Here is a 288,358-nt window from a genome sequence, read left to right as displayed (position 1 = left end):
CCAGGTCCGTATCCTGGAGATGTCGGAAAGTAAATCGGTCTCAAACCAAAGCACAGACGATGCAAAACCTATATACGCAAAGGGTTACCAGAATACCAGTCGTTTTGATAAAAAGCTTAATAATTTAAATGCCAGGGTAGGTGCGCCTAGAACATCTTTGGCCTCAGCCGCAACTGCGTCTACTAAGAATCTTCAGAACGAACAAAACTCGAATGAAACTTTAAATAAAATAAAAAAATGTTATTATTGCGGCAAGCCTCATTCAATATATCGGTGCTTCGAATATAGTGATCTCACTCCTGAACAACGGCTTCAAAAAATAAAACAGTTGAAGCTATGTGAAAATTGTTTGCGTGATGATCATATATTAAAGAATTGTCCATCTAGGGTACGTTGTACAGTTTGCAAAAATATGCACCATCACACACTTCACATTGATGCTGGCGCTGGTGCCAATTCGGTAAATAATGCCAGCTCGGTGGCTCTTACCGTTTCTACAACTTCGACAGTCTTGCTCGGAACCGCAGTTATACACGTCGCAGATTGTTGGGGCATTTATCAACCCGTACGTGCTATAATTGACAGTGGTGCCATGACGGGCTACATAACTCAAGACTGTGCATTAAGGTTAGGACTAGGGCGGAGAAAGTGTGATTTCGATTCCATTGGTCTAGGTGCCAAGCCTATTGCGATCTGGGGCTAACTACCTGTACTGTAAAACCGCGTCAGTGCGATAGCCCCATATTAACTACCGATGTAGTCATAGTTGCAAAAATAGCCGAAAATATACCGACTATGTCTATCTCAGATGATGTGATCCGTAAATTTCAAAATCTTTCACTTGCTGATCCAATTTTTGGTACATCGGGTCCCATCGACATGTTATTGGCCGGTGATCTATTTCCTCAAATTTATGATGGAGAAAAGATCATGCCACAAGATAAGAACATGCCGGTGGCATTGCATTCAGTTTTCGGCTACGTCATTGCAGGTCAAGTATCGATTTCGGGTCATAGAACTGTAGACACGGAAAATCATAATATCAAAAGCAATAATACAAAATCATTTGTTGCCCTTTCTATTAACGTGGAGCATGAAACGCAGTCTTTCTCGGAGACAGAAAGGATTTGCTTCAATGAACCACAACATCCAGATAATATATCAGTAGGGACATTGTCTGATCGCGATCATAGCCGTGATAAGAAAAGTAGATGTTTCGTAAACTACCCTTTGCAACCTGTTTATAAACTTTGTGTTTCATATGGAGCAGAAGAACATAAATACATTAATATAGAAAAGAAGTTGGAACGCCATCCGAATTTAAAATTTATTCGTGAGTACGAAAGTCTTTGTGGATGCAAGAGCCACGTTTTGTGGCTTTCTAATACAACAAACAAATTTGGAGGCGTGTTTAACGCATCATGTGCAACAATACATGAGTGGCTTAACGGCCTCCATTGGCTTAATGACTTCCAGTCAGAGGGTCCAGTTAAACCTATAACTCTAAGCCTAAAACGAAAAACTTTAAGTACTGTACTTGTCTCAACAGAAGTCATAGAAGCATATTCACTGTTGGACCTCACTAACAGATACTCTAGTTTTAGTAAGCTTGTGAGTATAATCGCGCGGTCTTCCTTGTTCATCCACAGCAATAGAGTCTTTCAATCAGAACGTAGATCGCTGTTTGTGGATGAAAGCAGAAAGGCTCGTGACACTATAATTAAAATCGTACAAAGTCATTTATTTGTGGACGACATTATGGCCTTACAAAAAGGTCAGAGATGTTCTCAGAGTTTGCGGAAACTAATTACCTTCATGGATTCAAACTGTTTCCTCAGGGTGGGGGGTAAATTGTCTAATTCTAGTCTTTCACCTGATAGGAAACATTCTTTACTTTTATTCAAAAATTCAATTTTTACAAACATTTTAATAGATTATTGTCATAAATTTTATTTATATGTTGATCCTCGCACTTTGCATGGAATTACAACAAGTCAATGTCTCATGATTATTTCAGATAATGCCAATTTTGTGTCGGCTACGAAATATTCAGCAGATGTTACGCGTTTTTTCGAGTCTTACTTAGAAAGCTTATCAAGAGAACTTGTAGCGCGTAATATTCGTCGGAGCCATAACCCTCCTAGTGGTGGTCGCTTCGGTGGTTTCTATGAGTCTGCAATAAAATCGGCTAAATTATATTTGAAACGGATTGTAGGAGACAAATCATTTCCATTCAAAGAGCTCCGAACGCCTTTTGCTTGGGTTAAAGCAGTTCTCAATTGTAGACCGCTATGTCCACTGTTTGATGATCCAGAGGAGTTCCAAGTGCTGACACCGGCACATGTTGTGATCGGGCGGGAATTGTTGGCTGTACCGGTATTCGATATCAGTGAGCATCGTTTTTTGTCTCGCGAGCGGTGGAAACTTTTACAACTCTTTACACAACTTTTTTGGAAATGGTGGGGCCAAGAATACCTCCACACATTTCAGCAGCGACAAAAGTGGTTCAACAACTGTCGAATTTTAGTTCTCATTAAATCACACGCACCACCACCACCTTTACAGTGGGATCTAGCGCGAGTCACTGTATTTAAGTCAGGCGTGGATGGTGTCGTGCGAGTGGTTAAAATTCGTATAAAAAATAACGAAACGGCGCGTCCTGTCGTTAAGCTTTGTCCGCTCCCAATAGCGACGGACATAGAGTTAGCATTAAAACATAAAAATTAACTCATAACAAGATTACATAAAGGTAGGCCTTTGTGTGATCTCTCTTTTAGTTATAGTCAAGTTTATTGTTTAAATACTTGGATTTAATTACTTAAAATAATTTTAATAAATACAGTCCACTGTGAAACTGAATCATCAAAACATTGTTATTGGTATCGTAATGGGAAATTCGGGCGGATTTCGGTGGGGGGAATGTTCGATTTTGGGGTTTACATTTTGAAATCTCCCGCCAACTTGCCCGGTACTCGCGCAATCAAAACTGAGCGCGACACTAGCGCTACGTGTTGCCGCAGTTTGTGCAACATAAGAAACAGGAGTCGTGAAATCTTTGAGCAGTTGGCGGTAAGTCCGTAATTCTTTAAATCTTTAAAATATCATAAAACTGAGCTATCGTACAGTACGGATGGGGGATTTTTAAAGTAATCCGGGTATGTGCTCTGAGGTTTAGCATGGGACCTTTTTTGGATCATTCTGGAAAACAGATCCCTTGCCGAAAGCAGTTGGGAAGTTCTTCTAAAGGTACATTTTGTGTTCTTTGATTTTCTTGTGTTTGTGTGTTAATGTGTGTTTTTTTGTATCATCTTCGGTTTTGTAGAGTCGTAAAATTATACTACTCATAAGGCTCAACCTTGCTTGTGGTCATTACATTATTTCTGACGTCTCCAATGCTTTAGAGTTTTCGTGGTCACGACCGTCTGTCTTATCAGTAGTCGTAAAAGTTATTTTAATTCTATTTTTTTTTTGTGGTAAGTATTCTTCGATAAACTCTATAATATTAAAGTTAAAACTAGTTCCACAATGACGTTAACCTATTACGTTATTAGTAATTTACATTGCTGTAGATTCTGTTATCATTGGTGGACATAATATTATCTAATATATAAAATTCTCGTGTCACAATGTTCGTTCCCATACTCCTCCGAAACCGCTTGACCGATTCTCATGAATTTTTTTATGCATATTCAGTAAGCCTGAGAATCGGCTACTATCTATTTTTCATACCCTTAAGTGATAAGGGTTGTCCACCTCTAAGATTTATTTTTTATTTTTTGGAAAATTTTTTTTTTTGTTATAATGAGACATTATGTGGTTGAATGAGGTATTGTTATTTTTATATTCCTTCATCGTTCACAGCGCTACGTGCCTCTTTCACGCATCTACCATATCCTTACACACTTACAATAAGTTAGTATTTTTTTTCTACTCTAGAAATTCCCTAGAAATCTTATGTATGGCAAAACAACGTTTGCCGGGTCAGCTAGTAATATATAATAATTACATTTATTAGACGATCATTAAAGTTTAAGTTATGTTTTTAACTGTTATGCTACGAACAGCTTAAAGAAAAAAAAAAGATAATTCACATATATATTTAATAGTTTTTATACCAAGCTTCATCGTTTTATACATCAGGATAGCTAGCTTGAGAAAAGAGCGTGCGTTAATTCGAAGGTATCGGTTACTTTATGCATTTCTGTTCGCATTCGGCTAATGTGTTGAAACGATTGCCGTTACCCAGGCAGCCTCCGTAAATGAATTCTTCACACTTCTTCGTCTGCTGATTGTACGAGTATCTACAAGAGGAATATAAATAAGACATACGGTACATATTCCAGATTAAGTCCCCAACAAACCGGGTTCTGTAAGGTTTGTATCTTAGGTCTAATTTGCCTGCGTACAAAAACTTCGCGTTAACAACCAATGGGTAGTACTAATTTTCGAGACAACTATTCTGTGTGGTCATTGGATATCACTGAAATTTTAGAATACAATACTTCGGCCTCATCTCTGGATACGAGTGGAGGCATTCGGGTTGTGGTGTTCCGGCAATGACCAGCTTCGGGTATTTGTTTGCAGTTTTATTCAGAAGTTTGGAGAAAATTAAAATTTTATATATGTATAATAGGGATCGCGGTGCATAAAATAAAACTTACACTGTCCCAAAATCTTCTGTTATTATAATAAAAAAATATCTAACACCTTTCTTAAGCCTTAACCGTCTTCGCTATCTTCTTTTTCTCTGTCATTCTCTTTTCCCTTTCTTATCGTTTTCTCTCACTCACTTCTTAACGCTCCCTTCCACACGTTCCATTGTTACCAATCCTACATATCTATGTTTATCGGTCCAAGGGTTAAGCTAATTCCTCAATGAAGGAGACAGAGGAGGTACATGCGAGGCCAAGTTCGTAATGAAACTTTTATATACAGACAGGAAAAGACAAATTAGTTTAGTACCATTTTATGTTTTGCCCGTCAGCCAATTTCTAAAATCAGTGTCGCAGTCTCAACCGAAGGCGCAGCGAGAGTAGTCTTCGGTAGGTGAGTGGACCAACAAACTGCTAAAGGTCGCGGCAATCCACTAGATACAGTAGCGGTCAACATGGCAAGCCTTGGGGATGGCTTTGGTCCAGCAGCGGACGTTCGTGGGTTGATGATAGTGATCTTTGAATTTCGATCATCGGGCAAACACTAGTTTTAATAACAAAACTCACAGCTTAAAGTGGGCGTTACAAGGGCCCGCACCGCCAAAAGCCTGCTCGCATATCGGCAAGTCCGTTGTTGGCTCTGAAAATATAGGGGAAAAGTTTCTTGAAGAGCTTTGATTTGGGAAACGCTCAAGCAGTGGTGGAACTATAAGCCGGCCAGTCTCTGGAATCCACCAGGGGCTAGGGTAACCCGTGAGTATTAAATATCTTAGTCTCGAGCCAGTTAGGTTATATTAATACTAGAGTATGGCCGAGCTTTGTTCTGTTTTTTTAATCCTTTTTTTTTTGGTTAGTTGTATTTTTTAGAAATTATATTTAAATACGAATAAAATTTTGATATTATATTATATTATATTAACTATTTGTTATTTTCTTTCAATTAAAAAAAAGTTTATGTTTAAGTTGATTATCGATAAAATTGAGTATTGAAAACAGGAATAAAACAACATTTTCTGAAAATAAATCGTAGCTAGATCGATTTATCGCCCCCGAAATCCCCTGTAAACTAAATTTTATGAAAACGTTGGAGCCGTTTCCGAGATTCAGATTATATATATTTATATGTTTATATACAAGAATTGCTCGTCTAAAGATATTAGATAAGCCCGCACATGCTGTTCCACATTTCTGCTTACAGAGGACATGTTATGCACAAAGAAATGTGGCCCAAAGGATAAGACGACCGGTGCATTCGTCTGTAGCGATGCACCGGTGTTCGAATCCCGCAGGCGGGTACAAATTTTTCTAATGAAATACGTACTTAACAAATGTTTACGATTGACTTCCACGGTGAAGGAAAATTATTATTAGGAACTCGCAATATTATAATTTGCGTAATTACTGGTGGTAGGACCTCTTCTGAGTCCGCACTGGGAAAGGTATCACCACCCTGCCTATTTCTGCCGTGAAGCAGTAATGCGTTTCGGTTTGAAGGGTGGGGCAGCCGTTGTAACTATACTTGAGACCTTAGAACTTATATCTCAAGGTGGGTGGCGCATTTTACGTTGTAGATGTCTATGGGCTCCAGTAACCACTTAACACCAGGTGGGCTGTGAGCTCGTCCACCCAACTAAGCAATAAAAAAAAATAAAAAAAAAATTACAAAAATTATGATACTCACCATCACTCATGACTGACGTCAAGCACGCAGCGAAGAGAAAGCCCGTGGTTAGGAAAAGCACTGGTCGCAACATGACGTCTCTAATTCAATATTGTATGTCTTATATTCAAGAGCCAATCGTTGTTTATATAGCCAACGCTATCTGACCTTGATCTAAGGTCAAGATGATTAAAATTTTTGAATGACAAAAAACTGCATTTTTTCGTGCGTGATATCGTCTGGTATGTCCGCCGCCAAATAGCCTAGCCGTGTTCCGGCGCGTGAGTTAGAGAGCCAGTTCGATTCCTTTCCTTTCCTCCTTGTCGGGTGTTAGTCTTGGTGATGCTTGGAACATGCTCGCGAGCCCGCATGACGTAGTTTGACTGATGCCCACCGGTCAGTATGGGACCTGAACCCGGGTGACACTAGTAGACTCCGCTCCGAGAAGCTGTCCCGCCAACCAATCTAAAAAAATGTCATGCGTCATCATGCCGGAGTGGATTTGTTTCGGATATTAATATATCATATCTCGTAGGCCCCCGGCTACGGATTGAACCACACCTTTCTGCATAAAGCTGGGGTTTGCGTATTTGTCCAGGCGAATGTCAGCAGTCGTCAACTTCGGGGCCACGGGACTTGTATTTCTGGTGGCTACGCGTAGATTATGAGGGCTATAGCCGAGTCTACGCCTGCCTTTACAGATTCTACAGCGGTCAAGCGGTGTTTTTTTTATTGCTTAGATAGGTGGACGAGCTCACAGCTCACCTGGTGTTAAGTGGTTACTGGAGCCCATAGACATCTACAACGTAAAATGCGCAACCCATCTTGAGATATAAGTTCTAAGGTATCAAGTATAGTTACAACGGCTGCCCCACCCTTCAAACCGAAACGCATTACTGCTTCACGGCAGAAATAGGCAGGGTGGTGATACCTTTCCCAGTGCGGACTCCCAAGAGGTCCTACCACCAGTAATTACGAAAACTTTGTTTTAGCGTATACAAGAAGGGATAAAATTATGTACTTGAGCAGCATCCCCTGTGGAGATCATGTTCCTAGGAGACCTGAACGCTCGTCACCAGTACTGGTTCGAGTCCAGAACCACTGATGAGTATACCGTAAGCAGACCGCTTGGGTAACGAGCCAAGAGGATATCCAAAAATTAGGAATCACCTTTTTTGGTGACCGCGAAAAAGAAGGAGTTCCCAAATTCTGTTTTTGTAACGAAAACGATTAGACTGCTGGAACAACTGGTGCTACTGGTGGTAGGACCTCTTGTGAGTCCGCACGGGTAGATACCACCACCCTGCCTATTTCTGCCGTGAAGCAGTAATGCGTTTCGGTTTGAAGGGCAGGGCAGCCGTTGTAATTATGCTTGAGACCTTAGAGCTTATATCTCAAGGTGGGTGGCGCATTTACGTTGTAGATTTCTATGGGCTCCAGTAACCACTTAACACCAGGCTGTGAGCTAGTCCAGCCATCTAAGCAATAAATAAAAACAATATTACTCAACGAATTTCTAAAAAATAATCGAGTCTTAATGGCTTCGTTCAACCGCGCAAAAGAAATAAACATAATCATTTCAATCAAGCGCTTCGGAGAATCTGCAAGCCACCCTCATCACAATTATGATTAACTCATTTTATAAAATAACTAGCTGACTAACTAGCAGACTTCGTAGTGCCTCAATCGATAAATAAAAGACCTAAACTTTTGTCTATAATATATATATATTATATATTTACATATAACTAGTCAGGTCATAAGTTCTGTCACACAGTAAAAACTTTTCTTTTAGAATGCTGGCCACAAAAAGTTTATTGAATTCGAATTACGAATTGTTCATGAAAATAAAAATGTATATACTTTTAGAATTTTACTCATTTTTAAATATGAAGTGGACGCTTAAAGAAGACCGTGTTGCAGTTATTGCGTTGCATCGTTGCGGTTACGCGCCAATTCAAATTTTTAACATACTGAAAAATTTGAATATAACCAAAAGATTCGTTTATCGTACCATCAAACGATACAATGAAGACTCTAGTGTAGATGACAGGTCAAGAAGTGGTCGCCCTCGGTCTGTTAGGACTCCAGCACTGATAAAAGCTGTGAAGGCGCGAATTCAAAGAAATCCCAAACGTAAGCAGAAACTGTTGGCCCTTCAGATGGGGTTAAGCAGAACCACGGTGAAAAGGGTGTTAAATGAAGACTTAGGGCTTCGGGCATATCGAAGAAAAACAGGACATCGTTTGAATGCTCGTCTAATGGACCTGAGACTGAAGAGATGCCGCGCTTTGTTGAAGCGGTACGCGGGAAAAAAATATCGGGAAATTCTTTTTTCGGATGAAAAATTTTTACCGTAGAAGAGAGCTACAACAAACAAAATGATAAGGTGTACGCACACAGTAGTGAAGAAGCGAGCAACCGTATTCCGCGTGTCCAACGAGGTCATTTTCCATCCTCGCTCATGGTATGGTTGGGAGTTTCTTATTGGGGCTTAACAGAGATACATTTTTGTGAGAAAGGTGTAAAAACGAATGCAGTTGTGTATCAAAATACAGTCCTGACGAACCTTGTGGAACCTGTTTCTCATATCATGTTCAATAACAGGTACTGGGTATTCCAACAAGATTCGGCGCCAGCTCATAGAGCGAAGAGCACACAAGACTGGCTGGCGGCGCGTGAAATCGACTTCATCCGACACGAAGACTGGCCCTCCTCCAGTCCAGATTTGAATCCGTTAGATTACAAGATATGGCAAAACTTGGAGGAAAAGGCGTGCTCAAAGCCTCATCCCAATTTGGAGTCACTCAAGACATCCTTGATTAAGGCAGCCGCCGATATTGACATGGACCTCGTTCGTGCTGCGATAGACGACTGGCCGCGCAGATTGAAGGCCTGTATTCAAAATCACGGAGGTCATTTTGAATAAACTTTAGTGTCATAAGAATCTATGCTTTGTTAAGTTCATTTTGGTATATGAATGGTTACATAATGAATAAACTTGTTTCAATTATTTTACATTAAACATGTGACAGAATTTATGACCTGACTAGGTATATATATTATCTATATCTATACTAATATTATAAAGAGGAAAGATTTGTTTGTTTGTTTGTTTCGAATAGGCTCCGAAACTACTGGACCGATTTGAAAAATTATTTTTCCATTAGAAGCCGACATTGTCCCTGATGAACATAGGCTACTTTTTTTTATTTTTTTTTATTTTTTTTTTTGTTTCATGTGTGTTTTAATGTTTCCGAAGCGAAGCGAGGGCGGGTCGCTAGTTAGTTATAAAGAGGAAAGATTTGTTTGTTTGTTTGTTTCGAATAGGCTCCGAAACTACTGGACCGATTTGAAAAATTCTTTTTCCATTAGAAGCCGGCATTGTCCCTGATGAACATAGGCTACTTTTTTTATTAATTTTTTTTAATTTTTTTTTGTTTTTGTGAGTTTTAATGTTTCCGAAGCGAAGCGAGGGCGGGTCGCTAGTATAAAATAAACTTAGGAATCCGTCCGACGGGGGACACGTCAAAGGAAAAATAAAATTGCTATTTTTATTTAATAAAGAGTATTTTCATATTTATTTTAAACCTTTTAAACCTTCTCTGGACTTCTACAAATAATTCAAGATGAAAATTAGCCAAATCGGTCCAGCCGTTCTCGAGTTTTAGCGAGACTAACGAACGACAATTCATTTTTATATATTTTATATATAGGGAACGCATAGGGAACGGAATGTTCCAGAAGAATATTGGAAATGTACCGGTCCGAAGTTAGACCGCCCCTCGTCCCCCGCCAGGCACGAAAACAAGCTCGGTTTTACCGTCGAAGGAAATGCCGACCCATATCATACAAGAGCCGCTCCCATAAGCCACTGTTTCAGCGAAAGAGCACTGCGTAAATTGCTCCCCAGGCCGCCTGTAGACCCGACCTCTTCAGTCGCTACCGTGCAAACACATCCTGCTCTCGTCGGAGAACAGGATCTGCCTCCATTGCTCAACCTCTCAATTAAGATGGGTACGAGCCAATTGAAGGCGTGCTTGTCGGTGAGCTACCGTGAGTTTCGGGCCTGTGATAGGCCTTTTTGGAGTCAGATTCGCTTGCTTGAGTCGTCGACGAACTGTCCACTTGCTAGCTGCTACCCTGCGAACATCTCGGAGCTCATGTTGGACGTCGACACCAGGTTAATGCCGATTTCGGAGAGAGATTGACACGATAAAACGGTCATTCCGATGTGCACCGGTGCCGTCCAGATCTTGGTCTCGAGATAAAGCTAGCAGTCTCCTGAAAGCGCTTGCAAACTTTTGAAACACAGGACTGGCTTATTTGGAGCCGACGAGCGACAACCCGCTGGCTGAGCTCTTCTTGCAATAGGGCTACGATTTGTGCTACTTCTGTAGGTGTTGTCTCAATTGTCGTACAAGGTAAAGGGTCAAAAGTAGCGGAGATATGTACCGGTCAACGTGTGAAAGTCGACTGATAAAGAAAATCCGATAACAGGTGCTTTTATAGGGGTCAATAGGCCGCAACTCGCGACGTATCAAACAATTGAAACACGTCTTTTTCGTTATTCCTTCACTTAACACGTTGACTGCGTTATGCTGCTTAAAAAGCCCCATGCGCGATTATCTACTAGTGCTGCAGTTAAAATCGCGTCCTTTCACTCGGTGCGAGAGGCGACTATATCCACATTTCTATCAGTATGTGCATATTCAATAACGATCCTTTGTGAGGCCTATCAGCTCTCATACGCACTGTGAAGAAATCCAATCTTGCCTCGAAAAGACCTCATACACACTGGCTGAAAGTTCCTCAAAAATAATTCTGCAGTCAACGCGTTAATTCAAGATAGCTTCTTGAATACTGGCTTGATTTTAATGAGTTGGTATCAGTTTAAAGTTAAGAGTTCAACCTTTAAAATTATTTCATTTTTATGATTATCAAAAAAATATTTAGTACACAAGATCGCGCGGAACCAATTTCAAGTAAGTGATTCCAAACTTTTGCTCGCGAGTGTAGATAGATATTGTTTTCGTAAAGTCGACTATGTTGCCAGAACACGAGTAGCGAAGTTATGTGAATTTTGAGCAGCAACTGGGCTCTGCCCTGACATTGCTGACGTCCATGAGCCAGACGGTAACCACTTACGATCAGATGGGATGTACTCTTGTCTGTCTACGGGAATAAAAAAAAAGAATTAGGTTTTTTTTTATTGCTTAGATGGGTGGACGAGCTCACGGCCCACCTGAAGTTAAATGGTTACTGGAGCCCATAGACATCTACGACGTAAATGCGCCACCCGCCTTGAGATATAAGTTCTAAGGTCTCAAGTATAGTTACAACGGCTGCCCCACCCTTCAGACCGAAACGCATTACTGCTTCACGGCAGAAATAGGCAGGGTGGTGGTACCCACCCGCGCGGACTCACAAGAGGTCCTACCACCAGTAATAAAGTATATTTACGTTCTGGCACAGACTAAGCTACATAATTAATTATACATTATTATAATTATTATTATATACATAATTAATTAATTATATTTTTTTCGTTATTCAATATTTACATGTTTATGTTTCGTTTTGAAGCAGCCTATGTCAATAATTCAGCGGTTTATTTGGGGCAGGGAAAGTTTCGGATTTGCAGCCTCCGAATTACATCTTCGGATAGTATCCTCCGGCCTATTTGGGACCGAGAAACATTGATCACGCAATGCGATTGATAATTTAGTTTAGCCGTGTGTGTGGGTCTGTGTGTGTGTTTTTTGTTTCAATCAAATAGCCCTATACCTAACTGTTATTATTATTAATCTATATATATGAAAATGAATTGCTGTTCGTTAGTCTCGCTAAAACTCGAGAACGGCTGGACCGATTTGGCTAATTTTGGTCTTGAATTATTTGTGGAAATCCAGAGAAGGTTTAAAAGGTAGGTAAATATGAAAATGCTCGGAATTAACTAAAAATAACAAATTTGTTTTTTCTTTGATGTCCCCCCCGTCGGACGGATTCCTTTTTTTTTTTTAAGTTGATCTTATACAAAAGTTTAGGTCTTTTATTTATCGATTGAGGCACTACGAAGTCTGCCGGGCCAGCTAGTATATCATATAAATAAATATTCAGATAGCTTTGTAACTATAGTTTCGATTCCGACAAAATTTAAATGGAACCTCATAACCAGACTGGGAATTAAAAAAAAACTAAAATCGGTTCATCTAGAAAAAATTTTGAAGGTTGAACATAATATATAACACACATAAAAAATCGTTTTTTTTTTTTCGATTTCAGTCAAATTTAAATCTGGCTTCTATTTTTAGCGGTTAAAATATTCACACATCACAGTAACAGAAACCCGGTATCCAATACCAGTTTCAATTGTTCAACAGACAACGGTATTCACAGCATGAACAACTAAGATTGAAGTCGTCGTGGCCTAAAGGATAAGACGTCCGGTGCATTCGTGTCGAGCAATGCACCAGTGTTCGAATCCCGCTGGCGGGTACCAATTTTTCTAATGAAATACGTACTCAGCAAATGTTCACGATTGACTTCCACAGTGAAGGAATAACATCGTGCAGTAAAAATCAAACCCGCAAAATTATAATTTGCGTAATTACTGGTGGTAGGATCTCTTGTGAGTCCGCACGGGTAGGTACCACCGCCCCGCCTATTTCTGCCGTGAAGCAGTAATGCGTTTCGGTTTGAAGGGTGGGTCAGCCGTTGTGACTATACTGAGACCTTAGAACTATATCTCAAGGTGTGTGGCGCATTTACGTTGTAGATGTCTATGGTCCAGTAACCACTTAACACCAGGTGGGCTGTGAGCTCGTCCAAAGATCTAAGCAATAAAAAAAAAAAAAAAAAAAAAAAGATGGTGGTACCTTCCGATGACGATTCACTAGACCTTGTAAAATGAACAAAAAACAGAGTAAGATCAAAACTGAAAAATTCTTGAAATTTTGTCTTTAAATTAGGCCCAAAAAAGCTTTTCATATTAAAGTATAGCTCTGCTAATAAGCCTGGAGTCCAATAGCCGAGTATCGCTCTTCATAAATTGAGTTTTTATTAACCAAGAGTTTTCAATTTTCATTTAGAATATCGTTATATAAAATTTACAACTCAAGTTCAAGAACGTAAAAGCCTCGTAAAGAAAAAAATAGCCCAATGGAAATATGATTAAGGAAATAACTTAAAAAATGTATAAAACGAACAATAACTTCAGTAACGTCATCGCGGCCGCCATTTTGTCTCGCGAAAGACACAAGATGGCGGAATAATGGGCCGTTTTCGCGGGAAAACGGATTTATTTTCGCTGAATATGCAGTACATTATATTCTTCGTTTGAATATTACATCGAATTACGAAAAAAAGAAGGATGCGAACAAGATAAATAATTAAGAAAATTGAAATGTTTCAAAGAAATTAAGTTGAAGGTGACTGTTGAATATGTGTACTAGCAAACAAATACTCACTTTCGTATTTTATTTAGATATTTCCCTGAATTAGGTAGAAATATTTTTACGTGGGTATAGAAGATAAATACATATAATACGCCTGTGACAACTATTTATAACTAGGTAACCCGGCGAACTTTGTTCCGCCTTAGAGCCAATAAATGTGCAGACTTTTGATTTTATCAAGGTCAATTTTTTATTTGTCCCGGCATGGCTTTCTTAATGATTACCTATCTCGGCACAATAAGCTAATAGAAACTCGAAACAAACACATCAACCGATCAACTTCAAAATTCTCTTATAATTAACCATAGACTACATTACGTTTAGCTGTCAGTTGTGTTCTGTTATTCCATATTAATTTCATTTTGTTATATGTACCACGTTTTACGTCACGTCCCACGGGAACGTGATATAAAGTATCCTATGTCTTTCTCCTGTTTCTAAGCTACCTCCCCACCAATTTCCAGCCGAATCAGTTTAGCCGTTCTTGAGTTATAAATAGTGTAACTAACACGACTTTCTTTTATATATATATAGATAAAAGAATGTATTATGCAATAAGACAAAACTGTCACCTGACTTTTGACAAATTTACCAAATATTATTTCTCATAAATGGGTTGAAAATTCGAAATAGAAAATAAGAGGCTGTTTTAAATATATATTTTTCCTACCTAATCTAATGATCTAGAGACCATATCAGCGTAACTTTATTAGGTCATAAATTCTGTCACATGTTTAATGTAAAATAATTGAAACAAGTTTATTCATTATGTAACCATTCATATACCAAAATGAACTTAACAAAACATAGATTTTTATGACACTAAAGTTTATTCAAAATGACCTCCGTGATTTTGAATACAGGCCTTCAATCTGCGCCGCCAGTCGTCTATCGCAGCACGAACGAGGTCCATGTCAATATCGGCGGCTGCCTTAATCAAGGATGTCTTGAGTGACTCCAAATTGGGATGAGGCTTTGAGCACGCCTTTTCCTCCAAGTGTTGCCATATCTTGTAATCTAACGGATTCAAATCTGGACTGGAGGAGGGCCAGTCTTCGTGCCGGATGAAGTCGATTTCACGCGCCGCCAGCCAGTCTTGTGTGCTCTTCGCTCTATGAGCTGGCGCCGAATCTTGTTGGAATACCCAGTGCCTGTTATTGAACATGGTATGAGAAACAGGTTCCATAAGGTTCTGCATTCGTTTTTACACCTTTCTCACAAAAATGTACCTCTGTTAAGCCCCAATAAGAAACTCCCAACCATACCATGAGCGAGGATGGAAAATGACCTCGTTGGACACGCGGAATGCGGTTGCTCGCTTCTTCACTACTGTGTGCGTACACCTTATCATTTTGTTTGTTGTAGCTCTCTTCTACGGTAAAAAATTTTTCATCCGAAAAAAGAATTTCCCGATATTTTTTCCCGCATACCGCTTCAACAAAGCGCGGCATCTCTTCAATCTCAGGTCCATTAGACGAGCATTCAAACGATGTCCTGTTTTTCTTCGATATGCCCGAAGCCCTAAGTCTTCATTTAACACCCTTTTCACCGTGGTTCTGCTTAACCCCATCTGAAGGGCCTACAGTTTCTGCTTACGTTTGGGATTTCTTTGAATTCGCGCCTTCACAGCTTTTATCACTGCTGGAGTCTTAACAGACCGAGGGCGACCACTTCTTGACCTGTCATCTACACTAGAGTCTTCACTGTATCGTTTGATGGTACGATAAACGAATCTTTTGGTTATATTCAAAATTTTCAGTATGTTAAAAATTTGAATTGGCGCGTAACCGCAACGATGCAACGCAATAACTGCAACACAGTCCTCTTTAAGCGTCCACTCCATATTTAAAAATGAGTAAAATTCTAAAAGTATACATTTTTATTTTCATGAACAATTCGAAATTCGAATTCAAAAAACTTTTTTGTGGCCAGCATTCTAAAAGAAAAGTTTTTACTGTGTGACAATACTTATGACCTGACTAGTTAGTTACCGGCGGCCACGATAAGAGGGTTCTTGTGTCGTGTCGCTTAATCGAAATGGCGCATTGATGCCTGATGGACTCTAGGTCCAGGTCGTCGTGGAGGTCGATATTCCTGACGAAGCACGAGGCTCCGACGGCAAAAACGGGATTGAATGATTTGAAGGGGTTTCAAGTTAGTGCGGGCCGCGTGAGCGAACACTGCGCTTGCATAGGTCATGACGGGGCGTATGCAAGTTTTGTAGAGTGTCACCTTGATGCGAAGAGACAATTCACTTCGCTTGCAAATCATGGGATAGAGGCGTCCTAATATGAAGTCGGCACGGTCGCGTACCGTTTTAATGTTGAGTCGGAATGTCATCCCTCTGTCGAGGGTGACGCCAAGATATTTGACCTTCGAGGCCCGCAGTATGGGCTGACCAAAGACAGTGATAACGTGTATCCATCAATGCAGAATATGAACCGTTGAAGCTACGAAAAAGACATTTCAACGTAATGAAAGCAGTAGGTATATTTTGTTTATCATATTATCGTGTTCTCTCTCGATCTACTGAACTATGATGTCACTGTGTCAAAAAAAATACATAACGTACTATAGTAGAATTATTTTGTCGCTGCAGTTTGAGTCATAAAAAATCGGAGCAGTGAAGCGAGTATTTCCTTCTCTCTTCCACTCACGAGCCTTATGGACGGGCATAGTGAAGCGCATTATTGTTGTCGATAAGCGTTATCGATAATGAATTTAGTTTTGTCATTTTGTGGGTTAGTGATAAAAATGAAAGAAAACATCACTAATCGAACACTTACACCACATATCGCCACAGCAAGTTAACGAGAACGGCAGAAATTAACACTCTGTAGCTTTTCGGGATTTATTCTTATTTTAGTGAAATTTTTTTTTTTTTTTTTGGTCAGGATGAAATCGCCGGACTTCCGCCCTCCCCTGGGGATGAAGGGCGGAGCATGTCAGAGTCGAACTGACTAAAACCTCCTGTCGCTCAACAACCAACGTCCAAACCTCGCATGAGACAGAACCCATGAAAAGGCAAAGGGGGGAAAGTGAAGCGTTTAGTGCGGAGCACATCTCTCCCATCACCCTCCCCCTCGGGACGCCAGACCGGCGGTCGTCGGCGCCACGACCACCAGCCCTCTCGGTCGGCAGGCTATCCGGAGCCCGCCTAGATGGCGCCGGTTAGAAAGGGTTATCCTACGGAATACCCCGCTGGGTCAAAACCAGCGTGGGTCGAGGATAGCCGGCCTTCCATCACCCGGATGCTCTTGCGTAAAACGCGTGCAGAGCAGCTTGCACGTCGTCTTCTTAGGCCCCCTTTGCCGGTCCCCAGACCGACGTGTAAAGGGGACCCGAAACACTTAGAGGGCCAGGGCTTGGGCGATATCCGCCTCCCTGGCCCCCGCTCGACGGCGGCGGGCTTGCGCGTCTCTCACGCGCCCCGCCGCCTCCTTCTGCGAGATGGTGCACTCGCAGAAGTCGAGCATCGCCTTCCACGACTCGTCGTTTTTTTTTTTTTTTTTTATTGCCCTTGTAGGCAGACGAGCATACGGCCCACCTGATGGTGAGTGGTTACCGTTGCCCATGGACTTCAGCAATGCCAGGGGCAGAACCAAGCCGCTGCCTACCGAAAAGCAACGATGCCACAACACTCGGCAACGACAAGTCGTTTCCTATTTTTGCGACGAGGACACGGCGCCACCCCTCCCATGCGGGGCAGGCAACGACCGTGTGCTCTGCCGTGTCCAAGTCGCAACCACAATGGTGGCACTCTGCCGTCGACTCGGCTCCGATCCGGTGCAGGAACTCACCGAAGCAACCATGCCCAGTGAGCACCTGCGTGAGCCGGAAAGTGAGGCGTCCTCTGTCACGATTCACCCAGTCCACAAAGACTGGGCGAATCGCCTCGACGGTCCTACGACCAGCCGAAGGATCGGCCAGCCGCCTGGACCATGATTGCAGCACGGACCGCCGAGATTGGGCCCTCCGCGCTCTGACCACACTGGGGCTGGGGCGCGCCACGCCCCGGGCCCAAGGTCCGCCCGCCACTGATAGTCAGCGGCGAGCGCCTCCGCTTCCAGAACCCAAGGCGGCGTCCCAGCCAGTACACACGCCGCCTCGAAGGAGATGGTGCGATAGCCGCGGATGACCCTGAGCGCGATGGTGCGTTGCGGCCGTTGCAGCAACTTTGCTACCCCCACGGCCAGGGACTGGCCCCACACGGGCACCCCGTATAGGGCCATTGACCGCACCACCGCTGTATAGAGACGGCGCGTCACCTGGTCAGGCCCCCCGACGTAGGGCAGAAGCCGGCTTAACGCGCCGGCCACCCCCAACAAACGAGGGACCAGATTCTGAAAGTGAGCATGGAAGGTCCAACGACTGTCTAGAATGAGGCCGAGGTACTTCAACTGTAGCAAGCCCACCCCAACGGTAGCAAGACGGGCAGACTCAGCAAAACTCCCCCCCCGGGCCACGACCAACGTGTCGTCTGCGTAGCAGATTACACTTAGGCCCGGGAGGAGGGCACCTCTTAGCACCCAGTCATACCCGATATTCCACAAAAGAGGGCCGAGCACCGACCCCTGTGGAACACCGCGCACGACCGGGAATCGGTGCACGATCCCATCATGTCCGGTACACGTGACCGATCTACATAGTTGATAACAACACGTGCAAATATTATTTTGAATAAATTCTGCCGTTTTGATACAAAACAAAGGAGTAGCCATTGTGTCACTAAAGAAATTCAGAGAACGAATGCATAAAAAAAATTTCTTTTCGACATCTCCTTCCGGGGTCAGAACCCGTTCAGAGTAGGGGGGTTCCCGCGGTCAACACTACAACCAGACACGCGGCGCCACCCCGAGGACGCCCGACCGACGGGTTGTCGAGGCGATAGTCGACGACCAACGACGTCAGTCTCCGCGGTGTCGACATAATGTACTATAACTTGCAGGTAAGTACAAATGACTCATAACATAACAATGTCTCACCACCCTTCGTATACCACCCCGCCACCATGTACCTGCCTTCGATGACTCATTTGTTTTTATCGATAATGGCGCTGCGCCCGCGCAACATGCTCACCGCCCTAGGGCGGCTAGCCGGGCTATGTTTTATGACCCAAACTGCATCAACAAAATAATTCTACTATAGTCAATTCTGATCACATTTCGCTGTGTTTTTAACAACGAATTCTTGGTAATGTTTGTCAAGCATTCATTCGGTTAACCCGATTGATAATTTTTAGTATCGCTTAGACCAGTGATTCCCAAAGGTCAACATCGACAACTTGCACGACTGATAACTGAACCGACCGCAAGGTTTTAAAATTGGTAAGTATTTTGTGTATCGATAGGAAAATTCAAAAGTACGGATGGGGGATTTTCAAAGTAATCTGGGTATGTACTGTGAGGTTTAGCATGGGACCTTTTTTGGATCATTCTGGAAAACAGATCCCTTGCCGAAAGCAGTTGGGAAGTTCTTCTAAAGGTACATTTTGTGTTCTTTGATTTTCTTGTGTTTGTGTGTTAGTGTGTGTGTTTTTTTGTATCATCTTCGGTTTTGTAGAGTCGTAAAATTATACTACTCATAAGGCTCAACCTTGCTTGTGGTCATTACATTATTTCTGACGTCTCCAATGCCTTAGAGTTTTCGTGGTCACGACCGTCTGTCTTATCAGTAGTCGTAAAAGTTATTTTAATTCTGTTTTTTTTTTTGTGGTAAGTATTCTTCGATAAACTCTATAATATTAAAGTTAAAACTAGTTCCACAATGACGTTAACCTATTACGTAATTAGTAATTTACATTGCTGTAGATTCTGTTATCATTGGTGGACATATTATCTAATATATAAAATTCTCGTGCCACAATGTTCGTTCCCATACTCCTCCGAAACCGCTTGACCGATTCTCATGAATTTTTTTATGCATATTCAGTAAGCCTGAGAATCAGCTACTATCTATTTTTCATACCCTTAAGTGATAAGGGTTGTCCACCTCTAAGATTAAATTTTATTTTTGGACAATTTTTTTTTTGTTATAATGAGACATTATGTGGTTGAATGAGGTATTGTTATTTTTATATTCCTTCATCGTTCACAGCGCTACATGCCTCTTTCACTCATCTACCACATCCTTACACACTTACAATAAGTTAGTATTTTCTTTCTACACTAGCAATTCCCTAGAAATCTTATGTATGGCAAAACAACGTTTGCCGGGTCAGCTAGTAATATATAATAATTACATTTGTTAGACGATCATTAAAGTTTAAGTTGTGTTTTTAACTTGTTATGCTACGAACAGTTTCAGAAAAAAAAGCAGATAATTCCCATATATATATTTAATAGTTTTTATACCAAGCTTCATCGTTTTATACATCAGTTTGAGAAAAGAGCGTGCGTTAATTCGAAGGTATCGGTTACTTTATGCATTTCTGTTCGCATTCGGCCAATGTGATGAAACGATTGCCGTTACCCAGGCAGCCTCCGTAAATGAATTCTTCACACTTCTTCGTCTTCTGATTGTACGAGTATCTACAAGAGGAATATAAATAAGACATACGGTACATATTCCAGATTAAGTCCCCAACAAACCGGGTTCTGTAAGGTTGTATCTTAGGTCTGATTTGCCTGCGTACAAAAATGTCGCGTTGACAACCAATGGGTAGTACTAATAAAATTTTCGAGACAACTATTCTGTGTGGTCATTGGATATCACAGAAATTTTTGAATACAATACTTCGGCCTCATCTCTGGATACGAGTGGAGACATTCGGGTTGTGGTGTTCCGGCAATCACCAGCTTCGGGTATTTGTTTGCAGTTTTATTCAGAAGTTTGGAGAAAATTAAAATTTTATATATGTATATAATAGGGATCGCGGTGCATAAAATAAAACTTACACTGTCCCAAAATCTTCTGTTATTATAATAAAAAATTATCTAACACCTTTCTTAAGCCTTAACCGTCTTCGCTATCTTCTTTTTCTCTGTCATTCTGTCTATCATTCTCTTTTCCCTTTCTTATCGTTTTCTCTCACTCACTTCTTAACGCTCCTTTCCAAGCTCTTTTCATACGTTCCATTGTTACCAATCCTACATATCTATGTTTATCGGTCCGAGGGTTAAGCTAATTCCTCAAGGAAGGAGACAGAGGAGGTACATGCGAGGCCAAGTTCGTAATGAAACTTTTATATACAGACAGGAAAAGACAAATTACTTTAGTAGCATTTTATGATTTGCCCGTCAGCCAATTTCCAAAATCAGTGTCGTAGTCTCAACCGAAGGCGCAGCGAGAGTAGTCTTCGGTAGGTGAGTGGACCAACAAACTGCTAAAGGTCGCGGCAATCCACTAGATACAGTACCGGTCAACATGGCAAGCCTTGGGGATGGCTTTGGTCCAGCAGCGGACGTTCGTGGGTTGATGATAGTGATCTTTGAATTTCGATCATCGGGCAAACACTAGTTTTAATAACTCACAGTTTAAAGTGGGCGTCACAAGGGCCCGCACCGCCAAAAGCCTGCTCGCATATCGGCAAGTCCGTTGTTGGCTCTGAAAATATAGGGGAAAAGTTTCTTGAAGAGCTTTGATTTGGAAAACGCTCAAGCAGTGGTGGAACTATAAGCCGGCCAGTCTCTGGAATCCACCAGGGGCTAGGGTAACCCGTGAGTATTAAATATCTTAGTCTCGAGCCAGTTAGGTTATATTAATACTAGAGGATGACCGAGCTTTGTTCTGTTTTTTTAAATCCTTTTTTTTTTGTTAGTTGTATTTTTTAGAAATTATATTTAAATACGAATAAAATTTTGATATTATATTATATTAACTATTTGTTATTTTCTTTCAATTAAAAAAGTTTATGTTTAAGTTGATTATCGATAAAATTGATTATTGAAAACAGGAATAAAATAACATTTTCTGAAAATAAATCGTAGCTAGATCGATTTATCGCCCCCGAAATCCCCTGTAAACTAAATTTTATGAAAACGTTGGAGCCGTTTCCGAGATTCAGATTATATATATTTATATGTTTATATACAAGAATTGCTCGTCTAAAGATATTAGATAAGCCCGCACATGCTGTTCCACATTCCTGCTTACAGAGGACATGTGGCCCAAAGTGTGACAAAGAAATGTGGTCCAAAGGATAAGACGACCGGTGCATTCGTATGTAGCGATACACCGGTGTTCGAATCCCACAGGCGGGTACAAATTTTTCTAATGAAATACGTACTTAACAAATGTTTACGATTGACTTCCACGGTGAAGGAAAATTATTATTATTAGGAACTCGCAATATTATAATTTGCGTAATTACTGGTGGTAGGACCTCTTCTGAGTCCGCACTGGGAAAGGTATCACCACCCTGCCTATTTCTGCCATGAAGCAGTAATGCGTTTCGGTTTGAAGGGTGGGGCAGCCGTTGTAACTATACTTGAGACCTTAGAACTTATATCTCAAAATGGGTGGCGCATTTACGTTATAGATGTCTATGGGCTCCAGTAACTACTTAACACCAGGTGGGCTGTGAGCTCGTCCACCCAACTAAGCAATAAAAAAAAAAAAAAAAAAAAAAAATTATGATACTCACCATCACTCATGACTGACGTCAAGCAGGCAGCGAAGAGAAAGCCCGTGGTCAGGAAAAGTACCGATCGCAACATGACGTCTCTAATTCAATATTGTATGTCTCATATTCAAGAGCCAATCGTTGTTTATATAGCCAACGCTATCTGACCTTGATCTAAGGTCAAGATGATTAAAATTTTGAATGACAAAAAACTGCATTTTTTCGTGCGTGATATCGTCTGGTATGTCCGCCGCCAAATAGCCTAGCCGTGTTCCGGCGCGTGAGTTAGAGAGCCAGTTCGATTCCTTTCCTTTCCTCCTTGTCGGGTGTTAGTCTTGGTGATGCTTGGAACGTGCTCGCGAGCCCGCATGACGTAGTTTGACTGATGCCCACCGGTCAGTATGGGACCTGAACCCGGGTGACACTAGTAGACTCCGCTCCGAGAACCTGTCCCGCCAACCAATCTAAAAAAATGTCATGCGTCATCACGCCGGAGTGGATTTGTTTCGGATATTGATATATCATATCTCGTAGGCCCCCGGCTACGGATTGAACCACACCTTTCTGCATAAAGCTGGGGTTTGCGTATTTGTCCAGGCGAATGTCAGCAGTCGTCAACTTCGGGGCCACGGGACTTGTATTTCTGGTGGCTACGCGTAGATTATGAGGGCTATACCCGAGTCTACGCCTGCCTTTACAGATTCTACAGCGGTCAAGCGGTGTTTTTTTTTTTATTGCTTAGATGGGTGGACGAGCTCACAGCCCACCTGGTGTTAAGTGGTTACTGGAGCCCATAGACATCTACAACGTAAAATGCGCCACCCACCTTGAGATATAAGTTCTAAGGTCTCAAGTATAGTTACAACGGCTGCCCCACCCTTCAAACCGAAACGCATTACAGCTTCACGGCAGAAATAGGCAGGGTGGTGATACCTTTCCCAGTGCGGACTCCCAAGAGGTCCTACCACCAGTAATTACGAAAACTTTGTTTTAGCGTATACAAGAAGGGACAAAATTATGTACTTGAGCAGCATCCCCTGTGGAGATCGTGTTCCTAGGAGACCTGAACGCTCGTCACCAGTACTGGTTCGAGTCCAGAACCACTGATGAGTATTCCGTAAGCAGACCGCTTGGGTAACAAGCCAAGAGGATATCCAAAAATTCTCTCTTCCTATTCGTACACTCTTGACAGAGTGGTCGTGGTCATGCATCAGTCGGATCCTGCGATACCGATGCTCTCGCGATGCGACGCCATGTGGCACGATGTTTCGCAGAGTGAGAGCAAACATTTATGTTGGAGTGAGTAACAGATTTTATGAGGTCGGTCCATCGTGTTGGAGATCGTCCGCGAGATCTTTTGCCCTCGACTTTCCCTTGCACCACCAACCGCTCAATGGAGTCCTCATTACGAGTGATGTGCCCGAAGAATTTGAGGATTCGTAATTGGACTGTTGACGATAGTCTCTCCTTGATGTTGAGCTCTTTCAGGATCGAAATGTTGGTACGGTGCGCGGTCCACGGAATTCTGAGGAGACGTCTCCAACACCACATTTCTAGTGCGTCGATCTTACGACGGTCTTGCATCCTCAGCGTCTACGTCTCAGCCCCATACAGAAAGATTGGAAAGACCAGGCATCTCATTAACCGAACTTTTGTATTTTTGGTTATTCTGCGGTCTCTCCAAATCTTTGTTAGCCTCTCAACAAAATCCAAAAATTAGGAATCACCTTTTTTGGTGATCGCGAAAAAGAAGGAGTTCCCAAATTCTGTTTTTGTAACGAAAACGATTAGACTGCTGGAACAACTGGTCCTACTGGTGGTAGGACCTCTTGTGAGTCCGCATGGGCAGATACCACCACCCTGCCTAATTCTGCCGTGAAGCAGTAATGCGTTTCGGTTCGAAGGGTAGGGCAGCCGTTGTAACTATTCTCGAGACCTTAGAGCTTATATCTCAAGGTGGCGCATTTACGTTGTAGATGTCTATGGGCTCCAGTGACCACTTAACACCCGGCCTAATGGCTTCGTTCAACCGCGCAAAAAAAATAAACATAATCATTTCAATCAAGCGCTTCGGAGAATCTGCAAGCCACCCTCATCACAATTATGATTAACTCATTTTATAAAATAACTAGCTGACTAACTAGCAGACTTCGTAGTGCCTCAATCGATAAATAAAAGACCTAAACTTTTGTATAAAATAAACTTAGGAATCCGTCCGACGGGGGACACGTAGGCAGCGGCTTGGCTCTGCCCCTGGCATTGCTGAAGTCCATGAACGACGGTGACCACTGAGCATCAGGCCGTATGCTCGTCTGCCTACAAGGGCAATAAAAAATAAAAATAAAAAAAAACATCAAAGGAAAAACAAAATTGTTATTTTTCTTTAATTAAGAGTATTTTCATATTTATTTTAAACCTTTTAAACCTTCTCTGGACTTTCACAAATAATTCAAGACCCAAAATTAGCCAAATCGTTTCAGCCGTTCTCGAGTTTTAGCGAGACTAACGAACAGCAATTCATTTTTATATATAGAGATAGATAGATATTGTTTTCGTAAAGTCGACTATGTTGCGAGAACACGAGTAACGAAGTTATGTGAATTTTGAGCAGCAACTGGGCTCTGCCCTGACATTGCTGACGTCCATGAGCCAGAAGGTAACCACTTACCATCAGATGGGCTGTACTCTCGTCTGTGTACGGCAATAAAGAAAAGAAATAGGTAATTTTGTTTTGTTCATTATAATGCTTCTTCGAGTTTTAATGTATAATAACGGTGGTTAACTGTTTAGCATCTGTGAATGTGTATAAATGTTTTTATTTTTATTGCTTAGATGGGTGGACGAGCTCACAGCCCACCTGGTGTTAAATGGTTACTGGAGCCCATGGACATCTACAACGTAAACGCGCCACCCGCCTTGAGATATAAGTTCTAAGGTCTCAGTATAGTTACAACGGCTGCCCCGCCCTTCAAAACTGAAACGCATTACTGCTTCACGGCAGAAATAGGCAGGGTGGTGGTACCTACCCGCGTGGACTCACAAGAAGTCCTACCACCAGTAAAAAATCATCCCATTTAATTTCATCTCGAATTACACAACTTCATCTTAGTTTTTGTTGGTGGACAAACTCACGTTCCACTTGGTAAGCGGTTACCGGAGCCCATAGACATCTACAACGTAAAAGGACCTTGAGACATGAGTTTTAAGTCTCAATCTTAATAGCTATTAGTCAAATGATTGCTTCTTTTCTCTATTCTACTGCTCTACAAGGATTTCCAATTTATAGATAAAAAAATCTAATCAAACTCAGCCCTGATTGATATTATATTATACATACAACAAACAAAAGAATATAAGAGAGACATAGAGCTAAACAGATAAAAACAAACAAGTCTTTTCATTAAACTGTGGCTTATTATTTGTTTTTCGTATTCGAAAATTGCGCGGACGGAGGAGTATGAAATTTTCCACACTTATAGAGAATATAGAGAAGCAGTGCACAGCGCATATGTTTTTTTAAAATAATGCATAAAAGGTACATTAAATCAATAAAGAAAACATTACACACACTACATACCATGTATTTGACGCACACACACGCATGCATACTATTTATTGTCAAACTTTTGTTCTTGACGTCTGTTGTCAAATTGAAAATAGATTAAATATTGTTTTTCTTTGTTAATATTTTTTATAGTGTAGTCTTGGTGAAATTTGTGGTTATAGAAGTATAAAATACAATCATAATAGTGTACAAACTTATAATTCCAATTAATTATAATCGAATTTCGACTACTGCGGGACCTCTAGTTTTCAATAATATTTAACTATAACGTTCAGATGTATGTGTACCTACAATCTACACATATAAATAAAATTGGAGTGTCTGTTTCTAATATTGAAATAATCACTTTTTACTACATGGATATGATTATGCGGTACATACACCAAAATTTTTTTTTTTACAATTGTTGTCTGTCTGTTTGTTCCGGCTTATCTCTGAAACGGCAGGACCGATTTTGACGAGACTTTCACTGTTATTTTTTCTTATGGGATTTCATGACCTGGTAATTAAGACCATTAGGTCATGTCTTATTTTAATTCATATTCTTATTGTTATCAAAAATGATAATATGGAGTGAAATGAAATGAGTTGAGATGATATGGGATGAAATATATTATAATCTCAGTAAAATGGTGGTAATTTACTAAGATTTTTTCAGTGGAAATTTTGGAGGATCCCGAGAAGCTACGTCCAGCGGCTTTGTTTCTTTTTCCTACTTTTGTGCACTTTTGTGTTCCCGCCAAAAAGTATCTAAAAAAGAGGTATATTTTTTATTTATTTTTTATTGCTTATATGGGTGGACGAGCTCACAGCCACCTGGTAGTAAACGGTTACTGGAGCCCATAGACATCTACAAAGTAAATGGGCCACCCCTCTTGATATAAGTTCTAAGGTCTCAAGTATAGTTACAACGGCTGCCCCACCCTTCAAACCGAAACGCATTACTGCTTCACGGCTGAAATAGGCAGGGTGGTGGTACCCACCCGCGCGGACTCACAAGAGGTCCTACCACCAGTAATAAAGTATATTTACGTTCTGGCACAGACTAAGCTACATAATTAATTATACATTATTATAATTATTATTATATACATAATTAATTAATTATATTTTTTTCGTTATTCAATATTTACTTGTTTATGTTTCGTTTTGAAGCAGCCTATGTCAATAATTCAGCGGTTTATTTGGGGCCAGGGAAAGTTTCGGATTTGCAGCCTCCGAATTACATCTTCGGATAGTATCCTCCGGCCTATTTGGGACCGAGAAACATTGATCACGCAATGCGATTGATAATTTAGTTTAGCCGTGTGTGTGGGTCTGTATGTGTGTTTTTTGTTTCAATCAAATAGCCCTATACCTAACTGTTATTATTATTAATCTATACCTATATATATAAAAATGAATTGCTGTTCGTTAGTCTCGCTAAAACTCGAGAACGGCTGGACCGATTTGGCTAATTTTGGTCTTGAATTATTTGTGGAAATCCAGAGAAGGTTTAAAAGGTAGATAAATATGAAAATGCTCGGAATTAACTAAAAATAACAATTTCGTTTTTTCTTTGATGTCCCCGTCGGACGGATTCCTTTTGTTTGTTTTAAGTTGATCTTATACAAAAGTTTAGGTCTTTTATTTATCGATTGAGGCACTACGAAGTCTGCCGGGCCAACTAGTATATCATATAAATAAATATTTAGATAGCTCTGTAACTATAGTATCGATTTTAATCGAATTTAAATGGAACCTCATAACCAGACTGGGAATTAAAAGAAAATCTTAAATCGGTTCATCTAGAAAAAGTTGTGAATGTTGAACATAATATAACACACATAAAAAATGTTTTTTTTTTTTTCGATTTCAGTCAAATTTGAAAACTGGCTTCTATTTTTAGCGGTTAAAATATTCACACATCACAGTATCAGAAACCCGGTATCCAATACCAGTTTCAACTGTACAACAGACAACCGTACTCACAGCATGAACAACTAAGATGGTGGTACCTTCCGATGACGATTCACTAGACACCTTGTAAAATGAACAAAAAACAGAGTAAGATTAAAACTGAAAAATTCTTGAAATTTTGTCTTTAAATGAGGCCCAAAAAAGCTTTTCATATTAAAGAATAGCTCTGCTAATAAGCCTTGAGTCCAATAGCCGAGTATCGCTCTTCATAAATTGAGTTTTTATTAACCAAGAGTTTTCAATTTTCATTTAGAATATCGTTATAATATAAAATTTACAACTCAAGTTCAAGAACGTAAAAGCCTCGTAAAGAAAAAAATAGCCCAATGGAAATATGATTAAGGAAATAACTTAAAAAATATATCGACGCTTGAAAGGCAAACGTGACTAAGCGACAATAACTGCTTTGTACATAAATGATAGGCAATAACCATATTCGATGCGCAAAAAATATATATTTCTAGGTCTATTAAAATCATTTCAATCCTACAGCTACTAGCTAGATTCTACTACAGCTAGATTCTTTAAAATAAAATTTGTTTTGAGGTATTTCAACTTTAAATTAGTCTACTGTAAAGTTCACGCATTGTCGCTTAGTCACGTTTGCCTTTCAAGCGTCGATATAAAACGAACAGTTACTTCAGTAACGTCATCGCGGCCGCCATTTTGTCTCGCGAAAGACACAAGATGGCGGAATTATGGGCCGTTTTCGCGGGAAAACGGATTTATTTTCGCTGAATATGCAGTACATTATATTCTTCGTTTGAATATTACATCGAATTACGAAAAAAAGAAGGATGCGAACAAGATAAATAATTAAAAAAATTGAAATGTTTCAAAGAAATTAAGTTGAAGGTGACTGTTGAATATGTGTACTAGCAAACAAATACTCACTTTCGTATTTTATTTAGATATTTCCCTGAATTAGGTAGAAATATTTTTACGTGGGTATAGAAGATAAATACATATAATACGCCTGTGACAACTATTTATAACTAGGTGACCCGGCGAACTTTGTTCCGCCTTAGAGCCAATAAATGTGCATACTTTTGATTTTATCAAGGTCAATTTTTTATTTGTCCCGGCATGGCTTTCTTAATGATTACCTATCTCGGCACAATAAGCTAATGGAAACTCGAAACAAACACATCAACCGATCAACTTCAAAATTCTCTTATAATTAACCATAGACTACATTACGTTTAGCTGTCAGTTGTGTTCTGTTATTCCATATTAATTTCATTTTGTTATATATACCACGTTTTACGTCACGTCCCACGGGAACGTGATATAAAGTATCCTATGTCTTTCTCCTGGTTCTAAGCTATCTCCCCACCAATTTCCAGCCGAATCAGTTTAGCCGTTCTCGAGTTATAAATAGTGTAACTAACACGACTTTCTTTTATATATATATATAGATAAAAGAATGTAATAAGCAATAAGACAAAACTGTCACCTGACTTTTGACAAATTTACCAAATATTATTTCTCATAAATGGGTTGAAAATTCGAAACAGAAAATAAGATGCTGTTTTAAATATATATTTTTCCTACCTAAGCTGATGGTCTAGAGACCATATCAGCGTAACCTTAACTAGTAGGTAAGCTCACGGGGCTCGAACCTGACGACGTAGCTAACACGAACACTAGCAAGAGCCTAGAAAGTTGCAGAAGAAGCGAAGCGGCTCTATGCCACATCCACAATACGACATTCGTGCTCGTTAAAGAAAAGAAGAAAAAAAATGTCCAACTTTTCTTGTGATAGAACTCTTTATTGTATATTTTTAATGTTTATGGAAAGTACAGGACACCCATCAAAGAGGTCACGATAGGGATCTCGGAAGAGAAACGAACCACGGTCGCCGATATGGGAATGCGCACACTGAGTTGCTTTTTCTAAGTTTTTATTTAACTTTGCACCGCACCATCTATAGTATAGTATCGTCTTCTTCTTCTTTTTACCTATACTGATAGCCTTGAGAGACTATTTTAGCTTCACCCTAACATGTAGGTGAGCTCACGGGGCTCAAACCGGAAGTGTTGCTAACACTGGCCCTAGCAAGAGAAGTGCTTCGCAAAATCTACCACCGATCGTAAACACGACCCACTGAGAGGATCCGGCGAGAAACTCAGTGGGCTGTGTCTATGGGTTAATTCGCTCGTCGAGCCCATCGTCGGAAGCGACGGGTTCGACGAGGACGGTGACCGGTGCTTGTGGTACCTAAAAGCACCGTTAATGGACCGGGAGGATCCGTAATGATAAGTGTCAGTCTATATGAATAAAGTGCGTGTGAGTTTTTCGTCACAGACTAAAGTAGTTATAGTGGTGGCAATGTCGCCACAGATACTTATTTCCGATGCCGTCTAGACTGGCTTCGGATAGCTCGCCCACTGAGACACCTAGTGGTAGTGGGGATCTATGCTCCCAGTGAAACTGTCTCAGGTAAGTGCTGCTTCATTGAAAGTTCAGTGTCCTTAGTGCGAGTTTTTTAACGTTCTCGTAGCGTAAAAGTTAACTCAAATTTGTATGGGGTCGGTACGTTTGCCGCTAGGGGCGCTGTTCCAACTGCATACAAATTTGTGTTAACTTTTACGCTATCTAGAACGTTAAAAAACTCACACTAAGCACACTGATGAATGTTACTGAGTAACAGAAAATTTTAGTCACCTTAACGCTCTATACACTCGCTTTCAAATTTGGGGCCAAAAGCGAGTTATTTGATTTAATTCTCATAGCCTTAATGTTACCGTAATTATAAGTACATTAAATTTGTTGTCATGACAACAGGCACGTGGTCCTATAACTATAGGTATATATTGTTTGTAAACACTGTTAAATTAGAAGTTATACATTAAAAACTACCCCAAATCTCATTCTTTCATTCTAACCCGTTTTCTATTTTTCCAGTAATGCGTGTTGAAATTCGGCAACTTTATTTAATCAGTATATAATACAATGATAAAGGAAAACTAACTGGATATTAGAACATTATTAAAAACTAGAGGTCCCGCAGTAGTCGAAATTCGACTATAGTTAATTGGAATTGTAAGTTTATACACTATTATGATTGTATTTTAAACTTCTATAATTACAAATTTCGCCAAGGCACTATTAAAAAATATTAATAAAGACAAACAATATTTAATCTATTCTCAGTTTGACCACAGACGTGAAGAACAAAAGTTTGACAATAAATAGTATGCATGCGTGTGTGCGTCAAATACATGGTATGTAGCGTGTGTAATGTTTTCTTTATTGTTTTAATGTATCTTTTATGCATTATTTTTAAAAAATATTCACATTGTGCACTTCTTCTCTGTATTCTCTATAAATAAGGAAAATTTCATACTCCTCCGTCCGCGCAATTTTCGTAAAAAGGGATACAAAGTTTTTCCTTCACGTATTAATATATAGATTAAATAAGTACGGTTTCTAAGCTTTTAAAAAAGTTCCTATTTATATTGTCATCCGTGTTGGCGTTATCAAATGCGTAAAATGAAAAATATAAATGAATATTATATAATATTATCGATGAATAAGTTAATAATAATAATAAGATTAACTTGATTGTAATGAAGCATTTTTTATTCTGAACATGCCTAAATACAAAAATTGGAAAATTAGAGAAAGTTTAAATTCATGAAATAGTTACTTTTTTGGTCGCAAAATTGAAAACGACCCACTTCGCCTACCGCCCCCAAACGTGTAGGCGGAAATCGGGGGGCTAAAATACCACGGAAAACAGATTTCAGTGTGCGCAAGCTCTCCTGTATAAAAAAAACCCTCTAAAAGAAGCAATAACAAGAAAATACTTAAGGACACAACATTGAAATTATTACAAGAAATAAAATTTTATTTTGTTCCTATTAACGTAAAACCTTTTTGATGGCTCGTCTCCTATTAAATCTCAGCTTTGAAAGGGAAAATTTAAGTTTTGATTCCTACAAATTGCCTCAATAGATGCCTATGGTGCTTGCTGCTGATAGAAACTGCAACTCGAAAGGATATGGAAGGACCAGAATATCAGAGACAAGACAAAAATGATTCTATCGAAAGCTTAAAGTAATTTTAATACGCATTTATTAGCTTCAGACGTATGTATGTTTGTAACGAAATATTTGAACATGATTTTGAGCCCCTTCAAAACGTCGGATTAATTCGAAATTTGGTAAACTTATTAAGGACCGATGATCAATATCTAAAAAAAAGTTGGAGAAAATATATTAAAAAATGGAAATTCAACTAAAAATGGAAAATAAATAATAGTTTAAAATAACTAACAAAATACGCTTTTATAGAAAATCCAACTAAAAAACAGAAAATAAATTTTAATAAATTTGAATTAAAAATAGTATAAGAAAAAATGATTTTATTGTAAAAAAAATTCTTGTAAAAAGAAAAATCTGTAAAAAGATTTTCTAACTATAAAAGTGTATTTTGTTAGTTTTTTTTAAACTACTATTTATTTTGAGAACATACCTCGTAAGCTCGTTCAGAACTTCGAAAAGCTTATGTTCTGTAGAAAAATAGAGGGCAAAAGGCCGATTGAAAGGAGTAGCATGCACTGACAGATCAGACTCATATATTATAGGCCTTAATATGACGCAAATTAACTAAAAAAAAAAGTGCGTGTGTACAAAGTACACATGTCAGAAGTGAAACTTTTTTGGCGAACTAATTTAAAAGTCTTGCTTATATTTATACAAATCTAAAACTTTAGATTTCCGAGACTTAGAGGAAGGGAAAAAGGAAGATATGTTCCCGCCAAAAGTCGTCAAATGTCAATCTCAAACCTCAGTGTTGACAGTCACATTATGTTTAGATTTTTAAATTGTAAATGACTAATATTTTGCCAATTGAATTGACTAATTTAATTTCATGCTATTTGATTAATGTTCCAAATTCTTTTCATTTCATTTCAATTCCTATATTAACATTTTTCACAAAAAAATTATAAAATAATAGGCTGTATGGTATGATACATTTGCCTTTACAGTTGGAAAAATACAACAACTACTACTACTGACATTTGACACGTACTAAATTTCAATAGTAGTTTGACGTCACTTCCGTTGCATACCTGCGTGACGTTCTGTAAAAATTTTACCCTCATGCGCCTAAAGAAGTTTCACTTCAAAAACAAAATATGCGTTTCAGGAAACACAACACCGTTTGACATGACAAATCTGACTGTCAATGCTATAGCTTAGCTTGCCGTTAGCATCGCTTCCTTGCCAACTAGAGTAAATTCATTTTCCTCCCCCAATGCAATGAATCTATATGTCTCTAACACGACAGAACACATAGTAATTTTTTTTCTATGTTTTCTCGCATGTACTGGAAGCGTATCTGTACACGTTTATATTTGTGAAAGCGGACGCACACATCCTGGTAACGCACTTTACTAGACGAGTCACCGTTTCCAATGACACACGAGATTTTAACCGACGCGAACACGATTTAAAAAATTTGAATCGACTATTTTTGAAGTTATACTTCTTTGGGCGCGTTATGAAAAATTGATGAGCGGTGAAACTTTACGATGCGCGCGCACCGTGACACAAAATTAATAGAATGAAGTTGCCCACTAAATCGCTCATTACAGTACGACCGACGTAACTTGGCGAGTCTGAATATAGCCGCAGGTGAACTTTCCGAACCGTACCGAGAATTACTGAATTTATACGATGTCAAGAAAAAGGATGTCCAATATGCGTGTTTAAGGATGTTGTTTAATCGAATTTTTTTCAAATTGATTAGAATTTAAATAAATAAAAAAGAAATAAATTTAATATAAATAAAGTATAACTTCTTACGCGCGTACATAAGTACACGCACCTTTTTTTTTATTTACGTTAATTGAATTCGGTGGTTTGACGTATTATGTAGGGCTGTAATTATGTCGGGGATGAATTCCAGTCTATTAAATATGAAATGTCTCTGGTCATACATACTCCTTTCATCCAATATCACCCGTAAATTTAGTAAATTATTTATATTCTTTCTACGAACTAATATAAGCTCAGTATCTCTGAGAACATGTTCGGATTGCTACACACCGCATTAATAAATGAGACTATAGGTCGTAAGATTGTTAAAGTCGTGCTTTGTGTTTGGAATTGTAAAAGCGTTTTGACATATGAGTCTTACACAGAGGAGAGTATTTAAAAATATAGGCTGTAGTCGTCGTGGCCTAACGGATAAGACGTCCGGTGCATTCGTGTTGAGTGATGCACCGGTGTTCGAATCTCAGGCGGGTTCCAATTTTTCTAATGAAATACGTACTTAACAATTGTTCACGATTGACTTCCACGGTGAAGGAATAACATCGAGTAATAAAAATGAAACCCGAAAAAATATAATTTGCGTAATTACTGGAGGTAGGCCCTCTTGTGAGTCCGCGTGAGTAGGTACCACCACCCTTACTATTTCTGCCGTGAAGCAGTAATGCGTTTCGGCTTGAAGGGTGGGGCAGCCGTTGTAACTATACTCGAGAACTTAGAACTTATATCTCAAGGTGGGTGGTGCATTTACGCTGTGGATGTCTATGGGCTCCAGTAACCACTTAACACCAGGTGGGCTGTGAGCTCGTCCACCTATCGAAGCAATAAAAAAAAAAAAAAAAAGGTAGTCTCTGTTTAAGTAAGCCAGTGATGACTCCATTAGAAGACAAAGAAAGGTCAAGCACATTTGACTTAAAACTTGGTACTTGAAGATTGTTTTTCATTAAAAAAATGTTTCTGGAATCGGCTAGCTTAGCATAAAAGGTAAAAAGTCACAGTCGCCCAAAATACGTCATAGATAATAATAATTAGACGATGACCGGTTTTTTTTGATAACGCCATCTTGTTGTGTCTTTAAAGCGGTTAGTTGACCTCAATTAAGAAAAATAGTATTATTATTCGCCAATAGATGTCGGGAACAGTTGATTATTGAAAACACGAATAAAACAACATTTTCTGAAAATAAATCGTAGCTAGATCGATTTATCGCCCCCGAAATCCCCTATACTAAATTTTATATACTAAATTTTATGAATATCGTTGGAGCCGTTTCCGAGATTCAGATTATATACATATATATTTATATACAAGAATTGCTCGTTTAAAGTTATAAGATAAATTGTTCATGGCCATTGCCAGAGCTACTTACAAGTGTCCGTCGTAAAATAATAAAAATAACTTCGTGAAGGCGATTGGAAACGTGCGCTAGTCTCAACAAGGCACGCACCCTGCTCGCGCACACTACCGCCGCCCCGCGACGCACTTTTGTGGCTTTACACACAAACACACGTGCGTACATACAATCCGTCTGTATTTACTATTAGCGAGCGCCCACTGTGTCCGTTCCCGTGAATGTTCTCTTCAGAAACCACTGGAATATGGAAGTGGACGTTTAAATTTCATATCGGCTGGAGCAAGTTAGAATTTTCTTCGTTCTCTGCGATGCGTGGACTTAATTAAAACAAATTTCACGGATTTTTTTCGTACTTAATAGTTGGTAGCCTAAGGGGCTATTCCGACTTGAATTATTGTGAGCTCGCGGGCTCAACCTGAGAGATTTGTAAGCATTAGTCCTGGCAAGAGCAGTGCTTCGCTGAATCTACTGCCGGTGAGAAACTCAGTGGGTTGCGCCTATGGAATAGTTCACGCGTCAAACTCTTCATTGGAGTTAATGAGTTCGACGAGGACCATGACCTCGGGTACTTGAAGATGGTTGCTAGTTGCTTGAAGAGCCTAAAAGCACCGAGAGTGAATTCGGGGGATCCGACAAGACATGTTTTGGGCGAAGGCGGTTTTGCTTTACCCCGTCGAATGGGTCAGATATGATTTAACCGTTCATTCTCGTGAATAATATTTTAGACTGCTGATAACCCAAACTACCACAGAGTTAAAGTTTTTTCGTCTTTAAACGATGGTTTGGCTCTCAGAATACAGAAAAAAGTTGTTTCTGTAGTCTGAGGATTTGGCCATGCACGATGCTCATTAAGCGCTTAAGTGGGTCATAGGCATAATAATGCATCATCCATTAAGACATGGAGTCGCGATCATAATTGTACAACCAGTGACCCACCGCATGGGGCCTTCGTGGCAGAAATAGGCAGGATGGTGTTATCCGTCTTACAATACCACCACTAAATGTCAATAAGTCACGAATGCAAGCGGTCGCAATACCCTGGTACGCAATATTTAGAGAATAATACTGCCTATTCTCCGATGAATATCTTAGTCGCCTTTGAGAACAGCCACGGAAACAAATGGGCCGCTTCTATTGGAAGCCGAAAACACATAGTCTTTAAGGATAAAAGAAAATTTCAGTTTTTATTGATAAAACCATAGTCTTCTCGTCTTGTATTGTCACGCTGCTCCTACACTGCTATCTATAATACTGTCTTGCAGCCCACAGTTGTCCACTACTAGATATTGGGCCCCAAGCCTCGCCACAACGAGCACTCCTGCGCTGTCAAAATCCAGCGTATTCCCGCAACGAGTCATAGGTCCACGTTGTAGGAGACCTACTCATACTACGTCCTAAACTACTCCTTCTTCAAACTCTATTAACTCCTTGCGTCAATAATCCTTAATGCTGAGGATCGTGGCCTTATGAGGCTTTCTTGGAAAAATAGCCATGGTGGGATCCCGCGTCCTTACACGGTAGTGCTTTTTCTTTAAGGCCGCTGAAGTCTGATTTGGGGCAATTAACCGCCGCCAGACTTTGACCAGTCTTTGACCAACCAGGCTTTGACTGTTTAAAGATGGAAAGGAGGAACTTCAACTCAACCCTTCTCTTTTCCATCCGGGCTTGGGACCGGCATTGGCAGAGTTACTCTACTAACTAAGCAATTCATTAAATGAAATCTAAAAACATCTTTATTTGAAACAATGCAATTGCAAGATTGATCACGGAATGTATTTGAAAAGTTAATAAAAAATTTCGGGAGGAGTTTTTAAAGAGAAACAGATTAAGGAAGGTCTGAGCTGAAGAGTACCACTTAGTAGTTCTCTAAAATTACCTGACCTTTGTTCTCTGTTAAATGTGGGAATTACAGAAAGAAATACGTCAAATAATATAATTAATCACTGTTTTCCCGACTTTTGTTCAAAATCGTGTGTGTGTGTGTTTAATAAGACGATGTCTAATGGCTAGTAGGTATGATATTTTCACAGGGTAATGAATATTTTTAGAGCCTCCTTGTAAATATTATTACTGGCTTTAAACTAGTTAACATTGGCAAAAACAGTCTCGCCCCCGGGTGGACTCGAACCACCAACCTTTCGGTTAACAGCCGAACGCGGTAACCGATTGCGCCACGGAGGCGATGGACCTTCTCTTGGATAAATAGCACCGCTGTCAGAGGAAACACTTCCCTATAAATATAGTAAGTGGGTCCAATTTCAATTGGATGATGGAAGTACAAAAACAGTCTCGCCCCCGGGTGGACTCGAACCACCAACCTTTCGGTTAACAGCCGAACGCGCTAACCGATTGCGCTACGGAGGCGATGGACCTTCTCTTGGATAAATAGCACCGCTGTCAGAGGAAACACTTCCCTATAAATATAGTAATTTGGTCCAATTTCAATTGGATAATGGAAGTATAAAAACAGTCTCGCCCCCGGGTGGACTCGAACCACCAACCTTTCAGCTAACAGCCGAACGTGCTAACTTATTGCGCCACGGAGGCAATACAAACAGACAACCAAATCGCTAGATTAACTGTGTGATGTTAACCCACAATAGCTCCATCTCTGCTCTTGAATTTCGTAAAATGACTAAGACTAACCGGAGAATAGGCAGTGATATTGGCTATTATATGAACACGTTACATGACATGACTGATTCGGTGGCGCAATAATTAGCGCCGCTGACTGTTACGCTGAGGGTCGCGGATTCGATTCCCACATCAGACAAACATTCGTGTGATGAACAAATTTGCTTGCTCTTTGTCTGGGTATGTTACTATCTATATCTATGTTAATCTCTGGTAGCCATAACACTGGGAGTCCTAAATTGGGCCCCGATGACCGTACATTTTTTTTTTGTTACTAACGATCACGCCACGTTAACTGGTCCCGTGCTAAGTTCGTAAAGAACTTGTGTTACAGGTACGAGACAGCTGAAATAAATGTAAGATTTTTATTATAAACTTACATATATATATATATATATAATATACATCCATAACCCTGGAAAAGACATTTTATGTTTATCATACAAATATCTTCCATTGGCGGGATCGTACCCGCGACCCCTTGTGTAGTGACCATGTCACTTACCACTACACCAGACGGCCGTACATGGTTTGATCTCAGTGATTTGTTATTTCTTATTATCATTATGGTACGATCGCCAACCTACATCAACTGGTAGTGGGACACATTGTAAGCCCACACATGTGAGTGGCATCATCCTACCCTTTATCTGCCGCAAAACATTCCTCATTCTGGTTCAACAGGTTGGTTTCGGTTCAAAATATAACTCACTAGCGACCCGCCCTCGCTTCGCTTCGGAAACATTAAAACACACATGAAACCAAAAAAATATTTTTTTTTTTTTTTTAAATGTAGCCTATGTTCATCAGGGACAATGTCAGCTTCTAATGGAAAAAGAATTTTTCAAATCGGTCCAGTAGTTTCGGAGCCTATTCGAAACAAACAAACAAACAAATCTTTCCTCTTTATAATATTAGTATAGATAGTATAGATATTCTTACAATTCGAGACTTTGATCAGATGTGTCAAGGCGGATGGTAGCTTTCACGTTTTGAAGACTTTTTTTTTATTGCTTAAATGTGTGGACGAGCTCACAGCCCACCTGGTGTTAAGTGGTTACTGCAGCCCATAGACATCTACAACGTAAATGCGCCACACACCTTGAGATATAAGCTCTAAGGTCTCGGTATAGCTACAACGGCTGCCCCACCTTTCTAACAGAAACGCATTACTGCTTCACGGCAGAAATAATCAGGGCGGTGGTACCTACCCGTGCGAACTCACCAGAGGTCCTACCACCAGTAATTACGCAAATTATTATTTTGCGGGTTTGATTTTTATTACACGATGCTATTCCTTCACCGTGGAAGTCAATCGTGAACAATCGTTAAGTACGTATTTCATTACAAGGCCATTTAGGCAAGACAAAGATGAGAGACAAAGATGATTTGTTTTTTATATATTTATTACTTAAGTAGGTGGACGAACTCACGGCCCACTCAGTGTTCAGTGGTCACCGGAACCTATAGACACGACGTAAATGTCGCCACCTACCTCGAGACATAAGTTCTAAGGTCTCAGTTTTTAGTAGTACAACGGCTGCCCCACCTTTCAAACCGAAACGCGTTACTGCTTCACGGCATCAATAGGCGGGGTAGTGGTATTTACCCGCGCGGACTCACGAGACGTCCTACTACCAGAAGAGCCCATTTAACCTTGCCTCAAGGCACCGGCAACCCACCAATACCAAGTTATCCAACTAACTTACTCTCACCGAAATCTCCAACTGCATTGTCAAACAGTTTCCGTCATACTTCGAATACATACTTACACGTGAATAAGAATTTGTTGACGGTTGATACCAAAAGTATTTACGTAAATTAACCAAATGTACGTGTTCCATTTTCAATTATACATCGTCTTTATCTCTGACATTATCTTTATTAAATAGCTAGAGATCTCTTGGCCACATACAGGACAGATTTGTGATTGTTTGTCCACTAAATCCCCCAATAACTTATCAATGACTTGATAAAAAGTAATGTGACGAACAATTAAAAAAACACAACACAATGTGCGCATTAGAAGAACCTATCATATGTCAAATGTAAAAAGAAACAACACGAATGGCACTTCATATATATTATATATATTTTTTAATTAATTACCAGTTCACGCACACATGCTTCTGTACGTGTAGTGTGCACACGCATGAGGCATTGAGTGGGACGCGTGAAAATTCACGCCCAAGCATCAGATTTTTGCGTTTTTTTTTTAATTACAACCCCGCTGTGCTATTGTCGTACAACCCTAGTGGGAGGGCATCTATTTTTAGGGCTGCGTCATTGAATTTTTACTTTATAAATTGATGATTAAGTCTTTGATCATTTCTTGTTTCGTGATATAACATTTCGACCCATCTACAGGAAATTAGGTAAATCTTCCAAGTCAGTCAGTCCAAATACTCATAGACATCAGCAATGTCAGGGATATATATAATTGAGCTTCTGACTACCACCCTCGAGGACTCTTTAAGTCTTCTGTAAAGGACACATAATAATGGAAGGTGCCTTACTACAAAGTAAATGGCAGGATTATCTGGGTCAATTCCTCAGAGCACTCTTTTTTTATAGCTTAAAAGGGTGGTCGAACTCACGGCCCGTATGACGATAAGCGGTTACCGGAGCCCGTAGACGTCAAGAACGTAAATGCTGTTAACTCACTTTAAGACGTGAATTGAAAGTTGATCAGTGTGCTAAGTGCGAGTTTTTTAACGTTCTCGATCGCGTAAAAGTTATTAAAATTTGTATGCAGTTGGAACAGCGCCCCTAGCGGCAAACGTAGGCAAACGTTCCAACTCCATACAGATTGGAGTTAACTTTTACGCGATCGAGAATGTTAAAAAACTCGCACTGAGCCCACAGTTCTATAGTACAACGGCTACCCTGCCCTGCAAACCGAAACGCATTACTGCTTCACAGCAGAAATAAGCAGAGCGGTGGTACCTACCCGCGCGGACTCAAAAGACGCATAAGCACTAGTAACTACGACTCCGATCCGCTGGTAGAGTCAGGGAAGCAATGCTCTTGCAAGGGCAGATGTTAGCGGATTTTAGGCTTAGCCCCGTGAGCTCATCCACCAATCATGGTGAAGCCAGGATATCCCCACGAGACAGGTAGCTAGGCAAAAGTTTACCAGCGCTGACGTCACAACCGCGTTCGGTGAGGAATGAGAGCGTCTCCATCTTGAAATAGTATATTGTTTAGTCTGCTGCTTCCACAACTCGATCTATGGTATAAGCCAGCGCTATGCACAGATTTCTTCTGGGAATAAAAACGGACAACACAAAAATATCACGAGCACAATACCATTTGTTATGTGTTGAACGAAAACCATATTTTCAGGCTATTATAGAGTTATTATAACCGGCTAAATAAATTCCACAAATCGAAGAAGACATTTGGACCGTTAAAATTTTATGAAAGAGAACAAATTGAGAATTTTAAGAAAATTAAGCTAACTAATGCCATCAGTGAAGCTGTCTTGATAGTTTTGAATAAACTAGTGGTCCCGCAGTAGTCGAAATTCCACTATAATTAATTGGAATTGTAAGTTTGTACACTATTATGATTGTATTTTATACTTCTATAATCACAAATTTCGCCAAGACTACACTATAAAAAATCTATACTATTCTATACTAATATTATAAAGAGGAAAGATTTGTTTGTTTGTTTGTATTGAATAGGCTCCGAAACTACCGAATCGATTTGAAAAATTCTTTCACTGTTGGAAAGCTACGCTATCCCCGGGTGACATAGGCTATATTTATTATATTTTCAAAAAAATTAGGGATCCTTAACTCAAATAATGTAACCCAATGTGTAAAAAAATTACCTAAAATTCTTCACATCGCGTCCGCTACTACCCAAGCGAAGCCGGGGCGGGCCGCTAGTTATTAATAAAGACAAACAATATTTGATCTAATCTCAATTTGACCACAGACGTCAAGAACAAAAGTTTGACAATAAATAGTATGCATGCGTGTGTGCGTCAAATACATGGTATGTAGTGTGTGTAATGTTTTATTTATTAATTGAATGTATCTTTAATGCATTATTTTTAAAAAATATTAGCATTGTGCACTTCTCTATATTCTCCATAAGTGTAGAAAATTTCACACTCCTCCATCCGCGGAATTTTCGTAAAAAAGGATACAAACTTTTTGCTTCACTTATTAATATATACCTAGATATTCGGAAATGATTTTAAAAATAAAAATTAAATGAATCTGATGTTGATCGTGTCAACCCTAACTGGCATCGGAGGGAGAACGCGTCAAAGAGCTGGGGCACCGCGGTAATATAAAAATACATGTCGAGATTTATTCATAGTCTATTTCGTGTGGATGGATACCCGATGTGAGGCCGAAAATCGCGAAAATATTGTCATGCGAGGAAACGACACAGAGTTTACGGGAGCCACCAAGTACTGGTGGTTTTTTACTGGTGGTAGAACCTTTTGTGAGTCCGCACGGATAAGTACCACCACCCTGCCTATTTCTACCGTGAAACAGTAATGCGTTTCGGTTTGAAGGCTGCGGCAGCCGTTGTAACTATACTGAGACCTTAGAAATTATATCTCAAGGTGGGTGGCGCATTTACGTTGTAGATGTCTATGGGCTCCAGTAACTACTTAACACCAGGTGGGCTGTGAGCTCGTCCATCTATGTAAGCAATAAAAAAATCCTATAATAAAAAGTGGGATTCACGGATAGATTAGTACTACAGAGAAGCATATTACTGCCTTGACTGGCGTATTTAAATTGGAACAATCGCAAAGCAATTCTTCGATGATAATATCGAATACATATGTGTAATCCAAAAGGTTTTATCACCAAGATGATCAGCCACTTTATTTCCTGCAACACATCCTTAATTCTCCATAAATTCTAGTACCTCAAGATACCTTTTTTACTGGTAGCGTATCTTGTGACGCCATATGTCTTGGGACCAGCACCCCGCCTATTTCTGCCGTGAAGCAGTAATGTGTTCCGGTTTGAAGGGTGGTGCAGCCGTTGTACTGTAACAACTGAGATTTAGACCTTATGTCTCGTGGTGGATGGTAGCATTTACGTTGTCGATATCCATGAGCTCTGTTAAACACTGTGGGCCGCGATTCTTGTGGCGAAATTCAAAAATCGCTATTAAAAAAATCGGTTGTCTGTAAAGTCGGTTTACTGACGATAGTTGAACGTGACTACGTCTATAAGAAAATACTGATGGAATGGTTTCATTTTTATATAGCAGCTGTCGACGCGGATGCATCGCTCACTCAAGTAGGAGAGAGACAGATGTCGAACGCTGCCGAACGCGAAGGCCGATTGTGCCTCTTTGTCGCTCGTTGCGCGCTCTCGCTTGCACTTCAAGCCTTAAGTGAAATACCTCAGAGCGAGGTAACGCCACATGAGTCATGTCTTTTCGTGCGTGCAGCCGGCTCCATCGAATTATAAGACGTTGTCACGTCAAAAAAAGCTAAGTTTACACTATAAGTACCGCATTATGAGCTCTTCAAATATCATTCCATTAGAGATATATCCATTCGATTCGCTATTAATTAATAAAAAACCTGATATTTCTTGACCAACCCCTAACTAATGTTTGGAAGACTTGAACTTCCTTCCACTCTTTATTCAACTTAGCGCTAAGATGCGCTCTTTAACCATATACCGTCGTAGCAAATTTGTACGTGTATAAATGTAGTTTTCCAGAAAATGTAATAAAATTTGCTCCTGAAAAAAAGAAACCAATTTTTAGCACATAGGATACTTTGGATCTACAATAAAATGCAAACCGACATTAAGGATTTTTTTAAGATTGACGCGTAATACAATGAAATATTGAGATATGCACATGGGAGTTTTGCTGAGTATAGGTATTCAAAACAACTTTCATAATACGAGCTTAAGAAGCACATTTCATCATTTTCATCATCATTATCATTTTGGCCCAAAATGTCACATGGGAGATTTTAAAATTTCAACGACGATATGAAGTCTTCGGGCGTAGAAGAAGTTTGGGGATCAGCGACTGTAAGTATATTCAACGTTGGTTGACTTGGTTAGCCCACTGAGTTTCTCGCCGGATCTTCTCAGTGGGTCGCGATTCCGATCCGGTGGTAGGTACTGCGAAGCACGGCTCTTACTAGGGTTAGTGTTGACAACATCGTCAGGTTTGAGCCCCTTGAGCTCACCTACTAGCCCGGTGACGCTGCCATGGTCTCTCTAGACATTCAGTTTAGGTAAAAAAATATGACTTGATGGTGCTGTAATTAGCACCCCGCTGCTAGACCAAGAATCATGGGTTCGATAACAGAATTTTTTTTTTAATGAACAGGTTTATTTGCTTTTTGCCTGTTATAAAATTCATGTCTCAAGGTCGGTGGGGGCTTTTATGTTGTTGATGTCTATGGGCTCCAATAACTAATTACCAGGTGGGTCGTGAGCTCGTCCACTTATCTAAGCAATCAAAACAAAAACCAAGATGAAGTTACTTTGATTGATTTGAGATCACATAAACTGGGATGAAATTAAATGAAACTAGATGAGACTGGATGTAATAAAGTCTCGGATAGTAGTTATTTATCTTTTTCAGTGGACTTTTTGGAAGAAACCGAGAAGTGACGTCCAGCGGCTCTGTTTCATTTTCCAAGATTTGTGCACTTTCACAGATACTAAACCGTTAATAAACCACCGTTATCTATACATTAATACGTGAAGCAAAAACTCTGTAGCCCTTTTTACGAAAATTGCGCGGACGGAAGACTATGAAATTTTCCACACTTATAAAGAATACAGAGAAGTGCACAATGCTAATATTTTTTTTAAATAATGCATAAAAGATACATTAAATCAATAAAGAAAACATTACACACACTACATACCATGTATCGGACGCACACACGCATGCATACTACCTAGTCAGGTCATAAGTTCTGTCACATGTTTAATGTAAAATAATTGAAACAAGTTTATTCATTATGTAACCATTCATATACCAAAATGAACTTAACAAAACATAGATTCTTATGACACTAAAGTTTATTCAAAATGACCTCCGTGATTTTGAATACAGGCCTTCAATCTGCGCGGCCAGTCGTCTATCGCAGCACGAACGAGGTCCATGTCAATATCGGCGGCTGCCTTAATCAAGGATGTCTTGAGTGACTCCAAATTAGGATGAGGCTTTGAGCACGCCTTTTCCTCCAAGTGTTGCCATATCTTGTAATCTAACGGATTCAAATCTGGACTGGAGGAGGGCCAGTCTTCGTGCCGGATGAAGTCGATTTCACGCGCCGCCAGCCAGTCTTGTGTGCTCTTCGCTCTATGAGCTGGCGCCGAATCTTGTTGGAATACCCAGTGCCTGTTATTGAACATGGTATGAGAAACAGGTTCCACAAGGTTCGTCAGGACTGTATTTTGATACACAACTGCATTCGTTTTTACACCTTTCTCACAAAAATGTACCTCTGTTAAGCCCCAATAAGAAACTCCCAACCATACCATGAGCGAGGATGGAAAATGACCTCGTTGGACACGCGGAATACGGTTGCTCGCTTCTTCACTACTGTGTGCGTACACCTTATCATTTTGTTTGTTGTAGCTCTCTTCTACGGTAAAAATTTTTTCATCCGAAAAAAGAATTTCCCGATGAATGATTTTTTTCCGCGTACCGCTTCAACAAAGCGCGGCGTCTCTTCAGTCTCAGGTCCATTAGACGAGCATTCAAGCGATGTCCTGTTTTTCTTCGATATGCCCGAAGCCCTAAGTTTTCATTTAACACCCTTTTCACCGTGGTTCTGCTTAACCCCATCTGAAGGGCCAACAGTTTCTGCTTACGTTTGGGATTTCTTTGAATTCGCGCCTTCACAGCTTTTATCACTGCTGGAGTCCTAACAGACCGAGGGCGACCACTTCTTGACCTGTCATCTACACTAGAGTCTTCATTGTATCGTTTGATGGTACGATAAACGAATCTTTTGGTTATATTCAAATTTTTCAGTATGTTAAAAATTTGAATTGGCGCTTAACCGCAACGATGCAACGCAATAACTGCAACACGGTCTTCTTTAAGCGTCCACTCCATATTTAAAAATGAGTAAAATTCTAAAAGTATACATTTTTATTTTCATGAACAATTCGAAATTCGAATTCAATAAACTTTTTTGTGGCCAGCATTCTAAAAGAAAAGTTTTTACTGTGTGACAATACTTATGACCTGACTAGGTATTTATTGTCAAACTTTTGTTCTTGACGTCTGTTGTCAAATTGAGAGTAGAATATGGTTTGTCTTTGTTAATATTTTTTATAGTGTAGTCTTGGCGAAATTTGTGATTATAGAAGTATAAAATACAATCATAATAGTGTACAAACTTACAATTCCAATTAATTATAGTCGAATTTCGACTACTGCGGGACCTCTAGTTTTACATTAAAACACGAAGAAGCACTAAAATGAGCAAAACAATTCACACAACTTCGCTGCACGTGTTCTCGCCACAAAGTCGACTTTTTTTACAACAAAACAATATTATTTTTTAGAATAAGATCATTTACGTGCACTCGTGTTCGCGGTAATAAGTAATTGGGCGTTGGTGGATTGCAGGTTCTCCGAAGCGCCTGATTGAAACTATTTTATTTACATTTTTTGCGCGATTGCTTTGAAAGAAGCCATTCCGGACTTTTTTTTTATTGCTTAGATGGGTGGACGAGCTCACAGCCCACCTGGTGTTAAGTGGTTACTGGAGCCCATAGACATCCACAATGTAAAGACGCCACTCACCTTGAGATATAAGTTCTAAGATCTCAAGTATACGGTAGAGGTTGGAATTGGCTTGGAATACTCTAATACTCATCACCAGGACTGGTTGGGGTCCAGAACCACTGCTAAGCATACTGTAAGCAGAGACCACTGGGGTGAAAAGCCGAGTGGATATACAAAAACTCGGAATAACCTTTTTAGTTGACCGCGAAAAACAAGGCGTTTCTAAATTCTGTTTTTGTAACGAAATCGATTAGGTTGCTTCTTGTTCTTTGGTGGGGTTCAACTCTATCATGGCTCCGTTCTCTGGTAATGTCTGTTCAGTATTACTTATGCAAATTTCTAAAAATTAATCAAGTCCAATCAAGTATAATTTGCGTAATTACTGGTGGTAGGACCTCTTGTGAGTCCGCACGGGTAGGTACCACCGCCCTGCCTATTTCTGCCGTGAAGCAGTAATGCGTTTCGGTTTGAAGGGTAGGGCAGCCGTTGTAACTATACTGAGATCTTAGAACTTATATCTCAAGGTGGGTGGCGCATTTACATTGTAGATTTTTATGGGCTCCAGTAACCACTTAACACCAGGTGGGCTGTGAGCTCGTCCACCCATCTAAGCAATAAAAAAAAAAAGATGGATTCTGCTCAAGCACATGATCAATCCCTTCTTGTACATACTCAAACAGACACCGCATCGCTGCTGTAGAATCCGTACAAGCAGGCATAGACACGGGTATAACCCCCATAGTCTACGCGCAGCCACAATACAGACCAGTCTCGTTGTTTGGGGCCCCGAAGCGACGACAGCAGACATTCTCCTGGACAAATATGCATACCCAGACTTTACGCAAGAAAATGTGGTAAAATGCGTAGCCGGGGTATTCGAGATACGATATGTCATCCGGAGCAGATATCTGCGCCATCTCAAGGCAATGGCGGACGCCGTCAAGTTTGTTATGTAGGCCCCTAAAAGAGTTGAAATCCACATTAAATGTGGAATAGGGATCCGCCAGATTTTTATGGGCTCCAGCAAGCACTTAACACCAGGTGGGCTGTGAGCTCGTCCACCAAACCTTAGTTTGTGCCATTTTTTAATTTTTTTTATTGCTAAGCAACGGAGAGGCCACCAGTTCACCCTGCGTACGATCGCCGGGATCCACTCCGGTCTCTGACTCCGGCATAATGACCGGACGACAGGATTTAACATCGGTTGACGGGACAGCTATCCAGCGGATTTTAGTATACTGGGTCTTCCTATACTCCCATCATGAAATCACGTCCCTCGGACTCGCGAGCACGTTTGCTCTCCAGCCCACACACCGAAACACGGCTAGGCTATTTGGCGGACTCTAGTTGGAGAGTGGTGGGTGAGAAAGACGTTCACAGATTTCGTTACATACAATGTAACATTAGTAATGCGTTCCGGTTTCAAGAGTGGGAGCAGCCGTTGTACTATATCAAATTCAAATTCAAAAATGATTTGGTTGTGTTCTACTGACATCTAAGTTGAAATAAATGATTATTTCAACTTAGATGTCAGTATAACACACTTGTTGAATGTCAAAATATAAATAACAATGTTAACTCTACCACTAGAACTAAGACTTAATCGGTCTACCGTCTAAGCGAAACAAACAAACAAACAAACATCAACCAATATTAAGCTTTAAAAATCGCACGAAATCACGGATATGTTACCAGACGATATCCTGCCCGAAAAAACTCAGCGTTCTATCAGTCGAAAATATTAATCATCTTGACCCTAGATCAAGGTCAGATAGCGTTGGCTATATAAACAACGATTGGCTCTTGAATATAAGACATACAATATTGAATTAGAGACGTCATGTTGAGATCAGTGCTTTTTCTATTCGCGGGCGTTTTCTTCGCTGCGTGCTTGACATCAGTCAGGAGTGATGGTGAGTATCATAATTTTTCTGTTATTTCTTTGTGCATAATATGTCCTCTGTATGCAGGAATGTGGAACAAGAACGTGCGGGGTTACATTAATAAAACCTAACTGGCCCTAGACAAAGATATTCAATACACACGGGTTACGATAGACCCAAGTGGATTCCAGTAACTGGCCTATAGTTCCACCACTGCTTAAGCGTTTTGCAAATCAAAGCTTTTCAAGAAACTTTTCCCCTATATTTTCAGAGCCAACGACGGACTTGCCGATATGCGAGCAGGCTTTTGGCGATGCGGGTCTTTGTTTGGGCTATATAAAACTGTGAGTGTTGTTATTATTACTAGTGTTTGTCCGATGATCGAAATTCCAAGATACCTATCATCAACCCACGACCGTCCACCGCTGGACCAAAGCCATCCCCAAGGCTTGCCATGTTGACCGCTACTGTATCTAGTAGACTCCCGCGACCTTTAGCAGTTTGTTGGTCCACCGATCTACCAAGGACTTTACTCGCTGCGCATTTGGGTGCGACTGTAACAATGATTGATTTTAGAAATCGGCAGATGGACAGTACAGAAAATGGTAAACTAATTCGCCTTTTCCCATCTATACATAAGTTTCATTATGAATATGAACACGCGTGTGGATATATGGTATCATGGTATAATATGGACCTCTCCTGAACCCTTCATTGAAGAGTTGGTCTAGCTCTCAAACCGATAAATATAGATATAATGTTTTGATTTTCTCCAAACTTCTGAATAACACTCCAAACAAACGTAACTGGTGATTGCCGGAACACGACAACCCGAATGTCTCCACTCGTATCCAGAGATGAGGCCGAAGTATTGTATTCTAAAATTTCAGTGATATCCAATGCCCACACAGAATAGTTGTCTCGAAAATTAGTACTGCCATTAAGTAGTCGGTAAGGCGACATTTTTATACGTAGTTTCGACAAACTTCTGAATAAAACTGCAATCAAACACCCGAAACTGGTGCTAGAGGTAGCCGTTGTAACTATACTTGACACTTTAGAACTTATATCTCAAGGTGGGCGGCGCATTTACGTCGTAGATGTCTATGGGCTCCAGTAACCAATTACGTGGTCTGTGAGCTCGTCCACCCATCTAAGCAATAAAAAATAAATAAATAAATATGGTGATTGCCGGAATACCTCAACTCGAATGCCTCCACTCGTATCCAGAGATGAGATCGAAGTATTGTATTCTAAAATTTCAGTGGTATCCAATGATCACACAGAATAGTTGTCTCGAAAATTAGTACTGCCCATTGGTTGTCAACGCGACATTGTTGTACCTAAGCAAATCAGACCTAAGATACAAACCTTACAGAACCCGGTTTGTTGGGGACTTAATCTGGAATATGTACCGTTTGTCTTATTTATATTCCTCTTGTAGATACTCGTACAACCAGGAGACGAAGAACTGTGAAGAATTCATTTACGGAGGCTGCCAAGGGAATGATAATCGTTTCAGCACATTAGCCGAATGCGAACAGAAATGCGTAAACTAACTAATACTTTCTAATTAACGCACGCTCTTTAAATCGGCTGCCCTGGTGCATAAAATGATGATGTTTTGTATAAAAACTATTAAATATACAGATTTATATGTGAATTATCGTGGGTTTTCTTCAAGCTGTTCGCAGCATAACAATTAAAAACATAATTGAAGCTCTAACAATCATCTAATAAACGCAGTTACTAAAATCAGTAATAATTTTATTACCCGGAGACGAGTCTCCACCAACGATAACAGAATCTACAGCAATGTAAATTATAAATTAAATAAAAGCGTTACATATAGTCATTGTCGAAATAGTTTTAATTTTAATAGAATTTATCGAAGAATACCACAAAAAAAAAAACATAATTAAAATTACTTTTACGCCCACTGATAAGACGGTCGTGACCACGAAAACTTTTTTTTTTTCTACTGAATATGGTCTAGAGAGACCATACTCAGCGTAACTTTAACTAGTAGGTGAGCTCACGGGGCTCAAACCTGACGACGTTGCTAACACGAACCCTAGCAAGAGCCGTGCTTCACAGAATCTACCACCGGATCGGAAACGCGACCCACTGAAAAGATCCGACGAGAAAATCAGTGGGCTGTGTCTGTGGGTTAACTTACTCACACACACACACACACACACACACACACACACACACACACACACACACACACACACACACACACACACACACACACACACACACACACACACACACACACACACACACAAACACATACAAACACATACACACACACACAAACACACACACACACACAAACACACACACCCACAACACACAAGAAAAACAAAGAACACAGAATGTACCTCTAAGACCGAACTTCCCAACTATTTTCGGCAAGATACGTCTTTTCCCGAATGATCCAAAAAGTGTCCATGCTAAACCTCAGCACCCATACCCAGATAACTTTAAAAATCCCATCCCTACTTTTGAATTTTTATATCGATACACAAAATACTTACCAATTTTAAAACTTTGAGGCTGGTTCAATTATCAGTCGTGTAAGTTGCCGATATTGACCCCTTTAGGAATTCCTGCTCTAAGCGATACCTACTTAAATATTAACAATCGGATTAACCGAATGAATGTTTCTGAAACATTATCAAGAATTCGTTGTTATAAACACGACGGAAAGTGAACATAATTTGACCAGCATGTTATGTATTATTGTTGACACAGTGATATCACGGTTCAGAGATCAGAGATCGAGGCCTGCTAACAGATTTACTTCATTACAAACACGATAATATAATAAGCAAAATATACCTACTGCTTTTATCTTATACCTTTAAACGAGCAATTCTTGTATATATATAATCTGAATCTAGGAAACGACTCCAACGATTTTCATAAAATTTAGTATACAGGGGATTTCGGGGGCGATAAATCGATCTAGCTACGATTTATTTTCAGAAAATGTTGTTTTATTCGTGTTTTCAATAATCAACTCTTCCCGACATCCATTGGCGAATAATAATACTATTTTTCTTAATTGAGAGCAACTAACCGCTTTAACAACACAACAATATGGCGTTATCAAAAAAAAACTGAGCAAAGCTCGGTCATCATCTAGTTATATTAAAATGTCGTTTTTGTAGCCTCAACAGTCCATGTTCTGCATTGATGGATACGTCCATTGGCAAGACATTGTGTATTAATATATTTATAGAGGATTAATAAAAAACATTACGTTCGTTTGATAGCAGACAAGAAAAGAAAAATGCATGTGAGAAACATCGATATAACATTATATATACATATAAATAAAGTTAGAGTGCCTGTTTGTAATATTGAAATAACCGCTTTTTACTACATGCATCAATATAAATACACTACATACACCAAAATAACATTTTATTTTTATTTATTGCTTAGATGGGTGGACGAGCTTACAGCCCACCTGGTGTTTAGTGGTTACTGGAGCCCATAGACATCTACGACGTAAATGCGCCATCCACCTTGAGATATAAGTCACAAGGTCTCAAGTATAGTGACAACGGCTGCCCCACCCTTCAAACCGAAACGCATTACTGCTTCACGGCAGAAATAAGCAGGGTGGTGGTACCTACCCGCGCGGACTCACAAGAGGTCATACCATCAGAACACATACATACACCAAAATAATATCTTTTTTAACTTTTGTCTGTCTGTTTGTTCCGGCTAATCTAACGCGCCGCCAAGGTATGACATCAAAAGAGTGACCGGTCGGCGGTGTATCGAACTCCGATCCGGCAGGCTGGTTCTGACTCAGCGGGATATCCCGGAAAACCAGTGGTATCGCCCGGGCGGACTGGCGGTTGGGCGTCCTCAGGGTGGCGAGTCTGGTAGTAGTAGCTGAAATAGGCAGAGTGGTGGTACCTACCCGCGCAGACTCACAAGAGGTCCTACCACCAATAAAGCATATATGGAATCAAAAGCAGTGAGCTGGAGAAAACAAATCCGCAGAATCTTATTTGTCAGACGTATTAATCATTCTGACCTAATATCAAAGGGTCAAATAATTGTGCCTATATAAACAACGATTGGCTCTTGAATATAGGACATACAATATTGAATCAGAGAAGTCATGTTGAGATCAGTGCTTTTCCTGATCACGGGCGTTTTCTTCGCTGCTATCTGGACGTCAGTTACGTGTGATGGTAAATCTATAAATTTTTAATGTATTTTTAACCGGTTTCAAAAAAGGATGAGGTTCTCAATTCGACTGTATGTGTTTTTATGTTTGTTACCGCATAACTTTTGACTAGGTGAATTGATGATTCTTTTTTTATTAGAAAACTGACGCTTCCCGTGTGACCCAATTTAGTCCAGGTTTGATAATGGTATCCATGAGAAAACCATATAAGTTTTAAATTTGCATTAAGTACGTGCGCGACAAATAGATGAATAGCTCAATAACTCAATATCACGCCAACCGATTTCGATGATTCTTGTTTTTAGTGTATATTAATTTGTTTTTTGAATATCCTTTTTTTTAAGTCGGTTTTTATTAAAGCATGTCCATTTATAATTATCAAGTTATTTCGTTATATTGTTTTTGAATCCCGCAGGTATGTAGGTATCAATTTTTTCTAATGAAATACGTACTTCGCATATGTTCGCTAATGACTTCCACGGTGAAGTAATAACATCATGTAATATAAAAATGATATCAGCGAAAATTACTAATGGCGGGACATCGTATGAGTCCCGCACGGGTAGGTACCAGCACCGCCTATTTCTGCCGTGAAGCAGTAATGTGTTTCGGTTTGAAGGGTCGGGGCAGCCGTTGTACTGTAAAAGTTGAGGCTTAGAACTCATGTCTCAAGGTAAGTGACAGTTTTCACATTGTTATATCAATATCTATTGGCTCCGCATAAAAATCACTTAACAACATTTAGGCCGTGAACTCATCCACCCATCTAAACAATAGAAATATGTAGTTTAAAAAAAACAACAGTTCTTTTACCTATTTTACTTTTTCAATCGGATCTTCTCAGTGGGTCGCGATTCCGATCCGGTAGTAGATTCGTAGATTTTGCAGGTTAGCCGTCGGGGCTCCATGGTTCATGAGGAACGTCGACTTACACGACGACCTGGGCCTCGAATCGATCCGCAAACACATGAAGTCAGTGTCGGAACGTTACTTCGATAAGGCTATGCGTCATGATAATCACCTTATCGTTGCCGCCGCTGACTACTACCCCGAATCCTGATCACGCAGGAGCAAGTCAAAGTCGTCGCCCTAGACACGTCCTTACGGATCCATCAGATCCAATAACTCTTTCATTAGATACCTCCAGCTCTAACACTAGGAGCAGGCTGAGGAACCCCGGTAACTGTACTCGTCGAACTCGACAAAGAGGTCGACGTGCAACCTAACCCATGCATCAGCCCGCTGAGTTTCTCGCCGGATCTTCTCAGTGGGTCGCGATTCCGATCCGGTAGTAGATTCATTCGCGAAGCAATTGCTCTTGAGTTGTTAGGTCTCCTTCGGAGGCGCTCGGGTAGCTGTTAGCAAATCCCATCCCTCCTGGCTGAGCCTTTGGTCGCCCACCTGTCCTGGTGAAACTGGAAAGGCCTCCGGGCCACCAGTAATCTTTTAATCATAAAAAAAAGAAAAAAAAAAACTTTTTCAATCTAAAAACAATCACATCGAAAGATAAACATTACTTTTATTTGGCATTATTTTTGCTTCAATAGTCAATAGTCTTGTGGTCGGCTGCCCCACCCTTCAAACCGAAACACATTACTACTTAACGGCAGAAATAGGCGGGGTGGTGGTACCTACCCGTGCCGACCCACAAGAGGTCCTACCACCAGTAAAAATAGTAATCCTACCCAGGGACGTCTTAAATTAGGCTGGGGCCCTTGGGCACACAAGAATTTGAGGCCCTTTTGGAAAGTAAAAAAGCGAATTATAATTAAAAAAATTTACTAAGTATGACCATTTATTATAGGTAATCAAATACGATATGATATAATATGCCATTAATTATATTAGAATGCTGCTGGTTTTTTGGTTACGATCAGGATAACGGAAACCGAATAAATGTGTGAGAGAAATTGTCGGTCCTTAGGGGGCCCCTGAGAATGAGGGCCCTGGGCACGGGCCCCGTGTGCCCTTATGGTAAAGACGGTATTGATCCTACCATCGTCATAGCCGACATATTTATTTGCAATACATACGTAACATAGCTTCGTGGGTTTATCGTTGTTATAATCTGACCTAAATTTTCAGAGCCTTACATGAACCTACCGAAATGCATGCAACCGTTTGGTATTACGGGCCTTTGTATGGCCAGCATCCAAAGGTGAGTGTTCTATAAGCCAGCACTGGTTACCTTGATACGGGCATCGATTTTGCCTAATTTCTTTTCGATACTCATCTTTCTGGTCGTTCCCTCAATGCTGAGGATCGTGACTGTATGTCAATCTTCTCCACTCGGTCCGGTTCTGCGCCATATGTACCGCTCCCCATATCTGGCCTCCAGTCACCTCCTTGAGTTGGTCAACCCATCTAGCTGGCGCTCTTCCTCTAGCGCGCTTCCCCTCCATCTGTCCGAGAATTCGATACTCATAGCATAATAGAAAATCTAAACATGAACGGGTATTGGCGATTTCATTGTCGAGGGTATTGCGGTGGTGCTGACAACTGTCCATAATGAAGATTCGGCGCTCAGTTAAAGACAATGTCAACAGTTATTGCGCAACCTTAGTCTAAGTGTAAGGCATCCTTGCTTTTTTCCATTATTTGTTTATTCCGGTTTGTTGATTAATTGTTTTTTTTTATTGCTTAGATTGGTGAACGAGCTCACAGCCCACCTGATGTTAAGTGGTTACTGGAGCTAATAGACATCTACAAAGTAAATGCGCCACCCACCTTGAGATATAAGTTCTAAGGTCTCAAGTATAGTTACAACGGCTGCCCCGCCCTTCAAACCGAAACGCATTACTGCTTCACGGCAGAAATAGGCAGGGTGTTGGTACCTACCCGCGCGTACTCACAAGACGTCCTACCACCAGTAAAGTGTGTTCTCTTCTCTCCATAGCTACACGTACAATCAAGGAACGAAGAAATGTGAAATCTTCATTTACGGAGGATGCGGCGGAAGCAAAAATCGTTTCAATACGATAACCGAATGTGAAAATGAATGTTTGAAAACATGAATACCAACTGTAGAATCGCGAAGCGATTTATTCTCGTAATCCACTAAAACTGATAATGAATTTTAATCAAAACAAACAAAATAATTATAAAACTTATCGGAAAAAATAAACGTGTTTCTCTTATTCTTCGTACCTATTGGGTTTTTTTTTGTTATCATCACCAATTTTCTTAGCCGATATGGTTGGATATCGCACAGCTCACGCCGAGCCCGCTGAGTTTCTCGCCGGATCTTCTCAGCGGGTCGCGATTCCGATCCGATAGTAGATTCATTCGCGAAGCAATTGCTCTTGAGTTGCTAGGTCTCCTTCGGAGGCACTCGGGCAGTTGTTAGCAAATCCCACCCCTCCTGGCCTGGCGCCTTTGCTCGCCCACCTGTCCTGGTGAAATTGGAAAGGCCTTCGGGACACCAGTAATCTTTCAATCATAAAAAAAAAGCTCACGCCGGATAACACAGCCTATAAACAGTAAGTATTACGATTGCCCCAACGCTTCCAATGCAATCGCATAACAATTGGCGGTAGGCAGCGGCTTGGCTCTGCCCCTGGCATTGCTGAAGTCCATGGGCGACGGTAACCACTCACCATCAGGTGGGCCGTAAGCTCGTCTGCCTGCAAGGGAAAAAAAAAACCAACAATTTACCCTTCTACCATCTAATTTAACACTATTTTTTTTCCAAGATTAAATTACAAGATACGACAACCGCTCCTTCACCATCGAAGTATTTCGTCAAAGCAGGTTAAAAAGATTTATAATTTTTTTTTTAAATCCGGTCATCGTTCTCGTCGAACCCGTCGCTTGCGACGAAGGGCTCGGCTATGTCCAGCAGTGGAAGACTGATGATGATGATGATGATTGTGTCATATCATGTGTAACTTACTTGAGACCTTAGAACTTATATCTCAAGGTGGGTGGCGCATTTACGTTGTGGATGTCTATGGGCTCCAGTAACCACTTAACAGTAGGTGGGCTGTGAGCTCGTCCATCCATCTAAGCAACAAAAAAAAAAAATTAAAACATGATTAATTGACATGACATAATCAAAATTACTTTTACTGTAATTACATTATTTTTCGTGTTTGAGTACGACATTTGAATACTATACTGAATGAATATAAATTTAAAATACTTAATCTGGACATCTTTCCGGGAATATATCTCCGACTCTGGTTAATTAGCTACTACTGAAAAACTGAGACCTTAGAACTTAGAAATGTCTCGAGGTGGGTGGCAGCATTTACGTTGTAGATGTCTATGGGCTCGAGTAACCACTTAACACCAGATGGACTGTGAGCTCGTCAACCTGAGCTATAAAAAAAAAAAGGTGGGTGGCATTTACGTTGTAACTTAACATCGCACTTAACATCAGGTGGAGGTGGGCTGTGAGCTCGTACACCCATCAAAGCAAAAATAAATAAAAATGAATCCAAATGGAATCCAGAATCCATTTTTTTTTTCTAGGCATGCATGCTAGATTATCTAATCTAGGCCATGCAGACTCGTGTGCCACCATTTCAATAGCATCATCTAATATGAGCGCGCTCAAAATGGAATATATACTAATGTAGCCGGTACAACGTAAATCGGCGGGGTGGTGGTACCTACACGTGCGGACTCACAAGAGGTCCTACCACCAGTAATTACGCAAATTATAATTTTGCGGATTTGTTTTTTTATTATACAACCGTATTCCTTCACCGTGGAAGTCAATCGTGAACATTTGTTAAGTACGTATTTCATTAGAAAAATTGGTACCCGCCTGCGGGATTCGAACACCGTTGCATCGCTACATACGAATGCACCGGACGTCTTATCCTTTAGGCCACGACGACTTCAAACCTGCACCGACGAGTGTTTATGAGTGTCTTTGAATAAATAATGAAACGATAACAGCGATTGTTAATGTACAGAAAGGGATTCCTACATCAAAATCTGTGTAGATCACAAGTTTTTCCAGAATAGAATACTAGATATATATATTTTTTTTTATTGCTTAGATGGGTGTACGAGCTCACAGCCCACGTGGTGTTAAGTGGTTACTGGAGCCCATGGACATCTACAACGTTAATGCGCCACCCACCTTGAGATATAAGTTCTAAGATCTCAGTATAGTTACAACGGCTGCCCCACCCTTCAAACCGAAACGCATTACTGCTTCACGGCAGAAATAGGCAGGGCGGTAGTACCTACCCGCGCAGACTCACAAGAGGTCCTACCACCAGTGATCAAAGATAACATCGACAATTGACCTTAAGAGAGACGTGATATTTTAGGGATAAGTACAGAGTTATCACGGGAGTTTTACTCATAATATTGTGAATTGTAAAAGGGATCTTACGGCAATGAAAAAAGGTTGGGAAGCGCTGATTTAAAACAATAAAAAAGTGCATCTCTTAAATTTAAGTTTAACACGACCAGAAACCCGAAATCGCGAGACGCAGAACTTGAATACGACAAACTTCGAGCAGCCTTGAAACTGTTTATATTAAAACCTACACCGCTAAAAATTTGTCACAGAAACGTCCGTACATTGAAAATTGTTTATTAGTTGATATTTATTTAATTTAAAGAACGGGAGACGTAACGGACCTAGGTCCCCCACAAGGGGGACCGATTATCTGTTGAGGGTCGCGGGGATCCGTTTGATGCAGCCAGCGCAGGACCGGTCATAATAGCGATGCTTGGGCGAGTCCTTTGTCCATCCAATGAACTGTTACGCGCTGGTGTTCGGGATAAATAAAATTCAACCGAAGTACAAATTAAAAACTGTATTAGTTTTTTAAACACTTTAAAACTCTCAATTAGCTTCTTCCGCTTCGCATCAGGTGATCCGTTCCCTGTTTCACTTCGAGTAATTCCGATTACTAACTGACTGCGTGCCATTTCTGCAAAGCTTTTATAGCCGATACCATATCCCTAGAATTATCGAGAGCATTCCACACATTTCGAGTATTGCGTTTTGCGCTATCTGACAATAGATGGCGTTGTATTTCTCGAGCGTTCTAGTTGCTACTAGATCCTTCGATATTCGTTCGACTATTCAGCGATAGATGGCGCTACTATTACCGGCGTAACAGAACGTTTGTGGACTGAAAAGATAGAAAAAGGTTTATTTAATAAACATATCGACTGAAGAAAGCCGAATTGTCGTAGCTTGAAAAACTCAACTTTACACCAGAACTATAAATATAATACATAAAATATGGTAAAAAGTTATTTAGCCTAAAATGCGGGTACCACATTTAAGCTTTTTCCAGTCGATATAGTGATCAATTCAATAATGATACTTATCAACTTATATCTTATATATTTTTGTGTAAAGATGGGTGGCGAATTTACGTTGTAGATGTTTATGGGCTCCAATAACCACTTAACACCAGGTGGGCTGTGAGCTCGTCCACCCATGCAAGCAATAAAAAAATAAAAAAAGACAATAGTTTGTTATAGGTAGTATGAATGGTGAATGAAACTCGCAATTCCGATCCGATAGTAGATTCAGGAAGCACTGCTCTGGCTAGGCTTGTTAGCAATTCTCTCAGGTTGAATCAAATCAAATCAAATAAAAAAAAAAAATTTCAACATAAATGAAAGTACATACTTATTGAACGTCAAAAAGAACTACCGCCAATTCACAAGAACTAGCCTCCGTCCTGAAAAGAACTGGCAAGAAACTCAGCGGCCATGTCTTTTTTCTTTTTCTTTTTTTAAATATTAGTTTTTTTTTTAATATTCATTTTTACAAGGAGTATTATAGCGTAACAATTATTGCAATATTGAAATGTCTGGAGCGCGCAACTCATTCCCACTTTGTACAATCTTCTAAATTTGAACCCATGAGCTCACCTACCGGTTCGCGTGAAGTTTGAATAGCCCCTACCAACGATTAGGTAGGTAAAGATAAAACAACTCCGTTGGCGGGTGATGCGATGGTAATAAAGTTTTTTTAATTGATCTAAGCAAAACCACGACACCGCACTAACCTTAATATACTTTAGAATGTCGATATCAACTCTGATCGCCATTTTAGTCTAGGCTTCATAAAAGATACGACGCTATGCGTGTTCCACTAATACTATTGTTTTTGATATACGCTGTTTTAAATTTTTGCAATGGCCTTGGTAAGTTTCACTCAGACTTCACTGTTATAATGCTAGTCGTTTAAATAGGAAAATAGAAGGCTAATGTAGGCTCAATCGAAAAATGAGCGGCTATATGATTTAGACAACATTTTTGCTATTACAGGTGAGAGCCATTTATAGTGTAAAGTTTGGAAAAAATATCTTAAACAAAGAAACTTCTTCAGCTATTTGAACGGGTTATATATTAATAAGTGAAGCAAAAACTTTGTATCCCTTTTTACGAAAATTGCGCGGACGGAGGAGTATGAAATTTTCCACATTTAAAGAGAATTTAAAGAAGAAGTGCACAATGCTAATATTTTTTTTAATAATGCATAAAAGATACATTAAATCAATAAAGAAAACATTACACACACTACATACCATGTATTTGACGCACACACGCATGCATACCATTTATTGTCAAACTTTTGTTCTTGAGATCTGTGGTCAAATTGAGAATAGATTAAATAGTGTTTGTCTTTATTAATATTTTTTTATAGTGTAGCCTTGGCGAAATTTGTGATTATAGAAGTATAAAATACAATCATAATAGTGTACAAACTTACAATTCCAATTAATTATAGTCGAATTTCGACTACTGCGGGACCTCTAGATCAATTAAAAACATCATATTGTTGATGCTAATAAGAAATGAAATCGTGTATTAAGCGAAATATCGCTTAAACTAAACAGCCTTTCACCCTTCTATATGATGGGATGAATATACATTTCCACTTTATTTAGTCAGAGATAAAAAAACTTATTTATTTAAAATGATAATCTGTACGAAATAGTTAAATTGTGAATGATTCGTTCTTCTGAACTACTTCGTCTAGGTCAGGGGTGGGCAAATATTTTGATAGTCACACCACATTGCACCACATGGCCATGGCAATGGGCCACATTGCACCACATGGCCATGGCAAGGGGCCACATTACAGATGAAAATTTGACCTCGGGCCAAACAGTTTTTATTTCTAATTTTAAGTATATTTCTTGCTAAGAATGTCAATTAATGAATTTTAAAACCAACATTTTTGAGTCAAAATATTTATTTATCAAGTCATTTGAATAAAAAAATTGAAAAGATTTTTTTTAAACATCAGATAACTATCATACAAAGGTCTTATCAAAAGTGTTACCACTATCGTCTATGCTTAATAGATTGAGTCACAAACAGTCACAAAAAGCATGAAAAACAAATGCTAGCAACACTATGGTGATTTGCATAAACTATTAATTTAACATAACGTATAAGCATTGCTTAATATTTTATCTAAAAAAATTTATGCACCAATTTATGTTAAACAAAAACTATTTTTTTTTGTTTTTAATAATAATATATACAATGCTTCACGGGCCAGACAGGGCCGCCATTTGCCCATGCCTGGCATAGGTGAATCAAATGAACCAGTTCATTTCTATTCTATGTTATCGTTCCGCAGTTAATTTAACTCCGGTCCCCCGCTCCAAGCAGGTATGACCGACGACCGTTCTAGCTCAGAACAGACTCACATTCACCCTATTATATGAACGATTGCAATTTCACGTTCATATATAACCAATCATTTAGATGTTCTCAAAATTATTTCATAACTGTAAAACGAACTTGGCATGGCATGAACTTATCAATATGTTCACACCTTTGACAGGCTTTCAAACTGCCGCAGCAGAGATAAATTCCCTTTTTCTGTCTTAAATGGGCTGTCTCGTCTTGCATGATTAAAATATCATAAAGATCACAATTGCTACTACCCATCACCATGTCGCAATTGCGGTTGTCTCCATAGAAAGAGGCAGGTCTTCGGTATCTACCGTATTTTGAACACCAAAAACTCACTGGGTGTGAAAGTCGACGGTAATGTGACGAGGGAACGTCTTAATAAGTCTTGGATGGGCTCTGTGAAAGATGATATGCAAGAGAAGGATGTGAGTGCAGAGATAACGTGTGATAGGCCTGTGTGCTTAGTGCGAGTATTTTAACGTTCTCGATAGCGTAAAAGTTAACTCAAATTTGCATCGAATTGGAATGTTTGCCTACGTTTGCCGCTTGGGAAAGACGCTGTTTTAACTGCAAACAAATTTGAGTTAACTAATAAAAGTTAACACACTTTTACGCGATCGAAAACGTTAAAAAACTCGCACTAAGCAGACTGAATGGAAAACGAGATGGGGATAATAACAAGCAGAAAAAGTTTCCAATACTAAACAGTTTTCGTGGTTACAAACGTCGGGAATAAATGTCATGTCAATTATAGCCAGTGGCTCCCAAAGTAATTCAAAATCCGGGAATTCATTAAAAAACGTGTCTATGAAAACAAAAACGATGTCAATGACGTAAGTAAAATCTATGATCCAAATTCTGAGATTCCGATTAGTAATTCAGTTAACATCACTATGACTTCATCTAATAAATTAAGTACAGAATCTAAATTAGAATTCGAATTCAAGGTCAAGCCGCAACTAAACTGGTATTGATTATAAATTCACTATTGTTTTATTTTAGAAATAAACAAAAATCATTAAGTACTTATGTAGATACATTTTTTTATTTGTTTTGGCTGATGTCATTGTTTTTGTAGCTTTTTATTTGTGGCTCTGATTAGATTAGTGAGCTAACGGCTCACCGGTATCCTTTAAGGAGTCTCCTCATCAATAAATATACCTGACATTACTGACATCTTTAAACGGCGGTAAGAGCTTACAGCCAGATGGACGTTAAGGTCTGCCCATAAGTACAATTATAAATATTAAAAACCTGGTTTTGAGTACAATCGAAACCAGTAACCCGGATATAGAATTAATTGAATTTTTATATTATTATTTGTTTTTTATTATTTGAATTCGAACGTAATCTAAAGCTAAATAATTGTGATATTATTAATTATTCTATTAATTAATGAAATATTGTAATTTTTTTTTTTACAGAAACATATGAAGTTTGCTATATGAAGATAGATCCCGGAAAGAAAACAGAGAAGAATAAGTCTGAATACGTTACAAAGTAATGATTTTTGTTTATTGCTTAAATGGATGGAGGAGGTCACGGCCCACTTGGTGTGAAGTGGTTACTGGAGCCCATTGATGTCAACAAAGGAAATTGCCCCACTCACCTTGAGATATGAGTTCTGCATCTCATTTTTATAGTTACAAGGGCTGCCCCATCCTTCAAACTGCAACGTATTAGTGCTTCACGGCAGAAATATCCAGGGTGGTGGTACCTGCATGTGCGGACTCACAAGACACCCAATACCCGTAATTATGCAAATTAAAATGTTTACGAGTTCGATTTTTATTACACGGCATTGTACTTCCATCTCAAAACTCATTCGTGAACATGTACTAAGTAGGTATTTAATTGGTAAATCTGATTAATAGACAACAGATTAATAAATAACTTGTGAGGGACCTATGTACCACCATGAACTACAACAATAACAACAACAAAACTATATTTAATGCTTTTTATCAGTGACATGATATTTCTGGCTATACAAATAATTCTCAATGAATGAGGTTTCAATACAGAGAATGAAACTGAAAAAATGCTTTATAAAATTAAAAAAACTAGGTATCCATCTTCATCAATTATTTTTAAAATCGTATGATGAATGAACCCTTTGCAAGGTTGTGTAAAATAAATGTAAAATGGCGTCTCATCTACTCAATTAATCGATAGGTATTATTTCAGATACGCCTATGACTTGAACAAAAGGAAATGCATTAAATTTCCGTACTCGGGCTATGGAGGGAATGTAAACAGATTTGATTCTTTAAATGAATGCGTAAAAGCGTGTGATCCTGCAAAATTATCACTGGAAAATTACTACAAAGCTGCTAGAAGTGTACTAAAACAACGAAAACATGAAGAAGATTAAAATTTGAAACTTTAACACCAAAAGAATGTTTTATTTTAACTTTCAACATTAAAATAAATAGAGTAACAAACCGTAACTCAATTTTAATACAATAATGTTCAAGGAAGTAAATAAAATGATTGGCTTTTTATGATTAAATGTGATGGAATGAGATGAAACGTGATGAGACCCATCCTAATGAAGCTGCCTTGATACGGAAGAACCTTAAGTACAAAAAGCGTATTTCGGGGGAAACGCAAAAAGTCAGCGAAATAGTTTTTCTAGAATTCCATGACAGCTATACCTGTTCTGATTATTGTATTCTGTGTGAAACTTCTCATAGTATGTGTTTGCATAATTACTTGTCTTAAATATTTGAATTTTTAATAAATAACTGCATAAGCACTTTATTAGCCAAGTGTACATTTTTTTATGGGATTTTATGACCTGATAACTAAGACCTTTAGGTCAAGTCTTATTTTAATAATTTATATTCTTATTTTTTATGAAAAATGATAATATGGAGTGAAATGAAATGAAGATGATTAATTTGAGATATTAATCAACTGAGATGAATTTAAATGAAATGAGATGAGATGATATGGGATGAGATATGCTCGCAAATGTAAATTTTTTTACAATCTTCGCAGATTAAATGGCCTTAAACAGCTTAGCCGTTCTATAGACTAGTATTATGAGATACATATAAGACTGGACTCATACATCCGAAATTCCTCTCTGAATCCATATTCTGAATTCATATTATTCATTCAAAAAGCCCGGAATTGCATACAATTCGATTATGCTCTACACGCATTCTGATTTTTTCAGATTATGATTTTCTCAGATCGATCTGTAAGAATAAGAGTGACGAGTGTTCTGAATTCCGGATTGGAATATTTAAGATTATGATTTCATAACGCGCGTGTTTCTAAGCATCAGATTATGAATTATTTTTTAAATTATTACATATATTATTTATTATTATTATAAACTATCGTAATTTTCTCGCCGTAATGTAAAACTGACTTTCCCTTACTCTGTTCATATTAAGAGGATGAATCCAGTGTGCCTATTCGTTTGCGTTTCTTTTTTGAAGTGAAACTTCTTTAGAATCGTTATGATTTCAAACTCGATGAAACGAAACGAAACGAAAAAATAAGTCCATAGAGACACAAACACATAAATGTATAGGCCGGCGGTATTCAGCCGGCGAGAGAATGAAATAGAACACATTATACGTGAAGTTAAAATATCAATTCACAGAAGGCGCTACCTCATACTATAAAAGATGATTTACAATTATTTCTATTTAGTTTGTTTTTTTTTTTTTTATAAGTTTCACTTCTACCGTGTGTGAATGGCACACACACACTTTTTTTATTATTATTTAAAGCTAAAAAAGTACATATTATGTAGTGCGATGAGTATTATTTCTTCTTCCATGCCCAGGACGTTTGCCTGAGCTGAGAAACACGAGACTACTGATTTATCTGAATTTTTAAGATATGTGTGAGGTACTTTGAAGTGCTCTGAATTCAGATAGGCATTCCGGATGTATGAGTCGAGCCTAAGTCTACAATCATAAGCTAGAAAGTGGTAACGGTCACCTAACGATTTTTTAATCTATGATGATCTTTCAATAGGGACTTCTGAAGTATAGATAACAAACTTCTTTATCACACTTTAAGTAATTTAACTGACTCTTAGCTTAGTTTTTAATTGAAGTGTAAAGGAACCATTGGAGCGAAACTAAATTAAAAGACAGCCCAATTCACACCTTCGATATTTAGCCATTTTTTAGAGTTCAAGTTTAGGTTGTTCAAAATTGTGTGTATTAAATATAAAAAGGAAAACTTGAACAAATTTTATATAAACAACTAGCTGACCCGACAGACTTCGTAGTGCCTCAATCGATAAATAAAAGACCTAAGCTTTTGTATAAAATAAACTTAAAACAAACAAAAGGATTCGTCCGACGGAGGACACATCAAAGGAAAAACAAAATTGTTATTTTTATTTAATTCCTAGTATTTTCATACAAATATCTACCCTTTAAACCTTCTCTGGACTTCCACAAATAATTCAAAATCAAAATTAGCCAAATCGGTCGCAGCTGATCTCGAGTTTTAGCGAGACTAACGAACAGCAATTCATTTTTTATTGGATAGGATATTAAAATGAAGGTGTTAAGTATTTAATTGAAATAAATTATCATTCTCCGGAAAACCTCTCCTAAGTAGTGCCAGCTTGGTGCTCATCATAGAAGAAGTCTCATTCTTGTTGAACCGATCTGAACCGTTTGTTTCGGTATTTAGTAGAAGGACCTTGTGGTGTGTCTCGGGTTTATCCAAAAAATCCACAAAGTCTTTGTAAATAACACCATTTTACTGAGACTTTATTTCATCCCACGTCATCACGTTTCATTTAATTTCATCCCAATTGATTATTTATAGTCTCAAATAAATCAACTTCATTTCGTCCATACTATCACTACATAGTACAAATCAAAGTCGCTTTCTCTATCCCTGTATATCTCTATGTATGCTAAAATCTTTAAAACTACGCAACGCATTTTAATGCGTTTTTTTTAATAAATTGAGTGATTGAGATTTATTAGATAGAGGTTTATTATGTATAATAACATCCATTAAATAGTGGAGAAATCAATAATAAATTACTGTTTCCGAAGCGAAGCGAGGGTGGGTCGCTAGTTTTTCATATAACAGAATACATAATATTAAATATAAAAGATAAGGCTGTGTGCTGTGATACCATGGCCTTTCCGGTTGGAAAATGAAGCTACTACTCACAATGTCTTGTCAAAATTCGTCACCGGTTGGTTATCGATTCATGATTGAACGGCCAATTCCCAAATATTTAAATACTTAAATACATTTTCGTGCTCCAACGCGTGATATTTACATTTAACATCTATTTCGTAAATTAATCAGCGTTTCAGCGTACAACCGTAAGTTAAGATATTTTATTGTTTAGCGTATTTAAAAATAGTATTAGTTTTCTAAACTCAACAACATTATTATTGTAAGGTTATTGCGAAAAAACATACGAAAAAACATACTATATTCAATACTAGGTATAGCGTTGTTCGAATGTTTCTTATTAATTATCTTTATTTTTTTTATAAATTATCGTTAAATAGTATATGTATTAATAGATCCATCCGATAGATCATGCATCTGACAAAATTATAACCAAACTTTCACACAAGTATGGGTTGAAACATTCCTTTACAATAGTGAAATGTAAAACAATGAATACATTAACTATCTACAACAATTCAAAACTTTTTGCATCTGGAATACTTAATATTTTTTGTAAATGGCACTAATGGCTATGTAGGTACTGATGTTATTTTTTTTTTTTCGAAGGAATTCTGTACCAACCTGAACGGAATATTTTCAATGAATTTATAGTAATGTTATGTACTTGATGTTATTGTTTTCTTTACCTCAACAAATAATTTCTATGAGCCATTTACTTGTAAGCTCCTGTGTTCTATATCATCACTTGTCGAGCATATTGTTCGCTGTAATTTTTGTAAGTTAGTCTATTTAGTGTATAGTATAATGCTTTGCGATTATTAACATATTTTAAAACTTCGATTGTAAATTTATGTATTAAAAAATATATTATAATGTCTCTTCCGACTCACATCCAGACTCAATTTAATATTTTTTTTTTTTTTGTTTAGATGGGTGGACGAGCTCACAGCCCACCTGGTGTCAAATGTTTACTGGAGCCCATAGACATCTACAACGTAAATGCGCCACCCACCTAATTGTGAATATTTAACTCTTAAAGTCTTAATACTTCAGCATGTTGTGTCTAATACAATAAAACACTTTTTATGTTTATTTAGATTTTTGCAACTTTGTTCGTATTGTATAAATGAGTATGTGTGTAATTGTATATTAAAACATATCCTTGACTCGTTATTGGTTAAATTTATAACACAATTTGCATGTGACAAGGCTAGCAATTATTATAAGGTGTCAATTGAAAAAATCTATTTCTCATTGCCAAGTACACATTCAATGCAATACATTAAATCGACTATTTGATGATATCTTAAAAAGCAACTCACACTTTTTTACAATAAATTTATTTTCTAGTTTTTGGTTGGATTTTTTATAAAAGTGTGTTTTTTAGTTTTTTAGTAGAATTATGTATCATTAATTATTCATTAATGTTTATTAAGGCAAATACTACAGTTTGCAATTTGCTAAGTGAAAAAGAGAAGGCTCAAATCACTCAACTAAATTTGTTGTTATGACTGCCAAAACTAAATAACAAGTCTAACTCTTTAAAATATTGAATGGTCATCGGTTCTTGATAATTATGCCAAATTTCTAGTGAATCTGACGTTTTAAATGAGTCTAAATCATGTTCAAAGATTCCATTACATATTAACATACGTATGAAGCTAATAAAAGCGTATTAATAAGGATTTGTCTTATCCACTCAATTAATTACGTCTGTGACCTTTCATTTAAGGCTATATACATTTCAAATAGTTTATAATTTAAAAAAAAGCACTTGTTCAGATCAGCAAATGTTTAGTTATGTTTGTTGCTTAAAGCTGAGTGCAATATTATTATGAACCAATGAAGGAAAATCATTAATGGTCTTCCCTTTAAACAATAAACTACACAGTTCTTACAGTCGATCTAAACGGACATAATTACCATGTACTGTTAGGTATTGAAGCTACAAAATCACTTTACTACACATTAGTTTTTTTGGTATGTGTCTGTTTCTTGAAGGGGTTGAATTCTACAGACGAAAAAAAGCCAGAACAACCATTGGACTTCGGTAGGCAGCGACTTGGCTCTGTTGAAGTCCATGGGTGACGGTAAGAACTCTCCATCAGGTGGGCCGTATGCTCGTCTGCCTACAAGGGCAATAAAAAAATTTATAGAGAGAATTTACATTTGTAATTAAACTGAAAAAGTAGTTTTTATCAATAGTGTCAACGAATTGTGATAACTGAAGATAATGCCATTCTATTTCAAGAGGAATCAGGAATGTCAGTATTATAGTACTGGAGATAGAAACTACCCACAAATGAGTTCATCTATCAGTAATTTATATAACATACAATTCCTTGTCCTCGCATCGTTTCCTTACTGCTGAGGGTCATGACCATCATATTTCGACAGGATTTTACTTTTTGTTAATGTCCCTCCATTGCCTCCGATCATTGGCTGCATGAAGGGCTTAGTGGAATGGGATTTCTAGTGTAGTGCGGATTTGATCGAACCACCTCCATGGACTGCGCCCGCGCGGTGCCTTTCCCTCGATCTTCCCTGTCACGAATAGTCCCTCTAGGCCCTAGAGGGACTCTAAGCTAAACACACGGTAGGCTAGAGTTTAAGCTATCATGTATTTTCCATATAGAAAAATGGGAAAGACCAAACAACATACAATTAAATAACACAAATATATCACAAACATATTCCTATGTGCTGTGGTATTGTTCTAAAGTATAATAAAGATTAATATATAGCCTGAAACATAATATTTCCATGAAAATCTTTGCTTCAGATGTCTGGCCGTGAAGGTGGCAAAAAGAAACCCCTGAAAGCACCCAAGAAGGAGTCCAAGGAGATGGACGAAGACGATCTAGCCCACAAACAGAAGCTAAAAGAACAACAGAAGGCTCTTCAGGTATATATAATAACTTCTGAAATAGATTTTAATATATCCATGATGTTCATAATGTTGGTAAGTTGAATTGTATTCCCAGACCAGTAGCTTCCACGATCGTGCAAATTTAATCCATAAAGCAATCATGCTGTTTGAAGCATGAGTCAACCGACATATAAAACTATTATTACTGCTCATGTAATGTATATAGGCGGGGTTAAAGACGTATCACCAGTGTGCTTAGTGAGAGTTTTTTAACGTTCTCGATAGCGTAAAAGTTAACTCAAATTTGTATACAATTGTAACAGCGCCTCTAGCGACAAACATAGGCAAACGTTCCGACTACATACAAATTTTAGTTAACAAAAAATCGGAGGCTTACACTCAACTCATCTCGTGCTACAAAACCAAACATGCAATTGCAAATATATTTTAAAGCAGTTTTTTTTTTAAGTAAAATAATACCAATCCTTCCAAATCTACGAGAAAATAAGCAATTTTCTGTATATTTTCTTTTTTTATAGGAAGCCAAGGCGAAGGCAACTCAAAAAGGTCCACTTACCCAGGGTGGAATAAAGAAATCCGGGAAAAAGTGATATATCTTTTGTATTTATTAGAATACTTATCTTAATTTTAATTGTAATATTTTATATCTGGTTTGGCTGTTTAATACAATATGTATATTGTTGTGTTTGCAGAAACTAGACTTTTTCAAGCAAGAATCTTGTTAACATACTTTAATATGATATCTTTCGAATATGTCATCTGCATTTGTAAAAACGTATATTACAACATTTTTCAGTTTGTTAAAATAAAGTAAAATCGTCATTTTTAATATTAAACTTGTTTTATTTTTTCAACTAATAAGTGTAAAAACAAATAAATAGTGGGGCTGTATGGTTAAATACCTTATGTCATTGTCATAAATTCCCGCCGTTTTTTTTTCTGTTTTTTATTGTACAAAATTAATGCATCTGTGTGTAATATCCAAATTGATGTTATAATTTACGGGAACCTTGTTTTAGAGACTTCATAAATAGTAAGTTTTCCCTTTCTGGATATTTATTACTACTAAACAAGTAGGTAAGTGTATAACTATACCAAATAAATTATGTTACGTTATTAACATATTATAATGTGACATGTGTAACATTTGTGTGTGTAAAAATTTGTTGATTTGATAATTTACATTTAGGTACTTGAGAAAGCGATCTAAACAAAATAATAAAATTTCTTTCTTCCTTGACTTTTTTTTATATACAGAAAAATATTACGAAACCGTAGGCACTTTAACTACAAAAAAATTCATAAAAAATAATTTGTCAAATCTGCACATTTATGATAATTTCAAGGCATAGGTCGAATATGACAATTAACAAAATTGAACAAGAACTTGGAAAAAGTTTTTGTTTTTGCTTAGATGGGTGCATGAGCTCACAGCCCACCTAGTGTTAAGTGGTTACTGGAACCCATAGACATCTACAACGTAAATGCGCCACCCACCTTGTAATATAAGTTCTAAGGTCTCATGTATAGTTACAACGGCAGCCCCGCCCTTCAAACCGAAACGCATTACTGCTTCACGGCAGAAATAGGCAGGGTGGTGGTACCTAACCGTGCGGATTCACAAAAGGTCCTACCACCAGTAATAAAGTCAGTGTGTAAGTAAATAAGTCGGTGTATTAAAGTCAGCAAGAGGCAATGGAAGTCGGGCTGGCGTGATGATTAATTAACGACAATCTCAACTTTAAAGTAATCTAATTTTAATTATTATTGTCTAATGTTAAGTGCATTTTCATTTCGAACACTATTAATAAAGAGGCATATATAATTTTTTTGAAACCTTTAAAACCATTGTAAATACCCGGTAAAAGTGTTTACAAAAGTAGATGTATGTACTCGCGAAAATTTAAAACTTTTTTCACGTGTTCCAGTTACAGCGATGAATTCTCTTAAAAACATTGTAAACAGGCTTAAAAATAAAATCAGGAAAATGAATGGTAGCGATCCACTAACAGCTAATGAGGCACAAATAGATACCTCCATATCAACTAAAAGAGCGTTAAGAAATGATCATGATCATTTATCTAAAATTGAAACTATTACTGAAGATAAAGTGTTGAAAGCTGTTGAATTAAATGAATCCAAAGATATAAAACCAAACCTTAATGATACCAATTTTGAAATGTGCGCTAAAATTAACAATGAAACTGATATAAATGATACTGTGGATGTTAAAAATCCAAATATTTACAACAGTGGCTTTAAAGTGGGCAGTGAAACGGACGTTGAGAATATTTTACCAAAAACGAATGTAATGTTTTTTAATGATACAATAAACGAGCAACGAATTTGTGTAATAGCTGAAACTGATTCTTTACAAAAAACAAACAGTAGTAGAAACCCGATAAGTGATAAGAAAATAAATAATTTCATGCAAATTAATGATAAATATCATATTGACGATGGAATAATTAAAAACCCAGTTAATGATAAATGTCTAAATGCTTTTAAATTCGATGAAAATTCGGAAAATAATAACCAAATAGAAATCAATGAACCGGTCTGTTATAAAAATAAAGAAAATGACGGCAATAAAACTGTGAATAATGATATAACACAGCGCAATTATAGTACAAATGTTAAATTTACTGATGAACCCAATAATGTTATCGCGAATTCAGAAATTATAGACTTAACTGAGCCTGTAGTTGGACCTATTAGGGAAGAGAAAATGGATGATTCAGTCATCGATGGAACAAAATTTAACATAGATGTTATATCTCTAAGCTCTGATGAGGAATTCGATCAAGGTAACGGAACCAAACTAAAACATGAAATTAACCACCAAACAGTTACAAATTTGAAATCAATTCACGACTTAAACACTATTCCTATATCAACGTTAGAAGAAGAACAAGACTCAGATGGCTATCATTCATCAGACTTTGAATTTATAAGCGAAAACGAAGCAAAAATGTCCGGAATTATCTACAAATACCCAAAAATTAACAAAGAACTTTACGGAACTAAAAATGAAGCTGATTCTAAGCCCGGTTGTTCCAATGGTTTCGAATCTAACACTGAGGATTCATTTCAAGATAATGGTTTAAGCACATCTAACGCCTCCGAAAACCGGGTGTTGCCAGCCGGAGAAAATTATTTGAATTTATTTAGAGGAGTCTATGATCCTGTGTTACCACATTCGGCCATAATTTTCTTAGAAAACAAGTCAATTAGGCCTATAAGAATGAACGTGGATTATGAAGGAATGGGCTTTGACATGCAACTGATGAGAAGCGTTTCATCTGACACCCCCAACGTACAATGTGAGTTAAATTATTCGTAGTACCCGTTAATGTAAATCGATAACTAGAGGATACTGAATTAAATGAAACCTTATTTTTGCAAATTTTCGGCTCACAGCTCACCCATTATTAAGTTGTTACCGCAGCATCGTCAGATTAGAGCCCCGTGAGCTCACCCACTAGTTCAGTGAATCTAGTATAACCCCTCGAGGTTACTAGAATAGGTAGGATTTAAAAAAAAATCACAGCATATATACATCAAAACACAAATGCCTCCACCCATTGTGAATCTAATATCTAATTGTGTAGTATAGCTCTTCAAAATGACTGCATGACCAGTTCGCAGTAGGTAGGGATGTTGTGGTGGCAGACCTACCTAAGCTGGTAGCCTAGAGAGGCTATTCCAGCGGAACCTTAACTAGTAAGTGAGCTCACCGGGCTCAAACCTGACAACGATGCTAACACGAACCCTAGCAAGAGTCGTGCTTCGCAGAATCTACCACCGGATCGGAAACGCGACCCACTGAGAAGATCCGGCGAGAAACTCAGTGGGCTGTGTCTGAGGGTTAATTTACTCGTCGAGCCCTTCGTCGCAAGCAACGGATTCGACGCGAACGATGACCGGTGCTTGAGGTAGTTATTACCGCAGCACATACACATATATCAAAACGTAAATGCCGTATGTGATCGATCGTATTAAGAAATTGACTTTTTTTCCTGAGAGTATTCCTTAAAAAAAAACATTGTTTCAGTCAAGGAAGATGCATTGGAGACGAAAAATAAAATACTGAACATGTACCCCACTGAGAACACGAGAAGGAATCGTCGACGTCTCCGTTAAAAATATATATAACTAGCGACCCGCCCTCGCTTCGCTTCGGAAACATTAAAACACACATGAAACCAAAAAAATAAAATATTTTTTTTTATTTTAAAAGTAGCCTATGTTCGTCAGGGACAATGTCGGCTTCTAATGGAAAAAGAATTTTTCAAATCGGTCCAGTAGTTTCGGAGCCTATTCGAAACAAACAAACAAACCTTTCCTCTTTATAATATTAGTATAGATTATATCACCATCGACATTGTTGAGATTAAAAGTACAATAAAAACAATTACTCATATAAATTCTATGAACTACAAAAACCAACTCAGTAGGTATAAGAAGTTTATTATAAAATATTTACAATGAGTTTTATAAACACTAACTAAACCTAATCGATAAAGGTCTATACGATCTACTGTAGAGCACTGCTTAAAAATATGAATATTTATTTTTGTTTGAATTTTACAGAGGAGTAATTACTGATGTTGATTTGGGAATAATTTCAAAGGCGTAGTAATTTTACAAAAAGAAGTAGTAAGCTTGCTTTCTTCAAAGTTAATAATATGTAAATTTACTTTAACCGTTTTGTATGTATATATTTGACCCATTCGGCCAATGCAAAATATAACTTCCGCTGTCCCAGCCGCCTTTAAAACTAATCGACTCGAATATCGATCTTTGAACGAAACTATTTCCACTTATATTTGAAATGGTTACAGGAATGTTTTATCTATAAATATATATTAAAATAATAATAAAAAAAAAACAATCTCGTTACATAAATGCAGTACAGTATAATAAAAAAAAATATAACCTAAAAAAAATGATAAAATTTGTTTCATTAGTATATTTAATTTAAATCTACGAAGCTTGCGTTTCGCGTCAACAGTTGTAATTTAAAAATAATAAAATATAATTTGTTACATTTTGATATTGCGGGGGAAAATACAATAAAATCCATCATGAATGTATATTTTTTATACTTCCAACATCGTCCTGAGTTGTTTTTATCTGTCACCTCAATTAAATACTAGTCTATAATTTGAATGACGCTTCATAAAGTCGTTAAAGATTCAATGCATCTCAAATTATATTTTATTTTAACATAGATTATAATAATTGCAGGCATTTCACTTTAGTATTTAAAACATGTTGATACATACAGAGCTTGTAATATCAAATACGATTTTTTCTTTCTTTCTATATATTATTATATTACTTTGTGTCATAATAATGTCTACTATAGAAAATAGTAGATTTAATATAGTCATTATGTAAATTATGCATTTCTTTAATGTCATTAACATTAATGAACACAAGATGCTGCTTTGTTTTTTTAATTTACTTGCTTCCATACAATAATTGTACTTTCAAAGTTTATTTTTAAATACTAGACACTACCTATATAGGGTTTTCATTTCAGTAAATAGAAACGTTAACTCATTGCGTCCAACAAATTCCGATGGAGTTTGTTTGTGAGCGACAAAAGCGAAGTAAAACCTTCATGTGTACCAACCACATTGACGCGTTTATTCAATTATATAAATATATATATTTTTATTTTTATTGCCTAGGTGTGTGGACGAGCTCACAGCCCACCTGGTGTTAAGTGGTTACTGGAACCCATAGACATCTACAATGTAAATGCGCCACACACCTTGAGATATAAGTTCTAAGGTCTCAGTATAGTTACAGCATTACTGCTTCACGGCAGAAAGAGGCGGGGCGGTGGTACCTACCATGCGGACTCACAAGAGGTCCTACCACCAGTAAATTTTGCGATGAAGGTCCAATGAGGTGTTTACATTCCCATTACCAACGACATATCGTCAGACGTTACGTGTTAGTAAATCGCTTTGAATAGAATCGCAACTCATCGCCTGCGCTCACTCATCTAGGACAATAAGTCATCTGCTTCTGAAGTCGATTAGTTAAAGTGCATGCATTGTATATATATGAAAAGGGTTGTCCAACCACCGAACAGCCGACTTGTGGCTTCAACTTTTGCGTTCAGATTACTCTTCACGGTCCTTAATAACATTTTTTTTTCTTTAATATTTATATCCAACTAAATTATCACGTAACGTGAATGTTTTTTATTTGTATAAAAATAATATATGTGTGTTTATATTATCGATAATTTTAAGATTTCGGCTTTCGTTTCGCCGGTGACCTTGGTGATGGAGCCTCAGTCTTCTTACTCTGAAATTTATAATTCATAAAGTGATTTTTAGTGTTCGTGTCATAATGAACTAGTAGGTAGAAGTATTGAAGTAGGTACACATCAGTGTTTTTATTGTTTTTTTATTGCTTAGATGGGTGGACGAGCTCACAGCCCACCTGGTGTTAAGTGGTTACTGGAGCCCGTAGACATCTACAACGTAAATTCGCCACCCACCTTGAGATATAAGTTCTAGTCTCAAGTATAGTTACAACGGCTGCCCCACCCTTCAAACCGAAACGCATGGCTGCTTTATAATGGAAATAGTCAGGGCGGTGGTACCTACCCGCGCAAGAGGTCCTACCACCAGTAAATTCTCCGGTAAAAAACTCAATGAGGGATACAAACATTCTAAACAATGTGACTCATCAGTTGTATTTAGGGGTTAGCAATAAAATATAATATATACTGTGATAAGCGGATGGCACTATGTGCAAAGTCTGAGTTATGATTAAAAAATATTATACAAATGTTGTTGACTTCAATTTTTCGAAAATAAATTGAGCATTAAGAGATTGGAGCATTCATTCTTAAAATTTTCAAATTGAGATTTTAAACATACTAATATCTTCTAATATATGTATATGGATATATGAGTCGACTATTATCAAAGCCGGCAATGTGACTTTTGGACAATTATTGGTAGATCAGAAAAACGAATTATTGACTTTGTATTCCTTTGGCAGTCACAAAACTCTTCTGAACGACATCTTAGATAAATAACAGGTTAAGTATTAACCTTTATTTAATGCAGGTTTTGAACCTTATTCTTTGAAGGAGACGATAATATTCAAATCAATCTGTATTGACATATCAATAACATTTTTTTGTCTAAATGCACAGATTGCCACCTTTGATAATAGACGACTCATATTTAAGAATAAATATTCACTCAGTAATTGTTATTAAATTAGTCTTATACTTGAGGATAGAATAAAATCTACACACAATTCCATACAGAATCTAAAATTAAGTTTCATCTTTTTTTTTTTTTTTTTTTATTGCTTAGATGGGTGGACGAGCTCACAGCCCACCTGATGTTAAGTGGTTACTGGAGCCCATAGACATCCACAACGTAAATGCGCCACCCACCTTGAGATACAAGTTCTAAGGTCTCAAGTATAGTAACGACGGCTGCCCCACCCTTCAAACCGAAACGCATTACTGCTTCACGGCAGAAATAGGCAGGGTGGTGGTACCTACCCGCGAGGACTCACAAGAGGTCCTACCACCAGTAATTACGCAAATTATAATTTTGCGGGTTTCATTTTTATTACACGATGTTATTCCTTCACCGTGGAAGTCAATCGTGAACATTTGTTGAGTACGTATTTCATTTGAAAAATTGGTACCCGCCTGCGGGATTCGAACAACGGTGCATCGCTCAACACGAATGCACCGGACGTCTTATCCGTTAGGCCACGACGACTGTCGTGATTTATTGATCAGAGATATGACATGATATCATTGGTCGTCATTTTTTGCTTTATATATATTGTGTTATAGTTGGCATCACTTACAAGCTCTTACATGCTCGCGCTATCTTCACTACTCTAGCACTCACATAAACATTTTATCTAACCTCTCTTGATCGCTTCGCTCTCGGTTCGCCAGAGTCTTCTTTCGTCTTTTGATCTTTTGTCGTCTCCTTCGCCTTCTCTTTCTCTTTATCGTCTTTTTGTTCTTTATCTTCCTTAACTTCTTTAGAATTCTTATCACTATCTGAAACTAATACAAAAAAGTTTCAGAAGAATAGATACGAATGAAATTATGATATTAAAACTGTTATGTTTTATATCTTTCACACTTGTTCTGATTTGCTCGTCGACAAAACGATTGTTTCCGTGTAGGTTTAATAATTTTATTACTAGTGGTCCCGCAGTAGTCGAAATTCGACTATAATTAATTGAAATTTTCTTCATAAACATTATTATGGTTCTATTGTCAAAAATTATTAGAATTTTTTAATATAATCACAGATTTCGCCAAAAGTACACTATAGATAAATAGTATTAAAGACAAACAATATTAATTTATTCTCATTTTGATCAGACTTTCAAATATAACAAAAGTTTGACAATAAATGTAGAGTATATGTGTTGGGTCAAATACATGATAGTGTGTGTAATGTTTTCTTTATTGATTTAATGATTTTTTATGCATAATTAAAAAAAAAAAAACATTCTGCACTCCTCTATATTCTCTATAAGTGTGGGAAATTTCATACTCCTCCGTCCGCGCAATTTTCGTAAAAAGGGGTACAAAGTTTTTGCTTCACGTATTAATATGTAGATGAGCAACACAACACATTAAATTTAACTAGGTGTATAGCGGGAAGAAAGTATCTACTAAGAAATCTATTATCTCTTGTCTGTATTACTGTTACACTAACCTTTATCATTAACCTGTTCACTCTTCTCGTTTTGTTCGTCAACTTTCATTCGATCATCTTCTTTATCTTCACTATCTACAGTTGGCTCTCCATTCTCACTGTCTTTATCACTGCTCTCGACTTCTTTGTTACTTTCAACTTGAGGTTCAGATTCCTGTTCTGCTTCTTTCGGTGGCTCTTTTTCATTTTCTTTGTCGTTTTCCTTTTCTTTCTCCTTCTCTATTTCTCTCTCTTTCTCTTTTTCCGTCTCCTTCTCTTTATCTTCATGTTTATTCCTAGACGATTGTCGTTTGCCCAAAGTCTTTGGTGTAGCATTGTTTGATTCTTTGTTCTTTTTGGGTTTGGCTTGAAAAAAGAAAATTTGTTTTCAATACATATCCTCAAATTTTTCCATCAATCATTTTCCAGACTACTTATGTTTTCAACAGTAAAATTATGATAATTAGGCAACAAATTCAACAAAGATATGACATAAAGATAATGATCGTACGACAAGGTTAAAATAAATCACCTCCTCCACACCATCAACTCAAGCATTGCTATGAGGATGACATGGACTATATGCGATATACCGGCCATCAATCTCTCTAGGAGCGGGATGCATAAGAAACGATGTAAGCTTGCATCACTTTAATTTATGTTAACCCTTTCAATAAGAAATGTGTCTACATTGCAAAAAGATCTTTTGTCGTGATAAGAAAATATTGTGATTCTTAGGGTCGACGATTCTAACGGTCTTCAGAATTGGAATTATTTGAAGCGTAACGTAATGTAGACATCAAAGATGTTAGGATGGAGCGGAAGCGATACTTGACGTCTGGACATGGGACTTTTGTTGAACAAAGCACAGGTTCACCTTAGCGTGAAATACTGCTAACATCATTGAGCCTGGGCTCCCAAATACCCGATACTTCCGATTGATATACAAGAAGAAGGCTGTTCGGTTTGTCAGTTATCCTGGTTTCATGGATTATTAGGAATTCCTGGTTCTACAAGGGACTCATAATTCTCAGTATTTAGTACCGTATGATATGCCTGCTGAAGAAGTAAAGGTACTTAATATAAGGGAGGTATGAAATACCTAATATTTACATAATAACTAATACTTACAAAATACCTGATACTTATTTATTTATTTATTTATTAAGTCGCACCAACAAAGTGATCATCAATACAAAACATTGACAAATTGACAAAAGTTCATGGCAGATGTCACCTCAATTATAGGTGCAATCGACAGTGCATTAACATCAAAAATAAAAAAAATATACAGCTAAGATTTGAATACATTTATATATAATACAATTACTTACATAATACCTACAATTACTGCATTCCTTCAGTGATTCTAGAGATTTTTTTGACATAATGATATGCAATCTGACTTTATAATGAACTTCGCCCATCACAGTGTTTCCAACGTACTACAGTAAATCTTCTTTAAACAGGGTTTAAGTCCTTAGCAGCAACTTGGTTGTTCGTCTGTCATTGCTGACGGGTATGAGCGACGGTTACCACCAACCATGAGGTGAGCCGTATGCTCGCCTCTACACAAAAGCAATAAAAAATGACAATAAATACATACTGGGCGTAGTTTTCTTCTTTTCAACGTTGTTTTCTTCGATAGCTTCAGTGACTGATGTGTCCTCATCATTTGCAGCTTCTATAGCGGACTGCATTGACTGCGGTGAAGGTGTTGACAATTCTAATTTAAAAGGAAGAAAAACACTTGTTGTAAACCATTTTGTATATGATAAAAACTGTTAGTCATGAATTTTTACCTATGACAAAAGAAAACAGTATAATCACAGTACCAACACTCATTACAATGGACAACTATGTTTTTTTTAAAACAATAAGATATTTAATAAACGTTCACGAATAAGTCTCACACTAAAGGAATAACATTGTGTAATAAAAAAAAAACTTGGCAAAATGATAATTTGTGTAATTATTGATGGTAGGAAGTCTTGTGAGCCCGCATGGGTAAGCACCACTACCCTGCCTTTTTCTGTCAAGACGAAGTAATGCATTTCGGTTTAAAGGACGGGTAAGGGACAGCCGTTGTACTTAAAACGGAGACTTAGAACTCATATCTCAAGGTGGGTTATGACATTTAAATGGTTGATTCCTGTGAGCTCCAACGACTACTTAAGACCAGGTCAACTGTGAGCTTGTCCACCCATCTTAGCAATAAAAAAATTCAAATTGCCAATATATGAAGGTAGTTTCATACCAAGTGGTTCGTGCACCATTTCTAGGAGCTCATCCGATGTCAGCTTTGCCGTTATCTTTTTAAAGTGTACGACTCTAGCCGAGAAGAACTCCCAGAATGATAAACCGTCTGGAACGGTGAATAGGTCCTGTGAAAAATAATAAGTTTTATTTAATCATTATCTTTTAATATGTCCCTTATTTTGGTACAGAGACTGCTTAGACTTAAGAGATCCTCAATTACTGTTTGTCAATGACTACCGTTCCAAAAACAGGGATAGGGTCACCTTTCAATAGCCTTCTTGTTTCAGCCTTGACATCTATAGTCACCCTTTTGCTGACATCCATTCACATTTTTCAGTGCATAATACAATCATTATTTTCATGGCTATTTGAAATAAGCTGTCTGTTGAGCCAACTCTGGCGTGAGCCAACTCTGGCGTAACCTTTTTATCAACATTAATGGTGCAATGTCAGGAATGAGGATGTCAGGATGTACAAACATTTGAACTAAATTGTATGAACACCTTAATGACTAATGTATATATTTATTAATTTAGCTTTATCTATACATTCATTCATAATTTTGTCAAGAAACAATAGATTTTTTATATTAAAATAAAAAATTGTACATGCAAGTGTTATAATTATTTCTAATTTAGAATGCAACTGCATTTCTTTTTGTTAAATCAAATGACATTAATATACAAATTCATCATGAATTATTGTAGAAATGAAGTGAGAAAGTTCTAACTATCTGGTCATCCTTTTTCATACTTTAATTACTACATTATTTTATACAACTTATCTTAGTATCTTATACCAAAATGATTCCTTAATGATATTTGGAATAAAAACAAAATGTCAGTACTAAAACACAGGAAATACGTCTATTGTGTGTTCAAAACAATAAAGATTAGATAAGGTAAGGGTTTACCTTCATTGTCTTGTAGAGTGTATCGGCCTGTTTCCTGATGAGATGAGCCTGTTTACTGAATTCCAAAGCATCTTTCTCACTTAGATCCCACGATGGAGTGTTTCCGACGTACGCTCGCATGCGTTTAACGGTTTCTAAGCACGTCGGGTGTTTCAGCAGCATTAGAGGTTTCACTTCTAATTCTGTAACACAAATTTTATATACCGATTAGCTGACCCGGCAGACTTCGTAGTGCCTCAATCGATAAATAAAAGACCTAAACTTTTGTATAAAATAAACTTAAAACAAACAAAAGGAATCCGCCCGACGGGGGACACATCAAAGGAAAAACAAAATTGTTATTTTTATTTAATTCCGAGCATTTTCATATTTATCTACCTTTTAAACCTTCTCTGGCCTTCCACGAATAATTCAAGACCAAAATTAGCTAAATTGGTCCAGTCGTTCTCGAATTTTAGCGAGACTAACGAACAGCAATTCATTTTTATATATATACCGATTATTAAATAATTAATATAGGATGGAGTCGAGGCCTAATCCTGATCATATTTGCGAACTTAATATGTTGTTTGGGGTTTACACTTGTTCTTACCACATTTATATTTTCAGTAATCATAACACAAAAGAAAGTGCTATGTTTGAAAATTATTATATGAAGAATGTCTATTATTGAATCTTCTTTAGCATTGTGATTAAAGTAAGTAAAACTGAATAAAATTATAAAGAGATATTGAAAGAAATCAACATTTATAGGACTTGGTGTGCAAGAAAATAAATGTGAATTATAGAAACATATGTTTTTTTTATTATAGTGTCTTTTTAGATTTTATGTAAATGTGTATTATGTAATTAAATTAAATGTTAATACATATTTATATTTATCGAAGATACGTGTACACAGTGGATTCCTTAAACTATTACAGCTCCTACTTGTGTAGACAATATGACCATTTATTCATTTGTGGCAATTTTAAGTTATGCATGTTTTCCTTGCAAGCTGCCACTGCAGCTGCCCCCTATTTCTTGAACACATTAGTATTAGGGTTATGAGACTGCAATCACGGTAGGCAGCGGCTTGGCTCTGCCCCTGACATTGTTGAGGTCCATGGGCGACGATAACCACTCACCATCAGGTCAGCCGTATGCTCGTCTGCCTACAAGGGCAATAAAAAAAAATCATTACCTACCTTCACTATAAATAGTGGACTGGTGCAATATTAACAAATTTTAACTTTTTCTTTGAACAGAAAACTGTGTAGTAAAGTAGTATAAAGGACCCAATTTTACAGGTTTACTGATGTATTGAGATGATCTGTGACTAAATATAAATGTTTGTTAATATGCAGGCAGCGCAGGACCGGTCTCTGTGGCGAGGCTTGGGGCAGGCCTACGTCTAGCAGTGGACGTCTGTGGGCTGATAAAATCAATTAAAAATGGAATTGATACTTACCCATAAATTCGTCGAGCAATTTAAGACACAGTTCAGTGTCGGCCTTCTCTAAGCATAAACAAGTTTTAATCTTGGCATCTAATTCGATCAACTTCATTTCTGTCTTCAGGAATTGCACGCGGGATTTTTTCTCTTCTGGAAGTAACGTAAAGTTATTTAGACATTTATTGTTTGACAAAAACAAACAGGATGCAGACAAACTAGTATTTTTATCCAAGCTTCTACAAGTTTTATTAATTCCTAAAACCTCAAAATAATGAGATTTTTTTTAAATAATTCTAAATTATTCATTCCTTTATTTTGTCTTTTTACATATTAATTGAAGACATGAGTGGATAAAGGGGATATGATACAATTTGTTAATTTTGAGAAAACGGGCAACAAACTTTTTGTTACTTGAACTTTTTCTTCATACATAATTCCTTCATCACATGCAATTTCTAAAAATAGCCTTTAAGCCGGAGTTTTAAGGTCTAATATGGTTTATAAGCACATAACACCTTCATTCAATTAAAAACTCAAAAATCTTTAAAATGGTACTTAAGCCCCTCATCCACTTATGTCTTCAATTATAACAAAGTTTTTGCTGCTTTTAATGCATATTAAAATTAATAATGAAATACATAAATTGAGGCCTATAGCGCTTAAGCTTACCATAGTTAGTATAGAAGTAATGAGGTTTGAATTTACTTTTACACCGCTTCGTAGGCAAAAACAATACGCGCAAAAATAATATTTACAAAGCCATCCGTTGTCTATGGTTGAAACTAGGGATAGGCCGGTTTTGCATCATCATTAATTATGTTTTAAATAAATTGCAATAAATAAGAGCGAATATGAAAAATTGTGGGTTAGATCCTTTAGCCACCATTTCTGCACTGAAGGTCTCAATTTTTGTCATGATCCATTAAAATTTTCTTAAAACGGGATGGAATGAAAAAATCGCAAAATTATGTTCTATCCCTTAATTTAGGTTTTACCTCTCACTGTTCAGTTTTGTTAGACTATTTATGTTAGTTATTTAAAATCTTACCTGTCTCACGCTCCTTATCTAAAGTTGCCTTTTCTTCATCAGTAAGATTCAGATCCATAACTAGTTGCGCTAACACTGATTGAGATGTTATCTGTCCTCTCTCTATAAACAGAACAATTATTTTTAAACTTAGAATTTGATCTAAAGAGGTTACTGGACTTATACTTAACTAACAGAGTAAGGGAGAAGTATAGAGTAATAAAACAGTTTAAATTAGTTTGAATGCAGCATCACAGATGCCGATTTGCAAATCTAGGCTATCACAAAGCTGTTAGGGCAGCGCGAGATATTATCCCTGCCATTACCAGCCGTTTAGTTGGTCTTATTTATATACAGTAGCCGAGACATCGTTTTAGTTATTTTTATTTCTTATTGCATAGATGGATGGACGAGCTCACAGCCCACCTGGTGTGAAGTGGTTACCGGAGCCCATGGGCATTTACAACGTAAATAAAGCCACCCACCTTGAGATATGAGTTCTAAGGTCTCAGTATAGTTGTAACGGCTGCCCTTCTAACCCAAACGCATTACTGCTTCACGGCAGAAATAGGCAGGGCGGTGGTACCTACCCGTGCGAACTCACAAGTGGTGGTACACCAGTAGTTACAGAAAATTTGCGGGTTTGATTTACAATACTTAAAGAATATCGGACTCACAAGTGGTGGTACACCAGTAGTTACAGAAAATTTGCGGGTTTGATTTACAATACTTACAGAATATCTATAAAGAAGATGATTATTTATTAATTGAAAATAACATACCTAATTGCAATTTAAGTGTAACAGCATTAGTGGCCGCCTGTTTGTCCCACTGTAGTTTACTAGACTCGTTCTTGAAGTTGACTGGTCGAGATTGGAATAGTTTTATACCGACATATTGACCGCTGGGCAGGTAGGCGATAAGAATGTTGTCTTTCTCTGGATCGTCTGTAATAAACGGAGCTCGTCTATACTAATTATAAAGAGGAAAGATTTGTTTGTTTGTTTGTATTGAATAGGCTGCGAAACTATTGAACCGATTTAAAAAGTTCTTTCACTGTTTGGAAGTTACACTATTCCTGAGTGACAGGCTATAATCTATTATAAAAAAAAATAGAGATCCTTACTAAAACTCCAATAATGTAACCCAAGATGTAAAAAAATTAAAATATTAATTACATCGCATGCCCGCGAAAACTATTGATGATAGAATAAAATAATGTACTACGACTTTGTAGAACACATTATTATTTACAAAAAGTGTCGCGACAGCATATGTCTAACTATTATAGTTATGCCGCAATAAGTGTCCTTTTATTAAACAAAAAAAAAACGTCAAATATCGTTGAAATTTTTTGTTAAAGACCCGAGCGGAGCCGGAGCAGGGCGCTTGTTACTTATATTTCAATAGATACGTCCCAAGGTTGATTCGCATTAATCGGTACATAAAAAACTAATGATAATATTTAAACGGCCATACTACAATATACATTTATATATTTATGGTCACGTGAAAAGGAAGCCACCTGACTACGTCGGAAATTTGGCGCTACTGCTCGACCTCCCCGGTCGAAGACCTAGAGGTAGACCCAAGACAAGGTGGAGGGACGTAGTGCTGAAGGACAAGAGAGAATGCAATGTTGCTGACGAGGATGTCGAAGACAGAGCGAAGTGGAGGAGTAAAGTCAGGAAAGCTGACCCCACCACCATGTGGGATAAATAGCTGGGAAGAGAGAGAGAGAGAGAGAGAGAGACTACAATATACATTTATTTGGATAAAACGTGTACTAGTGTGTATTGAATATTATAGCAAACGATATTGAGACTACTATTTATTGTGTATAAGAAATATCAGAAGTACTGACAGAAGATATGCGAAAAAATATTTTACGATATTAATATTACTTTCCCTTTACGAGTTTTAAATAGGAACTGTATATACATCATAATATACTTCCTATTTCTGAGAAATCTACAGGCATAAGAAAAGACCGGAACATATTTATTTGCAGTTGCTGGCAAGGTAGTCAAACTTACACATGAGGTAACAAAACACCCCACAACTTTTATTTTCTTATTGCTCTTGTAGGTAAACGACCCACCTGATGATGAGTGGTTACCGTCGCCCATGGACTTCAGCAATGCCAGGGCCAGAGCCAAACCGCTGCCTACCGTTAAGTACTCTCCACAAGCCTCGTTTGAAGAAGGACATGTCACAGCGCTCGTCAAACACCGTAGTATTCAAAAATACAACATTGGAGCTTAGCACATGTACCTTTTAGGGCTACAACTTTTTTAAGTAATGCTTTGTTTAGCAGCCTACTGATGGCGTTATATTGTTAATGACACAGGGGGCGGTTGTTTATAAGCGCTCACTTGATGCCGCAATAAAAATTGGATAGTTATTGCTATTGTTGCCGTGATGTTGTAAATTTTATTTACAATAAACCAATGAAAACTGATCTAGCTTCACTGACTTTATTTAACGATGAATGAACAAGCTCAGAACTCATCTGATTTTAAGTGGCTTCCTAAGCTTAAGATACACTTCTTAGCGGCAGAAATAGGTAGGGTAATAATAACTTACCAGTAAAAAACTAGCACCTGCTTGTTGATTTTTGTATTTGTATTATTGTTATAAACAGATCTTTCATGTGATTGGGTTATCTGTGTCTAACAGCATTACAACCATTTTTACTTATTTTTAAATAAATAGAAAATTAAACTATATATTTTATATTTATTTATTACTAAATATATTTTATTTAAAACAAACGACTTTTAAATTTTATTTTCTAAGTAGCTTTCTATTCTCCTCGGGGTACATAGTAATTATTTTATTTATAGTATCATTTACTTCAGGATTTACGTGTTCCATGGGACCTGCGGTCTTCATGTAATCAGAATATTTCATATTAAAACCAATGTCACCATATTTGACCGTCATCACTACTGGTGTAAAAAATTTCTTAACAAGGCTGTTGTTAAATAGTTCAAAATACTCTGCACCGGATGGTATATCATGATTTACAGTGAAACTTTGGTCATCTAGATTTTTGTAAGTTTTCAGAGATATGACTGAAGTCGTAGATTGGGTTCTGCTCAACCCTGTAACCGTTGATGAAGAGGATTCTCTTGTAAGCGCACACGGTGTTAGGTTATTGTCATTTAATAGATTTATGGAGTTGAATATAAGACCTCCTAATGAATCAGTTTTCGTTTTTCTGTTCACATTAACAACTTTAACGTTTCCACAACTCTGAGTGCAATGGGTCTTATGCTTTAGAAGCAAACTATCTTCTATGTTAAGATTGCAAGCTTGTCCGGTAGCATTGTGGGTATGAAAATACTCATTAGTAAAACAATTGCTTAGAGAACAATCACTTGGAATACTGGACTCGACTAAAACATTAGTGGTTACTTCGTTCATTTTGTCAAGTTGGTCATTCTGAGATTCTACATTTAAACTCGGTTGATGTGTTGCATAAAATGTGTCATCAACACATTTGTTAGCGACACAAACATTTGATCCAATAGTTGTACCATCATCATTATTCTGTATTTTTTTACATTTCGTTGGAGGAATAAATTTTTTGCGCTTTGCAGATGTTTTCATGTGTTTTCCGAATTTTGGTGCTATGTTATTATTATTAACCTGTGCATCTTGTCCTTTAATTGTTTTTATAGAACTTATTGTTTTTGTTACTATACATTCTGGAATAAAGGTAAGTAGCTTTTATTGAAACGAAAAATAAAATATGTATTCGCATTATCTATAAATAGAAAAAAAAACTTATTATTTTGATCTAATATATTATCATCCATAACAACGCGTCATCGTCAAATAATAATTTAAATTTGGAACGGTATTTAATTTCAATTTGTAAACGAAAAACATTAATTTTAATACCATTAAAATTCGTACTCACTGGCGTTTTCGTCTTTTTGTGAACTTCTGTCAGTAATTTCACGTTCGTAGTCATTTAAGCACGTATCTAGTGCGAAATTATCATCATATTGACTTAATATATCGTTGTCGAAATCGAAAAGAAGACTTTCTTGTGAAACATTGTTCATTTTTTTATAAAATAATGGCGCGAATATTCTAATTAGGCGGTATATTTTCGCGTTTACATGTCAAATTTGTAAATCGAACAGCTTAAAAATATGTAAACGCGCAAAGGGTTTTTGATCAAAAAGGTCTTACTTAATAATCTTCAATTACATCATCATGCAATTTATTCAAGACGCAAGATTTAATTCATCTGTATTTAATATTATTTTTAAACTAATTTTTTTAATAAGCAGTACGATTTTAGTTGCAAATTAAACTTCAGTTTAAAAAAAATTATATTAGATGATAATTAGATATTCCAATAGGATCTTCATTCTTAGGTCAATTCATAGCAGTACCTCACAATTATTGTATTTATGTAATAACATAAATTACTCACAATGTGTGCTCACTGTTACGTCGTGAGTGTATATAATACATTATTTCCTTTTTTAATTATATAATAAAATCAACTAACCTGGTTTGAAAGGTTCTTTCAAATCCTCCAACTCGGACTGAAACCAAAGATAACATTAGTTATCTACATATAAAACATGGAATCATCTTTAGCACTGTTGCGAATTGAAATACGATCACGACATCTTTGAGATTTAGCCTGTGATAAAATAACAAATACTTCTGAATGTTTTCGAATTGACTACATGTGAATTGCACACTTGTTTTTTTAAATATCTTGTGTACCTATGGGCCCACAGAACTTGTACAGCAATTAAGACCGTCTATCATCGGCAACGCGAGATTTTATTAATTATTTTAATACATTTTACTTAAAGGCATTAAAGTTCATTGTTGTCGTAAATGATTTTCTTTTTAAACTATTTGAATTGACGCACGTACGAATTTATCATGACTTACTTTCAAGTTATTAATGTCAATATTCTTGACAAGACCAAGACAGTATAAAAATAAGCTGGATGTATCCCTTCACTTGAAATAATATTATCGTAATTTTAACTTAAACTTACTAGGTACAGCTAAGTTTAAAAATTAAACTTACTTGCGGCACGGCATTGAAATGCTTAATGTTTTTATCTTTTTCGGTTTTGTCTTTTTCTTTTTCTAAGGGCGGTGAAGCGCCGCGACGTTTCTTCGGAGCGGGAGACGGTAGCGTTGCGTTATCTTCAGTCTGCTCATCTATGTATCTGCAAAAGATGTTTTAAAACAATCTTATACCTTTAAACGAGTAATTCTTGTACTTAAATAATAATATATGTATATACATATTTATATAATCTGAATCTCGGAAACGGCTCCAACGATTTTCATAAAACTTAGTGTACAGAGGATTTCGGGGGCGATAAATCGATCTAGCTACGATTTTATTTTCAGAAAATGTTGTTTTATTCGTGTTTTCAATAATCAACTTTATCGACTCTTCCCGACATCTATTGGCGAATAATAATACTATTTTTCTTAATTCAGAGCAACTAACTGCTTTAAAGACACCACAAGATGGCGTTATCAAGAAAAAAAAAAGCATTCATCATCTAGTAATTAGTCAATTTTCCTAGTAGCTTATTTACAATGATGTCCTTCTCGTTTGCTGCAAAAATACAATAAATAATAACTTTGTCTATGGAACATTGACATATCACAATATTCTCATCTTATTTAAACAAACGGAAGGCCTCAAACAGCTTACAAAAGAGACATCAGGATGGTCGCAATTCCTATAAACTCACTAGACAGACAAGTAAAAGTAAAGGCCGGGGAAGAAGAAAAAACAAATAATAAAATGTTTGTGACAATCGTTACCGTAGTTTGGTTCTCAACCACCACGGTTCGGTAAGAAACAATATATAATATACGGATGTGTTAAACAAAAGTTTAAGTATTTAAAACTTCTGCGATGTTTCAATCCGATTCAAAACTAAACAAAAATAAAACTAAATAGGCCTTTTTTTTGCTTAGATGGGTAGACGAGCCCAAAGCCCACCTGGTGTTGAGTGGTTACTGGAGCCCACAGACATCTACAACGTAAATGCGCCACCCACCTTGAGACATGAGTTCTAAGGTCTCACTTTTAACAGTACAACGGCTGCCCCGCCCTTCAAACCGAAACGCATTACTGCTTCACGGCAGAAATAGGCAGGGTGGTGGAACCTACCCGTGCGGACTCACAAGAAGTCCTACCACCAGTAACTAAACAAATTACAATTTCTCGGATTTGACTTTTATTACACGATGTTATTCCTTCGCCATCGAAGTCAATCGTCAACATTTGTTAAGTACGTATTTAATTGGAAAAATTGGTACCCGCCTGCGGGATTCGAACACCGGTGCATCGCTCGATATGAATGCACTGAACATCTTATCCTTTAGGCCACGACGACTTCTTCTTATAATACTATAGCTTTGTTATCTGATTGTTACCTTTTTGGACGTATCTTCCTGCCGCTCCTGCTGACCAGCTCTTCCTCTTTCTTTTCATCCTGATCATCTTCTCTTGATTCATCCCTTTTGGCCTTACCTCGAGGTGTCTTTGGCTCTTTGACTGGTTTGGCAGGGGTTTTCACGGATTCTGCTTTGGATTTTCTGCCTTTTGGCTGTTGAAAATAATTTTGTTATAATTTTACACTGCCAAAATAGAATAATAGTTAACAGTTTAATAACAATGGCTAATAATACTAGTTATGGTCATCACAAATTGCAAACTCATCCATATGACTTGTGGATAACATCAATTACCTAGTTATGAGTAAATGAAAAATTATTACGAATACAAGTGAATTCATTGCTTCAATTTACTTTTAAAAAAAAATTAAGCAGTAGTGGTATTAAATTTTTGATTAAATACGTATTTAATACATATTCATGAATGAGTTCCATACTAAAGAATAATAAAATCGTGTAATAAAAACCAAACCTGCAAAAATATAATTTGCGTAATTACTCGTGGTATTATTATTTTTTTATTGCTTAGATGTGTGGACGAGCTCACAGCCCACCTGGTTACTGGAGCCCATAGACATCCACAACGTAAATGCGCCATACACCTTGAGATATAGTTCTAAGGTCTCAGTATTGTCACAACGGCTGCCCCACCCTTCAAACCGAAACGCATTACTGCTTCACGGCAGAAATAGGCGGGGCGGTGGTACCTACCCGTACGGACTCACAAGTGGTTCTACCACCAGTAATTACGCAAATTACAATTTTGCGGGTTTGATTTTTATTACACGATGTTATTCCTTCACTGTGGAAGTCAATCATGAACATTTGTTAAGAACGTATTTCATTAGAAAAATTGGTACCCGCCTACTAATAACCTTGTGAGGTCTCGTGAGTTTTCACCCTTCTTAGCTTTAAAAAATTTGATTATACATAATCTCAAACTACAGGTTCAGTGCTCTAGTCTTGTTACCTACAGCAGTATCATAAAATTCAATAATCCGAGTCACACTAGGTTTTTCAAAGTAGGTACGCTGAATATTTAAGAAGTCAGGCTCATTAGCAATTATAAAAGGTTACTTTTGTCATTTCCACAAATACCTCTTCTATATGTATTCATGGTATTTATAATCTTTTGATACGGAGAAAAATCAATATTACCAGCTTTGAATTTATTGAAAGATTATTTTATGACTAAAGTCCTGTATATTAGATTAGTATAAAAATGAAAATTTTCTGATTGTCACACATACTTTTCCTTCATCGATCACAAGGGCCCCAGTATCATCCGAATCTTCTACGGCAGTATCATTATTTAGTGTGTTAGATGTCTGAAATAATTTAAATCATCATACATCTTTAAGATTTTTAAAAGTTTTACCAATTTAATATATTCATTTGGCTGTCTGTGAATAATGCAAAGAAAAACATACCTCATCAGCTACAGTTTCATCAGCTGCTGTTGTATCAGCATTGGTTTCGTCTAGAGTGTCATTGGCTGTTGTGTCATTTGCTGTAACATTTGGATTTGGAGATTCCTGCATGGAAATTTATTTAGCTAATAATGGAGTAATTTTTCTCAAAAAATATTTTTAGCACACTAAGTCTTAGAGCTCTTTAAACAATATTTTACATATCAATATAGTTTTATTAATCTTTATTTTCTCATTGATAAAGTACAACAAAATTGATTAAATTGTTTAGAGAGCAAAATGCACAGCAATGATTCGAGAAAATTTATTTTTGTATTATGTTTTAATGATTTCCTGAAAGTGTAGCTTTCTTTTCAGCGACATATTGTAATGCAAAACTATACAGGTACTATTTTGCTTCTTCACTTCAAATACAGACCTATATTTACAGAATTTTTGATTACTTTTTGCAGCTTACCCCAATAGATAATCCAACAACTTGTTCTAAAGGTACATTATTAGCAAAATCATGTTCTATCTGCTTCACACCGTCATTGAAATCCCTCCTTTTAACAGTTTTAGTTAAGAATTTGTCCTTGTTTTCTGCATAATCGAATATCATGTTTGGTGGTAGATTTGCACTGAAAATTTGATGTGGCAAATTATTGTTATTGTTCTTAGTATTACAATTCATATTAAAATGGTTTTATTTGCTTTTAGAGACTTACATTTCACCAGTGCCATAGAAATACACAAAATATTTCTTTCCATTCAATCTTTGTACCTGAAATGCAATTGACAAAAATAAGATTCTAATAGAAACAGATTTTTTAAACAAATAAGCATAATATTTTTTTAAAATAGATACTGGATTTAGTTTGTTTTCTGAGAGATATATTGCTAGTTAATGTATACGTATTTTTGAGAGTTATTTGCATAAAAAGCCTTGGTAAGAGTCGAAGCGTCAGTTCAATATGTCTTCCCGCGCTTACCTACCACCAGATAATTTTATGTAATGTTATTGAAAGTGCAAGCTTCTGATTTGAAATCGTTTATGACAACAATCATCACTCACCCGAGCTGGCCATGCTGGATATCCTTTAACTTTAGCAAATATAAAGTCTCCCGACTTGTATTCTCTTACTTTTTTGCCCATTTTCAGTATAACTATGCCGCTGCCGCCGTGTTCTATGTTATCACTGCACAACACTTATTCTGAAATTAATTTAATTGTCATTGAACGAACTCGAAATTTACAATAATGTCTTAAGTATTAATTGCGGTTTTTGTTTTAAGTAATTCTATGGATATTAGACGCTTAGATTAATTTAACCTACAAATTTCTTACCGCGGCAAAGAAGTGACGGAAAAGAAATAAACATGGCGCCTGGCGGCAGTCTCGAACATAGATTATACACATAATATGGTCTCGAATGTCAAATATAGTGGAGTCAGTGGCCGTTTTCCAATTACAGCACAAGAGCGCATTGTGCGGCATAATGCTCAACTAAGCTTCAGCATAATTAACCATTACTTAATGGTAGTTTTCCAATTACAGAGCATAATGCGACTCAGTGACGCACAATGCCGAATTATGCTGAAGCTTAGTTGAGCATTATGCCGCATAATGCGCTCTTGTGCTGTAATTGGAAAACGGCCAGTAATATCGCTACCTATAAGCACACGACATATATAGGTTTTCGAATTTAGTACGGCCATAACGAGGATTTGCTCTGCTATCGTACCAAGTAAGAGCGTAGCGTTTCAGACTGTAGTTAAGGGAAGAAACTGAATGAACGGAACAAAAGCTTATAATTTGTAAAAACTGAAGAATGGCTTGTATAATAGCCGGCAAACTTCTTGAGCATTTGTTGACGTAGTGGGGGTAAGTTTGCGCATGGTACACTCACGTGCAAAAACATTATATACTCTGCGTCATAATGCAATTAAATTATTAAAATCAACATATGTATTTTTTTATATATTTATTAGAACATCAACAAAAAATGTAGGTTAATAATTGTAATAATTTAATCTTGGGGTAAAATAGATATTCCTTCTATTAAGTCAAAACTAGAGCTGTTGCCAGGTCTTGGTTCAGTTGAAGCGAAGCTGGTATTTGTATTTTTTTCGTTATCATAATCTTGACCATCATCATCATCACTGTTTTCATCACCCGAGTCGCTATCATCGTGATTAGTCGACATAGGGCTCATCGGTGTAGTTTACAACTCGGTCAATTCGGTCTTCTTTTTTGTCTATAATTAATTATTTTTTGAAGATATTCGATTCGTAGTAATCGAATGTTACTTTTTTCAATTACCAGCTTCCGATTATTTTCTGTTCTTTTTTTCCATCTAAAGCCTAGCTCTTTCATAATACGTCGTAAGCTTCATTCCGAGCCATTAAAATTTATATCTTCTTTAAAATTTTCAAAGCCTTTCTACGGTACGGAGTTTCGGTGCTTGTTATGTAGTTATTATGATTTTTTTTTTTTTTACAGATTGAACGAAACTATCCATTCCGGTAACTTTCTTCTTCCCTGATCTTTTCTTACCCGGAGTCCGAAACACGGTGAGCAAGCCAGAGCCTTTAGCTTCCTTAATAATGCACCTAACAGTCCTCACTGATGGTTTTGTTACTTCCGAAGTCTGTTTTAATTTTTCCATATCATTCTTCCCCTGTTTTATAATGAAGCAATATACGTCGTACACAAATTTTCTACCCTTTCGTTTGAATACTACACCGGTTTGTCGCGGCATAGTGTATGTTTTATAAAAAAACAACAAACACTCAACAAATAGCAATGGCAACAAAGTCCACAAGTAATATAACAAATAACTTAACGATTAATAACGATAGACTTTAATAATATAACTTTCCACTGTACGCAAGCGTACTTTTGGGAGCAAGCGGAATGAGGGCGCGGTGCGGGACGCAAGGTTCGACTGATCTACCAATAAAGCGCTCGATACGATTTCCCCTGCCGTCGCGCCTCACCCTCACCACCAAAGTGATCTAAAATTCGGTTCTGCGCAGTCAAGGTCATTTGCTCAAGATGTTTGCCGGTTACTATAATACTTGTTGGTTTTTTAGACTATAATTGTGCATTACCAAATGGGCCATGGATGCAACTTGTTTTATAGAAACTTGATGTAATTTGATTTCTTACTCTCTATCTTTTTTTCCCTATCTATTCGCTGGTAGCCTAAGAGACTATTTCAGCGTAATCTTAACTAGTAGGTGAGCTCACGGGGCTCCAACCTGACGACGTTGCTAACACGAACCCTAGCAAGAGCCGTACTTCTCAGAATCTACCACTGGATCGGAACCGCGACCCAGAGAAGATCCAGCAAAAACTTTAGTAGTTAGTAGTGTGTCTATGGATTAGTTCGCTCGTCGATCGGAGCTTGAGGGTCCTAAAAGCACCGAGTGTGAATCCGGGGGATCCGAAGAGACATGTTTCGGGCGACGGCGGCTTTGCATTGCTCCATTGCAGTCGGATAAGTTCCATTATTTGGCATTGTTCATATCATAATCATAGACGCAATGTTATTGATTGTCGATGAATAACATTTTCGTTAAATAACAATAACATTTTGAATAACATATTCGTCATAAATATAGAGCAGAATATCGTCAAAATTTCTATTTTCTAGAACCCTTAAAAAAATTAAATGCGTAGTACGAGGTATTGTAATTTACAATATGGTACTATACTAATATATAAATCTACAGTGGTTTTCACGGATGTTCCGTTATAACTACTGAACCATGCATCCGATTGACTTGAAACTTGGTATCCATGTAGAAAATAAATGTACTTAATGGATAGGCTAATATATAAATGAGTGTTGGACTCCCCAATAATAATGACAATAAATAATAATGTTGATTTTAAATGCCCAGCGAAGCGGGCGACTACGGCTAGTCTATCTATATATATAAAAATGGATTGCTGTTCGTTAGTCTCGCTAAAACTCGAGAACGGCTGGACGACCAATTTGACTAATTTTGGTCTTGAATTATTTGTGGAAGTCCAGAGAAGCTTTAAAAGGTAGATAAATATGAAAATGCTCGGAATTAAATAAAATGTCCCCCGTCGGACGGATTAAGTTTATTTTACACAAAAGTTTAGGTCTTTTATTTATCGATTGAGGTACTACGAAGTCTGCCGGGTCAGCTAGTAATTTATAAAATAGTATCTGTGACAATCTCAGCAGAAAATGTAGTATGGGATTTTTTGGCGGGAACGCGAGGAGTGAAGTTGTGTGATTTGTTTTATTTTGTCTATTTAGTGTTTCTTCGGGTTTAAATGTGTAATAATGGTGGTTTATTAACCGTTTAATATCTGTGAAAGTGCACAAATGTGGGAAAATGAAACAAAGCCGCTGGACGTAACTTCTCGGGATCCTCCAAAAAGTCCACTGAAAAAATCTCAGTAAATGACCACCATTTTACTGAGATTAGATTTCATCTCATATTATCTCATTTAATTTCATCCCAGTTGATTAATGTCTCAAATTAATCATTTTCATTTCACTCCATAATATCATTTTTCATAAAATTAAGAATATAGATTAAAATAAGACATGACTTAAAGGTCTCAGTTACCAGGTCATAAAATCTCTTAAAAAAATGTAGTATGCAGTATTATTTTTATGGCATAATTTGACATTTATATGTATTAAGTTGTATGTTGAAATAACAGTTTTAGTTTTTATAAGTATTTTTCTTGTTATTGTAGCGAAACACTCTACACCGGAAAATTCACTTCATCCCCAGATATTACTCAAATATGGTTTCTTTCGAAATCCAAATCTTTGATTCCTTTTAAAAAAAACGTTAGAGTTGCAACCGTAGCTGTTTGGTGGAAGTGTTTCTTCTGATGTAAATATGAAATAAAGGTGATTTGCTGTGTAGCATCTCTGAGAGGGACTGCTCTGCTGGACGTGGCTTCTGGCTTCGTGGCGTGTTCTTCCAAAAATTAACTGAAAATCCCTGCGTAAAAAAGAAATATTTTATTGAAACTGTATTTCATCTCATTTAATTTCATCCCAATTGATTAAAGTCTCAAATTAATCAATATCGTATCATTTCGCTTCAGAAAATTTTTCATATTAAGTAATAATTATATTATGTATTTATTGAAAATCAATTGCACCAATCAATTGCAATGACGGTCCATCGTAAATGTTAAGTTATGTATTCGACCAATTATGTTAAATTAATCGGACTTTTTGGCGGGAAGGCGAGGAGTGAAACTGTGTGATTTGTTTTATTTTGTACGTTTAGTGTTTCTTCCGGTTTAAATGTGTAATAACGGTGATTTATTAACTGTTTAGTATCTGTGAAAATGCACAAATGTGGTAAAATGAAACAAAGCCGCTGAACGTAACTTCTGGGATCCTCCAAAAAGTCCACTGAAAAAGTTTCAGTAAATGACCACCATTTTACTGAGATTATATTTCATCCCATATCATCTCATCTAATTCAATTTAATTTCGTCCCAGTTGATTTATGTCTCAAATTAATCATCTTCGTTTAATTTCACTTCATATTATCATTTTCCATAAAAATATCCCATATTATATCATCTCGTCTCATTTGATTTCATGCCATGTTTCATAATATTAATCAACTTCATTTCATTCCATAGTAACATATTTAAAAAAAAAATTAATTAAAAAGATTAGGCTGTATGGTATAATACCTTTGCCTTTCCAGTTGGAAAAATAAAACTACTACTACTATCTATGATGGCGCGCATAATCCTATTGCTTTAGATAAAAAAAAAGAAGACTAATGTACATAACAACTGATATTTTATCATGCCCAAGAACACGTTTGACCGGCCGCACTGGAGATCACTTGGAGAGATGAACAAGTAATAGTGTTCTGTGCCTATGTTCAGCAGTGGACAGGCTCAGATGATGATGAAGAAAAACACGTTTGAAAGCTATGTTTGTGTTCGTTCTATGGACGCTCTCTATGACTTTTCACACACAGGCGATGCCAAAACATTCGACATTATTATCAATTTCAAATGCAATAAGGCGATTTTTCTTTGTCTTTATTTGAACCGTAAACATAACTTGTCTGTAATTCGAGCACCGAGACCAACCAATCCAATTTACTGGTGGTAGGACCTCTTGTGAGTCTGCGCGGGTAAGTACCACCGCCCTGCCTATTTCTGCCGTGAAGCAGTAATGCGTTTCGGTTTGAAGGGTGGGGCAACCGTTGTAACTATACTGGTAACTCTCTATACTAAGATCTTAGAACTTATATCTCAAGGTGGGTGGCGCATTTACGTTGTAGATGTCCATGGGCTCCAGTAACCACTTAATACCAGGTGGGCTGTGAGCTCTTCCACCCATACAAGCAATAAAAAAAATAAAAAAACTAATGGTCAACCACAGCCGTCGCTTACCAATAACGATATTAACTTAAATTACAATATTTTTATCTAGTAAAGAGCAGACGGATAACGCAGCGAACTCTTCACAAGAACACGTATTGAGCAAGAGATAGTCAATAAGGTGTGCTTGCGTTTCAGAGCTTTCGTGTGGGGCAAATACAAAGGGAATTAATCGAGCAACCGAGAAGTCGAATTCGAAAAATCGAAGCTTAACAAATGACACAAAACCTGCAGAGAGAAAAGTGATCCATAGTGCAATTATTCCCTAATTGTTGGCTAAAGAGACTATTCCATCTGCTGTCGGACTGGTAAATAAGCTCACGTATTCTACGTGAGAGAATTTGGTAACACCAAGACTTCTGCAGGTCTAGCCTTCCACCACTGCGTAAGTCCAATGACAGTCTGGCTCATAGTGCGAAGGAGAAGGCTGACCTTCTGGTCAAGCTCTTTGCCTCATACTCGACTTTGGATGACGGGGGAGCCACGCCGCCCAACATCTCCCGGTGTGACAGCTCCATGCCTGAGATTCGCATCACACAGCGTGCGGTCAGGCAGGAGCTTCGGCTTCTTGATGTCCATAAGTCGAGTGGGCCAGATTGCATCCCCGCAGTGGTTCTAAAAACATGCGCCCCTGAATTGACACCCGCGCTAACGCGTCTATATCGCCTCTCGTACAATACCAACAGGGTTCCGTCTTCATGGAAGACTGCTCATGTCCACCCTATCCCCAAGAAGGGTGACCGGTCGGACCCCTCGAATTACAGACTTATCGCGATAACTTCCTTGCTTTCCAAGGTGATGGAGCGAATCATAAACATCCAACTTCTTAAGTATCTTGAGGATCGCCAGCTGATCAGTGACCGGCAGTACGGTTTCCGTCATGGTCGCTCAGCTGGCGATCTTCTTGTATACCTCACACATAAATGGGCTGAAGCCTTGGAAAGCAAGGGCGAGGCTCTCGCTGTGAGCCTTGACATTGCGAAGGCCTTCGACAGGGTCTGGCATAGGGCACTTCTATCGAAGCTTCCAGCATACGGGATCCCTGAGGGACTCTGCAAGTGGATCGCTAGCTTTTTGGATGGACGGAGCATCGCAGTTGTAGTCGACGGCTGCTGCTCCGATACCATGACCATCAACGCTGGTGTTCCACAAGGTTCGGTGCTCTCCCCCACGCTTTTCATACTGCATATCAATGACATGCTATCTATTGATGGCATGCATTGCTATGCGGATGATAGCACGGGGGATGCGCGATATATCGGCCATCAGAGTCTCTCTCGAAGCGTTGTACACGAGAGGCGATTAAAACTTGTGTCTGAAGTGGAGAACTCTCTGGGGCGGGTCTCCAAGTGGGGTGAACTGAATTCAGTTCAGTTCAACCCATTGAAGACACAGGTTTGCGCGTTCACTGCGAAGAAGGACCCTTTTGTCATGGCGCCGGAATTTCAAGGAGTATCCCTGCAGCTTTCCGCGAGTATCGGGATTCTGGGGTCGATATTTCGAGCGATGTCCAGTTTCGGAGTCATTTGGAAGGTAAAGCCAAATTGGCCTCTAAAATGTTGGGAGTTCTCAACAGAGCGAAGCGGTATTTCACGCCTGGACAGAGACTTGCGCTTTATAAAGCGCAGGTCCGACCTCGCGTGGAGTACTGCTCTCACCTCTGGGCTGGGGCTCCCAAATACCAGCTACTTCCATTTGACTCCATACAGAAACGGGCTGTTCGGATGGTCGATAGTCCTGCTCTCGCGGATCGCTTGGAACCTCTGGGTCTACGGAGGGACTTCGGTTCTCTCTGTGTTTTATACCGCATGGTCCATGGGGAATGCTCTGAGGAATTATTTGAGATGATTCCCTCATCTCCTTTTTATCATCGCACCTCCCGCCATCGGAGCAGAGTTCATCCATATTATCTGGAACCGCTGCGTTCATCGACAGTGCGTTTCCAAAGATCTTTTTTGCCACGTACCATCCGGCTTTGGAATGAACTCCCCTCCACGGTGTTTTCCGAGCGCTATGACATGTCCTTCTTCAAACGAGGCTTGCGGAGAGTTCTTTATGGTAGGCAGCGGCTTGGCTCTGCCCCTGGCATTGCTGACGTCCATGAGCGACGGTGACCACTTACCATCAGGTGGGCCGTATGCTCGTCTGCCTACAAAGGCAATAAAAAAAAAAAAAAAAGACCAGCCTTAGCAACAGCAGTCTTTTGCTGAATCTACCACTGAATAGAAATTACCCATAATGCAGTAATAGTGCGTACTTACACGACATTATGTAGTACAATTGAACAGAGCCGCTACTAGTCAGTAAGTACAAAACGATGTTTTATGAAATCTGAATTACGATTGTGAGTATCGTGAATGTGTGTAAGTGTGAAACAGAAATGTTATCTATATGTCTATCGCAACAGTGATTTTTTTTTTTTAGTTTATGGCCTGGTATCTACACCTTCAGCCAACAGTGATTGCACCATTTGACAGTTGCCAGCCTCATTTAAATTCATTCAACAATAAAATTAATTTATCTAGCAACCCAGTTACTATGAGAGATCGTGTCAGACGGGTTGCTTTACACGACCGATTCTTTCCGTAAAGTAATTGATTTCTTTTTAATCAAATTAGAGAGAATACTGAATAGTGGTGATACCGCGAAGTGCGAAGTGAGCCATGAGAATCGTTACTGTGCACATAAAAGAATTGAATAGTACTTGAATACAAAGTGATGTAAAAGTGAAACAAAAATGGCTTCGGGCGATTCAGATCACATAGAAGTGATGGAAAGTTCTGTTTTGAAAAAGTCTGAGAACGCTACGGAGCAGTCAGTCGCCGAGGACGATGGTAATGTCATATATTCAATAATACAGCACATTCTTTTGTTATAATCCTATTATGACATATTAGTTTACGGGTTACAAGTTTTAAGCGTACAATTAAATAAACTAATATTTTATTACAGATCGCGACAGGAGTTCGATCGCCGAAAAAAATGTACCTTACGACGTAAGTTTAAATAATTGTTAAATATAATGTAGTGCTATGAATATAGTAGTAACACATAAAAAACTAAATGACAATAATTGTAGAAAGTTTGTTCATTAGGTCAGCGTTGCTCCCTTTTTGAAATGTGGACTTGAACATGAAGCCTTTAAAGCTATTAAAACGATGACAATGTAATTAATCATAAAATAAATTCATTCATTTATTCCACATAGTTATCTGAGCGCCGGTTTTAATTTTAATTAATAACATGTGACAAAGCATTTGAAATACATTACACACTGTATTCAAAACAATCACAAATTAATAATACACATTATGAATCATTTTTGACATACACTAATAATAATTCACATAGTAGGTAACATGTAGTGTTTATCATAACTTCAAAATAAACAGGATGTAAATCATGTATGTAAAACAATGCCTGTAAATATCCTAAAGTGTTGTTATTTAGTTTTAATTAATATTACATTTAAAGTGATTGCTTATATTTGTGTGTGATTTGTCTTTTTGGTATTGGTAAGTGATTTTACTATATTTGAGTAAATTCTATTGTAATTTGTAGACAAATCACACTAAAAAATGTGTTAAAAGTCACTAAGTCTTTATTCATATTGTCTACCAAACCATTTCATACAAATCTTTGACTGATTCTTGAAAGTTTAATTATTGTAACATAGAGTTAGGGTGTCCGTTCCTGACTTAAAGTGTCTTTGTTAAACAGATTTGAAATTCAAAGTTTAAGTGTACTTATTTATGATTTTTCCCTTGTCTTTCTGGCCCTATAATACAGAAAAAAACTTGGCACAAGATAGTCTTTATTTGCTCTCTACTTACTATATTAGGAATTACTATTTCTATTATAATCTTGAGAAGGGGTTCCCTTAACTAAAACAGTATAATAAATATTAAGTATTTTATGTAACTGCGGTTTATTGATAAGTGTTAATTAGACGAATGCTGATTTTATACACAAACTAGCAGTACTTGCCCACTTAGCTGGGCATTTAAAATTAACATTATTATTTATTGTCATTATTATTAGGGAGTCTAACACTCATATAAATACTAGCCTATCTATTTCGATCGGATGCATGGTTCACTAGTTATAACGTAACATCCATAAAAACCACTGTAGATTTATATATTAGTATAGGTGTGTTCTGCACTATCGTGCTTCTTGGGAATTGATCTTAGCAATGGTTTCAAACAGTCTGATAAGTATGGAAGCGACCAGACCGTTTGCTCCACCATGAGCAATGACTTCAACGTAATTTTATGGAACTATTACAATCCAAAAAAATCATCAAAACCATCTTTATGAGGTACACCTAATGGTGCTACTCCATGAGTCTTGGCAGATAAAACATAAATTATTATTAAGAAATTTTTGATAAAGCAAACATTTAGCAATGAAATTATGCAAATTTAAATTGTAAAGCAAAATATTATGCGAATATTACTGTATGTTCTTAAAGCTGCCCATGATGAATAAATATGATTATTTAACTAAATTATATTGTATCAATTTTGTACCGGCTTGTGGTACATAAGGGAGTTTCTTGTGGTAATAAAAATCCAGCACTTGATATATATTTTAATAGAGATGTACAGCATGCTTGAAGAGCGGGTAGTGAATGAGCGAATGATAGCGAAATACGTTAACTTATTAAGCTGTGATAGTTAGCGCCTTAGAAGGCTAGCATCTTTGACTTTGCTCTAAAATAATTGAAGGCACTGGCCTGAACAAAGGACAATGCCCAAAAGTAGGCCAACTTTATGTCAAAACTATTTGTACTTGGAAAACTATGCCTTATTTTTTCACGTTGTTTAGTTTATGTATCAACATTTCTTTCAACCTGGCATTGTTTTCCAAAAAAATAAATTACTTAATTGATAACATCCCAAAACTATCCATGCCATAGTTTTTAAATTCGCCAATAGGCAAAGGGCTTAGCCCATGCAGCCTTATAGCAAACCTATACGCTGTCAAACGAAAGAGGTGTTTGTGACTTAAACAACAAATAAATAAAAAATAGCTAATGCTTATAATTCACAGGCTTCTTAGTTTATTTTTGTTCAATTCAATATTTATTGTAATAATAATTATTACTTAAAACCATGAATATTTTTTACCATTATTTAATATTTTTAGATATTAATTATTCCATTAGTAAAAATATCAATGGCCTACCATTACTCTATTCTTATTATATATGATCAGAGAGTTTTGGCAGCAACCCGAGTGAAGCGTCACTTGAATTTTTATTTTAATGTTTTTTTAATACTTTATTGTGTAATTTGTATTATTTGTATTTGTAATATTGTATATAAAAGGTCTGCGTAAGCTCATGCTCAGTCAATGTGGTATTCGTTGAGTTGACGTCAAAACTCCCAAAAAGCAGTAATAAAAGATGACAGAATAGGCTGTATAGGCTACGCTCTTTGCCTGCTTATTGGTGAATTTAAAAACAACAACAACAATATTGTTGCCGGCTTCCGGATTTTCATTTCATTTTATTATTATTATGAGGATATAATAATAATAAAATGTATGTAAGGGCTTATTTCTAGCAACATAAACCACAATTAACTTATTTAATACTGTAAATAATTATGAGAGCGATTATTGATTTCGAAGAAAACAATTAACAACTTAATTTTAGCTGCAGAAAAAAACAGATTTCTCTTAAGCCTGGGTGAGAATATAAAAATCGTTTTCTGAATATGAAACGATATTTCTTTGTCTATCAAATTAAGTTAAAACCATCATGACAGGACAACTTTTTTTAGGGGCCCAAACGCCCATAGAAAATGGGCATTGTCCTTTGTTTTCAATACGATGATTTGCATTTTATTATCATAAACATTTACAATAAAATTTACAACAAATTACCGAAAATTCTTTCTCAATATTTTATTCATTTATCTATATTACTATAATAAAGAGAAACATATAAAAAAATCAATGTTTAGAAAGCATCCTATAATTAAAACCTAACTTTCAAAAATATAGATTTGCTTGATTGTTTGTGCTAATTGTACTGCATGGGTCTACACATATTCTACTCATATCTGTCATGAAGCAGTCCTGCATTCAATATTGTTGTTATCATTGTTACACAAATTTGAACTAAAACCAGAGGGTCAACGTACCCATATTGCGAATTTAATTTGAGATATCTGTTGACTCTGATAACCACATAAAGTTTGAAGTTTGTGCGGGGCTCATTGAGGTAAACAAATTAACAATAACCATCAATAACCAAGTAACCAAACAGCATGATAGTGACTAACGTAAGTGATGTGATGTAGTGTATCTTGAGAAGGGGTTTGTGCAATGGTTTGAAATGGTCTTACAGGACAATTCCATACCATACAAGACCATTCCATACCATACAAGACCATTCCATACGGTACAAGACCATTCCATACCATACAAGACCATTCCATACCATACAAGACCATTCCATACCATACAAGACCATTCCATACCATACAAGACCATTCCATACCATACAAGACCAAGGTCTTACAGAACTACAGTTCTGCCTCGCCCGGTTACTCTGGTATAACCCCTTAGGTTGCGAGCTTAGGTGGGAAAAAAATTTAAAGTCCTGTTGTTCGGTCCTGAGCAGCTACAAAGGAACAATGATAATAGGAGACAGAAGACACTCTGAAATTGGAAGTCTTGTAAAGATTTGTATTTTATATTTGGAGCGATTATTCGCGCAGCCTTCACAGAGACACATTTCGGTTTAATCAATTTTGATACCCATCTGGACTTGTTGTCGAAACCGTCGCTTGCGACGAAGGGTTCGGCGAGTAAACTAACTATGGCTTAGTTTACACGTTTGTAGCTACTATGTCATGTTTCGTGTTAAGACAATAAGAGCCACTTTCCAGTGACCATAGCACGCCACTGTCCGCAGCCCACTGAGTTTCTCGCCGGATCTTCTCAGTGGCTCGCGTTTCCGATCCGGTAGTAGATTCTGCGAAGCACTGCTCTTGCTAGGGTCAGTGTTAGCAACGCCTCCTGGTTTGAGCCCCGAGAACCTATACGTTAGGGTTACGCTGACATAGCCACTTAAGGCTATCAGCTTAGGTAGGAAAAAAACCAAACCAGTCTGGACTAGTATAAGCATTCGATTCAACGCCCATTAATTATTGCTAACGCTAAAATTGCATCAGGAGCGCTCACTCTCTGCGCCGTATTTCCCAAGTAGGAATAGTCTTCAATAGTTTGTGGCTCTATATGAAGAATTTACAATATAAATGTTCAATTAATGATATTCTGTACCCTTGCCAGTTCCGCTAGTAAAACTACCAGTAGGTATTTAAAGCCCAGCTTTTTTTTTTTTTTTCCTACCTAAGCTGATAGCCTTGAGAGGCTATGTCAGCGTAACCCTAACTTTAGTACACAGGGCAGCTGCGTATAAAAATCGACTAAATCTATCGACAGGTGGGTATTACCACTCTGCCCATTTCCGCCGTGAAGCAGTAATGCGTTTCGGTTGAAGGGTGGGGCAGCCGTTGTACTATTAAAACGGAGACCTTAGAACTCATAGCTCAAGGTAGGTGTCGGCATTTACGTTGTAGCTATCTATGGGCTCCGGTAACCACTTAACACCAGGTGGGCTGTTGAGTTCGTTCACCTACCTAAACTATAAAAAAATAATCTTAAAATCTTATTCACACAGAAAACAATGTTCTTTTTATTTGCCTATTTAAAAATTGAATAAATATGGAAAGAAGTTGCCTAGGTATAAAACTGAAGGATAAGGTAAATAATGTTGACATTCGAAAGAAGACAAAAGTCTGCGATGCCTTAACCTTTGCTATGAGGGCTAAATGGAGGTGGGCGGGCCACGTAGCCCGTTACAAAGATGATAGATGGACTCTAAGGTCATTAAAGTGGTCAGGGCCAAAAGGCACCAGATCCAAAGTTCGACCAAGGGCCAGATGGGCAGACGAAATTGTAGCGTGCGCGGGTCGAAGTTGGCTTGACAGAGCCAAGGACAGAGAAGGGTGGCATTCCTTGGGGGAGGCTTTTACCCGAACGGGGTCCATACATTGTAATTACTATGCATGGAATTAAATAAAGCTCATTATTATTATTTAAAAATTATGTCACTTAGCATCGGATAAGCAGCAAAATGATATTAATTTTCACACGGCGTTACGCAATACGTACACAATGTCACACTACTGCATTGTCTATGTTTACGTCTCCAATTAATATAATTGCGACAGCATACGTAGCGCGATAAGCTATCGCGATTCTTTAATCGTCCGTTGATTAGATTCGTATAAATGAATTTGTGAAATGTAATCAGTTCGCATTGTTCGCTATCGCTCGTGCTGTGCATGTGGTTTTAATTTCAGAAACTGTTTTCAAATGGACTTCTCTTTATTTTTTGCAACCCAAACAATGTTCTTAGCCTTTTTTTATGATTGAAAGATTACTGGTGGCTCGAAGGCCTTTCCAGTTTCACCAAGACAGGTGGGCGAGCAAAGGCTCAGCCAGGAGGGGTGAGATTTGCTAACAGCTGCCCGAGCGCCTCCGTAGGAGACCTAACAACTCAAGAGCAATTGCTTCGCGAATGAATCTACTACCGGATCGGAATCGCGACCCGCTGAGAAGATCCGGCGAGAAACTCAGCGGGCTGAGGCATGGGTTAGGTTGCACGTCGACCTCTTTGTCGAGTTCGACGAGTACGGTTACCGGGGTCCCTAAGCCTGCTCCTAGTATTAGAGCTGAAGGCGTCTAATGCAAAGGTTATTGGATCTGATGAATCCGTGGTTAGCCTTTTTGATAAGCCTTTCTGTTAAGTGAATACTGGAGTCTCGACATGAAGACTCGACAACCCACTTTGATTCATCGTTTTCTCCGTTGAATTATCAAAATATCGTGTCTTACATTAAATGGAACGACATCCTCTTTTGGACGGATTAACTGGAGATTTTACTGGTGGTAGGACCTCTTGTTATTTCCTATTTCTGCCATGAAGCAGTAATGCGTTTCGGTCTTAAGGGTGGGGTAGCCGTTGTAACTATACCGAGACCTTAGAACTTATATCTCAAGGTAGGTGGCGCATTTACGTTGTAGATGTCTCTGGGATTCAGTAACCACGTAACACCAGGTGGGCTGTAAGCTCGTCCACCTATCTAAGCAATAAAAAAAGGGTCACAGTACGCCACGATAAAAATCAACGTTACATCATAGTGTTCCTTGAATCACCATGAAGGTTGGCTGTACAAGCTGAATTCAGGTCGCCACAAACCGGTCGCAATGGAATTCTAGAAGGCTTAAGTTCTGAAATAGTTGTTTGTCTATTGAATTGTTAACAATGAAAATGAATTGTTTTAATCAAATGATCCTTTTATCTTTCAAGTTTTTTTTTTATAATCACGGAAGATGCTGCCGTTGATTTTGAACTAACGAAGTAATATATAATATTGTAGTATATAACTTGTAATATTGTAGTATATAATGTGTTTTTATGGAAGAGCGGAGTCTCCTAGTACAGGCTTTCACGCTTAAAAGGAGACTCCAATATCATTGTATTACGAGTATTTTAACACGCCTTTGAAATTTTTTTTTTGTTGTATTTTAAGTAACGAATTTTCAAAATGTTTATACATAACTAGCCGTACTCGCCCGCTTCGCTGGCCATTTAAAATTAACATTACTATTTATTGTCATTATTATTAGGGAGTCCAACACTCATATAATTATTAGCCTATCCATTAAGTACATGTATTTTCTAAATGGATACAAAGTTTCAAGTCATTTGGATGCATTGTTCAATAGTTATAATAATAATAAATTTTTATTTCAGAATTAAATTCCATATGAAGTGTTAGTAATACAAAATCTTTCTTAAAAAAAAAGCATTTCATTTTATTTATTTTACATTGACCATGGCTGGTCTTGAGCCAACATGGACTTCATTCCAGTGCCTCAATATAGGGCAGCAATAGCGACTCCCTATCGCGGCCAGGAGGCTGTTCGGGCTGTCCCGAAGCCGGCACCACGCGGAGGCCACGCGATTACGAATGAATGATCGCGTGAAAGCCATCTATGTGAGCCTCCGCGAACATCGTCGACGCGCTACACTACCGAGACAGCCCCATCAGTGCCCTAAAGCCGTTGTTGTATTGTATAACGAAACATCCGTAAAAATCACTGTAGATTTATATATTAGTATAGATTTCGTCTTATTTATACGCGTCCTGTTAATCGAAGTATTAAAGATTTTTACGACGTCATAAATGCGGCTTTATGTCAAAGACAATATACAGTAGTACCATTGTTTACATTTTTATCTTTGGCTGCAGGTATGTAAGTAATTGTCATTATTTTCATTGTACGATATTATCATTAGTAATTTTAAAAATATGCAACAATACAGGATTGCATTATAAAAAAAGGCCTCTAAGTTTCTTTTTTTTTTTTTTAATTACGTGACCTCTAATAAAATATGAATGCGAACAATGTGCCAAGTAATCAGATTAATAAATGTTCACGTTCTATTAGTCAACTATATTTCTTTGTTCAGATTTAAAGCTGTAAGCTCTAATTTAATTGTACCCACTAAATTACTCAGATACTGAAACACCGACCGCAAGAATCTCAATATTCTCGAAGGTTCCAGGGACTCACCTCGAAATCGTAACAAAAGGGTTCTCCACTTTATACACAAGCATTACGCTCCGAAAGTGATTGATATAATCGATATATCGCGCATCGCCTGTTCTAACATCCGTATACCAATGCTAGCCGTCAATAGATAGCATGTCGCTAATATGAAATAAAATTTTTATTATATGCACGGAACAGTTGAAGTCGTCGGCCTAAAGGATAAGACGTCCGGTGCATTCTAGCGATGCATCGTTAACCCTCAGACACATCCCACTGAGTTTCTCGTCGGATCTTCTCAGTGGGTCGCGTTTCCGATCCGGTGGTAGATTCTTCGAAGCACGGCTCTTGCTAGGGTTCGTGTTAGCAACGTCGTCAGGTTTGAGCCCCGTGAGCTCACCTACTAGTTAAGGTTACGTTGGAATAGCCTCTCAAGGCCAGACCAGCTTAGGTAGGGGGGAAAAAAAGCGATGCATCGGTGTTCGAATCCCGCCGTCGGGTACCAATTTTTCTAATTAAATACGTACTTAATAAATGTTTACGATTGACTTCCACGGTGAAGGAATAACATCGTGTAATAGAAACCGAATCCGCAAAATTATAATTTGCGTAATCACTGGTGGTAGGACCTCTTGTGAGTCCGCATTGGTAGGTTCCACCACCCTATGTTTAAACATAATGCGTTTCGGTTTGAAGGGCAGAGCAGCCGTTGTAATTATACTGAGACCTTAGAACTCTTGCCTCAAAGTGGGTGGCGGCATTTACATTATAATGTTTGTTATCTACTGAGAGTTTTTCAGTGGAGTCTGGATGAATCCAAGAAGTCACGTCCAACGGCTTTGTTTCATTTTCCCACATTTGTGTACTTTCACAGATGATAAACGGTTAACAAACCACCGTTATTTCACATTTAAACGCGGAGGAACACTAAATAGACAAAATACAACAAATCTTATCAAAACTTCACTCCTCGCTTTCCCGCCAAAAAGTCTCAACCAACCGAGGCTCTGGACTGACTGGGTGGCGCGGTAGATAGCGCCCGCGACAGTTGTGCTACACACGCAGACTCGATTCTCATATCAAACTTAGCGTGATTTGTGTGCATTTCTCTTCTTCTCTTCTTAGTCGAATACTTCATTGCTGAAGGTCGTGTCCTTGAAAGCCCTTCGTGGCTCTTTTTACCCTCAGCTTCCATTTGCTTCGGTTTTAACAAAAAAAAACAATTCACATAACCTCACACACTCTTCGTGTTTCCCTCCCAAGAAGCCAAATCGTTTCGGAGATTAGCGATGGACAGTTGTCAAACATATTTTTGTTGTTGTTTAAAATTACTGTCAATATATTCGCGAGCATTTATTAATAAGCTTGTATTAGGATGCTCCATTTTTTTTTGCTTAGATGGATGAACGTGCTCACAGCCCATCCGGTGTTAAGTGGTTACTGGAGCCCATAGACATCTATAACGTAAATGCGTCCACCCACCTTGAGATACAAGTTCTAAGATCTCAGTATAGTTACAACTACTGCCCTACCCTTCAAACCGAAACGCATTACTGCTTCACGGCCGAAATAGGCAGGGCGGTGGTACCTACCACCAGTAAAAAGAGTGCTCATAGTTTGTTTGCATTCACTTCTTGAAAGTGCCAGGCTGAAGCCATATTGGTTTCAGTCAGCAGATCGTTTTCGTTTATCGATAAAGGATTCTTTACTTCGATCCGAATCGATTTTCTTGTTACATTGAAATGCTAAATTGACTATGTGGTTCAATTAAAATGAAGCCTAAATGAAATCTATTTTTTTTAAATGAATTTGCGTACTTCTTAGAGATAAAGGGTGAGTAAATCTCGCACGACTACTCGTCCATTCGTCTTATTCAAATTATTCATGCCTTTTGATATAAAAAGTGTGTTAGTCCTTAAGATTGGATCAAATGCGTTTTGGTTTGAAGGGCGGGGCAGCCGTTGTAACTATACTGAGACCTTAGAACTTATATCTCAAGGTGGGTGGCGCATTTACGTCGTAGATGTCTATGGGCTCCAGTGACCACTTAACACCAGGTGGGCTGTGAGCTCGTCCACCCATATAAGCAATAAACATAAAATAAAATAAAAATCCACTTCTCTGACCCCTGACTATGAGGAACGATGATTTGTGGCCGGTATTGTGACCGGTAATGACGGAAGAGAGCCGAAAATCGGGGCTGATCATGATGATGGTCTAACCGTGTACCGGCATTGATATTGTGATTGATATATACAGGCTACGGTGGCCATTAGCGTCGTGAACTCGATTGGCCCACCGAGAGGTCGGCTCTTCTAGCTTTATCCACAAATAGCCCTATTATTAATTCAAACGCTCGTTAATTTCTAAAATGGATCCTATTAATAGATGGTTTGTTGTTATTTCTTGAAATTTCTTAGCAACCAAGCTTTGGAGTAACAAGTCTATACTAAACAATATCGTAAACGGACTGTGTGTGTATCTGTGCGTTGGCTGTTGATACACGCAATAGCTGCGCCAATTTGTATTTGTTTTTCATTACTCAATTCAAAATACTTTTTCAAAGCACAGATAGCTTGATTGTTTTGTAGTATATTGTGGTTTATATAATTAATTTTATTTGATATGTATTTCTTATCTATGTATTTTGTATGTATGTATCTATGTATTTTTTTTTGGTAATGTAATTATAATCTAGTGTTCATTTTACTGATGTCTACTGTAATTCCTTAAACTATCGCCATGTATTAACTTCATCACAGCTATACACTTCTTGAATCTTTCACTTCATCAACGAGGGTTGACTGGAAGAGAATGCCTGCGTGGCGTTAAGTTCGCCTTTGTACAATATTTTTGTGCAATAAAGAATTTTCATTCATTCATTCAATTGAGATAAGGTTGTAGGTTAAATTTAATGGCTTTAAAGGTTCATATCACAAATAAGGAGGCTTATATCCAATAGTGGACGTCTGTAGCCTAATGGTGGTATTGATGAACACAAATGTAATTTAGAAATCTTCATATCATTTTATTTTCCATGTAACGAAAGAATGCAAACTGACGTAAATACGATTTTTCCTTCAGTTATAGGTATGAGCGCCAACCCTATTTTTTATGGTTTGTACTATACACACATTCGAGACCTAGGTCTCAAAATTTATGTCTGATCTTTGAAGTCCATCTCTTAACCAATCTCGCGCCTCTAGTTCTTGCCAAATTATCAACCTGTTCGTTGGTATTTGTGATAAGAGAATATTCAGCAACAGAATCGGCTGTTGGTTGCGATAGCTTTTTTGTATGTTACTAACTAAAAAGTCCTTTATAATTCAAGCATTCCATTGCCGTCAAAGCTACCTTTTTTATCGTACAATAATGGTAGCCTTAAGAGGCTATGTAAGCGTAACCTAACTAGTAGGTGAGCTCACGGGGCTCTAACTTGGGGGCGTTGCTAACTAGCCCTAGCAAGAGCAGTGCTCCGCAGAATCTACCACCGGATCGGAAACGCGACCCACTGAGAAGATTCGGCGAGAAACTCAGTGGACTGTGTCTATGGGGCGAAACTACACTCGTGGTCAAACTGCTCACTGACTTCTAGATCTATTACTGATAATAGCGCACAAAGTACCAGACTACTAAATAAATAAAAAATATGTATGTACATAAATATTTCCTGTAAGAAGTAAAAAACAACATTAATTTAATGCCGCTATAGGGGGAGTAGGAATTACCATATATCCGATACACGACAAGACTGGCAAAAGGCCAGTCACTTAGACGAGTGTAAGTTAAAAAGGAAAGTTTCGCACTGGAGTCTTAAAACGCGGCTTCACAAGTGACATGGAAAACATAGTCTGAATCTTCGTATTGCATGATTTTGAACAGAATAACAATATTTCCAAATTACTCCGCGAATTAGATCCTGATGTATTAAAATGTCCATGTTCAATGTAAAAACATTGACATAGATCAGTGGTCGGTGACTTGCGGCTATTTGACTCCTCGGCTACGGTTCTCCGGAAAATATTTAGTTTAGACACGGAATACTACTTATCATTGTAAGAGACGAGTAAAAATTTTTGAAACATATGGCTAAAAAATGTTTGTTAACACTAATCATACCAATACCTAATGGTACCTATTTCTAGCATAGCGGGTAGATAACGGTAAATGAGAAGTGTTACTCAAAATAAACAAAAACAAAAAAAATAATTAATAACTAGATTAATTGGTAAGAAAAAGGCTTTTGAAGTCAAATGTGCAAAATTAATAAGTTGATACCTACGTGCATTTTCAATGCAAAAGTTCTAAATGGGTCATTTGACCCGTTATGGTATGTTTAGTTTAGTGTTAAAAAATGGCTCTTTCATTAAACTTCAATTGTCTGTTATTTATATTCAGGTCTTTTGGTTGACAAGGTTGGCGACCATTGACATAGACCGTGTCATAATAAGTTTAACGTGGGACGCCTGCGCCTGCGTAGACAGACTATGCAAGGGTTGCCGAAAAATGTTAGTAAAGATTTTGATAGGTATATATAAAAAAAGCGGTTTTTCTATTAAATTCATTGCGAAGTGAACCTCGCAAGGAAACCGAGACTGCCATTGTTCGAGAATGACTCACGAATGTCCATATTTTGTATGTAGGATCGTTGACCTACTGTAGTTATTACCGCTAAAAGTGCCGGGCGAATTCGCATTGTGCCAGAATTGCCGTCGTCGCGTCGTGGGGTAATTACCGAAAGACGGTTAGGGTAACGGGAACGGACGAGGCTTTGAACCGTATAAATAGTTAAGTATTATTTGGTTTCATGAGATTTTTTTCTGGTTATGAACAGCCTATGAATAAAATTAACAGAGATCGTTTTGGTCACATACGAATCTTGTAATTATTTGAGACACGTCTTTTTGTTTTTGTATATTTCCGTCTTTATATCTACTAACTATATTAATACGTGAAGCAAAAACTTTGTATCCCTTTTTACGAAAATTGCGCAGACGGAGGAGTATGAAATTTTCCACACTTATAGAGATTATAGAGAAGAAGTGCACAATGCTAATTTTTTTTTTAAATAATGCATAAAAGATACATTAAATCAATAAAGAAAACATTACACACACTACATACCATGTATTTGACGCACACACGCATGCATACTATTTATTGTCAAACTTTTGTTCTTGACGTCTGTTGTCAAATTGAGATTAAATATTGTTTGTCTTTGTTAATATTTTTCTATAGTGTGTAGTCTTGGCGAAATTTGTGATTATAGAAGTATAAAATACAATCATAATAGTGTACAGACTTACAATTCCAATTAATTATAGTCGAATTTCGACTACCGCGAGCTCACAGCCCACCTGATGTTAAGTGATTACTGGAGCCCATGGACATCTACAACGTAAATGCGCCACCCACCTTGAGATATAAGTTCTAAGATCTCAGTATAGTTACAACGGCTGCCCCACCCTTCAAACCGAAACGCATTACTGCTTCACGGCAGAAATTGGCAGGGCGGTGTAACCAACACGTGCGGACTCACAACAGGTCCTACCACCAGTAATTACGCAAATTATAATTTTGCGGGTTTCACTTTTATTACACGATGTTATTAAACTTAAATTAATCCAGGACTCACTTTGATCTAAAATAAAGTTATCATTCCAACCGTTGACGTCGTCCCTTAGGCCATTGGACTTTAGCAAACATTTTCGTGTAAATGTTCATCAATTGTTCATTCATCCCAGACCTTTGTCTCTTAAAATCTCGAAAACCACTAGCGTGATACATTTTGCAAGTTGACAAATAGATAGCATCGGAAATGTCCGACATTATCTCGACATATTATGTACATACATCTAACGTGTTAGTTTTGCGATGACTTTTAGTTATCATATTTATTTTAATCATATAGTCATAATGTCGGAATCGCTGGTGGACCTCAGTCGTATGCTCAACGATCTCAATGCTGCTTCCCGATGCGTGGGACTGCCGATGAACCTTGACAAGACGAAAGTCATGTACAATGATCAAATCGTCCAGGGCCAAGTTACCAAGAACCAAAGTCGACGACATAGCTCTCAAAGTTAGCAGGCTAAAGTGGCAATGGGCCGGTCACACCTGTCGAGCCAGCGACGCCAGGTGGGGAAGGAAAGTCCTCGAATGGAGGCCACGGATGGGTACCAAGAGCGTGGGGCGTCCTCCAATTAGGTGGACCGACGACTTAGTGCGCACGGCGGGAAGTCGTTGGATGCGGAAGGCGGAGGACCGCATTATGTAGAAGGCATTGGCCTATGTCCAGCAGTGGGCAGATAAAGGCCGATGATGATGATGATGTAGTTTTTTTGTTTGTTTGTATTCTATGTATGTAGTTGGATTTTGTATGGTTTTTAAATAGGTAGTGATTTCATGAATGGTGGCCAGAAATATTTGGCAAATATTAGACGTAATTTTTGGGTGTCATGACAAATGACAAGTCGAATCTTCTCAGTAAAAGATATGTCATGTTTAATATAAATATCCTACAACAGAATTGTATTTTGATTTAACATTCCATTGTCAATACACATCCTGTTATTTTGTTAACGAATAAATGTTAATTAAATCGTACCAGTTTTATGCTTAATGTTTTTTTAATTGTTAATTAACAACACCATAGCGTTATTATGATGAACACATTACATAGCATGTTCTCAAATACTCGTTAACGAATCAAAAGACGCAAATTGCATAGTACCACAAAAAAATATTAAAACATGGACAATGGTTTCGAACCTGCTTCTAAGATAATGCATAAAAATAAGGACACTAAAATTTTAAGCGTAAGCGTTTATCTAATTTGGCGGTTTATTTCAAATGTGTGATGCATTCAAACACATGGTATCTATATATTAATACGTGAAGCAAAAACTTTGCATCCCTTTTGACGAAAATTGCGCGGACGGAGGAGTAGGAAATTTTCCACACTTATAGAGAATAAAGAGAAGAAGTGCACAATGCTAATATTTTTTTAAAATAATGCATAAAAGACACATTAAATCAATTAAGAAAACATTACACACACTACATACCATGTATTAGACGCACACACGCATGCATACTATTTATCGTCAAACTTTTGTTCTTGACGTCTGTTGTCAAATTGAGAGTAGATTAAATATTGTTTGTCTTTGTTAATATTTTTTATAATGTAGTCTTGGCGAAATTTGTGATTATAGAAGTATAAAATATGAAAACTTACAATTCCAATTAATTATAGTCGAATTTCGACTACTGCGGGACCTCTGGTGTACATAAAAATATCGGCACCGAGATTTTAAGTGTAAGAGTTTATCAAATTTGGCGGTTTATTTCAAACTAGCTGACCCGGCAGACTTCGTAGTGCCTCAATCGATAAATAAAAGACCTAACACTTTTATATAGAATAAACTTAAAACAAACAAAAGGAATCCGTCCGACGGGGGACACGTCAAAGGGAAAACAAAATTGTTATTTTTATTTAATTCCGAGAATTTTCATATTTTTATACCTTTTAAACCTTCTCTGGACTTCCACAAATAATTCAAGACCAAAATTAGCCAAATCGGTCAAGCCGTTTTCATGTTATGTCGTGACAACGGAAAACGGGTTTCATTTTTATATATATAGATATAGATGTGTGATGCATTCAAAACACATCGTATTGTTTATAAACATGACACACATCGTCTAGTTGCAACTTTTCGATAAGAATGCGCGTGCGTAATCAACTAATTGTTATTGGTATCCAGCGCTCACAATATCAGTTGTAAAGTATACTATAATATTTGATCGGCTATTCGGAGCATTTTTTTTTGTCTATTATCTATCTTCTATCTATATATATATATAAATGAATTGCTGTTGTTGTTCGTTATTCTCGCTAAAAGTCGAGAACGGCTGGACCGATTTGGCTAATTTTGGTCTTGAATTAAAAAGTTTAGGTCTTTTATTTATCGATTGAGGCACTGCGAAGTCTGCCGGGTCAGCTAGTCTTTAATAGCTATGCATCGAATGCGGATCGCTTTGTGCAGCTGTCTATCCGACCCTCGGCGGGTTACCCTAACGAACAAATCATAATCTGTAAATTGTGGTCACGCTTTCGCGTATGACCCAACTTGTGCGCAGTATTAGACGACCCTCATAATATTGTGGAAAGATAACCTAAAGGTCATAAAAAGCAGCTGCTTGTTTGCGAACGTTGCAATATCTAAGTACTATGTCGCGATATTTCTGCGGCTTGTGTACTGTGTATGTAATGTGACGCCCTATGTAGTACTCTCTATGGCACCAAATTTATATCTTGTAATTACTAAATAGGATCTACGCATAGCCTTCTGTTCTCTCAGTGTTTTGTACCGCTTTTTCAATGGGTAGTTGCTGATCCCTCAGTCTTCTTCTTACCATTGCACCTCCCGTTAGCGAAGCAGAGTTCACCCATTATATTATCTGATCCGGCTGAGCCTTTACTCGCCCATCTGTCCTGGTGAAACCGGAAAGGCTTTCGAGCTACCAGTAGTCATTCCCAAAAAAACTAACTCAAGAAATAATAGCTATAATCGTGCAGATAGTGGCGCGCTATGGTTACTGGAAAGTGGCTCTTATTGTCTGAACAGGAAACATGACATAGTAGCTACAGCAGTGGCATTGATGTTCGTCCAATGCTGTAAACAAAGGTCCGTGATATACACAATGGCCTCGCAACAGCCTAGACATTTTATTTTCTTCGGTGCTGGTTTATATGCCGAATATGGTTTAAACGGCCGTCTGGTGTAGTGGTAAGTGACATGGTCACTACACAAGGGGGTCGCGGGTTCGAATCCCGTCAAGGAAAGATATTTGTATGATAAATATAAATGTATTTTCCAGGGTTATGGATGTATATTAAATATATGTATGTGTATAATAAAAATCTTACATTTATTTCCGTTATCTGGTACCTGTAACACAAGTTCTTTACGAACTTATCACGGGACCAGTTAACGTGGCGTGATTGTTAGTAAATATTTATTATTATTATTATTAAAAAAAATATGTATTGCAAGATGCTCACGTTAACCATTTCTTTAATTTCATTTTGACTTGTCTACTTGAATACCTAAAATCCAATTTTGTGAGATCAATTCCATTCATCTAAAGCAGTCTTTCCCAAAGTGGGCGATAACGCCCCCTTGTGGGCGCTGCAGGCCTAATGGGGGGCGTTAAGAGACCCAGACAAAAATAGGGGGCGTTGTATAGAGGCTTGGGAGGCGATTTTTAATTTCATCTAGAAGGACTCTTAGACACGACTGAGCTCTCGCTATAGTGGTTTTTAAGTAGGTAGAAAAAATTAGGGGCTATAAAAAATAATTTATTCTTAAAGTGGGCAGTAGACAAAATAAGTTTGGGAACCACTGATCTAAAGGAATGGATGATAATTATATTTATACGAATGAGAAAAAAAGTAGTCTTAATTAAAACTAGTTTTACGGTTTAATCTGGCGTTTTTTTATTGTTATTATATTATTTCCTTAAGTCTCGAATTATTTCGTCGTCCATGACTAAGGTGACCATGAAATCTGAACGGTATCAACTGAAACGTAGTTTTAATTATTTCTACGAATCGCGAAGGCCGAGGATAACCTATAAGGAGTGGTCTTTACTGGTGATAGGGCGACTTGTGGGCCTGCACGGGTAGGTACCACCACCCTACCTATTTCTGCCGTGAAGCAGTAATGCTTTTCGGTTTGAATGGAGCAGCCGTTGTAGTGTAAAAGCTGAGACTTAGAAGTCATGTCTCAAGATGGGCATTAACGTAGTTTATATCTATGGGTTTCGGTCACCACTTTACACTAGGTTTGTCGTAAGGTCGTCCACCCATCTTAAAAAAAAAACGTGAATACGAGCTTTATCGTTTCAATAGTTAACTATAGATCTCACCCCAAATTTAAAAGCGTCATGCGACAAACAGACAGTGCGTTGACCCCCTCTGACACTTTGGACGTGTCGTTTAGTTCATAACTCAAGTGCTGTTTATTTATAAAAGCCGTTGCCGTGTTACTCAAAGGGCTCGAACGAGTTTCGGGTGTGTTAAATAGAGAAGTAAATACCGTTGACCCCCCCCCCCCGCGTTCGAAGCGTAGTATAGTACTGATAGGGTAACGGATTTTTTATAATTCTTTTTTTTTCTTCATTTCTACATAAACTTCATTCCCGATCCTGCGGACCGAATGGTAAACAGTCGACGTCGCCCAAAACACGTCATTTCGGATCCTCCCGATCCACTAACGGTGCTTTTAGGTACCACAAGCACCGGTCATCGTTCTTGTCGAACCCGTCGCTTGCGACGAAAGGCTTGGGGAGTAAATTAACCAACAGACACAGTCCACTTAGTTTCTCGCCGGATCTTCTCAGTGGATCGCGTTTCCGATCCGGCGGTAGATTCTGCGAAGCACGGCTCTTGCTAGAATTCTTGTTAGCACCATTGCCAGGTTTGAGCCCCTTGAGCTCACCTACTAGTTGGGTGAATCTAGAATAACCCCTTGAGGTTACTAGAATAGGTAAGGAAAAAAAATTTTCTTCACGTAGACGGGTAGGCGAGCTCACGGGCTCAACCTGAGAGAAAACAAACGTGCGTTTTCATGGAGTGACTTCCCGACCATGGACCGAATCCTTCGGTGACGTCCTACACTGATTACGCACAAAACATAATTTTGTTTTAACATATAAATTATTAGAACTATGCACGAAAACGGCGACGATTTCCGTTCCACAAAAAGACATGGTAATACAAAATCAGCTATAGCATGTATGCAGTTTGGATGTAAATCATCGATTATGATTTAGGTATAGCTGCTGACCTTGAAAACTATTCAACCAAGTTGAAATAACAGTCTCTGACGTCATTTAGTTTACTGATTGGTAGGAGATGCATCAAAATTTGTCACAATTTTTTTTTTATGTCATTTGTCAAGCTGTGTTTCAAAATAAGGTCTTTAGTTTTTTTGTCACTTTTCTCTTTTTAATCGTATGCTCAAATGAATTGAGAATATATCGACGCTTTAAACGAATCTAGCTGTAGTAGAATCTAGCTAGTAGCTGTAAGATTGAAATGATTTTATTAAACCTAGAAATATATTTTTTTTGCGCATCGAAAATGGTTATTGCCTATCATTTATGTACAAAGCAGTTATTGTCGCTTAGTCACTTTTGCCTTTCAAGCGTCGATGTAGGTTTGAATTGATCACATTTTCAGCTTGGGCTGTATCTCCTTAGATTATGTATACCACGTATAGGTAGGTACCTTTAATATCTACGAGTGGTTCCATGCGTTTGTATATTATTATACTCGTAACACCGATATATTACAATGGTAATCATTATTCTAATGTCATTCTATGACTTTATTTGGTCATCTATGCGCGCCTGTAAATGAAACAGGCTACAAATATTTTACAATTTTCATGGTTAGTTCATATTTTAATTGCATGAAATATACATTACATATATGAGTTTTAAAGAATTGTTTGTTGTGTGTGTGTGTGTGTGTTCTATGCGTTCTCACGTCTTTAATCTTCTTAAATTGTAATTTTCTACACTTGTACAATTTTAAATGAAAAATGTTTTATTATTTACATATTTTTGGAAGAGAGCAAGCTCTGATTAGGAAAGGTAAAAATACAATAGAAAAAAAAAATGCTTTTTGCGACCCGTTTTCTGTTCGACATTTAAATTATTTCGAAACTAGTTCCTAATTTAAAAAGAGAAAAGAAGAAAAAAAAACCGTTATTTTTTGTTTCCAGCCAGCCGTCGGCCCAATGGGCGCGATCAGCAAAGTTCACAAGTCGGACCGGAAGATCGGACACCGGCGCGTCGGCGAGGGCGGAGAGATCACATACAAGAAGATACAGTCCTCGCAGATCATGGGATCGATACAGCTTGGTGAGCTTAACATAAGCTTTTGCTTTGTTGATTAACTGTTAATAGATATTAATTAATTAGATAATTAATTACAATTTCTTGAAAAACCAAGAAAACACTATTTTCTATTACTAATCACAAACAGAGTACATTCGTCTTTTTTTATTTTATTTTTATTGATTATATGGGTAAAAGAGCTCACAGCCCACCTGGTTGTTAAGTAGTTACTGGACCCCATGGACATCAACAACGTAAATGCCGTCACCCACCATGAGACATGAGTTCTAAGGTCTCAGTACAGTATAACGGCTGCCTCACTCTTCAAACCGAAACGCACGACTGCTTCACGGCAGAAATTTGCAGGGTGGTGGTACCTACCCGCGCGGACTCACGTCTTACCACGAGTGATTTGATTTTTATTATACGATGTTATTCCTTCACCGTGGAAGTCAATCGTGAACATTTGTTAAGTACGTATTTAGTTGGAAAAATTGGTACCCACCTGCGGGATTCGAACACCGTTGCATCGCTAGATACGAATGCACCGGACGTCTTATCGTTTAGGCCACGACGACTTAAAACCTCATTTTAACTCATCTTTATCAAAATTAGGTCACATTCACGGATATTGTTTATTTGAATTAGTATTTTTTTTATTTTAGAACAACTATAGTCCTAGTCCACTGCATCTAATACAAACAAACTTACCTCTTGATAATATACGAGTAAGAACAGATAGGAAACACTCGCGGCTCAACCTTGCCTCTGTTTTGTTTATTTTTATCATCACTTGAGACGTCCGTGACCAAGAAAACCGTACGAGAAGTTTTAAATTGTACAACCGGTAAAATACTTTTCGTTGACAAAAATGTATACCGGTATTGTATGTCACGGAGGAAAAGTTTGCACACGAACATTTGTTTACTACTGTTATAGCACGCAATGTAACGATTACAAAATCAGCTGACGCCGGGGTCATCGGTCACGTGTTCCGCGGGGAGGTTCCTTAGTGTTTCATTGCGGGTTAACGTTAAACTATACGGAACGTAGAAGTATTTATGTTTAGTAATGGAATAGCGTTTTATTGATACGGTAGTACGTTACTATCTTTAAAATTTTGGAAACGGTTAGTTTACATGGGAAATTCTGATAACATTTGTTTACTACTGCTGATAGTTATAGCACGCAATGTAACGATTACAAAATCAGCTGACGCCGGGGTCAACGGTCTCGTGTTCCGCGGGGAGGTTCCTTAGTGTTTCATTGCGGGTTAACGTTAAACTATACGGAACGTAGAAGTATTTATGTTTAGTAATGGAATAGCGTTTTATTGATACGGTAGTACGTTATTATCTTTAAAATTTTGGAAACGGTTAGTTTACATGGGAAATTCTGATAACATTTGTTTACTACTGCTGATAGTTATAGCACGCAATGTAACGATTACAAAATCAGCTGACGCCGGGGTCAACGGTCTCGTGTTCCGCGTGGAGGTTCCTTAGTGTTTCATTGCGGGTTAACGTTGAACTATACGGAACGTAGAAGTATTTATATGTTTAGGAATGGAATAGCGTTTTATTGATACGGTAGTACGTTATTATCTTTAAAATTTTGGAAACGGTTAGTTTACATGGGAAATTCTGATTTTTATTTTTTATTTTTATTGCTTTGATGGATGGACGAGCTCACAGCCCACCTGGTGTTCAGTGGTTACTGGAGCCCATAGACACCTTGAGATATCAGTTCTAAGGTCTCAGTGTAGTTACAACGGCTGCTCCCCCAATTCAAACCGAAACGCATTACTGCTTCACGGTAGAAATAGGCGGGGTGGTGGTACCTACCCGCGCGGACTCACAAGAGGCCCTACCACCAGTAAAAAAGTAATGTAGATTAAAACTGCAGTCGTGAACTGTATTATGTATTGATTTTGTTGAAATGAAGACTATTTTGTACTTGGCGCTGTGTATTCCGGCTGTAGGTGTCTGAGCAGAACTTACCCTGATGGTAGGGATAATGTCGTGACTATGTAGGTGTGACGACTACGCTTGGAATAGTGGCCCCTTAAATTGTCTCAAACCCACTTGAACGCACTTGAAGCTTATCATCATGGACACAAAGAAGAACTTCCAGTCATAGTGTCCTCGAATTACATGACGTAATCGCATAGTCTAAGTGCAAAACTGATGGTAGGACCTCTTGTGAGTCCCCACGGGTAGATATCACCACCCTTCCTATTTCTGCCGTGAAGCAGTAATGCGTTTCAACTTGAAGGGCGTGTCAGCCGTTCTGCTGTAAAAACTGAGACATTAGAACTCATATCTCAAGATGAGCGGCGGATTTAACGTATTTGATGTCCATGTGCTGTAGTGACCACTGACCACCAGGTGGGTCTCTCATTCATCCATCAAAATAATAATAATAAGGTACTCTACATATAGAATATATTTAGTACTAGCGACCCGCCCTCGCTTCGCTTCGGAAACTAACTAAATTTTATTATTGATAGCTGAGGCCTGCGATGTTACCCGCGGTTATTGTTGTACCACGTGCGACGCCGCGGGGCGAAGCTAGTCTAAAAAAAGTAGCCAAGTTACTCCTTATATCATCAGCTACCTATCAGTGAAAGTCCAGCCGTTCCAGAGATTAGCCGGAACAAACAGACAGACAGACAAAAATTGTTAAAAAATGTTATTTTGGTGTATGTACCGTATATATTATTATATGCATATGCATGTAGTAAAATGTGTTTTACTGGTGGTAGGACCTCTTGTGAGTCCGCACGGGTAGCGGGCAAAAGCTAGTTAATTATAATTCGTGAAAAACCAAGAAAACACTTATTTACTATTACTAATCACAAACAGAGTACATTCGTCTTTTTTTATATTTTTTTATTGATTATATGGGTGGACGAGCTCACAGCCCACCTGTTTGTTAAGTAGTTACTATTACTTAAGTAGTTTATCACTGGTGGTAGGACCTCTTGTGAGTCCGCACGGGTAGGTACCACCACCCCGCCTATTTCTGCCGTGAAGCAGTAATGCGTTTCGGTTTGAAGGGTGGGGCAGCCGTTGTGACTGACTATTCTGAGTGAGACCTTAGAACTTATATCTCAAGGTGTGTGGCGCATTTACGTTGTAGATGTCTATGGGCTCCAGTAACCAATTAACATCAGGTGGGCTGTGAGCTCGTCCACACACAAAAGCAATAAACAAAAAAAGCGGTTATTTCAATATTACAAAGAGACACTCCAATTTTATTTATATGTATAGGTTAGATACGGTGCACTTGTTGAACACTGATTGACGAGGTTCATATACAATATACAATTCAACTGTATCGGTTGACGAGTTATGTGCGACTGTTCATACCCAATCCTGTAGACCGAATGGTAAACAGTCGACGTCGCCCAAAACACGTCATTACGGATCTTCCCGATCCATTAACGGTGCTTTTAGGTACCTCAAGCACCGGTCACCGTCCTCGTCGAATCCGTCGCTTGCGACGAAGGGCTCAACGAGCGAATTAACCCATAGACAAGCCGAGTTTCTCGCCGGATCTTCTCAGTGGGTCGCGTTTCCGATCCGGTGGTAGATTCTGCGAAGCACTGCTCTTGCTAGGGTCAGTGTTAGCATCACTCCGGTTTGAGCTCCGTGAGCTCACCTACTACTAAATCTGGCCATAAATACTGTTACAATTAAAAATAAACAAAATATCAATTGCAAATAACATTTATTACTTTTACAGTGTATTAGTTTAATACATAAATATAAAACAATTTAAAGTATAAAAAGCTTATTCGAAGTGGTCTCCATTGGCTGCAATACAGTCCTTTAAACGTTGAGGCCAGTTATCAATAGAAGAACGCACTCTTTCCATATTACATTTGACTCCATACCTACTTTGTGTATTTCAATCACAGCGATTCGGTTCTCTTTATCACCCCACTCCATTTTAACATCGCAAAATATTGTACAATGTATTGGCGCCAAAATGAGAAAACTCAACGAGCAATCATATAAAAATGACAGATTCCAAATTCAATTGTAATATTTTGTTTATTTTTAATTGTAACAGTATTTATGGCCAGACTAAGTAGTTAAGGTTACGCTGAAATAGCCTCTCAAGGCTATCAGCTTAGGTAGGAACAAAAAAAGTGCGGCTGTCTGAATTCATAATGGCTCGATACATTGCAACCTTACTACACATGCATGACAAGCTAACTTCAGCCGGCACACTGCGGCATAACGGTTTAATCTTGCGAATTTAATAGCGTTTAACTTTTGTATTTATAAAATTTTCTTTAGAAATCGGAGATTAGACTTAATTATTAGAATTAATTTAAATTATTTAAAATAAAAGAGCGGACGTTTAGCGTGGTATGTACATGCGATGCGTAAAGAGAAAACGCATGTGACTAGGAGATGTATGGAAATGGTAGTGCAAGGTAGAGGGAGAAGAGGTCGACCGAAGAAGACATGGATGGAGTGTGAATGACGACGATATGAGAGAGATAGGAGGATAAGGTGGAGAAAAGAAGAAGACTTAATTTAGAAAATAAGGTTAAATTATAATTTCTATGAACGGTGGTGATCGGGGAAGCGATAGAACACACATATAGTTCAAAATCAAAATGGAAACTAATCCAAAAAAAAAAAAAAACTAATAAATCACTTAAAAACTAATTCTAGCATTATAAAACGTCTTACGGCTATATTCGCACCAATAAAAATCGTTCAGATCACATGATGATGCCCAATCATACATTTTTAAAGCAACACAAACATTGAACGTTATCAGTTAAGTACGGTCATTTATAACACTCTGTGTGTGTGTGTGTGTTTTTTTTTCGTAAACAAAACATAGCTTAGCATCACAAGAATGGATGTGCAATGTTTAAAATTAGATAGCGGCATACGTAATCAACCATTGATGCATTAAGGGGGTGGATGCGGCAATTTCATACGTAAATTAGTTTTAATGTAGATTTGCGGTGTATGAGTTATATATATTATTATACACACAAATACGCCCTAATTTATTAAATACTCTTTTGTTTTAAAGAACAAAAATGCAGGCAGTACTTCCTTTTTTTCTTTTTTTTTCTTTTTATACCTGAGCTGATGGTCTTGAGAGATCATTTCAGCGTTGCCTTAACTAGTAGGTGAGCTCACGGGGCTTCAACCTGACGAAGTTTGATTACACTAACCCTAGCAAGAGCCGTGCTTCGCTAAATCTACAACCAGATCGGAAACACGACCCACTGAGGAGATCCGGTGAGAAACTCAGTGGACTGTCTTTGTGGGTTAATTTAACACACTACTCTTAATAATTATTCGTCCAATAGAGCGTTGTGAAGTTATCTCAGCTTTTAGTTTTCTTTTCTTTAATTTATTTCATCGTGTTGTATTTATCGTAAAAAAAAACAATTTGTTAAGCTACCCGATTTGTCAGTCCTGAGAGACATTAATATGATACACGGTCCATCTTAACTTTGTCCTACAATAAAAGTCCATGACAGATAACAGGTATCAGTAACAGTAACTGTTCGTATACCTATGGTATAGCGAAAATGAATTAAAATAAGTACTATATTTTTGAATCTGGATCGACCTAGTGGTTCCTGGTGGTAGGACCTCTTGTGAGTCCGCCCGGTTAGTACTACCACCCTGCCTATTTGTGCCGTGAAGCAGTAAGTAATGCGTTTCGGTTTGAAGGGTGGGGCAGCCGTTGTAACTATACTTGAGACCTTAGAACTTATATCTCAAGGTGGGCGGCGCATTTACGTCGTAGATATCTATGGGCTCCAGTAACCACTTAACACCAAGTAGGCTGTGAGCTCGTCCACCCATCTAAGCAATAAAAAAAACCTTGTTTAAAGGCGTATCCACACTTACATACGTCCTGTAATATGTCGGTATTTTACTCCACTAACCTAAATAGAGTGATCCGTTTTGTGCCGAGTTAACTGTGCGTTTCCTATGCATGTGTGGATTGTTAATATGTGTATGTGTTGGCAAGGTCGGCTACTACGTTTGTTTATTTTAAAAAAACAAACGCATTTTTTTTTAAAATAGTTTTCATTGAACTTTGATGTGTTTTTTTTGGGATCGCTACGCGACTATTCTTGATCTGTGGAATAAAAAGAAACGATAAAGGAATGGGTCTCAGATAGGCTTTTTATTTTAATAATTTGAGCTTACTTTGAGACGTTATGTTGAAATTTCAATTGCGTGGTTACAGTGGGTCTGATGTGGCTGGATCCCTCGCTGGTAGGTTAAGGGGCTATTACAGCTTCGCGCAGATGGGTAGGTGAGCTCATGGACTCAACTTGAGAGAATTTGTCAACATTAGCCCTAGCAAGATCCCTGTTTCATAGTATCTACCCCCGGATCAGAATCGCGACCCACTGTTCACTCGTCGAACTCTTTGTCATTATCGGCGAGTTCGACGAGGACTGTGAGCGGTGTTTGAAAAGCATAAAAGCACCGAGTGGGGATCCGGGGATCCGACAAGATATGTTTTAGCGATGGCGGTTTTCCGTTGCCCCATCGCCTGGGTCTGATATGGGTGGCTGGGAAAATTCACTGATCCACAACAAAATGATCTCTTGAATACAATTGACGCTTCGGTATAATGTCTCAAAGTTGATTGGGTGACACACGCTATAGCAAATGACGCTGATCGAGAAGCCCATTAACGTAATAAAAAAAAATTTATTTTGTTAAACAAACACGTCAAAAGTTGCATCAATCAAGCTATGACGCAACGCAATTTTAACAGATCCAAATTCTGTGCCAGCTGCAATATTTTCTTGAGGATTATGTACGTAAACAGATTGAGTTTATAGTGTAGGTACGGGTGCCGGATATATCCACTAAACCTTTCATAAAAACATTTATCCTCTCGCCTACGAGAACATAAGGAAGCGATAGGAACGTTGAGAGGGCGATCGATACCGATGTTGTTTTTGTGGTATTTAGCTTGTGAGGGAGAGGAAGAGGTAGACCTAAGAAGAAATGGATGGATTGTGTGAAAGACGATATGGGTAGGAGGGGAGTGAGCGAAGAAATGGTATATGATAGAAGAGTATGGAAGGAGAAAACATGTTGCGTCGACCCCAGGTGACTGGGAGAAGGGCAGGATAATGATGATAGCTTGTGAGGAGATATACCACAAATCTTCCACCGAGCGGATGATATTGCTCGGTAGACCGACGGTCCGAATGTTGTTGTTCGGAACTTGTGCAAGGTAATCTTGAAAATGTCGTAAGCGAGATTCAGGCATCTGTCAAATATCTTGTGTTCTATGATGGCTACCCGTCACAAGCCTTATTATCGGTATGTACTCATACAGCTGACGAAGGCGTTAAAGTTTAATGGGTTACACTCTAGCTAGGATATGCTTGCGTTAATATAGAATACCTATCGCTCGACAATAGTGTTTTTTGGTGGACGAAAGGTCCTTAGTTTCTTTTCTGGAATCTTCATACATGTGTATGCAAAAAACACGATGCTTGAGTAATGAAAGCGTAACAAACAAAAAATGAAACTCGTTTTCGCATTTTTAATATTGTGGTATGGACGTCAATGCCTCGTGTGACGAAGTTTCATCGACACGGTTAGCCCACTGAGTTTCTCGCCGGATCTTCTCAGTGGGTCGCGTTTCCGATCCGGTGGTAGATTCTGCGAATCACTGCTGTTGCTAGGGCCAGTGTTAGCAACACCTCCTGGTTTGAGCCCCGGAAGCTCACCGCTAGGGTAAAGCTAAAATAGCCTCTCAAGGCTATCAGCATAGGTAGGGAAAAAAGAACACGGTAAATCTTGCCAAAACCTCAAAAGTTAAAGCGAAAGACGCTATTTAAAGGATCTCTCTAATCTCTGCCTAAATGAGATCCACTCGTATAGACGATTTTCTAAAGATTGCAACGGCTTAAAAAAGTAAAAATCAGAAGACCTAGGCTTTATTTCGCTGTAAAAACCTTTTTAGTTTATTTCCATTACGTATCTATATCTATACTAATATATAAATCTACAGTGGTTTTTACGGATGTTCCGTTATAACTACTGAACCATGCATCCGATTGACTTGAAACGTGGTATCCATGTAGAAAATACATGTACTTGATGGATTGGCTAATATTTATATGAGTGTTGGACTCCCTAATAATAATGACAATAAATAATAATTAATATTAATTTTAAATGCGCAGCGAAACGGGTGAGTACGGCTAGTTATTTTATAAATTTAAAAGGGCGGTGGCTCATCTATGACCGGCAACAGTTAAAACAGTCGTGAAAACCTATCTACCCGCTTTATTGATTAATAACCCGAATGACATCAAATCACAGATTTTAGGTCCCCCAATGCTCGAAATTACTTTTCATATCGGGAACTGGACCCAATCCATGGAAAATTAAAGCCCTTCTACATTAATTTGACGATGAGCCTTCAAATTCTAAATTAGCGTTCAATGTCGTTGTTTTCGTGGAGATTTAACGCTCGGATTTTGCAGAGGATAATAAATGAGAGTTTTTAACGTACGTGGCCGGCTATTGTGAGTTTTGCCATTGACGGGGAAACGTTGATGGTGAGGATTTGCATATAGACAATGAATTATTTGCGTGTTTGTGCCGATGTGCCTTGCTAAGTGAGGGTAATCTTAAGGATAATCTTTTTAGAACTTGGTGACTTTTTGGCGGGAACGCGAGGAGTGAAGTTGTGTGATTTGTTTTATTTTGTCTATTTAGTGTTTCTTCAGGTTTAAATGTGTAATAACGGTGGCTTATTAACTGTTTAATATCTGTGAAAGTGCACAAATGTGGGAAAATGAAACAAAACCGCTCGACGCAACTTCTCGGGATCCTCCAAAAAGTCCACTGAAAAAATCTTAGTAAATGACCACCATTTTACTAAGATTATATTTCATCCCATATCATCTCATTTAATTTAATTTAATTTCATCACAGTTGATTAATATCTCAAATTAATCATCTTCATTTCATTTCAATCCATATTATCATTTTTCATAAAAATAAGAATATAAATTAAAATAAGGTATGACTTAAAGGTCTTAGTTACCAGGTCATAAAATCACTTAAAAAATTAGAACTTGGTTGGTATAGAAACAAACTTTTTTTTTTATTGCCCTTGTAGGCAGACGAGCATACGGCCCACCTGATGGTGAGTGGTCAGCTTTGTCCGTTTGGACTTTAGCATGGGCACAACTAAGCCGCTGCCAACTTAAGTGTTTTCATCGATAGTTCCTGTATTGTACCACATAGATGTAGCGACAAATCAAATCATCATATTAAAATCATAATAAGGATAATTTTAACAGAATCATGTACCAACAAAAACACGTATTATCAGAAATGTTTGCCCAGCGTTGGCTGCACAGAGATATGAACTTGGGAATGATGACTAATTTATTATTCTAAGGTCGCAATATGATACGCCTTTAATGCGTATCATTACTGTATTTAAAACACACTGTTTGCCTATGATACGTGTATTTTAATCGTTTTAGCATAGATGAGCTCTCGGCTAAGTGTAGCGGCAATCTTAACCTAAATGCCGCAGTTTTAATGGGTAAATAATGAACGCATGAATACTTGAGAAGTAGATAGGATAATTATCAATTTGAGCGAGCAAGGATTTGGTTTATGGTGCCTTTTTTTTCCCTACCTATGCTGATAGCCTTGAGAGGCTATTTCAACTTCACCCTAACGTGTGTAGGTGAGCTCACGGGGCTCAAACCGAAGTGTTGCTAACACTGACCCTAGCAAGAGCCGTGCTTCGCAGAATCTACCACCGGATCGGAAACGCGACCCACTGAGAAGATCCGGCGAGATACTCGATGGACTGTAGTAACTCATTATTACTATGTCCGTGGACGTAACCACCCTCTCTTTTTCTTCTTCTTCTTTTCTTTCTTTTTTTTCTTTCTTCTTTTCTTCTTCACTCCTTTTCACATGAAAATACTGAATAGACAATAAAAATAAGCTCTATAACTCTAATGACATAAATCATATATGTTTCATGGGGAGTGCTCTGAGGAAATGTTCGAGATGATACCATCATCTCGTTTTTACCATCGCACCGCCCGCCACCGGAGTAGAGTTCATCCATACTACCTGGAACCATTGTGTTTATCCACAGTGCGTTTCCAGAGATCCTTTTTGCACGTACCATCCGGTTTTGGAATGACATGACATGTCCTTCTTCAAACGAGGCTTGTGGAGAGTATTAAGCGGTAGGCAGCGGCTTGGCTCTGCCCCTGGCATTGTTGAAGTCCATGGGCGACGGTAACCATCAGGTGGGCCCTATGCAAGTCTGCCTACAAGGCCAATAAAAAAAATCACCACAAAATTATCCTTTACAGTATAAACAATGTTTTTATTCCCTCATCGTGATATCTATATATTAATACGTGAAGCAAAAACTTTGTATCCCTTTTTACGAAAATTGCGCCGACGGAGGAGTATGAAATTTTCCACACTTATAGAGAATATAGAGAAGAAGTGCACAATGCTAATATTTTTTTTAAATAATGCATAAAAGATACATTAAATCAATAAAGAAAACATTACACACACTACATACCATGTATTTGACACACACACGCATGCATACTATTTATTGTCAAACTTTTGTTCTTGACGTCTGTTGTCAAATTGAGAATAGATTAAATATTGTTTGTCTTTGTTAATATTTTTTATAGTGTAGTTTTGGGGAAATTTGTGATTATAGAAGTATAAAATACAATCATAATAGTGTACAAACTTACAATTCTAATTAATTATAGTCGAATTTCGACTACTGCGGGACCTCTAGTAAGATCTAAATTTTTCTGATGCCGTCAAACTGATCAACGGTACGCCTAGACGTATCAATTAAAATACTTACACGAGTCAATTTAGGATTATTGATGCTCATTAGCGGGGCGCGTGTCGGAACACCGAACTAGGATCGTCGACAGGTTGCATTAAGTTGGCTAGGTTAATATAACATATATTAAACAATTTAACACAATATTATAATAATGTAATATTTTTTTTATTGCTTAGATGGGTGGTTACTGGAGCCCATAGACACCTACAACGTAAATGCGCCACCCACCTTGAGATATAAGTTCTAAGGTCTCAAGTATAGTTACAACGGCTGCCCCACCCTTCAAACCGAAACGCATTACCGCTTCACGGCAGAAATAGGCAGGGTGGTGATACCTACCCGTGCGGATTCACAAGAGGTCCTACCACTAGTAAGTCTACCACTGGGACTTGGGTAAGAGGACAATGAAAGTGAATGAAAATTATTTATTTAATATTGTCGTATTGTCAACCTGAATTTGAGTAGTACAGCTATAAGTACCGACGTCACGCCCCGTCATCGAATTTGCATGAATAATTGGCATTGGTATGTGTGGGAAGATGCTATGAGCCTCAAGAGCAATCACCACTTCTCTCGGTTTGTGATGAGCCTGGGACGCACGTGCAAATAACCGCAAACTTGATTTTGTCACGTCATCTCGGACCCTCCCGATCCACTAACGGTGCTTTTAGGTACCTCAAGCTCCGGTCATCGTTCTCGTCGAACCCGTCGCTTGCGACGAAGGGCTCGGCGAGTAAATTAACCCACAGACACAGCCCACTGAGTTTCTCGCCGGATACATCTCGATGGGTTGCGTTTCCGATCCGATGGTAGATTCTGCGAAGCACTGCTCTTGCTAGAGTTTGAGTTAGCAACGACGTCAAGATTGAGCCTCGTGAGCTCACCTACTAGTTCGGTTAATCTAGAATAACCCCTCGAAGTTACTAGAATAGATAGGGAAAAAAATTGATTTTGTCGGTCCATTCGCATGACAGTATTTTAATTTATTAATTAAATTATTATTTTTAATTAGATCATATCGAGGAGTGCAAGGCTATTTCGTTCAAGCGACATTCCGCTTAATACGCGACATTTATTTTTGTAATTAAAGGTCCGTTTTATTTAGTACTAGCTGACCCGGCAGACTTCGTAGTGCCTCAATCGAAAAATAAACTTAAAACAAACAAAACGAATCCGTCCGACGGGGGACACATCAAAGGAAAAACAAAATTGTTATTGTTATTTAATTCCTAGCATTTTCATATTTATCTACCTTTTAAACCTTCTCTGGACTTCAGACAAAATACCAAAATTGGCCAAATCGGTTCAGCCGTTCTCGAGTTTTAGCGAGACTAACGAACAGCAATTGATTTTTATATATAGAGATTAGTTTTAATTGAACATCAATTAACTTTACTCCATTGAAATAGTTGAAGAAGTCTCTTTTGTTGTGATTTTTTTTTCCAAATTTTAACCATTAAATGACTCCGTTGTAAGGTTTCAAAAATGTCAAAATGTTAAATCAAATATCATTTCACCCCTCGATGTGTAGTAGGTACGTAGATTCCCGTATATGGATAAAAACAAATAGTTTTATGTGAACAGGAAAACATTGAAAGCGCGTGAAGGTCATTAGAGTTTCCACGATCATTTGATGGTGTGTTTTATGTCCCTTATCATGGTGGCTTCGTGACGTACTGCTTATAAGAGTCTGGTAATTAAAGGTATGAGTCGGATATCAAAGATTTCTTTTTTCTAGTTGGGATTTCTTAATGTAAGGTGCTACTTTTACGATTGCATGCAGCAGAGATGCGAATGTTGCGATGGGTGTGTGGAGTAACGAAATGGATAGAATACGGAATGAATATGTTAGAGGAAGTCTGAAAGTCGCGCCTGTGACAGAGAAGCTGAGAAGTGCGCGTTTGGGATGGCATCGGTGAAGTCCATGGGCGACGATAACCACTCACCATCAGGTGGGCTATATGATCGTCTGCCTTCAAGGGCAATAAAAAAAACTCCAATCTCTGTCTCGCTTCTGAAGGTTTCTAACTAACCCGAGTTTCTAGGTTATGGAGGTACAGATATGGCCAGAATTGATTTAGTAAATATGCACTGAATAAATGTATGGATTAATAATAATATCAATAACATATCTATATATTAATACGTGAAGCAAAAACTTTGTCCCCTTTTTACGAAAATTGCGCGGACGGAGGAGTATGAAATTTCCCACACTTATAGAGAATATAAAGAAGGAGTGGAGGAAAACATTACACCCACTACCATGTATTTGATACAACACATATATATATATAAATATACTCTTTGTTTATTGTCAATTGTCAAACTTATTAGTGTTTAAAGTCTGTGGTCAAATTGAGAATAGATGAATATTGTTTGTCTTTATTATTATTTATGTACAGTGTAGTTTTGGTGAAATCTGTGATTATATTATCTAATATATAAAATTCTCGTGTCACAATGTTCGTTCCCATACTCCTCCGAAACCGCTTGACCGATTCTCATGAATTTTTTATGCATATTCAGTAAGCCTGAGAATCGGCTACTATCTATTTTTCATACCCCTAAGTAATTAGGGTTGTCCACCCCTAACAATTTTTTTTTTTATTTGGACTTTTTTTTTTGTTATAATGAGGTATTATGTGGTTGAATGAGGTTTTGTTATTTTTATTATATATTCCCTCATCGTTCACAGCACTACATACCTCTTTCACTTATTTACCACATCCTTACACACTTACAATAAGTTAGTTTTTTTTTCTACACTAGAAATTCCCTAGAAATCTTATATATGGCAAAACAATGTTTGCCGGGTCAGCTAGTATAAGTATAATAGTATTTGACAATAGAATCATAACAATGTTTAAACATAAAATTTCAGTTCATTAAAGCCGAATTTCGACTACTACGGGACCACTAGTTATAATAATTACGGTAGACAAAATAAAACAACATAAATCTTATATATTTTTATTTGAATACAAAAAAAAAACTATTTATTTTCTGTTTTCCGTTTTTATCTTTTCTACGTACTGTTGTGATTCGTAACGTTTTATCAAAACTTTCCCTATCAATTGTGGCTGTTTTGAGATGTTTTTATTCTGTCGCACTTTGGATGCACACCTCCTTTGGATGTCGTATGTTACGGACGTGTCACAATTTTATTTAAATGTTAATTTAAATTCTTACTCCGTAAAATAAAGTGCATAAAATCATAAAGTACCAGGCGACCAAAACTACAAGGAAGTGGTGTCAACAAATAATATGAGTGAGTGAGAACACAAATCCAGACAAATCCACAGATTCGGTAGAATCTGGCGCCAAGTTCCGTTCAAAAATCCTGTTGTAAACGGAGCGCCAGACTACCGACTGTGTTTACTGTAAGCAGAACGGTTTTTTGAGGTTGGCGAAATTTTATTTAATTCTACGGTACTTCTGGTTCCTAAATTGTACATTATATCAATCACTCACAACTTTATTTTACTGATATTAACTAGTTATATCAATTACAAAAATTAATCTACTTGAAATTATTAATTTTATCACCACAAACTATAGCTCGCTCAAAAATTTCGATCCTGACTTTTTTTTCGATGTAAAAGGTGACATGCCACAGACTATAAATTTCGAGAATACATGGTAATCTACGGCCGCCAGGGTGCGCTGGAATTATTCCTACATTTGTAATGGATTTTATGACCTGGTAACTGAGACCTTTAAGTCATATCTTATTTTAATTTATATTATGGAGTGAAATAAAATGAAGATGATTAATTTGAGACATTAATCAACTGGAATGAAATGAAATGAGATGATATGGGATGAAATATAATCTCAGTAAAATGGTGGTCATTTATTAAGATCTCAGTGGACTTTTTGGAGGAATTTTTTTTTTTTGGTCAGGAGGAAATCTCCGGACTTCCGCCCTCCACTGGGGGTGGAGGGCGGGGCATGTCAGAGTCGAACTGACTAAAACCTCCTGTCGCTCAACAACCAACGTCCAAACCTCGCATGAGACAGAACTCATGAAGAGGCAGAGGGGGGAAAGTGAAGCGTTTAGTGCGGAGCACATCTCTCCCATCACCCTCCCCCTCGGGACGCCAGACCGGCGGTCGTCGGCGCTACGACCACCAACCCTCTCGGTCGGCAGGCTATCCGAAGCCCGCCTAGATGGCGCCGGTTAGAGTGAGCTATCCTACGGAATACCCCGCTGGACCAGAACCAGCGTGGGTCGAGGATAGCCGGTCTTCCATCACACGGATGCTCTTGCGTAAAACGCATGCAGAGCAGCTTGCACGTCGTCTTCTTAGGCCCCCCTCGCCGGTCCCCAGACCGACATGTGAGGGGGACCCGAAACACTTAGAGGGCCAGGACTTGGGCGAGATCCGCCTCCCTGGCCCCCGCTCGTTGGCGGCTGGCTTGCGCGTCTCTCACGCACCCCGCTGCCTCCTTCTGCGAGATGGTGCACACGCAGAAGTCGAACATCGCCTTCCACGACTCGTCGTCGCCGAGCATCGATGCCACAACTCGGAAAGTCGTTTCCTATTTTTGCGACGAGGACACGGCGCCACCCCTTCCATGCCGGGCCGTATGCTCCGCAGTGTCCAAGTCGCAACCACAATGGTGGCACTCTGCCGTCGGCTCGGCTCCGATCGGTGCAGGAGCTCACCGAAGCAACCATGCTCAGTGAGCACCTGCGTGAGCCGGAAAGTGAGGCGTCCTCTGTCACGATTCACCCAATCCACAAGGACCGGGCGAATCGCCTCGGTCGTAGGACCCTACGACCGGCCGAAGGACCAGCCAGCCGCCTGGACCATGACTCCAGCACGGACCGCCGAGATTGGGCCCTCCGCGCTCTGACCACACTGGGGCTGGGACGCGCCACGCCCCGGGCACGAAGGTCAGCCCGCCACTGATAGTCAGCGGCGAGCGCCTCTGCTTCCAGAACCAAAGGCGGCGTCCCAGCCAGTACACACGCCGCCTCAAAGGAGATGGTGCGATAACCACGGATGACCCTGACCGCCGATGGAGCGTTGCGGCTGTTGCAGCAGCTTCGCCACCCCCACGGCCAGGGACTGGCCCCACACGGTCGCCCCGTATAGGGCCATTGATCGCACCACCCCCGTATAGAGACGGCGCGTCACCTGGTCAGGCCCTCCGACGTTGGGCAGAAGCCGGCTTAACGCGTCGGCCACCCCCAACAAACGAGGGACCAGGTTCTGAAAGCGAGCACGGAAGGTCCAACGACTGTCCAGGATGAGGCCGAGGTACTTCAACTGCACCCCGACCCCTATACGGACGCCTCCAACCACGATATGGGCATCGACAGTTGGGAGGATACCGAGACGTTACGTACAGCGGCTTTGTTTCATTTTCCCACATTTGTGCACTTTCACAGATATTAAACAGTTAATAAACCACCATTATTACACATTTAAACCCGAAGAAACACTAAATAGACAAATTAAAACAAATCACACAACTTCACACCTCGCGTTCCCGCCAAAAAGTCAATTATCCTACATAAACTGTAGCTTCAAGGGGATAGTTTGCAGTTCTTATTGAACGGTTTATACATTATATAATGTTAATGTTGTTACTGTTAGTATTTCAGTATATGTACTGCCGAAGCAAGTACTGTTGTTACTGTTGGAGGGACAATTTTGTTTTGTAATATATTACCGAAATACTTCACGAGATGGCGTTACAAAAAATCCCTTCCCAAAACTATAAAACCGTTGTGATTGTCTACGAATAAATAATATTTATTCTTTTTTTTTTTTTTTTATTGCTTAGATGTGTGGACGAGCTCACAGCCCACCTGGTGTTAAGTGGTTACTGGAGCCCATAGACATCTACAACGCAAATGCGCCACACACCTTGAGATATAGTTCTAAGGTCTCAGTATAGTCACAACGGCTGCCCCACCCTTCAAACCGAAACGCATTACTGCTTCACGGCAGAAATAGGCGGGGCGGTGGTACCTACCCGTGCGGACTCACAAGAGGTCCTACCACCAGTAAAAATAATATTTATTCGTATAAATAATATTTATTCGTATAAATAATATTTATTCGTATAAATAATATTTATTCGTATAATAAATAATATTATAAATAATATTTATTCGTAGGTGATTGTTTAAGATGCTATGAATATTTCGGTTTTGATTTCATCAAAATAACTTGAACTTTACTACTGAATTCCGAAGAAAATTCTAATTAAGGCCGAGTTAAGTTCAGCTTTTTATTTAAGTCTCTTACTGTAGTTTTTAAATTACATTTATGCGGATTGATGTTTCAAGGCTTTCAGATTTTAATTTTTAAATCTGAAATAATTAAGAACAGCGCCATCTACCTTTCGCATTTGAAACAGAATTTAATTCGGTTTAAATTTGTAAAAGTTGATGTTGATTATTATTACACTAATTAATTGAGCGTTTCATTAGCTTTTAAGCTGAGTGACTATTTATAGTTTATTTTTATTCTATTGTCTATTTTTGTTAAGTAATAAATGATTTTATTTTTTATTTTTTAATATACAACCATTTTTTTTTTAATTTTTTCAACTTTATGACGGTTTCTTGGTATTTTTTTGTATTTCACATCTTTTTGTAGAGAATGAAAGTTATTGAATTGAGTCTTATTTTTTTTGTAAAGTGCAAATGTTATTGAGATGAGTTTTATGAACGTGGACTTGGCGCAATTTTTTACAGTGAAACTGTTTTTGTTCGGATATACGTTTCCTTGCATCGATCCGGGTGCACTGCTCACAGCCCCGCCCACCTGCTTCTGCGACACACGGGCTTACCGGACGTACAGTGTCCAATTACATTGTACCACCTAACATGGTAGCGCAAAAAAATCTGTCACCGACTTCTATAAGCTTACACACTACCACGTCTGAACCCTTTCTCCATATACAGTCAAAAGAACAAGACCTAGGGACAGAAAAATTTGTTAACTTCAGTCGGCGCACACGACGTGGACTCGATGATGATCATTTCGAGGATCACGTGACCGAATATCCTAAATTTCTAACCGAACTGACAAAATTATTCTCCGCTTTTGAATGTAAACAAGACCGGAAATTCGATTCCTTAAAAATTAAAATGGATGATATATTAGAACAAAACAACCAGATTCAACAGTCTTGCATTTTTCTCCAACAAGTACGACGAACTATTAGTCCGTATGTCAGCGGCGGAAAGCGAAAACAACGAACTCAAAAAACAGATTGGCACACTGCATACGAAGATTGATTTGCTAGAAAGGAATTCCCGATCTGCTATGATTGAGATAAACAATCTACCAATCTCGAAACCTGAAGATAAGAACACCTTAAGCGAAAAATTATCTAAAATTGGCACAACTATTAATTATGATATTCTAACTACCCACATTAAAAATATATACAGAGTTAAACCAAAACATCAATCTTCATCTACTGGTACCGTCATCGTTGAGTTTGATACAGCTACTACTAAAGATAATATCCTGAAAGCTTCAAGATTATATAATAAGCAGAATGGAAAGTCTAAGCTCTCGACCGCTTCTATCCAGCTGCCTGGCCCACCAACACCTATCTATATAACTGAATTTCTGACCTCTCAAGCCAAGCACCTATATTTCCTGGGGCGCAAACTTCAGAAAGAGGGAAAATGTGACAGCTGCTGGCCAAACCACGGGAAGATTTTAATCAAGAAAACTGCTAGTTCTGTTCCGTATTGTGTAAACTCCGAAAAAGATATTCAAAATCTAATGTCTACTGCTAAATGACTAAACAGTTATGTTCAACCACTGGTTCGTCTACTTTTCCATTATTTATGTTCAAACAATTTTGTAACTTTCTTTTTTATACATAAGATATATCAGATACCCACAAACTATTACACACACCTACACTTAGTTTCACACACAAAATGATTACACATACGTCTGCATCTACAATAACATGCTATTACTTAAAACATTTATACAGCACATGCTCCCCATTCATAATATTAACATTAACATTTAAAATTAACTATCTGTACACCTATTTTTATCTGTCATATAGTTTAAGCTACTCATATATTATTACTTTATATATACCCTGGGAAAAACAAACATTATCACAATTTAACAAGGCAACAAATTATATTTTCCTCCTAATTAAACTTATAAACTTAATCTTATACTCATACAATATACAAAATTCGATACCCTTAACCATTTACACACTGATTTAGATTGAGTATCGGTGGCCGACGTAGTGACTTGTTCGATAGAAGACTGTCACCATGTTGCCAGTCTACACCAGGGTGCTCTAAAGCTCCTTAACCAAAACATTAGAAGTATAAATAGAAATTTTGATGGATTAACTACCCTTCTTGAACGTAGTGGAACGACATGGGACTTGATTATACTCACTGAATGTTGGCTACTTCACTCTCCCCCTATACCAGTTATGCAAGGTTATAATTTGGCTGCTACTAGCCGTCACCGCACTCAAAATGAGGGAGTTATAGTCTATAGCCGCACCCAGCTTCAAATATATTTTAAAGAGCCGGAAATTCATGACGCTAACTGCCTCGCACTAACGATAAACAAGGATACCTTAGTTATTGCTATATACCGCCCACCGGCTCAACAAAATTTTACATTGTTTCTAGAATCCCTTAATGAACTTTTAAAGTCTTATTCATCTTATAAAAATATTGTCTTGGCTGGCGATATAAACATTGATATTTCCGAGAAAAATATCGATTCGCGTTCTCACGACTATCTCACGTTGCTAACTTATCACGGAATGTTACCTGCACACGAACTCCCGACCAGATTAAATCGATCATGCCTGGACCATATTATTTTAAAATAAAAAAATCATGCTTGTTGTTTGGTTGCTGATACGTCGCTGACCGCTTGTTGTTTGGTTGCTGATACGTCGCTGGTCGCTGACCGACCACGACACGACACTTCTATTTCTTCATACCTCAAGCCAGTATAATAATTTAACTCAAAGTAATAAAACAAGAAAATTTATTGACTATGACAAAATTAATGAAAAATTACTTCAAATTGATTTTTCCCTTTTATACAACTCCACTGACGCTAACGTAGCTACTAATTATTTTATTAACACTCTTAATACCATAATTCTTGAAAACACGAGTCTAAAAGTTGTACCACATCGCAAAAGGCTCAGAAAATTGTGGATGACTCCGGGGCTTCTGAGATGCCTCCGAAACCGGGACAACTTACACAAAAAAGTGAAAAAATATCCTAACAATGAAGTTCTTCAATTAACTTTTAAAAGATATAGGAACTACTGTACATCTCTTTTAAAAAGCGCTAAGAGCAATTATGATAGGGCCCAAATAAAAAATGCTCAAAACAATAATAAGAAGCTTTGGGAAACGATTAAAACTATAACACATACCAAAAAACAAAATACCCATGCGAACGACCTTCTCACACACGCAGGACCCGCAAACTCTATTAATACGGTCAACCATTACTTTGCCAATATCGGTAGTTCACTACCTCTAAATATTCATGCAAAAAAAACACACTCAAAAGTACCTATATTGTTTTCTCATTTAAGAACTTTTGCTATGCTGGAAACTGACCAATCCGAGATAGAAACCCTAATAAATAGCCTCAGAACAGACTGTGCCACTGGATCGGATAATATCTCTGGGATAATTAAAAAAAATAATTAAACACATCCTTCTAGCTCCAGTTACGTTTTTATGTAATCTGGCTATTTCTACTGGAGTCTATCCCGACGTTTTTAAGCTTGCAGTAGTTCATCCGATCTATAAGGGTACGGGGGACCGACGTCTGCCGAAAAATTACAGACCTATTTCTATTCTGCCAACCCTCTCAAAAATTCTGGAAAAAATTATGAACCATAGACTCATAAAATTCTTAGACAAATACAACCTTCTCTCCCCCTCTCAATATGGTTTCCGCTCTGGTATATCGACTAGCGATGCAGTTTTAAACTTAACTAATGAAATTGTCACAAAACTAGATAAAAAGAACAAAGTAATTGGTATATTCTTGGACTTAGCTAAAGCCTTCGACACGATTTCTATCCCAACTCTCATAACTAAGCTTGAAGCCGTTGGGTTGAGAGGCAATCAGCTTTCTCTTTTCAGGAGCTACCTTACGGGCAGATGTCAATGTGTCAAAATCAGTGACCTTATCAGTGACGAACTCCCTATAGCATATGGAGTGCCACAGGGCAGTATTCTCGGCCCTACCCTATTTTTAATATATATAAATGACCTATGTCAACTAAATATCACAAACGGGTCTATTTACACCTATGCTGACGATACTGCTCTCGTATTTCATGGCAGTTCTTGGGAGGCAGCTTTTAGTTTTGCTCAATGTGGCCTGAACACCGTAACTGACTGGCTGTCTAAAAATCAACTGACACTGAACGTGGATAAAACTAAGTACGTCACTTTTTCCCTGTCTACGCGTGGTAAAATATCATCTTCGCCTTTTCCACTTATAGCCCACTCCTGTAACGCTCTTGGACAAACTGCCTGCGGTTGCCCCTCCCTTGCCAGGACAAATTGCATTAGGTATCTGGGTATACAGATCGATGACCTATTATCCTTTCATTCCCATATTGACGTTCTGTCGTCCAGATTACGCAAACTCACTTACATTTTTAAAAATCTGCGTTATGTTACCGACAGGAACGTACTTACACTCGTTTATTTAGCGCTCTGTCAATCAGTCACTCAGTACTGCATAGTGGCATGGGGCGGGTCTTCCAAAACACACTTTTTAAAACTTGAACGTGCCCAGAGATGTATTTTAAAAGTTGGATGGCGGCTCCCTTATAGGTTTCCTACAAATGATCTTTACAAAACCTGTAAAGTCCTTTCTGTCCGTAAATTATTTATTCTTAATCTTATTATGACTACACACTCGAAAACTCCATACGATCCGACATTGCTCGTAAGTCAGCGGCGCGGGCATGGTGTGCGTCCCACAACACTTGTTTCTACATCGTTAGCTCAACGCTTTTATGGCTTCCTAAGTAGCTTCATATACAATAAAATCAATAAGCTGATCAATATATACCCCATGACACAGACCCAATGCAAACATGCACTAACAAATTGGCTTCACGACCTAGACTACGAGCAAACAGAGAATTTACTCCAGACTGTGAAGTAATCTGCTTTTTGTTTTCGAGCCCAATTAAGCAAATAATTATTTATACCTATGTAATAGTAATAATAAACACGCATAGATGCAGATACTCACACATACACAATACAACATGCATGCGCGCACACGCCCACATACACACACACACACAAACATTCACACAGGCACACACACATTCACACAGGCACACACACGTAAAATGACCTTCTTAAAATATAACACCTAATGATCTCTCAACACTAGTCCGCAGCATCTGTTCACGACTTAACCTAACCTAATCTATCTTAAGAAGGAGGGAACCTGGAGATCAGTAATACAGGTCTTTGAACCTAGTACAGACTTCAGCTCTTTCAAAGGCTTACAAAATAAATTATAAGGTTAATTTATTTCGATTTGAATTTGTATGTACCTTGTACCATTAAGAGTGAAATAAATAAATTATTATTATTATTATTATTAATTATATTGACATTATCCATTATCTATATATTAATACGAAAAGCAAAAACTTTGTATCCCTTTTTACGAAAATTGCGCGGACGGAGGAGTATGAAATTTCCCACACTTATACAGAATATAGAGAAGGAGTGCAGAATGTTAATTTTTTTTTTAATTATGCATAAAAAATACATGAAATCAATAAATTAAAATATTACACACACTACGCACACATTACACACGTATTTGACGCACACACGCACACATACTATTTGTTTATTGTCAAACTTTTCTTATTACTCATAGTTTGTGTTCAAATTGAAAATAGGTTAAATATTGTTTGTATTTATTAATATTTACCTAAAGTGTAGTCTTAGCGAAATCTGTGATTATAGGAGTATAATATAACTATATAAATATAAAAATATATCTAAAAAACTGGTGGTAGGACCTCTTGTGAGTCCGCGCGGGTAGGTACCACCGCCCTGCCTATTTCTGCCGTGAAGCAGTAATGCGTTTCGGTTCGAAGGGTGGGGTAGCCGTTGTAACTATACTGAGATCTTAGAACTTATATCTCAAGGTGGGTGGCGCATTTACGTTGTAGATGTCCATGGGCTCCAGTGACCACTTAACATCAGGTGGGCTGTGAGCTCGTCCACCCATCTAAGCAATAAAATAATAATAATAATAATAATAGTCTTTGACAATAGAGTCATAATAGTGTACAAATTTATAATTTCAATTAATGATAGTCGAACTTCGACTACCGTGGGACCACTGGTATCATTAACAACCCAGTTGCGTGTCCTAAAAGCCGGCTTCTGCAAGCATTCGTATGTAAAACAACATAGCTTGCTTAGCAAAATTTGTTAGGCGGTTCCTAATAACGCGGGAAATTAATTACTTTCATGTATTCTGTGAATGTGCTCGATAAGATAACTAAGTTTACAAATAGAACGGTTCGTGTCGCGCAAAAATGTAGTCGAACCTATATTTTTTATTTTTTTATGACGTCGACAAGTGACGAACCAGCTTCCTGTGCTACCTATGAAGTGAGGTAGTAGGTAGGTGGAGTAGAAATGGTGTCTACTATTTAAATTTCCTACTTTATCGGCACTGCTTCACGGCAGAAATAGCTAGGGTTGTGGTAGCTACCCGTGCGGACTCACAAGACGTCCTACCACCAGTAATTAAGTAAATTATAATTTTGAGGGCTTGGTTTTTATTAAACGATGTTATTCCTACACCGTGCTTGCCCGGTGACGCGAATATGTTCTCTCAAGACCATCAGCGTAGGTAGGATATAAAAAAAAATACAGTTTAAGTCAAATAATCAAAGGGGTATGGTCTCGACGAATGTAAATCTCTAGAAATCTCTAGAACAACTTCCATTGGGGTAGTGTCAATTTTGAAAATGCTTCTACTGTGTTCCAGGCATCCAGCACGCTATAGGAGGCCTAGCGTCGAAGCCCGAACGCGATCTACTCATGCAGGACTTCATGACCGTCGAGACGACGAATTTCCCCCACGAGGGATCGAACCACACGCCCGCCCATCACTATTCCGAGTTCAAATTCAAAACGTACGCGCCGATCGCGTTCCGTTACTTCAGAGATTTGTTCGGGATACAGCCGGACGATTTTTTGGTGAGTTTTTTTTTTAAACATATTTTAGTGAAGAGCACCAAGTCGAAAACACTTAAAAAAACGTAGTCGTTAGAAGTCGTCGTGGCCTAAAAGATAAGACGTCCGGTGCATTCGTGTTTGAGCGATGCAACGGTGTTCGAATCCCGCCGGCGGGTACCAATTTTTCTAATGAAATACGTACTGAACAAATGCTCACATTTGACTTCCACGGTGAAGGAATAACATCGTGTTATAAAAATCAAACCCGAAAAATTATAATTTGTGTAATTACTGGTGGTAGGACCTCTAGTGAGTCCGCACGGGTAGGTAACACCGCCCTGCCTATTTCGGCTGTGAAGCAGTAAGGCGTTTCGGTTTGAAGGGTGGGGCAGCCGTTGTAACGATACTTGAGACTTTAGAACTTATATCTCAAGGTGGGTGGCGGCATTTACGTTGTAGATGTCTATGGGCTCCAATAACCACTGAACACCAGGTGTGCTGTGAACTCGTCCACCCACCTAAGCAATAAAAAAAAAACACTAGGGAAAGCCCGATAGACGTCATTACGGATCCTCCCGATCAATTAACGGTGATTTTAGGTACCTCAAGCACCGGTCACCGTTCTCGTTAAACCTGTCGCTTGCAACTAAGGGTTTGGCGATGAAACTAACTCATAGACACAGTCCACTGAGTTTCTCGTCCGATCTTCTCAGTGGGCCGCGTCTCCGATCCGGTGGTAGATTCTGTGAAGCACTGCTCTTGTTAGGGCCAGTGCTAGCAACACCTCCGGTTTGAGCTCACCTACACGCTAAGTTAACGCTGATATAGGCTCTCGAGGCTATCAGCAAAGGTAGGAAAGAAAAATGGAAGCTCGTTTTCGTAAAATAAAAATAAGTTAAATAACTTTTGTTTTCGTAGATGTCAATGTGCAGCGCACCACTCCGCGAGCTTAGCAACCCTGGCGCTTCAGGCAGCATCTTCTACCTGACGAACGACGATGAGTTCATCATAAAGACGGTACAGCACAAGGAGGGGGAGTTTCTGCAGAAACTACTGCCTGGATACTACTTGAACCTCGATCAGGCAAGGAAAGAATTCATATTAATTATTAAAAATAAAAGTTTAAAAAGAAACTAACAAATTACGCTTTTATAAAAAATCTAAAAAAAAAATAGAAAATAAATTTTAATAAATTTGAATTAAAAATAGTGTAAGAAAAAATGATTTTACTGTAAAAAAAAGCTGGGGTGCATGGTATAATCATTTTCATAATATCCTGAAAAGCACCTCACGCTTTTTTACAATAAAATCATTTTTCCTTACACTATTTTTAATTCAAATTTATTAAAATTTATTTTCTATTTTTTAGTTGGATTTTCTATAAAAGCGTATTTGTTTAGTTTTTTTAAAGTATTATTTATTTTTCCGTTTTTTGTTGAATTTCAATGTTTTCAATTTTCTTTTTCAATTTTTTTTTAATATTGAATTGTCGTCGGTCCTTAATAAGTATCCAAATTTCGAGTTAATCCGACGTTTTTAAGGGGGTCAAAATCATGTTCAAAGATTCAGTTACATGCTATCATACATACGTCTGAAGCTAATAAAAGCGTATTCAAAAGGAACGTATCCCATTAACGAACTTGAAAGGGTTTTGCATGCGTTTATGAGTCTTTATTATTTATCTCTACATAATTTATTTGTTTGATTGTTGTTGCATCATTTGAATCTTTTAATGTTGGATGTCCGCCAACCTGCTCATTAGCTTGAAGGGTGGGCTAGCTAGCCCTTAGGCAGTACAATTAAAACGCAATACTTAGACTTTGCCACGTATAAGCAACGGTAACCACTCACCACCAGGTGAGCCGTATGCTCATCTGCGTACACGGGCAATAACAAAAAAACTTGATGTCTTAGACGATGTCGTTGTTAATTGACTCTGGTAACCGCTTAACATCAATTGGTCTATGAGTTCGTCCATCCATCTAATGCTAATTAAGGCATAATTTATAATTCGAGGGGTGAAAGACTATTTTGATTTAACTGACATTTTTACAACTTTAAAACGGACCTTTAATTACTACCTTTCACCCTTTGATATCATGTACTTAACTACGCACTGAGCTTCTCGCCGGATCTTCTCAGTGGGTCGCGATTCCGATCCGGTGGTAGATTCCGCGAAGCACTGCTCTTGCTAGGGCTAGTGTTAGCAATTCTCTCAGGTTGAGCACGTGAGCTCACCCACTGGGCCGCGTGAAGTTGGAATAACCCCTTAGGCCACCAACGATTAGGTAGGGGATAAAACCCACTAGAAGTGAAACCTACGGCAGTAACTAGCCGTCGTGTCCTAAAGGATAAGACGTCCGGTGCATTCGTGTTTAAGCGATGCACCGGTGTTCGAATCTCAGGCGGGTACCAATTTTTCTAATGAAATACGTACTCAACAAATGTTCACGATTGACTTCCACGGTGAAGGAATAACACAGTGTAATAAAAATCAAAAACTTATATCTCAAGATGGGTGGCGCATTTACATTGTAGATGTCTATTGTCTCCAGTAACCACTTAACACCAGGTGGGCTGTGAGCTCGTCCACCCATTTAAGCAATAAAAAAAGTATTCAGTCTCATTCTTCTAATGTTGTGCCAAGCAAGGGAATGTGAATTTACCAAAACGACAAGCTTGCTTGGTTTAGTAAAATTTTCAAGTCATTTTTCCATCAGTGAACGTGCTCACACCACATGGTATTAAGTCATTACTGTCATTGTTTTTAATGCCTATGTTGGCAGATTTGAGCTTCCAATCAGCTCACCTAATGGTATGTAATCACTGTTGCTTATATACGTCAGCTAGGCTAGGAGCACAGCCGCTGTTTACTGTTGAGGAGTATCCACAGATGGAGAAGGATGATGAGAGCATTGATGTCTCAATTATATTGCAAAACGGCTGTCTCTCTTCAAGCCTGAACGCATGACTGGTTTATGGCAGAAAGAGGCAGGATATCGGTACTCACCCATATTTAATGCGTCGTCCCAACGATTGCCTCTAGTAAAAATATTCACATTTACCTTTCAGAACCCCCGCACGTTATTACCAAAGTTCTTCGGCCTCTATTGCTATCAGTGCAACAGCAAAAACGTGCGTCTGGTCGCCATGAACAATCTGTTGCCTTCGTCGATCAAAATGCACCAGAAATACGACCTCAAAGGGTCCACGTACAAACGTAAGGTATGTTGAATGTGTTAGCCCACAGACGCAGCCCACTGAGTTTCTCGCCGGATCTTCTCGGTGGGTCGCGTTTCCGATCCGGTGGTAGATTCTGTGAAGCACGACTCTCGCTAGGGTTCGTGTTAGCAACGTCGTCAGGTTGAAGACCCGCGAGCTCATCTACTAGTTAAGGTTACGCTGAAATAGCCTCTCAAGGCTCTCAGCTTAGGTAGGAAAAAAAATTTAATGTGTGACGTCAATGTATGAACCGGTGATGAAAGTCAGAGGTGGCTTTCAGCTAAGGCGCTGAAGGTGTGGTCGCAGCTTGTCTTGGCACTTTCAATGACCCTGTAACATTTTTGTCTGTTTCATTTTGACCACTCCCCTACTAGGACGCTAGGGGCATTGGTAGGCAACCTTGTCAACAAAAAAAGCCAAATGTAGATAACAACACACAATCGGAATTTATATATTAATACGCGAAGCAAAAACTTTGTACCCATTTTTACTCCGAAAATTACGCGGACTAATTTACTAAAAAGTACGCGTTTTGGGAGAGAATCATCAGTATATTTGTCAAAGATAAATAGTATATACATATATATGTGTATAGATAAATTCAGTGTTTCCGGTACGCCAAAATGCACCAGAAATACGAGCTCAAAGGGTCCACGTACAAACGTAAGGTATGTTGAATGTGTTAATCCTCAAACACAGCCCACTGAGTTTCTCGCCGGTTCTTTTCAGTGAGTCGCGTTTCCGATCCGGTGGTAGATTCTGCGAAGCACTGCTCTTGCTAGGGTCAGTGTTAGCATCACTCCGGCTTGAGCCCCGTGAGCTCACCTACTAGTTAAGGTTACGCTGAAACTCTCAAGGCTATCAGCATAGGTAAGAAAAAAATCGGTTGTACGCACGAAAAAGTGTCACGTTCCGCCTGAGCCAGAGCGTGCAAGCGAGAGCGCGGAACAAGCGATAGAGAGGCACGATCGGCCTTAGCGTTGGTTTGTGACACATACATAACTCTTCTCGCGTGACGTTATAGCTACCAGTATAGTTATGCTACTGACGTTATCAAGTGAAACTATCGTCCGTAAACCAGCTTTACAGACAAGTGACAACCCTATTTTTTTAATAACTTCAATTATCAACGTTCACACAGGCAAGCAAAACGGAACGACAGAAAACCTCACCGACCTACAAGGATCTCGACTTCATGGAGCATCACAACGAGGGGATATTTCTAGAAGCGGACACGTACACGGCTTTGATAAAAACGATGCAGCGTGATTGTCGTGTTTTGGAGAGCTTCAAGGTACATTTATTTATTTATTTAAAAAAAGTACTGCGACGTCACAAGCATTTAACATAACATTACATTTGTGACAATAATGGCGTACATAACATTGGCAATTCATCGGCTCGATGATGGAATACAAAAAAAAGAAGAAAAAAAAGGATACCTAATGAAAACATATTATATGTTATTTCTGCCGTGAAGCAGTAATGCGTTTCGGTTTGAAGGGTGGGGCAGCCGTTGTAACTATACTGAGATCTTAGAACTTATATCTCAAGACGGGTGGCGCATTTACGTTGTAGATGTCTATGGGCTCCAGTAACCACTTTACTCCTTAGGTGGGCTGTGAGCTCGTCCAACCATCTAAGCAATAAAAAATAAAAAATATGTCGCAGAATGGGTGATATCTTTAATATTTTTTGACATAGTGGGTAGTCGTTCAAAGAGATTGCGCTTTACGAATCAATATGACTGTTCTGAAACGTGGTGGTAGGACCTCTTGTGAGTCCGCGCGGGTAGGTACCACCGCCCCGCCTATTTCTGCCGTTAAGCAGCAATGCGTTTCGGTTTCAAGGGCGAAGCAGCCGTTGTAACTATACTGAGACCTTAGAACTGATATCTCAAGTTGGATGGCCCAATTAAGTTATAAATGTCTATGGGCTTCAGTAACCACTTAACACCAGGTGGACTGTGAGCTCGTCCATTCATTTAAGCAATAAAAAAAACTTCACTCTTCGTCCCGTAAGTCGGGCCACGAATGTTCCTCGACTCAACCCGAGCGATGACACGTCGACTCTGCCGAGGCAAACCAGCCTAAGTGAGCCGATGTTTGACGAGCAGTTGCGGCTCGCCTCCACTAGATGGCGCGCTTTCGCTTTGTCATGTCAATTCCGCCGCCCAACTGGTGACATAAGTTCATATCAGTATTAATAGTATAACTGATGCTCCACCCACCGGTCATCGTTCTCGTAAATTAACCCTCAGACACAGCCTACTGAGTTTCTCGCCAGATCTTCTCAGTCGGTCGCGCTTCCGATCCGGTGGTAGATTCTGCGAAGCACGGCTCTTGCTGGGGTTCGTGTTAGCAACGTTGTCAGGTTTGAGCCCCGTGAGCTCACCTACTAGTTAAGGTTACGCTGAAATAGCCTCTCAAGGCTCTCAGCTTAGGTAGGAAAAAAAACCTCCACCCTTTAAAACGCGTTACTGCTTCACTATAGAATAGGGTGGAGCTACCTTCCCATGTGGACTCATAAGACGTCCTACCAATAGTAAGATGTATCGTTGTTAATAAGTTGCAAATGCGATAATGGGGATTTTGACGCGCAGACTTTGTTTACACCACGTGTGACGTCATATGGTGGCAATCTTTAAACTATGACATTTCTTGATACCAACATAAATAACGGATGTCACGCGTCTAGTTTGCATGCCTTACAAATAGCTTTAGTAAGTAACTAGCCGTAATCGCCCGCTTCGTTGGACATTTAAAATTAACAATATTATTATCAAATCAAAATCAAATCAAATAAAAAAAAAATATTCAACATAAATCGTCGTGGCCTAACGGATAAGACGTCCGGTGCATTCGTGTTGAAGCGATGCACCGGTGTTCGAATCCCGCGGGCGGGTACCAATTTTTCTAATGAAATACGTACTCAACAAATGTTCACGATTGACTTCCACGGTGAAGGAATAACATCGTGTAATAAAAATGAAACCCGCAAAATTATAATTTGCGTAATTACTGGTGGTAGGACCTCTTGTGAGTCCGCACGGGTAGGTACCACCGCCCCGCCTATTTTCTGCCGTGAAGCAGTAATGCGTTTCGGTTTGAAGGGTGGGGCAGCCGTTGTGACTATACTGAGACCTTAGAACTATATCTCAAGGTGTGTGGCGCATTTACGTTGTAGATGTCTATGGGCTCCAGTAACCACTTAACATCAGGTGGGCTGTGAGCTCGTCCACACAGCTAAGCAATAAAAAAAATAAAAAAAAACATACTTGTTGAACGTCAAAAATTTTTGTTATTATTATTAGAGAGTTTAACACTCCTATAAATATTAGCCTATCCATTAAGTACATGTATTTTCTACATGGATACCAAGTTTCAAGTCATAACATCCGTAAAAACCACTGAAGATTTATGTATTATTAGTATAGATTAGGTTGAGTAGTTTCTTTTTTAATTCGTATTCTTTGGTAAGTAATCCTAATTTTGGATCACAGATCATGGACTACTCCCTCCTGGTCGGCATACATAACTTAGATGACGCCCAGCGCGAGAAGAACGAAGCCAGGAAACTGACGGAATCCGGTCAGAGCGATGGTGAGGATAACGAAGGGGAGACCAAGAGAACTGGACTCAATCGAACGAGGTTAGTAACATAGAGTCATTAGTAGTTAATGTGGGGAATAGACGATAGTAGATATAGTATATATATATATCGACGCTTGAAAGGCAAACGTGACTAAGCGACAATAACTGCTTTGTACATAAATGATAGGCAATAACCATATTCGATGCGCAAAAAAAATATATTTCTAGGTCTATTAAAATCATTTCAACCCTACAGCAAGAGATTCGTTAAAATGGTTTTTTTTTCAGGTATTTCAACTTTGAATTAGTCTACTGCAAAGTTCACGCATTGTCGCTTAGTCACGTTTGCCTTTCAAGCGTCGATATACAGATATGTCCTATACATAAACTTTATATATCGAGGGGTGAAAGGTTATCTATTGGTTTTAGCGACATTTTTGCAACTTTCCCGGAGAGCCATTTAAAGTTTAAAATTAGGAAAAAATATCAAGACAAAAGCTTGAGTTTTTTTTCTCGGTATAAAATTTAAAAAAATTTTAACGTGACAACGTCTTATAATTCGATGGAGCCAGCTGCACACACGAAAAAAATGACTCATGCGGCGTTACCTCGCTCTGAGGCGTTCCATTTAAGGCTGGAAGTGCAAGCGAGAGCGCGCAACGAGCGACAAAGAGGCACAATCGGCCTCCGCGTTCGGCAGCGTTCGACATATGTCTCTCTCGTACTTGAGTGAGCAATGTATCCGCGTGGACAGCTGCTATACAATAATACATTTACATGTTTTCGTCAAGTATGAAAGTTCAGTGAAAAGTGAATGTGGTGTCAATTGTTTATAGCAACGATAATTGTTGGAGTGCTCTGAGGAATTGTTCGTGATGATACCGGCATCTCGTTTTTACCATCGCACCGCCCGCCACCGGAGTAGAGTTCATCCGTACTACCTGGAGCCACTGCGGTCATCCACAGTGCGTTTCCAGAGGTCTTTTTTGCCACGTACCATCCGGCTATGGAATGAGCTCCCCTCCACGGTGTTTCCCGAGCGCTATGACATGTCCTTCTTCAAACGAGGCTTATGGAGAGTATTAAGCGGTAGGCCGCGGCTTGGCTCTGCCCCTGGCGTTGCTGAAGTCCATGGGCGACAGTAACCACTCATCATCAGGTGGGCTGTATGCTCGTCTGCCTACAAGGACAATAAAACAAAAAAAATGTGATAATTGCAAAATGAAACCATTGCATCAGTATTTTCTTATGATGTTGTCACGTTTAACTATCGTCAGTAAACCGACTTTACAGACAACCGATTTTTTTTATATATTTCGAACACAATTTTCAGATCCGAAGCCAGGGAGGATTTCGGGATCCAAGTTAAAAGGACACAGTATGATAATTTAATATGCTTCGATGATATTATTTAATAACGAATGAGATGATGCGTTCCGTTCTAACATCTAACTGTCTTGATTCATACTTAACGTATTCTTTGTTCTTAACGCATTGTGCATGTGATCGGTTTTTGTATGTATGCGTGTTTAACAACAAGTTTTTGCCCATGAGTTTGTATCGGAGAAATTATTAATAATTGTGAATAACAAAAAAAAAAAAATTTTTTTTATTAACATTGTGGGTAGTTAGTAACATGCATGTTTTATTGTTATTCTTTTTTAAGTGTACCTTAATGTGTTGTGGTAAGGTTTCGTTTTGAATACCTCAAACATTTTCGTTGCATCGTGTGGGTAGTTATTATATATTATAATGAAGTTGGTGTACGTTGTGTTTGTTCTTAAAATATGTTAGATAATTTAAATTATATTTAAGACTCGCCCGAGCCCGGACGGTTCCGTCTCCCGAATACAGATCACGCAGGAGCCAGTCATCGTTGTCGCCCTAGACACGTCCTTACGGATCCATCAGATCCAATAACCCTTGCTTTAGACGCCTTCCGCTCTAACACTAGGAGTAAGAGACCCCGATAACCGTACTCGTCGAACTCGGCAAAGAGTTCGACGTGCAACTTAACCTAAGCATCAGCCCGTTGAGTTTCTCGCCGGATCTTCTCAGCGGGTCGCGATTCCGATCCGGTAGTAGATTCAATCGCGAAGCAGCTGCTCTTGAGTCATTAGGTCTCCCTTGGAGGCGCTCGGGTAGCTGTTAGCAAATCCCACCCCTTCTGAGCCCTTGCTCGCCCACCTGCCCTTGTGAAACTGGAAAGGCCTCAGGGCCACCAGTAAACTCACAATCACAAAAAAAAGGGTCTGTCGCTTAATCCGTTTATATCACTAAGCCATATTCATATCTTTGCTCCGACGGAATAGAGATTTAGACGTGAAGTCTCGTCATGTGTATTCGTGTTGTCGTATTCATGGTTTTATATAATCACTTAACAACAGACGGGTCGATATCCTTTCGAATACACGCTAAAACTAATAATATCTTATATTAAATGGCTAATGGCCTTATATTAAATATTAGTATTAGCACACTGACCGCCACCGGTGACCTACGCGGCGCACTAAAGTAATCATATCGATTTCTGTTACTGAGGCGCTTGGATTGTCTAACTTTGCATTATTTTGGTTGTTAATGTGTGTTTTAAACATTAGGTTACCACAAGCACCGGTAACCGTCCTCGTCGAATCTGTCGCTTGACCCGACGTAGTGCTCGACGAGGGAATTAACCCATAGACACAGCCCACTGAGTTCCTTGCCGGATCTTCTTATTGGGTCACGCTTCTTGGATGTTATTATACTTGTGAAGAAATATTAAATTATATAAGAAACTAGCTGTACCCGTCCGCTTCGCTGGGCATTTAAAATTAACATTATTATTTCTCACCCCCACAAAGATTCTCATCATGAACGCCCCCGCAACTGGTGTAGGGAGTCCAACGCTCATATAAATATTAGCCTATCCATTAAGTACATTAGCCCAAGAGCCCACGACAGCCAGACCTTCCTTATTTTATAAAAGCTGAAAGTTTATCTGTGTATGTCTCCAACACAGGTAAGAACGACCCCCGATTATAGAGTTTCGATTGTGGTTACTTGGGCAGGTAACAGGCAGTAAAGGTATATAAAATAGTACCTTAAATTCGTTAAAGTATAAAGGTTTTTTTTTTTAATATTTACTCCAGAATATCTTTAGAAATCATGATATCCGTTGCCGGACACTTTTTCCAGTTGTTACCCCCTGCCAGACACCCCTAAACTTTAATAAATTTTAATTATACTTTCGTTATACTATAAAAGCTAAATTTTATATATGTTACTTAGGGACTTATAAAAATATGTTACCCCAATAGCCGGACAGTTTTAATGGTTCTTACATCTTGCCAGACACATTGAGAGCCCGCTGTAGGTGCGAGCGCGAGGTAGCAACTGTTCAAGCGGGTGTGAGCGAGATAGAGTGCTTAGTCTATTGTGATCTTTTAAGATATCCAATAAAAAAATTATTTTATTACGTTCATAGCAATATTATAGAAAATAAAAAATGTTATTTTAATAATATAAAGTACAAACAAAATATTATATGTCAAAGAAAAATATTTAATCGTTCTTATAATTTTCCTCATTGTCGTCGATATTGAAATTCGATTGAAATTCGTCGATTTTTTACAGAAACTGATGAATAAGGCGATATTGATATCGCCTTATTCATCAGTTTCTGTAAAAAATTAAGAAAAATTATACAATTTGAATAATAAAAAAATTATGTACAATAATTTGTCATAATAATTACATACCTGATTGAGTTTTGAGCGAATCTCTAACATAACTCGGTAGTAGATCTTAGCGTGTGCCAATCCACCACAGTCCTCGTGACGGGAACGGAATCGGGAGCGCGACCGAGCTTCATAATGACGGGGCGGTGGTCTGAATCTAACTCTGAAACTACTTCGATCGAGTGTAAGCGCAGAGTTACGTTTTTTAATAACGCTATGTCGAGTATATCCGGGCGATGCGCGATATTTAGCGGGTAGTGAGTCGGGGTTAGCGGAGCGATGATATCGAAAGCGAGATCATCGACTAACGCGTCGAGCCGCCTGCCATTCGGGTTGTGGTGTGTGAGTTCCACCTGATGTGTTTACAATTTAGGTCGCCCGACAGAATGACATAGCTTCCCATGCCGAGTAGCGCCTCGATATCACTGCTTAGAATGGATAAATCCTATAAACGACAGCTGATGTGCAGTAAAAGATCACAATAGACTAAGCACTCTATCTCGCTCACACCCGCTTGAACAGTTGCTACCTCGCGCTCGCACCTACAGCGGGCTCTCAATGTGTCTGGCAAGATGTAAGAACCATTAAAACTGTCCGGCTATTGGGGTAACATATTTTTATAAGTCCCTAAGTAACATATATAAAATTTAGCTTTTATAGTATAACGAAAGTATAATTAAAATTTATTAAAGTTTAGGGGTGTCTGGCAGGGGGTAACAACTGGAAAAAGTGTCCGGCAACGGATATCATGATTTCTAAAGATATTCTGGAGTAAATATTAAAAAAAAAACCTTTATACTTTAACGAATTTAAGGTACTATTTTATATACCTTTACTGCCTGTTACCTGCCCAAGTAACCACAATCGAAACTCTATAATCGGGGGTCGTTCTTACCTGTGTTGGAGACATACACAGAGAAACTTTCAGCTTTTATAAAATAACGAAGGTCTGGCTATCGCGGGCTCTTGCTCTACATGTATTTTCGACAAATCGGATGCATGGTTCAGTAGTTATAACGGAACATCCGTAAAAACCACTGTAGATTTTTATATTAGTATAAATATTAATTATCTGTTACCGTTTATATATATAGGTCTGTGTGTTTCCAGATCGATAAACCGACAGCGTCTGGTCGCGCACTCGACAGCCATGGAGAGCATACAGGCGGAGAGCGAACCCATAGATGAGGAGGAAGATGTCCCGTGAGTACTCTAATTTGTTTTATTTTTTCCTATCTAAGCTGATAGCCTTGAGAAGCTATATCAGCTTCGCCCTAACATGTAGTTGAGCTGGCGGGGCTCAAACTTGACGACGATGCTAACACGAACCCCAGCAAGAGCAGTGCTTCGCAGAATCTACCACCGGATCGGAAACGCGACCCACTGAGAAGATCCGGCGAGAAACTCAGTGGACTGTCTGTGGGTTAATTTACTCGTCGAGCCCTTCGTCGCAAGGGACGGGTTCGACGAGGACGGTGACCGGTGCTTGTGGTACCTAAAAGCACCGTTAGTGGATCGGGAGGATCCGTAATTACGTGTTTAGGGCGACGTCATCTGTTTATAAACCATTCGGTCCACAGGATCGGGTATGATATAGATAATAAATACCGTGGACCGCCAAGAGAACAAACAAATCTGTCCTCGAGCAACTTCGTATAGAAACGAGACTGTCGACGATTTGCTACCAGAAGTTTCTTGGTTACTTTGGTCATATTGCTCGGCGGCCACAGACCTTGAAAGATTGATTGTGGTGGGCAAGGTAGAAGGGAAAAGACCCGCCGGCCGGCCACCAAACCGTTGGTCGGATCAGATAACTGCGCTCACTGGACTCTCTGTTGCGAACGCCCTGAGAGAAGCCGAAAACCGAAGCAAATGGAAGCTGAGAGTACAAAGAGCCACGAAGGGCTTTCAAGGACACGACCTTCAGCTATGAAGTATTCGACTAAGAAGAGAAGAAGAGAAATGCACACAAATCACGCTAATGTTTGATATGAGAATCGAGTCTGCGTGTGTAGGGCAACTGTCGCGGGCGCTATCTACCGCGCCACCCAGTCAGTGCAGAGCCTCGGTTGGTTGAGACTTTTTGGCGGGAAGGAAGCGAGGAGTGAAATTTTGATAAGATTTGTTTTATTTTGTCTATTTAGTGTTTCTTCGGGTTTAAATGTGTAATAACGGTGGCTTATTAACTTTTTGGTATCCGTGAAAGTGCACAAATGTCGGAAAATAAAACAAAGCCGCTGGACGTATTCTCGGGATCATCCAAAAAGTCAACTGGAAATGTTTCAGTAAATGACCACCATTTTACTGAGATTATATTATTTCATTCCATGTCATATCATATATCATCTCATCTCATTACATTACATTACATGCCATGTTTCATATTAATCCAATTCATATTATCGTTTTAAAATAAGACTTGACCTAAAGGTCTTGGTTACCCGGCCATCAAATCACTTTAGAAAAAAAATCGGTTGGTTGACCTGGACATACCAGCTCGCGAGGACGTCATCTCGATACACCGTCCACATTACAAACGATGCGATTCATTCGATTTAATATCGATTCGACAACACACCAGGTCCGGCGGCATCCCGGCCCGGAACGCGCGCGGCGAGCGTCTGCTTCTGTTCCTGGGTATCATCGACATACTCCAGTCGTATCGTCTCCGGAAGAAGCTCGAGCACACTTGGAAGAGCATGATACACGACGGCGTGAGTACTCGACGTTTTTTAGTGCTTTTAGTGAACAATAACGAGACTAACCACATATCTTTAGTCGTTCACACGAGCTTAACTCGACTCGACTCAACTTCCAACGCGCGTTTTGGTATGCTTAGTAGTCGTAAAAATCGTAAAAATAAACTTCACTCAAACGTCCTTGCAAAATTTTCCTCACCGGAGTGGAGTAAATTAACTGTCAAGTCAAGGTACGTCGCTACGTACCGAATGTGTATTATCAGTTTTTTGTGATTGTAGAAGCATTGTTTCTCGTTTTCCAGGACACTGTATCGGTCCACAGACCCAGCTTCTACGCTCAGAGGTTCTTAGATTTCATGGCTAAAACCGTTTTCAAGAAGATACCTTCGTGTAAGTATCGCACTGACTCCTCAATAATACAACTTATATATTATATTATTATAGTAATACATATTGAATAAATAAATAATATATGATTAAATCAGATCCAGAGACATGAATTCGATGAAGTTACAAAAAATATAAAATCGATATTAATTATCGGATATTGGTCGATGTTTCGATAATTTTCCTCTCAAAAATTTCAAGTCCCCAGTTCATTAGAAAATGCTTTGATCATTTTACGTTATAGCTAGCGCCCTCGGCTATAAAAGTGTATAATGAATCCAAAATGAACCTCGTAAATGTCGATAGATGTAGCCACTTTGTATATATTATCGATAATTAATTTTCTTTTAGAGATTTCGTTTTTTGTTTTGGTTATGTCACACAGATCAGGGTTGTCACTTTGGACAAGCAATATTAATTGAAATTATATATATTTATATATATACAAAGGGGCTACGTTAAATATTTTTACGTGACCCTATGAATTCCTTTTAACTGTTCCGCTAACCACATCTCTAGTTTTCTCGATAACTGATGTTTCGTAAGTACTGCTCTCTCTCTCGGTTTTGAAATTTCAAGGATTTTACAACTAAATAAAATTAATATTAATAAGCATGATCTAGTTGAATGTTGTTCCTTTCTTCGAGTTGGTTGAATGTTGCAAAAAAAAATCGATTAAAAAGATGATAGATTAGGTGATACAAACTGAATGAAATTTTTATCGAAATATACCATCTATTCCTGTACTAATTCATATTGTATATACAGGATAATTTAACTAATAGCGTGTAAAAACCATATGTGCCGAATTTAGAACCACTTCGTTTTTTTTTTTTTTTTGCTCAAGTCGGTTAAAGCAATCAATGATGATGATGAAAATAAAATTCTTGGAATTTCGAAATGTTCATACTAAAACCAAATCTCTAACCAATTGTTTACTAATCACGTGTCGAAATGGTGTTTTGTTTCTATAATTAGCGCTCACATTGATAATTATAAAAATTCAATTGGCGATGAAAAATTAAGATTAAAATATGTATGCAGTTTTTTTTTTAAATTATATACAGTACAATTTTAATTATTACTTTCTTTAACTTTCTCGCTTTAATTAGGTAGATGACAGTATTTTTTTTAAAAAAAAAAAAACTTCTATAACTGTTCTGAGATAAGACATTTTTTTTTAAGTGATTTTATGACCTGGTAACTAAGACCTTTAAGTCATGTCTTATTTTAATTTATATTCATAGTTTTATGAAAAATGATAATATGGAGTGAAATGAAATGAAAATGATTAATTTGAGACATTAATCAACTGGGATTGAATTAAATGAAATGAGATGATATGGGATGAAATATAATCTTAGTAAAATGGTGGTCATTTACTATGATTTTTTCAGTGGACCTTTTGGAGGATCCCGAGAAGTTGCGTCGAGCGGCTTTGTTTCATTTTCCCACATTTGTGCACTATCACAGATATTAAACAGTCAATAAACCACCGTTATTACACATTTAAACCTGAAGAAACACTAAATAGACAAAATAAAACAAATCACACAACTTCACTCCTCGCGTTCCCGCCAAAAAGTCCTGATATAAGACAGAATACATTTATCTGTAGATTATGCAAATTGCTAAACAAATTACACCTAAAGTGGGTGTCTGTAATGACGTATTTGTAGCGACGTAACATATAGGACTGTGACGTCATTCTCAAAATATACTTGCATAAAACTAAAGTGCTAAACTAATAAAATTCTGAACGTCGTCCTACCGAACAAAAGTCAATAGAAGATCTCAGTGTAATTCCTTAAGATATGGCGCACGTAAGGTGTGATGTTATGTGAATAGTACTCTCTTTCTCTCTCCCGTCTCTCTTTCTGTCTTTCTCTCTATAACTCTTATGATTCCTGTATATTTTCTTTCGTTCATGAGCTCTACATATATGTGCAGTCAACATCCTATATTAACTATCATAGACAAACCAAGTATATTTTATCAGAGATGTGAGTTGTTAAATATGAAACAAGACACCATCTTTTGTATCATGGAGTTTATTAGTCCGTAATTAATGATTAAAAAATGAAAAACAAAATTAAAACCATATTGTGAATCTTTAAATAGAATACAATTCGATTTGAAACTATACACTTCCATGATATGAAACAATGTATTATGTTATTGTAAACGCGCTCCGCAGTGGACCTGCCGGAAATCAAGGGCAACCACAGGAAGTTCCGAACCCTCGTCACTAGTTACATAGGTACTGTAGGGTGGCCAAGCCTATGTTTTGTGTATATTGTGTGTGTAGTGATACATTTATGGGTGTTGGTGTGACGACAGCAAAAACGACACGTTAAAATAAAATAAAAATAAAAATCTTATTTTATTTTGTAAAGTTTTTAAATTTATCCATTTAATTTAAATTCAAAGTTTCAATACAGTAAAATTCATTTGTGGCGTTTGGGGTGTGTGAAATTGCTTATTTAAGCCGAAAAGGGTGCGTTTTCTTTGTATCTTTGAGATTAACTGTAATACAAATAGTATTGAGACTGTGCAGTTAAGTGTCCAGACTGAAAATATTTCAGTTTATTTAGTCCAATGACTGAAAGTATTTACTATGCGACGCTGACGGGTCCCATTAAACATTTACCAAAATAAATGAATATAACTTAAAAAAGGAACTAAAAGAAAAACATGTTTAATAAGCAAGACGAGTTGAAAATATAAATACTTTATTTTTCTTAAATATATTATACTCAATCCTGTGGACCGAATGATAAACAGTCGACGTCGCCCTTAACCCGTCATGACGTATCCTTCCGATCCATTGACGGTGTTTTTAGGTACCTCAAGCACCGGTCACCGTCCTCGTCGAACCCGTCGCGAGCGACGAAGGGTTCGGCGAGTAAATTAATCCATAGACACAGCCCACCGAGTTCCTCGCCGGATCTTGTCAGTGAATCCCATTTCTGATCTGGCGGTAGATTCTGCGAATCACTGCACTTGTTAGGGCCAGTGTTAGCAACACCTCCGGTTTGAGGCCCGAGAGTTCACCTACACGCTAGGCTAATGCTGAAATAGCCTCTCAAGGCTATCAGCATAAGTAGGAAAAAAACAAAAAAATATTTATGATAAAGAAATTAAATTATTGTTTTGTCAACGGTATCTGATGTGTTTACAAATTTTCAAATCATGGGGAGTCGTATAACGGTGAAGAGACATAGAAACGTTTAAAAAGTGCACATAGATATGTTTGGTAAGAGAGAAAACAATATTTTTTGATCTTATATCTTGATTGAAAAATTATTAAAAATCAAGCGACACCAGCACCCATACTGTGAAATACATTTATAAAACGCATATTATATTTTATTACAAACATTACGTTCTCTTTTATTCATTTTATAATTTAGGCATGCATTAGAGGGTTTGTTCATTTATTTTGTTTTAATATTTTTTTTACTATTAACATATGTAATGACAAACTAATTTTTTACTAATTCAATAAAGAATTCTCAAAAGATGCTTTGTCGGTATTTGTCAATCGGCTTATTTAATTTTTATTTGATTGATTGAAAAAATATATATATAAAGAAATTAACACCTCGCATAAAAAGAAGAAGTAATGCGCTTTAGGAGTATTGATTGTACGGGAAAGACATCGCCTGTAATCAATCGGCTCCAGTCTTTTAGACTCAGCGGTTCGGTCAGTCATGAAATATCTTCCTATAGTGTTAATGAACCCACTGAGTTTCCGGATCTTCTCAGTGGGTCGCGTTTCGGATCCGGTGGTAGATTCTGCGAAGCCCTGCTCTTGCTAGGGTCAGTGCTAGCAAATTAGCCAGGCTGAGCCCCATGAGATCACCTACCGGTCACAGGGTAGCTGGAATAAGCCCCTTAGGCTACCAGTGAATAAATAAGGGGAAAATATGTTAATGATAGGTTGCTTAAGTTTCTTTTTTACAAAATAAAGTTATACAACCACTATGCCACTTCTAAACGATTTTCTTTTATGTTTAACATTTTTTATCCTCACTTCACAGACCTATGAGTGTTTTTGTTTTATTAATCTGGGAAACGGTACAATACATCCACATAGTACGATAAAAATAGTTTACAAAAACAATTCAAGTCTCCGCCGTTACGATAGATGTGAACAGATATGAAATGTTTGATATTAATGACTTAAATATTACAAAAAAAAATAATACTATTACTACAAATCGCACATCAATTATCAGCCTATTAAAAAAAAATTCAAAATTGCAATGCTATATTTTGCGTGTGATAAATGAAAATTGTCGAAATTGAAGAAGTTTGTATTCATGAAAAATGTCTTTAATTGCCTAGGGACTGCCTATGTCTAATATTTGAGTCGTCTATTATCAAAGGTGGCAATCTGACTTTTGGACAATGATTGCTAAATCAGAAAAACGAATTATTGACTTTGTATTCCATTGGCAGTCACAAAACTCTTCGGAACGACATCTTAGATAAATAACAGGTTAACTATTAACCTTCATTTAATGCAGGTTTTGAACCGTATTCTTTGAAGGAGACGATTATATTCAAATCAATCTGTATTGACATATCAATAAAAAACTTTTGTCCAAATGCACAGATTGCCACCTTTGATAATAGACGACTCATTTGTACGCTCTGTGGAAAAAATATCTTACTTTATAAATTGTTCAACAATACACTCATAACGTGTGAATTGTACTTAGATATAGCTGACATTAAAGTACCGACAAGACATTTTTTTCCTTTTCTTTTTAAAATAGGCATGTCGATTTTTTATTATGTATTATTATTATTATTTTTTATTTTTATTTTAAATCACGCACGTCCCCTCGTTCCGAGATACGTAGACGTTTTTGACGAAAAAAAAAAAGATTAATGTAAATGGAAATAATATCTTCTTTTTTTTATTTTTCTTTCCCCACCATTTGTCCGTAATCGGATACTCGCTCGCGTCCGTGGAGGTCTCAGTAAGTTTCCCCGTCCGTTTATTTGTTTGGGAGAATGGCATGTTTTTTTTTCCTCTTCTTCTTTTTTTTTAAATCATTTTAATGTCCATGTTCTTTCACTGTCAATCGATTTTTCTCTCCCTCTCTCTCACGTCGAGTGCTCCGTTAATATTGTCGGAGGTTTTCCGTATATTGTTTTTATAATGGAAATTGTTATAAAGATTCGTTTAATGCTTACAATGGTAAAAGATAATGCTTTAGAAATATGTATGTGTCGAAATTGAATTCGCTATCAAAGCATCAAGACTCTGACCGATAAAATTTTATAGGTAAAGTTACGTATTAAAGTGACTTTTTTTTTTATCTCTATCTCACTCGATAATAGTATGAAAAAAATCTTATAACAATTTTTGATTTGAATGGAAGTTTTGTGATTTGTGCTACCCCGTAGTTTGCTGACGTCATTGGCTCACTAGCTCCATCTCTGTCGAGCTCCTTCGACTCGACTGTTCAGTAGTTGTTCGTGTTCTGGGCGTTTGATTTTAATCATCTTACTCGCTCGCACCCACTGCCTAACGATACGAGTGAAAGAGATAATTAACGTCAAATATGTCGTATAGTGTATGTGTACGTACGTTATCCACAACACATACATCTATCTCTCTTTATAGTTAGTTTTAATGATGTTTTTTCTCTGTCCTGTCGAATTTTGATATGAATGCACGTTGTTTTTTTTTTCTTTGTTTTTTTTTTGACTACGTTTTCGGACTATTGTTGAATTTTTTTCTTTTGTATATGAAATTCATTTACTTCTTCTATTAAGTTTTCATTTATGATTTAACTTTTTTTTTCTGTTTATTAAAAAAGAATATGAACACTGCTATTATTATTATTTATTTTTTAATACTTTTAATAATACCAATGTTATTGGCACTATTATTTATCTTATTAAAAAATTTGTAACCAATTATAATGGAAGCTTTTTTTCAATTGATTTTGTAAATGATGATTTGCAAAAACGCTGACTGATACAAAATTTAATCGAAAATGGCATAAGCTTTGTTTTGCGAATTTAGTGAGATTTGTTTATTTTTTCGCGTTTTTTATTATTATTTATTTTTTTAATACACATTTATTGTAATGTTATTGTGTTGACGGTATTGTATAATGTAGCATAAGTTTTTACGTTTACCAGAAGCAACTTTAATGAATGTTAGTTAAAAAAAAAAATCCCAAAATTTTCAATTCGATATTTGCTTGTATATATAAAGAAAAGTATTACAGCTACTTAATACAAAGAAAATAAATTTAAAAAATTGTAAAATTTTACGAATTTGTACCTTCTGAAAAAAACATGAACAGTTTATTTTCGACCAACTTAAAAAAAAAAACACAATAGCATTTCAATAACTACCCTCATTTTCCAATAAAATCTCATTATAATATTTTAATGTTTCCCTTGACAGCCCTGAAACACTCTCCTTCGAAGCGGAAGAGCATCGCGAAGCCGTCGCGGCCACAAGAGGAAATCGATACGCCAGGTACGGTTGTTGTTTTCTTTGTTCGCTAATACGGTATTGACAGGAATATTGACTTGACAATAACTGGTATTGTGGATCGATAGACTATTACGAGTAAACATTTAAAAAAAAATCTTAAATTTCGACTTTTTTATCGATATTTGTCAGCTCAGTATCCGTTTGCCCGTTTTTTTTTTTAAACTAACCTTAGTTTCTTATTATTAACCAGTATTGTTTATATTTTTATTTTTACAAGTTGAATTTAGTTATAACCCAACCCTAACATTGAATGCGTGATCTGTTTTTTTTGGTACCTTAATTATTATTATTATTATTATACATTTCAGTTTATTATTTTTCTCTCCCCGCTCCCTCTCACCCCCCAACCCCCCTTCCCCTCCCGGTGTTTGTGTCCGCTGTTGTGAAGTCGTTCGTTTTGTCCGATTTTGAATATTATGTGACTCGTTCGCAAATAAATATATACACTTTATATTCGCGTTCGTACGTTTTTTTGTGATGTGTTTTTTTATTATTATATTTATTACGTGTGCTAACGTTCATCCACTGGTGATCATCGGTAACAGCACGACCGTGTCGAATCCGGGGGCAAAGAAAAATAAACTGAAATGTAATTTAAAAAAAAAAAAAACAAGGTCGAAATTATACTAATTACGGGCGTATGTTGTTCAGGACGCTTCATCGGGCGACCTATCAAAGATTACAATCCGGATTATCTGAGACAGGCCCGACTGTCGCCCAGGTCTTCGGTACGTTCTAGCATGAGCGATTTTACCGATACCACCATATCGACGTGGAACCAGCGTCACCCGCCCGCGCCCGCCGAATACCCCTCGGTCCTTTCCGACAGACTGAAAATACTAGACAGGGACAGAATCAATAACTACCAGAGGCGTATCGATTTCGACACTTCGAACTTGACGGCGCGCGATCCGGGACCCTCGTCAGCATTTTACGCCGACAACGCGTACCGGTCCAACGTTCAGGAACGGATGGAGACGCTCTCGGAACAGCTGACGAAGGTTTTGAGCACTGGGGCCGGGAGCTCACACATCAATGGTAGCTTAGCCGACAGCGGCATACAGACGGACAACACTAGCACCAGCGTGCCCCAGATATACGTATCGGAGGCGAACGTTGGACCACCGCTGAAGGAGCTCAGAGACGCGGCCGTCGATACCCGAAACGAGAACAACCTCCAGGACATACCGTTCATAGACGACGATGACGACGTCCGGTGGAAACGTAGGGCCAACATTGAGAAGCACAAGAGCATGTCCAACATACCGGAACGCGTCGAGGAGACAGTTAAGGAGCTCGCCGAAGAGCGCCTCACGAACAGCCTTAATCGAGCGAAATCGCCGACGTTCGTCGAGAAATTCAAAAAATTCTTCGCCGATATAGGCCTCGTCAAACCAGAGGTCGAGAACACAGAAAGAGACGCCAACACTCTACCGAAGAGCCTCAATTCCAGTTACAGAACGAGAAGCGCGACCCCAACTTCGCTGGAGACCCGCGAAACGTCCACGCTGCCCAAGGATATGAGGTTCCGTAAAGTCAGGTCCACGCAGACGGTGTACATAAGGCAAGAGTCGCCGCTGCTGAGAGACAGGGAGGTCCAGACTCCGCCGCAGACTAAAGAGCAACACGTCTCCGTCGTGCAACTCAACGGAGACGAGCACGTAAAGTGTGAGGACTCTGAGAAGTTTCTGAAAGAAATCGTCTACATCAAGAGTATCGATAAAGCCGAGATATACACCGGCAAGGATAGCGGTAGTACAATTATCGTAATACCGCCTGCAGACTGAAAAAATCGTATAGTGCTTGAACGCCGAATTTGATTTTCGATTATTTATTTTTTATCGAGAAAATATCGATTACCGACTCGATTGTTTCATTGAAGTTTTTTTCGATATTCTCAATATGTATTTCTGTAGTAGATGATAGTAGTTTAATCGATGCTTTCTCGTTATCTGTAATTGTGGTATCACGATAAAAGTCGATTGAATCGATCCACGTAGATTAGTGATGGTCCACTGTGTCGATATTATTATTATCGATAAAGTATTTTAGGTGAATGTTAGAAATACGCAATGCGGTTCTTTTAGTGGTTCTAAGCAGATTTTAGACACGTTATTCCTGTTGTATTTCTGTCCTTGGCTGTACTGTACAAACGTTATTACTTAATAAGTTGAAATAATAATATATATATAAATAAAATTTTATGTAAGTTGTTTATGTGAGTTCAATATTTATGATTCAAGACCCTGTGTAGTTGAAAGATGACCGGAGTAGGCCATTTTGTTTACGTTAATACAAGGGATCAAAATTCAATTATAAATATATATTTTATATTAAGTCTTATGTTTTTTCTATGTATTATTCAAAAAGTGTTAATTAATTTTATCTTGAAACTTAAAATCTAAATTTGCACTTTCGTCTTTTCAAACACAATGTTGTAGTTTATAAATAATGGTGTTGTCCTAAATATCGATATTGTTTCATGTCGATAATGAAATTATTACTAAATATTCGAAATTTGTTTGTCCGTAATAAATTTATTTACGGAACACGTAGTGTCACAAATGAATTTGAATTGATTTTGTATATTTATTTTGACTTGAATGGTCGGTGCGAACGGTACCAGTTCAGTGTGCTTAGGTATTCCAATTTTGGTTTGATCCTTAAATTATGAAAAGTTAATGGAAAATGGTTATTATATGAATACGAATAAAGATTAATTATATTTAATGTTGGAAAGGAAAAAAGTTATTGCTTTCTTAGTTTTTTTGAACGACAATTTCAATTGATAACAATAAATATCTTGATTAGTGTTTTATTAGTCATTTATTTGTTGACTCATTTTTATATATGTGGGAAAGAATTAAAAGTTTTTTTATTTATTTAATTTTTATTAAATCACTGAAATTATTATTATTTTATGTAAAAGACAATAGGATTGATAACTATAGATGAGTGACCGATAACAAATAAAAAAGTTTGCCTTTTAAAGTGGCATCCGTATGAATGTGTTTAAAATTACATTCCTGCAGTGAAAGTGTTCATGTTGTCACAAATATAAACTCAACATTGAAATTTTATCTATGTTTTTTTTTTTTAAATCACATCACTTTGATTATTTTAGTTTGATAAGTAAGATGCTCCGAGAAGTCGTATCTATGTAGTTACGTCACAAATATCGGTAGATAGGTATCGACTTAAAAATATATATGTATATCAAAAGTAAGAAGCATCTTGTTTTTTTTTTTACGAATTTATCGATTTTTTTCCCCTACCTATGCTGATAGCCTTGAGAGGATATTTCAGCTTCACGTGTAGGTGAGCTCTCGGGGTTCAAACCGGGTGTGTTGCTAACACTGGCCCTAGCAAGAGCCGTGCTTCGCAGAATCTACCACTGGATCGGAAACGCGACCCACTGAGAAAATCCAGCGAGAAACTTTTTATTTTTTATTGCTTAGATGGGTGGACGAGCTCACAGCCCACCTGGTGTTAAGTGGTTACTGGAGCCCATAGACATCTACAACGTAAATGCGCCACCCATCTTGAGATATAAGTTCTAAGGTCTCAGTATAGTTACGACGGCTGGGTAGGACCTCTTGTGAGTCCGTGCGGGTAGGTACCACCACCACCCTGCCTATTTCTGCCGTGAAGCGGTAATGCGTTTCGGTTTAAAGGGCGGGGAAGCCGTTGTAATGTTAAAAACTCAGTCCTTATAACTCGTATGTCGATGTGGGTAGCGACATTTACGTTGTAGATGTTTATGGGCTCCGGTAAACACTTAACGCCGGGTGGGCCGTGAGCTTGTCCGCCAATCGAACGTTACGCCTTAAACGCAAAACGCTTCATCGAAATGGCTCCGTACTTTTCGCGTAATGCTTTACTGTCTTGCACATCAATGGACAGACACGTATCTGTTATGTCCTTAACATATATATCGACCCTTGAAATACTTGAAAGGCAAACTACTAAGCGACAATGCGTGAACTTTACAGTAGACTAATTGAAAGTTGAAATAACTGAAAACAAAATTTATTTTAACGAATCTAGCTGTAGTAGAATCTAGCTAGTAGCTGTAGGATTGAAATGATTTTAATAGACCTAGAAATATATATTTTTTGCGCATCGAATATGGTTTATTGCCTATCATTTATGTACAAAGCAGTTATTGTCGCTTAGTCATGTTTGCCTTTCAAGCGTCGATATAATTTGTATGTGAAAGTAACTTTTATCTTTGAACTATTATAAAAAATAAATATACAATACATAAATGTTCTTGTCACATTTGCGAGTTGTATGAATGTTTTGATTGAACTATATTTTGCTGAATAAATAAATGGATTATACAGTCAAAACCGTTTACTGCGACCTCGTTTAATACAACATGCCGGTTATAATAACCAAGAACAAAGGTCCCGGCTGAATGCCATATGACCGCCTTATTAAAAATATTGCTTTCTACGACATTGGTAATAACGACATACCTCATAAAACGACCACATTTAACTAATATTTCGGAGAATTAGATCTGTTAGAACGACCGGCTAAGCTGTATTGTAAACAATTTGAATAGGTATCCACATTTGTCTTCAATGGCTTTTAAAATCAGGAAAGAAAACAATAGGATTTAGTTTAGTGTAGGGTCTTTTCTAATTCTTAGAAACAAAACACGTGCATGCGGCAGTCAAAGTCCGCTTCTACATATCTCTTCAGTTAGTTTGTTACTTATCTATACACAAGACGCACCAAAACTTTGTGGAGTTATTCGTGAAACTTTCAAAATGTCACAAAGAAAAAGAAAACAAATTAATATTGAAGAAAAATCGCGTATTATGTAAATATATTTTTCAATAATTCCCTATCGATTTGTTTGTACTTGCACGATACACATTAAACATCACCGGTTGTTACGACTATCGGTTTTTACGACTGAATATGAGCAGTCCCTTCGATGTCGTTATAACAGATTTTGACTGTATATGGATAGAATAGTATTATGCAATATGAAATCAAGCATTCAATTGTTACCTTAAATATTTATTCGAATTAAATTAAGTTTTTCATTAATAAAACCGTATCGGAGACACTAGGAGCCTAATATAAGGTAACTGTTCCCTATTTATAGAAATAATACTTAGAAACTTATTCACAGTGAATTATCACATCATTATAAGACGGTTACAAGAAGACTATTAGTTTTATTTATATGGCCTATCTCATTTTTATTATTGTCGAAAGGGCTTAAAAGAGTCGCTTCCAAAGCCGAAAGGGCAATGACACTATTATTTTTTTCTATGGCTGGTCTCATTTTTATTATTGATGAAAGGGCTTAAAGGAGTCGGTTCCAAAGCCGAAAAAATAAGGACCTATCCCAATTAACTAAACTATAGTCACTAATATCAATAGAAAAACATAATTAAAATTTTATTAATTATTTTTAATGCAAAAAAATATGGAATATCCCTAATGAAATTGTCATTAAACTTGCAATGTTTTCGTTTGCATTAGTCTAAATATATAAATAATAGTTACTATATACAAACATTCCCGACCTGAGTAAATATTTTACAATGTTACAAAATAAATGACCATTTTGTTAAAAAAATGTTTATTTTAATTTATTTATTTCTGAAATAATTTTACAAGCCCGTAGATGGTCTTTAGAGCGTGGACTGTATTTTTGTGTGCTAGCTTCAATAAAAACTTGATTCAGAGTGTGTGCAACTGCAACTAACTGTGCTGCCATACTTATTAGTGTGTTCCCACATTTAAAAACATTATTACAAAATTTTATGTTTAGGATTACCCTAAACAGATGGTAGGGCATATTTAAATTAGGACACTTTAGTCCATTAGCTTTCAGGCATTAGATATTATTGGCGCGTTGTATTTAAAGTCGATTCTCGGATATTTTCCGAACACATACAGGATGTTCGACAAAGTTCTTAAAGGTCCAAAAAAGATTTGGTTTTAGTACGAAAAAAAAACACTTGGTTATGTATTATTGAAACTCGACCTTCCAAAATTAGATGAGATTTTAGTGTGCAGTCAGAATTTGCTTATCACTCATTCCTTACGATCTTAAGCCTTCGTCAAACAGAACGTGTAATTAGCGCGCGTCAGAGCGCTAAACTGACGCCACGCTATGACGCCGAGATATGTTGTACTACTATGGTAACATACCGTCAAACAGAACCCCAGCGCTATAACGCAGCGTTCTGTCGCGGCGGTAGGACGCTTTGACGTCAGGCGTTGTAATTTTTTACAAATTTTATTTTAGCGTCGGAGTGAAGGTGTATTAAAATACTAGATAATGCCCGAAAAAATGATATAAATAGTTAGAAAATATCTATGCTTATACAATGCCACATCTGAATCACTCGATTTCTTAATACTTTTAAATTTTCACACTGCTATCGAAGGCACTATGATTTGGCGAATGCGTTGCGTCAAGGAGCGTTAGACTCATCTAGTCAATTGGTGTGGCATGAAAAGAGCGCGACAATAAGTACGCGGCGCTAAGTACGCGTTCTGTTTGACGAAGGCTTAACCTCTCGTAAAATTTATACAGCGTGTGATTTTTTATAATAAAAACTGAATGCGATTTGATTTTTGTGACCGGATTATAAATTTCATAAATTTGCGTAAATAAGGCACGGTCGGCCCGCGGAGGTGTGTCTTGTTTCTATAAGCCATGAAGCAGTCGGCTCTGGTTTACTACTCACGTCTCGATATGGGAATCACTTGAAAATTTTCCATTAACTCCTGTAATCCACTGTAGATCTTTCATGTGGGGGCTTTAAACCTGTACTTTGGACGTTTTATCATTAAGCGCTTACGTTACACGAAAAAAAAATCCCGAAAAGCTCCCGTTGTAATGTGGCTAGTGTTCATGACGATGGTGAAGTAGAAACCACGCATGACGGAATTTTGATAGTTTTATTTAATTACTTTTAAAATGCATTATTTAACAAATGTTGACGCGTGTCACGCTGCTGGTCGACCGACACGAATCTTAGGCCGCGGGCGCATCCTCCTCCCGCTGCCGTCCCCCGTCCCCTCTCTCGCCCTGAACGTCGTGAACAGCTAGTAAAATTGTAATGAATTTACGTTAATAATACCAAAACCTTTAAAATGTATGTATTATGTTTGATATTGTTGAATAAATAAAAGTTTGAATATGTAATTTGATTGGTTTTAATTATTTTATTACTGGTGGTAGGACCTCTTGTGAGTCCGCACGGGTAGGTACCACCACCCCGCCTATTTCTCATGTGAAGCAGTAATGCGTTTCGGTTTGAAGGGTGTGGGGTAGCCGTTGTAACTGTACTGAGACCTTAGAACTTATATCTCAAGGTGGGTGGCGCATTTACGTTGTAGATGTCTATGGGCTCCAGTAACCACTTAATATCAGGTGGGCTGTCGTCCAGCCATCTAAGCAATAAAAAAATTGTTTTGTTTCCCGTAAACGGACATACGTACAGTGCGTTATAGTATGTATGTATACAAGTATATTTTTCAATTTATTATTAGTATTATATTTTAAATTAAAAATGCTTTTACGGAGTCGTCTGTGATCACGGAAACTGTAAAGTATTTGGAACGTGGCTAATGCGCGGGAACAAATCGTAAAAGTAATTTTAATTATATTTATAAATTTTGGTCATATAAGGATCGTTTATTTCACGCTGACGAACGGATAGGTGGCGCGAGTTCGAGCGGTGTCAGCATCAAAGCAGGTGAGGGTCAGTGCTATGTGTTTTCCATTGCCGGTTCTCGGGGCAGCGAATATTGGAACCGGCGATCGTTGGTTCTAAAATTCAATATGTATATAAGAAAATGAATAAATTCTCTTGAATGCTGATCAAATATTAATTTGAAATGTAAATTAATGGAATGTGCGAGTTTTTAGCGTCAATGTAATGCAAAGTTCGTATGTGACTATGAGCACGCGTTTATTATTATGATAAGATCTTATATACTGTAACTATACTTGAGACCTTAGAACTTGTATCTCAAGGTGGGTGGCGCATTTACGTCGTAGATGTCTATGGGCTCCAGTAACCACTTAACACCAGGTGGGCTGTGAGCTAGTCCACCCACCTAGCAATAAAAAAAATATACTCTATTCCAATTACGAAGTCCCTTTTGACACTTCTTAGAACGTAAGTCTTCACGTTTCGCATGATTTGAAATAGTACCTAATCCTTTTTTGTTCATGGTCGTAAATCGTCATTAAAAAAATACACAATCAATCTAAATCATTATACACTTAATTTACACACATCCAATAACATCATATATATTAATACGCGAAGCAAAAACTTTGTATCCCTTTTTACGAAAATTGCGCGGACGGAGGAGTATGAAATTTTCCACACTTATAGAGAATATAGAAGTGCACAATGCTAATTTTTTTTTTAAATAATGCTTAAAAGATACATTTAATCAATAAAGAAAACATTACACACACTACATACCATGTATTTGACGCACACACGCATGCATACTATTTATTGTCAAACTTTTGTGCTTAGCGTCTGTTGTCAAATTGAGAATAGATTATATATTTTTTGTCTTTGTTAATATTTTTTTATAGTCTTGGCGAAATTTGTGATAATAGAAATATAAAATACTAGCGACCCGCCCTCGCTTCGCTTCGGAAACATTAAAACACACATGAAACAAAAAAAAAAAAAAAAATTAAAAAAAAAAGTAGCCTATGTTCATCAGGGACAATGTCGGCTTCTAATGGAAAAAGAATTTTTCAAATCGGTCCAGTAGTTTCGGAGTCTATTCGAAACAAACAAACAAACAAATCTTTCCTCTTTATAATATTAGTATAGACAATCATAATAGTGTACAAACTTACAATTCCAATTAATTATAGTCGAATTTCGACTACTGCGGGACCTCTAGTAATAATAACAACATCTGTCAAATGGGACTTCGTAATTGGAATGGACTATAGATAAAATCGTGATCATCTTTTTTTTTTTTTTTTTTTGTATTAAAACCCAAAATTGGTTCATGTTTTTGGATATTCATATATTTGATAAGCAGTCAATGATTGAAATTGAATTTAAAAGGGAGACGAAAGCTTAGCAAAGGTTAATCAAAATTATTGTGGTTTTTTTTAGATTGGCTATTGTATTCTGATCACACATTGGCATACATACATTACATGCGCTGCTAAACAATTCTTTGCTGCAAGAATTAAAACACTTTCAAAGCGACGCTTTTTTTTTTCAATCGTTTTTTTTTTTGTATTGCTTTAGCTCACGGCCCATTTGGTGTTAAGTAGACACCGGAGCCTATAGACATTTATAACGCAAATCCCACCACCCACATTCAGACATGGGTTCTAAATTCTCAGTTTCACAGTACAACGGCTGCCCTATCCTTCAAATCGAAACGCATTTCTGCTTCACGGCAGAAATAGGCAGGATGATGGTGTCAGAAGACGTCTTAACACCAGTAATTACGCAAATTATAATTTTTGTCGGTTTGTTTTTTATTGCACGATGCTATTTCCTTTACGGTGGAAGGAATCGGTAAATATGAGCTACGTATTTCGTTAGATTGATACCTGCGTGCGGGATTCGAACTCTGGCACACTCGCTCAATACGAATGCACTGGGCGTCTTATCTTTTAGGCCACGACGACTTGTCTAAACATCGACTAGGGAATGTTCACGAAAACGGGTTCAGATTTGCGTAACTATTGGTGTTGTTAAGGTAGCATGGATGTTTTGGATACCATTTTGAACACCAGGTGGGCTGTGAGCTCGTCCATTCATCTAAGGAATAAAAAATTATAAAATAGTTAAAACCCTTTTCTCAAAGTGGGTGGCGCCTTTAATGTTGCCTTCGATAATCAAGTAACAAAAAAAGGGCATAATGGCATCATATATGCTTCTGGACCAAAAAAAAACTGCTGCTTCTATTCGACTTAAAACAGTTTCACGACACCTATATTATTTGACTTGTTTACCATCAAAAGATTACGTATAATGTTAATCATATTTTAATCGACGTTAAGAGCTTACAAAAACACATCGTCTTCTCGCATTAAAACTGTATAATCTCAAAACTTACTAATTTTACAGGAGAGCGTTTTAAAGGTTCAACATGTGATATTTTTAATATTAATCATCTTTGCAACTTTTATTTTTTATCAGCTACATTATCTGTCTTTTAAAGTAAGATAAGTTTATGTATTAATTTTGTTAATAGTAGTCAAAGCATGGGTAAACTAAAAAAAAAACTAAAAACTAAACTACGCTCTTTTGATAGTATTTATTAGAAAAATACTGGTGATACCAAATGATTCTGCATATTTACTCAATTTCGAATATTTTTCGAAATTGTACACTTTTAATGCGAAAACACGACATGTCTAATAATCACGTCTTCATATATTTAAGAAACACTCCTTTGCTATGCTTTTCGCTTCTCAATAATTTTTGAAGTGACAACAATATTTAGTTAAAAAATAAAGAAATAAAAAAAGATTTTCATATATTTCCTTCCGTTCCATGCTGCGTCGACCTCAATCGGATCTTTGTATTGGGTGACTCCGTATTTAATTTCGATACCCCGTAATCGGATAACGCATGCTTTATACACATTCACATATATTTATTGCATTTGATATTTGCTTACGCCAAATAAAAATGATACGACACGTTAAACGGTCAAGCTCAACCCAAAAAATACAAATTTAAACACGCCATTTTGGATATATGAACGAATAATTAACCGAACGTACTTCCATTGTAACTCTTGCTTCCGTCACGACACAAAATAAATTTTAATGTGCCAAATTTTGTTTATACACTTTTGAATAAATCATGAAACAAAAAAAAACGCTTTTGGTTTCTCTCCATTCAGTTTCGTTGTCTGACGTCACAGCTCATATTACTCCTACCTCAGCGACGTCTCCCGTTTCGACGGCAGCGAAAGCGACCGACTCTTCTATCAAGATGACCTCAGCCGCGAACGAGTCGGAAATCGCTTTCCCGGCCGTTTTAAAAGGCTCACAAAAACAAAGGGTGCCCCCCCCTGTCCCGCCCCGGGGCTCGCCCAAAGCGAAACGCGGCGCCAGCTCCCATTTGAGCTTGGACACTAAAGGTGAATATAGCATATCAGCTTCCGACATCCAATCGCAAACGCCGAACGCGAGTAGCAATGACGATTTTAGCTGTTGTGGTCGCGAACTCACTTATCACGAGCCTCCTGCATGTCGTATTCAGTCTTCCGTTTCTGATCTGCCCGTTAAACTAACTGAATTGACCGCTTCGAACTCGTTTCTGGATTACGTTGAAGACGGACCCAGTATTGTGGAAAGGTCCAACAAAGATTTGAACTCGCAAACGGCCATGATGGCAAAATTTAGCTTAGAACGAATATTTAGAGAGCATTTAGATTCCGGAGAATACAATGATACTTCCTTTACTGAGTCAAGTAGTGAAGATCAAATCGTCAATAATGATTTTGTTGAAAAACTAAATAAAAACAACGACGGAGATGTTAAAGGTAAAAAATCTAAAACCCGATCATGTTTCTCTAAGGACGAAGATAAATCGTCATCCGGTGCCGGGTCAATAGAAAGAGTCAGTGTACATAACATAAAGAGTTCAGATTTAATTACCGCAGCGAAATCTTTGAAGAAGACGCCTAAACTTTCGGACGAGTTAAACAAATCAGAGAGCCAAGTCAAACTAGGGACGTCCAACAGTAAAATATCGAAGCCTGATACCAAATCAGGAATTATAAATGACATCACCATAAAATGTAATGTTCCGACAAGGAAAGACAAAATTATACCGAAAACTTCTAAGCCCAAGGTGGAATTGAGAACATATATCGAAGGCCATGCTAAAGGTGGAATGAGTAAAGACGTAATTGTGTGCCAAAGGAAAGCTAAATCCAAAATTGAATTATTTCAAAAACATATTTTAAAACTACAGTCTGATTCAGAGAACAGCTCACGGCGTAGTTCCGTAACGTCTTTATATGACAGCAAAACGTCCAAAACAAATGACAAGTCAGTGAATGAAGCCAAAATGGTTTTTGAAAAGTCTCCAGTCAGCGAATCGGCCAAAGCTAAACCGGTAGCTCTGATATCGTTCGCCGGTAATGTACATAATAAAATTAAACAGTTTTCCGAAAACGCATTAGCAATTTCAACTCCTCGTAAAGTACCGAGACAGAAGAAGAAAGGTAGCATCAAAAAGAAGACTGATCGAAAAAGGATTTTGGCAATGAAGAAAGATTTAGAGGAAATATTATAAAGAGAAATTGTTATAGAACGTCGAAAAGTAATTGGAACAAACTCTTTAAAAATTGTGAAGAGTTATTTGTGCACACTTAAACGTAAAAGCCATATGATGATTCGCAAATTTGAACACTAAATTTAGTGACAATTGGTTGATTTATGTCTATCAGTCTTGCGGCACGATCAAGGTCTAGTGCAATCAAAGAGCTTCGACCTCAAATTATCGAATCAAATTTAATTCATCTATGTGTTCCATTTAAAGTTTTTTTTTTATGTAGTCACCATGTGTTGTGATTTTATGCTTAATGTAACCGCCAAATGTATGTTAATATCATCAGTTCATATAGTTAGTTCTACTGATTTGAAATCACTATCATATTAAATAGCTGTATTATTTTTAGCCTTTATTTTAATTTTTTGGTTTACCATCTTTGTTGCGTTTATATTGAATTTCTGCTAATCACCTATTGTTTAATTTTACTCGTCCTAACTATGTAGGTATTTAAAAAAATATCTATAGTTTCAACAAGTCAATAATGTTAATATGTTATCCGTTTATTTTCATATACTTATCCAAGTAATTATCAACTATCTTAATCATTCCTACGACCACACGCAAGCATTCCTAAATCCCCCAACAAAACAACTCGACATTGCTTTTTAAGATATCACCTGTGCCACCGGCAAATATATCATCTGGCTCTGCCATAAAATTCCCTCCATGATGCTCCCAGAGTGTGGCTATATCGTCAGAAGTGGTTTGAATAAATTTGTTATCGGTAGACAACGGATTGGCATAACCTATCGTCCACAAGACACAATAGTTACTCGTCGACTCAATATGGTCGTCTGGTAATCTGTCTTCTTCTTCTTCTTCCTAGCGTTTTCCTGGTCTGGTGCCAGGTTCCACTTTCCTACTTAAACCCTTCCTCCAAAAAAAAACACATCCAAAATCTCGTAATCAAGTTTTTCTCTTACAATGGCATTAAGTTAAATACAATTATTTTATGAATATTTCCAAGAGAAGATCGTATAAAAGCAAAGAATCTCAACAACTCTGACTACTGTTAAATAGTTGAAACTTATTCTGAACATCCAAAATGTCCAGTATGACTGTTACTGTCTTGATAAGAAAAACGCTGCGTTGGTTCTCCTATCGCTCCTCCTTTTTTATGGAACAGCAGGCCGAATCCTCGCACGAGATCCCCGCACCGAGGAAACTTTATCTTATTATTAACATTTATCAGCTAAGCCCTAATCATGCCTTTAACACTACTTGAACGGTTTGTATAGCTTCATATGCGCATGTGATCCAAAAGTAACACATTAACATCGTATTTCGGTTATACTTCTAGTCTGTATCGTGCATGCTAAGATCATTATATACGTCATTCGTGATATGCGTCTCAACATTGATATTGTCCCATCTTAACGAATAGAGCTAAGTAGTAATGCTAGTAATCCACTCAGCTGCGGTTCCGACGTCGTGCTGTTCCACGCCTCCACCGCCGTTTGAGGAGAACGCCCCATTGAGGAGCAGTCGCACCAACTCTTCGTCGACAACGTCATCGAGCGCTTCGGGGAGGAGACGCGGTGCATCCAGCGCCGCTAGCGTAATGACCACATCATCAGCCTCGTCTTTAGCGTTGACGCCGGCGGCTTTAAGCAGCGCTCGGAGTAACGAAGCTAGGTGAGCTTTTGTATGACCACCGATTTATATCCTCAGATAGTCCTCATCATTCCCGTGTCATATATCTGTTTACCTCTAAATTCTCTTGGGCAAAGTGAGTCGCGACTTATGACTTATGGAGCCGAAACGTGGACAGCGCGATTAGCCCGTCAGCTCAAGGTCGCTTAGCGAGCCATGGATAAAATGTACTTGCTTCGGCAGTACACATACTAAAATTGGAACGGTACAGAGAATATTAGCATGGCCCCTGCGCAAGTATGACACGCAAAATCGTGAAGCGTTCCACATTTTTCGATCCAGTAGTAGATTCATTCGCGAAGCAGTTGCTCTTGAGTGGTTAGGTCTCCTTCGGAGGCGCTTATAATGCTAAGCGCTCGGGCGGCTGTTAGCAAATCCCACCCCTCCTGGCTGAGCCTATGCTCGCCCACCTGTCCTGGTGAAACTGGGAAGGCCTTCGGGCCACCAGTAATCCTTCAATCATAAAAAAAAGAAGGATAAAATCAGAAATGAGGTTATTCGACACAGAACTAAAGACATAGCTCAAAGAGTAGGCAAGCCGAAGTGGCAGTGGGCTGGCCATATGTGCCGTAGAACTGACGATCGCTGGAGTAGACGGGTTCGCGTAAAACATAAATAAAACGTAACGTAGGACGCCCCTTGGCTAGGCGGTGCGATGGCCTCCAAAGGGTGGTTGAGAGCCGAATACTGAGGTCAGTGGTGTGGATTGGGAGAGGCCTATGTCCAGCAGTGGACGACTGTGGGCTGGTGATGATGATGCTAAATTTACATATTTTATGTATGTATTTCGTAAAATTTAAATTTCGAAAACGTAACGTAGGATGCCCCCTCGCTAGGTGGTGTGATGACCTCCAAAGGGTGGCCGGTTTAGGTGGATGAGAAGAACCGAAGACCGGGTTCAGTGATATGGATTGGGAGAGGCCTATGTCCAGCAGTGGACCGTGAGCTGATGATGAATTACGACTACAATGTGTTCCTTTTGTACGGTTTCCATCAAGTGTTTTGTGTTTTCCAGCGTATGTTGGACTCCGCCAGCGTCAGTGGAGGGCTCCACCCCGACTTGGACGGAAGGAACGCCCAGTTTCACCGAGTCGAGTAGCAGTGAACAAGGTCAGTAGATGTAAGGTTATCGTCAAGAGTTCCAAAGAGTTCAGATAAAGCTTGGAGGAAATTATGTAGGGAGATAAGTGATATTGTCACGTGAATTGAATTTGTTATTGGAAAGCATCCTATTATAATATGTTTTTTTTTTTAACGAATAATCTCATTTTGAATTCATAGGTAATAATATATAATTTCTACAGTGAACATAGTAAAAAAGGTATATTCTTGTACTGAACTTGAGACCTTAGAACTCATGTCTCAAGGTGGGTGGCGGAATTTACTTTGTAGATGTCTATGGGCTCCGGTAACTACTTAACACCATGTAGGCCGTGAGCTTGTCCACCCATCAAAGCAATAAAAAATATATATATTACAGGCTACCCAATAACTCCAGCACGGTCTGAAGGAGGTCGTTCACCCCGTCCCCCGCCGCCCCCCGCACGTTCCGCCCCTCCATCATCAATCAACTGCCTCACAAGCGAAGTGGTGAGTCGAATCTAATCTCATTCTATAGTATCCGCCATATTGCGTATTTAATAAGAGATTTTGTCTATACGTAATGAATGAAGAAATATATATTTTTATTATAACAACATTTAATGCCCTTTCTTCAATAATTCTTTATCACACATTTCACAACGTTCATTAACCGAAAAATTATTTAAAGAACTGTCAATTGTCATATAACAGATTGACATTCAATCATTCATTACATATATTACAAATAAATAATGAATTATTCTAAAAATATCTCTCGTTCAATACGTAGATGCATTCTAGTAATTAACAGGGTGTTGGATTTGAGCTGGTTTGACTAATTCAAATAAATATGCTTTATAACCATTAAAACAAAATGAACGGTAGAAATATCTAGAGCAGTGTTACAAAGAACAAAAAAAAATATTATCTACCATTCACTCATAAAGATACAGAGTCCAAAATTGTTCTTCTATGCTTTCCGGTTGTCCGGGGCTTAACAGTAATGAAATTTGAGTGTACCGCAGCCATATTCTCAACTAGAATGCTTATCAATTAGACCAATGTATAATAATACATTTAAAAAATAGTATATATCATAATATCCGCTATGAACGATTTTGGACAAAATAATTGATATTTGCAGCACTCATCATAATAATGATCTAGCACTAGGAATTATTGCATTGCATAAAACAACACATTATAATGAGAATTAATGCGACTTGTGATGTTATGTTGATATATATGATATGGCATCGATTTTTATAGTAATCTGTGTACATACAAGCTACACTGTATTCAGAAGTTTCCTAATATATCAATGGACTTTTGGAACGCGAGGAGTGGAGTTGTGTGATTTGTTTTATTTTGTCTATTTAGTGTTTCTTCAGGTTTAAATGTGTAATAACGATGGTTTACTAACTGTTTAATATCTGTGAAAGTGCACAAATGTGGGAAAATGAAACAAAGCCGCTGGACATAGCTTCTCGGGATCCTCTTAAAAGTCCACTGAAAAAATCTCAGTAAATGACCACCGTTTTACTGAGATTATATTTCATTCCATATCATCCCATCTCATCTCATTTCATCCCAGTTGATTAATGTCTTAAATTAATCATCTTCATTTCATTTCACTCCATACTATGATTTTTCATAAAAATAACAATATAAATTAAAATAAGACATGACCTAAAGGTGTTAGTTACCATGTCATAAAATCCCTTAAAAAATAGCAATAATACAACGCATATGGCCTGTATGTGTAAAAATTAAATTTTAACTGGATTCATTGTCACTCTTTTTTAAATTAAAAGTTCGGATTCTAGTCCTTTAAGCCAAAGTCATTAAATACTCCACTCCTCCTAGTGATTGATATGGTTAATTCTCGTTATAATGTTATCATAAATAAAAAAGCTAGCACACAACGCAGATGATGATAATAAGCCGTATAATTATGATTAATGCTGAGTTTTTGTTTTGGACGCTGCTTTAATGGTGGGTTTTAACAGTTGCACTTGAAGGAACGCGTCGATAAAGATTATAGTTAATGTATTCCTCCTGTATGTTTAATGTTACTTAAAAGTTAAAGTTTGACTGAATTGAAATTATTGTGGCCTCATTTTCATGATGAACAGTTTTTTTTTAGTCTATTTTCTGCGTTTCCCGTTAAATATCTTAATTTCGGATTTAAATTGTCTGCAGAGTTTGCCTTAAACTCCTCCAAGGCGGTAATTGAAAACTTTTATTTACCGCCTGTCCATATCAACATGTTATTGAAATATGACGAAAATGAGGTTACACGTTTTTTGAGATTTATTATTACTCGTCTATTGTCGTGTTCAAAATAACTTAAATTGTTAATGAAAAATGTACATCGTTCGTAGGTTAGCTCATAAAATAGCGAGGTCTAGGTTTATTAAGACACAGTCAGTGATTTTTATATTTTATTATTATCAAAGATTAATTTGGATGGGTTCTAAAAATTCACGTATGCAATATATTTTTTATTGTTTAAACGGGTAAACGAACTCACGGCCCACCTGCTGTTAATTCGTTACGGGAGCCCATTGACATCAACAACGTAAATATCACCATCATCTTTGAAAAATTAGTTCCGAGTTTTACAAGGTTGCGCCAAACTTCAAACCGGAAGGTATTATGGCAGACATAGAAATAGTAGTAACCATTTGGTGGATCGCATGATATTGTATATCATTTCGCTGAAAATGTGATGACAACCATTTTAAGCATGAATTCGAAGTCTGTCGGGAAAATAGTCATGGTCACGGTGCGAAACTTTGATTCCGTTTTGGAGGTAGATGTTTTTGGCAATATTAACCCTTCGACTACCATTTGGGTCACCGGTGACCTACGCGGCGCACTGAAGTAATTATGTCGATATCTGTCACTAAGCTGGATTCCCTAGCTTTTCCTTCTTTTGTTTGTTAATGTATGTTTAGCGTTTTAAAGTCGCTTAGAAACAGTTTTATTCTCAATATCTTCGGATTCGTCTTTCCCGGAGTCTACTAGATATTCTGGCGCCTTAAGTAACAGAAATCGAGATAATCACTATAGTGCCCTGCGTAGGGCCCCAGTGGTCTCCGTGGCTGTGAAAGGGTTAATTTTCGTATTATTTTTAAACTCCATTTCATTTTATGAGCGATGAATATAAAGAGGAATTCTTGATTGAACTTAAATAGCTTGATTCTGTTAATTGTTGCTGTTTTACGAGTTTGTATTTTTTGAATAGTTAAATGCGAAAATATTGAAGTTTTTTAACGTAGGGTATGTACGAAGACGAAGGGTTATCGTATTGAAGTTTTATGGTTAAATTAGTTAAAGTTTTGGGCCAGTTTTACCTCGTGCTCAGTAAAAAAAATAGTTCAGAAAATTTAAGACTGTCACATACCAATGGTTTTTTGAGTTTTTCGAATTATCACGCGTGTGACGCACACTCAAATTCTCCTTGCAAATGATCAGTAGTGTCCCAAATATCGGTACGGGAATCGAAAGACCGCGAACTTTTGTCGATAAAATAAAAGATAAATATTTCTCTAATAACCATCGACTTCAAATCGAACGCATAGTTTTGTGAATAAAACTTTGCAAACTTGCAGTTATTAAATTTCGTAAACAGACCGACTGACTTAAGTAGGTAAATGGTTTACATTCAATACCATCTTTCAGAGATACATACCGTTATTGTGGATTCAAAATTATGCTTAGTTATTTTTAGTCGGCACATATCTTGACTATTGTATTCGAATAGTACAAATTTTTATAAATTAGCTATTCAATATAACTTAGGTTATTCGTTATCTCCATTTTGACATTGATATAGCTCTTGAAATGTCATCGGTGTTGCCAATAAATGTTGACCAACTTCTACTATTTACTCAATGTTTGTTAATAAAAATAAAAAAATTAAATTTATTGATTAAATTAATAATGGTTGTCTATATAACGAAAGCAATTTATTGTTCGCTTTGAAAAATATTTAATCGGCTTTTATGTGAACGTAATATGGTAATATTTCGAAATATATTTATAAAAAAATTAATCTGAAAGTATTTTTACTTATAATTCAATTTAGTATTTGCCGGTTTTCTGATAATAAATAAACTTACTAATTAATATGACCCAGTGGCCAGCCTCTCAATTTCAGTGAAAGGCTTTGATCGCCATTTGATCTGTGTGTGTGACAATCAACCTGGAATGTATAAATACACAAACTTACAACTAAATTGTGACTGCCACTGGATTCGAACGCTGACGCAGTTGGATCATGTGCCGTGAGAACACACAAAACGTCCCACAAATTCACGGGGTTGCTATCACGAAACAATTCCAACAACTTTCAATCCTCAACTTAAAGCTTAACAATACATATTCATATAAATAAAGTCGTTAAGGACGTTCATAAAAGTGAATACTTTCAGATTTTTGTAGAAACCTTTTTGTGATTGGTGACCGTATTAAAATAAGTATTAAATGAGTCTTAATTAAACACTATACGACTTCTTGTTGTATGTCCTCACGATCGGAAGGTGGCTGGTGGCTTAAGATAAGAATTATTGTAAAGGATTACTTATAAAAAATATTATAAACGGTGTAAGGTGGTTTCAATGATATACACATATTCCAGATGTTAACGATCTTTAATATCCGTGCAACTTGAATACTTTTATAATCCTTGAGAATAATTATTATATATAGATAGATGTCAGCGGTTCGTTCTCTAATAAAAAAAAAACAAAAAACATTTGAAGCATCTTGAATACTTCAATGTCCTGTGTTAGATTCGGTTGGAACCCCTGCCTGAAAAAATAGTATTTCGTCAAAATCGATCCGATCCTTTCAAAGATTCATTCACCCGCTTCCATATAAAGAGATAATACGTGTCTGAAATTCGTTTAGCAGCAAATTATCGTATTGCGATTGATTATTTTTTTTACTTTTGTATCGAAGTCAAGTTCCCATGTGGAAAGGTCATAAACTTAGCAAAAACTAGCATCGTACAGCAAAAATGAAATTCGCAAAATACATAATTTGCATAATTAGTTATACCATTTAAATCTAAAGTCTCAAAGTGGGTGGTGCATTGTTGAAGTCTATGGGCTCGGATAACTATTTAATAGATTTACGCGCGATAAATATATATTCCGATGAAATCACTCGCCCGACATTTCCTTTTTCTGTGCCTATTCCTGCCGCGAAGCAGTGATGCGTTTCGGTTTGAAGGGTGGGGCAGCCGTTGTAGCTATGTGGCCGCATTTACGTTGTAGACGTCTATGGGCTCCGGTAACCACTTAACACCAGGTGGGCGATGAGCTCGTCCACCCATTTAAGAAAAAAAAAAAACTTTCGCATGCTGATCGTTGCCGAAAATTTTCCGTAGTTTGCGAAGCCTATACAAAAGTCAACGTAATTGAATACAGATCACATTTAAATAATAAAAAAAGATCATCGACCCCTCATTCCCCCCGGTCACCGTCACAGAAACGTTCTCACGAGATGTCGTTGTTACTATTAAATAAATGATATTGTACATTTTATTGTTGTTATATATTTAAGACGACCGACGCGTAGAATAAATATTTGGAAAGCAAACCTGTCTCTTTTTAACCTCAAAAAGTATAACTTGTGCTATGATGAAAAAAAAAAAGGTTTTTTTTTTCTACCACAAAGCTACCAAGTAGGAGAATTCCGCTTACAACTGTAACACTTAGTATGGCTTTAGTAGTTTTATTAGTTTATGAATTATATGATAATATGAAGGTGAGTTTTGTAATTCTTAATAAATTTAAACTATTACATGTAATCAATACCCATTTATTGCATGAGCAGTTTGATCAAGTTACCGTATTTTATACATGTGTATTTTTTTAGCACTTTAGTTATTATTTTTTGTGAGTCGTGAGTATTGTACCTCTCTATATTAGCCACAAAACAAAGTATTGGTTAAGTTCCACCCGTAATTTGGCTTATCTACAATAGCTTTTAATTTAAAATGACAATAAATAAAACTGATACATTATTTATTTATCTAATTATTAAAATTGATTAATTTAGACTTTTTCATCACAAGAAACATATATTTTAATTTCATTATTTACATAGCTAATATGCACTTAAAGTACTTTCTCTTGAAATCGGTTAATGAAGCATTTGGGATTTGAAAATACTTTAAAAAAATCCGTTTTATAATAGTTTTGTGTTAAATAGCGTGTTATTTTAATTATAATTTTGATAACAGGTCGAAATAACACATTTAGCATCGGAAACGTCGCGGATAACGGTATCTTCGTACGAGATACAGCAGCATTATGAAAACGAAGAAAATGATTATTAACTTTAATGAAATGTTGATCTGGAGGGCTGTTCGTTGCAAATAACTAGAGTCCGGGAAATAGCGTGAATTTAACATGCTTAATACCAGTGTGCTTAGTGCGTGTTTTTTAACGTTTTCGATCGCGTAAAAGTTAACTAAAGTATGCAGTCGGAACAGCGCCCCTAGGGGCAAACGCAGGCAAACGTTTCAACTCCATACAAATTTGAGTTAACTTTTACGTTATCGAGAAGGTTAATAACCTCAAACTAAGCACACAGAACAAGTCATCGATAACACGATGACATTTAGGCTACATAAAAAATTAAATAAAACGCATCCGACGCTTAATTAATATAATCAAAGATTCAAGCGAAGTTTTTTTTTGTGAATCTTTGGGATTTGCTGTCAGTATGACACGTATTTCATGGGCGATGTTTATGCTCAAACAGTTTCCGATCCGTATCCTTTGCCTGATAAATAAAGTAACGGAGCCATATTAAAATTACTCGGCTAACCTGATTCATTAATAGTTGTTGCAACGGACGGCTATTTATAAAAGCTATTCGTCAACTGCTAATGACTTTTTCGAAAACGCTTTTCATAGCAGATCTATAAGCTTATAAATGATAACGTTATAAATAGATTTTCTACTGTTTACCTACCTACGTGTATTCTGTGAAGTAGCAATATTAAATTATAAAGTCGTATGTAGGTGCTTTCATATTTATTGATAATAGTCGAAGATTTGACAAAATTCGAACTGATGAGAAATTTCTACACCGATTTAATGTTGCCATAGTTGAAAAAATCTAAAATATTATTTCCTATGCTACTACGTGTACCAATTAAGAAAAAAAAACAGTATTTTTTTAAGATGAAAATTTCACACTTTAAATTTGAATGAGAAAAAAATATTACATTTGTGTAAAGGTACCGTTATATTTTAGAAAATATTGTTTTTGATAAAAAATTAAGCTCCCCTAATTAAAATTAAAAAGCTCAATTCACCGAAAATTTAATACTTAAGATGATCTGCCTATTTATATATTTGTTTTAATAGACTGATTAAATTTAGATCTGATTTACATGTACTTTTTTTAGTTAAGTTATGTTGATTAATTTCGCCATTATTATTGTTAATGATCATTATTTAAGGAGTTAGTTTCGTTCTTATCATTTTTAATGAATACAAATCATAGGTAATATTAAGAATAATAACCAATTCCTGGTTTACGTAATTTGGGTCGTCCGTAGATTTGATTTTAAGCCTTCGACGCTCACGTAAAAAGTTTACGTACGTATTTTGGTTTTATTGACAACCGTCAGATGAAGGAGTGTTTGGTTTAAGGGATATTTTTGTAACATTACAATAGAGCCATTTGAAGTTTGAAATTTTGGAAAAAGTATCATAATAATAAAAAAAACTTCTTCGGCTATTTAATAAATGTGGTGAACATTAATTGAAGTTCAATTAAAAACATTGAACTGTTGATGCTAATACAAAAAAAAAGACGGATCTTTAATTACAAAGATAAATGTGGCGTTTTAAGCCAACTGTCGCTTTAAGCAAATAACATTTCACCCCTCGATCATATTCTTAATGTCTGGGTGTATACTGGGTGTTAAGAGACCGCTTCCGAAAAAGAAAATTTTGTACTTACAAAGCTGTAAATTTTGGGGAGTGCGAAAATTTTATAATAAATTTTGACTCGGAAAGTGTCTGGCAAGAGGAAGAGAGTCCGCCCCAGAACAACTTGGCGTCGCTCGGTGGAACAGGAGCTAGGGGTCTTGGGCATGACGTGGGAGGAGCTAGAACAGACTGCCCAAGACCGATGTAAATGGAAATATTTGATTCGAGCCCTACACCCCAGCAGAGGGTAATAGGAAGGAATGATGATGATGATGATGCGGTATCAGTGCCAGTGCGCGTGTAAAAGAAACGCCGCGCCCGGGCGTTCGTTGACCCGAGCATCAGCTGTTTTTGATTTTGTGTTTCATTGCTGGTTTTGTTTTTTTAGTAAACGTAATGTATTTTTTTATGAGACTATCGTTTCATTTAGATGTACTAACGCGATGGAGAGTAAATAATGCTAATATACCATTTAATTTTTTTTTTTTGTAAATCTGTGTCTATTTTTCTTCCCTCCCATCATGAAAGGTGTCATTAGTACTATTGTCTGTCTTCGTTTTCGGAAGCCGTCTACTAACACCCAGTATGTACATACGTGGTTTCAAGGGCGGCTCTACATAGGATTCAGTCGAATATATACGCCATTATAGAATTGTTCAATGATCATTTTTATTTAAAGGGTTTTGTAAACTAATTGTGTGTTTTTATTTATTAAAGCTACTTTTACGGTTTAATTTACCATTTTACATTTTCAATAAATATTATTTTTTACGTATCGAATTACGATTCTCGTAGTCGCTAACGACTTAAGTTATTGTTCGTCGATATTTGAATATCAAACGAAAGTTAAACCGTAAAATAAGTTTTAATTTTTTAATAACCACGAATCGCGAAAACCGAAGAAAATATGACTAGATTGTTTTTTTTTAGTTTTAAATTAATTCACAACTTAGGAAAATTTTATATTTTCATCGGTTTTCGCGAATCTTAAACGCTTTTAAAACAATTTTTACGATTTAATTTCGTCTCTCAAACTATTTTCAATTTATATTAAAAATGCACACAAACAATAAGTGTTTGAATAATTCAAACCCCGTTTAGGGCACCGTCTTTTTTTCCCATAAAATATAAGAGTATTTATTGACGTTAATAATGACATAAATAATGTAATGAAAACAATATAAGCGATAATAAATCGTAAAAATTATTTTAATTAAATTTAAAGAATTGTTTTAGCGAGAGTAAAGCGCGTCCGTCATTGTATTCGGGCGAAAAAATAAAACCTAAATTAATGAAATGACTTTAGATTTGAAATGTTTGTTTTTAGCTAAATAAATAAACTTTGTTCACGCGTAGTAGGGTTTCAGCTGAAATTTTATTTTTTTTAAATTAAATCTATCTGTCGTCTTAATGACAATTTTTATCTGAATTATACTTTGATAAAATATTTTACAAATTTAGACTAGGTCACAATGGATGATATAGTATTCTTTTTTTACACGAACCATAATTTTAATTTGTTTCAAATATCCGAAATTTTTATACTATTCTGAGTTCATGTTGATGGGCCCCCACCTGGCAACCCTAGCCACGTACCATCGACAGTCACCTTCTTCTTGCTGCATCGTTCGTAATATAGTTAAAAATAATCTATTGGTTCTCTAACTAACTTACGTGACTTCATCTTTTTTTTTTAATAAAGCATTCTTCAGAAGTTACCTGTAAAAATTACTTTGCAAAAATTTCAAAATGTTAACTTATTTAGTAGCTCAATATCGCGCGAAACAGATGTGTTCGCGTATTCTTAGTATTAAGCGCTCATATACATTTAGACTTAAGGTTGAAATTTGATATTCGACACATCGATTATTTCAAATAATGACTTAATAACTATCTGGCAGCCCTATTCTGTGTGGTAAGTGCGAGTTTTTTAACGTTCTCGATCGCGTAAAAGTTAACTTAAATATGTATGCAGTTAGAACAGCGCCCCTAGCGGCAAACGTAGGCGAACGTTCCGACTCCATACAGAGTCAACTTTTACGCTATCGAGAACTTTAAAAAACTCGCACTAAGCCCACTGTTTTATGTAAGCCGTTTTTTTTTTTATCGCGTACTAGAGTTAAAGATTTCGCGGGCCATCTGACGTTGTAAAATATAGAAAGCAAAACACAAATTTGGAAATGTGGAAGTTTCAGTTTTATTGCACAACATCGTTCCTACCCTTGAAACTGGTACACGTGATTACTTCGCGGCGGATATAGGCAGGCAGTTTGTAACTACCCGCACGGGCTCACAATAAATCCTAACAGCAGGAAATGACGCTTAGGGAACGCTGCTGTCCATTCACCGATATAAACTTTAGTCGCCTTTTACGACATTCACCAGCAAAATCCGAGGATTTACTAAGGATTAACTAGACCAATTGCGTGCGCCAATCAAAATATTATTACCATGCAGTCGGTACAAACATTACGAAGTATCTGACTCTAGTTTCACTCATTCAAAATTTAGTTTTCCGTGTCAGTTTTCGCTACATCTAATTAAAACGTTTCATAGTGATGAATAGGGCTTACGGTCAATAAGCTGTATGTGTCCTTGTTGGCACTGTTAGCGCTCTGTAAATTATTGAAATAAAAAAAAATCTCGTTCATTGATGTTAGATTAAATAAATAACACTAAGTTTTACACAGTTATACTTTTTATTTATTAATATTTAATATAGATGAAAATACAATGCGGTGGATGTCACGGAGTAGAGAGACAAGTATTGCCATAGATTATATATCATCTCATATTCATATTGAGTTATAAGGCGCCAAATTTAAAATTATTTCAACAATTGAATTTAATAGAAATCTTGCCAAAACAAATCTTACATTTTCTCCCGATTCGTTTATAAATTTTAACCTGTTTTTCCTTGCATCGAAAATTAGCAATGAAATCATGTTGAACCGAATCTAATTGTATCCACAAAACTTAGTACTTATTTAAAAAAATTGCTAGACTTAAAAAAAACGTTATTTAATGTGTAATGTATAATAAATATTTTGTATCGTCGAAGTGTGTATCTATCTGTGTGTATTTTCGCTTGCATGCTAAATAAATGTGGCAAAGGATTTTTTAATTAAATATTATCGAATGTATTTATTTGTGGATTGTGTCTATGGATTTTCTTTTGTTTGTTATTAAGCGCGTATCATTAAAATCTTAATTTATAATTTTCAATTCAATTTACAACTACATATTTGGATGTCAGTATACTTTGTATTTAACATCGGCATTTGGCATTCTTTGATCTCAATTTATACACATATATGTATTACTTTTGTCACATTTAATTAAATAAAAAGAATGTTCTGATTATGCATACTTATATCGTGAGGATTATTATATTAAATGCGTATTCAAAAATAATTTAGTTTAATTGAATAACCTAAGTAAAACAATATTAACGTAATTTAAGAATAAAAGAACGCTTTCATTTTGTTAATAGATTTTGTTCGTAATTAATTTGCATATTACAATTTAATTTTTAAAATGCTATTCATATTTTTTAAATTAAATTGCCAAACAACACAAGCGTCTATTGAAATAATTACATAAAATTCGATTTTTCTAGAAATTTATAGATTACAATGGTACAGATTACGTTTGTATTATCTACATATAGGCAAAGACGAAACGGCTCAATGCCATTTTCTTCTGTGCCTGTCAATAGATTTTCCTTTTAATAACTATTCACGGACCATAGTATTAATATAATTATTTTATTGTAAATTTTAATAGAAGAAAGATAAAATGTACTATCATGAATTTAGGTCTTGAGTTGTCGATGGTTCGAATCAAATACTAGTTTAAATATATGCACCGTACATGTGAAATATAGAGGTATTATTTATTTTGTGTCATAGCTGTGTGCTAACCAAAGGTTGGTTATGGATTTTGGATTATTCATACGAGACATAAGGTCGGATCGGATATTACTTCAATGCATTGTATTGTAGATTGGCGGCCATTTTGAAAATTATTTGACAGTTGTAGATTGGTGGCCATTTTGAAAATTATCTGACAGTAGTAAATTAGCGGCCATTTGTGGTATAGATTAGGGTAAAACTGGTCGTAGTCTTAAAAAGAGAAAAAGTTATAACAGATTTAAATAATTTAGATCCGATCTTGTGCTTCTGTCAAGAAATGTGGTTACAATGACAAAGGACGAGGTGAGTGTGTGTTTGGAATTATGTACAATGTTTTTGGCTTGCTTTTTTAAATATTTACTAGTTTATTTCATTGCTGGTGGTAGAATACATTGTTCGCACGTGTTGGTGCGATGGTCTAGAGTCTGAGTTTCTATGGACAAGTATTTTTTAACCGACTTCAACAAAGGAGGAGGTTCTCAATATTATTTTTTTGTCTAATGATATTGCTGGTGTATGATTGCATGATTTTTCATTTGGCTGCCGTAAATCTACAAGTCTTGCGTATATATGTACATATTTAAATATAACACTAAAGCGATGTTTATCTTTATTTTTCAGACGCGGCTCTAAATTTATTTATCGAATTTTTCATAGAAACCGATGCCAAAGGAAATTGGATCTTAATGATTTTACCTACCTATTACCTGTTTTAATGTAGTTAGTTTTTTTTTTCGCATTTATTATTGAATTTCAGTGTAACTCTATATTCGAATACATTTATAAATTAATACTTAAAATATGTAAGTTATTGTAAACCAAAAAATTATAATAATGATAAGAAACAAAACCTAGTAAGAATCAACCAAAAAATATTTTATGTTTTTAGTGAAATTTTTCATTTTATTTTTTTATAAATGTCGTAATTAATTTGGTTTTTTTTATTTATTTCACCGAGATTAAATATAATAAATTAGTTACAGCTAGTGTTGTATTATGTGGGTTTTTAACACGATTTTATTAGGTTTGTTTGTACCGATTGTGACCGTCGTCGTGGCCTAAAGGATAAGACGTCCCGTGCATTCGTATGTAGTGATGCACCGGTGTTCGAATCCCGCAGACGGGTATCAATTTTTCTAATGAAATACGTACACAACAAATGTTCACGATTGACTTGCACAGCGAAGGAATGACATCGTGTATTAAAAATCAAACCCGCAAAATTATAATTTGCGTAATCACTAGTGGTAGGACCTCTTGGGAGTCCGCACGGGTAGGTACCACCACCCCGCCTATTTCTGCCGTGAAGCAGTAATGCGTTTCGGTTTGACGGGTGGGGCAGCCGTTGTAACTATACCGAGACCTTAGAACTTATATCTCAAGTTGGGTGGCGGCATTTACGTTGTAGATGTCTATGGACTCCAGTAACCACTAATACCAGGTGGGCTGTGAGCTCGTACATCCATCAAAGCAACAACAAAAAAAGATTGCAAGAGGAGTTATTCAGTGGGTAAAGCCATAAAGACACATTGGGCTCGCAGTTTGCTCCCAACATATGCAGGCTGTCAAGTCCATCATACATCCTCTAGGCGCTATGCTATACTTGCCATGTATCTATTTCTGAATCTGAAAATCTAAGAATCTGCCTGACAACCCCGTATGATGACTTTAGAAGCCAATCACCATCGGATGGATCATGATCTTCACCTACATCTACAAAAGCAGTTAACTGTAAATAAAGAAGCGTACACATGAAACAGACCACAAGTAAACAACGTTTTAATTGAAGACATGGATATACAAAAGAAAGAAATGAAGAAAAAAAAAAACAAAATGTACAAAAAAATAAAAAATAAACTACATACTGCAAATAACAAACACTTCAATGTTGAATAGAAACCGTAATTAAATTCTGCTTCCGATAATTCTCGGTTACCATGCGTCCGTATTTGTGTATTTCGTTCTCTTTGTCAACTGAAAATTTAGGAAGCTTCGCTATCAAACAATCAGTATCTGCAAGTGATTCTTTTGTGTACATACGCAAGACAGCCTTCTTCATTTCGTACGATTGAAGAACCCTCGCTGTTTCAATTGCATCGTATCGAACATTAGACTTGTTAGCGTCCGTTCTTCTGAAATCATCAATTTGTCCTCCGTGAAAATTATATTCAAAAGTCTCATTGGAACTATGTCTTTTGCTGTGACGACTTGTCGAATTCGTTTTTTCTGTCACGTTCGTGACACCGTTCGTAATGCCTTCGTTTAGAACTGCGTTAGCTGATCTGTTACTGCCAAACAAGAAGCTGGTGCTGTCTAGTTTGGAAAAGTGTTTTGTTACCGGCGTTTCGATTTTGAGCTCTTCTGTCATGTAATTAAATAGTAATACGTTACTGTCGTTGCTAATGCTGCAACTCGTTTCTATGTTTTTCACTTTCTTGCTGCAACAACAGCAATCACCGTCTCCCGGTCTACATAGTTTCAATTTCTCTGCCAGCTTACTGCACATACAACTTGATTCGCCTAGTTCGCAACTAGGTTTATAGTTTGTATTAACAGGATATTCGTTGATGCTATCAAAAATAGAATTGTTAAAATTATTGCTTTCGCTTTCAGAGCCATTTATGTAATGCGGTAGTGACGCCAATGTCACGTCTTTGACCAGTTCGTTGTCAGTAACGGCCATTTTGTGTTGTTGACTGTCAGATAATATCACTTGTAGCATATCTTTGAGTTGTTTTATTTTAATTTTGTCACTTAATTCTGTTTCATTAGCCTTTTTGAGTACTTCTTTTAGCATATCTTTTTGTTCTCGCCTGCAACACGGCCTTCTTAATACAAAACTACTGTCCGAACTAGTTTCTGGAATAGATTGATTTTTTATGTGTTCAATTGTTATTTTTTCATTCGTAACGAAACAAGAACTGTTGTCTCTGGACATATTAAGAGATTCATTTTTTTCTTCTGACTCATTTAAAATATGTTTACTGCTTAATTTTTTTGCAACATCTTCAGTGTCTAATTCTGTTATTTTCACACTTTCGGCGTAATTACTGTGATTGCTTGCTTTTGATTTTTCATTCGAAGAAGTTAAATCTATTGTGGTCCGATGTATAGAATATACATTTTCGGGATTTCGCTCAGTACTCAGACCGCTGTAACAAGTGGAAACATTGTGGAATTTCTCTGATATGTTTTTAGAAAACTCCTTTTGATAATTTTCCATTTTCTTAACTATAGATTTGGGCTTAATATTTTTAATAACAATACGAACATTAACATCGTTCGGTGGACCAGTTTCCTTGTTTGTCTCTGATTCCTTATTCACCATATAAACTTCCTGCGGAGCTTGGCATATCTCATTATTAACCTTTTTAATTTTTTTATTATCGCTTTCTTTGCCAACATTTATCTCCGTTACCTTCTCGCCCTGCGTGACGCGTAATTTAAAAGTAATTTCGACCAAATTCGCGACACTCATATCGCTTTTTTTTTCTTTGTCATTCCTGTTGCTGCCAGCTTCGTTTTCTTGTAGGTTCTTCAGGGAAGTGGGTGTAGATAGTCTGTTAATATTAGATGTACGATACATGTCTCCTAGTAGAGATTCTTTCAGGCAATTTTTTCTGTAATTTTTTCTCTCGTATAACGTATCCCCATCTTCATCTTTCACTTTAATACCCATGCATTCTCTAATTTCTTCAGTACTGGGCGTCTGCTGTTTGATTCGTATGTTAATTCTCTCTCTAGAATTCAATCTGATTACTTTTTGTTGTTCTTCGTCTTTCCAAGCCAAGCATTCTTCAGAACAAGTTTTCTTTTCGGATGGTTTCATTTTTAGATGGACTCCTGACATTTTTGAGTGATTGAATGCGTTTTTGGATGCTTTAGGCTGACAAACCGGAGGGGACGGGGGGCAGGGAGGCGTTTTAGGTCTACTCTGACAATCGGGCTTACACTCTTTCTCACTTTTAACCTTCTTTATTGCTTGGTCTGAAAAGTTGGAAGAGAGAGGACAGTTTTTCATGCATTTATTTGGCGGTGATTTTTTCGGTGGGCATGCTATAGATTCTAATGAAGGCTGGTTTGAGATTTGGTTTTTCGTCGGCCACGGATACTGATCCGTGCATTTTGATTTTGGCGGAGGCGGTGGCGAAGGTGGTGGCGAAGGCTTCCTACATGGGGGTGTATTGCATCGCGGAGCCGGCGGCTGCGACTGGGGCTTTTTTTCTTCTTCCTTTATCAAAGAACACGGCGGAACGTGGCACGTTTGTCCTTTTCTTTTATTCGGTGGACTCTGCGGCGGTGTGTTGATTGGGGAATTTTTTGCGGAACACCTTTGCGGAGATATTTGAATGGACTGACTTTTGCGACAAGGTGGAAAATGTATACACATCGGCATTAGTTTTGTTACTGAAGGCTTCTTACAACAAGGCGGCGTCATAGGCTGTGGTTTTGGGGAAAGATTGCGGCTTCGACAAGACGAATTAGAGCAACAAGGTTTCCCACATGGAGCAGGAACCGGACACAATTTCTTAAGCGCCATTCTCTGCTTCTTTTTCTTTTGCGGTGATTTACGTCGTGGTGAAGGGGGTGAACAAGGTGGTGTCTCATATGCTGGCTTACATGGAGGAATTTCGCAAGGGGGTAGGGGACTTTCGCAGGTCGGTGTGTTTAAGCATTTTCTTTGACAAGGCGGCGGCGGAGTGCAACATTGAAAAGGCTTTTTACAGGGAAGTGAGCTTAAGAACTCTTTTTTTGTTGGTTGTGCCTCAAATGATCTTGGTGAGCCTTTATCAGACTTAGACGACTCTGACGAGCAAGGTGGGTTTGGATCTTTTTCACACTTCGGCTTACAAACGGGATCAGGTATCGCGCACGCTTGTTTTTTAATTTGGGCGTGCTTAGGACATTTCAACTCTTTCTTGCATACTTCACATTTCGCCCCGCCTTTAAACGATAGTATACTCTCGATTTTCTTCTCTGATATTTGTTTTGCCAACATTTTGTTCATTGTCTCACAGTCAGGTATCGAAACGTGTTTGGAGCACTGGTTTTTCTTCATTTGTATTCCTGGTTGTTGAAATGAAGTCTTTTTCGGTTTCGGACACTCTTTACTTTTACATTGCGGTCTTTTGTCTTCTGAACATGGCACTGAACAGGGTGGCGTATCTGTGTAACTAGAAAAAGTCCACTTCGATTTGTTGCTCGCCGCGTACAGTTTCCTCTTCCTGTAAACCTCGAAAGAATCCTTCGGTAAATATCGTATGTCTTGGGAGTCAGTTTTCGTCTTCCTAAATTTCTTCAAGAGTTTCTCAGTGAAAGAACTCTCCTGTTGTGGTTCTTCGTCCTGTATAGGGCTATGGTTGCACGGAGGATAGGGATAGCAAGCGTCTTTTGAAGATGGTTTTGCCGAAGTTTGACAATCGTCATAATGAGCTGGACATGGCTCGTTTTTATCTCCTTGGTTCCGAACACTTCCTCTAGAGGTTTCGGAACTGCACCGTACATTAGTATCGCTTATGTGCCACGAAAACAAATCTACGGCTAATGGATTCCAATGTCTGCAGTATTGTTGTAGATATGTTTCGGCAAGTTCGCATTTTTTTGAACAAATGTGCGTATTATCTTCTGATTCATCGCCACTTAAATCTTCTCGAATTTTGAGTCTAAAATGTAAAAAAAATATGTGAGCAATTCATACCTCACCCATTGTTTACAGTACAGCAGATTTATTTTACAATGGATCTGGTAATGTGACCAAGTGTAATAAGGCCTAGAACCACTTCTCATGTTCCCATAGTTTTTCGGGATTATGCTTTATTATTACTTAACTTTTACTCCTCCCGCTAATTTATGTCTTGGGCATTGGCGGTTCGTTACGCACATTTAAACTAAAAGGTACTTTTAGCATCATCCTATACCATATCATCTCACATCAAGTGTACCATTTTCAATAAACTTCCTAAATATTAAACTGTTTTTTTGGTAAGCAAATTGTAAAACTACTTACATTGGTTTTTTCATTTCCCCCAAATCTCTTTGTGTAATAATACCGACACCGATAACGTCGCATTTTTTCAGTACATCATCATTGCTGTCTTGTATTAAAACATCGCGTTGTCCTGCAGGTCGTTTGATGACGCTTTCGAGAATTTTCGAATCCACATCCTTGCTGTCTTTAACGCTTACTATAATTTGAACGTCATTATATTCATGGTCGCCAGTTTCCGTGATTCGATTTGTTTCTTTAGCGACCGTTGTCTCCGGAACCGCGTCGTATTCAACTACATTATAAACTTCTTCATCTCTAGAAGGCTGTTTCTCACTGTCATTACTACTAGAATCAATAAAGAACGCTTTAGGTATATCTATTCTCACGTATTCTGAACTGGAATCTGTTTCTAAGTTACCATTGTCTTTCGAATGCAAAACGACTTTTATATTGTGAAATAAACGTTCAATGCTATCTTTTATGTTTTTAGAATTGACTTGAATGATTTTTCCATTAGTATTTGCACTGTTTTTCATTTCAATAGGCATTCCTTTACTTCGGTCGGTTACTGTTCTTGCAACCATCCAGGCTTCTACCTCTTGCGGGGCGAATTTGACGCGCGTTTTGTCAGGCTTACAGTATGATAAGTCGCTGGAAATTATTTCACTTCTAGAATGTAACGTAAGATCTTTGTAAACATTGTCCATTAATTCGAAAACTGTACTACTGCTTGTTCTGTACATTTTATTGTTCCATCTCACTCTGACACTATTGGTTGAGGCTCTGTCGTGACTTAGAAATTTCAAAAGCCATTGTTTTTTTAGTATATCGTCTGATGCTTCAGATTTTACTGTCGCTGTCGTTGGGACACTCGCTCCAATTTTGATCACTAAACCATCATTGATTTCGCAACGAGCGGTAGTCACTCCTTTCTTTGTTTGAAAAGGTTTCTTTGTTTTATCTTTAGCGTTCTTCTTAAAAAAGAAAAACTTACGTCCTTCTTTTTTTTCTTTTAAAACAACATTTTTCTGCATTTTATTCGCTTTCGATTTAGCTTCATCATCTGAGGGAACTGGACTCAATCGTTTCTTATCGTCGTCAAAATTAAACTTCTTGCCCCACAATCTAAACATCCCTTTGACTCCGTTATACTCGCTATCTTCCTCGGCCATCGGGGGCCATTCAATACTTGCTTTCTTCTGTTTTTCTACAGGGTCTTCTTCATTCACAAAGGATTTATAAATAGGTTTTTCCGGTTCCGTGTACATTCGGAACGGACTGTAAACTTTTGTACTTGAGAATGACCTGCCCTCTAAAGATGGAGGATCGGAAGTTATAGACACATCTTTGTGACTGATCACACTTTTGTGACTTGATATTTTAATTAGAACGTCATTTTTTTTCATTTCTTCTTTCTTTAGCAATCCACGTCTGAAGGCTTCAAATCTACGACGAAAAACTGAAGCAGTTTTGAGTTCCGGTATCGGATTTCCATCCTTCGGCTTTTTATCTTTCGATCTAGTTGCGAATATTTTTCTGTATTCTCTTTCTAATTTATTTTCCATCGGATCTATTGAAGTTCTGCTATGTTTCTCATCACTAGGAATCTCCAAATTATGCACATGTTGAACAAGTGAATCGGACGACACAGTCTTGACCATCACCTTTTCAGTTTCTTTTGAAACTTTTTTACCTTTAACCTTGTCTAAATTCTTCTTTGGGCTTTCTATTTTACCGCCACCTATCTTTTGTGACTCGTTTTCTACTTGTGTCATAACTGTTAATAGTTCTTTCCCATCAGTATTTATGCCCATTTCTATTTTGACTTCTACAGGACTTGTTGTAGTAGATCTCTTGAGTTTGATGGGTGATAATTTTTCATGCACTAAATAGATTTTATTATCTTTCATTTCATCTTGAACTGGCTTTGATGTTACACTTGTTTGGTGATGATGAGCGTTTCGTCTGTTTTTTCCTACAACATTTACCACCTTGTATTGAAAAGCGCTTAAAATCAATGAAATCTTATTAAGAATCGAATTGAATACAAGCTGTACACGTGTAAGTGTTCTAGGTAGAGTTCTGGAACAATCATGAACTCGTGACCTATCCAAGATTATGTATCTATTTAAGAAATAATATTTGGAATAGGTTACAAGAAATTGTTAAGTCATTCCATAGCGAAAAAAATCTAGACAATGATGAAGATATGCAATAATAGAAATTATATTTCCGAAACGGTTATAAACTCTATTATTTTATCATCTTAACAGTACTAAAATTTTTGTAATTTATCCTTTTAAAACTGCTAAATATTAGATATTCCATTCAAATAAGTTTTCCGGGAATCTTATCTTGCCTATTTCTGCCGTGAAGCAGTAATGGGTTTCGGTTTGAAGTCAGCCGCAGGGCAGCCGTCCTACTGTTACAACTGAGACCTTAGAACTCTTGTCAAACTTGACGCCCTCATTTACGTTGTAGATGCCTATGGGCTCCGGTAAAATAAAAATCCATTCGTACTTACGATTTGTAATGGACAGTAGATCATCGCTCCCGACCCCCCTCTCTGCTTTTTCTGGTAAGTAAACTTTTTTGACCTTTCTCCTTTGCAATGTTTTAACGCTACCTATTCCTATATCCGTAAAACTGATCGTCTCGTGATAAGCATATATTTGCTCTGGGAACACGTTGAAATACTTCATTTTCGGTGTTGCCAGTTCACAAGTGCATTTCCGATTTATTTCACCAACGTCCACATTTAAATTTATGGCGTATTGTTTATTCCTATTCCGTTCGTCTTTTTCTTTGTTCGGTTTAGTTTTATTCATTTCTCGATTTTTTATTTCCTGATCTAAGCTATGGCATCTTCTAATTCCAATTTCATTTATTTCACAATCGGGCCTCTGAGAAGGAATTGCAACGCTGTCAGAATTAAATCTAGTATCATTTTCTGTTGTTCCAATTAGTTGATCAGCACTTATTCTATTAACTAGTCTATCAATTATATAATAATCATCAATTGAATTTTTTTTGCAACTTTATAGGAGAGCCATTTAAAGCAAAATTTTGGAAAAAATATCATTACAAAAAACATCAAATTGTTGATATTAATACCAAATAGAACGGACATTTAATTACAAAAATGAATGTCGCTACTAATCAATGTGGCAGATTTTGCAGAGTACACGGCGCCGTGGCGCGTGGCCTGATCGATTTTTCAAATTAATAGCGCAACCCCGTAATCCAACACCGGTGGTAGGACCTCTTGTGAGTCCGTGCGGGTAGGTACCACCACCACACCGCCTATTTCTGCCGTGAAGCGGTAATGGGTTTCGGTCTGAAGGGTGGGGCAGCCGTTGTAACTATACTTGAGACCTTAGAACTTATATCTCAAGGTGGTTGGCGCATTTACGTTGTGGATGTCTATGGGCTCCAGTAACCACCAGGTGGGCTGTGAGCTCGTCCACCTATCTAAGCAATAAAAAAAAACACCAGGTGGGCTGCGAGCTCGTCCACCCATATAAGCAATAAATACAAAAACTTGATATTATAAGGTCGCTACTTTACGTAAATGGCAATGTACGTCACGTAAAGTTAATTCAACGGTGGGAACGGTACTGATGCTTGAAATAATTGCAAGCAACGGCGCCGTGTGTTCGATCCTCCGATCCTTCACGGCGCCGTGTACTCGCCGTATACATATCCAAGGCAACGTGTAGCTGGCATTGATGGCAATAATGCAGGCTCATTAATCTATACTCCATGTCATGTCCTTCTTCAAACGAGGCTTGTGGAGAGTATTAAGCGGTAGGCTGCGGCTTGGCTCTGCCCCTGGCATTGCTGCAGTCCATGGACGACGGTAACCACTCACCATCAGGTAGGCCGTGTGCTCGTCTGCCTACAAGGGCAATAAAAAAAAAGACTAATATTATAAAGAGGAAAGATTTGATTGTTTGTTTGTATTGAATTGAATTGGCTCCGAAACTACCGAACGGATTTAAAAAATTCTTTTACTGTTAGCAAGCTACACTATCGCCGGGTGACATAGGCTATATTCATTATATTTTCAAAAAAATTAGGGATCCTCACTAGAACTCAAATAATGTTACCTAATGTGTAAAAAAATTACCTAAATTTCTTTACATCGCGTGCGCTACTACCCAAGCGAAGCCGGGGCAGGCCGCTAGTGTATTATAAATTGGAATAACTTAAACTAGTATTTACCGCGTTGCCGTCTCGGAATGGCGTGATTCTGTTTTTATTATTTTTTTTCGCTACATACGTTGCACTGAGAATTTAGTCTGTCATTGTTTTGACGTTGACGATCGATAGAGAATTTCGGAAAGAAGATTAAAATTAATTGTTCATTGAATACCTACTTTTATGAATAATTTTTTGAAAATTACACATGAGCTTAATAGTTTAATAAAAGCGACGTATTTATTTTTCATAAAGTGCTTTCGTAATTCTATTTTAAAATAAATAAATAAAATTCATTCTTTTATATATTTTTATTTATGTTCATTAGCTATCGTGTTTATGTAACGAATTCTTCTATAGCCAACGATGCGTTTTTATAAGGTACGTATCTATGTTTTTTGACATTGACACTTAAACAATTTTATATTTTAATATTCTGTTTAGAAGACTTTTTTGTTTTTCTAAATAATATTCATGTTGGATTTTGTATATTGATGTCTTGTTTTGTGCGACAATGTACCTACGTGTCGCGTAGCGGTGTTATGAATTAGCATCGTTCAACAGGTTTAAGGTTTGTTTTTAACACATCACTTCTACAAGCTTCCAGTCCATAACCAAGAAAACGATGTAACATAATTTTTTTACTGGTGGTAAGACCTCTTGTGAGTCCGCGCGGGTAGGTACCACCGACCTGCCTATTTCTGCCGTGAAGCAGTAATGCGTTTCGGTTTGAAGAGTGGGGCAGCCGTTGTATACTTGAGACCTCAGAACTTATATCTCAAGGTGGGTGGCGCATTTACCTTGTAGACGTCTTTTTTTTTTATTGCCTTGATATGTGGACAAGGCAATAAAAAAAGCCAACCATCAAGCATTAAATAAAATAAATAAAAACACTATGGAATAACTGTCACTATAAACACCATCACTCACCATACTAACTTCAAAAAATATCTGAAAACACCTCATTCGTTTCACAGATTGATTGCTCTATGCACAAGGGAAATATTGAAACGATACATATACACATAAAGAACTATAAAATAATATCTGATAATTTAGGAGGAATGAACAGTGAAAACGATTATAGAAAAATTAATTGTACAAACTTTGAGAAACGTCATTTTACAAAAGAATACGGTAAACCAACTGTTGTATACGCAAATACTGCGAAAAAGAAAAAGAATAATAGTCAAAGCTTAGAAATAGACAAATATACAATAGATGACAGTCACACTGAATCTAGTAAAATAATTAATACAACTACTTCCAAAGAAAATACAGATTATAAAACAATTTCACCAAATCCATATACTGAAAATTACACTTTATTTAATGAAGTTCTAAACATTCTTAGAAACAAAAAGAATAAAGTCGATGTACGTAAGAATAAAGATGCCGGAACGAACACCGATTTTAAAATAAAACCAATATTGGCTGCAAGTAAAACCTTCAGTTACTCAATCGAAGGCAGCAGCAATAAAGATTTTACAGTAATAAACAGTTTTCAGCCTAAAAATAAAACAGAATGCGCTATAAATCTGCCGAAACACAAATCATCTTCGATACCGCAAATGAAAATAGAAGAAATAAAACAAAATTTGAAAGAAAATGCGAAATCCAGAGATGCCATAGAGGAAGTTAATCGGATGTTCGCCAGAGTTAGAAATAGTGATTACAAAGACGAAAACGAATTTGGAGTTAACAGGCCAATAACAAGAAAGGGACCCAGAGTATTGCCAGTTGTCAAAACAAACTACCAAAACAGCCCTGATCACTGTAAATGCTGCCAGACGAAGCATTGCATGTCCAGTGGAGATTCCATAAAACGCGGCAGAGACGAGAAATGCGTTTATATGATGTGCTGTCATTATGATGACAGCAGACATACCCAAACCGGAGTATTGTTTTGCGAGAGATGTCGCTTTGTAAATTCTAAATGCAAATTGGAGAATTGCCAGAGCAGTAATAATTATAACTAAGATTTATTTGTTTAGTATTTATTTATTTTATCAAGATATTGCCAGGATTTCTTGGAACATTTATCAGCCAAATGAGCTCAAGTGAACTCCAACTTGAAACACAAGTGGAAGTCGCAATTTGGCTTAACAGCTACCTAAATTCTGAGATGGAACACAAGGCTGTTTTGGCTCATTTTTTTAATTTATTGCTTAGATGGGTGGACGAGCTCACGGCTGGTATTCAGTGGTTACTGATGCCTATAGACATCCACAGCATCAATACCGCTACCTACCTTGAGATATGAGTTCTAACCGTTCCAACCGAAACGCATTACTGCTTTCGCGGCAGAAGCGAGTGATGTGTAAATGGGGTTAGATACACTAGTAAACAATTGAAAATAAAATAAAACAACTTTTATTGGAAAACTTTACGTAAAAACCACCTTAACAAAACCAAATATGTAGGTATCTATTCAAAAATAAAAACTCTCATTCGACATCTTGGTCTTTTCAATTCTGTCGCCATGTTTGTTTTCCCTTCTCTGCAGATTCTCGCTGTGTGTTCTGTTCCAATCGCGGGGTGAATCGTGGCTAGAAACAATATGTTATCTTAAAACTTTCGAAAAGAATATCTAATGCGAGGCGTTGAATTTCATTTTTGTATTATGTGCGGTGAGTGGTAGGTGCACATGCAGCCACTGGTAGCGTTCTCCATTTATTGCTTAGGTGGGTGGACGAGCTCACAGCCCACCTGGTGTTAAGTGGTTACTGGAGTCTATAGACATCTACAACGTAGATACCTTGAGATATAAGTTCTAAGGTATCAGTATAGTTACAGCGGCTACCACGCATTACTGCTTCACGGCAGAAATAGGCAGGGCGGTGGTACCTACCCGTGCGGACTCACAAGATGTCCTACCACCAGTAATTACGCAAATTATAATTTTGCGGGTTTGATTTTAATTACACGGTGTTATTCCTTCACCGTGGAAGTTAATCGTGAACATTAAATTTTCATTACATTAATTTGTTAAGTACGTATTTCATTAAAAGGCGGGACTCGAAAACCGGTGCATCGCTCAACACGAATGCACCGGACATCTTATCTATTAGTCCACGACGCAATTCATTAAGACATTCATACAGATTATAAAAACCCCCGAAACCCATTGAGGAACATTTGAAAGAAGAAAAAAAACCAACTCACTCTCCCAAACTAAGATTAAACACAGGCTCGCCTCCGCTCATACGAGCACGTCCAGTTTTATTGTCAATCTCTTTAACTAGAACCTTCTTCAGTGCATTCGAAGAATCAACAAACTTGCACATGCAATCATTTAGGACTTTCATTTTGGCTAACAACAGATCGCGGCCATCGTCCGCTACGTCATTCGTTACAAACGCATCACTCAACTGCAAGTCTGTATTCGTCGATGTGTGCTTCAATATTTTAATTTTAGGCGTGACCGTCTCGATAATGAACTCTCCATCTTCGATTATTTCGTCTGGCGGCTTGTAATAGGGCTGCTTGATGCCCAAAATCGCGCTGTCCTCGTCGTTAAGACAGTCTTTCGTTTTATTCAAAACTAGCTTCAATAGTTCCTCTAGACTTATCTTGTGATCGTTCAAAAGATGCCTATCTAGGGCCGTTATTCTGTAATCAATTTGAATATATATAGTACATTTGCTTAATTAGTAATGCGTTTCGGTTTGAAGGGTTGTGTTGTAAAGACTGACCTTAGAACTATTTCTCGAGGTGGGTACATTTAGGTTTTAGAGGTCTATGGGCTCCGGTAGTTACTAAACGCTCGTCCACACATCTAAGCAAAAAATAATTAAATAAAAACTTTAGTTTGGTCAATAGATAACGATAATTTAAACTATACCGCGCGGAATAAGGACGTACATATACATAAAGGTATTTGAAAAAAAAAAACGGTCCTAAAATATTTATCTGTCATTAAATTTCCAACAATAAAACTTCTAATGTAAAATTTACTCTCCTTAATCTACTTTATTAATTACTAAGTTTAATTTACTAATATAATTTTTCAATGTAATATATTAACACCTGTCGAATTCGGACGAGCAAAGATGACATCCGTATGTTTCTTTATGCAGATCTCTGAGGCACGTGGTCATTGCGCTAGTTCGGGACACGGAATCGATTCTCAACTGTTTAGATGTGCATTCGCTCGGTATCGAGATATCCTGTAAATGCAGCAGTATCTTCTATAATGGATCGTCGTCAGCAGACGTCTATGATTAAACCAAAGACAAGGGTTTTGTGCTGATAATATTGGGCGGTTGAAACCGTCGCAATGTCGAGCAATACTGCGCCTATTAACTGTCTTGTGAATTTTCTTACTGAAAACAACTTTGGACAAGCATCAGCCTACTGAGTTTCTCGCCGGATCTTCTCAGTGGATCGCGTTTCGATCCGGTGATAGATTCTGCGAAGCACTGCCCTTGCTAGGGCTAGTGTTAGCAAAGTCACCAGGTTAGAGCCCCGCGAGCTTGCTTACGCTTGGTAAAACTAGATTACCCTCTAAAGGTGACTAGAAATGGAGAGGAAAGAAAAAAAAAACTACCAATTTAATGAATGGAAAAAACTCTCCTTGGTATTAAATATGCTTAATATTAATTTTTATATAACAACCATATTTGGAGCGAAATAAAGTTCATTTTTACTAACGTTAAATGTTTTCAATGGATCATTCTCTTCCGGGTGTGAGAACAGCGTTCTGCTTTTGTAGATTTTGGCCCTTAGTCTGTCGAACAGACGCGTCGCTGATGACGTTCTACCTGGAACTGGTTTCGGCAGTAAAATACAGTAATATATTAAAAAATAAAATCGATTACAATCGGTGGCACTATTTCGACAGAATCATGCCACCGGAGCATAGCTCATCCCTATTACCTGGGACGATCGTGTTAAATTTTCCCTATGGAGGGTAGAGGTGAGGAGAACCGTCTCTGGGTGTAAAAAGTGTCCGTTAAAATCTGCTAAATAAGGGTGGCGCTACAGTAGCAACTGGGTAAATTAAAAAAAAGGCGCTAAACGTTATTAGAATAAGATAGAGAAATAAAAAAAGGACGAAAGAACTGTAAGCACTTCAAAACCACAAACAGTATTTTATTTAAAGCTGACAAGAAAATGCAGTCGATGTCTCCACGTTTTACCACAGCAATAATTTTCGGTTATATTGACGAAATTAGTTTGGACTACGTAAACATATGAGGTCTTGTAAATTATACGGTCACTAACTACTCTAGTCATTAAATATATTAAATTTCCTAACTCAGCATACTTCAATCAGTTAACAACTGCTTAATTCATATCATACCCTGTGCCTATGCTAGCGCCATTCTGGAAGATTTTTGAACTGTTATTTAGTGCTGAAAGTGGGACAATTTTTTAAGCTTCTCCCATATGAGACGGTTCTTCTTACCTCTACCCTCCATAATTTTCCCAGTTTTTTAGTTTGGCAATTGGCTTCTTGCGATGCCATTGTCGCCAGTGTTGCCCTTATAAAAATTATACATATTCTGAGTTATACCACAATAATATGATGTGCAATTGCATCTAATTAGATGAACTTGATTTATTCGTAACTGTAATTAATTGGGTTGAAATTAAATTAAAATGACTATTTACAGAGACTTTAATGGATTTTTTGGTAAGAACTCGAAAAGCCATGTCCAACAATTTTGTTTCGTTTCCCAAATTTGTGTGCTTTCGCGGATGTCTTAAACAAGCCCCCAGTTATAACACGTTTAAACTTCAATAAACAAAACCAAAGGATTCATTCACACAGATCAGTTCCTCGTATTCCCGCCAAAAAGCTGAAGATTCATTTAAAAGGCTTAATGCGAATAGAGTACATGTTTTAAATCCTTATTCGAACAAAGAATTTGATTTAATGTCCCCGGTGGCAAAGGCAGCTTGCCAAACATATTATACTTAAAAAAAAACCCGATTGAAATCTATTTAAATAAAAATGAATAATAATTGCTGTTCGTTAGTCTCGCTAAAACTCGAGAACGGCTGGACCGATTTGGCTAATTTTGGTCTTGAATTATTTGTGGAAGTCCAGAGAAGGTTTAAAAGGTAGATAAATATGAAAATGCTCGGAATGAAATAAAAATAACAATTTTGTTTTTCCTTTGATGTGTCCACCGTCGGACGGATTCCTTTTGTTTGTTTTGAGTTTATTTGATACAAAAGCTTAGGTCTTTTATTTATCGATTGAGGCACTGCGAAGCCTGCCGGGTCAGCTAATAAAATATAATTTAGCGATTAATTAACGTCTGAAATTTGAAACATACGCTTGAAATTCGTGTTCTCGTTACCATTGTTGATTGGGCTCAGGATCTTGGCTCTTGGTAATGTGTTGGCTTTCTCCTGCGAAATATTTTAAGCTTCATGTATGTAAATGATTTTATTATTATTAACTAATAATTCTATTTCCTAATTGCGCCTTCCGTTCATATTAAGCTGGTTTATAGTGTCTCAATTATATGACTATTTGCACGGTAGAAGTTTTGATTTGCGATTGTTACATGTGCAGACGTTATAAACAGTCTCTTTTGATGCTATAATGAGTCGCAGGCATTATTAAAAAACAATTAATGCTTGAATCCCTTAACTTATTTTCGTGAACACGGAACACCGGAAAATGCAGTACCGGAAAGGCTATGAGTAATTGTAAAAACTATTGTGGGTGTAAGGAATAGACATGCGTAGTTCCGGACCGAAATAGTTCCTGGAACTATGTCCTCATATGGAACTATATCATTCAATCCAAGTTGTCAAAGCTAACATGTTCAGACAGTTCCATTTCCATTCCAAGTGTACTGTTATGCAGGAACTACGAACGCGTTGAACATGACGGACATGCGGACATGATTAGAGCATAGGTATCGCGCGGCGCGGAGGCGTGGCGCGGCGAGTCCACCCGAACGAGTCCCGAACTGACACGAGTCCACGTAAAGAGATAAGGCGAAATATGGCGCTAATACGAGGGAGTGAGATGGAGCGCGTGCATGCAACTGCGTGTGGAGTTCTTTCACATTACATTTTTATGAATATTGAAGTTATGTTCTACGACCTACGTGTTACAGTCGAGAGTTGAATGAATTAAAATGTTTTGCTTAGGATTTTGACCTTGACCATGCATCATTTCTAAGAGCACTTAACCTTAAGTGTTTGGTGACCATTTCTTAGAAAATCATAATAAAAAATTAGAGAATTTTAAAACATTCACCACTTTCGCTAGTTTTGTTAGCTACATTACGTAATGAAAATAAAATATATTGTTATCTCGGTTATGGGAAAAAGGTTGTAAAGCTAAAACGAGCTCAATATGTTGTATATCAGAATAACGTGGTATTTTAATTGACAATTGATAGGTTATAGTTTCCGGTGCATCGTACAATACATTGAAAAATAATGAAAATAGTAGAGTAATTGAAATTATGACAAAGTGGAATAGTACATTAATAAATTATGAAACAAACTGTAACAATGAACCTAAAACTAAAAACCTTACAAAATAATAATTATAATGATGCCATCAGCGGCAATCTATTTTTATATAGTGTTTTTAAAAAATTGTATTATTAATATCTTTTTTGAAAAATATTGTATAATTAATAATAATTTAATACGTGATTCGCTACACTACAAACAGCTACTAGACTTAACATGTCCGCGGAACTAAACGGCTACATACAGCTACCAGACTTAATATGTCCGCGGAACTAAATAGCTACAAATAGCTACTAGACTTAACATGTCCGCGGAACTAAACAGTTCCGCGAACATGTTTACTGGAACTAGTTCCGACACTCTAAAGAACGATGTCATGTTCAATCCTTTTCCGAACATGATTAGCGCACGTCTAGTAAGGAATACTGTTTTAAATAAATGGGAAACTAGTTGGAAAAGTGTCCAACTATTAGTAGCACAGAATACAACTAAAAATCTATCAAAACTACGCCAGCGTAGTAAGCGGTGTGAATGTAGCGTTTGTAAAATAAGAGAAATGTTTCTAGCTGCAAAATGTAGTTATAATAACTTTTGGCGCCATCTTTGAAATTACACCACTTGCTACGGTGGCGCCGATTCAATAGCTTCTCTCTCTTCCCAATAGAAACTTTTTGCATACATAGATTTATTATCCTACCTGTGCTGATAGCCTTGAGAGGCTATTTCAGCTTCTCCTTGACGTGTAGGTGAGCTCACGGGGCTCAAACCAGAGCAGTGCTTCGCAGAATCTACCACCGGATCGGAAACGCGACCCACTATGAAGATCCGGGGAGAAACTCAGTGGGCTGTGTCTATGGATTAATTTACTCGTCGAGTCCTTCGTCGCAAGTGACGGGTTCGACGAGGACGGTGACCGGGCATACACAAAAAGTGTGCCCCTGACCTTTATACTGAAAACATGGAATGTTCGTACCAGTGGCTTTTCAAGTTGAGGTACGTCGTCCTCTGTAGGGTGATGGAGTTGTCGGTGCATTGTTAGTGCACTCTCGAATTGCGCTGTGAAGTCGCACTGGGAACAACTGGAACACACGTTATGCATTAACAATTAGCCAATCACTAGTGATGATGGAACCTGGTAATATTTTTGAAAAGTGAAAACTTTTTTGTTGGCATCCTAGTTCAAATTCTTGTGCCTTAACAATTAGGTAATCACTAGTGATGATGGGATGTGGTAATGTTTTTGGACTGAAAATTTCTTTGTTGTCCTAATTTGAAATACGATGAAACGAAAAAGCGACACTAAAAAGGGACATACTTATGAGATATGTTTTTGTAAATACGTAGAAGTAAGTCTAAATTAGTCTCCGGCTCCTATAGTATAGGGAATCCTAGTTTGGGACCGGATGATCGTCGGTGACTTATCGGCGGTAATTATTTAACTTATTATAGGGCCTCCGAGAGTATGAACTATAGGTTTCACTTCACTTCTAGACTTTGTGAATTACATACTGTTTTTTTCGATTAGGTCTAGAAATTTGCAATAGTTATTTGCATAATCAACATTTTTTTATTACACAATTATTTTCGACATTAATTATTACAAATTAATTTGTATTATACCTGAATGCCATGATTGTTATAAAAACACCACAAAACGTTAAAAAAGTATTTTAAATGAGAGTAAATAACAAATATGATTGAAAGAAGACAAAAGTCATGTCACATTGTCTATCATAGAAGAAAAAAACATTAAGAATAAAAAATTAAAATTACGTTATCTGTGGAGAAAAACGCGCCTTCGCTAGAAGTAATAGTGTTCTGTGAACGCGCCAGTCATTTGAAATGTTTTTTTCACGAGAAATTTTTAAAGATCAAATCATGATTGGCGTGTTTCTTTTTCTTTATCACCTCCTTTCTTATCTTCTATCTTCTATACCTAGTCAGGTCATAAATTCTGTCACATGTTTATTGTAAAATAATTGAAACAAGTTTATTCATTATGTAACCATTCATATACCAAAATGAACTTAACAAAACATAGATTCTTATGACACTAAAGTTTATTCAAAATGACCTCCGTGATTTTGAATACAGGCCTTCAATCTGCGCGGCCAGTCGTCTATCGCAGCACGAACGAGGTCCATGTCAATATCGGCGCCTGCCTTAATCAAGGATGTCTTGAGTGACTCCAAATTGGGTCGAGGCTTTGAGCACGCCTTTTCCTCCAAGTGTTGCCATATCTTGTAATCTAACGGATTCAAATCTGGACTGGAGGAGGGCCAGTCTTCGTGCCGGATGAAGTCGATTTCACGCGCCGCCAGCCAGTCTTGTGTGCTCTTCGCTCTATGAGCTGGCGCCGAATCTTGTTGGAATACCCAGTGCCAGTAAAAATTTTTTCATCCGAAAAAAGAATTTCCCGATATTTTTTTCCCGCGTACCGCTTCAACAAAGCGCGGCATCTCTTCAGTCTCAGGTCCATTAGACGAGCATTCAAACGATGTCTTGTTTTTCTTCAATATGCCCGAAGCCCTAAGTCTTCATTTAACACCCTTTTCACCGTGGTTCTGCTTAACCCCATCTGAAGGGCCAACAGTTTCTGAACTGGACACGGCTGGACCGATTTGGCTAATTTTGGTCTTGAATTATTTGTGGAAGTCCAGAGAAGGTTTATAATGTAAAGATAAATATGAAAATGCGCGGAATTCAATAAAAATATCAATTTTGGTTTTTCCTTTGATGTCCCCCTTTGGACGGATTCCTTTTGTTTGTTTTAAGTATATTTTATACAAAATTTTAGGTCTTTTATTTATCGATTGAGGCACTACGAAGTCTGCCGGGTCAGCTAGTTGTTCTATGTTTATCTATTTTGCTCATAGTGTATTTTTACTCGTGTTTTTTCGTGGTTGTTCGTCAATCAAAAAAAATATCGCTCAGGTCGGAACGAAACAAAAATAGATCCTAATTGAGATAAGTTATAATAAACTTCTTAGTGATGTCATCAACTAGGACGTGACCAACGCGAAAATAGCATCAGTGATAGAATGTAAAGCTCGAACTAGAGGGTTTTCAATGTAATTTTCAAAATTTCAAATTTTCAAACATCCAAAGTACTGTTAGACAGTCTGTGGCCGCGAAAAGTGAAATATTCGTGACTCGAAACGCCGGGAATAATATCGAGGAGTGAAAGGTTGTTTGGTGTAAGCGATATTTCGGCTAATACGCGACATTTATCTTTGTAATTAAAGGTGCATTTTATTCGTAATAGAATCAACAATTCGATGTTTTTATTTGAACCTTAATTAAGTTTAACGGTAGGCAGCGGCTTGGCTCTGCACCTGGCATTGCTGAAGTCCATGGGCGACGGTAACCACTCACCATCAGATGGGCCGTATGCTCGTCTGCCTACACGGGCAATACAAAAAAAAGTTAACCCCTTTCAAGTAGTTAAAGTGATAGATTCTGCGAAGCACCGCTCTTGCTAGGGTCAGTGTTAGCAACACTCCGGTTTGAGCCCCGTGAGCTCATCTACACGTCCAGGAGAAGCTGAATAGCCTCTCAAGGTACAGGTAGGGAAAAAAGTTACGCTATTCGTGTTGTTTTGTCACGTACAAATGATTTTCGGGTAACTTTGAAAACTGTCAAACATGACACAATATGCTCTTATGATAAATGCCACCTTAATACGTATATTTTATCTATGATAGCCACTTCAAACCTGAGTTTTACAGAGACCTTGTGCATTTTTTCATGAAACAATGTCTCTAATTTGGTTTTTTTTTTGTACCCGTTGACTGTTTTTTTTTTCTGCATGTACACGTTTTATCGCGTTTCGATTGTAAAGCATGATGATATGAGAAAAAAAATAACGCTTCGTTCGCGTTCCGTTGCTCTTTTTGATTTCAAAATACTGCGAACACAAAATGAGCGTTGGTAAACACAAGTATGTCGTGTTGTGACTATGCAAAGCCTCTTTTCAACTTGGTAACGCTTGAACGGGCCAGCTTAGGGGCCAGTCGCGAGCGGGGGGCTGCACGGGAAAGACGTCTCACGAAACGCGTTTCGGAAAAAAAATCGCAAAATATTCAATTGAATCTTATGTTGTTTTTTCGACAACATTAACCAATACGGGATTGTTTTTAAAAGAAACGAAACTCGTCGTGTGTTTTCGAAATACTTTATTCATTAGTTTACGACGATCTAAAACCGGTTGGACGAAGCAACAGTTATATAAAGTTGTTTCGCACTAACCACCACACCGGGTGAGTTAAGACGAAAAAGTGTTAGAAAACTACGTTGTTTTTAAAGATTTCTTTTTGTTATATTATTTTGTGTGAAATCGAGCAAACAGAAGCGGAATCAGGTGAGCGTTTTTTTTTTCTTCTTTTTCTAATTCACTAACGCGCTTTCTCTCGGCGTAGGGTGATGTGTAATGTGAGTCATTCGCCAAGAATTCTTTTGTGTCACATCCCTAAATACAGATTAAAATAAACAGTTAGATGTATGTATGTACTTTGTTCATTTACCTGTGCAATGGTCGGGCCATACAAAAAAAACATGTTCATTGCAAATCGCAACCACAAATGTGTTTCCGTAAATCCTCAATTTTATGCTTACCTAAGTATAATGAAATAAGACTCCGTATTACAAACCTCAAATATGCAGTTACAATATGTTTGAAATATGAAATAGATAAATTCGACCACAAAGAATTGGAATTTCATAGAGAAATTTATAATCTTGAAAGTGTAGGTATACAAAAAAAGTAGGTTATTTGGAGTTTCGAACATATTTTTGTATGTTAATTAAATATTTAATTTCGACATCTGAGAATTCTGTTTTAAAATAAGTTTTAACAATATATTTCTGGCGTACATTTTTAGTAAGACAAATATTGATTACAGTTATTTAAACGAAGTATATCTGGGGGTACTTACATTAATCTGTTATGGTTTAAACCGTATGTTGATAATGCCCTTTTAATATGCGTTAGGGATCACGAATACTCAATGACTTCAAGAGGTCGGTTTGGATAGATAATTTTCACACGCATCAAGTACCGATAACTAAACAAAACTTACATTAATCTGTTATGACTTAAAGCGTATGTTGATAATGCCCTTTTAATATGCGTTAGGGATCACGAATACTCAATGATTTCAAGAGATCAGCTTATATAGATAATTTTCACACGCATCAAGTACCGATAACTAAACAAAAACTTTATAATTTCGCTCCAATATCCTTACCAGTATCGACAACATGAAAAGAAAGGTAAAATAACTCGTTAATTAGCTCTGCTATGTGGACGTGTTTTCTTTTTATTTTTAAAACATCGTTTATGAATAATATACGGAATATTTATTATTGTTTTCAAAATAGACATTGGTGACAAAGGTTTGTCAGCATTTGCCCACTGAGTGTCTTGTCGGATCTTCTCAGTGGGTCGCGAGTCCGATCGGTAGATTCTGCGAAACACTGCTCTTCCTAGGGCTAGCTAGTGTTTTTATTGAAGCCAGCGTCGGAACGGTACTTCGATAAGCTATGCGTCATGATAATCGCCTTATCGTTGCCGCCGCTGACTACTCCCCGAATCCTGATCACGCAGGAGCCAGTCACCGTCGACGCCCTAGACGACACATCCTTACGGATCCATCAGATACGATAACCTTTGCATTAGACGCCTTCAGCTCTAACACTAGGAGCAGGCTTAGGGACCCCGGTAACCGTACTCGTCGAACTCGACAAAGAGTTCGACGTGCAATCTAACCCATGAATCAGCTCGCTGAGTTTCTCGCCGGATCTTCTCAGGGGGTCGCGATTCCGATTCGGTAGTAGATTCATTCGCGAAGCAGCTGCTCTTGAGCTGTTATGTCTTCTTCGGAGGCGCTCTGACAGCTGTTCGCAAATCCCACCCCTTCTGGCTGAGCCTTTGCTCGCTCACATGTCCTGGTGAAACTGGAAAGGCCTCCGGGCCACCAGTAATCCTTCAATCATAAAAAAAAAAACGGACAAGTTGCAAGGTCTTCTTGTATAAATTGATACGACTATATTCAAATCAGTAGGTACTTTTAAGAAAATAACAAGAACATCCACGACGAAGGAATTATCTACATATTAATACGTGAAGCAAAAATTTTGTAACCCTTTTTACGAAAATCGCGCGGACGGAGGAGTATGATTTTCCTACACTTATAGAGAATATAGAGAAGGAGTGCAGAATGCTAATATTTTTTTATTACTATACATAAAAAATACAATAAGTAAATAAATAAAAAACATCACACACGCTACCATGTATTTGACACACACACACATATATATATTTATTGTTTAAGTCTGTGGTCAACTCAATTTGACTATAGTAGAATTATTTTGTCCGTGCAGTTTGGGCCATAAAACATAGCCCGGCTAGGGCGGTGAGCATGTTGCGCGGGCGCAGCGCCATTATCGATAAAAACAAATGAGTCATCGAAGTCAGGTACATGGTGGCGGGGTGGTATACGAAGGGTGGTGAGACATTGTTATGTTATGAGTCATTTGTGCTTACCTGCAAGTTATAGAACATTATGTCGAAGAGAAATGTGTTTTTATGCATTCGTTCTCTGAATTTCTTTAGTGACACAATGGCTACTCCTTTGTTTTGTATCAAAACGGCAGAATTTATTCAAAATAATATTTGCACGTGTTGTTATCAACAATGTGTTAAAAAAATTCGCTGAAATAAGAATAGCTCCCGAAAAGTTACAAAGTGCTAATTTCTGCCGTTCTCGTTAACTTGCTGCGGCGATATGTGGTGTAAGTGTTCGATTAGTGATTTTTTCTTTCATTTTTATCACTAACCCACAAAATGATAAAACTAAATACACTATCGATAACGTTTATCGACCACAATAATGCGCATCACTATGCCCGTCCATAAGGCTCGCGAGTGGAAGAGAGAGCGAAATACTCGCTTCACCGCTCCGATTTTTATGACCCAAACTGCACGGACAAAATAATTCTACTTATAGATAGACTAACACAATAGATTAATCATGTTTATCTTGAATATTATTTGTCTAGTGTAGCCTTGGCGAAATCTGTGATTATAGAAGTGTAGTCTTTGACAATAGAACCTTAATAATGTTCAAACTTATAATTTCAATTAATTAAAGTCGATTTTCGACTACTGAGGGGCCACTAGTATTTTTTTTTTTTTTTTTTTTTTATTGCCCTTGTAGGCAGACGACAATAAACATTAATGACGCAATAATTTGTGTATTCGCTATTGGTACAGCGTCCTTTGAGCCTGCACGGTTTGTACGGATAACACCGTCCTGTCCATTTCTGGTATAACCCAAGCGCTATCCAAGACAGCCGAGTCTCCGAACTCATATCTTAATGACCCATTAATACGTGCTCAATCTCGAATACAGCGACCGGTTCAATGATTACAAGCTAGTACCGCAGAGCCACTGATATAGTACTCGGTCTCCGTTTTCAGTAGTAGTAGTTTTATTTTTCCAACTGGAAAGGCAAAGGTGTCAGTCATACCATACAGTCTAATCTTTTTTTTATGTATGAAAAATGATAATATGAAGTGAAATGAAATGAAGTAGATTAATACGAAACATGAGATGAGATGATATATGATGAAATATGACTTGAGTAAAATGGTGGTCATTTATTGATACTTTATAGAGGATCCCGAGGAGCTACGTCCAGCGGCTTTGTTTTATTTTCCCACATTTGTGCACTTTCACAGATACTAAACAGCTATTAAACCGCCGTTATTACACATTTAAACCTGAAGAAACGCTAAATAGACAAAATAAAACAAATCACACAACTTCAGTTCTTGCGTTCCCGCCAAAAAGTCCTCATCGTTTTCAAGCTGACATAACATTATTGTTCCTCCATGGACCTCTATGTTCTTTGTAGGCAAACGGATTTTGGATTGTGGTTACTGTCGCTTATTGACTTCAACAATGCCACGGGCACAGCTAAGGTGTTACTTACCACTGAGTGCTCTTCGCAAGCCTCGTTTGACATATTTTTTTTCTATTCGAAGTCGGTTTTTGTTAGAGCTTGTCTACTTACAAAATTATTTAACGATAATTTATGCATCCGTAGAATAAAATGCGAACACGGCCGCCATTGTTGTCGTAAATTTTCACCGTATGACATTAGTATTAGCGGCCATCGAACGTTGCCGCCGAAAACGGTTCTTGTACGCTTTCAGAAGACGTGATTGGCCTACGCGAGCACCCGCAGGCCTGTAATTGGTGAACCCTGTAATAATAGTTGCTTTCTCTGATTGCTTACTTTCGCTTTGTCTGTGGTGTGGCGGTTGTTTTTTTTTTTTTTTGTTTTCTAATTGCTAATTGTTGCGGTTCAATGAAGCTGCTGGTGTTCAAGGATAGGGTTGAGTAGTGTTGATTGACTCGATGGTGCAGTAATTAGCGACTCTGAATGTTGCGTCGCGCGTTGTGTAATAAACAGGTTTGTTTGATCTTTGTCTTGTTATTTATTATCTATCATCATTGTCCTGTCCTACTCCCTGTCACCCGTGGTCGGCGCAACATGTTTTCTCCTTCCATACTCACCTATCATATACCATTGTGGTTCCTAAGGAACGTGGATCTCCATGATGACCTGGAGCTTGACTCAATCAGTAAGTATCTACAGTCGGCATCAATGCGCCACTTTGAGAAGGCAGCACGACGGGAAAACCCTCTTGTCGTGGCCGCCGGGAACTACATAACCGATCCTGTAGACCGAATGGTAAATAGTCGACGTCGCCCTAAACACGTCCTTGCGACGAAGGGCTCGACGAGTGAATTAACCCATAAACACAGCCCACTGAGTTTCTCGCCGGATCTTCTCAGTGGGTCGCGTTTCCGATGCGGTGGTAGAGTCTTCGAAGCACTGCTCTTGGTAGGGCCAGTGTTAGCAAACGCTTTCGGTTTGAGCCCCGTGAGCTCATCTACACGTTAGGATGAAGCTGAAATAGCCTCTCAGGCATCAGCATAGGTAGGAAAAAAAGTACCATTTCTTCGCTCACTCCCCTTCTACACATATCGTCTTTCACGCAATCCATCCATTTCTTCTTAGCTCTACCTCTTCCTCTATATTCTTCCATATTCATAGTTAACACTCTCTTGCCAATCTCATTTTCATTTCGTCTAATCACATGTCCATACCATCCCAAACGCGCACTCCTCAGCTTCTCTGTCACAGGTGCCACTTTCAGACTCCCTCTAACATATTCATTCCGTATTCTATCCATTCTCGTAACTCCACACATCCATCGCAACATTCGCATCTTTTTTTTTATTGCTTTTGTAGGCAGACGATCATACGGCCCAGCTGATGGTGAGTGAAGTTGAAGATTCTGATAACTGATAGCTAACTGTTTATAAATTCCAATTAATAAATCACTTAGCACAAAATGACAATAAAAAAACGCAAAAAGGGCTAATTGTGTCTACTAAAATCTATATCTCTGTACATAAATAAAAATAACTGGCAACAATAACGCAAAAGTCGCTGGATCATTCCTATAATGTTGGTACATAATTTCGTAATCCCACGTATCAATTACTTACCGCCAACGATGTGAAAAAAACATGACAAACAACATTCATTCTCATAATAAAATACTATACAGCAAATTTTAGGAACAAGCTTTATCGTCTCTAATTACGTGTAAACAAAAAAAAAATGGAAATCCCGAGTAAAATTTACAAAAAAAAAAACATTTCATGTTATCAGCGCTTGAAGCAGAAAAAAATAAAAAAAATAAAACGATCTTGTCCTTTTCTAAGTTCATATTTTAGAACGAGATAGAGAAATGGACGGAAATGTTTTTGAATTGTCAACAACGTAATGAGCAATCAAAATGGCGAATGTGGACATTTGCAGCTACATAAATACGCGGAGCGTGGACCGCGCGTAATATGTATACGAACCGATGAAAGGCTAGTAGTACAATAATACAATAATAAACAAGTGTTTCTAGTAAAATAAGTAATATTGTTATGAATATAGAAAAAGGTAAAGACATAATACAAAATCATAAAAAACAAGAAAACCTACTTCGACAAAATATGTAGATTGAGAATATTTATCAATATATGTAGGCGAAATTAATTAATTTTTCATTAAAATTACTTAAAACAATTATTATTGTCACTATCATAATTTCAAAAACAACTTTGTCATTCTCGATAAAATTTAAATAGGGCAACAATATACCTACTATCTATTTGCCCAAAAAAAGTTCTTAGGTACTTACATACATATTTAAAAAAACAGTCGCATTTAGAACCCCCTCCTTTTTTGAAGTCTGTTAAGATTAGATAAACATCACAATCTCCTCTATCTCTCTCTCTCTCATTATCTCATATATTTATTTTAACTAGTGGTCGCCTTGTGATCGAATTTCGATCATAATTTATTTAAATTATAAGCTTAAATATCATTAAGGGTCTCTTGCCAAAGACTATGCTTCTTTAATGACTGATTTCGCCAAGGCTACGCTATAGGCAAATAATATTAAAGACAAACAATAATAATCTATTCTTAATTTGATCACAGAAATTAAACAATAAACAACAGAGTATGTTATATGCGTATGTGTGTGTCAAATACATAGTAGTGTGTGTAAAGTTTTATTTATTGATTTAAAAAAAAAAAATTAGCATTGTGTACTTCTTGTTTATAATATTTATAAGTGTGGGAAATTCCATAGTCCTCCGTCCGCGCAATTTTCGAAAAAAGGAGTAAGTACAAAGTTTTGGCTTCACGTATTAATATATAGATTATTTACTAGCCTTAGTTTTAAGTTTAAAAAAAACAAAATTCGGAAATAGGTTTTCATATAGTGCAGTCAACAACAAAAACGATTTTATTTTATTTTATTGCCTAGATGGTTGGACGAGCTCACAGCCCACCTGGTGTTAAGTGGTTACTGGAACCCATAGACCCTTCAAACCGAAACGCATTACTGCTTCACGGCAGAAATAGGCGGGGCGGTGGTACCTACCCGTGCGGACTCATAAGAGGTCCTACCACCAGTAATTACGCAAATTATAATTTTGCGGGTTTGATTTTTATTACACGATGTCATTCCTTCACCGTGGAAGTCAATCGTAAACAATTGTTAAGTACGTATTTCATTAGAAAAATTGGTACCTGCCTGCGAGATTCGAACACCGTTGCATCGCTATATACGAATGCACCGGACGTCTTATCCTTTAGGCCACGACGACTTCAAGGAATAATATATAGGTCTTGACTGTAGTACTAGCAACAACAAAAAAGTCAATTTAATACATACCTACTTATAATTATCTAGCGGCCCGCCTTCGCTTCGCTTTCGAAACTGCAATTTATTATATTATTGATTTCTCCACTATTTAATTGATGTTATTATACATATAAACCTTCCTCTTCAATCACTCTATCTATAAAAAAACCGCATCAAAATCCGTTGCGTAGTTTTAAAGATTTAAGCATACATAGGGATATAGGGACAGAGAAAGCGACTTTGTTTTATATATGTAGGTTTGACCGTCGGTTTGAATATGGTCGAATTTCCTTCGTTAGGCGAACATTAGTTAGCTAAAACAGACAGAGAAGCCACACGGCTCCACTGACGTTAGGCAGTACTTAGGAATATGGAGAGTGGGGTTCCTGTTAACCTTTCCAGTTTATCCTGGACAGGTGGGCGAGCACGGCCTCAGACGGGAATTGTGGAATTTGCTAACAGCCACTTCCTGGTGGTAGAACCTCTTGTGAGTCCGCGCGGGTAGGTACCACCACCCCGCCTACTTCCGCCGTGAAGCAGTAATGCGTTTCGGTTCGAAGGGTGCGGTAGCCGTTGTAACTATACTGAGATCTTAGAACTTATATCTCGAGGTGGGTGGCGCATTTACGTTGTAGATGTCTATGGGCCCCACTAACCACTTAACACCAGGTGGGCTGTGAGCTCGTCCATCCATCTAAGCAATAAAAAAATATTTATGTATGTTTGTAACGGAATCTTTGAACATGATTTTGAACCCTTTCAAAACCTCGGATTAGCTCGAAATTTGGTATAGGTACCTATTAAGGACCGATGACATTTCAATATTTAAAAACAAATTGAAACAATTGAAATTTGAAAAGCGTGGGGTGCTTTTCAGTAATAAAAGTACTTATACCATGCACCCCACGCTTTTTTACAATAAAATCCATTTTTCATACACTATTTTTAATTCAAATGTATTTTCTATTTTTTAGTTGGATTTTCTATAAAAGCGTATTTTGTTAGTTTTTTTTAATTTTTCATTTAAAATAATTCATCTAACACTTGTGTTTATGAATATACCATTCGGTTGTTCTGTTGTCTGTTCGCGGAAATACCAAAACATCGCGATGACACCGCATGGTACAGATTATCCTCTGTGACGTACGCTCGGCCAGCCGGTAGAGGACGGCGGTAAGCGAGATGACGCACGTGTATTTTATTAAGTAATATAAAATTCATATTGAGGGATGAAAGACTATTTGGTTCGAGCGATATTTTTGCAACATTACACGAAAGCCATTTAAAGTTTAAAATTTGGAATAAATATCATAACAAAAAAAAGTCCTCAGCTATTCGAATGGAGTAAGCTTAATTCAAGTTTAATTAAAAATATAGATTTATTTTCCTACCTATTCTAGCAAGCTCGACAGGTTATTCTAGAATCGCCGAGCTGTTGGTGAGCTCACGGGGCTCAAACCTGACGTCGTTGCTAACACGAACCCTAGCAAGAGCCGTGCTTCGCAGAATCTACCACCGGATCGGAAACGCGACCCACTGAGAAGATCCTGCGAGAAACTCAGTGGGCTGTGTCTGAGAGTTAAAAAGTTATTGTAAATAAATACGTCGCATTTAGATAGAACTCATAGCCAGAATAATTTGAAATATGAAAAAAAAGCATACACATTACTTTACTACACTGATCTCGATAATATTATCACAAACAAAACAGGAATACCCGACTATCCAAAAAAAAAACCCATTTGTCATTTTGAAACAGAAAAATCTGTGAAAACAATAACATTTTATTTATAAAAAAACTACATGCTTAATTGCTGTATGTCGGTAAGTAATTGGACGTAAAAAAAAAATTAATAATACAAGAAAACAAAGCTTAATTACAGCTAATTCATCAACGAATGATTCGCGCAATGTCATTTGAGCAACAATACGTGTTTCGTGTGACCTTGTCTCGAACAAAGGTTGCCTCTTTATAATGCACTAAAGTTTATTTATTTATTGTATTATTAAGTGCAATTGTTTATGAAGTGAAATTCGGCATTTCCTGTCTTTCTTTAAGCGTGTATTAATGAGAGTGTTTTTGCTAAGAGTCCTAGTTGTTTTTTGTTGATGTTGTTAAATGTCTCCCATCAAAAAAAAATTAATAATATTTTCTTTTTTAGAACAGAATTTGAGGAAAGGTATTTTGTTTTAAGTACTGAGACGAGTGTACAATCTTCCTTCCATCTGGAGTCCAGAAACGCATTAATGGTTCGCTGCAGAAATACGCAGAGTAGGTGATGCCTAATCGTATGGATTCAGCTACCACCAGAATCGGAAGACATAACATGTATTTTGAAACTCACTCCTAAAATAAGCAATGTTTTAAAATTCCGTATAGTTATGCAAATAGCAAAAAAATTGTAAAATTATATAAAATAATCTATACTCTATACCATAATATAATATAATATAATAATATTATAAAGAGGAAAGAATTGTTTGTTTGTTTGTTTCGAATAGGCTCCGAAACTACTGGACCGATTTGAAAAATTCTTTTTCCATTAGAAGCCGACATTGTCCCTGATGAACATAGGCTACTTTTTTTATTTTATTTTTTTGGTTTCATGTGTGTTTTAATGTTTCCGAAGCGAAGCGAGGGCGGGTCGCTAGTAATATTATAAAGAGGAAAGATTTGTTTGTTTGTTTGTTTCGAATAGGCTCCGAAACTACTGGACCGATTTGAAAAATTCTTTTTCCATTAGAAGCCGACATTGTCCCTGATGAACATAGGCTACTTTTTTTTATTATTTTTTTATTTTTTTCTTGGTTTCATGTGTGTTTTAATGTTTCCGAAGCGAAGCGAGGGCGGGTCGCTAGTAAATATATAAAGCTGAAGAGTTTGTTTGTTTGAACGCGCTAATCTCAGGAACTACTGGTCCGATTTGAAAAATTCTTTCAGTGTTAGATAGCCCATTTATTGAGGAAGGTTTTTTTTTTATTTTTTATTGCTTAGCTGTGTGGACGAGCTCACAGCCCACCTGATGTTAAGTGGTTACTGGAGCCCATAGACATCCACAACGTAAATGCGCCACACACCCTGAGATATAGTTCTAAGGTCTCAGTATAGTCACAACGGCTGCCCCACCCTTCAAACCGAAACGCATTACTGCTTCACGGCAGAAATAGGCGGGGCGGTGGCACCCACCCGTGCGGACTCACAAGAGGTCCTACCACCAGTAATTACGCAAATTATAATTTTGCGGGTTTCATTTTTATTACACGATGTTATTCCTTCACCGTGGAAGTCAATCGTGAACATTTGCTGAGTACGTATTTCATTAGAAAAATTGGTACCCGCCTGCGGGATTCGAACACCGGTGCATCGCTTCAACACGAATGCACCGGACGTCTTATCCGTTAGGCCACGACGACCAATATATAGGCTATATAACATCACGGTCAGACCAATATAAGTGGAGCACCAATAAATAATGTTTCAAAATATTTTCACTTTCTACGTAAATGAAGTGGGGGGTAAAATTTAGCATTATGCCAAAGTAACTATTCCACGCGGACGAAGTCGCGGGCAAAAGCTAGTATAAAATATAGATAATTACGTCGGGCACCTATGCTGACTGACGCAAGTATGCAAAGGCAGATCTTCGGCGAACTCAACTGCTGAGTTGTGGAATTTGCAGACGACGCCATCCACTGGACCGGTGGTCTGACACCGTTTTCGTTAAATTAAGATTAGTAATAAGTCAGCCTTAAGCTAGATTCGGTGTGGAATAAACATTCCTAAAATATAATTTCTATTTTTTAAAACGTCCTCCGCGTGGCCTGCAACTTGACTAGATACATAATAATAACAATAATAATAATAAAAAAGCTCGACCCTAGCCCGAATGTAAACAAGCCCTCCAGGTACCACTACCAAACTCAATTTGGAGGAGAAATTGCTCGAACAACATTTATCATTCAAACACTGCGAGGCCAGAAGGACTGACCCCATATAAAGTAAGATCGGCTAAAGTAAAAAAAAAAAAAACTATATTATGCGTAGTTTTGGTCTTGCTAGAGAATAAATCTAAGTTTGTACTTAAAAAAGACTATTCCAAAATAATAGATCCCGCTAAGCTCGAATTTGCACAATAAATCCGACCAAACCGACCCAAAATGAAAGTTTTTTTTTATTTTTTTATTCCTTAGATGTGTGGATGAGCTCACAGCCCACCTGGTGTTAAGTGGTTACTGGAGCCCATAGACATCTACAACGTAAATGCGCCACACACCTTGAGATATAGTTCTAAGGTCTCAGTAGAGTTACAACGGCTGCCCCACCCTTCAAACCGAAACGCATTACTGCTTCACGGCAGAAATAGGCGGGGCGGTGGTACCTGCCCGTGCGGACTCACAAGAGGTCCTACCACCAGTAAAGTGCTTAAAGCAGGTCTGAATATTTTTTGAGACTGCTGTGATACCGTTATTAGAAATTCAACATGGAATTCTCGAAGATTAAAAATCAACTTTTGTTGTTTATATTGAAGGTTAAGAAAAGATATATGAAGAAGATCTTCCACCGAGCGGGTAAAATTAATCTGTCGACCGATGCTTCTAATGTTTTTTTTGGGAATGAAGCATTACTGTTGGAGGTCTTTCCAGTTTCACTTAAACAGCAAAGGCTCACCAATGTTTTATTATACAAGTTCCGAACAATAATAAGCCTTCCCACAGACACAGCCCAATGAATTTCTGGCCGGATCTTCTCAGTGGGTCGCGTTTCCAAACCGGAGGTAGATTCTGCGAAGCACTGCTCTTGCTAGGGCCAGTGTTAGCAACACTCTGGCTTGAGCCCCGTGAGCTCACCTACATGTTAGGGCGAAGCTGAAATAGCCTCTCGAGGCTATCAGCATAGGTAGAAAAAAAAAACCTTAATCGTATAAATAAGAACAAAATGTTACTAGTGCGATTCAGGCATAACTCAAATATCTCTTGTTTTGTAATAGGTACCGCGACAAAGCGATCTCTTTCAACAAAAAGGTCGTCAAATCCATTGTCATCCATTGCTAAAGTACACGTCTACGGTTATTCAGCTTAACGGATTTCTCGGTTTAATTGTCTAAGAAAATAAAAACCAGCACTAATGAACCTCTGACCGTAATTATGAAAATAGAAGCCAACACCCAAACAGAATAGGGTTTAATTTTGTTTATTATAATTAACGTCTAGCTATGTTGTTGTGTTCATTATTCTCGCGAAGTTTCTAGAAACACCATCAGCCGAATCAGTATTGTATAGTTTTTGTGTCGTTTCAAGCAACTTTAAAAGTTACTAGTGGTCCCGCAGTAGTCGAAATTCGACTATAATGAATTGGTATTGTAAGTTTGTACACTATTATGATTGTATTTTATACTTTTATAATCACACATTTCGCCAAGGTTACTCTATAAAAAAATATGAATAAAGACGAACAATATTTAATCTATTCTCAATTTGACCACAGTCGTCAAGAACAAAAGTTTGACAATAAATAGTATGCATGCGTGTGTGCGTCAAATACATGGTATGTAGTGTGTGTCATGTTTTCTTTATTGATTTAATGTATCTTTTATGCATTATTTAAAAAAAATGTTAGCATTGTACACTTCTTCTCTATATTCTCTATAAGTGTGGAAAATTTCATACTCCTCCGTCCGCGCAATTTTCGTAAAAAGGGATACAAAGTTTTTGCTTCACGTATTAATATATAGATTAGATTTTGTGTAGCAACAATGATTCGATTTCCGTCTCGCTTTCACACAGCCTATCTCTGTCGGTGCTTGTACAGTTTTTTAATAGCTTCAGATAAGACCTCACAAAGAGAATGAAGTTGTCGGTCTTTCGACCCGAATTCGAAATTTCAATTACAGAAGATTTAAAACAAAATTTGAAGCAATTAGGCGCGGGAGTAGCCTAACACTTAGCATCGTCGCCCAAAGCACGTCATTACGGATTCTCCCGATCCATTAACGGTGCTTTTAGGCACCACAAGCACCGGTCATCGTCCTCGTCGAACCCGTCGCTTGCGACGAAGGGCTGGACGAGTGAATTAACCCATAGACACAGCCCACTGAGTTTCTCGCCGGATCTTCTCAGTGGGTCACGTTTCCGATCCGGTGGTAGATTCTGCGAAGCACTGCTCTTGCTAAGGGTCAGCGTTAGCAACACTCCGGTTTGAGCCCCGTGAGCTCACGTACACACGTTAGGATGAAGCTGAAATAGCCTCTCAAGGCTATGAGCACAGGTAAAAAAAGCATTGATGATGTTTATGACGGTGCTTACTCGACATCCAGCGGAAATCATACTGGTATCTTATTAGGGCAATAAAAAGGACAAGCACCACCGACTAAAACTGGAATATACGCTTTACTACCCTTTTAAAATAACATATAAAAATCAGCTGACACACGATGAGGACAGTTTCATGTCTAGTGGTTAAATGTTTATAAAGTCGTCGTGGCCTAAAGGATAAGACGTCCGGTGCATTCGTCTCGAGCGATGCACTGGTGTTCGAATCTCGCTGGCGGGTACCAATTTATCTAATGAAATACGTACTCAACAAATGTTCACGATTGACTTCCACGGTGAAGGAATAACATCGTGCAATAAAAATCAAACCCGCAAAATTATAATTTGCATAATTACTGGTGGCAGGACCTCTTGTGAGTCCGCGCGGTTAGGTACCACCACCCTGCCTGTTTCTGCCGTGAAGCAGTAATGCGTTTCGGTTTGAAGGGCGGGACAGCCGTTGTAACTATACATGAGACCTTAGAACTTATATCTCAAGGTGGGTTGCGCATTTATGTTGTGGATGTCTATGGGTTCCAGTAACCACTTAACACCAGTTGGGCTGTGAGCTCGTCCACCCACCGAAGCAATAAAAAAAAAAGTAATACACCACATTTATCTCAATAATTAAAGGTGCGTTTTATTTATTATTAACATCAACAGTACGGTGTTCTTAATTGAACATCAATTAAGTTTACTCCATTCAAATAGCTGAAGAAGCTTTCTGTTATATTTTTTCCAAATTTTAAACTTCATATGCCTCTCGTGTAAAGTTGCAAAAATGTCACTTAAACCTTTTACCTCTCGATATAAAATACAGACTATAAGTTTGTTTGTTTGTTATAGTGGCGATTTTAACCGCAAATATCCGTGTGCATCTTAAATAAAAAATTGAAATAAATCGATAACAGACCACCAAGTGTCTTTTGAATTGTCAATTCATGTACACATTTGACGAGCGTACACGAGAACTAGTACGCGTAGTACAAGTTTTTTATCATGAATTTTTTTTCCAAATTTTATACTTTATATGGCTCTGCTCTAAAGTTGCAAAAATTACGCTTATGCCACATAGCCACACCCCTCGATGTCATCGCCCGGTGTATACCAAATATGTCAGAATTCCTTGTGAAAATAACATAAAATTCTTGAAATCTAAACGACGAAAGCTTTTTCTAGTAACTTGTTCGTAAAGCAACCTAAAACCGTTCAACAAAAAGATTTTACTCGGATAATATGTATCTTAGCTTAAGCCATACTACATATCAATCCGTTCAGAATTTGAGGCGATGTAGCGTGACCTTATGAATTGTTTGACTCCTATGTGATGACATCATGGTCTTTAAATACCTACTTAAATCTGATCTCAATCGCTAGCTTGCTACTTGGAGGCTAAGCAACACAATATCTATATGTATTTTCAATGGGCTATAGAAATTATTCTACGTATTGCTTAATTTGACCGCAGTGAACATAGGTTTTCATTGTTAAGGAATCATTAAAGAAACAAATTATATTTTGTAGCATTATAAGTATTTGTACTTTCAAAATTTAGTAGCATAATAAGTAACTTTGCGGTCTGGTTTTCATTAACAATTGTTTCGCGAATGCCAGTGACTTTACGTAGTCACGACTCGACATTACAGCCTATCCGTATTGACATTATCATTGGCATAGTCACGATTGTGTAATACTGGGCGTCCACAATCTCAGCTCTGAACAATAAGGAACATATATTTAACAGTAAAATACGACTAAGTTTAATAACGTCCTTAAAGTTTTCACAACGTTTATGACCAAGTCGAAACAGTACTCACATTCACTCTGATTTAAATGAAAGCAAAACCGAAATTAGCAACAGTCGCCTTTCAATTGTCGACCGCTGTGCAGAAAAATTAAAACAACTTCAATATTAATTTACTAAAAAAAATTGTTTCCCTATGCACAATAATTATTCGATTTATTCCGTTTTTATATTTTACTTGTGCATTGTAGCATAAAGCTATTCAATTATCACTGTAAACGAACTGTCGGGTCCGTTCGTCGGATGTCACATGTTGTATGAACTGTGCCACAGTACACTGCGTGTATCATCATCATTAAAATAATATCAATAATAGCTGGCCATCCTTAGTGCAACGTCGGACGTCAGCGGAGCGCGTTGTGTTCTAACCTCTAAAACGTCTTTTGTTAATACGTAATTCTATATTTGAATTTTTATTGTACAAATCTGTTTAGTCGTTTTTTTTTTTTTATTGTGTGCCTGTGTTTTTTTTTCTTCGTCCTCAATCATAATGATGGCGGACGGTGATGTTCCATTGGTAAACAGTTATTTAGGCAGTGAGATTGAATATGGCGCGAACGGATCGAAAAGCGGCAAAACTAACTCCAGGTCAGTAGATTATTAATATTGAAGAATTATATAATATGTATTTTAGATTTTTAGACGAATACTTTTAAGTTTCGTTGAGAAATATTTTCTGTTGTGGGTACATTAAAAATTGTGATTAACGATTTATAAAATTAAAAAAAAATTAACCGATATTCGTTGGTTGTCCATAAACGAATGTATCCGGCGCAGAGTTTCGTCATTTGAGGACATTTGATTGTGGTATGAATATAACGTGGGCACATGTCACTACGTTAATAACAAGTATACAAAATATCGATTCAATTGAATACAGCACACAATAAGATGAGGAAATCAAAAGTTGATCGAAATTTTAAAGGAAACATAAATCGTATACAGCACTCGCTTTGTTTCCAAACAAAATACTAAATTATACTCTAAAACTCTTTAGATTTCTAGCCGAACCTTGACGTGAAGGCCGCGAAGACTTCTCTTATGAATGCATTATAACTGGTTTTGTAGGTAACATAAAAGATTTTCGAAAGTACTTGTAAAGTAAATATTCTTAAATGGATACCTTTGCTTTTGTTTATTTAAAAAAAAAAACTATTCTCTGCCAACTGTCAAAATTATTTATGCGTTAGTTTTTCAATGATTCTTCCTTTTCTTTTTGAACATTATGTGCCGCCATTCTAGAGGTAATTATAGTTTTTTTTAAATAGTATTTAAATGAACATTATTTGATAATTAGATTGATAAGAACATGATTACCACAACCACAACCAAATTAATGACCTATTTAACATAACCTTAAAAATCATATAAATATTATAGGCAATATAATAAAACAGTTATTCATGTGATACCTAGTATTTTATTAGTTTTTTATTTATTATTTTCATACGTTTTCTCTAATATTTTACTTATGCAATTAAAACTTGTTTTACGAGATAAGCTCTCTTTTTTTTTTAAATTATCATTCCATTATTTTCGGCAATTCCGGCAGCTTTTTATAAGAGGTTTCATTTGCGTTAATTAAATGAAAAATCTCAAGCCCTGGAAATAGGTTTTTTTTTCCTTAATCTAAACTTATCCCTATGTATATTTCTGTGATCCTGTGTATACAAATTTTCACGATCATCGGTTGAGTAAGTATGAAGTGAAAGCGTAACAAACAAACAAACTTTCGCTTTTACAATATTTATTATTTGGATTACGTTTCCCATCGTTGAAGCAATGCAGCTTGCTAACCGCAAATGTCATGTCATCGTTCTATTTCGACAAGCATCTATATATTAATACGTGAAGCAAAAACTTTGTATCCCTTTTTACGAAAATTGCGCGGACGGAGGAGTATGAAATTTTCCACGCTTATAGAGAATATAGCGAAGAAGTGCACAATGCTAATATTTTTTTTAAATAATGCTTAAAAGATACATTAAATCAATAAAGAAAACATTACACACATTACATACCATGTATTATTGTCAAACTTTTGTTCTTGACGTCTGTTGTCAATTTGAATTGAGATTAAATACTCTTTGTCTTTGTTAATATTTTTTATAGTGTAGTCTTGGCGAAATTTGTGATTATAGAAGTATAAAATACAATCATAATAGTGTACAAACTGACAATTCCGATTAATTATAGTCGAATTTCGACTACTGCGGGACCTCTAGTATAGTTTAAATATAAATATAGAATTGGGAAGCCCACTAAGTTTCTCGTTGTATATCCTCAGTGGGTCGCGTTTTCGATCCGGCGGTTGCATCTGCAAAGTACTCCTCTTGGTAGGGCTGGTGTTAGCAAATTCGTTTGGTTAACTATGTCTAGTACTACATATAACTTATGGTTTCCTAGCTGTAGTGTTCGTAAAATGGATGCGACGCCCACTGAAATATATCACGGTACCGTCAACCCTGACATAATTAAGCAGCGGGACCATTGATGACAATTCGCCTGACAGAATGAAAAGTCCAACCATTATCGAGTTGTGCCTCAGACAGAGCCCACCGAAGTTTCTTCACCGAATCTTTTCAGTATGCCGTGCTTCTTATCCGGCGGTAGATTCTGCGAAGCATTGCTCTTATTAGGGCTGGTGTTAGCAAATTCGTTTGGTTAGACCCCCCTTTAACTCACCTAGTCGCTCGGTGAATTTAGTATGACCCCTCGAAGTCACTAGAATAGGTAGGAAACAAAATCCCAAGTTTCCATCGCTTATTACACTGCATTTCAAGAATAAAGTGTAGTATCATTCATAACAATTCTCAGTCTGTTGACAACCCTACTACAGACAATTAAGGCCAAAGCTATATAACCTAATAGCCTACAAACGTAAAATATCAAATTTAAAATTAATTCATCATAATGCAATTAATACTGGTCTGAATGAACTCAGTTGGAAATAAAGGTTCAAGGTCGAGTCGGAGACGGTACTTACTCATTATTGACCGGCTTAGGGTTCAAGATAAGCTTGATATGGTTGCACAAATGTAGAATTGGGAAGCCCACTGAGTTTCTCGCCGGATATCCTCAGTGAGTCGCGTTTCCGATACGGCGGTAGATTCTGCGAAGCACTGTTGTTACCTAGTTGTTCGGTGAATCTAGCATGACCCGTCGCGGTCACTAGAAAAGGACGATAAAAAAGAAGTGGCATTGTGGCGCATAAAAAAAATATATTCGGTTGTTGCACTCCTCAAATAATCCCTATTAAAATAATAAAAAAAAATAACTTACACCCTTTTTACGGCCTGCTCGTTCAATCGTCTTCGCCATCTTGCTTTTCTCGGTCATTCTCTTTTCCCTATCTTATCGCTTTCTCTCACTCACATATTAACGTTCCGTTTCACGCTCTCTTTTCATACGTTCCGTTCTTACCAATATCCTATATTTGAGTCGTCTATTATCAAAGGCGGCAATCTGTACATTTGGACAAAAAAAATTTATTGATATGTCAATACAGATTTATTTGAATATAATCGTCTCCTTCAAAGAATACGGTTCAAAACCTGCATTAAATAAAGGTTAATAGTTAACCTGTTATTTATCTAAGATGTCGTTCCGAAGAGTTTTGTGACTGCCAATGGAATACAAAGTCAATAATTCGTTTTTCTGATTTACCAATCATTGTCCAAAAGTCAGATTGCCGCCTTTGATAATAGTCGACTCATTTATGAGAAATGGAAATTTAACAGCGGACGATGAAGGTCTGATACATACTAGTGGTATGACCTCTTGTGAGTCCGCGCGGATAGGTACCACCACCCTGCCTATTTCTGCCGTGAAGCAGTAATGCGTTTCAGTTTGAAGGGTGGGACAGTCGTTGTAACTATACTGATACCTTAGAACTCATATCTCAAGGTGGGTGGCGGCATTTAGTGGGCTGTGAGCTCGTCCACCCATCTATGCAATAAAATAAAATAAAACCCTGAGTCGTCATCTCGATGCCTCGCACCAGAGCCATGTGTGCTATACCAGTTTATCTAGAACGTATCTCTAATAATATTTACTCTTCATACAAAATGTTATTTTCTAATTCAAATTTAAATACGATGTTACATCATTATTTGAACTTTATCTTGAATAATGCAGACATATGACGTTACGATAATATGATACGTAACTACATATAAAATTTCGTACGTATGTATCAGAGTTAGAACAAAAACAACACGGACTTTGGAAAATATTATTTTTATTTCCGGCGCTGGTAATGAACACTTTTGAGTTTAGTTTCTGCTACCAGATATAATTATAGGGTGAAAGACGGAGATGATATTGTAAAACAAATTCTTGTTGGTAAAATGGAAGGTTAGTAAGGTTGTGGAACCGCCCCCATGGGCTGACCACGTCTACGTCACGCTCAATTCCGCCATCTATAATGTTCCCCGAGTAACCGAACATAGAATGGCACATTATGATGAAAGTCACGGATGGAAGTGATCAGGTTCTTTGACTGAAGGAGGATGCATTATCTGAAGATTTCAGCAGAACATACGAGTATTAACAATAACTTCGAACAGGTGCACATTGTCTCCCTACTGAGTTTCTCGTCGGATCTTCTCAGTGGGCCGCGTTATCGATCCGGTGGTAGATTCAGCAAAGCGCTGCTCTTGGTAAGAGCCAGTGTTAGCAATTCTCTCAGGTTGAGCCCGTGAGCTCACCTACTAAGTTGGAATAGCCCCTTAGGCTACCAACGATTAGGTAGATTTTTTTTACAAACAACTATACATTCCAAACACAATGAAAGCTTGTTAACCAGAACCTTCGCGTAGATTGTAAAAGCACCGCTCTTGCTAGGGCTAGTGTTAGCCAACGTCGTCAGGCTTGAGCCCCGTGAGCTCACCTACTCGCTCGGTTACGCTGACATAACCCCCTAGCTGGTAACCTTAGGTAGGAAAAAAAAAGGTTATTCAAAGATTCCGTTACATACAAACAAACAAGCCAACAAAAGCGCGTTAAAAATAATAAAGGTAACCCCGAAAATCTTCTGATAAAACGAAGCTTCTACAACACGATAACAAGATTTTTGTTTAAAATTATTTAGCCACACACAATTATTAGGCCACGACGACTTTTTGTATCGCACAACACTAGGATGGTATCCACCGTGTTACAGGGGGGTTGGGGAGGGCTACCTTTACAAGCGGTTCTTTTACCTAATTGACTAATTTAGACTACACGGAATACTAATTGTAAAATTTGCTGGTGGTAGGACCTCTGTGAGCCCGCACGGGTAGGTACTGCCACCCCGCCTATTTCCGCCGTGAAGCAGTAATGCGTTTCGGTTCGAAGGGTGGGGTAGCCGTTGTAACTATACTGAGACCTTAGAACTTATATCTCAAAGTGGGTGGCGCATTTACTTTGTAGATGTCTATGGGCTCTAGTAACCACTTAACATCAGGTGGGCTGTGAGTTCGTCCAGCCATTAAAGCAATAAAAAAAAAACCCGAGAGTAGAATACAGTTTTCAAAGAAAATGACGTCATCCAACTAGGATATGCCTTTCCCGCGATAACCTTCCGCGTCCGAATGTGGTTACAATGTCTAGACTTAGACAATTAAAGGTTTCATGTACCGACAGGCGATTGGCGCGGTTTCGCTTGCGCTTAGAAAATTCGAGATGCCGGCCATTCTTAATTAAGTTGGGTACGCGGTTCGTATGTTCGAAATCGAGGGGTGAAAAGTTATTGGGTTTGAGCGACATTTTTGCGACTTCACAGAAAAGCCATTGAGCTATTCAATTTATAAACAAACAAATTGTTGATACTTATACCAAATAAAACGGGTCTTTAATTGCAAAGATAAATGCTGTGGGTTAAGCGAAATAATAATAACAAATGGATCATTCCCGATCCTGCGGACAGAATGGAAAGCAGTCGACGTCGCCCAAAACACGTCATCTCGGATCCTCCCGATCCACTAACGGTGCTTCTAGGTACTTCAAGCACCGGTCACCGTTCTCGTCGAACCCGTCGCTTGCGACGAAGGGCTCGACGAGTAAATTAGCTCTCAGACACAACCCACTGAGTTTCTCGCCGGAACTTCTCAGTGGGTCGCGTTTCCGATCCGGTGGTAGATTCTGCGAAGCACGGCTCTTGTTAGGGTTCGTGTTAGCAACGTCATCAGGTTTGAGCCCCGTGAGCTCACCTACAAAAGTTAGGGTTACGCTGAAATAGCCTCTCAAGGCTCTCAGCTTAGGTAGCAAATGGATACCATGGGACCAAGAGACAATACCTAACCTGACAAATATCCTGACTAGTATCAACAGGATTAAAAATAATGATGGTTTGTCACCTCTGCTCTAGTATATTAGCGAGCAATGTAATCCAAATCAGCTGCCAAGGATTTGGATGACCGTACCATTGGCCGACTATTATGCAATTGGCCGACACAGTTCGCGCTTGTTACAGATCTTACCTATGTATTAAAAAAAAAAAACAGTTCGTTTTTAGTAGCTTTTCCGATCGAGGTGAAGCTTTGTACGTTTGGCACTTCAAGGAAGGCTCTGGAATAGTGTCATTGTTGAAAGAATTCTTAATTTCATTTGGCGTCTACAGATGACGATTTTCATCTTTTTTTGAATTGCGCTGACCATATGTCGCAACGCACTGGTGGTAGGACCTTTTGTTACTGGTGGTAGGACCTCTTGTTGCTGGTGGTAGGACCCCTTGTGAGTCCGCGCGGGTAGTTACCAGCGCCCTGCCTATTTCAGCCGTGAAGCAGTATTGCGTTTCGGTTTGAAGGGTGGGGCAGCCGTTGTAACTATACTTGAGACCTTAGAACTTATATCTCAAGGTGGGTGGCGCATTTACGTTGTGGATGTCTACACGGGCTCTAGTAACCAATTAGCATCAGATGGGCTGTGAGCTCGTACAACCATCTAAGCAATAAAAATAAAAAAACGAAATGCTTTTTTTTTAACATGAAAGTTACCATTTCCGATCCTGCGGACCAAATGGTCAATAGTCAACGTCGTCCAAAACACGGCATTTCGGATCCTCTCGATCCACCAACGGTGCTTTCAGGCACCGCAAGCACCTTAAGCCCCGTGAGCTTAACTTAACTTGTTAACTTAACTAAGCTTAGCTTGTTAAGGTTACGCTAAAATTATCTTTCAAGACCAACAGCTAAGGTAGGAGAAAAAAAAAACTTGAGGTGTGTTCTAGTTATCCCAAGAATGGTACTATCGCAAGAAATTATTGCAAAATTTGATTCCTTCATCTCTGTTTTAACACTGTGACGTCGTCATGCTGGCAATGTAATATTAACAACTGATCTATTTTCATACAAAATCAAAAGGTCACAGCCCGGCTTTGTAGTAGTCTCATTACAGTGAAAACACAAATGGGTCGGTCAATAAAGAAAAAAATAAATTGTACAAAAACCTACTTACTACAATAACAAAAAAGAAACAAATTGGTTGATTATGATAAGGTTGCATTTTTTTATTAAAATTAATATCACCAAAATCGGTTCATCTAGAAAAAAATCCGAGGTATTATGATATTGAGGTTAGGTAAAGGAAATACAATCCATTACAGAAGGCCCTTTATTTTAAATATTCCACCCACTGGCGGAAGGGAGACTTTTGAGTCCTCACAGGTGCTTATTATGGTGCTGAAGCAGTAATGCGTGTCGAGTCCGCACTGGTCCTTATTTCTGCCCTGAAGCAGTAATGCGTGTCGGATTGTAGGGTATTTATTTATTTATTTATTTAAATAAGTACTGCCACATCACAAACATCTAACATTGAAAATAAATTTAAACTATTTAATTTATGGCCTGATGCATGTGACAACAATGGCGTATATAGCATTGGCAATTCATCGGCTCGAAAATGGAATACAATAATAATAATAATAATAGGGTAGGCCAGAGTTTCTCACCGGATTTTCTCAGTGGGTCGCGTTTCCGATCCGGTAGTAGATTCTGCGAAGCACTGCTCTTGTTAGGGCTAGTGTTATCAACGTCGTCAGATTTGAGCCCCGTGAGCTCACTTACTTATTCGTTCTAAATCTAGAATAACCCCTCTAAGTTACTAGAATAGGTAATAAAAAGATATAACTTCAGAGCGCCACGTAGCGCACCGGTGACCTACATCGCAATCAAAGGCTTAAACAATAAGAGACCAGGATAAACTGGAAGGTACATAATACGCCCGCAACTGACCTCACGTATTGTACTAATGAAGTCATCGCGAACATTCTGTGTCTTATCACGCCGACTAAATTTAACATTAATATTTGTTAGTTGAACAAACATGCATTAGACTGGATGCTGTGCACATAATGTTCTTAGTTAATGATTGTTTTAACAGTTCAACATACGATATGGTATCAGGTATTGTGGAAAATGTCACATGATTTTTTTAGTACAGTGGCTCTCAAGTTTGTCAGCGCGTGAAATAAAAGTATTTTAACGGGTCGCGTTTCTCAAACATACTACTAAAATTGCTTAGATGGGTGGACGAGCTCACAGCCCACCTGGTGTTACGTGGTTACCGGAGCCCATAGACATGTACAACGTAAATCAACCCATCTCGACTCAGTTTTAACAGTACAACGGCATTTTCACCCTTCAACGCATTACTGCTTCACGGCAGAAATAGGCGGGGTGGCGGTACCTAGTCGTGCGGACTCACAAGACGTCCACCACCAGTTAGTAGGCAGACGAGCGCACGCTACACCTGGTGGTATGTACTTGCTATTGCTCGTGGACGTCTACAATGCCCAGGGTCACAGCCAAATTGCTTCCTACCGCTGAGGGACCTTTCAGAAGTCGTTTGAAGAAGGACATGTCATAGCGCTCAGGAAACACCGTTCATTCTAAAGTCGGATGGTACGCGGTAAAGAGATCTTTGGAAACTCACTGAAAACTTAAAAATTTAGCTTATTGCATTTGGAAGATTTTCTTATTTCATGAATCGTAGAGAGAAAAAGAGAAAGAGAGACAGTATTCTTTATTATACACCAGAAAATAAACAAACAATGCGATACATTAAATACAAAAAAAAGTACAATTGGCGGTCTTATCGCTAAGAGCGATCTCTTCCAGACCAACGAATTCCAACCATCAGGTGGACAAGAATCATTTGGAAACGAATTACGCGCTGTGTATCAATCCAGTGAAATATATACATATACATACACACATACATATACACACATACATATACACACATACATATACACACATACATATACATACACATAAACATATATACATATATCCGTAAATATGCATACAAGTAGTTATACGTATTTCATTGGAACATCAACATACCAACCATATCAAGCATATCTTCAACCCTAAGCCGGTCAATAATGAGTAAGTACCGTCTCCGACTCGACCTTGAAGCTTTATTTCCAACTGAACTCTTTCAGACCAGAATTAATTGCATTAAGATGAATTAATTTTAAATCTGATATTTTACGTTTTTAGGCTAAGTTAGGTTATATAGCTTTGGCCTTAATTGTGTGTAGTAGGGTTGTCAACAGGCTGAGAATTGTTATGAATGATACTACACTTTATTCTTGAAATGCAGTGTAATAAGCGTTGGAAACTTGGGATTTTTTTTCCTACCTATTCTAATGACTTCGAGGGGTCATACTAGATTCACCGAGCGAGTAGGTGAGTTCAAAGGGGTCTAATCAAACGAATTTTCTAACACCAGCCCTACCAAGAGCAGTGCTTCGCAGAATCTACCACCGGATAGGAAACACGGCATACTGAAAAGATTCGGTGAAGAAACTTCGGTGGGCTCTGTCTGAGGCACAACTCGATAATGGTTGGACTTTTCATTCTGTCACGCGAATTGTCATAAATGGTCCCGCTGCTTAATTATGTCAGGGTTGACGGTACCGTGATATATTTCAGTGGGCGTCGCATCCATTTTACGAACACAACAGCTCGGAAACCATCAGTTATAGTACTATACATAGTTAACCAACATTTTATTTCACTCTATCCAGTGCTTGACGTCAAAGATTCGAAAGAGACAAAAAATATTATGTTTGGATGTAACGGAATCTTTGAATATATTATTTTGACCGACTTTAATAGGATAAAAAAAGATGAAATGAATAAAATCGTCAATTCGGTTTTCTATTTTCGGTTTTATAAACTACATATTATAAAGATTACGAACAATTGTTGTCAGTAATGAAGCTTTTGCTTAATACTCGTACAAGTTTCCCACCAAGTTTTATTCATACAGACGAACCGCGTGTGACAACCCTTATCACGAGATCTTGTTGATAAAATTTATTTTTGTTTTAATTGCATCGTGTGCACTAAGTCTTGAAGGTCATACGCGTTCTCTTGCAGATTTTTTTTTATGAGACTACAAAGACAGACTTAATGATTTTCTTTTATTGCATTTGTAGATACGATCATGCGGCCCACTTAATGTTGAGATGTTACCGGGCTCATGCAGCAATGCTAGGAGAACAGCCAAATCCCTATATATCGCTAAGAATTCCCGCAGACCTCGCTTGAAGAAGAACGCTGCACGGCGCTCGGGAAACAACACGATGTCAAGTATTGATGTCGAAATGACATATTTATTATACACCTGTCTCAAGCTCCGAAGCAGAAATAATCGCGTGGACTTACAATACCCTCATTACTCGTGATTCGTTTCTGTTAGTTCTGGGTTTTTTTAATACTTGTTGGCTAGCGGATAAGGAACTAGTTCAGCTATGCCCGTACGGGTAGTCGAGCTCATGGGCTCAACCTGAGCGAGTTTGCTAACGCTAGCCCTAGTAAGAGCGGTGCGGAATCTACCACCGGATCGGAATGACGATCTATAAGAAGATCCGGCGAGAAACTCAGTGGGTTATCTGTTAGTTGTTAGAGTTGTCCTACACGTTCATCATCCTACTTGAGTAATATTTACAATGTTTTTTTTTGTTCAAAATTAGCATTAGCAGGAATGTGTAGTTTTTAGTTTTTTTTTATGAGCCCTCGACCTGCGAGCGTAAATTTTGAATCAACTATTTACCAAAAATAGAACAAAAAAACATGCCCTAAATATCTATATTTTTTAGTTTTAAATGAATCTTTTGTATACCTACTATCCATGGTAATTCTAGGTAAGGTTTATTAAATTAATTGATTTAAATTCATAGCCAGATGTAGAGACTGTCAAAAAAGACAAAGACTCCATACAATATACAATAACATTGATAATTGCATAAAGTACTTGAAAGCTAAAGACTCTGATATCAAAATTAAAATAAACTTTTACTCCAGGAATTCGCATAGATAGATATTTATAATAGAATAAATACATTTATGTTAGTGACAATCTGAAAAATGAAAAATAATCAATTTATTGGCAAATATAACGTAATTATTGAGTGTCAAAGTAAATAGCGTCTTTATTTAAAAAGAGTAACAAATAATTTTAAACTAAAAAACAGGAATCACATTACAAAATCAGTAATAAAACGCTATGGCAGCCTCGTTCCCACGCAATGCCATCTATCAGAGAGTCGTTAACGCGATAATAATTATGCCTTAGATGTTACAAACGTTATTCGATTGATTTCTTAAATCTATGAAGGTATAGTAATTGAATATTGGGCTCTTGGGCTTGGCTCTTGTTGGAAAGGTGCACACATAGGCCAATAAGTCTTCTTACGTAATACCCTGTATATTCAAACTAGGCAGATTGCAGACTATGAGAAATCGTCAATATATATACGCACGTAATTTTTTTTTTAACGATGACGTCAATATGATATTACGTAGACTTTATTGGTTTCAACTGACGTATCTTATAACCATTTAAGACATTATTTGTTGTTAACAAATCATTCAATCAATTTAATTGCGAGTCTTGATATAAGTACAAACCATTTATTTGTTAAAACGCCTAGCGCAACTCCTGCTTTCCTTTAGGCGTATTATTCCCAGGGACGTCTTAAATTAGGCTGAGGCCCTTGGGCACACACGAATTTGAGGCCCTTTTGGAAAGTAAAAAAAGCGAATTATAATAACATTTTTTTACTGAGTATGACCATTTATTATAGGTAATCAAATACAGTATGATATAATATGTCATTAATGATATTAGAATGCTGCTGGTTTTTTGGTTACGATCACGATAACGGAAATCTAATAAATGTGTGAGAGAAATTGTCGGTCCTTAGGGGCCCCCTGAGAATGGGGGCCCTGGGCACGGGCCCCGTGTGCCCTTATGGCAAAGACGGTATTGATTATTCCAGCAAAATTCACGCAAGTTCCAAAGCTATTTTGCCTTATGTGTGATCGTCATCACGACGGCAGAATTGGCGGTGAAGGAGCAGCACATTCTAGTGACTTTAAGTTCGATCTTAAAAGGCCTCTGTTACCGCTATTTATCTATCTATTTTTATTAATACGTGAAGCAAAAATTTGTATCCCTTTTTACGAAAATTGCGCGGACGGAGGAGTATGAAATTTTACACACTTATAGAGAATATAGAGAAGAAGTGCACAATGTTAATATTTTTTTAAAATAATGCATAAAAGATACATTAAATCAATAAAGAAAACATTACACACACTACATACCATGTATTTGACGCACACACGCATGCATACTATTTATTGTCAAACTTTTGTTCTTGACGTCTGTTGTCAAATTGAGAATAGATTAAATATTGTTTGTCTTTATTAATATTTTTTATAGTGTGGTCTTGGCGAAATTTTTGAATATAAAAGTATAAAATACAATCATAATAGTGTACAAACTTACAATTCCAATTAATTATAGTCGAATTTCGACTACTGCGGGAACACTAGTAACACTAGAAGTGCACAACCAGAGAAACTAAATACTGTTTTTTATTCAATCCTGATGTTTTTAGCGTGCATGAATAATCCGTACGTGAATGAATACACGAGTTATGCAATGTGGTACACGCTGGTTACTTATTTTCGTTCTAATTAACATTTCAATGCTATTGTGTTTGTAGCATTGGCGTTACGCAAATTCTTTAATAGTTTACAGCAAATAACTGACACGTATTGTATCAAATAAAATAATGAAACGGCCGTCTGGTGTAGTGGTAAGTGACGTGGTCACTACACAAGGGGGTCGCGGGTTCGAATCCCGCCAAGGGAAGATATTTGTATGATAAACATAAATGTCTTTTCCAGGGTTATGGATGTATATTAAATATATGTATGTGTATAATAAAAATCTTACATTTATTTCCGTTATCTGGTACCTGTAACACAAGTTCTTTACGAACTTATCACGGGACCAGTTACCGTGGCGTAATTGTTAGTAAATATTTATTTATTTATAATAGTTCAAGTGAATTGCATTGCTCTTCTGGTACAGTTTGTATTTTTATTAGTGTTTAGGCTTAGGATAATCTGTCTCCTACTATGTGGACAGTAGATATAATCAAAAAGTGAGACAACTTGTAAAGTGTCCAGCTGTAAGTAACAAAATTACTGCTCAAAACCCGCCGAAAACAGCTTCAATGCAGCAAGTGCTATGAATATAACAGTTTTAGACGGAGTGAAGGGTGAGGAGCTTAAAAAAAACTAATATTTAGCGTCATCTTTGAGATTACACATCTTGTTAGGTTACGCTACCCTAATTAGTCGCTTTTAGATGGACACTTTAATACAGCCTTCCTTACTCTCCTTGAGATAGTTGAAATGAACGACCGTATTGTTGGCGTGAACACACTTGTCTTATTTAAACACCTAGCTCGAGATATCTGGACCTATCTGGATTTGTTTCTATTTCGGGAAGGATTAGACACTTGGACTTAAAAACGACAATGAAATTGCTAATTGCGTTCGATCCTCTTCCAGAAGCCCACAACGCGGCCTTCGTGATTCTAACTCACGTTTGAATAATGTTGCGAAATGTGCGTGGTCTTAATACACAGCCGTAGTCATGCGACGTAAGTCGATCCAGAGACTGGTACAATGTTTTCTCGTATTCACGATTTCCGCAATAACATCGTGTAATCAGAACGATACGGAACTATTAGTTATTAATTGCTGAACTAAATTTTATGAATTCGATTTCCTGTATGTGTGGAAGGTATTGTAGTTTTTCCCCTACCTCTACGCTGGTGGCCTAGGGGGCTATCCCAGCTAATCCCGGATGGGTATGTGAGCTCACGAGCTTCATCTCAGAGAATTTTCTAACTGACGCTAATTTGGGATTTGCTAACAACTGCTCGAGAGCATCCAAAGAGAATCTGCTTCGCAAACGAGGCCAAATTGTAATGAATTAACTCAATACACCATTATGTTTGTCCGTTACGTGTCGTTTGATTGAACGCGGAAGGGAACGACTCGACGTACACGAATAATCGATTTTATATTTCAATTTCATAAGATATTCAATAGATAAATAATAATAATAACTGGGAACAAATCACGCACGGTCATCCAGCCTCAATTTGGGCGTCCCTTATGGGTACCGGAGATTGATAAACATACATAGATACATAATTCTGTATATACATAGATAGTACACAGCCAGACAAAGAGCAAACAAACCTGTTCGTCACACAATGTTTGCCCGATGCGGTAATCGAACCCACGACCCTCGGCATCAGTCAGGGCCTCCTGCACCACTGACTGAGTAAAAATAAAATCAAAAACCTAACATCAATAGCTCTCTAATTTCACTCTGTTTGATATATAACGAACTCTTACATATCAAAGTGAAAATAGAGAGTGAGAAAGGAATATGAATGTCTTCTTTTTCTCTACCTTATCCCACTAGGTGGGGCGAAGGAATATGAATGTGATCTCTTAAGCCTCTGTATGCTGATAGAACTCTTCAAAATGGGACGCGTGACTGCATCGCGTGCGGCAGACATAGGCATAATAATTGCATCCGTAACAAAGCCAAGCGATCCTCACTCTGACAGTCGGCCATATTTTCTGATTGACAGTTATGTAAGCGACGCATACGTGTAACACTCGCACAGGCATGTTTGTTACGAATCTAGTTTACGTCGCCATTGTTCTGTCAAGCGGCTGTTAAACCCACATAAAAACGAATGCTTGCATTCCTTATTTAAACTAGCGGTTGTCTCTGTGTTGATTTAATTGTCGAAAACCGAATTATTATAATCGAATATCCTTTTTAAGCTATTGCATAGCTTTTATCGGGGGCTTTGAGCGCGGCGACCGAATCAAGAAATTCCGTAACGAAAATAAAACATAACACTCCCACTCCGCCTACCATGTAGCGCATTCAACACATTCACACATTGGGCTTGTGTAGTGTTTGTGAATAAGCATGAAAAGTCTGCCCATCTCTCTCTCGCGCGGTCTAGCTTATGAGTGTGAAGGGGACAGTTAATGTTTTGCTTTTGTTAATGTTTGTAAATATAGCGTGGTCTTATTTTATTATTGTTTTAATATTAAAATTATTAATGTCTTATTATAATTGCATGAGTTGATAAATAATGCTATGCAATAACTTTACCGCGGCAGTCCCCGAGTGCCACACGTGTTTTTTTTTTTATTGAAAGTTCTCGAGTGGCCACCGCGTAACGAAAATCGTAGTGTGAGTGGGTCTCGAACGAGGCGGACCGACAGACAATCTGTGGAAGGTGGCGGGAATCTACTGGATGTGATCAGCCCAGGACCGATTGTTGTAGCGAGGCTTGGGGGAGGCCTATGTCCAACAGTAGACGACGGCTGTGGGCTCACGGAATAAAAAAGAAAAAAATTAGCCATTTTTTTATTAAATATAACATTGTATGTATATAGACATAAAAATCATCAAGGCTCGAAGGGTCAAGCGAAAATCTGCCCTCACCCTTAAGCTATAAGATAAACTCTCAAACAACAATGTTTATTATTTACTAATAGATCTGTTTCTAAAAAAAAAACTTTTTCATTTTCTAATTGGAACAGTATGGCCGTTATCTAAAAAGGTGTATAATTGCAAATTGCGTAGAAATATGAAATAAATATCGTTTTTGAATTCAAATGATAATTAATAAATATTATTGATGAAATTTTCATGTATATTTTATCTTTTTTTTCAGGTAAGCCTTCGTCATAAATGTCATGGAATGTACTTCGGGAAGTAGATATACCTAGTTATTTAACTGTACAAGATTTTGATATCATTTTTGTGATGATTGAGTCTAAAAACTCATGCATGACTTATCTGGAACTCTCGAATCTCTTTTGGAACCTCTGGGTCTGCGGAGGGACTTCGGTTCCCTCTGTATTTTGTACCGTATGTTCCATGGGGAGTGCTCTGAGGAATTGTTCGAGATGATACCGGCATCTCGTTTTTACCATCGCACCGCCCGCCACCGGAGTAGAGTTCATCCATACTACCTGGAGCCACTGCTGTCATCCACAGTGCGTTTCCAGAGGTCTTTTTTGCCACGTACCATCCGGCTATGGAATGAGCTCCACGGTGTTTCCCGAGCGCTATGACATGTCCTTCTTCAAACGAGGCTTGTGGAGAGTATTAAGCGGTAGGCAGCGGCTTGGCTCTGCCCCTGGCATTGCTGAAGTCCATGGGCGACGGTAACCACTCACCATCAGGTGGGCCGTATGCTCGTCTGCCTATAAGGACAAAAAAAAAAAAACTAAATAGAGAGAACGAACCGTCATGCCATGACTTTAATACGGAAATTATGCGAACAATTGTTGATTTACTATTAATCTTAAAATCATTATTCCGGTCCTGTACAAAACATTTCTGTAGTGAAATTGATTGTAAAAATGAGAAAACTATTTGGATGTTATTTTGATTCTGCAACATGCAACTTTGCTAGACGACTTTTGGTCATTCTCCTTTGTAAAATAAATAAACAAAACACGAACGTCCACACTTAACCGCGTTCGATAACGAATTGGAGAATGGGCAACGTGTAGATGCGTACCGCCATGACTGGCCCCACTGCCTTGGATGTGCCGCCAAAAAACCGAAACCAACGCCATCCCTCGACGATCGCACGCGTTAAAGCCATCCCCATAGACATCCCCACTGAGTTTCTCGCCGGAACTTCTCAGTGGGTCGCAATCCCGATCCGGTGGTAAATTCTGCGAAACCTTGCTCTTGCTAGGGCTAGTGTTAGCAAATTCTCTCAGATTGAGCCCGTGAGCTCACCTACCTTAGACTACCAGCGAATAGGTAGGGATAAAGTGCCATCCTGACCACCACGCCCGCCACACGCTGGCCCAGCATAGTGGACCATCACGATGGCCTATCATGTAGAGGTATTATTATATTGTACAATATATTATACAATTGAGACTGCGACCTCATATCTCATTACTGTATAGTTGGGCCATTCGCTCGTCTAACGGTCTATGAGCTTAAAGAAATGTTAACGTTTTAATTTTATCGTTAAGGGCCACATAGTTTAAACTTAATATTTATAACATTTTAAATCGAAAATACATTGTAAATACCTGTGGGCTTAGTGCGAGTTTTTTAACGTTCTCGATAGCGTAAAAGTTAACTCAAAATTGTGTGGAGTTGGAACGTAGGCGACGTTTGCCGCTAGGGACGCTGTTCCAACTGCAACCAATTTTGAGATAACTTACGCTATCGAAAACGTTAAAAAACTCGCACTAGGCTCACTGGTCTGTTGTCTGGTTGTCTCTGGTCTCTGGTGTCTGGTTTGTTGTCGGGAAGAGGAGGTACCCACGACCGTGCAACACACTACAGTAACTATAAGTATCCCAAAATTACTCTTCATAGAATTGTTAATAAATATTAGTAATTTTTTTAATTAGTAGAAAAATACATAAAATTAAAATTTATGCCTTTCTTCAAACGAGGCTTAAATCGTCAAGTTTAATTGCGTTGAAAGAAAATTTAATGACTCGTAAGAATAATAACAAGTTATTAACCATGAATAAATACCATTGTATTTACAGTGTTGACTTGAATCACTGAGATATTTTAATGATTAAAGTCACTGTTATGATCGCGATCAAAGATGGTCGTTTTGTAAAATGACAAAAGGAAACAAGATGGCGTCGTTTCGCGCTAAAATGGCTTCGGTTTGAGGTTAAAAGTGAAAGAGTTCCCCGCCTTCCATTGTTCACTGGTTAGACGTTTTAAATGTTATTGTATAGTCAATGTTTTCTGAATTCTATTGTATTAAATGAATAAAATCTTGTAAAGATCTTTGAAAATTTCAAGGAATGCTCGTGGCAAGCGATCTTCTTTTTTTATGATTGAAAGATTACTTGTGGCCCGGAGGCCTTTTCAGCTTCACCAGGACAGGTGGGCGGGCAAAGGCTCAGCCAGGAGGGGTGGCATTTGCTAACAACTGCCCGAGCGCCTCCGAAGCAGACCTAACAACTCAAGAGCAATTGCTTCGCGAATGAATCTACTACCGGATCGGAATCGCGACCCACTGAGAACTTGTCGAGTTCGGCGAGTACAGTTAGCGGGATCCATAAGCCTGCTCCTAGTATTAGAGCTGAAGGTATCTAATGCAAGAGTTATTGGATCTGATGGATCCGTAAGGCTCTTGGCACTATGGAATGAGTTTCCATTTCGTGTTTTCAGAGAATAACGTGTCTTTACTGAACCAGATTCGAGCTATAATGAGACTATTTTACGTTACACAAAGCGCCAAAACAACTTAAACAAAACAAAAAAATAATTAATACCTTTTTTAGATGTTATTTAAATGAAATAGTAATCAAATCAAATCAAATCAAATAAAAAATTTTTTTTTATTCAACATAAATGAAAGTACATACTTGTTGAACGTCAAAAGAACTACCGCCAATTCACAAGAACTAGCCTCCGTCCTGAGAAGAACTGGCAAGAAACTCAGCAGGCATGTCTTTTTTTTATATATTAGATTTTTTTTTATATTAGATTTTTTTTAAATATGAATTTTTTACAATGAGTATAACGTAATAATTACTACAATATTGAAATGCCCGGAGCGAGGAACTCATTCCCACTTTGTGCAATCTTCTAGATAATTATAGTAAGCTTTATTGCACAGATGTTCTTTAATAACGTTTTAGCCCCTAAACAGGAAAGCTTTATAGTCTGAAATTTCATAATGGCGTGTATTTTGAAACCAGCCCGTTCTAAGACCGCGTGAGTCACAAGAAACGCTTATAAACTAGATACAAATGCGATGACTCAACGCCTCTCACTCGCAAAGCTCATGTTTATAATAAATAATACGAAATTATCGAAAAAACCGGTACACATTTATTATTCTAAGTTTATGATTCGTTTTTTTTTATTTTTATTCAATTTTGTAGTCTATACGAAGAAGCGCTTTTCAACGTCACTGAAGATGTAAATGAGGTTATTAACTTATATTATGAAAACATTATATTGTTATTAAATAACCTTGCAGTTGCGAATGATTTTTTTTTTTAGATCTAATCGTAATTTCTTCTGATTCAAAACTCTCTTCCACAACCTCTACGATTGGCCCAGTATACAGTTGGATGTGGTATAGGCGGATATCGAGGAAAATAACCTCACCCAGAAGGATTCCAAAGCCCGGGCAAAGCGGAGGGGCTTAAGTAGGATAGCGGATCCTGGCACTAGACCAGAAAAACGTTAGGAAGAAGAAAAAGAAACATAAATTCTTCTGATAATTCAATAATCACTTTTCTGTGGAACTTGTGGAGAACTATGTATTTTGTTTTTTTTTTACACCTGCAATCTTTAAGGAACTACAAACTTGCCCTGATCTCAAACGACGAAGCGAATATCTATATTTATCACCGCTGTCGTTGTATATTATTTAATGCGCTTGTGTTTCTCATTAGTATCTCGTAAACTAAGTTAGCGTATGAATGACCTAGACATACATTGTACGTGTGTGAATAAGCGGCTTTATGTTGCGCGCAAAAATCAATGCCACGACACCGGCCGGCCGATAAAAAAAAAACAGTTTGACATTCAAAATTTGACTTTACATTTTTTTTTTGTTTTTGTTAATATAGTACCATCGCATATGTAGTTATAGGGCCTCGGTTCGCAAACTGTGGAAAACATCTGTCAAGGCTTTAATGAGCAAGAATTCCACATGACCACGACTGCTCTGCCAATAGCAACCTATTATGATGATGATAGTACCATCAATGCGCGATAGGGAGACGGTGATTTTGGGCAAGTAGGGTTTCATAAATTTAATTATAGTTGAGAGGAATCGACAAAGGGAATATTTTTCAGCCAGAACCAGAACCAGTAAAATTGCTCGGTAGACCGGCGGTAGGGTTGTTTTTTTTTTTGGAACGAAGTGTTACCTGTGTTAAAGTTTAAATGTTTTTTTTTTATGAAATCGTTACATAGATTAGAATGGTTCATAAAGTTAATTGCGTGTACTCTATGGCTTTTACAATGTAATTTTTTAACATTGATTATCTAGACAGCACAATAGCCTTGAAAAAGCAACATGGCAGTTTTTTTTTTATGTTGGCAATAAAAGTATGTTTCTCTTTTGAAATTGTTCGTCTTGATCAAAAGCTTTTTATTCAGTAACCAAGATGATGGTCGAATTTCAATGATTTCATCAACTCTACTAAAAAATATTATACAGACTGTACGGTTCTTAAGACGAAACGAGCGTATTTTAATTTGTGCAAAAATCTCTTTTAAATTCTAATCCTCAATATATGCAGTTGCTGGTGCATTACTGGATTACTGGTGGTAGGACCTCTTGTGAGTCCGCGCGGGTAGGTACCACAGCCCTGCCTATTTCTGCCGTGAAGCAGTAACGCGTTTCGGTTTGAAGGGTTGGGCAGCCGTTGTAACTATACTGAGATCTTAGAACTTGTATCTCAAGGTGGGTGGCGTATTTACGTTGTAGATGTCCATGGGCTCCAGTAACCATCTAACACCAGGTGGGCTGTGAGCTCGTCCACCCATCTAAACAATAAAAAAAAACTTAACAAAGCCCACAAATAAAATAAAAAAGCGGTTGTCTTCAAATTAAGAAGTTAAAATTGTTAAAAGACTGTCCATGAGAACTGCCGTGTCCTCGTTTTATGCAATCGGTGTTTCGTGAGAAAAAACAGCAAGATTTAAATTTTGTTAGTATTACTGTATAATGGCAACATTGTCGAGGCATAGAGATTTTATTATTCTTTCTAAAAATTTTATTATTATATTTTTTTTATATCTTGCATTTTCTTAATTAAAAATTATGTTTCAACTTAATACAAATTAGTACATGCGACTTAATATATACAAGGGTGAAATTTCTTTCATTTTCCTTTACTTCCTATCATTACTTTCATGTATATTATTGATCGGAACCCCTTCTCGGGTAAAGGCCTCCTCCAGCTTCTTCCAAACCACTTTGTCCATGGCTTTCTTTTTCCAATCGCTTTTATGTTATAAGCCATTATTATTACTCGTTTAAACCTGAAGAAACATTAAATTAACAAAATGAAACAATTCACCCAACTTCGCTCCGCCAAAAAGCCGTCTCTAGTAACACAAGTTTGCACAAATGCAGCAGATAAACAAAAAAGATAAAACAATTTAATCATCTGATTACTAATTCCGCGACAGAAACTGAACGCGCAATAGTGATGCGACACCACGTGTCTGTCGATATAAATCATTAAACAATAACGACCTTTGCCCGCGTCCCGTCTCGTATCGATAATGAATTAATCGAATAATGTTATTCGATATGAGTACGCGGAAATAGCACGTATTACAACTACGCAATAACGTCGATAATTATTTGCTTTTGTTATGTTTAGAACCCGTCGAATCTATATATATAAAAATGAAACCCGTTTTCCGTTGTCACGACATAACATGAAAACGGCTTGACCGATTTGGCTTATTATTTTTTTGTAGTTTTCTAATACTCTGTACAAGGTTCTTACGGAAACAAATATTAAGAAAATCTCTCACAAATATTGAAAAATATACATTTAATTTTGCATATTTATTTGTGAACTATTCCACGCGGACGAAGTCGTGGGCAAAAGCTAGTTTTAAATAAAGAAGAATGCTTTCAGATTCCGAATCACGAATTGTGAACGGGGAATGCGAAAGAAAATGTAGCTTTTTCTTTCTTTATAGTCGCGACACTCTAGAACGGTGTTTCCCAACGTAGAGCCCACGCCCCACAAAGGGGCAATTTGATAATTAAGGGGGGCAATCGCACTAAATTAATATAGACAATCTGTATGAAAATTAATTTGAATTTCAATTTTTTATTATATGTTTTGAAATATTACTTACTCTGTTTTGATAACAATTTCATAGTGATTTCTTCCTAAAACCTATCATTTGTGTTTCTTAAGTGAACAAATCATTTTTTTAATGTTAAAACTTATGTATAATGGCATAAAAATTTTAGAAATGTTACAGTGGGGCATGACACAAAAAAGGTTGGGAAGCACTGCTTTAGACAGAATGGTCGTATGTATAATTTTTGAAGCCATATTTGAGGCCCCTGCGTGATGTCCCGTCACCCCTCTCTGCTCAAGGCCATATTATTGTACATATTCAAAGCACCTCCAACTTTTTTATTTTTTTTTATTGCCTTTGTAGGCAGACGAGCATACAGCCCACCTGATGGAAAGTGGTCACCGTCGTTCATGAACGCCAGCAATGCCAGGGGCAGAGCCAAGCCGCTGCCTATAAATATACCATAACTGCCGACTTGATTTCGACTTGACTAGATATTTTGATTTCATATTGAATTCCAGGGTACTACTTAATAATATAGCGCTACCAATTAAAAAAAATTGGGAAACTTTTTACTTTGAAAGCTTTCTTACGATTAAAAATAAACCGAAGCAAAGTCATAAGTTAACGGACTCTCTCAAAAAATGAAAATTTCGTTCGTTCGTACACCATTTTTTTGCAAAACTACATGCTGATTACGAATAGAGTCAAATGTCATGTATCCTAAACCCAGAATCTAGGTTATCGGTTTTTTTTGTGTTTTCTTTGTTGACCGAATTCAAAAAACGGCACAACGATATGCTTGCTATCTGACAGCTGTTGGTAACTAACGAATTGGTAATTAATGATTTTTTTTTATTTTATTTTTTATTAATAATGGTATTATCGTTTCCTACCCACGCCACGTCCTTCTAAAAGGTGGACCAATGATTTACTAAGATTGACGGGGATCCGCTGGATGCAAGCAGCGCGGGACCAATCTTGGGAGATCCGGGGCTTTTTTTTTTATTGCTTAGATGAGTGGACGAGCTCACAGCCCACCTGGTGTTAAATTATAATTTGCGTAATTACTGGTGGTAGGACCTCTTGTGAGTCCGCGTGGGTGGGTACCACCACCCTGCCTATTTCTGCCGTGAAGCAGTAATGCGTTTCGGATTGAAGGGTGTGGCAGCCGTTGTAACTATACTTGAGACCTTAGAACTTATATCTCAAGGTGGGTGGCGCATTTACGTTATAGATGTCTATAAGCTCCAGTAACAACTTAACACCGGGCGGGTTGTGAGCTCGTCCACCCGTCTAAACAATAAAAAAAATAAAAAATAAAACATACATTTAAAAAAGTGTTCATAGAGATACAAAAAGAAACATCTAGAAAAAGTCTTAATAATTCTGAGTACATTTTACATATTATAATAAAAAAAAAAGAACAAACTTTTTTTTTAAACACCATGTATACATTTCAAGACATGCTATTAATTAGAAAATTTGCACGCGGGTCAACGACCGATAAGGATACAATAATATTATAACTTCGCTCTAACATCCTGACTAATAATCAATAGGATAGAAAAAGACGAAATTAATTGTTAATTCGTTTGGTATTTAAGCGTTTTTAGTTTTCAAACTACATAATAATAATAATAACTAGAGGTCCCGCAGTAGTCGAAATTGAACTATAATTAATTGGAATTGTAAGTTTGTACACTACTATGATTGTATTTTATACTTCTATAATCACACATTTCGCCAAGGCTACTCTATAAAAAAATATTAATAAAGAAAAACAATATTTAATCTATTCTCAATTTGACCACAGACGTCAAGAACAAAAGTTTGACAATAAATAGTATGCATGCGTGTGTGCGTCATATGGTATGTAGTGTGTGTAATGTTTTCTTTATTGATTAAATGTATCTTATATGCATTATTTTAAAAAAATATTAGCATTGTGCACTTCTTCTCTATATTCTCTATAAGTGTTGAAAATTTCATACTCCTCCGTCCGCGCAATTTTCATAAAACTGGATACAAAGTTTTTGCTTCACGTATTAATATATATAGATAATATATTGTTTTATAGTGAGTCGAAAAGTTATAACGGAACTACATTTTTTCAAGTCAAAAGCAATCTTGTTTTTTTTTTGTTTTCAGACGAACGAATTAAAAATTCTAAACGCTAACAAAACTAAAAAAGCTAAAATTAATATTGTATGCAAATTCTTCATCTACCTAAAATATTAAAGACAAGTGGCACGCTCCGACTCCGCTCGGGTCTTTAACAAAAATTTCAACGATATTTGACATAATATTGTTTTATTTTTTTAAATAAAAGAACACTTATTGCGGCACAACTATAATAGCTAGACATATGCTGTCGTGACACTTTTTATAAATAATAATGTGTTCTACAAAGTCGTAGTACATTATTTTATTTTATCATCGATAGTTTTCGCAGGGCACGCGATGTAAAGAATATTTTAGGTAATTATTTTACACCTTGGGTTACATTATTGGAGTTTCAGTAAGGATCCCTAATTTTTTTCAAAAAAGATTATAGCCTATATCACTCGGGAATAGTGTAGCTTCCAAACAGTGAAATAATTTTTCAAATCGGTTCAGTAGTTTCGGAGCCTTTTCAATACAAACAAACAAACAAAAGTTTCCTATTTATAATATTAGTATAGATAAATGCCATACGTGTTTTTTCAATAAAACGACATTGAAGAAACTATTTTATTGTTTTCGAATAGGTACTTAATTGCGACGAGCTTCTCTCGCAGTTCAAGCTGGGTTCATTCAAGTCGTGACCAACTTGAGTATTAAGAAACTAGTATTCTAAATTTAAATCAACAACCATAGACAATGCTATTGCACTTTTTATAACCCCTCAATATTACTGAACGCAAAAAGTCTGTGAGATTATTTTTCCTCTTTCGTAAAAGATACTGTTTTCAAGTTTCGAAGAAATCATATAGCAAAATGTTCTTTCCTTAAATCGGGTTCCCGGAATAAACAATACGTTTGTGTGGTTATTTATTTATTTACCTAACTAACTAAATCCGAGTAAATTTAATAGTGACACTGATAAAATTCGATGCTGAGAATTTTACAGACAGCCCATAAAAATGGGCTCCAGTAACCACTTAACACCAGGTGGGCTGTGCGCTCGTCCACCCATCTAAGCAATAAAAAATAAAAAAAACTAATTCGTTGCAACTAACCAACTTGAAAGTCCTTGGCACAAATCATCTCGTGCCCGATCCTCTGAACTGACCGACTTTGTGTGTCGAGTTCAATTTCCTGTCTTTATCAACGATGGAAAATTTACATAATGTAATGATGATATAAAAGTATACGATTTTGCGATCGGTAATCATTAAAAACACAAAACCCTATAATTTTCTTACACATATGTATGTAAATAACATCACGACCTTCTGGGTATGCACCTGCATAAATGTATAAGGAATTACGTATTCACATATTGGATTTTCAAGATGAGTTCCGTCCAAACTATAATGCAAGTATTATTAGGGAACAGGATTAAATTTGAGGCAAAAACTAGAAGGCGGGACGAAATCAGACGCGTTGAACTTAATTTTAATTTATCATGAAAAAAAAAAAAAAATTATTATTATTACAGTGGTCCTGCAATAGTCGAAATTCGACTATAGTTCTATTGTCAAGCACTATTAAACTGATTTAATTATAGTAAACTACAAATTAATAATATTAAAGACAAACAATGTTAACCATTTCTCAATTTGACCACAGACTTTAAACAAACAGTAACATATGTATGTGTGTGTCAAATACATGCTAGTGTGTGTCATGTTTTTTTAATGATTTAATTCTTTATACATAAAAAAAAAAAATTGCATTCTGCACAGCTTCTCTATATTCTCTATAAGTGTGGGAAATTTCTAAATCCTAGTTTATTAATGTTAAGTGTTTGTTTGGTCGCACCATCTCTAAACTATCTCTGTTTTAATTCGATAGAACTAAATATCGCTTTATTTCGATACACGCCTAACATGCTATCTTACAATCGAATAATACTACTCTAGATTTTAATTGACGTAAAGAATAATCGATGATATCGCTCGTAAAGAACCTTTTTAATTCGAATTTAGTTGCGTCCAACAATGGATCCTAATATTGCTGCGACGCACCATGCTTATCACTGAGCTCTACGGATTGCTCGGCAAATAACCCGATCTGTTGAGCCTCGGACTGCTAGGCTGTACGCTTGTGTGCGTGTTGGCGTTTACTAAAAGGCACTGACCGTTTATCGATACATGTTATCGATAAAATTAACTATTACAACGCGGAAACACAGAGAAAGATGTGAATGGTCCTAATGATATACGGCACCATTGTTGGCGGCGCCGATGTTTGTTACATACGTACTTTGTAATATGAAGAATGGAATGGAGCGAAATGAAATGAAGTTGCTGTATCTAAAATTGTAATCGATTGGGATGTAATTGAATGGAATGAAAAGGAATAATTTAAAACATCACCATCATCTCAGTATAAGTATAGCTGTCCACTGCTGAACATAGGCCTCTTCAATTGACCTCCAGTGCGGCCCGTCCGTTGCTACCTGCATCCAGCATGACCCAGCGATTTTCACTAACTCTTCGGTCCATTTGGTAGGTGGTCATCCCACACTGCCCTTGTCAGTACGTAAAACAATGCCCTATTAAAATTCTGAGAATTTACTGAGACTTTTTGATCGTTTGATAAAGGTCAACGATAGGACCATTCTTTCTATTGTCGTGTTTGTAAAGGCGACTAAGTGATTCACCGGAAACTGGGAAGCAGCGCTCTCTGATACTAGCATAATGCGAATGCCATCCGGCATTTACTGGTGTCTTGGCATATGAGCTCGCACCGATAGATACCACCATATTTCTGCCGCGAATCAGTTATCAGATTTGAGTAGAAGAGTGATATTCGTTCGATTCGTTATATTATTCAATTGAAACGTCGACCTTATTTGTGAAAGCAGGCGGCGACATTCACAGATTTTTATGGGCTGCGATAGTCAGTGTACACCAGGTGACCGCCTATCAGCTAGTTCTTCCTATATATCTAAATGTACAAAGGACATAAAACAAAGAAACAAAGAAAATAAATGTAGTGAAGCAAAAGCAAGTGTGGACTTTATTTGTCTTTTAAATTAAATCAAACAATGTCGAAGACGGTGTATATATTAGACAGCTTCTTTTTTTATTACCATTCACTTTTCCTTCAGAATGATAGTTTTGTTTAAGTACAACAATATCTCGCGTTCGCTTATCAGTTAATAAAGAAGAGTTATTGATGACATAATTCATCGTAAAACGCCGTAAAGCGTTAATTGTTCCGACGGCGATGTGATATAGTTTATTCAACTGGGCGTTGTTAACTTTATTTGCAGCATATAGATAGCATTTAATAACATAATTCATTAAACCGCCAATATAAAATCTATTTTTCATAATAATTACTCAATAGCCACTTTATAAAATAAATAAGATAAATCATATATAATATATTGCGTTTCTGATATTTTCTGATTCCAATTCATCGTTTACAAATATTTCTATATAAACCAGTTTTCACTCAGCGGTCGAAGATATGACATTGACTAATTGACTACATTGTCTAAGGTAGTCCAAAATCAGTTTTCTTCTTTGTTGAGATTTTGGTTTTATGCTTATCGCGTTTCCCTTTTTGATATCTGGGACTGACGATCAATATGACCTATATTAAATAAGTTCTCACAAACGCGTCTCTAGTCAATGTAGCGCCCTTTGGTAAGTACGTGGTCCAAATGGAAAAGGATAATTGAAAGTGCCGCAACGTAACACCCACGGATTTTTTCCCTATCTAATCGTTGATAGCCTAAAGGGGTTCTCTAGTTCCACGCGAGCAGATAGGTGAGCTCACGGATTCAACCTGAGAGATTTTGTGAACACTAGCTCTAGTCAGAAAAAGCGGTGTTTCACAGAATCTGCCCGCAGTAGAGTAGCAGTATGATCCGGTGAGAAACGTGTCTATGGAACACCCGTGTGCAACGAACGAACGACGAATAGGTAATGCCGTCTCTGAGTTCTCACGACAAATTTTTGCGGTAGGCAGCGGCTTGGCTCTGCCTTTGGCATTGCTGAAGTCCATGGGCGACGGTAACTACTCACCATCAGGTGGGCCGTATGCTCGTCTGCCTACAAGGGCAATAAAAAAATAATAAAAAAAATACAAGTGTAAAGGAAATTGACCACATCCGTTATGATAAATTTTGTTGTAAGTGAAAGTTGAAAATCTCCGAATAATCTAAGAATGAGATCTGAATTAATTTCGACAAGAAACAAGTATAGAAATGAAAAATATATATTAAAAAAATAGCGCTGTTTATTTTAGACTCATAAAATTAATTCCACCCGCTAATCTAATGTCAGCTTGGTCAGTCGATGGCTTTTAACGTTTTTAATCCAAAGCTGACAAATTAATATTTATGTTTCAAATAAGATTAAATGCAAAAAAGTTGAAAAGAACTATTTTCGTCACGACGGCAAAGTCATGTATTTAGGTATTCATATGATACTGCTAAATTTGATCTACAGTTTAAGGTAAACATGTTTATTTACTGTTTAAAAGTTCAATTCCATTAAAGTTTGCTGTGAACAGCTGTTTATTAGATAGCATCAAGGCCAGGTAATGCTAATCATGAAAATAGGCTGTCTGAGTGTTTCTAAAGAATATTCATAACAATAAAAAAAAACATATCGTTACGTGAATCTGGTCTTCTCCGATGACTAGCATTCCATATTAACGTATGCGATAATTTGATATTTAACTTCTACTTAACCCCTAACTTGATAGAACCTATTGTAACTGTCTGTTGAAGTTGTCATGACGTAGAAGAGCATTAGACGCCCGGTGTACTTGTAACAAGCAAGATGCTAAAGTATCAAAACTTATAATTCTATTTCAGATATGTCCAGGCGGTTATCAGACAGTAAAATAATTAATCGGTGACGAAAGTTTAACGCAGCTAGGACAGCAACAATTCAATACTGCTTACTCTCCAGTGTCTTGGAAGGGTTGTGTTTAATATAAACCTCTTATGTGATAAAAATAAACTATGACGGGATTAATTGAATCAAGCAGTTTCAAGCGGTTTCCAATTAAAACTGGTTAATAGTTAATAATAAATTTAAATAGTTATAAATATTGTAAATAAACATATTCTCAAATAATTAATATTGTCCAGTTAATGATACATTAGATGAAATTTAAATAGATACGTAGCAACTTACATATGTGTGCGAGTGTGTTTTTGTGCGGTCGTGTCTCTGTGTGTGAGCATATATACATGTACATATACACACAAGGCATTTAGGCATTTGTTAAAATGGTTATAATTTTTCTGTATGCACCTGTTTTGAATTGCAATTCAGATTGTTATATAAAATATTTAAACATAATTTCTAAGGTTGTAATTTGTTTTGTGCATCAATAAGGGAAAAAAAATTCAGTGATGCCGTTATATTAAAATCGTAGTGCTTAATACTCACTAATATATTTAAACATAATAAAAACTATCGATACGGCCCTAGGCCGACCTAACTCCGTCACTATTAGTCAGTGTGGATGAACGCATTGCATTTGTGTGCCCCGCAGTCGCCGTGTCAGCCGGTACTAAGTACGGAAAACGTTCCCGACCAGAAACGAAACGACGTAACTACAACACGTGTTCTTGCATTTGAATACGTTTAACATAGGAATTAAACTTGAATTTTATCTAATGCGATGCTGACAGATGAATTAGCGCAAAGGTACGGGCTGTTAAAATTTTGTTGAATGTACATGACGTGTATATTCGTAAAAATGAAATTATAATTTCGCTTTTGTATTAAGTCGAAAATGGACATTTTCGCTATTAATAATCGTAATAATGACGCTATTATTTCATGATTTTTCTAATCATTATAATAAGCATTACCTACGATAAAAAACCAAGCTATATGATTTTTTTTATTGTTGCTTAGTTGGATGGACCAGCTCACAGCCCACCTAATGTTAAGTGGTCACTGGAGCCCATAGACATCTACAACCTAAATGCGCCACCCACCTCGAGATATAAGTTCTAAGGTCTCAGTATAGTTACAACGGCTACCCCACCCTTCGAACCGAAACGCATTACTGCTTCACGGCGGAAATAGGCGGGGTGGTGGTACCTACCCGTGCGTACTTCCAAGAGGTCCTACCACCAGTAATCATCATTTCATATCAAATTCATCAATCATTTATATTAAATTGTAAAACAAAAATAGTTATTATAAAATCGGATGACTTAATTACTAGTATTATTGATAAATGAAGACCGATGTTAGTTTTTGTTTGTATTGTATTTATGAAGTTTATGATCTCAGAACCTTTGTTGCATTGCATGATTTGACTTGTTTGCAACTTTGTCATTTTTCAACGCACCGTATGGACAATTATCTTTCTATAATTACCTACTAGTGGTCCCGCTTTTTTTTTTTGCTGGTAGCCTACAGAGGCTATTCCAGCGGAACCTTAACTAGTAGGTGAGCTCACGGGGCTCAAACCTGACGACGATGCTAACACGAACCCTAGCAAGAGTCGTGCTTCGCAGAATCTACCACCGGATCGGAAACGCGACCCACTGAGAAGATCCGGCGAGAAACTCAGTGGGCTGTGTCTGAGAGTTACGGTGGTCCCGCAGTAGTCGAAATTCGACTATAATGAATTGAAATTGTAAGTTTGTACACTATTATGATTCTATTTTCAAAGACTATTATACTTCTATAATCACAAATTTCGCCAAGACTACACTATAGAAAAATAATAATAAAGACAAACAATATTTAATCTATTATCAATTTGACCACAGACGTCAAGAACAAAAGTTTGACAAGAAATAAATAGTATGCATGCGTGTGTGCGTCAAATACATGTTATGTAGTGTGTGTAATGTTTTATTTATTAATTTAATATATTTTTTAGGCATAATTTTAAAAAATATTAACAATGTAATATTACAAGTCTCAAATACAAAGCGCGCGAAAAAACAAATTGTTATTTCTGTTTGCTATTTAAGCTTGTTTTTCTTGTTTTTAAACGACATACATAATTAGTACCGTTTTTGTTTTGTTTCATCTGCTTACAAAGCAAAAAGGTGCAAAATAAGTTTTCACTTTCTTAAATCAAGATAAAGTAAACATATCGTCATTATAAATCCACTGCTGCTTATAAGTCGGACTGTGTTATTTGTCTACATAACGAAAACCCGTTTCCAATTAACATAATATTAAAATAAATTAAAAGAAAACCGCTGTTTTAGTTTAATGAAAAAAATAATATTAATTAAAATCTTTCCCGTATAATAGCCGGCAAACTTCTTGAGCATTTGTTGACGTAGTGGGGGTAAGTTTGCGCATGGTACACTCACGTGCAAAAACATTATTTACTCTGCGTCATAATGCAATTAAATTATTAAAATCAACATATGTATTTATTTATATATTTATTAGAACATCAACAAAAAATATAGGTTAATAATTGTAATAATTTAATCTTGGGGTAAAATAGATATTCCTTCTATTAAGTCAAAACTAGAGCTGTTGCCAGGTCTTCGTTCAGTTGAAGCGAAGCTGGTATTTGTAATTTTTTTTTCGTTATCATAATCTTGACCATTATCATCATCACTGTTTTCATCACCCGAGTCGCCATCATCGTGATAAGTCGACATAGGGCTCATCGGTGTAGTTTACAACTCGGTCGGTTCGATCTTCTTTTTTGTCTATAATTAATTATTTTTTGAAGATATTCGATTCGTAGTAATCGAATGTTACTTTTTTCAATTACCAGCTTCCGATTATTTTCTGTTTTCTTTTTCCATCTGAAGCCTAGCTCTTTCATAATTCGTCGTAAACTTCATTCCGAGCCATTAAAATGTATACCTTCTTTAAAATTTTCGAAGCCTTTCTACGGTACGGAGTTTCGCTGCTTGTTATGTAGTTATTATGATTACATCTTTTTATTACAGATTGAACGAAACTATCCATTCCGGTAACTTTCTTCTTCCCTGATCTTTTCTTACCCGGAGTCCCAAGCACGATGAGCAAGCCAGAGCCTTTAGCTTCGTTAATAATGCACCTAACAGTACTCACTGATGTTTTTGTTGCTTCCGAAGTTGCGTCTGTTTTACTTTTTCCATATATTATATCATTCTTCCCCTGTATATTATATATTTCATATCATTCTTCCCCTGTATATTATATATTTCATATCATTCTTCCCCTGTTTTATAATGAAGCAATATACGTCGTACACAAATTTTCTACCCTTTCTTTTGAATACTACACCAGTTTGTCGCGGCATAGTGTATTTTTTATAAAAAATCAACAAACATTCAACAAATAGCAATGGCAACAAAGTCAACAAGCAATTATAACAAAATATAACTTAACGATTAATAACGATAGACTTTTCACTGTACGCAAGCGTACTTTTGGGAGCAAGCGGAACGAAGGCGCGGTGCGGGACGCAAGGTTCGACTGATCTACCAATAACGCGCTCGATACGATTTCCCCTGCCGTCGCGCCTCACCCTCACCACCAAAGTGATCTAAAATTCGGTTCTGCGCAGTCAAGGTCATTTGCTCACGATGTTTGCCGGTTACTATAACTACTGTGTGTAACTTTTATTTATATCAAATGTGGTGACGTAAGCGCCGCCATTACAAAAAGATTTTCAAGTAAAAAACGCGGGAAACACAGTCATTAGAGTTGCATTTCGACGATTGGCGCGACGATAATTTTTTGATTAGTACCTATTTGAAAATTTTGTTCAACTATTTTTAGTGACATCAAAAAATTTCCTTGTAAAGAATATCTATTCTTGAGTTAAATAACTTTCGCTACTACAGTGTTGTTATCTTATGTATACTATAAGGTTGTTATATATACGAAATCATTTTAATTTTCATAAAACTTTTACAAAGGTGTGTGTTATTTTTTTTATTGCTTAGATTGCTTAGACGAGCTCACAGCCCAACTAATGTTAAGCGGTTACTGGAGCCCATTGACATCTACAACGTAAATACGCAAACCACCTTGAGATATAAGTTCTAAGGTATTTAAGGAGATATAATTCTAAAGGCTGCCCCACCCTTCAAAGCGAAACGCATTACTGCTTCACGGCAGAAATAGGCAGGGTTGTGGTACCTACCCGTGCGGACTCACAAGAGGTCCTACCACCAGTAAAAAATGATGATGATGTGACAAGGTGACTTCCACAGGAAGCTACGACCGATAGTTGTCAGTGACACTAAAACCGGGTTTTCCGGTCGGCGGGCTATCCGAATCTCGCCTAGATTGGCGCAATCCCAATATTAGCCCTCAGTGTAGTCCGCCGAACCAGAACCAACTTGCGTCATAGAATACGATGATTCGTGACCAGGTTACCTTTTGACAAGACGCATCTAAAACACCTCATGCCTCTTTTTTGGCTTTACTTTATCAACCCGACGTTAACTATCAACATTTCGGGTGTAGTCATTTAAAGTAATTTCCTAATCTTTTTGCACAATTACTTCCACCAAATGTTCCAAGATGAGAGGCGGCATTCACATTGACATGTCAATGTACATTACTAACCAATTCACTACAGGTGGACAATAACCTGCGTATCTAATAAAATAAAAATCCGCAATCACAATCGATAGATATATAAGGAAGTCTCTAGAACACATTCCCTTAAAGCTACCTCGATAATCGAACCAAAAAAAAAAAAAAACCTTTTTTTATTCAAATTAATAAAACGGCGCGTCAATGTTGACAAACAAAGCGAAGGTCACGGACGTTTACGCGCGCAAAACATATCGAGACATAAAGTATTGAAAACACGTAGGTATAACTCAATTCGTTTTTGTTCCTGTTAGGAGGATTGCGATTTATTACTATTTGTCGCTTCCTACACGACTATCAGGTACATTAGTTCCGGTTGGCAGGTATTTCTATTCTTTTGTCTTTGTCATTTTTTTTTTTTATTATCATATGCGTCGGGGATTTTTGCGGATGCGCGATTAAATAGCTTCACAGCAATCATTCGTAAGCGAATTGCTTTTGCCCAATAATGCGACACTGGACACGGGTGCGAGTTGAGCACTCTGGATCCAAACCAGCCTTTAGGTTAAGGTAGTTTTCATGTTGATTTTGAGTTTTTGTTATTATTATTATTAAAATTTTATTTTTTGTTTTTATTTTTACTATTATTGCTTTTGTTTTAGTCCGAGATCGTAGTTATTATTTTTATTTAATTCTAGTATAAATGAAATGTTAATGCAGTGTAATGAAGTGTAATATGGATGAAAAATCTGAAGTAAATGAAATAAATAAATATAAATATGGCTGGATTCTGGTATTTTAGTCAAAATTTCAATTTTATAGCTTGCTATGTGCAAATTAGAACGGAGTGAAATGACACAGGTATAATTTGAAATTGAATGTAATGAAGGCGTCCTTGGACAGTTTCCTGCCAATTTGTCAGGAACAAACAAAAAAAATAGCAAAATATTGACCCAACTTACATAATGGAAGCGATTTCAGAATGTCTCTTACGAATTTACTTTTATTTATTTATTTATGTACACACAAAAAAGAAGACATAGTACAGAGTAATAGGAAAATTATGTATAAAGGCACTGCGTATTTCTTTAAGAAATCTCTTCCAGCAGACCGGCCTGAATTTCCATTTTCATACTTTAACAAAAAAAAATCCCTCTAAAACTACGAATAATCTAAAAGTCTTATTAACGTTGAATGGACATTTCCTATTATTGACGATTGATCAAGGTCGTTTTGTACACGTTTATCGAACACAGAATCATGTTTTATTTGACCAATGACTTCTCACCCAACTTTTTTGCCTCTAAGTAATCACGGGCGGCCCGGCTGCGATTGATCAATGGCAGGCTTGGGCATCATAGCGATGGCGGCTCGTTTAAGGCAAAAAAATAAATGAATAGCAATTCTCTCAATAACAATATTAACGTAATTTTTAGATCGAAATTTCGTGGATATTCAATGCAAAAATTTCACTAAAGCGTCTTGGAATTCCCATGTTTTTTTTTTTTTTTTACATAACCTGATAAGCCGACTTAACCTAATAGGTGTATGGCTCAAATAAAGAATTAAAAAAAAAAAAAAAAACAACCTGATAGTCTTAAGTAGCTATTTCAGCGTAAGCTTAACTAGTAGATGAGTTCACGGGGCTCAAACCAGAGTGATGCTAACACTGACCCTAGCAAGAGCAGTGCTTCGCAGAATCTACCATCGGATCGGAAACGCGACCCACTGAGAAGATCCGGCGAGTAACTCAGTGGGCTGACCCATTATAATGATACAAGGAAAACACTGAATACATAAGCGCGCGCTTACATTTTTTCTCAGCACAATTTACAAGAAATGTTAGCTAATTTAAGCGTCAAGCAAAAATGAATTAATTATCTGTGGGTTTTACCCAACTCATGTTTACTCTATGGTTTTAATGCGATCTAACTTTGTCATTATATAAATACCTGTAATGTTTTGTCGGATAGATGTATGTTATCTTGTTTGATTGACGCTCGTAATGTACATATATCCGTAGTTCGAGAAGAAATATCAGCACTTTTTTTCTTGAGACGCGGGGGCCGAGCCTCCTAAGTGGGATCCGCGTCGGGGGGGCGCGCTAGTATGTGCAAACTGCCAGTATGGTAGCGGGATCACCCACTAAACGACTCCCCTCACTCTCACCCGTCTGATCCTTGCTCGACACAGAATTAAAGTAGGGGTATCGCTGGAGTACTTCCTAGTACTTATTTATTTATTATTATTTGTGGTCATAGGTTAACAAAGTTGGTGCTTAATATTAATAAATGTATCACTATGTCCTGCTAATAAAGCGTATTATTATTAGGTTTAAGTATAATCTACATAAAAACATTAATCTTAAATTATAATTATTTAAATACTTCTCCCGTTTGAGAGAGTGAGTGAGTGAGTGAGTGAGTGCGTGAGTGCGTGAGTGAGTGAGATAAGTGATTGAGTGAAAGAGAGAGAGAGAGAGAGAGTATTCTTTATTGTACACCAAAAAACAAATAAACAGTGCAATACATTAAATACAAAAAAAGTACAATTGGCGGTCTTATCGCTAAGAGCGATCTCTTCCAGACAACCATCAGGTGGACAAGAATCATTTGGAAACGAATCAATTCGTAACGTAACCTAAAATGGTTTTACGTAATGAGACCGCGTAAACATAGCCGAACATAAAGCTTGTTTCAATTTGACTTTTTTTTTCTTTGCAGAATGTCGACCCTGCTCTTCTGGCAGGGTAAGGGCAAAGGGAACGGGGCACCGAACGGCCGCAACTGGATCCACGCTCCGGACTCGCTCGTCAAGGGCCACGTCGCCTATCTCGTTAAGGTAAAAATATAGTAGTTTTAAGTCCGTCGCAGCTGAAAATATGACGTCATCACTGGACAGAAACAGTTGATCGCGGATCGCTCGCTGTGGCGCAGCGCCTTGATAATTAATACACTCAACAAGTTTTATTATTCGTAGCTCAACATATAAGACGTTAAGGACTTAAGACGTTAAGACTCGTCGCTTACGTCGATTTAGGTATATGCTTTTTAACCGACTTCAAAAAAAAGGTTGTCAATTCGACTGTTTTTTTTAATGTGTGCTAAATGCTCAAAGCTATTGGTTCTTTACTGGTGGTAGGACCTCTAATGAGTCCGCACAGGTAGCTACCGCTACCACCACCCTGTCTATTTCTGCCGTTAAGCAGTTTTTTTTCCTCCCTATGCTGATAGCCTTGATAGGCTATTTCAGCTTCGCCCTAATGTTTGTAGGTGAGCTCACGGGGCTCAAACCGGAGAGTTGCTAACACTGACCCTAGCAAGAGCAGTGCTTCGCAGAATCTACCACCGGATCGGAAACGCGACCCACTGAGAAGATCCGGCGAGAAACTCAGTGGGCTGTGTCTATGGGTTAGTTGTAATGCGTTTCGGCTTGAAGGGTGGATCAGCCGTTGTAACTAACTATACTGAGACCTTAGAACTTATATCTCAAATCGGGTGGCGCATTTACGTTGTAAATGTCTATGAACTCCAGTAACCACTTAACACCAGGTGAGCTGTGAGCTCGTCCACCCATGTAAGCATTAAAAAAAAAGCTATTCCTTCTCGTGTGGTGGCTGAAATAGGCAGGTTGGTAGTACCCTAATACCTACCTACCCGTGGTGGACTCACGAAACGCCCTGCCAACTGTAGTACTAGTAAAGAAGCAGTCAGTGTCTCTATCGCTTAGTTTATTTTCTTCCGTTTTAAGAGTTCTAAAAGTTTCTAAGAGTTCCCTAGCCGCGGAGACCTTGTAGGTTTTTGGCTTATACTTTATTTTTATTAAATTTATTCCTTTTCTTTTATTTAAATTTTTATCAATTTGAAAAAAAATCGATTAAACAACATCCTCGAACACGCATATTGGACATCCCTTTTCTTGACATCGTATAAATTCGGTAATTCTCGGTACGGTTCGGAAAGTTCACCTGCTACTATATTCAGACTCGCCAAGTTACGTCGGTCGTATTGTAATGAGCGATTTAGTGGGCAACTTCATTCTGTAAATTTTGTGTCACGGTGCGCGCTCATCGTAAAATTTCACTCTCATCAATTTTTCATAACGCGCCTAAAGAAATATAACTTCAATAATGTTCTGTTTGATGAATTAAATTGGCATTATGTCAGACGACTGAAACACAAAAGACTTGACCGACATCAATGCGTTCCGTTATCTACGGAGCCTGGCAGAGTCAAAACCGTGAACTAATGACCCGGTTGCCACAACAAAAGGGCTTCACTTACACCAGTTCCCGATAATACATCCACGCGGCGACGATAAAACTGTTGATGCTACACGCGTGAAGATAGCCGGAGCGTGGCGCTGGAACCGCCCCCTTATTCTATACGACAACGACGCAATGCGTAATCAATCGGTTTTATCTATCTTCTATACTAATATATAAATCTACAGTGGTTTTCACGGATGTTCCGTTATAAATACTGAACCGTGCATCCGATTGACTTGAAACTTGGTATCCATGTAGAAAGTACATGTACTTAATGGATAGGCTAATATTTATATGAGCGTTGAACTCCCTACACCAATTGCGGGGGCGTTAATGATGAGAATCTTTGTGGGGGTGAGAAATAATAATGTTAATTTTAAATGCCCAGCGAAGCAGACGTGTCCAGCTAGTTAGTTGTATATAAAAATGAATTGCTGTTCGTTAATCTCGGTAAAACTCGAGAACGGCTGGACCGATTTGGCTAATTTTGCTCCTTGAATTATTTGTGGAAGTCCAGAGAAAGTTTAAAAGGTAGATAAATGAATGAAAATGTTCGGAATTAAATAATAAAAATAACAATTTTGTTTTTCTTTTGATGGGGGACACGATGGATGGATTTCTTTTGTTTGTTTTAAGTTTATTTTATACAAAAGTTTAGGTATTTTATTTATCGATTTAGGCACTACGAAGTCTGCCGGGTCAGCTAGTTCGTAATAAAAATGACGGTATAACAAACAAAAGGCGATAATCTAATTTATATGCGACGATAAAGTTACCGCCCACCACTGCACTATATCATTCAGCCGTGAATTTCTAGTGATCTGGTGGTAGGACCTCTTCTGAGTCAGCACGGGTAGTTGGTGGTCCACCCCGCCTCCTTCTGCCGTGAAGCAGTAATGCGTTTCGGCTTGAAGGGTGGGGCAGTCGTGTAACTATACTAAGACCTTAGAACTCATATCTCAAGGTGGGTGGCGCATTTACGTTGTAAATGTCTATGGGCTCCAGTAACCACTTAACACCAGGTGGGCTGTGAACTCGTCGACAATCTAAGCAATTTTTTTTTTAAACCTAAAAATAAATAAACATTTTCTCGATTTCAGTTCCTCGGCTGCACCCAAGTAGACCAGCCGAAAGGCATCGAGGTGGTCAAAGACGCAATCAAGAAACTACAGTTCACACAGCAACTGAAGAAGTCCGAAGCGAAAGATGGCGCGAAATGCAAGAAAGTGGAAATAACGATATCTGTGGACGGTGTTGCCATACAGGTAAGTTAACCTGTGATATAGTAGTTTTTTCCTTATTTTTTGTAACGAATGTAGGTGTTTATTTTGATATGGCTATGGTGGCTAAGACTCATAATTAGAGATCAGACAGGCAGCCGGTTTGAGCCCCGAGGCTCACCTACACGCTAGGGTAACGCTGATATAGTCTCTCTAGGCAAACAGCATAGGTAGGAAAAAAACTGGATACTTCTTACTGGTGGTAGGACCTCTTATGTACTGGTGGTAGGACCTCTTATGAGTCCGCGCGGGTGGGTACCACCGCCCTGCCTATTTCTGCCGTGAAGCAGTAATGCGTTTCGGTTTGAAGGGTGGGGCAGCCGTTGTGACTATACTGAGACCTTAGAACGTTGTAGATGTCTATGGGCTCTAGTAACCACTTAACACCAGGTGGGCTGTGAGCTCGTCCACCGTTCTAAGCAATAAAAAAAAAACTTCGTTTTCCGAGTATAGGCACGCATCAGTGTTAAATGTAATTCAGTGTATCTAAAGCACTTGCGTTCAATTTTGACGTCTACAAAATCGACCGATTAAGAAAGTTGACTAATAAAAAATTCGTAACAACCTATTTCCAGTGTACGTGAGATTTATAATTGTTTTAGTATTACGTAAAACTAATATCGTGTGCGCCTTTGGTAGTGAAAGTTTTCGCGGTTTTTATTGTCGTTCTGAATGAACCTTACCCGTTTCGTAAGAGAGTTCATTTTGTAATTAAATACACATGCGTATATAAAATTGGCAAATTATAATCGGCGGATTTAGTTGTATTAGTGAAACAATAGATAAAACGGTTGAAACTTTTCACTTTTTTTTATTATTGCTAAGATGGATGGACGAGCTCACAGCCCTCTTAGTCTTGAGTGGTTACTGGAGCCCATAGACATCTACAACGCAAATGCCACCATCCACCTAATACAAGAAAGTTTTTCTTTGCACGCGGTCTCGTCTTAAGTGCCCGTGAACAGCACGCATGCGGTCAGTGCGGGATTTAACTGCTGGCCCCACTCATCCACCAAATCAGATGGCGTTACTTCTTCACTGCAATATCATTAATGTGGTTTATCATTAGACAGGAATATAATAATTATTCGAGATGATCCCCTCATCTCCTTTTTATCATCGCACCTCCTGCCATCGGAGCAGAGTTCATCCATATTATCTGGAACCGTTGCGTTCATCGACAGTGCGTTTCCAAAAATCTTTTTTGCCACGTATCATCCGGCTTTGGAATGCACTCCCCTCCACGGTGTTTACCGAGCACTATGACATGTCCTTCTTCAAATGAGGCTTGAGAAGAGTACTTAATGGTAAGCAGCGGCTTGGCTCTGTCTCTGGCATTGCTGACGTCCATGAGCGACGGTGACCACTTTCCATCAGATGGGCCGTATGCACGTCTGCCTTCAAAGCTAAAAAAAAAATGCATAGCATTTTTTATCAACTTATGCTATTATAATTAGACAATAATAATTTAATAATAAAACAATAATAAAATAAGTCCACGTTATATTTATAAACATTAACATAAGCAAAACATTAACTGTCCCCTTCACACTCATAAACTAGACCGCGCGAGAGAGTGATGGGCAGACTTTTCATGATGCGCATGCAGTGCGACGTCACGCTGCGCGCTTATTCGCAAACACTACACAAGCGCAATTTGTGAATGTGTTGAACGCGTGCTACATGCTAAGCGGAGTGGAGGGTGTTAGGTTTTATTTTCGTTACGGAATATCTTGATTCCGTCGCCGCGCTCAAAGCACGCGATAAAGCTATGCAATTGCTTAAAAAAATGATAATTATGTTTACGATTAAATCTACCAGTTATTAATGTTCATTGTCTTCATATTATTTCAGATGTTTCGAATTCTTCACAATTTTCGTGTTCAAAGACTACTAAGTCGTCGACCTTTGAATATTACGAAAACTACCCTCTAATTAACAATTTCATTAGTTCTGTTTAAAAATAATAAGTTAAATATTTTTCTTTCATATCGTTGTACTCGTATACCTCGGTAATAATTATCAATAATAATCTTATTACGGTTAGGGATAAATAAAAACTTTTCATCGAAATACGAAGTTAAGACTCAATTTAACTATCACGATACATGTTTACAATATCGCAAGTCACTTATATCGCTTCGCTTCAGTGGATCTGGTCACTCTTTCGCTTCGAGTAGAACACATTACTGACAGTCTTCATCGCGACTTTTTAATGCCTCTATAGTCGACGCGACATGTCTACAATTTTGCAGAACGTTTCCGATAGCACTAGTCGTTTCGATATCCGTTTGCGATATGTGACAACAGATGGCGTTACTCGTATCGCCATAATGCTTCTCGAACGTAGAACTAGTTGATTTGAAATATATTTTTGCTATTCGACTACAGATGGCGTTACTCGTACCAGCATAACGATATGAAATCGTACTACACAATACAATCTTAAATGCGAAACAAGCGTTCGCCTTTAGCATAAAAAAAACCTAGGAATTTCTATCATGCGCAGGTCGTAGTTAAAATTTAATTTAAGATTATTTGAAGACGCCCTATTAAAACAGAATCTTTTATCGTCTTCTCGCATTAAAACTGTATAATCTCAAAACTTACTAATTTTACAGGAGAGTGTTTTAAAGGTTTAACATGTGATATTTATAATATTAATCATCTTTGCAACATTTATTTTTATTTTTTACCAGTAACATTATCTGTCTATTAAAGTAAAATAAAACTCTGTATTAATTTTGGTTAATAGTAGTCAAAACAGGTAAACTAAACCTAAACTACGCTCTTTTGACGTACGTATTTAGGAGAAAAACACTGGTGATACCAAATGTATACGCATATTAACTCAATTTCGAATATTTTTTGAAATTGTACACTTTTAATGCGAAAAGACGTTATGTTGGCTATGAATGGTGACGTTTCTTAACCCTCAGACACAGCCCACTGAGTTTCTCGCCGGATCTTCTCAGTGGGTCGCGTTTCCGATCCGGTGGTAGATTCTGCGAAGCACGGCTCTTGCTAGGGTTCGTGTTAGCAACGACGTCAGGTTTGAGCCCCGTGAGCTCACCTACTAGTTAAGGTTCCGCTGAAATAGCCTCTCAAGGCTAGCTTAGGTCTAGCTAGCTCTCTAGCTTAGGTAGGAAAACAAAAGAAGTTTTAAAAAAAAAAAAATGATTAATACTACATTTTAGGAACCACGTTCGAACAATATAATGTACCAGTTCCCTCTCCACCGGATATCGTACTGCGCGGACGACAAAGGCGCCAAGAAATATTTCTCGTTCATCGCGAAAGGTGGCAGCACCGTTAACGGGGTCAACGGCCACGACGCTGGCAACACCGAGAGGCACGAGTGCTTCGTGTTCATTTCTACTAAACTCGCGTCCGAGATCACGCTCACCATCGGACAGGCCTTCGATCTGGCCTACAGGTACCGTAGCTAATATAATATTGATAAAATTATCTATATATCTATACTAATACATAAATCTATCGTGGTTTTTACGGGTGTTCCGTTATAACTACTGAACCGTGCATCCGATTGACTTGAAACCCTGTATCCATGTAGAAAATACATGTACTTATTTTGTGTAATGTAATTTATTTTCTATTTTTTAGTTGGATTTTATATAAAAGCGTATTTTGTTAGTTTTTCTAAACTATTATTTATTTTATATTACAAATAAAAATTTAATACAATAAATGAATATATTATGAATCTTTATTGCACAATAATTAAGGTCGAATTTTGAACACACATTGAGAGCTACAATAAAGTTTTTTTTTCCATTTTTTTTAAACCTTTTGCTTTTAATATTTAATAAGTCAGTGGCCAGCCAAAGTCTGGTATTACCGGATACCTAATCTATACCTACATACTCTGATCTTCTGATATTTTTACAATAAACGCTTCTCTACCATGGTCCACTATAAAACAGGCATTCCTTCCCCACACAGGAGATTCTTAAACGACAACGGCAAATACATCGAAATGCAGAAGCTTTCGTTGCAAAACAAAAAGCTTGAACTACAAATGAAAGCGTACAGGACTAGACTTCAGGTAATGGATTCATATATATGTAATAAATAAATAAATAAATAAAACCTCTTTAGGTCTTCTCATGATAACTAATTCTTTTAAATACAAAAACACATGAATTTAAATTTACTATTTATTTCGACTCGCTCATTTTGATATCGAAAATAATTCAATAAGTAAAAGAAAATAACAAAAATAGTGAATATTCATTAGAAACAAATTAAGACCACATAACGAGGAGTGAAAGGATATTTATATATTTCCACCGATCCACTAACAGTGCTTTTAGGTCAGCGCCGGTCACCGTTCTCGTCGAACCCGTCGCTTGCGACGAAGGGCTCGGCGAGTAAATTAACCCACGGACAGAGCCCACTGAATTTCTCGCCGAATATTCTCAGTGGGTCGCGTTTCCGATCCGGTGGTAGATTCTGCGAAGTACTGCTTTTACTTGGGTTAGTGTTAGCAACGTCGTCAGGCTTGAGCCCCGTGAGTTCACCTACTTGTGAGGTTACGCTGACATAGCCTCTCAAGGCCATCAGCTTAGGTAGAAAAAAAAACGCACACATGTGTCCCAGTGTTCTTGAAGAGGTTATTCAAATCAAATAGTTATTTCCACAAGGAAACCATTAGCCATTACTAATCATTGGGTCTTCTTCATCAATTCCAGGAGCTGTCGAAGGTCACGTATAAAGACGACCTCTCCGCCTACCTGGCCAGGAACAGTCTCTCCGACATAACAGAGTTCAAGGTACCCCAGGAGTTGGAGAAGCAGCTCGCCTCGCTGACCTTAGCCAACGGCTTTAGCGCTATGAACGGGAACAAGACTCCTGAAATCGGTGAGTTTTTGTGTAGCGATTTCGACAGAACATTCTAGATTATACTCACTAAAACTGGTTTTTACTCCTTTTTACTGGTGGTAGGGGTACTCTTGTGAGTCCGTGCGGGTAGCTACCACCACCCTGCCTATTTTTGCCGTGAAGCAGTAATGCGTTTCGGTTTGAAGGGTGGGGCAGCCGTTGTAACTACACTTGAGACCTTAGAACTTATATCTCAAGGTAGGTGGCGCATTTTCGTTGTAGATGTCTATGGGCTCAAGTAACCCCTTAACACCAGGTGGGCTCTGAGATCGTCCACCCATCTACGCAATAAAAACAAAAATAAAACTCATATATCATATACCATTTCTTCGCTCTCTTCTTCGCTTTCTCGTAAGAGTGTGGTGGGTGCCTAAGAACACTCCCAACCCAAACTTAGCTCATGAAAGTCGTAAAAGGCGACTAAGAGCCAAAGCCTAACCAAAGTGAATACAACCTAGGCCCAAGGTCAAGGCCAAGCATTTCCCAAGGAGGATTGACGTTAAGCAGGCGGCCGATCATAAAAATAATTACCAAAACTTAGAACAACATGAGCGAAGCTTGTAGATTTTTTTTCCTCCTATGCTGATAGCCTTGAGAGGCTACTTCAGCTTTACCGTAACGTGTAGGTGGCTCATGGGGCTCAAACCGGAATGTTGCTAACACTGGCCCTAGCAAGAGCGGTGCTTCGAAGAATCTACCACCGGATCGGAAAAGATCCGGCGAGAAACTCAGTGGACTGTGTCTATGCTTGTAGATATGCGACAGATACAGTAATGAGATATCGTTGGGCACTCTGAACTAGATTCCGTTGCCTTTAGACATCGCGGCCATATTTGTTTTCAGGCACAGACTCCACATCAAACAACTCAACGGACACGTTCAATTCAAGCGACAACAATCTGCTTCTCCCCACCCCGCCGCCGACACATAATGGGAAGATGAGCGCCGGGTGAGTGAATTGAATAGAGACTTAAATAGTTTACACAGCGCAGCGAATTTTATGCATGAAAGTGTTGAGCGAAACTCGCCTCTCGAGTGCATATGTTTAAAATGTATTTTCGTGTGCAATAAAGTATACTCTGTCTAAGTCTTTATCATTTTGTAATGACAGGTTATATAGAATGGGTGTGCAAAGAGGAACCATCTAGCCATCTCCCTCGCACGCCCTAGTTTAATAACAGTGACGTCATGAAACAGCTATACGCAATCTTACAAATGTTACCAACTTCAAAAATCAATTTGTTACTAAATTTTCTATTAAGACAACTTTATGTATATTGAACTGATAAAGTTCTTATTATTATGATATGATGGGGACAAATATCTGATTGTCTTTAAATCTATTTTACTTTTGAATTGGGTTCCTGTTTAGAGGATACTTTGATTCAGGGAAGCGAAGTGGACTGTGTTTTAAGGGGTTTCAAGTCTTTGACTTAGTATATATGTATACGGACGACATTTGCAACGACGTAGGGTAGGAAACACTGCTGCTGCTAATGGGAAGCGAAGGGAATGGTACAGCAGTGGAAGGAAATGGAAGGTTCTTTTTATTGCATACATGGGTAGATCATAGCCTGGTGTTCAGTGGTCACTGGAGCCCATAGACATCTACAACGTAAATGCCGCCACCCACCTTGAGATATGAGTTCTAACGACTCAGCATAGTTACAACGGCTGTCCCACCCTTCAAACCGAAACGCATTACTGCTTCACGGCAGAAATAGGCAGGGCGGTGGTACCTATCGGTACGGTTTCAGGAGAGGCCTTACCGCCAGTAATTACGAAAATTATAATTTTGAGACTTTGATTTTTATTACACGATGCTATTCCTTCACAGTGGAAGTCAATCGTGAACAAATGTTGAGTACGTATTTCACTAGAAAAATTGGTACCCGCCTGCGGGATTCGAACTCCGTTGCATCGCTAGACACGAATGCACCGGATGTCTTATCTTTTAGGCCGTGTCGACTTCACAACGTGCACGCGTATCTTCAATTTATAACGATTGTTATTAATAAACTATTTATGTTTTCAGTAAGGGACTCCTCGATCTGCCAAAGAATCCCGTCGTAGGTCCGAGACTTGAGGAGCTGATACTCAACTCAGATTCGGACAGCGGTAAGTGAATACGTGTGTGTGAAGAGGGGCGTTGGGGGGGGGGGGGGATTGTTGTAGTTTGAAAATTAAAGTGGGTTAACTAAAATATATATATATGAGAAAATGATTTTTAATACGCTTTTATTAGCTACAGACTGTATGTATGTAACGGAATCTTTGAACATGATTTTGACCCCTTCAAGACGTCGGATTAACTTGAAATTTGGCATACTTATTAAGGAGCGATGACAATTCAATATTTAAAAAAAATTGGAAAAGCTTAAATTCAATTAAAAAATGAAAAATAAATAAATACATAGTTTAAAAATACTAAAAAATACGCTTTTATAGAAAATCCAACAAAAAAAAAAATCATAAATTTGAATTAAAAATAGTTTAAGAAAAAATGATTTTATTGTAAAGATATTATCAAAATAACCCTTCTACTCATATCTGTTCATAAAATATTTATAACTACTGATACCATACACCCCACGCTTTTTTTACAATAAAATCGTTTTTCTTACACTATTTTTAATTCAAATTTATTAAAAAAAAAATTCTATTGTTTAGTTGGATTTTCTATAAAAGCGTATTTTTTTAGGTTTAGTTTTTAAACTATTATTTATTATACTTTACTTTGAGTTTTACACATTCCGTCTCTTTTAAATTAAGCGCATACCATACACCTTATATATAAAAAAATAATAAATCGAATAATAATAATCGAAATGTTAATCTTTATTCAGATTTTGATCCTCGCGCCCACGAATCGGACCCCGTCCTCCGCTATCCAGGTCTGACCATGGACAGCACCATGTCTCCGGCGCCTCCGTTACGTAAGTCTTCTAAACCAAACTCATTTAACTTTTCCTATAGCTTGAAAGCTTGAAAACGACTATTTAGAGTTGTCATCATAATTAACAAATGCGAGATACTAAACTATGCTCCAATTGTTTTAAGTATATTTTATACAAAAGTTTAGGTCTTTTACTACTAGTCAACTAGTACTAAATAATTTACAAAATAATTGTAATTATAATAATTAATAAAATAATTTGTACTTGCTTCGGCAGTACATATACTAAAATTGGAACGATACAGAGAAGATTAGCATGGCCCCTGCGCAAATCGTGAAGCGTTCCACATTTTTCTTTTTTGCCACGTACCACCCGGCTATGGAATGAGCTCGCCTCCACGGTGTTTCCCGAGCGCTATGACATGTCCTTCTTCAAACGAGGCTTGTGGAGAGTATTAAACGGTAGGCAGCGGCTTGGCTCTGCCTCTGGCATTGCTGAAGTCCATGGGCGACGGTAACCACTCACCATCAGGTGGACCGTATGCTAGTCTGCCTACAAGGGCAATAAAAAAATAAAAAAAAACATTAATTACAAAGATAAATCACGCGTTTCAAGCGAAATGTAGCTGAAACCATTTTTTTTCTTCTTTTTTTATTGCCTTTTAGGCAGATGACCTTACGGCCCACCTGATGGTGAATGGTTACCGTCGCTCGTGCACTTCAGCAATGCCATGGGCAGAACCAAGCCGCTGCCTACCGAATCTTCAGAAAAAGTGCACGTTTTTATTTTTTAATGTATGATGCTTTCAGACTATACTATACTATAGTGCCATATTATAGTATAGCGCCCTATACTTAGCCAATAATATATAGTGCAGTATAGTGTGACGTGTCCATAACAATGTATGGTGTGCGATATTGTTGTGCTATGAGCTATAAACTATATGCTATTATGTTATAGCCTAGTCTGAAAGCGGTTTAATGTCGAAGGGTGAAAGGTTATTTATTATATCGCGCTACGTCATGTCCTTCTTCAAACGAGGCTTGTGGAGAGTACTTAACGGTAGGCAGCGGCGTGGCTCTGCCCCTGGCATTGCTTCGGTCCATGGGCGACGGTAACCACTCACCATCAGACGAGCACAACGTTTGCCTACAAGTGCAATAAAAAAAAAATAAAAAAAAAATCGATTCGCGTTCCAGTGGCGCCGCCGCCTAAAGCGTCGAAACGTCAAACGCCGCCGCACAACCCGGCGACGCCGCCGCACCAGCCGACGACGCCGCGGCGAGCGCCCGCCGCGAACCCGAGCGACCTGTTCGGCTCGGCGCCGTTCGTGCACAGCTCTACGCCCGCGCAAGCTCCGTTCGCGCCGACGCCCAACTACAACATAAGCGACTTCAACCTCCAAACGTCGGTGTTCACGGCGAACCTCACCGGCTACGACCCGTTCGAAGCTCAGAAGACGGGCGCGAACATATTCGGGAACGATTACGCGAACGCGTTCGCCGGCTTCGGGAATCTGAGCGACAAACAGACGGTCGAATTGAACAGCAGCTTCAACGGGTTCCTAGATAAGACCATATCGGAGATGAAGGTACGTGAATTTTAATAAATAAATAAAAAACAACTATTTAATACAATCAGTTTTTTTATCTACCTAACCTGAAAGCCTTGAGAGGCTATTTCAACGTAACCTTAACTAGTAGGTGAGCTCACGGAGCTCAAACCGGAGTGATGCTAACACTGACCCTAGCAAGAGCAGCGCTTCGCAGAATCTACCACCGGATCGGAAACGCGACCCACTGAGAAGATCCGGCGAGAAACTCAGTGGGCTGTGTCTATGACTACAATCAGTAATGTAGAACGAAATTCTGTTCTTTTTTTTTATTGCCTTTGTAGGCAGAAGAGCATACATCCTACCTGATGGTGAGTGGTTACCGTCGCCCATGGACGTCAGCAGTGCCAGGAGCATTACCTACCTTGTATTCTTAGCCATTTGCCATATCAAAACCTTTTTTGTTGCCAACAGGACGGATTCACGAGGGGCATAACGTTCGGAAACGACGATTTCTCAATAGACAATCTCGATCCTTTAAAGAAAAATTAAATGAACGATAAATAATATATAATTTAAATTTAAAAAAACGAAAACACAAAAATAATTTAATAAAATGCGATGTTAGGAATGTATTTGTAAAAGACATAGGGAACATATCTAAAATGCCTATGTTTTTTTTTTGTTAAATAATTTGCTTGACGATTTTAGCAAGCCTACTGTGCGTTAATATTTATATTAAATCGATGGTCCCTGTATGAATAAAAGCATGAAACAAGTTTTGATATTGAATACAAAAAAATATAGCTTGGACGTTTATGCGTATGTCAAATTTCATAATTTAATGCAACATAAAAAAAAAAACAATCGACTTTGATTTATGATTTATATATAATTTGAGAGACATGAGAGCTTGAAAGTGTCTTCTACTAAAGGCATCTTATTCTTATCAAGCTCATAAATACTTATCATATTTACATTAACATAAAAAATACATACATAACACAATTTACTTTCGTTTTGAGCCGTTTCCTATAACTCTGTGTTGCTAATTTTTTAATAATATAGATAAAGTCTACGCAAATCATTAATACACTAAATACACTAATTTGAATTTTAGTGAGTGAAACCCTACTTCATTTTAATAAAACGTCAAATTAACGAAATGTCACGAGAATATTGACGTATTTAGAGCAAACCCTTGAATGATAATCTGTACAGCCTTAACTGAAGTTAAATTTACCACAACTCATGTAATTGTTTTTCGCTGGGTCATATTATGTGAAGAGGTTCTAAAATAGAAAAAAAGAAATTAAGTTTTAGTTAACGAAGCTTACGGATTAATTTTGATAGGGAGAACAGTGCAGCCATGATGTTTTTTTTCTTCTTTTAAACAGTTAACGCTTTCATTGAAGGCTGTATCTTGAATTATGTGTTTAAATTTCATTCGCACATTAACGTTAAAGTAAAATTTGTATTAAACGTGTAATATCCAGCCAGAAATAATAACAATATTTATATTGACACACTCCAGGGACCGTCGAAAAAACTATGCAAAACTAATAAAAGAAACAATGTATTTTTAGTTAGCAAACTAGTTTTTAAACTAAATTATGTGCGAACGCATTATAGTGTTGCCATCGCTATTGGTCACGAATATTTGTGCGTCAGTGATAGTAGAATTTATTAGAAATTTCTAAAAGCGTTGCTCGAGTAGATGTAGCTTTGTGAGCTAAAAAGTGCGTCCGTTGCGAGGAAGCTTTATTCTATAGTCGGATTTTTAATTAGACGAAGCCAGCTGACAGTAGCTAATGTCACTTTGTAAAATAATGTTGCTATATTTAAAGTAATAGTGATGCGTTCAGTTCTCGTTCAATCACATAAATGAACAATGAGTGTGAAGAGTTAATCATTAATTTCAAACTATAAAAGAATATTATTTATATTTTACAATAAAATTGTATTAAAGTGATCCAATATAATAATATGTTACTAGTAGTATGTAACTACAAACAGTTTTTTTATTTTCATTACCTATGTACCTATAATTGTTATATTTTATACATCTATAGTTTCAACTATATGATGCATTGGAAATAGGACAGTCTTACAAGCTTCCTCGCAATGTTTTTCTTAATGTTTAAAACACTCGGTATTCAGTACAGGTAGATACCATAGGAACATAATGTTTCGTCGAAAACTCGTTGGTATGTACAAAGCACGGCTAAAATTCGAACCCCGTGCCCGATATCGGCAGTTCGGCACACTAACTATTCACTAGACAATCGAGGCAATTTCATTAATTCAGGAGTTTTTTCAATCGTTCACTTTGTCACAACACTATTTTTATTTCATCAAAAACTGACAACACAGTAAACGTCAGTTTACTTCGTCTAATAAAAAATCCGACTATAGTTGTCAATTAGGTTCGTTCTGAATTGAATGTACCGTTGTCACGCTCAAACATGCTCACGCTCAACAAAGATTAGTGACATCTGGGGTATGATCCTTTGTCTTGAGCATAAGATTTGTCAAGTCAAAGGTGCTGTCATCTGTAACATAATTTGACAGTAATAAATTGTCACAAAAATCCTCATTTTATATGATTCACTTTTATTAGTTCCAAACGCTGTCATCTCCTTCCTCAATGTGTTCTCATCTAGAGATATATTTTTGTAAACATTTTATTATTCTATAATATTAATCGTGAATAAAATAAAACTTATACATATAGATGAATCTCTCGAAATATTATGAATTATGACTTAACAAATAAATCTGAGTTAAAAATTAATGCTAAATATAAATATTACAACAAAAAGTATTAGAATATATTTGAGTCATTAGTTTCAGAGATAGCACTAAAAGTTATATCTATATCATCATATATACATTATACATACATTATAAATTAAACAGGATAAGCCATATAGATATATATATATATATATATAAATAAACTATGTCCCAGTGTTTTTAGTTTACTAATTAAAAAAAATACATATCACAATGTTCTAAAGACATCTAATCCCAATCTAACTTATAAATAATTTCAAAATGATTTTGCTGTCTTTGTTACTAATTGACTCAAATCTTTTAAAACTTGGGTAATCTCTTTTAAGATTTGTTAAAATTCATTTTAGATCTTTAAAATGGATTAAAATTTTAAAATGCTCAATGTCATTCCACTAAGTGCCTTTAAAGATAATGAATTGAATTTAAAATTAATATGTGATTATGATGTTTATAAAACTTATTTCAACAGTAGATTTTTTTTTTAAGAAAAACGAAAGTGTGTTTTGTTTAAAGTATTCTAACAATAAAGTTTAGGACCAAAATTGTTATGAATTAAAATTAAATTTGAAGTGAGCCTCCTTATGTTCTGTGATAATTCTCTTCAAGTTGGGGGTCTTCAAATTGTATATTTTCTATTTAAAAATATAATTGTAAAAATCCAGAGTGCGACTGAAGTATCTGAACGAAAGAAAAAAAAACTTGTAAATAAACAGCCATTTTGGTATTGCTAATTTTTTTTTCAGTAAGCCTATGATGTAGGCATTGCATTCGAAATTTAAAATTTAGTAAATTGAACTAACTATTTTAGATGCCACTTATAATATCTTAATAATTTAAAAATATTAACTAATTAAAGCTCACTTTATACATTGGATAAATCGAGTCATTATCTCTTTCATCAACGAAACACTGATAGGAATCACAAACTAGCAAACATTGACAGCCATAATTCCTAACACTGCTTAAAAAGTTTTTATTTTATGATTTTATAGTCAGTAATGAGACCTTGAAGCCAAAAATAATGAAACAGCAATACCAAAAGGCGAATTACTAACATAATATTAAAACTGTAACAAGAGGAAGACATTGTAGCTGTAAGTTTAAATACATTCCGTGAATATTAAGTATTTTAAAATAATAACTTTATTTTTGGAGAATCGTATTTGATACGGACAAAGAGTAAAATAAATATTTAAAACAAAACTCATTATTATTATTATAATTTCATTAGTAATTTAGTTTTGAATATATGTGAGTCTTATACAAGGAAATGACTAAAATTTCGACTCTTTACTAAAGCCAGACTCTAACCACTCATCATCAAATGAGCTGTAAACTTGTCTGTATTTGAAGTCAAAACAAAAATACCGTATGTTCCTGTACAAAATTCTTCTTTAAATCTTCTAACCCAAGAAATTGAAATCTAGGGAGACAACTAAATTTTTTTTTATTTACCTTTTTGAACCATCGTGTTCAAACCTTTGAACATTTTTGGATGCAAAGTAGATCCGAATTAAAAACTCTTAGGTCTCCGGTCGCTTTTTTAATTTTTGTCCGTTTCAAAACGATTTTATATTAATGATATTATTAAAATAAGTTTTATATTCTAAGTACCTATCATAAACTACTGTTGTATGGTGTTTTATATTAGTGGAATATTATTGTTTTTATTATTGTATACACTAATGTTACTATAAGGCCAAATGATATACATAATTGTGTATTTTCAATAATAAATTTATGTTTATAAAAATGTTTGCCTGTTTCCTTTTTTCTCCCAATTGTCGTAAATTCATAACTAGCGAGTACATACGGACAACATTAACCGTCTTTATTTTTTTCTATCTCACGTCTATAAATAGGTCGTGAGTTTTTATGGTATTGCCTTATAAGGTTTTTTTTATTGCTTAATTCCGTGGAAGAGCTCATAGATTAGTTAGACGAGCTCTCGACCACTTTGAGATCCGAATTCAAGTCTCATCTAAAAAATTTTTATTCACGATGTTATTCCCTCACTGTAGTAGATAATTTTGAACATTTGTTATAGTACGCATTTATTAGAAAAATTCTTACCTGCCTGCGGGATTCGAACACCGGCACAGTCGTATCATCCGATATGAGCGCACCGGGTATTTAGGCCGGATTTAGGCCACGACTACTTCAAAACGTAAACGAGCATACAGCTCATCTCATCGTGATTAGTCATCACTGCTTGCGGACATCACACCTTAACATTAGCTCAACGGATTTGCTGCCTACCGCTGAGGACTTTAAAACTTTAAGCCTCATTAAATAAACTATACTGACAGTCATTGACCCATACATAATCAATACTAAAAAGATGAACGAATAAAATCGCTTGTACGCTACCTACCTACTACATGGAGTGCAGTGTTTTAAAGTACTAAGATGTTTAGATGTGAATTATGGCTTATCCCTTATGGAACTACAAATATAAATACACAAAATCCCTTTGGGTTATTACGTTTATAATAAATGTCTTATACACTTCTCCAAAACATATTTTTTCTGAGATGGCCATCGCTTTTAGCCACAAATAATAAAATAGGTAATACTTTGGCAGTATCGAAAATATCGTTGATTCTGGAAATATAAAAAATCTGCATTTTCAACCGGAATCAAGAAATCAAGAATATAACGTAGTGATTATATACTCTTTGCAAGAAATAAGGTTTCTCAAAGTAATTTATTTGCATTTTTTAATATTTTATCTTTAAACTAGCGACCCGCCCTCGCTTCACTTCGAAAACATTAAATTTGATTATTGAGATAGCTGAGTCCCGCGATGCTACCCGCGGTTATTGTCGTACCGCTAGTAATGACGCCGGGTGAAGCTGGTCTTAAAAAAGTCTAAATTACTCCTTATACCATCAGCTACCGATCAGTGAAAGTCTCGTCAAAATCGGTCGAGCCGTCGCGTTCCAGAGAATAACCGGAACAAACAGACAGACAGACAAAAATTGTAAAAAATGTTATTTTGGCGTATGTACCGTATATATTTATATGCATGTAGTAAAAAGCGGTTATTTCAATATTACAAACAGACACTTCAATTTTATTTATATACCATTTGATACCATTTTAGCCCTAATATTTTTTTATATAAGTTTACTTATTTAGTGTGAAACAGAAACAAAAGATGGGTCGCATTTGTTACTGTATTAATATAGCAGCCTATAACTTACAAATTTAAGGTATCCAGATATGTACCGTACCTACATAAAGTAGTTTAGAACCGAAATTGTTATTTGTTGACGTTGCTGACAATGACGTTTAGTGTCAGAAACTTGACTTTACACAATTTTCGCTCTTGCTTGCGTATATAATCACAGATTATATAGACAGAATACTATCGACATTAACCCCACGAAAAGCACAGCGGTGCTCTTCAAAAGGGGTCGCCCTCCGAGCACCACGCTGAGCATCCCCCTCCCGACTAGGCGCGTCAATACCCCCGCCCCCGCCGTTCGCCCGATCACGATGTTCGACCAGCCCATACCGTGGGCCCCGAAGGTCAAATATTTAGGCGTCACCCTCGACAGTAGGATGACATTCCGCCCCCACATTAAGACGGTACGCGACCGTGCCGCCTTCATTCTAGGACGTCTCTACCCGATGATATGTAGGCGAAGTAAAATGTCCCTTAGAAATAAGGTGACACTCTACAAAACTTGCATACGCCCCGTCATGACCTATGCAAGTGTAGTGTTCGCTCACGCGGCCCGCATACACCTAAAAACATTTCAAATTATTCAATCCCGTTTTTGCAGGATAGCCGTCGGAGCCCCGTGGTTCGTCAGGAACGTCGACCTCCATGACGACCTGGACTTAGAGTCCATCAGTAAGTATCTTCAGTCGGCGTCCATGCGCCACTTCGATAAAGCGGCACGACACGAGAACCCTCTCATCGTGGCCGCCGGTAACTACATTCCCGATCCTGCGGACAGAATGGAAAGCAGTCGACGTCGCCCAAAACACGTTATCTCGGATCCTCCCGATCCACTAACGGTGCTTTTAGGTACTTCAAGCACCGGTCACCGTTCTCGTCGAACCCGTCGCTTGCGACGAAGGGCTCGACGAGTAAATTAACTCTCAGACACAGCCCACTGAGTTTCTCGCCGGATCTTCTCAGTGGGTCGCGTTTCCGATCCGGTGGTAGATTCTGCGAAGCACGACTCTTGCTAGGGTTCGTGTTAGCAACATCGTCAGGTTTGAGCCCCGTGAGCTCACCTACTAAAGTTAGGGTTACGCTGATATAGCCTCTCAAGGCTCTCAGCTTAGGTAGGAAAAAAAAAAAAAAAAAAAAAACAGAATACTACTAAAAGTAATGGTAAATAATTGCAAGAATAGAACATACTACATACCTTGAAATAACTTTCTAAACGATTAATTTACTAGCAATTATTAAAATGGTCGATCTTAGTGGAGGTTCCGATGGACCTTTAGAACATGCATTTTCAAACACTGTCTTCATCATTCCCGGTATTATTTTCGTGAGTTTATCAGGTAAGAAATGTTTACTAATTCTTCCTAAAGTAATCTCATGTATATAGTACGTTAAGTAAGTAATTTCGACCGTGTTAAATAGTTGTTATTTTTATTTCATGTCCCTATGTTTTTAAAATTAACAGCTCTAATTAAAGTTGACTTACTGAAGTCTGTGGAATATTTTCGAGTTTAAAAAAGTGTACTAAATAAGAAAAATAAAACTCTTAAATCCAAAGGCTAAACATGTGCCCACATATCAATCTGTTTATTAATGATGTATACATATTGAAGGAATTTAAATTTATTAAAAATTTCGGGATTGTAGTGCTCACATAGACTAACCATGACTGCTTGTAGTGCTAAAATTTTTTTTTTATTTACCTCTGAACATGTCATTTAAAATATATTCAAATGGAATGGATAAGATTCCATTTGAATATTAGATAATAGGATAAGATATATTGAAATTTACAGTACAGTTATTAAAAAAATAATACATGCTTCAACTAAATGTTCTATTTATTTGTCCAATTGGACAAACAGAAGGGAAATAATTTACAGAAGTTTGCAAAACTGAGTACACAACAAGTAATTATATGAGAAATATTCATTACCTTAATGAACTTATAATTCTTTGTTTAAAATCAATTATTTTTAATTTTTAAATTAACTTACTGGAGCCATAAGCAATTTGGGTAACTTGGGCAGTGCTAGAAAATTAAATGCAACTTTGTGATTGAAAACAAAAATTGATCTAAATAAGGAAATTATATTATTTTATCATATGACAGATACTGTGAGTATGGGTAAATTACAAAGGGAAGATCTTCCACTGTATGGCTGAAATTACTCAGTAAACTGACGGTCCGAATATGTGAAAAATGATATCAAAAGCCAGAATACTTCGATGGCAATGCATTATAGCATATTGTAAATTCTACGCTATATTCCAAGACCAAAGCTTAGTCTTTTGAATGTATGTAAAGTATCTATTGGAAACTCTTTCAAAGGCCTTTGTGAAACTGTTCAAGATGGCTTGGTCATCTCCGCTTAGGCACTTTCTACTAGTCGCAAGGCCATTTCTGCCATCTCTTGAATGAACTCCACCCTTAGTGCACCTTGGGCCATACAACATGTCTTTCTTCAAACCAATTTTTAGAAGAGTTCTCTACGGTGGGTATTCCACAGAGAATCACTCCACTGTTGTGGATGCATTTATTTTCGATGAAGAGTGGTATGATGTTATTGAAATGCCAGGGAATGTTTCGGTAATAGTACCATCGACATATTCTGTATGATGAGGCTTGAGTAGTTTAAAATAGTTTTTTTTTTCATACAATAATACAGATAAGCAGATTATGTATCAATAGTACAACATAAAATAAAATTTATCTTTTGAAATCGATTAGTTGGAATCTTTACATAATAAATATAAGGACGATAATTTTTGTTTTATGAAATAGACGTCTGATAATATAATCAGCATTAGACAGAACATATTTTGGTCTGTCACATTGTAAGATGCATTATAAAGATTTTTAAATTCATAGTCTGTACACAATATTTATTTTTATTGCTCTAGTAGAGACACAGATGGGCTCACGCCTCAGCTGATTTTAAGTGGCCCATGGACATCGACAGTGTCCTCATCGAACTAGAGACATGAATACTATACTAGCCTTCAAACAAGAATAAAAGAAGCAGTTACATTTTCCAACTCTGACTGATCCATGTAGAAGTCATTTAGTACAATAAATAGCTTTCACGGTCATTCTAAAATTCAAAACACTATGAAAATCAACTATATAAGATTTTGCATACCATGATTCTTTAGATTTAATAATACAGGTATTGAAAACTCACTGTATTTAGTGTTGTGTGATTACTAAACAGTATAAAGATATTTCAGTTAGCCTTTAAAACACTTGTGCTATCACCAATTATTATTGATGTATAACTGGTTCCAAGTGACAAGAGGACGTCTTAATGTTATTAATAGATAAAATTAAACGTTAGTGTTCAAAATCCGGCGGTATACATAATACGTATACGGTATACATAAAATTCGTGTGGTGAACAGGTTTTTTGAAGTGAAACTTCTTTATCGACGTAGGGAGGAAAAAACGTATGTAACGTTTTTCGGTTACGCGCCATCTTAATTTCTTCCGTTACGCGCCATGTTTTTTTTATTTCTATTTAGTTTGTTATCAACAATGTCGCTGTACGTAAATTCAACAATTCCTGAATCGCGGTGACGAGTTGTTACACAGTTGATGGACGTTCTCGTATTTCTCTTGCTAAATCATACCTACCTGGCGTCGGTATACCGTGATCATACAGGCGGTTCACCGCGGTGCAGCTGCTCCATTGCACTGCGGATTGGTTGACCTTTGCGATTATTTTTATATTTATAAGTTTCACTTCTACCGTGTGTGACTTGCACACACACACATTTTTTTGCTCTTTATTGTCTATCTTTATATATATATATTTCTTCTATGCGTGTGTTTGTCAGGTTCACCTTTCAGGTGGATTCGAGAATGGAGAATGACAGGTAGATTTATAAATCAGCCCGGCAGATGCAGTCGCTATCTAGGTTATTTATCTTTCCCAGAAATAATTTATATGGCAAAACAATGTTTGCCGGGCCAGCTAGTATACATATATACATGTGGTCGTCGTGGCCTAACGGATAAGACGTCCGGTGCATTCGTGTTGAAGCGATGCACCGGTGTTCGAATCCCGCAGGCGGGTACCAATTTTTCAAATGAAATACGTACTCAACCAATATTCACGATTGACTTCCACGGTGAAGGAATAACATCGTGTAATAAAAATCATACCCGCAAAATTATGATTTGCGTAATTACTGGTGGTAGGACCTCTTGTGAGGCCGCGCGGGTGGGTACCACCACCCTGCCTATTTCTGCCGTGAAGCAGTAATGCGTTTCGGTTTGAAGGGTGGGGCAGCCGTCGTTACTATAAATGAGACCTTAGAACTTGTATCTCAAGGTGGGTGGCGCATTTACGTTCTGGATGTCTATGGGCTCCAGTTACTACTTAACAACAGGTGGGCTGTGAGCTCGTCCACCCATCTAAGCAATAAAAAAATATATATATATATTACCTTAATTAATCAAATCTAATCTAGTATATTATTTATTTATTTTCTAATAAGTATAGATATATATTATTGTTAATTAATGAAAAAGTATTACTCCGGATTTCATATTTGTTAAAATTATTCATTGTATTTTCATTCAATCAATCTTACTTTTCTAATTTCATGATATTGTCAACTATTACACTGTTGATTGTCCTATAATTGAAGTACTTATTGTGTGTCAATGTTTTTATTGGTGATCACTTTGTTGGTGCAACTAAATAAATAAATAAGTATCATCAATCTCTGGTATCCATAGCACAGGGAAACTTAAATTGACACCGGATGACCATCCGCAATAAACGCTCACGCTTATGACATGCTCCAATCGCATTATCGTTATGCGGACGACCACGTTTCGACACGTATTAAAAAAAAATCAGATAACAACAAACATCACGCGGCCACTGTACGAATTGCTTGAAGACATTATTTTTCGTAAAAAATGTCCGAAATGGAAGATACGATCGATAATTCAGAGTCCTTGGAGGATCTCTTGAAACATGGCGGCGATCCTTCAAAGATGCCTTCGACGAA

At 37.5% G+C, this 288,358-nt stretch overlaps 14 protein-coding genes, 1 long non-coding RNA gene, 3 other non-coding genes and 1 pseudogene across 31 annotated transcripts; 10 read left to right on the top strand and 9 right to left on the bottom strand.

The window, feature by feature from the left end:
- Positions 1-4,112: 4,112 nt before the first annotated feature.
- On the bottom strand, positions 4,113-6,480 carry LOC149503421 (chymotrypsin inhibitor SCI-III-like). The gene is made up of 3 exons (XM_089736031.1): positions 6,334-6,480; positions 5,220-5,292; positions 4,113-4,301 (listed from the first exon to the last, which is right to left on the bottom strand). The coding sequence occupies exons 1-3, from the start codon at positions 6,404-6,406 to the stop codon at positions 4,187-4,189; spliced, it is 261 nt and encodes an 86-aa protein (XP_089592157.1). The 5' UTR covers positions 6,407-6,480; the 3' UTR covers positions 4,113-4,186.
- Positions 6,481-20,091: 13,611 nt separating this feature from the next.
- On the bottom strand, positions 20,092-22,464 carry LOC114242019 (chymotrypsin inhibitor SCI-I-like). Its single transcript, XM_089736025.1, has 3 exons — positions 22,354-22,464; positions 21,242-21,314; positions 20,092-20,299 (listed from the first exon to the last, which is right to left on the bottom strand). The coding sequence occupies exons 1-3, from the start codon at positions 22,424-22,426 to the stop codon at positions 20,185-20,187; spliced, it is 261 nt and encodes an 86-aa protein (XP_089592151.1). The 5' UTR covers positions 22,427-22,464; the 3' UTR covers positions 20,092-20,184.
- A 14,637-nt stretch (positions 22,465-37,101) lies between these two features.
- TRNAN-GUU (transfer RNA asparagine (anticodon GUU)) lies at positions 37,102-37,175 on the bottom strand. The gene has a single exon. It is a non-coding gene; the product is annotated as a tRNA-Asn (tRNA).
- Positions 37,176-37,284: 109 nt separating this feature from the next.
- TRNAN-GUU (transfer RNA asparagine (anticodon GUU)) lies at positions 37,285-37,358 on the bottom strand. Its single transcript has one exon. It is a non-coding gene; the product is annotated as a tRNA-Asn (tRNA).
- Positions 37,359-48,150: 10,792 nt separating this feature from the next.
- On the top strand, positions 48,151-49,937 carry Ci-13 (chymotrypsin inhibitor CI13). Its single transcript, XM_089734411.1, has 3 exons — positions 48,151-48,304; positions 48,546-48,618; positions 49,719-49,937. The coding sequence occupies exons 1-3, from the start codon at positions 48,232-48,234 to the stop codon at positions 49,831-49,833; spliced, it is 261 nt and encodes an 86-aa protein (XP_089590537.1). The 5' UTR covers positions 48,151-48,231; the 3' UTR covers positions 49,834-49,937.
- A 2,455-nt stretch (positions 49,938-52,392) lies between these two features.
- LOC114245720 (chymotrypsin inhibitor SCI-III) lies at positions 52,393-55,623 on the top strand. The gene is made up of 3 exons (XM_089734408.1): positions 52,393-52,494; positions 54,576-54,648; positions 55,387-55,623. The coding sequence occupies exons 1-3, from the start codon at positions 52,422-52,424 to the stop codon at positions 55,502-55,504; spliced, it is 264 nt and encodes an 87-aa protein (XP_089590534.1). The 5' UTR covers positions 52,393-52,421; the 3' UTR covers positions 55,505-55,623.
- A 3,872-nt stretch (positions 55,624-59,495) lies between these two features.
- On the top strand, positions 59,496-63,880 carry LOC114245712 (kunitz-type serine protease inhibitor PILP-3). Its single transcript, XM_028177979.2, has 3 exons — positions 59,496-59,620; positions 62,552-62,627; positions 63,315-63,880. The coding sequence occupies exons 1-3, from the start codon at positions 59,557-59,559 to the stop codon at positions 63,499-63,501; spliced, it is 327 nt and encodes a 108-aa protein (XP_028033780.2). The 5' UTR covers positions 59,496-59,556; the 3' UTR covers positions 63,502-63,880.
- A 2,412-nt stretch (positions 63,881-66,292) lies between these two features.
- On the top strand, positions 66,293-69,992 carry LOC114245689 (translation machinery-associated protein 7 homolog). Its single transcript, XM_028177953.2, has 3 exons — positions 66,293-66,451; positions 69,049-69,171; positions 69,675-69,992. The coding sequence occupies exons 2-3, from the start codon at positions 69,049-69,051 to the stop codon at positions 69,744-69,746; spliced, it is 195 nt and encodes a 64-aa protein (XP_028033754.1). The 5' UTR covers positions 66,293-66,451; the 3' UTR covers positions 69,747-69,992.
- An 84-nt stretch (positions 69,993-70,076) lies between these two features.
- On the top strand, positions 70,077-73,375 carry LOC149503420 (uncharacterized). The gene is made up of 3 exons (XM_089735940.1): positions 70,077-70,233; positions 71,091-72,479; positions 73,211-73,375. Exons 2-3 carry the CDS (start codon positions 71,093-71,095, stop codon positions 73,297-73,299), a joined length of 1,476 nt encoding a protein of 491 aa, XP_089592066.1. The 5' UTR covers positions 70,077-70,233; positions 71,091-71,092; the 3' UTR covers positions 73,300-73,375.
- Positions 73,376-73,606: 231 nt separating this feature from the next.
- On the bottom strand, positions 73,607-92,837 carry LOC114245682 (uncharacterized). 2 transcript variants are annotated; one of them, XM_028177941.2, is made up of 18 exons: positions 92,733-92,837; positions 92,460-92,599; positions 92,113-92,168; positions 91,863-92,025; positions 91,406-91,510; positions 91,226-91,303; positions 89,955-90,127; positions 88,579-88,723; positions 88,039-88,075; positions 84,290-84,454; positions 83,529-83,630; positions 82,496-82,630; positions 81,046-81,227; positions 80,131-80,257; positions 79,480-79,599; positions 77,895-78,239; positions 77,067-77,230; positions 73,607-75,483 (listed from the first exon to the last, which is right to left on the bottom strand). In XM_028177941.2, exons 2-17 carry the CDS (start codon positions 92,538-92,540, stop codon positions 77,076-77,078), a joined length of 2,169 nt encoding a protein of 722 aa, XP_028033742.2. In that variant the 5' UTR covers positions 92,541-92,599; positions 92,733-92,837; the 3' UTR covers positions 73,607-75,483; positions 77,067-77,075. The 2 variants fall into 2 exon arrangements, with proteins under 2 accessions (XP_028033742.2, XP_028033741.2); XM_028177940.2 differs by having other exon boundaries at positions 77,085-77,230.
- LOC149503419 (uncharacterized) lies at positions 85,441-87,902 on the bottom strand. The gene is made up of 2 exons (XM_089736052.1): positions 87,436-87,902; positions 85,441-87,220 (listed from the first exon to the last, which is right to left on the bottom strand). Exons 1-2 carry the CDS (start codon positions 87,581-87,583, stop codon positions 86,295-86,297), a joined length of 1,074 nt encoding a protein of 357 aa, XP_089592178.1. The 5' UTR covers positions 87,584-87,902; the 3' UTR covers positions 85,441-86,294.
- Positions 92,838-100,328: 7,491 nt separating the features above from the next.
- LOC114245674 (phosphatidylinositol 4-phosphate 5-kinase type-1 alpha) lies at positions 100,329-192,505 on the top strand. 12 transcript variants are annotated; one of them, XR_016324792.1, is made up of 21 exons: positions 100,331-100,636; positions 100,755-100,798; positions 120,236-120,374; positions 144,293-144,504; positions 145,402-145,566; positions 147,556-147,708; positions 148,847-148,999; positions 151,208-151,356; positions 152,632-152,676; positions 156,128-156,220; positions 157,599-157,731; positions 158,019-158,106; positions 160,301-160,363; positions 164,540-164,614; positions 172,333-172,368; positions 175,523-175,762; positions 178,380-178,599; positions 179,633-179,727; positions 180,098-180,207; positions 185,957-191,878; positions 192,197-192,505. XR_016324792.1 is itself a non-coding variant. In XM_089735858.1 (20 exons), the coding sequence occupies exons 1-20, from the start codon at positions 100,540-100,542 to the stop codon at positions 192,206-192,208; spliced, it is 2,322 nt and encodes a 773-aa protein (XP_089591984.1). In that variant the 5' UTR covers positions 100,331-100,539; the 3' UTR covers positions 192,209-192,505. The 12 variants fall into 12 exon arrangements, 11 of the variants coding, with proteins under 11 accessions (XP_089591909.1, XP_089591917.1, XP_089591925.1 ...); XM_089735858.1 differs by lacking the exon at positions 185,957-191,878; XM_089735841.1 differs by having other exon boundaries at positions 185,957-192,505.
- Positions 178,785-178,891, top strand: LOC114245726 (U6 spliceosomal RNA). The gene has a single exon (XR_003624790.2). It is a non-coding gene; the product is annotated as a U6 spliceosomal RNA (small nuclear RNA).
- Positions 192,506-193,180: 675 nt separating the features above from the next.
- Positions 193,181-200,456, bottom strand: LOC114245719 (uncharacterized). Its single transcript, XM_089735745.1, has 3 exons — positions 200,089-200,456; positions 197,583-199,539; positions 193,181-197,238 (listed from the first exon to the last, which is right to left on the bottom strand). Exons 1-3 carry the CDS (start codon positions 200,390-200,392, stop codon positions 193,458-193,460), a joined length of 6,042 nt encoding a protein of 2,013 aa, XP_089591871.1. The 5' UTR covers positions 200,393-200,456; the 3' UTR covers positions 193,181-193,457.
- A 2,297-nt stretch (positions 200,457-202,753) lies between these two features.
- Positions 202,754-204,221, top strand: LOC114245646 (uncharacterized). The gene has a single exon (XM_028177886.2). It carries the CDS (start codon positions 202,754-202,756, stop codon positions 203,741-203,743), a length of 990 nt encoding a protein of 329 aa, XP_028033687.2. The 3' UTR covers positions 203,744-204,221.
- LOC114245710 (uncharacterized) lies at positions 204,122-210,289 on the bottom strand. The gene is made up of 6 exons (XM_089735973.1): positions 210,187-210,289; positions 208,052-208,127; positions 206,418-206,533; positions 205,794-205,933; positions 204,930-205,376; positions 204,122-204,313 (listed from the first exon to the last, which is right to left on the bottom strand). The coding sequence occupies exons 1-6, from the start codon at positions 210,244-210,246 to the stop codon at positions 204,196-204,198; spliced, it is 957 nt and encodes a 318-aa protein (XP_089592099.1). The 5' UTR covers positions 210,247-210,289; the 3' UTR covers positions 204,122-204,195.
- A 2,924-nt stretch (positions 210,290-213,213) lies between these two features.
- On the top strand, positions 213,214-281,904 carry ced-6 (PTB domain-containing adapter protein ced-6). 2 transcript variants are annotated; one of them, XM_089735924.1, is made up of 11 exons: positions 213,214-213,573; positions 265,179-265,296; positions 267,823-267,987; positions 271,200-271,438; positions 271,966-272,068; positions 272,715-272,883; positions 273,748-273,853; positions 274,940-275,022; positions 275,751-275,840; positions 277,001-277,392; positions 277,828-281,904. In XM_089735924.1, the coding sequence occupies exons 2-11, from the start codon at positions 265,180-265,182 to the stop codon at positions 277,903-277,905; spliced, it is 1,542 nt and encodes a 513-aa protein (XP_089592050.1). In that variant the 5' UTR covers positions 213,214-213,573; position 265,179; the 3' UTR covers positions 277,906-281,904. The 2 variants fall into 2 exon arrangements, with proteins under 2 accessions (XP_089592050.1, XP_089592047.1); XM_089735921.1 differs by lacking the exon at positions 213,214-213,573 and adding an exon at positions 228,847-229,204.
- Positions 232,085-261,052, bottom strand: LOC149503418 (uncharacterized). Its single transcript, XR_016324778.1, has 2 exons — positions 260,287-261,052; positions 232,085-232,327 (listed from the first exon to the last, which is right to left on the bottom strand). It is a non-coding gene; the product is annotated as an uncharacterized LOC149503418 (long non-coding RNA).
- Positions 276,062-276,154, top strand: LOC149503417 (U6 spliceosomal RNA; annotated as a pseudogene).
- Positions 281,905-288,358: the final 6,454 nt, after the last annotated feature.

Source organism: Bombyx mandarina, chromosome 02 (assembly GCF_030267445.1).
Source record: "Bombyx mandarina strain Sakado chromosome 02, ASM3026744v2".
Classification (NCBI taxonomy): Eukaryota; Metazoa; Arthropoda; class Insecta; order Lepidoptera; family Bombycidae; genus Bombyx; species Bombyx mandarina.
Note: the sequence above shows the minus strand (reverse complement) of the source record. Positions and strands in the feature narration are given on the sequence as shown.

Excerpts from the sequence above, each read along its gene's own strand:
- LOC149503420 (XM_089735940.1), top strand. The coding sequence starts at position 71,093 with ATGAATTCTCTTAAAAACATTGTAAACAGGCTTAAAAATAAAATCAGG. Across the intron at positions 72,480-73,210 it reads TGACACCCCCAACGTACAAT|TCAAGGAAGATGCATTGGAG; the intron begins GTGAGTTAAATT and ends ACATTGTTTCAG.
- LOC114245720 (XM_089734408.1), top strand. The coding sequence starts at position 52,422 with ATGTTGAGATCAGTGCTTTTCCTGATCACGGGCGTTTTCTTCGCTGCT. Across the intron at positions 52,495-54,575 it reads GACGTCAGTTACGTGTGATG|AGCCTTACATGAACCTACCG; the intron begins GTAAATCTATAA and ends CTAAATTTTCAG. Across the intron at positions 54,649-55,386 it reads TGTATGGCCAGCATCCAAAG|CTACACGTACAATCAAGGAA; the intron begins GTGAGTGTTCTA and ends TTCTCTCCATAG.
- LOC114245682 (XM_028177940.2), bottom strand. The coding sequence starts at position 92,540 with ATGGGCAAAAAAGTAAGAGAATACAAGTCGGGAGACTTTATATTTGCT. Across the intron at positions 92,169-92,459 it reads ATCCAGCATGGCCAGCTCGG|GTACAAAGATTGAATGGAAA; the intron begins GTGAGTGATGAT and ends ATTGCATTTCAG. Across the intron at positions 84,455-88,038 it reads GAAAGAACCTTTCAAACCAG|ACGATCCAGAGAAAGACAAC; the intron begins GTTAGTTGATTT and ends CGTTTATTACAG.
- ced-6 (XM_089735921.1), top strand. The coding sequence starts at position 229,107 with ATGATGGCGGACGGTGATGTTCCATTGGTAAACAGTTATTTAGGCAGT. Across the intron at positions 229,205-265,178 it reads AGCGGCAAAACTAACTCCAG|AATGTCGACCCTGCTCTTCT; the intron begins GTCAGTAGATTA and ends TTTTCTTTGCAG. Across the intron at positions 277,393-277,827 it reads AGACCATATCGGAGATGAAG|GACGGATTCACGAGGGGCAT; the intron begins GTACGTGAATTT and ends TGTTGCCAACAG.
- LOC114245710 (XM_089735973.1), bottom strand. The coding sequence starts at position 210,246 with ATGCACCGACAACTCCATCACCCTACAGAGGACGACGTACCTCAACTT. Across the intron at positions 208,128-210,186 it reads CTCAACTTGAAAAGCCACTG|GAGAAAGCCAACACATTACC; the intron begins GTACGAACATTC and ends AATATTTCGCAG. Across the intron at positions 205,934-206,417 it reads ATCCATTGAAAACATTTAAC|GATATCTCGATACCGAGCGA; the intron begins GTTAGTAAAAAT and ends CTGCATTTACAG.
- LOC114242019 (XM_089736025.1), bottom strand. The coding sequence starts at position 22,426 with ATGTTGCGATCGGTACTTTTCCTGACCACGGGCTTTCTCTTCGCTGCC. Across the intron at positions 21,315-22,353 it reads GACGTCAGTCATGAGTGATG|AGCCAACAACGGACTTGCCG; the intron begins GTGAGTATCATA and ends CTATATTTTCAG. Across the intron at positions 20,300-21,241 it reads TGTGACGCCCACTTTAAACT|ATACTCGTACAATCAGAAGA; the intron begins GTGAGTTATTAA and ends TTCCTCTTGTAG.
- LOC149503419 (XM_089736052.1), bottom strand. The coding sequence starts at position 87,583 with ATGAACAATGTTTCACAAGAAAGTCTTCTTTTCGATTTCGACAACGAT. Across the intron at positions 87,221-87,435 it reads ACAAAAAGACGAAAACGCCA|AATGTATAGTAACAAAAACA; the intron begins GTGAGTACGAAT and ends CCTTTATTCCAG.
- LOC114245689 (XM_028177953.2), top strand. The coding sequence starts at position 69,049 with ATGTCTGGCCGTGAAGGTGGCAAAAAGAAACCCCTGAAAGCACCCAAG. Across the intron at positions 69,172-69,674 it reads AACAACAGAAGGCTCTTCAG|GAAGCCAAGGCGAAGGCAAC; the intron begins GTATATATAATA and ends CTTTTTTTATAG.
- LOC114245674 (XM_089735783.1), top strand. The coding sequence starts at position 100,540 with ATGGCTTCGGGCGATTCAGATCACATAGAAGTGATGGAAAGTTCTGTT. Across the intron at positions 145,567-147,555 it reads ACTACTTGAACCTCGATCAG|AACCCCCGCACGTTATTACC; the intron begins GCAAGGAAAGAA and ends TTTACCTTTCAG. Across the intron at positions 158,107-160,300 it reads TTTCAAGAAGATACCTTCGT|TGGACCTGCCGGAAATCAAG; the intron begins GTAAGTATCGCA and ends CGCGCTCCGCAG.
- LOC149503421 (XM_089736031.1), bottom strand. The coding sequence starts at position 6,406 with ATGTTGCGACCAGTGCTTTTCCTAACCACGGGCTTTCTCTTCGCTGCG. Across the intron at positions 5,293-6,333 it reads GACGTCAGTCATGAGTGATG|AGCCAACAACGGACTTGCCG; the intron begins GTGAGTATCATA and ends CTATATTTTCAG. Across the intron at positions 4,302-5,219 it reads TGTAACGCCCACTTTAAGCT|ATACTCGTACAATCAGCAGA; the intron begins GTGAGTTTTGTT and ends TTCCTCTTGTAG.
- LOC114245719 (XM_089735745.1), bottom strand. The coding sequence starts at position 200,392 with ATGAATAAAACTAAACCGAACAAAGAAAAAGACGAACGGAATAGGAAT. Across the intron at positions 199,540-200,088 it reads TCTACTGTCCATTACAAATC|GAAAAAACAGACGAAACGCT; the intron begins GTAAGTACGAAT and ends TAAATGTTGTAG. Across the intron at positions 197,239-197,582 it reads GGGGAAATGAAAAAACCAAT|ACTCAAAATTCGAGAAGATT; the intron begins GTAAGTAGTTTT and ends TTTACATTTTAG.
- LOC114245646 (XM_028177886.2), top strand. The coding sequence starts at position 202,754 with ATGCACAAGGGAAATATTGAAACGATACATATACACATAAAGAACTAT.
- LOC114245712 (XM_028177979.2), top strand. The coding sequence starts at position 59,557 with ATGCGTGTTCCACTAATACTATTGTTTTTGATATACGCTGTTTTAAAT. Across the intron at positions 59,621-62,551 it reads AAATTTTTGCAATGGCCTTG|AAACATATGAAGTTTGCTAT; the intron begins GTAAGTTTCACT and ends TTTTTTTTACAG. Across the intron at positions 62,628-63,314 it reads AAGTCTGAATACGTTACAAA|ATACGCCTATGACTTGAACA; the intron begins GTAATGATTTTT and ends GTATTATTTCAG.
- Ci-13 (XM_089734411.1), top strand. The coding sequence starts at position 48,232 with ATGTTGAGATCAGTGCTTTTTCTATTCGCGGGCGTTTTCTTCGCTGCG. Across the intron at positions 48,305-48,545 it reads GACATCAGTCAGGAGTGATG|AGCCAACGACGGACTTGCCG; the intron begins GTGAGTATCATA and ends CTATATTTTCAG. Across the intron at positions 48,619-49,718 it reads TGTTTGGGCTATATAAAACT|ATACTCGTACAACCAGGAGA; the intron begins GTGAGTGTTGTT and ends TTCCTCTTGTAG.